Consider the following 288358-nt stretch of genomic DNA (forward strand, 5'->3'; position numbering starts at 1 on the left):
GCTTTTGACACTATATGTCATATCATCCTCCTTGACAGGTTGCGTGTTTTGTTAGGCACCTCTGGCATCTCTTTGCAGTATATTTATTTGGGGAAGAACAAATCGGAGGCAACATTAGTACAGCAGGGCGTCCCGCAGGGGTCAGTACTAGGACCTACTTTGTTCTGCATCTATATGTTGCCGCTTGGTGACATTATTAGAAAGTACGGTACGGGGTTTTTCCTTGTTATGCTGATGACATGCAGATCTATGTTAGCTCACTCCCTGATCCAAATCTCGCAATTACAGCTCTTACCGTATGTCTGGAAGAAATAAAGGTATGGATGCATGACAACTATCTTAAGCTTAACAAATCAAAAATGGAACTGTTACTTTTTGGTATGCTGACAGATTTGCACAAACATAACTGTCTAAGTCTGTTTTCTGATTCTGAATTATTGTCTCCAGCATCACAAGTGCGAAATCTAGGTGTTATCTTTGATCCGCATTTGTCATTTGATGCCCATATCAAAATGGTTTCAAAATCTGCATTTTTCCATCTTAAAAATATTGCCAGAATTCAAACTTCTTTATCCCTGTCAGATGCAGAAAGGCTTATTCATGCATTTAATACATTCATATGATAGCACTTTATTGCGTGTAATTCACCTTATTCCGCCCCGCCCACTTTTAATACTTTGCGCTTCCGCAATTTGTCATCCGACTTCCGCTAAACTGACACGGCACATCCGGGTGTAAATCGTAAAGTACACCACAACATTCCGATCGCTTTACATTGTGTTCGTAACACTGTTGGTTAAATTGTTCTATCCTCTTAATCCAATTGTTATGGCAGCCCCTAACTGACCATATAATACTTGACATATTTTACCGTTAGAACAATAGAATTACGTCTAGAAACTAGCGTCCTTTCAGACGGAAGTTGAGGTCCCTCTCAGCCCAAAGTAAGATGACAAAACGAACGTAATGGCGTCACCCTCGTGGAAAATAAGGTGAATACACATGTCATGCACCCTACAACACTAATCCTAACCAAACATATAATACATATTACATATTACACACCATTACTAAACCTACCCTAAACCCACCCATGCGTATCATATGCACACAGAAACTCCTTTTCGCGTATAAATTGCACAATAAACACAATGTGTGCTATAGAGACACATTTAGTGTGACCGGGTTGGAATGACATACCAATTTCACAAATTCACGTTTATGTTGTTTACATGCAGATGGTAAAGGCATCGTTTTCAAAACCTTGCACTTTGAAACTCGTTTTCAAAAGCTTGCATTGTCAGGTGAAAATTGAAAATTATGTCCTGAAGTGTCCATTCTTTATTGCACTTTAGTTTTGTTAATTGTTCATTTAAGTTGGCCTATTTATTATATATACAGTTATATATACACTTTTATTCTGGTTTACTGTGTTCACAGAAGCACTGCGGGTGCTTGATGTGTGAATCCTCATGTTCTGTTGTTTATGCTGCTATTTGCACATGTAAATCTACATTTTTTAGGTTTTTGAATTGGTCACAGACACCTATCTATTCTAAGTCCATTTAATTCTAATCTAACCTTCAAATCATGTCAGTTAACTGATGATGACTGGTTAACAACCATCAGCTTTCAGTCAGAAAACAAAATGTTAAATGAACATCCCTACTTCATATATTTCAACTGAACCAACTAAAAATGTTCAGTGCAGCAAGTCGACATAACATTTTGAGATTGACCTCCAAAATCTTTACAGTGTGTTTGTGATGGCAAGAAATGTACAAAGCAGCCAAACACGTATCGTTCTTTACCATCCAACTGGGGACGCGAAGTTCATTTTGATTAATAAAATCATTATTCACTGTATAAAGTATGCTTTACACTATACTAAATATAGGTCACTATAGTGACCTGAAATCGTTACCTTAAAGAGCTATTTCTGTTTGATTAATCCTATAAACCCTAAAGGGACTGCATAACCAAGCATAGAAAGTATCTATGAAGAGAGAAAATAAGCGTTAAATAAGAAAAATAATGTTATGAATGATAAAAGGCGTAATATATAATATACTATATAATATACTATATATATATAGTTACATAATGAAGACAGACTTCACTGCCAGTTCACTTCACTGTTCACACACACACACACACACACACACACACACACAGCTCCATTGCAGCCAAGTCCCCTCTTGTATAGATAGAGATCGTTCCGAGAGTCCCCTCTCGGCCAGTGTAGAGCGACATTGGTCTGTTAGTAATATAGATATGTATGTGTGTGTGCAATGACACATAACAATGGCAAGTAAATTGTTAGGGACTGCATAACCAAGCATAGAAAGTAAAAAAATTATATTATGAATGATAAGAGGATATTCTCGCCTCTGCTTTTGAACTGTTGCTGCCGGACGGTCTGTATTTTTTACCCCGTTGTAGATTTAAATGGTCTTTCCTCAAGCAATTCAATTCAATTAAGTCTGTCTTTATTTTGTAACTATAGTTACAAAATAAAGACAGACTTAACTGTTCACACACACACACACACACAGTTCCATTGCAGGCTATTGCGAGTCCCCTCTTGTATAGGTAGAAATCGTTCAGAGATGATATTCCATCTTGGCATGTTTAAAATATTATTATTTTTTGCATATTTGAAGTTATATTATGAAAAAAGACCTTAAAAGAAAATTGTGTATTTCATTTTTGTTTCTTCAAAATGACCAGATGCAGAAAGTCAACTCAAAAGTTTTGAATTAGATCAAGAAAGGTCCACTGTTGGATGGTAACGAACGACATATGTTTGGTTGCATTTAAATTTAGCAATATTTCAAACACTGAATATCTCTGTACATCAACATCCTAGAAACAAAGGAAACAGAAAAATAAGGACATGTCTATTGATTTTTTTTAAGAGTAGAAATTATGTTTTAATTAATAGGCAGCCAATACTATCAGTCACATTATTAATATCTTAATAATATAATAATAATTACATTATAATTATGACATTTAGTTGCAGATCCCCTCTTGGCATGTTTTTTTTTTTTTTTTTTATAAAAAAATGCATATTTGAAGTTATATTATGAAAAATATAATATAATATATATGGTAACCCTTTATAATAACTATCCTATTAATCATTAGTTAAGCATTAGTAAACAGTTAAATCATAATTCATAAAGCAGACATTAATAAGCTGTTTATAAATACAGCTTTAAATGCTGTATTATTGATTTAGAAGGATATCTATAATGTGTTTAATAATTGTATTTTCATACTTTATTAATTATCAATTTATCATTTCTAAATGAAGTATAGCATTATTTACAAAGCAGTTATTTAGGAGTTGTCAGTGATTAATAAGATCACTTAGAGTAAATTTAGTAGATTCAGGGAGTTATAAAGCATTTAGTAGTGGTCAGTTCACTATTTTGTGAGCAAAAGTGAGGACTAGTTATGCCTAAAGCATTTATAAAGGAGATTTAAAGACTAATTTATCTTCTAAACAGAAAAAGGAAACACACACAACACAACACAGTGATAGAGAACATAGAAATATGAACAGCTTTTAAATCTCCTACATAACTAGCATAACTAGTCCTCACTTTAGATGAGCTCACAAAAAATAGTGAACTGACCTCTACTAAATGTTTTATAACTACCTGAACTACAGTAGAAATACATGTTAATAAAGCATTTATTAACACACTAAGTAACTATTACTATATGTCTGAATAATAAGTGTATGATGTATGAATGTACATTGAAATAGTTGAATCATTTACTCACACTTTCTAAGGGATCTTATGAACCACTGACAACTCCTAAATAACTGCTTTGTAAATGATGCTATACTTCATTTAGAAATGATAAATTGATCATTAATAAAGTATGAAAATACAATTATTAAACACATTATAGATATGCTTTTAAACCAGGAATAAAGCATTTATAACTGCATTTATATACTGCTTATTAGTGTATATTAATGCTTTATAAATTAATTAACTGTTTACTAATGCTTAACTAATGATTAATAGCGTGGAGTTATTATAAAGTGTTACTGAAAGCTCCTGAACTAAGCAGTTAAACAGCAGCTCTACAGTCTCAGAGCCTCTCTAGGACAGCAGCCATTCAGACAATAGAGAAGTGTGAACGACGTGTGTTAATGGGCCACTGCAGTTCCTGCTCCAGCCTACAGGAGCGCTGCTGAGTATGGACTTAAACACACACACACATGTAAGTCCCCACTTGGTCAAAAATGTAAAAAATTAACCAGAGCGTGTTTTAGCTGATTTTAACATGTTTTAAAGCATGACCAACAGGGGACTTGAAAAATGTCCCCACTTGGCTCGACGGTCCCCTGTTAGTGAGTGTGTAACGACACCAAGGTCCCCTCTTAGATAGATAGACGAGTACACACACGCACACACACACACACACACACACACACACACACACACACACACACACACACACACACACTCACACTCACTCTCACACACACACACACACACACACTGAGAAGTTATTGAGTGGTGAGCTCTGGTCCCCCGACGGCTCCGGCTTCTCCTTATATCCGATGAAGGATCCGTCACTCTTCAGGACAAAGTAGCGCGGCCTCCACGTCTTTATGTACTCGCCTGTCTCACACACACACACACACACACACACACACGTGACATAAGAGGACGACGTCACCCACCGCAGGAAACACGCGTGTGTGTGCCGTACCTCGTTTATGCAGCCAGCCTTCCTTCACCACGCTGACCTCCGTCATGATGCGCGGGGCTTGAGAGTGATTGACACACGACGCCCTTCAGATCCTGAAGACTAAACAAAAGAGTGAATTAAGAGCAGCAGAACCTCCAACAGACCTGTGTGTGTGTGCGTGTGTGTGTGTGTGTGTGTGTGTGTGTCTATCTAACTTATTTATCCATCTATCTGTCATTAACTTCAAACTACTTTAAACTTCAAACCACTTTAAACTTGTTAAGTTTAAAGCTCCCAGCTCCCAAGCAACTCCATAGCAACCAAACTTGAGTACCTTAGCAACCGTTTTGCAAGACCTATATCTCTGTATCAGAACATCGTATAGAGATGAGGTTTGGCTCTTTTGACTCATGCTAGCAAACAGCACTTCCAACATGCTACACATGCTAGCAGTGAATAGCTACATGCTAATAGCGATTAGTTAAGTGTTAAATCATGCCAAGATCATGCTAAGAACTCTATAAAAACTCCATAGTAACCATCTGTGACAACTACCAACCACCTAGTAACACCATATCAACCGCCCTGAATACCATAGCAACCACCCAGAACACCCTAGCAACCGCCTAGCAACCACCCAAAACACCTTAGCAACCACCCAAAATACCCTAGCAACCGCCTAGCAACCACCCAAAATACCCTAGCAACCACCCAAAATATCCTAGCAACTACCCAGAATACCCTAGCAACCACCCAAAACAGCCTAGCAACCACCCAGAACACCCTAGCAACCGCCTAGAAACCACCCAGAATGCCCTAGCAACTCCCTAGCAACCACCCTAGTAAACACCTAAAATACCCTAGCAACCACCCAAAATATCCTAGCAACCGCCTAGCAACCACCCAAAAGACCCCTCTTTTAAAGACTGAAAGGCCTCCTCACAGTCAGCAGTCCACAAAAATGGCAGGTCAGGGCCTGGACTTTTCTTGATCCCTCTTTTCTTCTTTCTAGGGTCACCGGAGGTAAGGCGGTATAACGGAGCAGCCAAGGTAGAGTAGCCCTTAACATACCTCCTATAGTAACCCGCAAACCCAAAAACCGCAGCACTTCCATACGATTAGTAGGCCTCACCCAATCCTTGACCTTACTGATCTTCTCTGGGTCTGTCCTGATGCCCTCTGCAGACACCCAGTGACCTAAGTACTGCACTTCCTTCCTTACAAGCTGGCACTTGGAGGGTTTCAGTTTTAAACCATGCTCCCTAAGCCTATCAAAAGCCAGCTGGAGCCTCTCTAGATGTTCATTAAAGGATTTCGAGAAAATAATAATATCGTCAAGGTAAATAAGTAGATGGGTGAAATTTAAGTCCCCAAAACAGGAGGTCATCAGCCTTTGAAAGGTGGAGGGTGCGTTTTGCAGCCCAAAAGGCATTCTATTGGCCTCAAACAGACCCATGGGAGTGCTGAATGCTGTCTTGTACTTATCGTGTTCCGCGACCTCGACCTGCCAGTATCCCGATGTAAGGTCAAGGGTGGAGAAGTACTTTGCTTGCCCTAAAGCCTCTAGAGCTTCCTCTATCCTTGGCAGAGGGAATGCGTCCCGGGTGCTGCAGGCGTTGAGCTTCCGGTAGTCGATACACAATCGAAGTGATCCATCCTTCTTGGTCACAACCACCACAGGGGATGCATAATCCAATTTTCCTAAACATGAGACTCGCTTATTAGTAAGGGCTTCTAAATAACTTGTAAGATTTAACGCATATAATTTAACAAATGCTCTAAAGTATACATGTGCTGACTGTTTAACACATTCTAGATTTGGGGTTTTCCTCAATGTGTAACTTATGCAAGCGATTGTCTTCTAAACTTCACAGATTTAAGTGAATTTAAATAGTAGAGCAATAGTGATAAATGGTATATTTTGCTAAAATACTTGTGGTTGGACATATGTGAAGTAGAATTTTAAAACTACAAGTAAGTCTATTTTTATGGTGGCATTAACTGTAAAGTGACTATTGTATAGAGGTAATCAAATGTAGACTAATACGGTTAAAAAGCTAAGTGAATATGTGTCAGTGCTTTTAAAAAAAAAAATTAATTTAGTGATTCTTGCTTTGGCTCTCAACGAAGGCGGTCGCATTTTCTTACCCTCCTCTCCCTTATCTTCCCTGCTTTGCTCCTCTCGTCTCGTCTAGTCTACTGTCTTGTACTTTGAGAGACTCTCTCCGCACTGCTCTCCAAACTAAGAAATTATGGATTTGATCAACTGGTCTCTCAACGCAATTGACACCATCTTCTCGACGAGAAGCTTGGGTTCGGGGGAACCTGACTGCCCTGCCGGAACGTTTGCAGCTGGCTACACGATGGACGCATGGGAGAGGTGGCGGGTTGTGTGTCTGGCGGCTCTTTCCGTGGAGGACATTGAAGATATCTACCTATTCGGAACCATGATAACAGGTTTTCTGCTGTTTGGATTAGGCATTGCCCTGGTTTATCGAGGAATTAAGAAGACGGTGACAGCTGTCCAAAGCCCCACAAGGCTGCCCGTTATGATTGAAGCAGTGGGCAGAGCTGTCGGCACTCAGACTGTGACTATGAACCACAATATGGATAACATCATGGAGAAGCTCACAGCTTTGCAAAGGCAAATGGATCGTTTCGGAGACCCAAACGGACCAGGAGCTGTGTAAATTGGAATGCGGCTACTCGTCCCAAGACCAAACAACCACAATCTTATCTGCTTTCGGCCCCCCTCTACCAGCACTGGCCTTGGCCGAGGCCGCTGCTGGAACAACAACCCCCTCTGGAGAGAGCACTGCAAAGAGACGCTCTTGCGTTCCTTCCCCGACTCCACACTGACACCTGCTGATTGTTGACTCTGTCTGGGACCTGATCAAGGTTGTCTCCATGGCAACTGCTGTGTTTCGCTATGACATCCTGCGGACTGAGGCACCTAGATTGGGATGCCAGGCGTAGCGACTCTTCAGGCCCACACATACAGAAACTCTTACATAGATACAGATATGCAATCACCAACCCCCAGCCCCCATCCCACGCCTTCGACGCTTTTTACCACCAGTCTGACAGGCGGGTCTGTGACCAGCGCCGAAATGGCTGCAGGACCGGATGGCTGCTTGCCTGTGCTGGGTTACCTCCAACCCCCTCTCCCCTCCCCTGTTGCAAGTCTTGTGTGTTCATGTTGTGTACTGATTATGTGCAAATGTGCTGAGGTGTTTTACTGTTCCCAAACTGTACTCCCTACTGGAGCATAGTCTGGGGGTTGCCTTTTTTTTTCTCCTCAACTCTCCTCATGCTGCATGTTATGCTGTATTTCTTACTAACTTCAGGTCGGTCCTAAATTGCATTTCGTTGCCTTGTACCTGTACTTGTGTAATGACAATAAAGTTGAATCTAATTTTTAACTTGCATAGCATATTGTGATTTGCACCTATGGCAAAGCCTACATCAGGGATGGGCAGCTTAGGTCCCGGAGGGCCACCGTCAAAACTCGCCTGCCTGTAGCTTTCTCCTGAAGACACTGATCAGCTTGTTTAGGTGTGTTTGGTTAGGTTTAGGGTTGGAGCTAAACTCTGCAGGACAATGGCCCTCCAGATCCCCCACAGTAAGATCCCCATCCCTGGCCTACATTCATTAAATTGTTTTTCATAGACTTGACAGTATGAGCATTGTTTGTAGCACAACATTGGGCAGGATGTGTAAATAACATAAAAAAAGAAAGAAATAGAAGAAAAAAGAAAGTACTGAGATTAATACAGTAAAAAATACAGTAAAAGTATAGTTTCGCCCAGCACTAGTTGCTCTTTTTATGTCCCATTTGTGCACTCTAATATGAAAATACTTTTATTATCAGATTACCGCCCTGAGCCTCCTGGGAGGCAAATCCCCTGGAGATTCTGTTCGCAGAGCAATGCAGAGAATTGGAACAAATGCACTGTGGGGAAAGTACAGTTTTAAAGGTCGCAAAGAAAAAAAAAAATTCCAGGAAATGCATAAATCAGGGGTCTCCAACACGTCGCTCGCGAGCTACAGTACCAGTAGCTCGTGGCCTGATTGGAGGTAGCTCGCCAAGGGCCGTTCACATATCGCGTCTTTTGCGCGCTCATTATTTCAAATAGTTGAAGCGACGCGCTCATTTTTCCAGGCGCAGAGAGTTAACATGAAGGATGGGAGTGCACCCAAACACTACGGGTGTTTTTATTCTTCTCCGTAAATAAATATTTTTTTCGGCGGTGGAAATCCATTAGCTACTAAAACTTTGTCATTGTGGAGAGCGCAGTGCACGGTTGCATAGCAACGACAGACGCAACAGAAAAATCGGACCGAATTTTACTATTAATAATAAAAGATAAGCTAATGTGCATTGTAAATGTCAGTGATTTATCTTTTTTGACTCATTCTTTTTATAAAAACTTTTTTGTCAAAACTTTATTTGAACTTGTACATGTTAGTAGATAACATGTTGCAAAACACTCCTTTAAAATCTGGCCATCATTTTTTATGTTATTATTCTAATGTTTATGTAAACAAAAAGTGCATATAAGTTTATTTGTTATTTGCTGATTTTCGACATAAAACTTGGTGAATTGATTTCATTGTGTAGTATTAGTACTTTTTTAACAGGATTTTTTGTGATATAACCGTGATCATTTTGGTCACTATAATCATGAAATGAAATTTTCATGCCATTTCATCTCTAGTACTATATGTACTATAAAATCAACTATAATTATGTGTTTTTACAGTATAATATGCAAAGTACTAAATTTTTTTATCTATCTCTGATTCTGTTATTTTCTCTGACATTTAAGGGTGACATATAGGCCAACAAAAACTCTTTTAGGTCTAAAACAGTTTGGATAGTTGTTAATATGAGAGTTATGAGACATTATTTAAGATATTTAAGTGTTTTGTTACATGAGTAGCTCTCGACCACTTTCATTTTTAAAAAGTAGCTCTCAAATGAAAAAAGGTTGGAGACCCCTGGCATATATGTAGTGTGATTATTCGTAAGTTCATTAATCTTTTATTTCAACTGTTCTGGCAGGTCTTTCAAGACAAATAGTGCTTTTAAAGGGTTGTAACAACACTAAACTACATTTTCTGAGATGCAACACACATTTCTGTTAACATGTATTTGAAGACAATGTTAGCACTGCCAGGTAAATTTGACTGTTTGCACTATTCTTATCTTCTGGGTTTTGTCAACATCACAGGATGATACATTGTGAAACACTATACTACTGTGAGGATCTTTAAACTTATAAACTTTAAACTTGCACATTATACTAATTCAATGATTGTAATAAAGCTTATAAAATGTCTTGATTACTTCATTACATTTTATGAGGACAGAAGTTTCTCACATTTCAGTATTATTTGATTAATCATTCAGCCCTAGGATAGCATAATTTATAATCAGTGTAGCTTAAATTTACCTTGTATGTATGTGTGACTTTTTTTAGAGGCCTGTCGTCGCACACATGCTAAAGTTTTGGAGAAGATTTTTGAGGAGCTTATATCGGACACACTTAAATTTGCACCACATCGACGTGACCAGGTCAGTGATCAGTCTCATCACAGGTTGGAGTCTTTTTGTTTTCAATCATATATAGTTGATGAAATGCAATTGTGCAAAATTGTTGGGAGAATTATGTTAATATATGTAAAGGGAAACTAACATTTTAAAACAGTCTGTGGGTGCCATCTTTTGGACATTCATCATATTACATTGGTTTTCATTTCTTGTCCTCAAACAGAAGACTTATCTGTTTATTTTTAAGTTACACATTCTACATTGATTAAACAAAAAATCAAATGTGTTTTTAATGGTAGTATTATTTTATACAGATATAAATTATTTATAATTCAGATGAGAATAAAGTTAGAGTTGATTACAATTTTAAGGAAAACAAATATATTGATCAGAAATGTAGCAAATTAATTTTAAATAGATTCAGGTACAATTACCAAACATATCTCAAGGTCTTTGTCTTTTTTTTAATTTAATTAATAAACTAATTATATAAAACTGTTGTGCACTACAAATAAACTGGTTATATGCCATTACTTTATTAATAAAACCTATTTAAAAAATACAAGGCTTTTGTTTTGCTTTTCCCTCCATTGTACCGAACTCATACCGAACCGTGATGTCTGAACCGAGGTATGAGCCGAACCGTGACTTCTGTGTACCGTTCCACCCCTAGAGTGCAGTTTTAATAATTCAAACTGCATTAAAAATAGAAAAAATACAAAGTCTAAACAATAGAAAATTAGTAGCATCTGACTTGAGCTCTCTCATATCTTCATGTTTTCTCCCAATATTCCAAAGCAAATAATGTTTGTAAATGGTCTGAAAATCAAATGAGATCTTCTGTATGAGCGAGTACAGCATCCCAGTGCTTTTATACTAATCTCACCACACTTTAATACTACACTGTCTTCTTTTCTCCCTGCAGTATCTCCAGAAACCCTCTCAGATCCTCGCACCGGAAGTGGAAGCTGACATGGATGATATTGAAAATGTCATAATAAATTGTCATGTCTAGTTTCAGCTTTGTTTCATGTTAATTTCATATTGTCACTTTTCATATTGCCCAAGTCTGTTTCATTTGTATCGGTTTATTGTAATAAACTATACTTGGGTTCACTCCAACTCGCCTTTTTTGCAGTGGACTGCATTACACATATTCTAGACATGATTCAGGGTCTTTTTTAAAAATTCTTTATAGATCTTTTTGTCTTAATTTTAAAACCTAAAATTTTTTAGGTTCTTCTGTTTAAGATGCTTTCATAAAATGATTTTCATATATATTATATACCTTGTTATATGAAAAAACATTGAGAACGTTTTAATAAGTGAATGAAACGTTTGAATTAAGAGACTGTTTATATAACAAGAGAATTTGAATGTTCAAATAACCTTAACCAAGAACGTTAATACAATGTTTATTTAACGGGAGAATAACGTTCTTATAACCTAAGAATTGAACGTTCTAATAACGTTTTGTATAACGTTCTTATAACTAAGAAATAACGTTAATACAACGTCTGAATTGGACGCTTTGATCGTTCCTAGAACATTGAGAAATAACGTTTTTATACCTTAATGGGAATGTTATGGAAACGTTCTTATAACCAAGCAAGAACGTTAATACAACGTTTATATAACAGGAGAATTGAACGTTCTAATAACGTTTTGAATAATGTTCTTATAACTAAGAAATAACGTTAATACAACGTCAAAAAAACTGGACGCTTTTAACGTTCCTAGAACATTGAGAAATAACGTTTTTATAACTTAATGGGAATGTTATGGAAACGTTCTTATAACCAAGCAAGAACGTTAATACAACGTTTATATAACAGGAGAATTGAACGTTCTAATAACGTTTTGAATAACGTTCTCATAACTAAGAAATAACGTTAATACAACGTCTAAAAAACTGGACGCTTTGAACGTTTCTAGAACATTCAGAAATAACGTTTTTATAACTTAATGGAAACGTTCTTATAACCAAACAAGAACGTTAATACAACGTTTATATAACAAGAGAATTGAACGTTCTAATAACGTTTTGAATAACGTTCTTATAACTAAGAAATAACGTTAATACAACGTCTAAAAAACTGGACGCTTTTAACGTTCCTAGAACATTCAGAAATAACGTTTTTATAACTTAATGGGAACATTACGGAAACGTTCTTATAACCTAAAATTGTTAGCTGGGAGGAACGTTTAGGGTAGCCAAAATATCACAGATCTCTCACAAGTGTGTGCTCCTTCCTTACAAAGATAGATTTGTTGTCATGCCCTTCTTGCACCGCCAAAGTTATAGTGCACAGATGGATTAGTCCTAGGACAGCAACATTGTGACGGCCCAGATCCGGCCCACATCTGGCACGTATGGAATGATGATCTGTTAACAGGCTTATTAAGGCTGAGATGACTATTATTATTATTAAATAGATATAATTATTAATGGTCTATTTCTGTCAATAATATATATACACCTTAAAGCAAGAGACAAACTGAGGGCCTCACTGACCTGTAATACCTCTGAGTTACAAGCAGATGACGAGGAAGAAGTCATTAGGAAGAGAAAAATTAAGCCAAGGTTTCATATTCTGAGACTGGCACATACAGTATGCATCGTTTGAAAATACATTTATAAATATATTTCTATAGAGTAGTGTTGTCATAAGTACAGACTTTGATACCAAGTCGGTACTGAAATTTTAAAGATTCCGCTCAACAGCGCTCAAAATGCTTGAGGGAAAGGCTGTTATCGTCACATTTTAAAATGTTCATTTCCGACTCGGTACCAAAGTCGGAACTTTTGACAACACTACTATAGAGCTCACATATAAGGTTGTGCAATTTGCAATGGCATAATTAGCTCTAACTATCAAAGAAAGCAATGGATTCTTTGTAGAGTGAATAGTGAAATAAAGATTCCTAGTACAGGCTTAGTGGGCTAATTGAATATTTAGCCTGGTTGAGTATAAGCAGTTCTTACATTTTTAAATCGATTTGTTGATGTTTGTAACCATGCCCAAAAAAAATCATTATGGTCTGTTGTAATTTGTTTTGTTTGTTAGGCAAATATTTGGTGATACAGATTCTGACAGTGAGCCAGAGGGTGGTATAAAGAGGAGATACCCCAATCTCTCCACTCGTCTACTTCCACCTATTCCTCCACCATCACTGAAACCTGCCAGACTTCTGTTAGACCTCTGCTAGATATGAGGCAGACTGAATCTTCTTCTTTCACTGGTATATTCCTGTATTTCCATAAAATTATTTTGTGAACAATGTTTTTGTTAATATCTAGCTGTTTAGTTGTAACATTACCATGACAGTATTAAGTCAAGTATGGGACTGATGCAGTTAATGTAACTTCATGTGCTCAGTGAATCTAACAGGTTTTAGCTGGTCATAATCGAAGGATTTATTAGTATGATACTGAATTATTATATAATGTGTTATTCACTTTAAAAAAATCGAATTACTGTAATTTTCATGTTTCACAGCAGCACCACCTGTCCTCTTTAATACACTGGAATGCCTTCCAGTCCTCTACACCACTGCTCTGTTGGATATGTCCCAGATCTGATGCATCCTTAAGATGGATATTAGACAGGTAAAATATTTTTTTGGATTGCAAGCTTTGCTCATCAAAGTGATCACTTACGGGCAAAAACAATGAGTTCATCAGTGCCTCCAGTTGCTCCTGTACCTCTCATGGGCCATCAAGCTCTATGGGCCACATCTCTGGCACACCTCAAATGTCGAATGAGCATTCCTTCATGCCCTCGGTTAGACTGGGGAATACGGGCACTGGACCTATTCCTCGCTCTGGTAAAATACTTTAAATTTAAAACATTCTGTGACTATGTTGCACACACAGAAGAGGCTGTTTTTTCTGGTGGCACATATAGGTTTTATTTCTGTCACTATCTGTCCCACTTTTATTTCTGTCCCAAGCATTCTTATCGATTCCATAAAACAAAAAAACATCAAAATAACACATTGAATTTACTTATACACCAGTTATGATGTCACATCACTTTTCTTACCTGCAAGTTCAACAAAGACAACAGTATATTAGTTTCTGTATCACACAGTAGCCGTTTCTCAATGTCAAGGATACGTCCTTGGCAGGACTGGTCCTTCCAAGTCACTTCCTTCAGAGGCTAGGCGAGGCTCCTCTTAAGCATTCGGAGAACAGGCTAGCAAGTGCACGTCATTGCGTCATTACGTCAGTGAAAAGGTCCGCTTTCGGCGCTGAAAAATGGAAGTGCAAACGTTACTGGTTTGGTTGCTGTTCAGCATTTTTTCTGATATGGAAATGGAGATGGTGAGGCAGCATCGGCGTCAGGCTCGAAGGAGGAGAATTTTAATTTGTCGCCACCTCTGCCGTCAAAGACGTGGGATGGTAAGTAACGTTAACGCTCTTATCATTCATTATAAAAATAATTACATCCATTATGTTATGGGTCAAATTGACCCGCACTGTTTAAACACACTTGACAGTCAAATAATCAATATGATTAAAAAGGAGTTTATTGATTTAAAAACGATTATATTGCCTGAGTGAACAGAACTGCGTCCATAGCAACGCTCTGTTTTTCATGGCAACGGTGTGCCGTATACTTCGCGGTGGTCTGTTATCAAGAAATAACAGACCGGAATTCAACTAAGCCATGTAATAATATTTGATATTTAAAAATATATATAATTTAACAACTATTTGTTAAAGACTTGTCCTATCTCACAAACAAGATTATTTTTATTTTTTTTCCCAACTAGGCTTTTTTTACCCTATTGAGCAAAATGATCCCTTCAGTCTTTCTCTCCACATTTTAAACATAATGTACGTGTGCTTTCTGCATATGTATTTATTGCATTCAACACAAGTGGTACTGGTTTTACTGTCTTGTCGAGATGAGCAAAGCTGGTATCTTTTCCATTGGCACTTTTTATTTTGAAAAAATAAATTGACAAATTGTCAAATTGACCCACAACATAATAGGAGTGTTAAGCTTATTGACTGGTAACATTCTAGCTGTTTAAACACATGCAATGGTAAAATATGTGATCAACAAAAAAAGGCTAGGCTATATGAAGTAAAAATTACAAGGTGCATCACCAGTAAAAGGGAACAGCTTTAAATCTCCCCTCTGCAAATCAGTTGAGCCGATATGTTTAATAGTTGAACAAACATTAAATAAATGGCAAAACTGAAATTATACTTAAACCTTCCTCTCTTCTTCATGTTGTACAGGCTCGGCACTACTGTGCCATCAGTGCCACAGTGCCAGTACTGCAGCGGTACTATGGAGGGGAGGACACTCGGCCAGACTTCAGGCTGGGCAGAGAGGCCATGCAGCAGCTGATGGTGGCACTGAAGACTGACAGGCAGCACGGATGGGGCCCGACCCTGGAGACACTCGTGTTCCTGTTCTGGCTGGCAACCGGTTCAGCCTACAGAGTTGTCGCCAGGGTCTTTAGCATGCCTCTTCCCACAGTGCACAGAGTTGTCCACAAGATGGCGGATGAGGTGGTGGCTGTGCTCCCCCAATTTGTCCACTTCCCCCGCACACAGGAGGAGCTCCAAGTGGTTGGGGATGGTTTTGCTCGCTTGGCTAATCACAAAGCATTTGGCAAGGAAGCAGGGGCAGTAGACGGCTGCCACATTAGAATAAAATGTCCCGGCGGCCCTGATGGTCACGATTACTACAACAGAAAGCTTTTCCCTTCAGTGGTGCTCCAGGCAATCTGTGACCATCAGGGACCATCAGGGCCTTTATTGACATCTTTGTGGGTTACCCAGGAAGTGTGCATGATGCAGGCATCATCAAGAACAGCCCCATCTACACTAGGGGGACTTACCCTCCGCCTGGGTATTTTCTCCTAGCTGACGGTGGCTACCCATGTCTACAGGAACCCCTGGCCCTTATCACACCATATAAGAGGCCAGTGAGAGGCATGGCAGAGCAAAGGTTCAACTACCATCATTCCAGAGGTCGCACAATCATTGAGCGTGTGTTTGGAATGATGAAAACCCGCTTCGGGAGCATCTTTTTAGAAGCACTTGAAGTACACTGTTTGTCCCTAAGGTAATAAATCATTGCAATATTTCTGTAGTGGATTTCTTAATCAAATCATAGTATCCTACTCAAAATAACAGTTAATGATTAACAACTGCTAAAGTCACACTACCTTCTGTGTTCATGTTTTTTCATATCTCAACAGTTTTGTATCCTTTTGCTCTGTGTAATCTGTGGTGACGGCGTGTGTAATTTTGCACAACATTTGTCTTGGTGTTGGGGATGTGCTGGAAGAGGTTGTGGAGGAGGAGGACAACCAGCCACCTGTGGAGCTTGATGGTGGGGAGAGCCGGAGTGGAGCTGCTTGGCGGGCTGGGCTGACCAACGAAGTGTCTGCACTCCACGAGGCACCTCTTGACCATGACTATTTTTGTCAGGTGAATAATTAAGTGTGGACTATGACCTGCTGCGCTTACATCCAAGTACATACAACACCACCATTGGTAAACACCCATAGTCAAGAAGGTAAATGAAATATACTTAATGTACCAGTGATGTACTGTATTATGGTCTTAACTGACCATAAAAGTACATTAAGTATATTTTATTTACCTTCAGTGATACAATATTAAATATACTGCAACTGTTGTAGAATTAATTATCATCTTACATGACAGATTGGATTACCACTGGACCAACCTAAACTTTCTTCTTCTGTCTGCAGCCTTGAAGCAACAACAGTAGCATCGGCGGTGCTGTAGGCAGTGTGGCTGATGGCCGTGTTCTTCTCGTCTTGTTGTATATAGTTGTAAATGTTTAAGTTGTTGTATATAGTTGTAAATGTTTAAGTTGTTGTATATAGTTGTAGATATGAGAATGTTTTTTAAATGAATTTGCTGCTTCATGTGTATAGTTGTCAATATAGAAATGTTTAAATGAAAAAATAATTATGTAACAAAGATGAAATTAATGCTTTTTGTAGAGCTTGGAATACCGAATCACAAAACGTAAAATAAGGGTGAAGATATTGTTCAATACATTGTTTTGTTTTTCTATTGCAGTCTAAAGAACAAGGTTTTTTAAAAATGGATATACAGTTTATATTAAATAATTAAGGGGCAAAGACAAAACCAGTTCAATTTAATTGACTTTATTTTACCGCCAACCTCTCCAACAACAGAAAAAAGGGGCTTGACCTCTCTCTGGCCTCGGCTTCCCTTCTCTCATCTGCCTCCCTCTGGTATTTAATATCCTCCTTTAGAAGCTGTAGGATTGGATCCTCTCGCTCCCTTCTCCTCTTCTCTCCTCTGTGCCCTGCTCTCTCTTTGCTCCTGTCTCTCACTGTCTCCTCCTCCTCATCCTCGCCTCTCCCTTCATCTACCTCTCGTGCAGTGCTTGGCCCTGGTTTTTCCTCTTGGATCGAGGCAATAAGGCAAGGGGGCGAGACTGCTGCAGACTGCCCTAATGACAACCTCAGGCACGAAAGCACGGCTCACCTCTGGCGGTCAGCTGATTCATCAGAATAAAGCTGCAGAATGGGAACCGCTGTGTTGAGATGGCAGAAGGATGTGGGGTTCAGTGCCTGTAGTCTACATACATGATTGTAGTTTGAATAAAGCTTTGTTTCATGTGTTGACTTGTATATGCATTTGTTTATTGTGTGATGGTGACTTTCATTCATTCTATTAATATTTCTCATTGTTGTCAGTAAATAAAATATAATTATTTAATTAATGCTTTATTTATTGAAAATGTAGATATGTTCACTATACACATCTAGAGTGTATTCATGCATAGCTATGTCATATGACACATTACATTTTGTTTGTTTTATTGAATTATTTTCAGTAAAAAGTAATATAATTAAGTATTGGTCAGCATTTATCGTTGGTGGGATAGCAATGCAATTCATTCTGGGGTAATATTCATTTTTAATATTAATGATACTTAAATTTTTTAAATGCTCCAGATACTCCAATCCAGACCAAACGATACATCACTGCTCCAGACCAAACTGACCCAGCTCTCTGTCCCTAGCTCCGTCTGTCAATGGATCACCAGCTTTCTGACAGACAGACAACAGCTAGTCAGAATGGGCAAAATCACGTCCGACAGCCGCACCATCAGCACCGGTGCTCCACAGGGATGTGTTCTCTCACCACTGCTCTTCTCCCTGTACACAAATGACTGCACCTCTAAAGACACCTCTGTCAAGCTCCTGAAGTTTGCGGACGACACTACTGTTATCGGACTCATCCAGAACGGTGACGAGTCTGCGTACAGACAGGAGGTGGAGCAGCTGGCTCTTTGGTGCAGTTATAACAACCTGGAGCTGAACACGCTCAAAACAGTGGAGATGATCGTGGACTTCAGGAGAAACCCCCCTGCACTCCCTTCACTCACCATCATGGACAGCACTGTGACTGCAGTAGAGTCATTCAGGTTCCTGGGCACCACCATCTCTCAGGATCTGAAGTGGGACACTCACATAGACTCTATTGTGAAGAAAGCCCAACAGAGACTGTACTTCCTGCGTCAGCTGAGGAAATTCAACCTGCCACAGGAGCTGCTCGTACAGTTCTACTCAGCTGTCATCCAGTCCATCCTCTGCACTTCCATCACCGTCTGGTTCGGCTCTGCTACCAAAACCGACCTCCGTAGACTACAGCGGATAGTTCGGACTGCTGAGCGAATCACTGGCACTACCCTTCCCACACTCAAAGTACTGCACTCATCCAGAGTGAGTAAAAGGGCTCGCAAAATCACTCTGGACCCGTCACACCCAGCACACTTTCTGTTTGAACTGTTACCGTCTGGTCGACGCTACAGAGCACCGAGCACAAAAACAACCAGACACAGGAAAAGTTTCTTTCCCCAGGCCATCTACCTCATGAACACTTAAATGTTCCCCTACTGTGGAACAAACATGTGCAATACTTCCCTCAGACATTTCATTATAGCACCTTATAACTTTATATATATTTATAATTTATTTATTTTTTTTTTATTTTTTTTTTTTATACCTATGTTACTTGTCATTTGTCTTGTCACTTTATATTGTATGTGTACTGGAAGCTACTGTCACCAAGACAAATTCCTCGTATGCGCAAGCATACTTGGCAATAAAGCTCTTTCTGATTCTGATTCTGATACAGACTACTAAATTACACTACCACAAAAAGCGTCGAAACTTTCCAAAAGAGCTTCCATGTTGCGCCAAAATACTTAATTTGACGTTTCCATGACAACGGTCCGAGTTGAGCTTCCGGATCACGTCTTTACTGTAGTTTGTTCTCTTACGAGAGGTCTCTCGTACTGCGTAAGATATCTTACGCTAGGGGAAAATCCTTTTCCGCGAGATATTGAAGCCAAAAATTATCCTTAATTTTGTAATAATGCAAAACGCGTTGCAGCAGCAATGCAGACATAGGCGAGACAGCTCGCGCGCCTATTGGCTGCTCTGCGGCAACTGCAGCAGCCTATCGAGCGAGGCCTGGCGTGACGCCAGACCCAATCAGGGCACTTCGCGCCCGCTGCGTCACGTCCCGCCGAAATGGGCGTGGTCTAGGCCTATAAATATCGCTCGCAGGCAGCTATTATCCGATTTTTCATCCTTCAAGCGAAGCACACGCATCGCTGGAGCTGGATTAGAAGCCGCGCCGTCGAGAGAGAGCACCTTCAGCGGGACGAGTCACTGAAGTCGCTGGCCGCGCCGCCTTCCTGCCTTCCTGCTGCGCTTTCCGGCGCTTATATCCTTCTCTTTTATTTGCACTGTATTTCTGTGTGTGTGTGTCGCCGCCGCGACGCACATTTCTAAAAGAGCTAGCGTCTTTTTAAAGATGCCTTCCTGCGGCTCGTGCAGAGCCACACTCAGCGACGGGGACCGCCACGTGATCTGCGTTTCCTGCCTGGGTGAGGAACATGCAGCTCTCGCGCTCGCTGACGGCGGATGCCCTCACTGCGAGCTGATGGCAATGGCGACTCTGAGGACTCGCCTAGCCGTCTTCACCGAGACTGCTCCCCCGCCCGCCGCGGCGTCGCGCCGTAAAAAGCGCCGTGCCCAGCGGGCCCCGGAACCCTCCCTCAGCCGCCAAAGCTCGCCGGTTCGCCCGCTTGCTTCCCCGGCTTCTTCTGTTTCGCTTCCTGACGGACAGCGGCCGCCGTCTGCCGCCGCTTCCGTTGATATCGCGGATGAGGAAGCCCTGCTGGGAGAGGATGATTCCTGCTCTATCCTGGCGTCAGGCAGTGAGGATTGGGCGGGCTCTGAGGACCCCGCACCCCCTGCCCGCACTTCGTCAGGCAAGAGAGCTTCTATTGAGACGGAACTCATGCGAGTACTCGCACAGGCCGCGGCGAGCCTCGGCCTCGAGTGGTCTTCGCCTGAGCAGCCCGCTCACAACCGGCTGGATGGATTTTTCCTGCCTGGGGAGCGCGCTTCGCCTGTGTCCAGACCGGCGCCTTTTCTTCCTGAGTTACACGAAGAAGTCGCCAAGTCCTGGAGCGCCCCCTATTCTGCTAGAGTGCGTCCTGCTGTTTCTTTGGCATTCTCCGCCGTTGACGATGCCAAGAACAGAGGATACCTCTCGCTGCCGCCGGTTGAAGAGGCGATAGCGGCCCACTTATGCCCGCCCTCCGCTGGACGGCGCGCTAAGCCGGCCCTGCCCTCTAAAGCTTGCCGCACGACGTCGAGCTTGCTCCACCGCGCTTTCTCCGCCGCCGGGCAAGCTGCGTCAGCGTTGCACACCATGGCAACGCTCCAGATCTTCCAGGCCGATCTCCTCCGTAAGCTGGATGAGGAAGGACCTGACGCGATCTGTGTGCCGGACTTAAGGAGTGCCACGGACCTCGCTCTTCGTGCTACTAAGTCCGCAGCGCAAGCCATTGGACGGACTATGGCTTCTCTCACCGTGTCTGAGAGACATCTCTGGCTGACGCTCTCGGAAATGGCCGAGTCTGAACGCACCGCGTTCCTCGACGCCCCGCTTTCCGCCACAGGCCTCTTTGGATCCTCCGTCAAAGATTTCGCGGAGAGATTCGCAGAGGTACAGAAAGCGTCTCAGGCCATGAAGCACTTCCTCCCGAAGCGCTCCAGCTCTGCAGCAGGCCGTGCGAAACCGTCTGCTCAGAGCTCACAGCCACAGCCACCGTCCACTGCCTCCACTTCACAACGCCGCCAGGCCAGAAGCGCGAGACCGCGCTCCCGCTCATCCGGTCGCCGCCCCGCAGGACGCGGCTCGCGACCTAGGATCACGGTGAAGCCCGAGGCCCCGAAGTCGTCCTAGCACAGCTAGGAAAACGACGGTGTTCCAGTCCCGCTGCGGCCGGACTCACACCAAAGCTATTCGCTCGTCCAGTTCCAGAAAATGTGACTGTTCCAGTGTTTTCTGCAGCCAACAAGTCAGTTCTGTCACCCGCTTGCCTGCACACAAATGCCGTTTTCACGGCTACCCAGATAAATCCCCAAAAGAGTGTATTTTCTGGTGTCCCGGCCACGGCCGATGGTGTTTCGTGTGTAGTAAGAATGCCCACTGCCCAGTGCCCATCCCTACACATAAGCACAGCCTGTCACACAGGGCTCGCGCACATAAAACCGACTCAGATCGGTTGCGCTTCAAACATGGTGAACGTGCCCACTACCCAGTGCCCACTAACACCACGTTATGCATGTCTCACGGTTTCTGTAAAAACGAAACCAACGTGCACTCGCTTCACGCAAGCGAACGATGCTTTCAGTGTGATAAATGTGCCCGCTGTCCCGCGCCCACATCCACACATAGACATGACAGTTCCCACGGGAACCGCCCAGCCCTCCCCCTCGCGGTTAACCACCGTAGAGGAGTCGAGCGCGGGCAATCTGCCCGCTGTCATCAGCGCGCCCCATGCCTCAAATGTCACGAGCGACACGCTTGTGTTACAGCACACCGAAGCTTCTCCATCGCTGAGCGAGCGGAGCGCGCTTCGTATTCGACCCCTAGCTATCCATGCAGACGCATGGGCAAAGCTACCCGGGGTTTCGAAGTGGGTGCTGAACATTATAGAAAGAGGCTATTCGCTGCAGTTTCGCCGACGCCCTCGCCGCTATGTGGCGCGCGTCGAGACCACGGTAAAAACAGAAGTAGCACATCTACTTCGAGCCGAAGTGACGAAACTATTGAGCAAAGGGGCCATAGAACCTCTCTCTCAAGATCAGAGCGAGGGAGGGCTATACAGCAGATACTTCCTGGTACCGAAAAAAGACGGGGGTCTCAGACCCATACTAGATCTAAGGCAGCTGAACAAAGTGCTTGTGAAGCGACAGTTCAGGATGCTCACGACCAGGCAAATCCTTGTGCAGATTCGCCAAGGAGATTGGTTTGTGTCAATAGATCTGAAAGACGCGTATTTTCAAATACAGATAGCGTCACGTCACAGGCGATATTTGAGATTCGCCTTCGAGGGCCAGGCATATCAGTACACAGTCCTGCCGTTCGGTTTGTCCCTAGCACCCCGTACATTTACGAAGTGCATGGACGCGGCGCTCGCACCCCTCAGAATGAGAGGCATGCGAGTGCTGAACTATTTGGACGATTGGCTGATTCTAGCGCAATCTCGCGCAGTGCTCATAGAACACACGACCATTTTACTCGATCACCTCGAGGATTTGGGTCTGAGTGTCAATTGGGCGAAGAGCTCCCTGTCACCCAGTCAGAAAATATCTTTCCTGGGCACAGAACTGGACTCACTATCCATGATAGCGCGACTATCACAACAGCGCGCGGTAGACATTCGACGCACAGCGAACTCTTTTCGCTGCGGCGCGTCTGTCCCGCTCAAAAGATTTCAGAAGATGCTAGGTCTCATGGCCTCAGCATCGTCAGTGCTCCAGCTGGGTCTGCTACGCATGCGCCCGCTGCAGTTTTGGCTGAAAGCGCGAGTCCCACGCGAAGCGTGGGCACCCGGTTTGCTTCGCCTCAGGGTCAATCAGAAATGCGTTACAGCTCTGAAACCCTGGAAAGCGAACGACTGGTACCAATCAGGTGTAAGCCTGGGGACTTCCTCGAGGGTGAAAGTGGTGTCCACGGACGCGTCCACCTCGGGATGGGGAGCGCTGCTCGAGGGCAGACCGTTCTTCGGCCAGTGGTCAGAACGGGAGAAGCTCCTGCACATAAACTGCCTCGAAATGCTGGCAGTAGACAACGCGCTGACGCGTTTTTGTCCCCAAATAAAAGGTCACCACGTCTTGGTCCGTTCGGACAACATGTCTGTGGTGTCCTACATAAATCGCCAGGGCGGCATCAGATCCGAGAAACTGTACAGGCTGGCAGAACGCCTCCTAGTATGGGCTCAGTGCAACCTGCGCTCGCTCAGAGCAGCGCACGTGCCAGGGATCATGAATATAGGACCAGACAGACTGTCCAGGAACAATGTTCCGGCAGGCGAATGGTCCCTACACCCACAGACAGTCCAACTGCTGTGGAAGAAATTCGGCAGAGCGAAAGTGGACCTGTTTGCGTCTCAAGAAAACGCTCACTGTCAAGAATTTTTCTCCAAGAGCAGGAGCGCGCTGTCCCATGTGTGGCCCCGCCGCCCGCTCTATGCTTTTCCCCCCGTCTCTCTCCTGCCTCAGGTGATAGAACGGATCAGGGAAGAAGGATGCTCAGTACTGCTGGTAGCACCGTTCTGGAAAAACCAACCTTGGTTCCCAGCCGTGATGCAGTTAGCAAGTACTGCCCCGTGGCCAGTACCAGTGAGGAGAGATCTCCTCTCACAGGCCCGCGGCTCGATCTGGCATCCTCACCCGGAACTATGGTCCCTTCATGTCTGGGCCATCAACGGGTACATGTTGGACTCCCTAAAGGAGTATTAAACACGATCACGCAGGCTAGAGCTCCGTCTACAAGACGACTCTATTCTTCGAAATGGTCAGTGTTTTCGGGCTGGTGCACAGCCCGTGGTGTGTCACCCACAAACTGTGATGTGACGGAGGTGCTTTCCTTCCTACAAGAGCTGTTGGATGGGGGCAGGGCCCCCTCCACGCTCAAAGTTTATGTGGCGGCTATAGCAGCGTTCTCAGAAACAACGCTTGGTCAGTCAATAGGAAGGAACGATTTAGTCATCCGCTTCCTTAGAGGAGCTAAGAGACTGAATCCTCCCAGACCTCCCTCAGTCCCCGTATGGGACCTTTCTACGGTTCTGGAAGCCATGAAAGGTGCGCCATTTGAGCCTTTGCAGTCAATCGATTTAAAACACCTGTCTTTAAAAACAGTGTTTTTGCTGGCTCTCGCTTCAGTGAAGCGCATAGGGGATCTGCACGCGCTCTCTGTGAGCGCGGCGTGCATGGAGTTTGGGCCCAATGACTCAAAAGTTATACTCAAACCTAAGCACGGTTATGTTCCAAAATCCCTCAACACACCGTTTAGGGCGCAGATTATCTCTCTGTCAGCCCTACCGGTCCCTGATGAGGAAAGAGACGCGAGCCTCCTTTGCCCAGTCAGGGCATTACGAGCTTATGTGTCTCGCTCGTCTGTTTTCAGACAGACGGAACAGCTCTTTGTTTCGTTTAGCGGACGTTCTAAGGGACTAGCCGCGTCGAAACAGAGCCTATCCAGATGGATAGTTGATGCTATAGCGCTGGCATACGCCTCCAAGGGCATGCAGTGCCCTTTGGGTGTCAGAGCGCATTCCACGAGAGGCATGGCCTCTTCGTGGGCCTGGTCAAGTGGGATTGCCTTGCAAGATATTTGTATGGCGGCAGGCTGGGCCTCCCCGTCTACATTTATAAGGTTTTATAACCTAGAGGTTCCCGCCCTGCAGGCCAGGCTGCTGTCGGTCTAAACTACCAGTATTATCTGACCTGATGCGTTCAGCTCAGAATGCTGCGTTTGCTGAGCACAGCTCGATGTTCGACAGTTTAAAGCTGGGCAAACTGTGTAAGACCCACATTTTTTCCCATCAGTTCAGGCCGTACCCCGCCCTGTCTGTATGATGAAATTCGCGTCCCTTCGACGCTACTTTATGTGGAAAAGTGAGGCTGCACCCCTCCTTCTTCCCGGACTCTCTGTGAGTTCACTGAGTGATTGTGCACTATATGTACCCCGGGCTTTCGCCCTTGGGTCTTTGGTGTCAGATCTCAGCATGCACGGCGTTTTACATTGGGTCCCCTAGCGTAAGATATCTTACGCAGTACGAGAGACCTCTCGTAAGAGAACGTACTCGGTTACTAACGTAACCTCGGTTCTCTCTAGAAGAGGGAACGAGTACTGCGTATCTTGCCGTGCATGCACACGCTCTGGTTGCTTCGATGATGAAAAACCAGATAATAGCTGCCTGCGAGCGATATTTATAGGCCTAGACCACGCCCATTTCGGCGGGACGTGACGCAGCGGGCGCGAAGTGCCCTGATTGGGTCTGGCGTCACGCCAGGCCTCGCTCGATAGGCTGCTGCAGTTGCCGCAGAGCAGCCAATAGGCGCGCGAGCTGTCTCGCCTATGTCTGCATTGCTGCTGCAACGCGTTTTGCATTATTACAAAATTAAGGATAATTTTTGGCTTCAATATCTCGCGGAAAAGGATTTTCCCCTAGCGTAAGATATCTTACGCAGTACTCGTTCCCTCTTCTAGAGAGAACCGAGGTTACGTTAGTAACCGAGTACGTTTTCTCTTTTGCAGCACTTTCATAGTTTTTATTGGAGAAAAACTATAATCGGATTGGAGTAGAGCATATTGAGAGATTTTATTGTTAATATAGTTTTAATACAGACGTAAAATGGACTGTTAAACGGCCCATAATGGTTATTACGTTCTTTAGGAAACGATAGGCTCACATAAAAACAGCCCAAATCACAGACATGGGGATTCGCACGGGACTGGTATCAAATTACCGGAGGTCCCTAGGTAATACTAATCCCGTGCGAATAGGGCTAAAGAAGACGTTTAGTTGAAACCGTGGTCCTCTGTGATTCTTATTATGGAAGTCAATGCTACCGTCACTTTGAGAGTCACAAAAACATATACCGGCAAAACAATAAAACCTCAATGTATCGTCAGGAGCCATGGGTATTGATTTTGTTTTGCCGGTGTATGTTTCCCTTTAAATTAATATTTAAATCGTTGAAATACCTGTTTATCTCTTAACTGATCTACATTACTGAAGAACTATCAATCAGGAGCTTATTAGTCTGGGGAAGTTTGAGATGTTTATTGCAATTACTTTTTATTTTTTTTAACAGCTGTAAGGAGTAACCGTGGGTGGTGGTGGCGCAATGGATAAGACACATGCCTTTGGTGTGAGAGACCCGGGTTCGAATCCACTGTGAGACACCAATGTGTCCCTGAGCAAGACACTTAACCCCTAGTTGCTCCAGAGGCGTGCGACCTCTGACATATATAGCAATTGTAAGTCGCTTTGGATAAAAGCGTCAGCTAAATGAATAAATGTAAATGTAACCAGTCCTCTACCGGTGCAGCAGATACTGGCACAGATTCTCACGCCATCCGTTGGTTTAATCTCACCTCTGACCATGGCGGCGGCCGGAAAGAACGTGCAGGAGCCAAAGAGGCATAACTCTGAAGTGACGAAAGCCAAGCTTGTTGTTGAGACTTTTTTTATTTTGATGGTGCTGAGAACAACTGAGCTCACTTACCTCTGCATTTGCTATGCGGCTTATATCTGGTACAGGGATCTTTCCCTGGCATTGATTCCCTGATTGTTTCTGGCCCCTGGCTTGCTTGACTCTGGCTTGTTGGACTCTGGCTAGCTGATGCTGGAAGGAAGGTGCTGGCAACACTATGAGTGGAAGCTATGATCTGCACCTTCTTCTTGTGAACTTCCGTCTGGCAGTGAGCCTTCAGAGCATGGCTGCCTTTGTTAACATAATTTATATATTTGTGGCAGAGAATGCATCTGGCGAATCCCTGCCTGTTGATTTTGTTGAATACATCTCCTAGATGAAAGGACACCTCTTGCCCTTTTATTGAGACCTTGCCTTCCAGTTTTAGCCACGACCAGTTCCAGCTGCAGTTCAATCCAGCATCCAGCTGTTTAACCCTCAGGGGTCTAAGGTGTTTTTGGGGTCCTTGATGTTATGAAGCATCAGAGTCTGGGGGATCCATTCGCAGCGTGATTTATTAATAAGAGTAGTCAAACAGGCAAAGGTCAGAACCAGCAGATACAGCAGTGAAGACAAGGCTTAATCGTAGTACAAAACCAGGCAGAAGATCAGGGCAGGCAGCAAACAATCAAAGTCAGAGATCCAAGCAGAGGTAACGTAGGCAGGCAGCAGACAGGGAGAAATCCAGAAACGGGCAAGGTCAAAAATACAAACAGGCAGTCACAGGAATAAACACTCAGTAGAGTTCACAACAGTAAAACAAGACTTCGCAGTGAGGGTGAGAATGTGTGAGACATAAATAGTCCATAGAATGAGGATCAGGTGTGACTATAATCAGGAACAGTGCAGGTGAATAATGCAGTGCAGGTGTATGAAGTAATCAGTCCAGGTAGATGCAGGATGGGAAATGTAGTCTGTGAGTGAATATGATAGTCTTATGTGGAGTGCTCTCTGGTGGCTCTCAAGGGCACTCCAGCTGGTGACCGATACACTTGAGATGTTCTGACATGCCCTGACATTTGTGCTTTTTTCAGTTGCTTATAAACATATTAATGGTAAAGGTGTAATTACACTCTATTTAGCACAAACAGGGCTACCATAATATGTGAGCAACATGTATGTACATGTTTGTATTTTTGAGAGAATAATGTTTATGCATGGTTATTGAAAAAACTAAAAATTTAAGTTTCTGACATAAGGCCACAAAACACATACTAAATATGTGTCCACAAGACTTCTGAATAATGGATGTTTTCGCCTAGAGTTTTTGCTTCAAAATGATCTGAAAATCATCCTGCCTAATCATTCACATAAAACAATACATTGATTAAAATGATGTAAGACACTTTTTGTTTGGAAAGGCAATATGCGTGGGGGCGTGAATGATCATGAATAATGAAGTGGTTCACACCTGAGAAGACAATGACCTGCATAATGAGCCGCATAATGAGCCTTTCATTCAGGTGTGTCACTGAGAGGATACCACAAGAAAGAATGCTAGGACAAAATAAATATATATATATATATTGTATATGCATGCAAATTGCATAATATACAAGGTGAACATTTCTAGTAATTGTGCTGTTAATTCTCATGCTGTATTTTCAGAAAGTTTTGGAATATGTATCCTCTCCCCAAATCTGTCACTAATAAAATACAATAAAAGTAATTTAAAGAGAAGGCTTATATTGGCCTATTAAGATTTTATTTACATCTATCCTTGTAAATATATTTTTTGCTATTTTATTAAAAAGGTTACAATTACAACAACAAATACAATTTTAACAATATTTCAAGTGCAATCTTTCGTTGTAAAAAGTATAAATTGTATCATACGTATTTCAAAGTTAAGGATTCATTAGTTTGATATAGCCTACATTGGAACAAACACTAAAATAACATCTTAGTTGATGACTTTTTTTTTACAAAACATACTATATATGTAACATATGAGCAGAAATTGGCGAACAAAAGCTTATTTGATGTGGCAGTAGTCTATTTTACAGTAAAAACTTTATAATCTATCGAAAACTAGTCAACGAAATGTCTTTCATATTTCGTCTGTAACAAATCGTTTTTATGATAGGCAATATTAGGGAATATAAATGTTAATTTGCAGTTTAATACGTTGCTTATACAAAGACATTTTATTTCAACATATTTCAGTAGATTTTTACTCATCTCAGTATAGCAATATAATTTGGGAAAAGCTGTTCATTCATTCACACACACTGTAAACCCTAATGTTGTCATTAATAAAGAAATCAAGTTATCATAACTTGACATTACTTAAAGGGGTCATATAATGGTACATGCACTTTTACAAGCTGATTGTACTGAAATGTGTGTTGGCAGTGCCTGTACACAACCATCATAAAATGATAAAAATCCATCCAGTGGTTTAAAAAAAAAAAACTTCTTATATGTTTCCTCCCATCTCAAGTCAAGCTGTTCGATTTTGTGACGTCACAAAATCGACGCCCCTCCCACGATGGTTGATTGACAGGAGCGTTTCAACACAGACCTGCCCTTGCTCGTGAGCGAGCTGTCAATCATAGCCCGCGCCGACCGGCGTGTTCAGTGTTAATAGCTGGAGCACTGAGTAGAATGGCGTCTAAGCCAGTGGTTCCCAAACCTGTCCTGGAGTACCCCCAACACTGCACATTTTCTTTGTCTCCCTAATCAAACACACCTGATTCAACTCATCAGCTCATTAACCCATGTGATAATGAGCTGATGAGTTGAATCAGGTGTGTTTGATTAGGGAGACAAAGAAAATGTGCAGTGTTGGGGTGCCTTCAGGACAGGTTTGGGAACCACTGGTCTAAGCGATTGTGGTGTTCTGTTCTGTTCTTGGGTGTAATAAGAAACACAGCAGTCATGTTGATGTTCCTAAATCCGTACCGCTGAAGACGCAGTGGCTGAGTTTGTTTTCGAAGGGAATATTCCCCACGATCAACGTCAATGCTTTCATGTTTGCGCGAATCATTTCACCAGACTGCTTTACAAACGAGGTCAGTAAAAAGCTGGTTATTTGCTAAGAAGCTGCTCCTGAAAAAAGGATCAGTACCAACTATTCGTGTTCCTGCTGCACCTCCAGAATAACTGAAGTGAGTAACGTTTTATTAACCTTTATATTAATCTTTATATTAATCTTTGCAAATCGCTTTGGGGGAGTCGTAATGATATAGGCCACAGGAGTACGCTGGTAAGTTCATCTATAACGTGCCTGTAAATTTTGTTTTATTGTCTGTTAAATGTTTTTTTTTTCATGTGGATGGACAAGGTATAAATGCATTTAAGTTAAAATCAAGTTTCTGTGAGAACATAGGAGCAGTCACCCAACTTCCAAACCTAGCCAATGTTTTACGCCAATGTTTTACAGACTAGCGCTGTTAATTTACAATAGGCCCAAGTATGATATTGTGGCTCAAACTTCGAGTATAATCTATTTCCAGGCACACTGAAATGTCTCTGTGTGTAATTTGTGAAATGACTTTTTTTTTTTTTAATTGGGCTGCCGCATGAATACTTTAATCGTTTCAAGAATTTCTTTTGCCGGTCATGTTCATTGAAAACCGCAGACCTTTTCCCACCTGCAACACATTTACAGAGATATATTATTAATTAATAGTTATGTTGATGTAATGTGTCCCTGGTGCATAATATTAATTATTATTTTTACTGAAGTTTTTATAAAATGTATTCAAATGCATCTGTGGATTTTTTTTTTGCAGAGCTGTGTCTATTTTCCATGTCCCAATGAGTGATTTGTAGACTTTATTTATAATTTTCATTGTCAGGTAACAGATTGTCATTTTAAATAAGTAAAAAATTTAATAAAATAAAAAGTATAAAAGTGTTCATTTGAGAGTAATACCCCAGTGACAAGCTGTGTTACCACTGAAAGTAAACTTTTTGTGAATTTTTCAAGAGTGTTGTTAAAATATATATTTTTTAACTATTAAGAGTTATTAAAACTCTAGTATTAAAACAATTTTAATTTGCTCTTAATTTACTCACCCTCAGGCCATCCAAGATATACACTACTGGCCAAGTTTGGACACATTCATTTTTTTAATATTTTTTTAAAAGCAGTCTCTTCTGCTCATCAAGGCTGCATTTATTTGATCAAGAATACAGGAAAAAACAGTAATATTGTGAAATATTACAATTTAAATGAATGGTTTTCTATTTTAATATACTTTTAAAATAAATTATTTCTGTGATTTAAAGCTGAATTTTCAGCATCAGTGTCGATCCTTCAGAAATCATTCTAATATGCTGATTTATTATCAATGTTGGAAACAGTTGTGCTGTTTAATATTTTTTTTAAACCTGTGATACTTTTTTCAGAATTCATTGATGAAAAAAAATGGGAAAAAGAACAGCTTTTATTCAAAATAGAAATCTTTTCTAACAACACAAGTCTTAACTATTACTTTTTATCAATTAATACATCCTTGCTGAATAAAATGATTAATTTCTTCTTTTTTTTAAAGAGAAATTACTGACCCCAGACTTTTGAACGGTATTTTATATTGTTAAAAAAGATTTCTATATTAAATAAATACTGTTCTTTTTTTCTTTTCTTTTTCTGAAAAAATCCTGAAAAAAGTATCACAGGTTCTAAAAAAAATTAATAATATTAAGCAGCACAAGTGTTTCCATCATAGATAATAAATTCATATTAGAATGATTTTTGAAGGATCGTGATGCTAAATACTGGAGTAATTATGCTGAAATTAAATTATATTTTAAATTATATTAAAATAGAAAAACATTATTTTAAATTATACTAAAAATAGAGGTCTTGGAGCATGTGAAACCTTTGGATAGAGGTGGTGATAGGATCCGTAGACTCAACCAGCGCGAGTCATTTTGGATCCATCAGCTGGATGCACTTCGATATCCAGGTCTAAACGAGGACATAGAGTTTGTTTTTTATGATCTTTTTTTCTATGCCGTATGTTGGTTTTGCCTTGTACTTATTTCTTTGTTTATGTTCAATACATGATATTTATCTTATTTTCCTCTCCAGATAACCTACGTTGAGGGAGATTTCTTTGGAGATATTTTTCTTTATTTTTTCTTTGTTTCTTTGTTATTTTCACCTGATGTGTTGCTCATTATGTTGGTTTCCCCTATCCTGTCGACCTGATTACCTTATTGTGTTAATTGATTGTATTAGGCCTTATTAGGTTAATTACAAAAAAAAACATATAAAAGCAACACAAAATTAATATTCGTGGCTCCTGACAATACATTGGTGCCTTATGAAATGAAATGATATGATAGGTCTATGCAAGAAACTAAACATTATTTATATATTACCTTTAATCCACAGCCTCTGCAAACAGAACTGAACGCGTTTACTACAGTCTGGAGCGCAAAATGTCCCCTACATCTTGGATGGCCTGAGGGTGAGTAAATTAGCAGCACATTTTCATTTTTGGGTGAACAATCCCTTTAATAGAGAAATGTGGACGAAAAAAATGATTATCATTTGATGACTAAAAATTGCATTATAATTTTTAACCTTTACAGTTTGTCATTTAAATATCTAGCGTACTAACCTTTATTTTGTATTTTTATGTCATACTGTAGGTGACCTGACAGAAGAAAATATGGAATTGTAAATACTGCATTTTTAGTTCTGAGAAAAGAGGGGAAATTCTTAAACACTATTGTCTAAACCATGGAGGCCATACAAAGATTGTTCCTTTTCCATGCCCACACCAGGACTGTCTTTGCACATTTCAGTCCATCAGTAACTTGCAAGTGCATCTTTCTAAAATTCATGCTAAAGAACACAGTGAACATGTGAGTGAAGTAACACCACTTGTATTTAAATGTCAGCACTGTGAGTTTTCTGAACCCTGCACAGAAGCAGATTTCCTAAGACACTTGCGTAGTAGACATTTAAGAGCAAATGAGAACATCCAGTGTCCCTACAGAGGTTGCATGTTTCAGACTAGTTTTTATACAACATTCAATTTGCATAGATGTAGGACACACAGTGAAGATGACTGGAGGATGCTAAAGCCAGAAATAATTTCTGGTGATAGTGAGGAGAATGATGAACTTGAACCTGTTTCTTTGGATGAAATTGAAATTGAGGACAATGAAAATCTGTTAAATAACGAATCCTCAGATTTTGTGCATCAATCAGAGCACAATTTAGCTGGCATTTTTTTTGAAGATGCAAAGCATTCTTCATATCCCAGCAAGTTCGTTTCAGGATATCATACAAGAATTAACTGAAATTCATAAACTGTCTTTCTCATTAGTGTATAAGTCAGTTTCAACTGTCCTGAAGAAATATTATCCAGATGTTGATGATTCCATTGTTACAGAAGTGGTACACGCAGTTTCAGAGAGCAATGTATTTTCAAAGTTTTGTGACACATGTTGTGACGGATGTTTGTCAAGTCAAAATTAGGAACTCATTTGTTTTAAATGAATTTCCAGTGGTTATGCCCGTGGAGTACATGCTTCCTGGGGGAGAGAAACCATATGTGTATGTACCGATACAGCCTGTGTTACAAACAATGCTCAACAAGCCAGGCATTTTGGATAAAGCACTTTCAGTACAAGAATGCGTATCAGATAGGTACAGTTCTTACCGTGATGGCGAATATTTTAAAGAGAATAGTCTTCTCAACGACGATGACTTTAAAATTGCTCTAGGACTCTATATTGATGATTTTGAGGTGGCCAATCCTTTAGGTACATCAAGAGGCAAACACAAAATGTGTGCAGTGTACTGGGTGTTAGCAAACATAGATGTGAAGTAAAGGTCAACTCTTCACTCCATCAAACTTGCACTTCTCTGTAATACTAGCACAGTAAAGGAGTATGGCTACCATGCGGCCACTTCTGCAAGACCTCGTCCATCTGGAGCAAACTGGGTGTACGTTGATCAGTTAGGTGCTACTGTGAAAGGCACTGTCTTGTATGTTTCAGCTGACAATCTTGGTGCTCATTCTCTTGCAGGTTTTTTTGAGAATTTTACTGTGGAGAGGTTCTGCCGATTTTGCATGGCTTCGAGAAATGAGGCTCAGCACACTGAAGTTGGCACCAGAAACTTTGAACCTCGGACTAAGGATATGCACAACAGGCACATTAAGGAGGTAAAGCAAGATCCCTCTTTTAGTAAGGTATATGGGGTGAAATGAAGTTGTCCACTAACTGATGCTTTGCAGCATTGTCATGCAGTAACTGGCTACCCACCTGACATTTTGCATGACCTTTTAGAAGGTGTTGTGCCTGTTGAAATCGGTCTCTGCCTTTCAGTCATGATAGAGAAGAAATACTTGTCTCTTGCCGATATGCTCACTGAATATAAACCCAACAGATCACTCAGATCATTAGGATCATATCTGCTAGAAATACCAAGGGTTCACTCTAAGCATGGCGAGTCTGCTTTTATCTATTATGCCAGCCACAGCTGGAACCAGCTTCCAGAAGAGATCAGATGTGCTCCTGTAATACAAGCAATGTAGCCCGACTACGCCACCCAATTAAAGAGCTGGGACTCTATTAAAGTAACCTTATCTTTTACTTGCAAGTTCTTTTAGTTTGGTGGGAGCAACACAACAGAATTACCCAAACAACAGTTTCAATATAAAAAAATATATATTTATTACAATCTCTGATCACAAGGGTAAAAGGAAAAGGGCGCGCCGTGCACTCACGCACTCTCTCACTCAAATTTAAAAGCTGGATATCGGAAAAGAACACATTCACAAATCCACTGGAAGTCCGTAGTTAGGCACCCACAGTCCATAAGCGTTTCCTCTAACGCAAGTCCGTCTCGCACCAAGCGGCGGCGTCTACACAGCAGGCCACCTGTCAATCACTCGTGCGCATCAACACAACACTCACACAAACAGAATCTCCACAGTAGATAAACAGCATAAACACAACACCACACTAGGAAAGCTATCAATCGTGCAATACTCAATTAGATCACTGCAATTCGTGAATAGATAGTTATGAGAGTACAGTAGACAGACTGGAACTCCTCAATTTAGGTGAGACAGATCTTAACTTCGGACGAGGCAAGGCACACAACTTAACACAGGGCGTCACTCACCAATAAACTGGGAACAGACGAATCAAATTCCCAGTATTGTTAGACAGTGCTCCACAACTCCACCAGCCCAAGACAGACGAAGCCGAGCTCCGCGCAGCACAGCGGAGAACAACAGCGATCTGTAGCGCAGCAGAGGCGGCAGTAGTCCAGCGCAGCAGAAGCCGCGTTTCCATTACAGATTTGCGCAAATGTTTTGCGCTATTATCTAAATATCGATAAAAAACTATTGCGAAATGACGGCGTTTCCATTAACCGATGTTATGCGACTAAAACGTCTTTTTTTCTCTCGCGATAAGTCATTCCAAAAATCATGGCAACGGACGTTGGTTATAATATCACAGCCACCGCATTAGACATTATTATTATTATTAATGGAAGGAGACGTGGCGTGTTATCCAAGCATTAATGGCAGGGAAAGACCCCCGAACGACACATATGGAGTTTCTGGGTGTTTCGCCCTCATTTCTGCTCCGATTGTGGCATTTCTTTGAGATTTAGAATCCAGTATTCCTATAGGCTAATTATTGTTTCTTTTATGAATTTAATAAATAATTCTGTCTCGTGTTCTGTCCAAATGATCCATGTAGGCAACTTTTGTGTCTATTTGTTTTTCCTTTTTTAACCCCTAATTGAAAAACGAAAAATGAACGGTTGTTGTCTTCTTAAAACAAGTTGAACACCAACATTTTAATTTGAACTGGCTACACACAACTGCTGTGCTTTATTTATGACTTTTTGCCCCTTTATTAAACATTTAAAATATTCACAAATTAATATGGAAAACATGTCGATTTTACTGGTTTTCTAAGGCCAAATTAGAAACTGGAATTGATGTATTTCCCGCAGTGCTGAATGAGAAGAGCCATTAATATAATTAATAAACTATTGTTTTCTAAGTGTCGGCTAAAATCACATCTCCATCTCCGCTGTTATCAGATGCGCTTTTAGAGAGAAATGCAACTTTCATACGGATTAGCCTACATAATCAGAAGGTATTAGCTTTCGATTCGAATTTGTTCGTTTTAAAGTGGACATTTCAAGCTTTAGCCTACACAGGCTATATTTTGTTTCAGTTCTCGCGCCCCAGTTTACGGAGATCATGTGCGTCTGATTGTTTCTTTTATTTTACAAAAGCACAGCATTTTCTTGTTATTGTGAGTTTACACAAATAAAAGTGGTTGAGAATAATGTATTATTATTTTCTGTCTGACCAGAAATGATAGAGTATAAGTTGTTTCCACTGTTGATAGGAAAATGCAAGTGTTTGCGGCCGCGCCTCCGTGTCATGCAGTGCGCGCTCCACGCTCAGCTTTGTTCCTTTTTTGCATAAAAGCCTCTTCTAAATATAGCCTATTAAATGTTATAATAAAATAATATAAAATTATTATTATTTGCGTAGCTATACATGGACTTCAAACACACTGCGTCTTCTAAGTCAGGTGACTGTAAATGCGCAAAAACTGTTTCCATTGCAGTTTTGCGAAATATTCATTTTTCGAATTGCCTGAAAAACCACCTCATGAGAGCGTAAAAACTTTTTTGCGATAAATGGGAGTTTTTGCGAAATTGACGTGTTTCCATTAAGCGCAATTTCAATTTGCGCAATTTGAAGGGTAATGGAAACGCGGCTAGAGAACGGCAGCAATCCCAGCGCAGCGGAGAACGGCAGCAGTCCAGCGCAGATGAGAACGGCAGCAATCCCAGCGCAGCGGAGAACGGCAGCAATCCCAGCGCAGCGGAGAACGGCAGCAATCCCAGCGCAGCGGAGAACGGCAGCAATCCCAGTGCAGCGGAGAACGGCAGCAATCCCAGTGCAGCAGAGAACGGCAGCAATCCCAGTGCAGCAGAGAACGGCAGCAATCCCAGTGCAGCAGAGAACGGCAGCAATCCCAGTGCAGCAGAGAACGGCAGCAATCCCAGTGCAGCAGAGGTGGCAGCAGTCCAGCGCAGATGAGAACGGCAGCAATCCCAGTGCAGCAGCGAACGGCAACAAATCCCAGCGCAGCAGAGGAAAGACGAAGATACCAGCAGCCACCGGGTTATCAGCAGGACCGTCACTCAACAGAAATTCAGTTTGAACACGAGCAGACAATAATCCATGCAACAGTCGAAGCAGTGAAATAAAAACAATCGTGACTACCGTCCAGTACTAAAACGTGTGGAGAACAGAGCTGCACAACAGAGTTCACGGGATCACAGACACACTGTTTTCAGTTCCTTCGCCTTTTTGAACCGTCTGTGATTTGACATGGCAATTACCAACAGCTGTCCATCTGCTAATCAGCTGCGATCCGGACTCCCCGGAAAATACGGGGCGTTACCCCACATTCTAAATCATGGTCAGTCACAAAAATAAAACGTGCATCAATAAACAAATCACAAAAGAACACCAAAAAGGAAAAAAGGAAAACGCCGGTGCCAAATACACACAAAAACACACATAATAAAATAGACCATAGTCTCTCCATATGACACTCCTACAGTGGTCACATTCAAATCCAGACTCAAAACACTTCTGTTTAGCTATGCATTTACTGAATGAGCACTGTGCCGCCGTTCGTCTGACTGTTTGTACTGTACTGTATTTTATTTTATTTCTCTAAACTGTTTTAATTTTTATTTATTTTTATTATTTAAATTTTTTCTATGTAAAGCACTTTGAATTGCCATTGTGTATGAAATGTGCTATATAAATAAACTTGCCTTGCCTATGAAACACAGTCTTTTCAACCACACAGTATCATATTTTTGTGGTCAACCTTCTTAGGAAAAAAGGGGGCGGGGCTGTGTAAGTTCTTACAGCTTCACAAATGGTCTCTTCAACAATATTGTTATTTGGGTAACAAATATTCATATTGTCACAGATGTACTGGGATAAATGTTTATAGTTTGGATATAAAAATTGAAGTGATCAAAATAGAGTAAATCACATTTTGAAAATAACATGATCCTTCAGATAACGATTGTATCAATTACATCCTACACCACCAAGTGATGACAAGTGACTGTTAAAAATGTGTTTAGACTAAAATAAACAGTAACACTTTATTTAAATAGTCCACTTTAGACATTCTACCAACTATAATAGCAGCAACTAACATTTTATAGAAATAGAATCAGCCGTTCGAATTATTTCAGATAATTCTTTTATTAGAACTACATGTTTAGGCAGCAACGTGTTTAAAAAAAAAAAAGTCTATCGGTTTCATATTTTTTATTGTCTAAAAAAATGTCTATGGTAACATCCTCAAAACAAAAAGTTTTATAAAATGATAAACTTCACATTTTAACTGTTGTTAAGAAAAGGATGAATCAATATTATATATATCCTGAATACATTATTATCCAAATTATTTTTAGTGCACGTTGGATTCCCTTTCCCTTAAAACTAGATTCACCTTTAAATGTGTTTAAAAGTACTAGATTTTCAAAGCACTAAACTGAGGCAGCTCTGCATGAACATGCGGATTTATAAATGAACCACTCGTTTTAAAGCCGTCCTGTAACTGACATCTCTATGACATCCGCTTCAAACATTGGCAATGCTGACGTTGAAGAATAAGAGGAACTGAGGTATGTCAGAAAACTAAGCGACAGAAACTTTCATTGAGAAAAAAATTATATTCAGTTTTCCACCACACTTACCTACTACTATGTATTGCATGCTTTTTTGGTTGTTGTTTTTTGAGTCAGTGGACATAAAAAAAGGTTTATTATACTGGCAAACATTTATTGTTTTGTTCAACCTCTTTCTTGGCAGTTACTTTTATCACCTCATTCATCACCAACATTTAAATATTTCACCAAGAAATACAACGCCGAATAAAAGTCCTGTGAAGAGGACTTTTATTTTGGTCTGTGTGTATGACGTCATAAGGCTGCGCTGCATCTGTTGTGATTCGGCTGAAGAAGAAAGGTTTGTGTGCAAACTATTCACGCAATTTCATAGTTTTAACAAGAACGGTTAAATGAATGTTTGATTATTGAATGTAACAATTTAATGCTTTATCTAACTTTTACTAATCAGCTTCTAATGTTAGTTTTTAGTGTTTAACTCTCTCTCTCTCTCTCTCTCTCTCTCTCTCTCTCTCTCTCTCTCTCTCTCTCTCTCTCTCTCTCTCTCTCTCTCTCTCTCTCTCTCTCTCTCTCTCTCACACACACCAGTGAACTGAACTACTGAACTAGATTGAGACGCACTCAAGAGATTTAGTTTTGATTAATTTAATTAAGATTAATTAAGTTTAGATTTGTTAATTATTCTACACTTCTGGTGAAGCAACTGAGATCCACGTGACACTCTTATTATAAAGATGGAGGGAGTATTATAAAGAGGAGAGTGAAGACATGAAGATGGCTTTTATAAAAGAGGAGAGTGAAGACATGAAGATGGCGTTTATTAAAGAGGAGAGTGAAGACATAAAGATGGTGTTTATTAAAGAGGAGAGTGAAGACATGAAGATGGCGTTTATTAAAGAGGAGAGTGAAGACTTGAAGATTGAAGAAACATTCAGTGTGAAACAAGAAGAAACTGAGGAACAAACAGGTCAGTTTCATTCTCAAAGCTGATCTCAGTCATTTGATCCTTATTAAAATGTCCAGCTCTACAGAAATGAGTGATATATTTTCGAAGTGGGTCTAAATTAAAGTTAAAGTGGTTTTATTTGACATGGTGCGGGTTGCCTCATGTGGACAGACATGTTGAGATCACATGACTAGACAAATGTATTTTTCATAATTTTTTTTTAGATAAAATTATATTACTCATAAAAAATATATATACTTAAAAAAACTGATTTGGGTCAATGACGTATAAGGATTTTTGACAGGCCATTTAAAAAATAATAAAAAAATAATACCTGTTGCAATTGTTCAAACATTAAAGGTACAATATGTAACTTATTTGCTTTAAAAATAGCAAAAATCACTATATGTTATATATTTCTTTTAGCTGTGTACTTACATTATCCCGACTGTTTCCAACAACTTTCAAACCAGGAGAAATTTGTAATTTAATTCGAAAACACGGACTGTTTCTTTATTTCCGTTTTGTCGCCGTCAATGGCGTCATATCCGCGTTCTCACTGGTTTCCGCTCGTACTGCCATTAGCAACCAGAACCCTCTGATAGTAACCAAGGCGGCAGATGTGGACAACTGTGTAGTTCGCAATGTCTATTTGCACGCTGTTGTTGTTTCGTTCAAACATTATGGACCATGGCAAGCAGACTTTGGATAAAAAAGGAGAACTAAAACGAGAATCAATATCAGCGCGGTGTTTTTCGAGATGCCGAGAGCTCCCATAGACAGTATATAAACGAGAGCTCCACGTCCGAGACTTCGACCGCTCCTACATGTACTTTATTAAACAGGTGAGCACATTTACATAAAACTAATCAATGTTATATAGTTCAACAATGATAAAATGTCAGAATATGATCTGTATGTTATTCTAATGTTGATCTAGCTTACTGCTAGTCTCATACAGACAGACTAACACATACATTTTAACACATTTAAATGCAGTTTAGTGTGCTAGTGTAATGTTAGACCAAGTGAAACAGCGCTGCGTTACCTCACAAGTTTAATTTGTCTAATAAACTGACCTGTGAGTTGTAATTCTGCACTTGCGTGTAGTTCGGTAGAATGAAATGTCCATATTCCTTTTATATCCGCGGGACTCGCGTCGCGTGTGGAGCTGATAGCTGTCTCTTAGAGTCGACCTGCTTCATATCACAGTCATGATAAAACATCGATGTATTCAGTCATCCATAACCATTATTAGATCGGTCGGCTTGACGTTGACGACAAGATCCATAATTCTTAGCAAATGTTGCGTCATCAAACTACGCCTTTGTTATTGTAAAGAGGTTAGCAACCCCTAGCGGCGAAAAAAAATCACATACTGTACGTTTAATGGTGTTGTGTACACATACATTTATATACAAATTTTTATAGTGATTTTAGTTTTTCTTCATCTAGATGAATTGGCCATAGCCTTAAAAAATCTTAAAATTAATTAATTTCCTTAACATGTTTAACAGTTCTTTTTTCTAAGTTCTTTGTAATTAAAGTGTTTAGAAACAAAGTATTTGCATTTCTTTTGAGTTTTTGTAAATTATGATCAAATTATTTTCCCTATAATTTTAGAGTTTCCTTCTTAAATCTAGTTAACAGACTTATTTTCCTGTAAATCACATAAAACTGATAAACATGTTTTAAAAATATCATTCACTTAAGCATACTGTATCAGTGATTCATATTTCAGCCACAGAAATAAGATATTTATTTTAAATTCAGTACAGTGATTGCTTTTATTGGTCGCACCACATGATGAGTGGTCGCTACATAAACCGGCTGAAATTACAAAGAGGGCAGAAAATAAATTTGAATAAATTTAGAGTAATTTCAAAGACGTTTTTAAAACAGAAGTTAGACAGTCGCTTTAAATAACAAAAAAAATACAAATAACTAAAGGTTTTTTAAAAGTTAAAGTGAGCACATACATGGGAGGGGTACTACAAATATACAGTATTTATTTATGCATTTAAACCCGTTTTTACCTGAAAAAATGCAATCGGACAGACAATGTAGGCGTCACGTCTTTGACCCATTTATTTACAAGTGTCAAATTTGTGATTTTTATTTCTAATGTTGGTTAATGCTGGATTTTTCTGCAGGTTTGGATTCATACAAAATAATTTGTTTAAGCTACACTGTAAAAGATTGTGCTAGGGCTGGGCGATAAAACGCTAACAATAATTATCGCAATTATTTTTTCTCGATATGGCCGAAGCAGGCACGAAACCTAAACCTAAGAAGGCAAAGGTTTTATCGGAGGAGACAAAGAAAAGAAAAAGGGAGAGTGACAAAATAAAAGGGCGGACGAGGATCAATATTGGTCCAGCGTTCGCTCGCTGGCGCGAACTTAAGGAGGAGGAGGGCTGCCCGACCGATGCTGACTTGGCCATCATGCTGTTGGACTAGTAAGTATATTGCTTGTAGGGCTGGACGATTTTGGCTAAAATCATAATCGCAATTAATCAAACAAGTTACCTCGATTACGATTATTGAACGATTATTTATAAAAAAAAATTCCTATGTCACTGGCAAGGCTTATACTGTAAATACGTTCGTATTTTTTCTAATGAAAGATTTAGGGATGTCCCGATACCACTTTTTCACCGATGCCGCAGCTTTGGCTATTTGCCGATACCGATATCAATCCGATATCTTTATTTTATTCTTGAACTAATACTACTAATAATAAAATATATGGAAGCACTTTGCTCAATTAGCCACATAAAAACATCTCACTCAAATGGAGAACAAATACTTCTCCATATAGTCCACATCAACAGTTGATAATGAAGGACTGCCACCCTTTATTCAAAAGGCCTTGAGATATGTTTGGTAACCTGAATGAATTTAAAATTAATTAGCTATATTTCAGATCAATATATTTGTTTCCTTAAAATTTTAATTAACTTTAATAACTTCTCATCTGAATTATAAATCATTAATTTCTGTATAAAATAATAGTACCATTAAAAACACATTTGATTTTATTTTTTAATCAATGTAGAATGTGTAGGCCTAACTTAAAAATAAAAAGATGTTGTTTTATGGCAAGAAATGAAAACCAATGCAATATGATGAATGTACAAAAGATGAGATCATTTTTGCTTTTTGATAATTTTATTTAAAAAATGTACACGGTGTGTGTGTGATTTTGGTTGGGTGACAGTTGTAGGTTACAGTTTGACAAGAGTTTACAGTTTGACAAAAGCACAATGTTTTACACAAATATAAGTAGGCTAAACACTTTGCAGTTTTAATGATGTCCTGTATGTACAAATTGACGTTGATGTTATAATGACAAATGATGTTTTTATGTTTCCACTGTTAGATCGCGCCCATGCCTCTCTCTCTCTCTCTCTCTCTCTCTCTCTCTCTCTGACACACACACACATTCCAGCATTGCAATCTTGACATCGCAGCCTGTTCATTATGCTGCGTTCACACCAAACGCGAATAGAGCGTCAAATTCGCGTCTATCGCATCTAGTTCTACGCTTAAACATTTTGAATCCATTCGCGCGTCCAAAGCGAATAGGACGCGCGTAACGGTACGTTCACACGGGGCGTGAGCGTCAACGTCAACGCTTCCCATTGACTTTGAATGGGTGACGTCAAGCGTTGCCGAAAAGAATTGTGGATCCGTCGGCGGCGCTTCACTGGCGTTGCTCGCGGCAGAAGTTGAGAATTTTTCAACTTCTGCCGCGAGCAACGCCAGTGAAGCGCCGCAGACGGAAGCGTCAGCCAATAGGATCGCTCTATGCAAATACAGTAGCCAGGCGGCAGCCAATCACGTTCATCCTGTTCAAGAGCAGCAAACTGAGGATACATTTTAAATTTCATTGGCTGACGCTGCTATGACCATGGCGTCAGTGCCAAACTTCAGCCACGCCTTCCGTCAAGCGTTGACGCTGACGCCCCGTGTGAACGTACCGTAAGCGAGTTTGAAGCGAAATAGACGCGCGTTCACGGGCGGAGTCACGTGACTACACACGCGGTAATATGTTTTAAGGGGAAAGTACATTAACACACAGAGGGAAATAACCGAAATAACGGTCTTGGTAAAATTACGTCGGTTATAGGCTCTGAATTTCGGTTTCGATTACTTTTCGATTAATCATCCAGCCCTAATTGCTTGCATACTATCTCTAGTTTTTCGAATTTGCTGTCTGCCTAGCTATGTTACTGAAGCTGTCTGGTCCTCCATTTATCTTCATGAATCAAGTAATGCTAGTAGAGGAGCGAATTATCAATCTGTTAGCTAGTAAACGCTAACATGCTAGTTTATTTGGCATTGCAATCGATGACATGCAAATCGCAAATGTTTGAGCTAAAATGTTTAGCCTACTAAACATGTAGAAAGTATGAAAGGAGGAAGATTAGTAATATTATCATTTTTCATAGCTTTTGAGTTGGTGTATGTATACTTGATTGTGTTGTTTCAGATGATTGTTAGTCTTGTCTCTATTTTTATCTGAGGACGAATTCCCACCCTCATGTTGTTCTTGTGCAATACTTCTGTGTGGTTAGATTCTACAAACATGTAGGGTTGTTGTGTTCAGTGCATGATGACTACCTCACCAAAAGTCTAACTCAAAAGTGTTGCTTGTTCTGAATAATCAGCAAAGTAATTCCCCTGTTATGTGATTTTTGGCTTATCACATTCCTGCTTATCACTAGCACCTTGGCTAAACCGCTGAGTGTAACCACACAGACATGTGTCTTGTAGAATGTCAATTCATATACATTCAAAATGTTTTGCCATAGTCAAGCCACTAGCTCACTTCTGCTAGGACAAGCACCTAGGTTTGTAAATCATTATCTGATTTAGCATGTCCATCTTCAAGTCACAATATTATAATGTGTATGTGTTGTTCCAGTGAAATTGAATTCGACAAATACGTTCTCTGTTATTTCCCTATAGCTTTCAAAACCAGGCAGTAACATCTACTCCCCACAAAGTACCCTGCAAACCTCCACAGCCTGTGGTCTCGAGTATTACAGAGGAGTCAGACCATGACAGGTATTGCATGTTTTCCTGGGCCAGCATATTTTTGTGGATCCTTTTAATTTTTTTCTCATGTTCTATTATCTATTTTGATTCAGGGGTGGATTTCCCATTGAAGGAGTACAAATACTGGAAGAAGAGGTTGGCTCTATATTAGAGACCAGGTGAGGTTTTATAGCAGATTTGTTGTTTGCTTGAACTAATGTGGACTGAATGCACAATTTCTTTTTTCCACTGTCTACTTATCTATACTATTATTGTCTACCTCTATTTTACTCTGTCTGCAGCATGCAATCTCTGGATCTTGTAGAGGAAGAAGGGCAGCATGACTCTCCGGAAGAGGATGCAGCAAATGACCCCAGGAACAGCATGTAAGTCTGTCTAATGACTCGGTTTTCACTTTGTGTTATTGATATATCTTTCCCGCTTATGCTTATGTGTGTTTGTGTACAGTATTGAAATGGATGAGAGCTGGACATACCCAAGATTCTGTGAGGATGGGGACAGCTCTGATGAGGAACATATTCCTTTTCTTCAACTACGGTATGTTATATTCACTAGCTTCATTTCATGCACAATCAGTATATTTTAGGGTTGTACTTGTAGTAGTAGTTTGTTATCCAAAAATCTAATACCTATTCATATTTTGCCTTTTTATGCAGAGTTGGTGGTGCAGCTTCAAAGGTCTGGAATATTGAGCAGCTTCCAGAAATATCCATGGACGAGACCGTGCTTGATGTAGCTGTTCCCAACCCCACCGATGACCGATGTGCCAGACCATTTGAATGCTGACAGTGACGATGACCTGGGGCCCGTTCTTCGTACGTCGCTAACTCAGTTAGCTGGATTTGATTGTTGACGATTTGGCATGATCTTGGATTGTTTGGTTCTTCGAAGCTCATCCAGGACTTGCTGTCATAGCAACAGGTGCGCAATCTTAAACCTGCTCGGGAGCAGGTTAACAGGATTAGACTGCGGCTTTATAAGCGGAGCTGATGCGGGAAGTCCAGCGCAGCTCAATCTCGTGAGATTATCGTTTACGTGATTAATTTGTTGGAAACGCACATTTATTTTCGACTGGTCGGAGTCGGGCTTTAACTACAGCACAAACTGTTTGCATTGCCCTAAGATTATTTGCGAGTGGCTCTTTCCTTTACACTATTGGAGATGCGGAGAACTTGATGGAAAGTGCTGTCTGTCGTGTCATTTGGAGTTTACCTGGTGCTTTTAGGTTTAAAAAACAGTTTTAGGTTTTTGTGTGGCATTTCCAAGCCACTTAAGACCCAATGTTGTAAAGCAGGGTTTTTTTTTAGGCTATCATAATTTTTTATGAAGATCATGCAATCAGGACCATGTCGATTACAGTATATGTCACTCAGGCTTCACTAACGTGATTGGTACCATAGACTATAGGCTAGACCATAGACTGCCATCAAGGCCTCAGTGAAGGGGATTATGTGAACAGAAAGGGGGTTCACAATGTAAATGTGCAGCCCAGTTACTATTGTGATTCTTAATATTCCAGATTAGTAATATTATATCAAATTAAAAAAGGCAGTTGACTAAAATCTTCCATATCACAAATGTGAAAGCAAAATGGCCAGGATCTGTGCATGACTTAAGAATTTTCAGAGATTCACATTTATGCACATTATTTGAAAGTGGTAAGAAAAGTTCCACAATTAAATATCAAGCTCACTGTATTACATACACTTATGCTGATCCTAACAGAACTGCATTTCTTCATAGGTGATTATGACATGTTCCTGTCTGCAGACAGGTGTTTTATGACCCCATTCCCTGACCCAAACCAGTTACAATGCAGCTCCAGGACAAGGGCACACAATGAAATGAACTTTGGCTAACTAAGGGGAAGATTTCAGTGTCTGAAAAGTCTGAGGGGTTGCACACCTGACAGGGCCTGTGACATTGTTGCATGTGCCATATTACACAACATTGCCAAAAAAAAAAAACACTTTTCATTAAATGTTTAATAAGAGACAAATATGCTTAGTTCCTTGAGTTTTATTTCAATTGTTCTTTGTAAAGAAAAGCCAGTAGTCAAGTGATATTAGACACATGCCTCATGCAACAAATAAAAAGGAGACGTTGGCTATACACTGCCCACCTGTAGGCCTATGTCTCCTCTGTCTGTGCAGACTCTTCTGTAGGCCTTTCTGTAGATGTGGAATCCTGCAACTTATATTGCAGCCATAAAGCATACAAGTATAAATTAAGTAAAGTTATTTATACCATGGGCTGTTTAAATACTCGATTCTGATTGGCTGGAAGGTGTGCAGTAAAACCGTTTAATGCACAGGTAGTTCCAGTCAGTTTGATTTACGTTCAAAATTAATCCGCTACATTGGTAACCATAGTAACACAGTTACACTTGCAAGCAGAGTGAGAGACACATATGAAAACGTTTATTTAGGTAGGCTAAATGGATGATTTTTAATTTGTATGGTGAATATGGCAATTTTGAGAAATGGGCCCAGGCACAAGACGAAATAGAAGACTTGGAGAAGACGTTGAATGACAAAAAGCGGCACAAAGAATTAACAATAAATAAATGACATGATTAGTTCAAATAAAGATTGCCTTGTCACTGTCAGTGTTGCCTGTCATTCATAAATAATTTGAAATAAATCCATTAAAGAATCATTAAGTTAGCTATATGCTTAAGCAACGAGGGGACTGTAGACTTTTAAGAAGAGACGCACACAGGTAAGTCGCGCACGCATCTCTCTCTCTCTCTCTCTCTCTCTCTCTCTCTCTCTCTCTCTCTCTGTTCCTTCTCTTTCAGTTCTCTGTATCTCTCTTTTAATAATGTATTTAAATAAATGTGATAATTCATTCAAATAAAAGCAATCCGATGGCTCTACTTTATTTAAAGCGGACGGAGTGCTAGAACTAACGAGCCGTAACTTAAGAAAATAACCGTCATTTTTACACGTCTGTTAAAAAATTACACTGTAAACATCAGTTACAGCTTTAACTTGTTTTTAACTTGGCAAATAACCGGGATAATCCACGGCTAGCCATGCATTAAAGAATTTTAATGCACTTCGTAGAGGCAACCACCCTTCGCCTCTACGTCGTGCATTAAAATCCTTTAATGCATGGCTAGCCGTGGATTATCCCTTACTTATGCACTTGCAGGTAGGCTAGTTCCTCCATACAGCCGCGGCGCTACCATTGGGCCCGGGTGGGCCTGAGCCCACCCATTTTAGGTCCGGCCCACCCATTTTGGCCCAGGCCTATGAGTAGTGAGCGATTTTCATTCTAGCGGTTCATCCAATAAGCAGCCCGAGGAAAGCTTTGAGTGAAAGCTTCTCAGCCAATCAGCGGCTTCTACCCCACGTGTGGACTCTGCATTGTCACCAGCAAGTGATCCAATGAAATGAATGACGTTGGCGGACGTCATTCATTCAAGACAGACACAGACAGTTTTGCTAATATGAAACGTAAAACAAAACAAAGCAGCTTATTTTATTTTAAATTCAGCAAGAAATGCTCAGAGGAACAGCAGGAGGAAACTCCTGCAATTTTAAGTTGCGACTTGCCATCCTGCTCGGCCGCCCTCTCCCCATCGAGTCCTCCCGTAGTAGCCACACACTCACACCAGCAAGGCAAGTAGGCTGTTAAAAGTTAGGCTAACGTTAACGTTAGTGTCTAGCTGTCTATATGCACATTTTCTGGAGGGAAAATAATATTGGCAGTAGGCAGAGCAGAGGTAACTTATGATAGCGTTTTATGTGTTATAGGAGGAGACAGGGTTCAGCAGCCTAGCACAAATGCCGTTCCCCAAGAAGACCTGTCACAACCTCCGCTAGACCTGTCATCAATAGAAGAGGCTGCAAGCCAGCCCAAACTCCGTACATTCCCAGCCACACACATATCGGGGAAAGATAGGAGTTTTTCTGACAGGTGGTACTCAAAATTTCCGTGGCTGGAATACTCAAGAGATGCTGTTTTTTGTAAGCCTTGTCGTCATTTCCCTGAAGCAGCTTATGAGGATAGATTCATTAATATAGGCTTCAAAGACTGGAAACATTTTTCTGAGGGTTGTGGCAAACATGAAGCCAGCAGGGCACATGCTGCAGCGCTGGGGAAAATGGATGGTTTCAAGCAAAGTCACCAGCCAGGACGGGGAAATATTATTAACCAGCTGAACAACGATGCCAGCGACAAGTCCTTAATTGATAGACATAGACAGCACATCATGATGGTTATAGATCTCGTCCTGTTCTGTGCAAAACAAGAAATCCCATTGCGTGGACATCGGGAAAACCCAGATGCGTTAAACAAGGGTAACTTTTTGGAACTACTTGACCTGGTTTCTAAATATGACCCAGAAATAAAAAAGCGACTGGGTGAATTACCCAAGAATGGAAAACTACTCCACCACGCTATACAAAATGAGATACTGGAAATTGCAGCATCACTCCTTGTCAAAAAAATAAAGGCAGATTTGCATGATGAGCCGGGCACATATTATGCGATTTTAGCAGATGAGTGCAAAGACGTGTCAAAACGAGAGCTAGTGGCAGTATGCGTCAGATACCTGCACAACGGCACATTGAAAGAACGGGCTGTGGGATTTGTGGAAACGGACAACATGACGGCAGATGCTATATCAGCTAAGATTTTGGAAGTGCTGGAGCCATTGCAGCTGGACCCGGGGCTGTGCGAGGAGGGGTACATGTGATACTGAAGAAGACGTTTCCCCACGCTTTATATGTGCATTGTAACTCACATAGACTTAACCTTGTCCTGTGCACAGCAACTAAAGTGTCTCCTGGCATTTCAACGTTTTTCGATATTATAAACAGCTTGCATAACTTTATGACTGGGGCGCACAGACATGCCAAATTTCTGGAAATTCAAAAGCAGATGCGACCAGGGCAAAAAACACTGGAGCTGGAGAGATCCTGTGATGTGAGGTGGAGCTCATGGTCAAATGCAGTCAGTAAAGTGTTGACGCTCCTGGGACCTATTTTGGAGACCCTCGCCACATTCTCATAAAGTTCTGGCCAAACAAAAATTGAAGCTGACTCCCTACTGCACCAAATGCAAACGAAAAAGTTTTTGTTTCTGCTTGTCACATTCAACCAGTTATTTGAAGTCAGCGACTACGCCACTAAGGGCTTGCAATCTTCCACACTATCAGTTACAGATTGTATTGATCTGATTGAAGGGCTCAAGGACAGCTACACACAATTCAGGAATGAGAATGATGCATTTGATAAAGTAATGACACTGACAGATGAGCTGATGAATAAACATGAGATTGTGCGCTGGGATATCAGTGGATCACGCAAGAGGAAGTTGCCGGCGCACGTTGATTCTACTCTGGGTAAATCATCACCTGTACAGCAAAACTCGGACCTACAGAAATTATGGAATGACATACTGGACAAGCAGATGATGGAGCTGAACACTCGTTTCAAGCCCGACACATACGGCTTAATGAGAGCCGCTGCTGCCTGCTTGCCACGGTCAGACACCTTTGGTGACAAGGCTCTCATCCGGCCCACCTGCGCGCACTTTTCCATTCCCGTGGCGGAAGAGGAGCACACTGTGTTTGTGCAGCAGCTTAAAAGAAAGGCAAAGGCCAACAAGATCACAAACGAGAAAAAATAAACACTCGTAGAAGTGCTCGACGCATGCCCCCGTGATATTTTCCCCAACATGAACAGTCTCCTGCGCGCCCTCCTCACATTGCCCATGACGACATGTACTGTGGAGAGACTCTTTTCACCTGTCGATCGGATAAAAACAGGCACCAGGGCAACAATGTTGACAGACAGACTGAACTCTTTGTCCCTGCTTTCATTTGAAAGGGAATTGACTGATTCACTGGAATATCAAGACATTCTTGCTGTGTTCAGCACGAAACCCCGCCGTCTCCTGCTGTAACAAGCCCCAAGTCCCACAAGCAAGTTTGAAATGAATTGTGTGATTGTGCATGTGTGATTATTTATCAGTTATCTCGGATTGTTATGCTGTTGTTTATATGGTTATATGTTATTCATTTAATTATTCTGAAGAAATAAGCTACAGGAGAAATAATTTTGTATCGTTTTCCTGCTGTTTGTGTTTAGCAGCTGTGTCAGATTCAATGCTGCTGTTATTTCATGTCGATACAGTTCTTCTTGTCATTCTGAATGTATAAGAAACAGTTAAATAATTTTGGGCAGTTCCCTTCCCGCCGTGTTGGGTAAATAAATGGAGAAAGAAACAGAACCTCCAAAGATATAATTCCGTTTCAGTCTTTTTGTGTATTGAACGTTCAAAAGAGATAAATGACGTTAGGTTTACTGCCAACAATTAAGGTGTATGTCTTTGTCCGCTTCAGCACTGAGCTGAGGACAGCGATACAAGTTGCTGTCCTCAGTGCCGCAGAAAAGCGCTGGAACGGAGATGAAGGGAAACCCGTTTTTTTATGGGTTATTATGGCTTATTTTAACTGGCCCATCCAGTTTACTGGAGGCCCACCTACAATAAAAATCCTGGCGCCGCTACTGCCTCCATATGACAGTTATCTGAGAGGGTTTATTCACTGTCCAGTGCAATGGAAACAAATGGACATTACAAAGTCTTATACTTTCTTTCCTTTGGAAAGTTAGAAAATGTCCACTTACTGCACATATTTCAGCCACCACTTTCTTGGGAACAGATACAAGTGTTGGTGTATTGTGTAAAAGTGCACAAAAGAGGAAAACACAATGTCATTACAATGAACTACACTCAGGGAAAATGTGATCAATAACTCATGGCAAAATATTTTACATTACCATAAGTTTATCAGTTTTCACTTTCACAAGTCAAAGCAATTCTTCATTACTCAAGATTTAACAGTTGAAATGACTATACGGCCTTAATTTAATGCAGCAAAAATTATTTTACAGTGTAGGCTACTAAGATCTTTTCTCTTTTTTTTTCTCAGCCTTTTTCTTGGTTGCTTTTATAAACAGACAACCATTTATTTAACAGTGCCTTTTATAGACGGTTTCATCGGACGCACGCGCGTTGGCCCGAAGTTAACTTCCGGTCTGTGTTTGTTTATCTATTTTGTTTATCGGTAATAATTATGGCGCCGACTACAAACGCAGTTAAAATTAAGGTGATGAGTAGACTGAAGTTGGGCTCAAGTTGTTGTACTGTGGGATGCAACCTGACCTCTGGAACAAATACGTTACCTTGTCGAAAATAAAAATGTTTCAGTTTCCTAAAAACGAAGGGAGACGGCGAGCATGGATCACCGCTGTGCGAAGAGAGGCTTGGCAGCCAGGCAAGAATTCAAGGATCTGTAGCACTCACTTCGTTACAGGTAACAAACTTATGATAAGCAACAGATAATAGCTAACGTAGACCAGAGCCATAGAGAGAGAGAGTTGCGACACTCTTTGATGTCGCCGCTATGGCTGTCACGTGGTTCATGTAAGCCCCAATAGTTCCAAAACACACGCTGGCTGTCATGTTCTTCTATGGGACAGACAGCAGCGATTGCATTATTGAACGGTAAATATAAAATAAAACACACACCCAAGTACTTTTTCAGCTATTATTGCATTTTGTTAATGCCAATTTTGCATTTGGAGATAAGTTTTAGGCTATATTTTTGGAGGGAAAAGCTTAGTGTTCATGTTCGCATGGGTAGTAGCACTGGCTTTAGCGGCTCTAACTGAACTTTTCCATATCATTCATCTGATGATGGACGTCTCATGATATTTATTTTAGCACAACTGGGCTGTATTGATTCCCGTGATTTTGCTTATAAATTTTAATTCAGCCATTAGCATCACGCAAAGAGGTCTGCCGTGGCGGTCCGTTCAGAGTAAATCTTTTTTATTAAACAATGACAGACAACAAAAATGTGTGCTTGTGTGAGTGTGTGTGAACAAGAAAAACAAAAACCAGGGGCAGGTGATCCATGAAACAGACAGGACTGGTGATGGCCATAACAATCCTAGAGGTCCAGCATTGTTCTCACAAGCCGCTTCACTCAAGACAATAAAACAATGAAAGTTAGTATATCCCAAAAAATTTAATTAAATAAAAGTTGCTATAAAGGTGGTAGCGATTCATTACCGAGCTCTTACTGTCACAGCTGACGAAGTCGCACTAGCTAGCAGGCAGTGCTTGAAAATTGGTTGAAACAATCAACATAAAATATAAATAATTACGCTGTGCATATACAAATGAAGACCAGTATAAGCATCGCAAAGGGCCTCTGATACAATATAGACAGTTGACAATTCAAAAGAGGTCGATATTTCAGCAACTTAACTCTGGAACAACTCGACGCGCAGCAATGTTAGTGAATGGTGTCCAACACCCAAATGACAGTGTTTGGAACTATTCCGATCTTCAAGTCCGGAAGTAGGCGGTTAAAAGCGCCGCCATTTTTTACAACGGAGGTCTATGGGAGTGTTGCAACTCTTTCTCTCTATGGCTCTGACGTAGACTAACCATGTTCCATACACTTTTCACCTTTCACCGCACGTCAGTGACCACTCCTCCGTTGCTGAGAGCAGGACTAGCATGTTTGTGTTATCATTCTCTGGGGGAATACCCATTGATTGGTCCACACTTTGATTGATGTCTTTTAGACCAACAGTTTTTGAGAAAAGTGGGAAAAAGTACCTCCTCCGCCTGTGTACGGAAGATGATAGGAGTTAACGATGTTCCGTACAGGCATACAATGGTGTTCCGTACAGAGGGCATCATTTGATTTCAACCGCGAAATGGACGTTTAACTGATCAAGAAAACATCATTTAACATCATTTAAGTGAATAAGAAAGGTGAGTACCTTTTTATTTTATTAAAATGTTAGTTAATTACTGCTTTAATAAGCTAGAGGACCATGCAAGTTAGACATGATTGTGTCCTGATGTTAATCATGGCATGTGAGTTAAGCATTAACCACGTGAAACATTAGTGAATAACCATATCTTTCTTAAGACAAAGAAGGACAAACAATTTGCATTGATTTAAAAAAAACAACGTTTTATTATCGAAGTAAAAAACGTAAGAACATAAATTAGCAGTGTGTGTGTGTGTGTGTGTGTTTAACGTAAAGTTAAAACTATTTACATTCAACAAACTGATTAAAAAAATAACAGAACCAGACATTAAACCTTTTTTGTGTGCACTATTTACAGTGTGTGTATGTGTATGTGTGTGTGTGTGTGTGTGTGTGTGTGTGTGTGTGTCTGTCTGTGTGTTTAACTATTTACATCTAACCAACTGATTAAAAAAATAAACACAAAAAAAACCTATTTTGTGTGCACCATTTACAATGTGTGTGTGTGTGTCTGTGTGTTTAACTATTTACATCTAACAAACTGAATAACTGTGTGTATAACGTGTAATATTTATGTGGACAGACAACATTTATGGCAAAGCCAGTCAGTGTCTGGCACTTCCTCCACCCCAGCGCACTCCAGGTGGAACCATAAATGGCACAGGTCACACTGGACCCATTCATCTATGGTGTCATCTCCTGAGCCAGATGGGACCACTTTTCTGCATATGGCACAGTGTTCTCCTTCCTCTTCAGTCATAGGCGGTGCCTGCTTTTGTCTTTTGGCCTCCTGGGCTTGCCTTTTTTCCTCCTTCTTTGCCATCTCTTCCTTCCGCTTTCTTTTCTTCTCTTCTTTTTCTTTCTCCTCTGCTTCTTTTTCTACCAGCAGGTTGAAATATCCATCACTGGTAATTAGGGGTGTAACGATATTCGAATCGAACCGAAAAATCGCGATACACCACCCACGATACGAATCGCGATACTCTCATGGCGTACCGAACACGCCCGCCCCGCCCCCTGCTGCCCCGCCCCCTGCTGTCCCGGCTCATTGGACCTCATGTCTTACGTGTACACAACGAATACAGCGTTGTTGCCTAACCACATTTAATCGCAATAAGCTCAGTGTTTTGTTCCTTTCGATAATAAGCAAGGTGTAATCTTTCAAATTCTGTCTATTTGATCACGAAATTCACACATTAAATGTCGTTTTGGCGCTCTCTGATGTGGCGTGACAGATCACCGTAGGCTACTAGGCTCCTCATTTCAAGCGGCAGCGCGGAGCGCGAGTAAATGCGATTCTTTTCCTCAGTTACAGAATAAACATGAATGGACACCTGAAGGTATGTTGAAAGATACAGTATACTTACTGAAAGGCATCATAACTCGTGTAATCGCTCAGTCAGTGTTTCAACAGCGGAAATACGTCAATAAAACGCTTAGTTTTTCACATAGCTTTATTTACCTCAGGCAAGTCATTCAGTGTCCACAGCTTGTTGGTTTGCTAAGGAAATGAACTCTTTCACTAAATAAATGCACTATATTAGCCTATATATTATATTTTACTTAACCTGTTAATGACATCTTGATTATTTAATGTATGTTTAAAATATCTGTCATGAAAATGACAGCAACTGTGTAAATGATTATATTTCAATAATAAATTAGAGTAAAAACATATGTTAATGTAAAAACTGCCTTATGTGCAGTTTACATGTTTTCATACAATTTGTTACTTGAGTGTTGATTATTATTATTATATCTAAAAATAAATAGCAACTGAATTTAGGCTAAAAGTCTAGGCTCTGTTGTTAAGCTTTAATGTTATAGTAATGTGCAAGTAAGGGCTCCTATATAGTTTACAGCATTAGCAGATGTTTTTTTTTTATCCTTGCGAAACGTTTACTTGTAATTGAATTAATTTAAAGACAAGGACACAATTTGTTAATTAAAGCACTGTTAAAAAATATATATATATATTTTTTAGCTTTCTAAACCCCCCACCCCACCTAAATGAACCGAACCGAGACGTCAAAACCGTGGGACGTACCGAACCGTCAGATTTGTGTATCGTTACACCCCTACTGGTAATCACACGGGCTGGAAGCGGAATGCGACGCCTCACTTTCTCTTTTATCACCGAAGACTTTTATCACCGAAACAATACGGCCGAAATGTTGTGATGACGCAAACAGCAGATACCGCGACCTGCACGTGCTTGTCTGAAGCAACATATCTGCGGTGTGGACGTATTTCAATATATCTGAGAGTGACCCACGGACAGCGATTTTTAAAACACAGAAGTCCCAAGTCTTCCGGAAGTTCCGGGAGTCTCCCGCGTATTGATAGCGGCTCCCTGATGCCCGCAAATTAGTTTAAATCTCCCGGAATCGCGAGCGAGCATGAGCGCGCATACGTAGCGCGCGCGCGGCAGAGAGAGGAAGCGAGAGACCTTGCGTGTGTGTGCAGAGCAGCCGTCATTTATCAGAGGTGTGTGTGTGTTTACCTTAGCTGTTTATGGTTTTTGCAACTCACGTCCGTGAGCATATAGCTGCAGATATTATTATGGGCTATGGCAGTATTGACCTAAATGCACTTTGTTTTTATGAGAGAACATTTCATTTTTAAACCTTTCTGCAGGCCAGTAGGCTTTTACATTATTATTTAATGTACACATGAGTGGGGTCAAGTTAAACATTTAATTTTATACTTTGCAATGTGCTAAATAAATATTTGCATACAATTTTAATTGATTTATTCTTTGAAACTTTAATATTAATTTATGCAATGCCTTGATTATAGTAAAGTTAGTACACAGTCATAGCCATAAATGCAATGGTACTAATAATTGGCATAATTTATTTCGGTGTTTCGGTTTTCGGCCTTAGTTTCCTCTTTTTCGGTTTTTGGTTTCGGCCAAGAATTTTCATTTCGGTGCATCCCTACACAAAATGTCTAGTTAGTTGGCGAACTCATTAGTGAATTACTCCTCGTTTGTATTTCTTTCGAAATGGAGAATTATTGCATGGTACCAGGATGCTCAGTCAGAACATATGCGGTGCGAAACTAGGATGGTTCACAACACAAATGTCTGTGTCCTCGTCTGATTTAGAGATTTCGTCCAGGAGAAATTGGCATCGTTGAAATTCTTTGCAGCAGACGGACTCTATCTCTGTGTCCATAGGCGCACAGTGAGAGCACAGGCACCACCAGTCCGCCCCAGCTCGAGCCAGTCCGGGCTCCTGAGGAGGGAGGGGGGGGTTCCAATCATATTCAGCCTGTTAGAGAACTTACAGCACAGTCCTCCTCTGTTAGGGAAAATGTTGCACTCTGCTTTGTGGACGCTGTCAGTTCCCTGACCCCCATGTAGATTTGTCCCTCAACATTTTTCTTGTTGACCCAGCCTGGAAAACAAATAAAGAACACAGTGAGTGACTGACTTTATACACACTGAGGAAACACTGTAAAGTAAAAGTACTTACTGTAAATGCCCTCACTGCTTCTGGTCGCTGGAAGTATCTCAGGACCAGGATGGCTTCGCAGACTGATTCCAGTCACAGACCACCAGGCGCTGCAGTTGAAACGCAACAAAAAGTGAGTTGTTATTCACTAGTATGACCCCACGGTTTCCAGGATGGATCCATTCAGACAAGAGTGCAAATTTGGAAAGTTCTCTGATTGTGTAAATGTAGAAATTGTCATGTGTTGCCAAATCTCATACCACACCCCATCACCCTATGGGTAACGTTCAGACTGAAAGGTTTAATCGTACTCTTGGTGACATGAGAAGGTCCTTGCCTCTGAGGTCAGTCTAAAGCTAATTGGCCTCAGATGCTGAACACACCGACTTATACAATTGCACTAGGCATGAGACAACTGGCTACCCACCATTCTTTTTGATGTTTGTCCGTACCCCGAGATTGCCAGTGGATGTTTTGTTTGAGAGTGTAATTTGGATGGGAGACTGTTGCTGTGAGTTAATATGTCCATTCTCTGGGAAAGGATTTAAGGGAGGCAATGTTACTTGCAGAACAAAATGCACATCAGCAGCAGAAAAAACAGGCTGAATATTATAATCACAAGTGCAAGGGTCATTCATTGGAGTTGTGTGATAGAATCCTCTTGGCAAACAAATGGGAGAAGGAGAAAAGAAAATGATCAGATCGTTGGGAAAGCAGAGTATATGGTGGTCAGTAAGAACTGTTCTTTCTGTTCATTCGTCACCCTGTTAATGCCTGTGGGATTTTTTTTTACCATTGCCTGCTTTGGATGATTCCTTGAATTCAGAGTGTGAATTGAGTTCAAACTGTGATTCATCACACACTGACTACTAGAAGAGTGATACTGCAGAACCAAACGTCTCAATGGATTGATGATTTAGATGAAGTTGCAGGAGATACCTCTGAGTTCATCTCAGCATACAGAGATAGAGAGTGATTGGCATGGTTTTTCAAATGGTAGATTGTGTCATGGGTCCGTGTGTGTCACCAGTTCTTCTCTGTTTGTGCACAATCTTCTGTCTGTGTGTCCGCTGTGTGTGCGGAGCGTACAGGAACCACCATACAGAGAACCAACTAATTTGCACTGTGTCACATGAACTGTTTCTATTGTTCCCAAAGTTTTCTAATTAACTTTACTCACGTTTGTCACCGCAATTGAGTCCTCCATTTATCTGAGCTCCTTGACAGATTAGGGATTAGCTACCCTTGATTTATCTGAATCTTTAACAAGATTGCTTTAAAGCTGTATAACCTAAGGTGGTTTATATGAAATGACATCACTGATATGTCAAGATGTTGGTCTGTCCAATAATCTAGTGTAAAACAGTGGGGGTGGATGTGATGAGTGTATGTTGTTACACTAGGTCATTGGAAGAACTGTTAACTAATGGTATTAATTTAAGGGCATTTTATTTTGAAATAATTTGTTTTGGAAGAAAGTACGATCGAGTAATCTATGGTCATGTGACCATAAGCAAAATATGTTGTTATTTTCATTTCATATATATTATATATATATATATATATATATATATATATATATATATATTAGGGGTGACCCCGAATAGTCGAAGATTCGATGCTTCGATTGGAGGAGCCTGATTCGACTACCGATCTCATGGTCGAATCTTCGCAGAGGTGTTATGAAACGATGATCATGCCACTTTGGCTATGTGAGGGCGCTCAATGTCTGATTTCACAGAACTACCGGTTTTCTGTCAATACGTTAATATTCAGCCTATTATGATAAGGCTGTATATAAAAATGTGCAAAGAAAGAAGCTTTTAATAAATATTTTTTAACATGCGTGAATAAATCCAAACACCCCGTGACAGATTTAAGTTTCACTTTCAATCCGTGACCGACAGAGGAGCGTCTTCGCGGCAAGGATTTAAATCTTTAACAATGTCTGGGATAAGAAAATCTAAAGTGTGGATGTACACCATCAGAAAGGATATTCTCCAAGGTTGGATTTAGCATCAGGAAATCCATGATCGCACTTCTGCCGGCCAACGTTAACAAGTTGGTTTTCCACGGGACATTCTAAAATGCTTAACGTGAAAAAAAGCTTTTAAAACGCTTAAAAGGCACTTTAACGTGGCTTAATGTACACAGTAGCCTAGACACTTTAAGAAACCATACTATGTGGAGATAAGCAGATGAACCCAGAATATGAACGCAATGCGTTTTCATATTTTAATTTAACTATTTTAGGAGATTAAGTCGTTAAACGTTTCTCACGTTAAGTGTTTTATAATGTATTTTATCCGCGCGCACAATTTGAAAAGACTCCAACGGACACAGACAGAGTGAACGACTGGATTTGTTCTCTCGATCAGGTACAAGTGATTTCAAAACTTTTCAGCCGGTTCTAATTAGATTTTTGGATGCTGTGAACATTTTTAGCTAAAAAGACTGCCTCTCCAGTTTAGCATTTATTGTTGTTTCTGCAGTTAAAAAGACAAAGTTGAAAATTCTGGCTACTATCGTTATTTTAATAATTTATTTTTTATTTTATTTATTGATCTGTCAGGGTTATCTAATCTAACTATTTGTGGCTTGTGTTTTGAATATATGTTCCCCTGCACTTTAGGCATTTTGCACACATTTGCTCCTCATCTTGTGACTTGATTCTGATTTATTTCGTTTTGTAATTTTTTTTATTAGAAAGGTATATTCTGTTCTAATTTAATTGAGTAAATTAATTGTTTATTTTTTCGGCGCATGATGCATCAATGTTGTGCTGTACTTAGAGCCTGCTTGCACAGGTAATTTAGCCGATTTAATTTGATTTGCATGTGAAATGTAAATCCTGTCTGCAGTGTGGCCTTTCTGGAGTTATTTATGTTATTTCTTAGTTTTATTTATCCAAAATGTTTTTATACATTTTCTTCTATATCTTTGTGTGATTTTCTGTACATCGCGGCTTTGAATTGTTAAAGCCCCGCCCCCATACACATGATTCGACTATTAGTCGACTATAGGCAAGACTTGACGATGAAAATCCATAGTCGGTGACACCCCTAATATATATATATATTTGTATTTCCGTGTTATTGTCTTTGTTTTACCCTTTTTATAAATGTGTTAATCTGAAAATGTTAAGGAAGCGTAAGTTACGTCGTGTAAGTGTGAGGGTACAGCTGATGTAATTTCCGGGCGCCCTCTCTTGCGCGGGATGTCATGGTGATGAGAGGCATGTACCAGAGTTTCTCCTTGTTAGAAGTGTCTGATGGAGTCTGTTATATTTTGATACAGAAACTGAAAGAAGCCGACAGTAAATCACATCACAACTGCATCATCGTGTGGGATCTCTTTTATTTAGAAGAAAACACAACGCAGACGGAAACCCCCTACACTAGGAGTGAAGAACCTGCTTTACAGATTTGAAGACACGTGTTTTTCACACATCACTCAAACACAGAACCAGGAAACAGGAAACTCTTCTGTTCAGACAAACTGAAACTAAAGTGAATTTGAGCTGTTGTGTGTTTGTGTCTCTGTATTCCAGCAGTAAAATGGCAGAAGCCAGAATTTCTCAGGATGAGTTCCAGTGTTCAGTGTGTCTGGATCTCCTGAAGGATCCAGTGACCATTCCCTGTGGACACAGTTTCTGTGAGATCTGTATTACAGGCTGCTGGGATCAGGAGGATCAGATGAGAGTCTACTGGGATCAGGAGGATCAGATGAGAGTCTACAGCTGCCCTCAGTGCAGACAGACCTTCAGTCCAAGACCTGCTTTAGCTAAAAACACCATTCTGGCTGAAGTGGTGGAGAAACTGAAGAAGACTAAACCTCCTGCTGACTGTTACGCTGGAGCTGGAGATGTGCAGTGTGACGTCTGTGCTGGAAGAAAACGCAAAGCCGTCAAGTCCTGTCTGGGGTGTCTGGAGTCTTACTGTCTGAATCACCTTGAACAACATGAGAGTTTCTTTAAAAGAAAGAGACACAATCTGACTGATGCTACTGGACGACTGCAGGAGATGATCTGCCAAACACATGATAAACTCCTTGAGGTGTTCTGCCGCACTGATCAGAAGTGTATATGTCTGCTGTGTACGATGGATGACCATAAAAACCACGACACTGTATCAGCTGCAGCACAGAGGACAGAGAAACAGGTATGAACTATAAAGTAGACACTGATGAAATAATGCTGACTCTATTTATATTGGCACCCATATGATCAGGTAACATCATTTACACTGCAGACGTCAGCAGAAGTGAACAGAAGCTGTAAGTGGACTTTCACTGCTGAGTGTATTTGTGCTCCGCACTGAACTTAACAGAAAATATGGTGAAAATGCACCGTAAACATATTTATCACTTCTTTTAAACCAAAAATAAGTATACTTTCAGTCTAAGTATATTTGGCCTGTACTTGTTGATCGAGATATACTTAAAAGTATAATTAAGTATTCTAGGTATTCTTGGCTTGTACTTGTGTTTACTATTTTGATTGAGTAGCTTATTAAATACTTTTTTTTAAACATAATATTACACACTGTCTTATAAACTAACATGTTCAAGTTTATACAGTAACAAGCTTTCTGGTGGAATAGCTTACAGAGATAAATAAAATAAGCATGGAACTGAACCTGATCTTGTAATTCCCTTACGAAAAATACGTTTATTCAAGTGTTCTATTAGTATATTTCTTTTCAACTAAAAAGAAGAAAGCATACTTTCAGTCTACATTTTATATACTTCTCAAAAATATACTTTATGTACTTCTCAGAAATATACTTAATTACACTTAAGTGTACTTGACTTATACTGAGAGAAAAGTCCAAGAATATTTGGCCTATACTTGTACTCAATGTTTTGATCGAGATATACTTAAAAGTATAATTAAGTATTCAAAGTATACTTGGCTTGTAGTTGTGTTAACTGTTTTGATCGAGTAGCCTATTAAATATACTTTTTTTTTACAAAGTTTTTCATACTCAGTCTTATGAAACTTACATTGTTTGAAAATATTGATATAAAACAGATATATTTCTAATTCTGCGTATCTGAATTTTTGTGTAGGCTAGTCCACTGGTAGTGAACATAGGAATTTACTCTAATTCTACTTTTCCCCACCATTGACTGAATTTTCCAGCGTAACGCATGAAGAGAAAACGACAGTGAAGCTTTGGGGGTGTTGGACTCGATCTACTCCATCTGTGTTTTGATCACGTTTCTGAATCTGATCAAGGCGTAGTCTTTGACAAAAATGAGATTTTCTCATCTTTTTCGTTTAAAATGTTGCCTTTCTTTATGAAACTTACCAACATTCAAGTATTGATAAAAAAGGATGCATGAAGCTATTAAAATGTTTTTAAAATTAAAGTACAGTTAAAAGTATTTTTAAAGTATAAAAAATTACATTTGAACATAGTAGTATAGGCCTACTGCAACTGCAAAAATTATATATAAATAGTAAACTATAAGTATAAAGTTAAGTACACTAAAAGAAAACTTGCAAGTATACTTGCTGTATAAAACTATTAAACTAGTAGTTTATTGAGAGTATACTTCAAAGTTGCTACAAGTATTAAAATATTAAACGTAATTATGAACTAGTTGTGCACTTAAAGTTTACTACTGTTACACTTATAGTACACTTAAACATATACTTTTATATACTAAAAGTTAACTAAAAGTTAGTCCCAAGCGGTATTAAAATAGTACACTTACAAGTTTACTACTAGTACATATTGACATTAGTATACTTCATAATGTATACTTAAAAATGTACTTGAACATTACTTAAGTATACTTCATAAAATGAACTTGAAGTATACTTCTTTTTCGTAAGGGTTAATAAAATGGGCAGGAAAAACACTATCCACATGCTGTTCAGCACAAGACAAAATATAACATGAAAGCTCGCGGCCGTTGGAAACACGAATCGCGTGCTACACAGAACACAACACCACACGTAGACAGTATGGAGAACGGCCAGAGCAAACTCCAAACCGCATGCTCACACAACAAGACAGAGCGCATGAGAACGAGCGAATGCTCATCCTGTGAACTCACAACAGAATACAAGAGCATGAATGTCTGAATCACGGCACAACCGAAACCAAACTAGACATGAGTGCTGGAATCCGACCATCATGACTAGAACATTACACAGACAAGAGACCGTACGCTCACACAAAGACAAGACAATACAGGAGTGTCAGGACTCTGGCACAAAACCAAGAATAAACTAGACCAAAGTGACAGAACCCTGACAGATATAGTGACAGCAGTAAACTGACATCTCTGTTATTAATTTGTGGTGCAGAAGCAGCTGAAGGAGACGCAGAGGTCATTCCAGCAGAGGATCCAGCAGAGAGAGAAAGATCTTCAGCAGCTGAGAGAGGCTGTGGCGTCTCATAAGGTGAGTCTGGAGAAGAAGAGAAGTTTGAGAAGTCTCAGTCAGGACTCACTGAAGCTCACTGTGTGATTGTGATGTGTGTCCTAACAGCGCTCTGCACACACAGCAGTGGAGGACAGTGAGAGGATCTTCACTGAGCTCATCCGCTCCATTGAGAGAAGCCGCTCTGAGGCGACACAGCGGATCAGAGATCAGGAAAAGACTGCAGTGAGTCGAGCTGAAGGACGACTGGAGCGACTGGAGCAGGAGATCAATGATCTGAGGAGGAGAGACGCTGAGCTGGAGCAGCTTTCACACACACAGGATCACATCCATTTCCTGCAGGTAACAGAGATCTAGAAGAACAGGGCCATAGTGGACTTGAGCAAGAGACACACAGAGAAACATTTCATGAGAGCAGAATGAGCCGTTGACTGAAGTGTTGTGTTATATAATCTTAAGGTAGATTCTCATCTGATTATCTTGCTTTAAAATAGACAATACTTATGAATGCATTTCAGCTCTGGAAATCTCTTAGGAAACATGTTCTGAGCTCTTTCTTCTGGGAGATATATTTAGCTGCCAAACTCCACTAGTGCAAAGAACAGTTCAAAACTCCCAGAACATATAAACTTTTTGGTAACACTTTATTTTGATAGTCCACTTTAGACATTCTACTAACTATAAGTAACTTTGCAACTACATGTAAACTAAGAGTCATTAGAGTATTAGTAGACTGAATGCTTAATGTCTGCTAACACTTTATTGTGATGGTCCCCCAACAGATATTCTACTGACTATAAGTAACTTGGCAACTACAAGTCATCTTATTCTACTAACCCGAGTCTACTGACAGTCTACTACAGTCTACTAATACTCTCAGGGCTCTCAAATCTCACGCATTCACCGTGAGACACACGCATTTCAACCAGTTCACACGCTCACACGCCACACCTTGTATTTCTCACGCTGAGAAGTAAGGGATAACTTGTCCCGCTATACAATTAATGGACGAGGCGCAGGCAAACGGAGGGAAGTTCTCTGCCGAGTTCATAGCTGCTGTCTCGAGTTATACAGAGTTATATGCCACCTACCAGCCAATCAGAAATTTGAATTTGTTGTGTGGGTAAATTACGTGTTCCCGCTGAAAGCACGTTCGTTACTAGGCAACACCCGCACACACATGGAGTGGAAGTTGGAAGAGCAAGATCTGATGAATGTGGTTTGCGGTAGGTAACATTAACCCCTTTTAGCATTTTGATTTTACGATTCCTGGATGAAATCTTTTGCCTATGATCAAAGACAGTGAGAGCTGATGTTGAGGACTATAGCTCTAAAACTCTCCAACTGCTTTTAAAGGTGTCATCGGATGCAAATTCACTTTTATATGGTGTTTGCATATAAATGTGTCTTTGCAGTGTGTGGACACAACCGCCATACAATGAAAAAAAAATCCATTCACTCCTTTTTTTTTTATCCTCAAAAAGCCTAAACACTCTCAATAATCAGGCCGTTTGGATTTTCTGAGCAATATGATGTCATATTGGTCATGCTCCGCCCACGACCACTGACGGACGGTTCCGTATTAGCATATTTACGCCCTCAGCCATTTTTAGAGAAACAAGTGCGCAGCCATCTGTAGAATATTGTCTTTGAACTCCTGTTTTTGCGGTCGCTCTGTATATTTCTATGGCATCGCTGTCGAAGAGTAATTCGCTGGTGAAGTGGATTTACTTATTGTAGAGTTAATGAAAGTTCTCATGAGCATTGTAATGTTTTAAGCAGATGTCTTAACAAATGTCAGTAGACTGGGAAGATTTTAAAATGAGCCGTTCATTCATAAATACACAAGATCGCTGTGAAAATACAACGCTGAAAAGGGGTGGGGCTACATATGGTCTATATCAGGGATGGGCAACTTCGGTCCTGGAGGGCCACTGTCCTACAGAGTTTAGCTTCAACCCTAATCAAACACACCTGAACAAGCTAATCAAGGTCCTCAGGATTACTAGAAAATTACAGGCAGGTGATTTTTTTCAGGGTTGGAACTAAACTCTGTAGGACAGTGACCCCTTTAAAGGTGACCGGTTTGAGCAGATTTGGAAGGCTGTCTACGATTGCCAAACTGGCTTTATTTATTCCTTACTCACATGCAGATGCAGAGAGAGTGTTCCCCATGGTGGGTTTGAACATAACCAAAACTAGTAACAGTTTTGCTCTGGATGGAACGCTATCATCCATCATGACTGCGAAAATGGCTGGCTTTGAGCCACAGTGCTTTAAGTGGGAGCCCCCTACCCCTGTCATCAAGGCATCAAAATGTGCAACAAACACTTATAACACAAAACACCATTCATAAGCTCAGTGGCGGAGCCAGAGGGGGGTCCGGGGTGGCACTGGCCACCCCTGACATGCGATTGGCCACCCCAACATTTTATTTGCTACTGGCAGTTGCTGATGCTGATTTAAAAAATATATATATTACGTTCGCCGGCAGCGCGGCGCGCGCGCAGTTTTCAAACGGACGAGCAGAGGACGAGAGATGGTTGCAAGATACCGAACTTAACCGAAAAAGAAAACATCATATTTGAAGTAAGTTTTTAAGGTTTAGCATCAGGGTGGTTTTCTCCGAATAGCCTACATTAGGCCTAATACACGCATATACAGTACCTTGCCGTGTGCATGTTACAGTACACAAATGTTCTAGCTAATGTGAGGATAGGAGATCAAAACGCAGGCAAAGAAGAGCAGAAACAAGCGATATCATAATGCGATCACTATAGGACTGTGAAGCTTTATGGGTGTAGGGTGTTGATGGACTCGATCTACTGTGTTTTGATCCTCATTATGAATCTGATCTAGATGTAGTCTTTGATAAAAATGCGAAAAGACGCACAAAGCTAGAATAAAACATTCTTTTTTTGTTTTAAAGCACAGGGTCTGTTCTTTCTTTTGGTATGTTCAATTATTCATACAACAAAATATTCTGGGGTGCCATGAAATTGTGAAAATGACCAAAAACACCTTTTTTTTTTATACTGGCGAGAAAGAGTTAAGATAAAAATGTTGGTAATTGGATGATGATTAGAATATGAATATGATTGGAATCATATTTTAAATTTGTCATATTTTTGAACAGGGTCAATTAAACATGAAAAGAAAGGGAGAGATATCAGAGTTCTTTTTAAATAAGCACAAACATAGTCCAGTCATTTTATGAAAAAAGGTTGAACAAATTGCAACAGAAGCAAACTCAAATAATTTTGTATCCTCATTATGTCCTGAGTAAGGGGAAAAAAGTCCCGAAGAATCCCATTAGGGGAAAGTTTCGAAAACTGTTTCTGGGGATTCACTTTTTATTTTACCTGCCTTTTGTCTTCTGCATTCTCCTTACCATTGTCTCCTGTTCTTCCCTCAGACTCGTCCCCCAGAAACAGTCCCACGGACCCAGCCCCAAACCCCATCTCTTAATAATTAATAAAGGCTGGTTTCTAAAGTACTTCTTCCTGCCTCTATGTATTAATGCTCATGGGTAGCCTAAATGGGTTCCATTCAGACCTTAACATTTAGTCTTTTACTGTTATATGTCAACAAGATTCAACAAGACATGTTCACCTGGCTAGACCCAATGTTTAGATCTGTTGTGGTATTTATGCTAATTAGCACATACATAATTAGATTATGCATCGTTTGTCCATGTTAACAAACAATTTCAAAAAACTTGGAATACATTTTTTGTTTGTCTTGATGTAAGTAATCAACTCAGTCATTTTCATGGTGATATCTAAAGGTTAAAATGTTTACCCCATTCACGTGAGAGAAAGAATGAATAGGCGTATGAATAGGGTATATTTGGGTCTTTTTCGAAACTTTCCCCTAATGGGATTCTTCAGGACTTTTTTTCCCCTTACTCAGGACATATTGAGGATACAAAATCAGTTGAGTTTGCTTCTGTTGCAATCTGTTCAAGGTTGACCCCCATTTTGTCTTAAAATGACTGGACTAACTGGACTGGACTGGATCAGGTGCAAACAGACCCCAGCCCTTGCATCACCACTGGCTAGTCAGAGTCAGTGTGGTCAGACTTCAGAACCAGCAACAGGTCAGAGCATCTACCAGACACAGGCAGTCAATCACATACCCAATTCAGGAATTTAAGTTGAGATGATTTTGACAGATTAAAAGGATAGTTCACCCAAAAATTAACACAAAAAAAGAATTGTAAATTAAATATTTATAATTAGAAAGAATTATTATAAATTATTATAAAGAAAGAATTATGTTGTATTAAATCTAGGATAAGGATAAGATTTTATATTGATGGGCAATACATTTTTTTTAATTTTTCAAGGACATGTCTGCTTGATGCCTGCTATATCTAATAAAAAAAAATAAAAAAAGACACATGCGGTATCTTATCTCCTTGGTGCTTCAGCTTTGTTTTCTGCAAATATTTTGGATGTTCAACACTTATAGACACAAACAGAGTGACCCAATTCCTTCCACAAGCTTTTCCACTGTGTGTGTGTGTGTGTGTGTGTGTGTGTGTATTGTGTACCCCCGAAAGTAGCAGTGGCCACCCCCTGGCCACCCCATGTATAAAACTCTAGTTCCGCCACTGCATAAGCTAAATGTGTGCACTCACACAAACACACAGACAGACACACACAAATACTTTGAAGAACTGCTGTTCAGTTGGATCAGCGAATTTGGTGGGGCCGCTGCTGCAAATATTTGGATCTCACTCCAAACTTTTGATAAAACTTGAGAGCCCTGTGCTCTAATGAGAGTTAGTTGACATGTAGTTGCAAAGTTACTTATAGTTAGTAGAGTGTCTGAAGTGGACTATTGAAATAAAGTGGAACCAACTTTTTTTAAACCAGATTTTCCCTTCTGATTTCTTACATCATGGTAAAATTGATGGTACCAATTTTGAGTAATGTTCACCAAAGTTGCTTCAGGTGATCTTCAAATCTGATGGATATGCAGTTTCATAATGGTTTGACCGTTCCCTTGAGGATCACACTCATGAGAATCTCCATTTAGATCGCATGGTACACTACCCAGATGACTCCCTGTGCGCCTTATATTGCTCCAGGCTCAAAGAGCAGACAGAGACGTACTATTCTCTGAGTGTGTGGAGTTGGTACTCTCCAGCTGTGGTTCCCCCTTCACAGTGAAGAGGAAGTGGATCCCTAATACGGTGGTCACGGTACTAGCACTCATTGACCTACATATTCTGGAATGGACTCCTACCCATGCTCCCACCCTTTAGGTCTCTTCTTCTCCACCGGTCCCACCAGACCTAATGGACTTTCTGGTTCCGAATAATTCCTTCCTCTGCTGGTCCCACCCAGCCTCCTGGCTCCTTTGTGTCCGCTGATCCCATCCAGCCTCTAAGCTCCTGCGTTCCAACCATGGAGGTCATCCAAAGTCCTGTCCTCCTTGCAAGTTCTGTCCAACTCCTCGGCTCCTCCCTTTCTGCTGGCTTAATCCAGCTTTCATTTTCCAGGATTCACCTCTGACTTCCAGACCGCTGACTGCGCCAGAGTCCTCCACGGGTTCCGACGGGTGACCTACAAATTTTGCTCAAACGGGTGAAAAATATCCAACTTTGTCGGATACGGGTGCGGATCGGGTCGGACACGGGTTTAAAACAATCACGTGCAAACGTAAATATATATGCATATTTTTAGGAACACATCTACAAAAATATGCCTGTATTTCAAGTTGATAAAATAATTTAAAATCCACATCAGTTTATTTGTGCCCACGCCCTCCCAGGAGTCTCTATAGCTACTTTCACTTTTAAAAATTCATCATAACCACGCGCACGCACGATCTGCTTGCAGTCGTCGAGATGGATGCTGAGGAGTTGAAGAAAAGAATAGCTACTGGAGATTATAAAGTTGTCGACAATACGTCATCAAAAATCAAGTCCAGTGTGTGCGAGAAATTTGGAGTTATCTGAAGAAAACAATATTGTGAAAGGCTTTGCTACATGCATTTTTGTGTTGGATAGCCGCAAATGTGGAACTTCATCGCTGAGGAAGCACGCAATAAACATTTTTCTAAGTGTGCCTATAATGTGATAGTCTAAACTAATTTTATTTCGGTTGCGGGTCGGGTGGTCGGTTCTATTTTAAGCGGGTCGGGTACGGATTTTAATTAGTGCTGCTGTCGGAAAACGGGTCGGATGCGGTTTTAAGCACTGCAGATATGGGCGGGTGCAGATTTACAAAATCGGACCCGTGCAGGACTCTGTTTTTTTTTTTTTTTTTTTTTTTATGGTTGTTCTTGAGTCCCTTGTTCGTCTGTTAAACTGCCCAACGTTCTTCAGAAATATTTTGCAAATTCTTTGGTTTTACAGCATCTGTATATTACATATTTGAACCCTTTCCAACAGTGATAGTGTGAAAAGATGGATCTCTAAATCATACAGAGGACAATTGAGGGACTCAAACACAACTATCAAAAAAAAATTAATTTGAAGATCAAGGTAAATTGTACTTAATTTATTTACCAGGAAACATGCAAGTATCTTCTGTTGCTTCTGAAGGGCAGTACTAAATGAATTTTTTATTGATTTAACCCTCTGGGGTCTGAGGGGTTTTCTGGGCCTGCTCTGACATGCTCTGACATTTGTTTTGTTTTTTCAGTTATTTATAAAAATGTTAATGGCAAAGGTGTAAATTCACTCTATATAGCACAAACAGGGCTACCATAATATGTGATCAACATGCTTGTAAATATTTGTATTTTTAAGAGAATAATGTTTATGCGTGGTTATTTGAAAAAATACAAATGAAAGTTGCTGAAATAAGACCACAAAACACATACTAAATATGTGTCCACAAGACTTTTGACTAATGAATGTTGTCGCTTCGAGTTCTGGCTTCAAAATGATGTGAAACTCATCCTGCCTAATCGTTCTCATAAAACAATACATTGATTTAAACTTTGTGAAACAGTTTTTTTGTCAGAAGAGGTTTATGCGTGGGAGGGGTAATCGCCCATCAATATTAATGAGATTCAGACCAGGGGTGTGACAGACACTCCCCCAATGACTAATGGGCCATCAAGTGAGGCAGCCTGAAACAGGGAATGAGAGGAGATTCAAAGGTTTTGTTTTTCAATCTGTTTTATTGTAATTCCTCTTATGTGGAGGAACTAAATGTTCTAAATTTGCAGGTATCTCACAGTAAATGCTTTTGCCCCGTTGATGCGGGCTCTAAGCAAAATAAAGCAAAATAATGCAAAATGAGCAAAATAAACTAAAATAAAGGCAGATAGAATATAGTTACATATATAGTGTACATTACATGCCTGGCATTTCCAAGGTGTGTCCTGCCTTTTACCAAGCTGTCCTTTGCAAAGCACACAGATCTTGCGACCAACTGTGCAAATGTTCTTTGCATCTGAGCCCAGCTCAGCTCCTGGAACCGGCACATGGTCACTACTGGTTTGTTTTGGTGCTACTTTCTGTGACACACCACAGAGCTCCGCAATAAGCTGTTCCATGAACTGTTTATGGGTCATGTTACCACATAGCTCTTTGTGGATAAGGAAAGCATTGGTGGCAGCAATGTCCAAGAAGTGTAGAAAGATCTTTCTGTACCACTTCATTGTTTTGTGTTGTGCAGTGTAGTACTGTAAGAGCTGATCGGACAGGTCCACACCCCCCATGTGTCTCAGCTGTGGTCCAGGTTCCCGTGCAGGCAGGAATCCTAGAGTCTGTGGAACCATATCAATGTCAGTCTCTGTTTTCCATGACAGAGTAGACTGCTTGTTGCTTGTCTGAATGTTTGTCTTGGCCCTCTTTGCAACAGGTGTCTGATGATCACCATCACCTTTATAGCTGTAAAACAAACAAACAACTGTGAGCATGTTTATTACACAAAATATAACAACTGCATTTCAATCATTAAAAGTAACATTGGCCAGATGCAAAGCCATACAGACACATAATGTTTGTATGGACTATGTAAAACCAGAATATGTAAACAGAATTATACTAATATCTGAAAGAAAGGGAATAAGTGTACTTACTTTTCAGTTGTTCTCAAAACTGAACGACACCTGTCGCGTGCCCTCCCAGTGCGCGTTGCAGGTGAGGCTGAGAGAGATGCTACCGCACATTCCTATAAAAATAATATTAACCCATTTAATCCCAAATTTTTCCCAGACACAAAAATATCCAAATCATGTGTCATTAGTATCCCTTTGAAACAATCAATCATAATTTTTTGAAATTTTCATGGAAAAGTGTGTGAAAAAGTGTGTTATATGATCGGTCACAGTTGTGACCGGTGGGATACCGTGTTGTATCAACCATTGGACAGACTGAAAATAGGTCTATTTGACCTGTGCAGTGTGTGTGTGTGTGTGTGTGTGTGTGTGTGTGTGTGTGTGTGTGTGTGTGTGTGTGTGTGTGTGTGTGTGTGTGTGTGTGTGTGTGTGTGTGTGGTTTATTTTTGTGTGTGTGTGTGTGTGTGTGTGTGTGTGTGTGTGTGTGTTGTATCAACCATTGGACAGACTGAATATAGGTCTATTTGACCTGTGCAGTGTGTTTGTGTGTGTTTCTGTGTGTATGTGTTTCTCTCTCTGTGTGTGTGTGTTGTATCAAATCAACCATTGGGCAGACTGAATATAGGTCTATTTGACCTGTGCAGTGTTTTTGTGTGTGTGTTTCTCTGTGTGTGTGTGTGTGTGTGTGTGTGTGTGTGTGTGTGTGTGTGTGTGTGTGTGTGTGTGTGTGTGTGTGTGTGTGTGTGTGTGTGTGTGTGTGTGTTGTGTGTGTTGTATAGGCATTAGCATGCTGATAAGATAACACAAAGAAAAAATATGTAACATTATCAACCAACCTCCAAAAATAAATAAAGTCATACAGGCTCATATTGTAATAAGTAGGCTATATAAACAAAATTGAACGAACATGGGTAAATATGTACTTACTCTTTCTGATGTTCGACTGTGTTGCTGCGCGCCCTCCGAGTTGATGAAGGAGATGCAGCTACATTCCTTTTTTTTTTAAAGTTGAAAACTATTATAACCTAAATATTTCAAAGTATATTACCATTAGTCTATATGAATAACTGATGCAAATAATTGTAGACACGTGCTGTAGGCATATATTGCGTGTAATGGGCCATTACCGGAGATAGCACAACGCAAACATTAACACATTTGCAATTCATCAGCTGGGCATATTTACACATTTCAGCACATACACACATTTGCAATAGATATTTGCAAGCACTCTTCGTTGATGATAATGAGGCAGCATAAACACTAGTCAAAATATAATCTAAACATACATAATATTTTCTAAATTAATTTCAAAATTCTAACTTTCATACAGGCCTATGATCTAAACATATCGTTGTACATATATACAGCATGTATAGGCTATGCTGTATAAAGTCTTCTGAAGGCACGCGCCGAAACGCGTTTGTGCAAATAAGTTTATTTATGCATGAAGCCTCTCTCCTACTTTATACAGCATAGCCTAGACCATTTAAATATAAATTACTCTGAATGACAAGTATGGAAATGGTCCAACCAGTAAAATATGTAGCCTACGATTATATAAAATAGCTTGTCAACTAATGCAAGTAAATTTAAAAAGACTTACTCATCCGAAATATTATCCACCGCTGGATCAAGTCGCTCTTCAAAATACAAACGTTCGTCGTCAGAGTCACGCTCTTCTTCTGAGGAAAATGTGAACTCACTATCCAGGACTATAGCTGAAGGGCTTCCTCACCAGTGAATCGTGCCATCTTCCAACGGCGCAGGAAAGTGAATGAATGAAACTTGCTGGTTTTAAGGCATTTCAGGGGGCGTTTACCTTATTTTGCATAGATCACCTCAGCACATTATCTTATGAATAGCGCGCTCTGCGAGAGGGCGTGAACTCATTACAGATAATTAGATGAGACGGGAGAAACTGTACTTCTCTTTAGTTTCATACAGATTACATTGCATGAGAATATTTGTTTTGAATGTGAACTGTTTTATTTAAAAGTAGAAATTTAAAGCTTTCTTTAGACGCATGTTTCATGGTTGTGTGATAAGTATTAGCTGAGTTTCAGTTCATTTTCCAGACTTGTTTCAGAAAGATTTTTGCGGAGACAGAGTGAGCTGAAAGCGCACCCTGTTTATTTTATTTATTTAAAAATAAAAACAAGGTTTTGATGTTAATGTGAGTGTACACACAAAAAAGAAGACCCTCTATAGTTTATAATCATGTATTTATTTTATTTATATGACCATAAATTACGGATTTTTTTAAGTTTATGTTGCTGATATGTGAAAAAAATCCAGCAAAACGCGCGGGCGCGTTTGCCGACCTCAGAGGGTTAAACAAAATAGGAACATTTTGACATTTTCATCCTGTTCAAAAGTTTTCACCCCCCACATATAAGGATGCCGTTGCCACGACTTTTTACCACGTTCCCACAAGTTAATATGACTTTCCCACAAATTAATAACTCGTGGCCACGACAAAACTAAGTGAACCAAACATGTCCCCTCCTGGTCCCCGTAGTTTATAATTTATTGATGTATCATGAAGTTGTAAGACAAACATGCATTCTGCTGAAGCACTATTTTTAAGAAGCATAATTTATTTGATTTCAAGTGAATAAACATTTATGAATGACTTACAGTCAGGAGATTATTTCATGATTTACAATTTTTGAAAGATAATTTACATCACATTTGTAAATGATTAGTTCATCAATAACTAAAAACTTACAACTGAACATGATTGTAAAGTGTTAGCAGATAAGGTTATGATTATTTAAAATATTTCATATAAGACAGATTGGTGTATTACTGATATTTAGATTTTATTTCCACATGTCAATGGATAACTTTAATTGGTTTCTGGACCAAAATGTTTTTTTTTTTGTTTTTTTTATTATGTTTTTTTTATGTGGTTATAACCAACCCAACATGTTATTTTGCTGATGCTGTCATTCATTTTTTAAATATATAATTTCAATATACACTAAACATTTGGAATCATGATCGCAGTCTTTCTAATAACGTTTAAAAATGATATATTTATTATGCTAATATGTGTCTTATGCTTAAATGTTCTTAGCACATGGTGATCTTCTGCTAAAATGCAGTGTCATTATGTTACCGTGTTAACTATTTCATCAGTGTCTAGAAACAGCCCTCAATGTGACACCACTGATGCGCTTGATCTGTTACATTTATGAAGATGCTTTATCATCCAAATGATTTCCTAGAAAGTTCACATATAGTGTAAATGGCAAACGGCAGAATTTGTAGCCCTAATGTCATACAATGAATATGAGAAGGGCTGGATTGAGGAGAGTTACTAAAGATTAACAAGAGTCACACAAATCTGACAGTAGTGCAGGTTATTGATGAAGTGTGGATGAGCTTTGATTTCTGTTTTCTCTAGAGTTTCCAGTCTCTCTCAGCTCCTCCTGAATCTACAGACGTAAATGACAATCCCTTCAGTCCTCTCTCCTCTTTTGATGATGGAGTGAGAGAATCTGTCCGTCAGCTGAGAGACAAACTGGAGGATTTCTGCAAAGAGGACCTGAAGAAGATCTCTAACAGAGGTAAAGTCCAGGAGATTCTGCTCTCAGAAATGATTATCCTCCATCATCTCATATCATGTAGAAGATCATATTAGAAATGTCTTAGGAACAGATGCAGGGATCATTTTCTCTCGACATGATAATCACACTCTTCACATCTGTTGATTTCCACAGTCACTTCCACCAACATTGTTCCCAAGACCAGGAACGACTTCCTACAATGTAAGTCACTAAGAAAACAAGCAGAAAAACTCACGGAGTGTGTTCATGTTCTTCCTGTAGAAGGTGAAAGAAAACATGACAGAAAAGTTTTAGTTGATCATGTAAATGATGATTTGCACAGGATATCTGGTATACTGTACTGAGACACTGCTGATATATTGAACATGAAGAGTTCAGCTACACAAAAAAAAACAAAAAAACACTGAGTAATACTTTATTTTAAGGGTCCATAATTATGCAGTTATTAAGCATTAACACACCCATAGTTAATGGTTATTGCAATTTATGACAAAATTCAAAATGGTAGACACATGGCTCATCCAATCTCGGATAATTCGATATCCACGGATTCAGCATGATGCAATGAATCTATAGACACCAATATTATGATTTTCTGACAAACTGTTCAAACGTTATTGGCCAAAATAGCCATTTTCCAGATCTCATGACCTGTAGGTGGCGCTGTTCCCAAGTTTGGCGAGGACCCTCAGGTCATGGCTCCGATGAAGCGTACCAATTTTCGTTACGATTGATCAAAGTTTGGCCGAGCTATAGCTTCTGAACCAATTTTGGGTCGACCTCGTTAAGTTTACGAAATATAACTTTTGAACAAAGATGAATAGAACAAATCTGTTCACTCATTTCTGTGCGCCTCAATCCAAAGATCATGTGAGGAAATTTTTGACAAAATTGGACAAATCTTAAAGGAGGAGTAGCAAAAAAACGGAATACTGTACTTTTCTAAATGTAATGGGTGGAGTCTTAATGTAAGATGTTGAATGTGATCACCATAATGAGTGGAATCAGATGTACTAAATTTCATTTTTCTAGATCAAAGAGTTCAAAAGTTATAACCTTTAGAAGATTGAATTTTGAACTGGTGGTGGCGCTATAGAGTTGGTCCTAGAGACTCCAAAATCGGTCCAATTACTTTTCATGACCATCTCTACAATTGTGCCAAATTTCATCATTTTCCTACTTACGGTTCATTGGGCTGCCATTGACTCACATTTGGGAAAAATAATAATAAAGTAAATTAAAGCTGCAAGCAGCGATGAAAGGGCCCTCGCACTCGTGCCATCGTCACTCGGTGGCTTTAGAAAGACAGAGCATGGTTGGGCAATGTGCATTTAAGGAGGTATAGTAGTTGCTAGCATGTTTAGTATGTTTCTAGCATGCTTAGTACACAATAGTTATGTGGTTAGTACTGCATTACTGTTTTAACCATGTCGTTTCTGTTGCCAGTAGGTGGGGCTATGTCTACATCTGAATATCGCTATGTAGATGTGTTTAGTGCAGGACTTTTATCAAACATGTGAAGTTTGGGGCAGATTGGACATTGTATGCTTGAGTTACAATAACTTCCTTTAGCATTTCTTGCATGTTTTATGATGTTTCTAGCATATTACATATTAATTTTGGGGTAGATTGGACATTGCATGCCTGAGTTACAGCAAATTCATATTTAATTGCAGTAATAGCATGCTTTAACACTTAGCTAAGTATTTGATAGCATGTTTCTAGTATGTTGCTAACATGTTTAGCAGTTGGTGGCACTTTTTTATATGTTATTAGGAGTCCAGAACAATGTTAAACATCACTTCCTGTTGCCAGCAGGCGGCGCTATGACTATATCTGAATATGAGCATGGACTTGTGTTCAGGAGATAATTCTTATCAAACGTGTGAAGTTTGGGGTAGATTGGACATTGTATGCTTAAGTTACAACAACTTTCTTTAGCATTTCTAGCATGATTTAGAACTTAGCTATGTGTTGCTAGCATGTTTCTTGCATGTTACATATTAAGTTTGGGGCAGATTCGACATTGCATGCCTGTGTTACAGCAAATTCCTATTTAATTGCAGCAATAGCATGCTTTAGCACTTAGCTAAGTGTTTGCTAGCATGTTTTAGCAAGTTTCTAGTATGTTGTTAGCATGTTTAACACTTGCTGGCACTTTTTAATGTTTTTATATGTCCACAACAGTGTTTAACATGTCACTTCCTGTTGACAGCAGGTGGCGCTATGACTGTAACTGAATATGAGCATGGTCATGTGTTCAGGACAGAACGTTTATCAAAAGTGTGAAGTTTGGCGCAGATTGGACATTGCCTTCTTGAGTAACAACAACATCCTGTTTCATTGAATTAGCATGCTTTAGCACTTAGCTAAGTATTGCTAGCATGTTTTAACATGTTTCTAGCATGTTTAGAAGTCAATGGCATTTTTAACATGTTGCTAGAACGGCATCAACGTGTTAAACATGACACTTCCTGTTACCAGTAGGTGGCGCTATTACTATAACTGAATATTCTCATGTAGATGTGTTCAGGCCATGCCTCTTATCAAACGTGTGAAGTTTGGGGCAGACTGGACATTCCGTGCCTGTGTTACAGCAAATTCCTATTTAATTGCAGTATTAGCATGCTTTAGCACTAAGCTAAGTATTTGCTAGCATGTTTTAACATGTTTCTAGTATGTTGTTAGCATGTTTAGCACATGCTGGAACTTTTGTATATGTTATCAGGAGTTCACAACAGTGTTAAACATGTCACTTCCTGTTGCCAGCAGGTGGAGCTATGACTGTAACTGAATATGAGCATGGTCATGTGTCCAGGACAGAACGCTTATCAAAAGTGTTAAGTTTGGCGCAGATTGGACATTGCCTTCTTGAGTAACAACAACATCCTGTTTCATTGAATTAGCATGCTTTAGCACTTAGCTAAGTATTGCTAGCAAGTTTTAACATGTTTCTAGCATGTTTAGAAGTCAATGGCATTTTTAACATGTTGCTAGAATGGCATCAACGTGTTAAACATGACACTTCCTGTTACCAGTAGGTGGCGCTATTACTATAACTGAATATTCTCATGTAGATGTGTTCAGGACAGAACGATTATCAAAAGTGTGAAGTTTGGGGCAGATTGGACATTCCATGCCTGAGTTACAGCAAATTCCTATTTAATTGCAAAAATAGCATGCTTTAGCACTTAGCTAAGAGTTTGCTAGCATGTTTTAGCATGCTTCTAGTATGTTGTTAGCATGTTTAGCACTTGCTGGCACTTTTTTATATGTTATTAGGAGTCCATAACAGTGTTAAACATGTCACTTCCTGTTGCCAGCAGGTGGCGCTATGACTATAACTGAATATGAGCATGGTCATGTGTTCAGGACAGAACGCTTATCAAACGTGTGAAGTTTGGGGCAGATTGGACATTCCATGCCTGAGTTACAGCAACTTCCTGTTTCATAGCGAAACATCGAAATTTGTCAGGACGCCGAGGACCCGCCCTTCGACGAAAACTCAAGATCTTCGCAATTTAACGTCGCAAAGGCTTTAAGATTACACTCACCAAATTTGAAGATGATCAGATTAAAACTGTAGGAGGAGTTCGTTTAAGTACGAGGCCTGAAAATGGCAAAAACTGCACAAAAATCTGAGAGGAAGTTCAAAATGGCTGACTTCCTGTTGTGTTTAGGGCTATGCTCCAAGAGACTTTTTTGTAGGTATTAGGTGATTACATGTATGTACCGAATTTCGTGCACGTACGTGGAACGTTGCGGGAGGCGCACTCCGTTGAACTTTTATAGGTGGCGCTATCGAGCCATTTTGCCCCGTCCAATTCTGAAACCTATATCAGATGTAAATTTTCGCCAATTCTGACGCGTGTGCAAAGTTTTGTGAGTTTTCGAGCATGTTTAGGCCCTCAAAAATGCAATTAAATGCGGAGAAGAATAATAATAATAATAATAATAAACAGAGCAATTCCAAGAGGGTCCTCACACCATCGGTGCTCGGGCCCTAACTAGCAGATACAATAGGGGCTATCCCTTTCGGGGCTTGGCCCCTAATTATGTGTTTTTACAGTATAATATGCAAAGTACAATTTTCTATTAAAAAAAAATCTCTGATTCTGTTCTTTTCTCTGACATTTAAGGGTGACATATAGGCCAACAAAAAGCTCTTTTAGGTCTAAAACAGTTTAGATAGTCTTTAATATGAGAGTTATGAGACATTATTTAAGAGATTTAAGAGTAGCTCTCGGCCACTTTCATTTTTAAAAAGTAGCTCTCAAATGAAAAAAGGTTGGAGACCCCTGTGCTAGTGAGTGGCGGCTTCAGCAACGCGCTGGTCACTCTCTAAGCCAGTGGAAGCCTGACAACGGCCAGGTGACAAATACAGGGGAGGCCTTCCGAAGAAATAGCCTGCAACACCTGGCTGTTTCTCTGTGCCAAACACTGCTAGGGAGCTGTAGCTCAGCATATCGCTTCTAGTCTAGCCCTTGTGCATCAATTAAAAAAAGTTAGACATAGGTGCATAGTGGACAAAAATGTCCGTGCCAAACAACTGTCATAAAAATTAGGAGCACAGACTTAAGTATGGTCTCATTTTAAAGAAGACACCTGGCAGATTATTGCTAAAGTAGAAAAATTGTAAAAAGTAAAACCAAAAAATTAATAAATTTGATTTATGAACATTATTTTATATATAAAATTGATATTTTATGAAACATGTTGAACTCTAAAATGGCTAGAAAATCAAATACATCTAAACAAGTTGCGTTCCAAATGTGAGCTTGATATCTCAAAAAAATGTGCTTTCAGTAAGATTTTTTTTGGGTGCAGTACCACATTTTCCCTATTGGATGCCAGCAAAACTCCACTGGTCACACAGAGGTTTGATTCGTTATTTGCAGTAGAGGTTTTCTCTCTCAAATATTACAAACACACACACGCACACATTTTTATTTTTATTAAACACATACAAACCACACTCTGAAATCCAACACACCCACACAATTATCATTGCATTATTTATCCAATTGTCTCTATAATATGCCTAAGCAGAAAACAGGAATAAAGCGAGTATTTGCTTTGTAGGCCAAACCTGAGAAAATGGCACCATCTGGTAAAAAATATTAAAAACAATTACATTTTGAAGCCCAACAGAATGAAAGCCTCTTAACAAAGATTGCATTATTTTATAGTTAATGGCCCTGGGATTAAAAATTTCAGTTTTAATGGGTTTCAATATGGACATTTTTGTCCAAAAGGTGCTGAGTGGAACTATTTTGTGTACCTAGTGCAAAAAATATATTTTTTAAAGGAAATGGGGGTGAAATAGTACAATTCCAATAGAAATACACACCTGAGCAATTTTATGCAGTTAGCATTAAAACAGGCAAAGTTATCAAAAAATTTCCATAAGGATGCACAAACCTTGATTTCAGACCAAAAATAGAGCAATTGAATTACAAGTTCAAAAGAGACTGTGAGAAGACGTATGAGACGTATGATGTACGTGTGAGAAGTATCAAGAGGAGTCAGCTCAACCTAGGCAGTTAGAGGAGGCCACAGGGTCTGCAACTTGCATTATTAGCTTAATGCAGAAGGCGGGCCCTGGCTGGGTGACTCCCACAGTGAGAGGAGACTTACCAGGATCACTAGCTGCCAGTCTTGGGCTGGAGAGGCCTACTCTGAGCTACTGCAGGCTAGTAGGTGGAGATGCTACAGGAAAAAACGCCTCTGTCTAAGAGACGCAAATTGAGGGCCGATCACACACGCATTCATGACCTCCGGAGCTCAGTGGAGCAATGGCTTCAACATAGCGACTCTCTAAGCGAGAGGAGGCCAACTCACTCAATACAGGGGAACTGACCACCTGGAGCTCAGTGGAGCGGTGGCTTCAGCATAGTGACTCTCTTAAGTAAGAGGAAGCCAGCTTCACTCACCACAGGGAAATTATCAAGGTGGCCTTACCACAGGCCTCCACTTGAAAACATCATCTACCTGGAACTTAGTGGAGTGGTGGCTTCAACATACTTTCTCTCTAAATGAGAGGAAGCCAACATACTCACCACAAGGTGATAGTCAGGGTGGCCCTACCATAGGCCAACACTTAAAGGGGTCATATAATGCAATTTTTTTTACAAGCTAATATGATTCTTTAGGGTCTAAATTAAAAGTTTGTTATATACTTTAATTAAAAATTCTCATTAGTATTGTAAGAAAACACTAATTTTACCTGGTCAAAAACAACTCTGTTTTCAGCATGCCGTTTAAGTGCATGTGTCTTTAAATGATAATGAGCTTTGCTCACCCCCGATTTGCAAAGATTAATATAAAGGTTAATATAACGTGACACTCACTTCAGTTATTCTGGAGGTGCAGCAGGAACACGAATAGTTGGTACCGATCCTTTTTTCAGGAGCAGCTTCTTAGCAAAACCAGCTTTATACTGACCCTCGTTTATAAAGCAGTCTGGTGTGTGAAATGATTTTCGCAAACATGAAAGCATTGACGTTGATCGTGGGGAATATTCCCTTTGAAAACAAACTCAGCCACTGCGTCTTCAGCGGTTCGGATTTAGGAACATCAAAATGACTGCTGTGTTCCTTATTACACCCGAGAACAGAACACCACAATCGCTTAGACGCCATTCTGCTCATAGACAGTGCTCCAGCGTATCAACAACAATGACGCGCGGACTATGCTGGCAGCTCGCTCACGAGCAAGGGCGGGTCTGTGTTGAAACACTGCTGTCAATAAACAATCATGGGAGGGGTGTCCGACCGTGTGATGTCACTAGGTCGAACGGCTTGATTTGAGAGAGGGGAAAACATATAAGGAGATTTAAAAAAAAAAAAAAACACTGGATGGATTTTTATCATTTTATGATGGTTGTGTACAGGCACTGCCAACACACATTTCAGTACAATCAACTTGTAAAAGTGCATGTACCATTATATGACCCCTTTAAGGCAGCATTCGCCTGGAGCTCAGTGGAGCAGTGTCTTCAACATAATGACTCTCTAAATGAGAGTAGGCCAACACACTATCAACAGGGTGATTATCAAGGCGGAGGACTGCGCTTGACATTATGATCTATCTGACCTCGGGGGAGCGGAGGCTTCAGCATAGTGCCCTTTACTCTCTTAGCGAGAGGAAATCACTTCACTCAACCTGGTTTACCAAGAAGGCCTCTCTGAGCGCCATATGCTTGAAATAGTGATCTTGCCTAGTGATCTTGCCTCAGTAGAGCGGTGGCTTATTTTCCAGAATAACTCCCTAACGAGAGGAAGCCCACTCACTCAAAAAGAATGGAATCAAGGCAGTCCTCTCCTAAGAGGACCAGACGCTTGTCATATCAATTATCTAGAGCTCAGAAAAGCGACTGCTTTAGTAAACCGACTCTCTAATTGAGAGGAAGCCGAGCTACTCACTACAGGTGATGTGTTTCGTTCTAATGTTACCCACCATATAAGAATCTCATAAACTACTCTTAGTTAGAGGAGGCATATAGTAAGGGTGTCACGATAACCTTCCCTAAAAAGTGAGAGCTCCAGGGCCAAAGTCAAATTGCCCCTTTTTAAGAAAAGTTTTTTTATTTTTTATAATTATCCCCCTACACTCTAAACAAAAATGGTGCTAAATAGCACTAAAAGTGGTTCATTGGCTTGTAATCATAGGGGAACCACTTTAAGTGCCATATAGCACCTACCTTTGTCAAATGGTGCTATGTAGAACCATAAGAGGTGCCATATAGCACCTTAACCACCCCAAAGAACCGCTAAAGAACCGCTGAAGAACCAAACTGGGCTTAACAGGTTCTTTAAATGGTAGTGGTGCTATATAGCACCTTAACCACCGCAAAGAACCGCTGAAGAACCATTTTTTTTGTGTGTGTATTCCCCTATATTCCCCTTCTATAGGGAGCTGAGGTTGCTATAATCTTTCACAGTGGTGAAGTGACCTGCAAAGCTCATCCTGTGACTTGAGAAGCAGAGGCCTTAATGTAAAAGAGGCCTGCCATACTCTTACAGCCTGAAAGGGTACACTCACTACCAAGCCCGGCGCCGGGCCTTCAGACCAGTTCAAAATGATTGAACACAGTCATCATTGGCCCAGCCTCAGGCCTGATGTTCTGGGTGCCTGTGGAGGAAGAAGAGCACAGGGGGAGAGACAAGGAAGAGGATAGGGTCGATGTACAGACCCTCAGAGGGAAGAATCGTTCACTGAGAAGGAGGGGAAGGGGCCCGGGAGGCAACGGTTCTCAAACCGGGCTGGGTAAGGACCCCCTGGCTGCCTGGGCGCAGACTCTGATTGGCGCGGTATACATAACCTAAATGCAACAGCTCATCATACCCAGGGCAGGAAGGTCGCGAGAGCTCAGGTGACTCGTTTTCCTCGCCCTCGACCAACATCTCCTGCTCTTCCTGGCATGGTGACAGTAGAGCACTGTCCGCTGAGCCAGAGGATGTATTTGATGCTGCATCCTCACCCAGCAGAGCACTCTTGTCGGCAGCGGAAGCACGTGAGAGATTTACTCCTCTCTCAAACTGAATATTTAATTGGCCACCGCTCTGGTCACAACCTCCAGCAGCTCCTCAAAGGCAGGGGACTGAAGTGGCGAGTCCTCAGATTCCCCTGCCTCGATGCCAAAAACATCTAACTTCTCAGAGCCAGATAATTTGAGCATCGGGTCCTCATTTCGGGCGGAAGAAGCCGCGGGGCGGGCTTCCAACTCCTGAATGGGACCAGTGGAGCTGGCCGCTGAATCCTGAGAAAAGGCTGAAGCTGTCTCAACATCCTCAGCCAGCTTCATTTGCGATCCCCATGATTGTAAACACTGCGCTGCTGGTCCCGACCATGGGAGCAGGAGCCTGGCCTGCTTCATGAAACAAAGCTAGGCGGCAGCGGAGCGTTCTGATGGGCAGCAAATCACAGTTTGCACAGACAGCACCCTCAAGTACAGCTGTGCATGCTCCACTCCCAAGCACATAACACAGAGCATGTGTGTGTCACTTTCATCTGAATACTTTCTTTTGACTCGCCATACTTTTTCACTTTGATAAGATATAATGGGACAGACAACACCAAATAAGACACACAAGGCAACACAGAACGCTTGCTGAAGAACAGAAGCTGACACTTTTATGATCCGGCGTCCCTTTATAGTTCCACTACACCATCACATGTGACGTCATGACGCTACACCAATCGAGATTGGACTAGTTCCGTTCGGGCTTCAGACGCTATCACGCTGAAGGCGTTCCCCAAAGTGTTGTCTTTCGACGCAGCGCAAGTTCCCTCGAAAGGAATCTCATCACTTGAAATTATTCTGTACACTCAAAAATTGTTTGTTCAATGAACTTAATTCAATTAAGAACAACTTTTACACACAATTAGTTAAGGTCTGTACAACAAGAATAAAACAAGTTAATTTGAACAAATAATGTTTTATTGAACCAACCTAATAGATTTAAGTTCCTGCTGTAGATAAAAATTAGCAAATGCTAAAGACACTTATGTTTATTGTAATTGTGTGTAACATACGGGAAGAGAAAGTAAGAAGAGACTTGTCTCAGTGCTGGCATGAGTGCAGTTTTTGCTCATTGAGTGAAACGACACACGTGATGTTTGTGATGTCGGCCCCCTACAGCCTGAACACAAACACTGACATAACTGAAACTCTTTTACATGTCAAACATAACTGAACATTAAACACTAACAGGCATTTCCCTCAAAAACACATAAAATAGCACTTAATATCAACATTTACTCTCCTGATCAAGACCTATGCAAAGCATGCTGGGAACTAAAAATCCACTGCCAAGTTTAAGTTAATTCAACACTTGTTATTCAGAAAGTTCAAATGGATTAAGTAAACTTCAGTTTTACATATTCAAGTGGATTTTAAACAGTAAAATTAGGTGAAAACAAAATGTTCAGTAATTGTATGTTTTTAACTCATTTTAATTGTTTAACAAGCACCACAATATTTTTTCAGTGTATTTCGTACACATTTTTACCATTAAATTTCCATGACTTTTCCAAGACTTTTCCATGACTTAAAGGTAAATATTCATGACATAGTTTTCCATAAAACATCTGTGTATACATGTTAATTAACTCCTTGTGGGCGGGTAACGTTAGTAGCGGATGAAAAATCTAAATGTGCTTGAAGAGCTCTTTTCCAAAATGCGATAAACGCCATAAAAAAAAAAAAAAAAAAAAAAACGAGATTGTTAACAGATCATTAGAAGTCCTCAAAATTAGTCAAACTAATCTTATATTCTCTCTCTCTCTCAATTTTAATTGTTTATTAATAAACAAGTATTTTCTGTTTCGACTGCAAAGACGAAGTTGACTGACTCGCGATCTTCTTAATAGTGAACACGCCGGAGAGAAATGCACATTTCATACGGATTAGGCTACATCGTTTTATTTTGTTTTGAATTGTTCTGTTTAAAAGTAGATATTTCTGTAGATAATAGATATAGGCCTATTTCAGTTTTGTTTAGGTCTGTGAGGCGAGTAGGCTACCTTTTACGCTGAGTTTCGGTTCATGGATGATCCAGTTCACTCCGGCGCCTCTGTGTCGTGATTATCTATTTTCTGCTATTTACTTTTTATTTAGGCTATTAAGCAATTGGTTAATGAAACATTTTAAAATCAAGATACAATTAATACAAAACGAAATTCGTTTAGGAAGGCTTTGTGCTTTCTGTTTGAGGTCTCTGTGTAAGTTTTAAAGTCTTTTAGTGCCGCTCTCAGAGGACTCATTACCGTAATGGAGAACGGTCACGTAACATTGTTTTTTCCTCATAAATGTGAACACGGAAAATAAAAGACCAAATACATTTTTTAAAAGAAAAAAATCATATATATTTTAAATGTTTAACAAAGAGGCAAAAAGTCATAAACAAAAATCAGAAAATTTGTCGATATTTTTTTCTTTTTCGCACAGCATTTGGTGTAGCCTACAGTTCAAATTTAAATGTTGGCGTTCAACTTTGCGTTTTAAAAATAGCCTACTTACAACAACCCTTCATTTTTCGTTTTTCATTTGGGGGTTAAAGGAAAAACGAGTGGACACAAAAGAACACGGACCTTTTGGACAGAAAGAATACATGAAAGCCAGGGTTCCTTATTAAATTCATAAAAGAAACAATACAGGGATAGCCTACTCTCAAAGAAATGCCACAATCAAGGGAGAAACATGAAGAAACTTAGCATAGCCTATGTGCCGTTCGCATAAGGGTCTTTCCCTGACATTAATACTTGGATAAGACATTAATAATAATAATTTGTAGGGCGGTGGGTGAGATATAAACCTACTAACGTCCTCCGTTGCCATGATTTTTGGAATGACTGATCGCAAAAAAAAAAAGTTTTAGTCGGTTAATGGAAACGCCATCCTTTTGCAATAGTTATTTATCGATATTTAGAAGAAAAAAAAAGTTTTGCTCAAATCTGTAATGGAAAGGCACATACGAAGCTATATGAAAATGCAAAGCAGCTTATTTTAATTTGAAGCACTGAGCTGATGACAGCAACACAAGAGCCACACAGGTGTGGCTACTTAGTCGCTGTCCTCAGTGCCGTAGAAAAGCGCTGAATGAGTTCCCCTTCATGTCCGTTTCAGCGCTTTTCTGCGGCACCAGAGCCCGTCTACGGAGAGCCTGTCCACTCCCTATTAAGCCCTATTGTACCGAATTTTGGTTGTAGTACCACCAGAGTTCCACTGGGGGCGCTCGCCATGAGTGCAAAATGAATGGGAGTCAATGGGGCTAGACGGCTAAATTTGTCTCTTTCACCCGATTGCCATTGAGAAATCTCAGATGTGATTGTAGATTTTGCAAGTTCAACATGGGTTTTAGGTCGAAAGTTGAATGAACGAGTACTTATGTCGTTTTGATTTCTTACAGGTTGAGTTGTTGTTGCCCATAACACGCTAGCATTCTGCTAATGACGTCAGCATTCTGACGTCATTGACATTTTGAAAGACTTTTTTAAATCAAATAAGTGACTCTAAAAAATCTAACACCCAGCAATGTGTAATTTCTTTGCATCTCCTTTCGAATACAACATTCAAATTACTAGACAAAAAATTATATCCTGAGAAAAGTGGATTTTGAGGGGTATACCGCCATTGACCTCCATTCATTCTGCACTCGTCCTGTGAGCGCCCTCATATGGAATCAGAGTGGAACTGCAACCAGTTCAGAAGCCGGAAGTGTAGTGAGAGTGAAACTTCTCGCCATATTAGACATTCTCTGGCGGCACTGAGGACAGCGACTAAAACTAGATGGGCCAAAAGAAATGGGTCCCCTTTCATGTCCGTTTCAGCGCTTTTAGTAAATGGAAACGCGTCATTTCGCCTCTGACGCGCGTAAATTTCTAGACACGTCAGGCGCAAATTTGACGCGCTATTCGCGTCCGGTGTGAACGCACAGTAAAACGAAAAAAGTATTGCAATTTGTTTCCCCAATTTTATTAATTAAACAAATTCAAGTACACAGATATTTTGAAAAACAAATTTCCATGACTTTTCCAAAACTTTATGAGTTTATTCATTTTCCAAAACTTTTCCAGGCCTGGAAATTGCCATTTTAAAAATCCATGACTTTTCCAGGTTTTTCATGACCGTACGAACCCTGTTAGATTCATAATTCCTTATTCTGATATGTTTCATCTCCATCAGATTCCCATCAGCTGACTCTGGATCTGAACACAGCACATAAACTCCTCCATCTGTATGAGAATAACAAAGTGATTCAATTCACTGACACTCTCACAGTCCAGCCGTATCCTGATCATCCAGACAGATTTGATGCGTGTCCTCAGGTTTTGTGTAGAGAGAGTGTGCGTGGACGCTGTTACTGGGAGATTGAGTGGAGTGGGAGAAGTGTGTCTATATCAGTGTCATATAAGAGCATCAGCAGGAAGGGACGGTGTAATAAGTGTCGGTTTGGATATAATGATCAGTCCTGGAGTTTATTCTGCTCTTACTCCAATTACTCATTCAGACACAATAACATATGGACTGAACTCCCTGGAAAGCCCATCAGCAGTAGAATAGGAGTGTATGTGGATCACAGTGCAGGAACTCTGTCCTTCTACAGCGTCTCTGACACACTGAGCCTCATACACACAGTCCAGACCACATTCACTCAGCCGCTCTATCCTGGGTTTAGGGTTTATTCTAGATCTTCATTGAAACTTGTTGAAGAATCAGAATAGACTGTAGAGAGATCCTACCCATAATCCTTTGAGCTGCATGTTAAATCAGTGACTGTCACACGCTGCCCAGCCAACATTTGTATGTGGGGCACATGTGGGTTTGAAATGGGCTGAAAATTTTCATTGAAATTACCCATCATATTATGCTATATTCTGAAATTCCAGAGACAATATTTAAAGGAACCGTATGTAAGAAATGTATTTCAATTAATCATAAAATGGCCCTGATATGTCACTAGACATTAAGAAATCATGTTCATTTCAAATACTTATATCACTGACAACAGTAGTCCGGCCAGGATATTGTCATTTAAAAGTGAAGTTGCAGCCCTCAACTGATGTTGATGTTGTCATGTTGTGTTTTGGCCTGATGCTCCACCCTCCACCTATCTACCAATCACGAAGTCAGTAGTGTTTCGGCATCCAGGTTGCCAGCTCTGCTCTAGTTACCACAGCTGCAGCTACAAACGTGTCGGATAAAAAATGTCTAATGTTACGAAACCTAAAAGACCTCGTTATGAATCCGAAATACGTTGTGACAGAGTCCGAAAATAAAACAAGGATTTGTATAGGAGATGCCTTTGAAAGATGGAGACGGCTGAAAACGGAGAAGAATTTGATCCTGCAGCCTAACTGGCAACCTCGAGTCAGGGGGGAGGGCGGGATACACCGCTCTACAGTAATTTGAAAGTGATTGTAGTACCAGTTTTGGCCACAATCTTACATACGGTTCCTTTAATGAAGCAGATTTATGTCAGATTAAAGAGTATCTCTTTAAAGTTCTATACCTAATTGTTAAAATATATACTTTTAACCTGTATTTGACCCAGTCTTTACTGAAAACTTTGAACTTTTGAACAGGAAATAAATTGGGGACAGTTAGAAGAAGCAGCAACGATACATTTATAAGTACAGCTTACACTGCAGTCATTTGTGCATTCTGGACACTGTCCTCCTCCATCTCTTGTCCCAGACTATTTTGTCATTTTAATATTAGGTAGTTTCTCACAATCAGATTCTCAGTCAATGATAGAATGGGCCGACAAAATGATGCATAATTAAAGTTTTTTAATTATTTTTTATTGCTAATGATTTATGATTGCTTTTTTTTTTTTATGATTGCTTTTAAAGTAAAAATATAAAAATATTAATCTTTGTGTCTTTGGAAAATAGTAGAGGTGATCACAGGTGTGGATGATTCTTACATTTCTAGGATGGCTCGACTTAAAAGTCACAGTTTTAATAACAAGTTAGAATTAAGTTAAAATGAGAATCTGATTCTTTTAGTGTGTCAGACAGAGATCACGATTCTGAACAGATTAATTAACAACATAACATAATTTACTAGAGGTTCTGACAAATGTTAATTTCTGCAGTCGATTTAAAATGTTTAATCTGAATGAAAAAAAAAAGTTTGAATGTATGATTTTATGACTAAAATACGTGTTTCATTACTGGATGAATCAGTGTTTTAGAACGAATCTCTAGAATGAATGATTAAAGTTTCAAGTGTCAAGTTTCTTTTGATTTACTCTATTTTGATTGCTACTGTAGACAGTGTTTATATCTGAACTTTATCTGAAGTTTATATATAAACTTTTATCTCAGTACTTCTGTAATCATTTGAATTACGAGCTGATGTTGTTGTAATATTATCTAAGAATATAATAAATGACTGTTGTCTCAATCTAAAGTGATCTTCCCACTCATCATTCTGTGAAGTGGTGCAGGATAACGTTGTCCAACAAGTGCTTGTTTCGACTCTCATCTGCAGATGCCTTGTTCTGGGCATCTGGGCATCGTTGTTTTACTGCTTGATTAATATAAGAAGCACGGCAAAGCTTTGTCAATAGAATTAGACTTCTAGAATGTTCTTTCCAGTGCAAAAATATATATTTTTTATTTAATTAGACAACATTTTAAGGAAGTGTAGTGCAAATATATTTATATAATTATACTTCCATTATAGTTAACTTTCTTTCCAGTGCAAAACAATAATACATAAAAAAACAGCTAAAAAAGAAAATCTAAAATATTGCACTCAAATACTGCATTCAAGCAATACAACACCTGTATGCACATGGAAAATCTCACAGAAATAAATAAACCTCCAGACTAAGCACATTGTGCAGCTATTTTTTCCATGTGTACTTTTTTGATTTCTTTACAATGTTAGGCTAAACCTGTACTATCTCTTTTAATATAATCACTTTCTTATCAACTATATTTGAGTTTTAAAAATCCACATGATTACATAGCCTAGATCAGCCTCTGGAGACGTCTGACGGACAAGGAACCTTGACATCACTCCCTCCTGTGCCCGGACAATTGGCCTTGTATTCATTGTCCCTCACGCATTCCAGCCACGGGTAGTCATTTTCCCATTCAATACTATATGTTTGTGCTCTTTTCTTTTTCGCCGGCTGCTCGGAGGCGCTCGGAGGAGGTAGTCATTTTTACATTTCCCGCTGTTGTCACTTGTCGTCATCGTTGCTATGATACGTGACTCACAATGACTGAAACGACCAATTAAAAGGGCATTCTCTGGTGATGTTCCAAGATGTTAAAAACGCTACGCTGATCATAGACAAACGGGGGAAAATGATCTACCGCACCGTCGTTTTTTTTTGTTCTTATAATAGCCTACAAATGTCTTCGTTCATAGTCTGACATATATTAGAAGCTATGTGTCATGGATTTGCACTGAATTGATTCTCAAAAATACGGAACAAAGTGCGTTCCGTATCAGTTCAATACGGAACAAGACTTTTATGTCAAATACGGAACGATTCCGTATTATACGGAACGGTTGGCAACCCTACTTGTGACTTAGCTTCAACCCGATGACATAGCATTCATGTAAAAACTATGTTAAGATTCATCAATTAGAATGATTTCATTACGATCGAAACAAAAAATGTCCATGTAAATGTGGGTACTGACAGCGCCAACGCAGATATAAATGTTCATTGTGATCTCACTTGACAAAAGGTTTAAGACAAATCGTTTTCATTTAGGAAAATATTGAGATCAAAATCTTTCAACAATTGCAGCTCTAATTTCTGATAATATATGTGGCTCTGTATTTCTGATATGTAGAGAAACATTACACTTAATTCAGAATCCTAACTACACGTAGTATTAAAGTAGTTCACTTTAAAATGAAAATGAACCCATGGTTTGCTCACCCTCAAGCGTGTGTATGACTTTCTTCTTTCAGACGAATACAATCAGAGTTATATTAATAAACACATTGATGCTTCCAAGCTTCATAATGGCAGTGGATTGCAACCATTGCAACCATCAGATTGAAGCTCATAAAAGTGCATCCATCCATTATATAAGAACTCTACACGGCTCCGGGGGGTTAATAAAGGCCTTCTGAAGCAAAGCCATGAATTTGTGTACGAAAAAAATAGTGCAACTTATGCGAGTAATGCGATGTACTGCTGATATTTACGCTACGCCATGATGCACTACACTACTTCTGACGTCACAAGTTGCGTAAGTTGCGCTTTATACACAAGTAGACTGCGTATGGCCGTTTATGATGGATGGATGCACTTTTTTGAGCTTCAAACTGATGGTTGCCATTCACTGGCATTACGAAGCTCGGAAGCGTCAGGGTGTTTATTAATATAACTCCAATTTGTATTCGTCTGAAAGAATTAAGTCATATACACTTACGATGGCTGGAGGGTGAGTAAATCATGGGGTGATTTTAATTTTTAAAGTGAACTACTCTAAGTCAATTATGTAAAATCAAATTTTTGTACATTTTATTAAATTAAAGGTATAGCGGAGGATTTTCCCGAATTTTAGAAGAGAACCACCCTCTCCACTTTTTGAAAAAATGCATATGCGCAACACTCTACCTGCTCCCGAGAGGGAATGCCTATTAAACGCTAGCATCGCTAATCATAGCTTACATTAACCTTTACTAGCAGTGATTTTAAATGGATTTCTCCAAATAGCATGCCAAACTTTACCTGTCGAGTAGAAACTTCGCGACTGAGGCATCAGTGGGAAGCCCAACCTGTGCTTTTAGCGCACGCCAGCGTGTGAAATATTCTCCCAAAAACACTCTGGTCTTGTTTCTTTCTTCAGAGGCCTTTCTCTTCTTGTCATACAATTCGTAGACACTTTTTCTCTTGCGACCCTCAGACATTTTGAAAAAACCCGGTGAGAACGGCGAGCTTCAATGAATGGTTGAAACCGTAGCTCACCACACATATACACCTGAAAGTGAGCATGCGCAGAAAGGACAAAATGACTTTTGATGATGAGAATAATACTTTTAACTACATAATATATTAATCCCAATGTAAGATTTAGAAGCAATTGGTTAAAATTGACTTGCATTTTACTGAAGTTGATAATCGTGGTGGATTTGTCTCTCTGTTGGGTGCCTGTTCTTCCCAAAAAAATCTTCTTCCAGTGGTTGAGATATATAAATGACTGTTTTATCAGTCACTTTACTCATTCGGATGCTCCTTCCCTTTATTTATTTAAAAAATGTAGTTCATACTTATTACACTTCAAATCCATTAACATATTTATTGACACATCACCTAAGACTTAAATTTAATTTATAATCAACTTGGTAACACTTTATTTTGATAGTCCGTTTGTTGAGACTATACTAGTTATTAGTAGCCATTCAGTAGCTTGTCAACAGTGCATCAGTTGACATTCAACAACACTGTTTCAACAGACAAGTAACATACGTTCAACTGACTGCCTATAGACTATAAGGTACAATTCAAGTGTTAATCTACAGATTATACGAAAAAGTGCCTGTTGACTGTCAATGTTATTTTGCAACAGGTTATTAACCAATTGTCAACTAACTTTCAATTGTCAACTAACTTTCTGTAGATTGAGTACCAACAACTCAAGATCAATCTGTCAGTTAAATGTCAACAGTCATGTCAGCATATGAAGTATATGATACTGTATATCCTACTCAAGGGGTCTCATATGCATCAAATTAATGATTTTTTTAGCTGATTTAAAACAGTTTTTAAAAATGTTTTAACCATTTGTAGATAATCTGTTGATAGTCAACTAAAGATTACATGTAGTTGCTTATTTGTTGCTTATCAACAAAGAAATTGTTTATGATCAGTAGACTATTAATAGACATTCTCAACTAAGCGTTAGTAGATATATTTTAGGACTATCTAATTAAAGTGAAAAAGAGTTTATATCAGTAGAAAGTCTATAACCTATCAACAGATTAATATATTGTTTATGATCAGTTGACTATTAATAGACATTATCCACTAAGTGTTAGTAGATATCTTTTAGGACTATCTAATTAAAGTGAAAGACAGTTGATATCAGTAGAAACTCTATAACCTATCAACAGATTGCATACCTAACCTGACTGGAGTAGAACAAACACTATGGCCAGCACCAGAGCCATAGAGAGAAAGAGTTGTGACACTCCCATAGACCTCCGTTGTAAATAATGGCGGCGCTTTTAACCGCCTACTTCCGGGATATGAAGATCGGAATAGTTCCAAACACTGTCATTTGGGTGTTGGACACCATTCACTTACATTGCTGCGCGTCGAGTTGTTCCAGAGTTAAGTTGCTGAAATATCAACCTCTTTTGAATTGTCAACTGTCTATATTGTATCAGAGACCCTTTGCGATGCTTATACTGGTCTTCATTTGTACATGCACAGCGTAATTATTTATATTTTATGTTGGTTGTTTCAACCAATTTTCAAGCACTGCCTGCTAGCTAGTTAGCTAGCGCGACTTCGTCAGCTAAGAGTTCGGTAATGAATCGCTGCCACCTTTATAGCAACTTTTATTTAATTAAATTTTTTGGGATATACTAACTTTTCATTATGTTATTATTGTCTTGAGTGAAGCGGCTTGTGAGAACAATGCTGGTCCTTTAGGATTGTTATGGCCATCACCAGTCCTGTCTGTTTCATGGATCACCTGCCCCTGGTTTTTGTTTTTCTTGTTCACACACACAAGCACACATTTTTGTTGTCTGTCATTGTTTAATAAAAAATATTTTATTTGAAAACCTTCATTTGTATCAGCCATGCTTAAATTCGTTTTTAATCTGTCATAGTTTTGATAATGTGTATGGCTTAATCTTAAAATAATATTCTTAGTGGTCCGTGTACGTTTAGATAGTTTGTTTTCCAATTTGAAATGAAATAAGCAGAAACGAGAAAACAGCCCCTTTATTCGTTTTTTGGTTTTTTTAAAAAAAACGAAAAAACGAGATTTCGGCTTGAGTTTTCGTTTTTTAGTTCACAGGCAAAAAACGAATAAATGACTTCAAAATTCGTTTTCCACATGTGGGCGGCCTGACACGCCCCCTTCCGCCGATTGGTCAAGCAAATCTGAGCATGTGACGTCATCAGTTGTCGCTCCGGTCAGGTCTGCTCAACAAAATAATAGTCCTCTACTATGGCTACAGATTCTTAAACTGTACAGGGCAGGTCCTACTGGGCTTTCTTCTGTGCAACTTTACACGTTTCACAGAAATATTTACATCAGAAATATTAATTATTAGTCTGCCACCAGCCCGTTTTATGTAGCTGTGCGGAGTTAAATCTGCTGATAGCGCCGAGCGGGAGACGCTCACTGACCAATGTTCAGTCAGCAGTCAGAACTTTTCTGTTAGACGCTCCGTTTTGCCACGGGATGGTGATTGCAAATACTGTAATGCCACTCGGCTGAGGATGGGTACCAATGATGGTGAAATAAATTTTTACTGAAGCTGTAATCATAGCCGCGACCCGCGAGAATGAGACAGATGATTGACAGGACGATAGCGGAGGCAATTAAAGGCGCAAGATAACTTCTGTTAACAAAAACATAAATAAATAAAAAAGTTTAATATAAGTGACTTTGTCTTTGTTTTATTGTTTTTGTTGGTTTTAATCAAATCATTGTGAACCACAAACTGAGCCTTCGTTTTAAAGGGCAATTTCCAAATATATTTAATTTTTTTGTTATAATATGGGTATTTTATAATACAGCATAAATAAAAACAAACACACGTAATATGTATGCCTATAGGCAAAACACCACAGTTTTTTGGTTTTGTTTGTGTGAACTTTTATCCCCAACCATATTTCTTCATGGGCTCCACGCCAGGGGTCACACTCAGCACCCCTACTTCCCATGGTAGCCTACTAACTGTAATTATGCTGACCCAGTTTATATGTAAAATCTTTGGTATATGTAATATCTAAAAACACTTTACAGTGTGATGGAAATAAACTTTTCTTAAAGCGTGTTGTATATCACCACAGATTTATTGACACCCTTCTACCCTTCTATCTGTTGAATTGTTGTTTGAAATATAAATCAACAACGTAAGAGGCTTTAGGCTGTCTGATGAACTCTGTATGAACAAACTCCCAGCTTTGCAGTACAGGTGGCACAGAAGACCCTGCATTTAGATGTACATTACACACTGTCTAATGCAGCTCAAAGGAGGCACTGTGAATTTGCATAGCAATTTCATTCTAAGAGGCTATTAAATGTGAAGTGACAACATGAAACACTACTTTCAATATATAAAAAAACACCAGTAGTTGGTGGCAAGTCAGCCTGATAATGATTGAATACCAATTTACTCATTTAGGCTCACAATAAGCAGATTACATAATTATACCATGAAAAAAAAATATATATATATATATATATGTGTGTGTGTGTGTGTGTGTGTGTGTGTGTGTGTGTGTGTGTGTGTGTGTGTGTGTGTGTGTGTGTGTGTGTGTATGTATATGTATATGTATATGTATATGTGTAAAGGCAGGATCACCTACTGGTGAAACCCAAACGGAAAGTAGTTAATTAACACAAAGTAGTTATTAGTAAAAATGGGGGAAACTGGATCAAGTTCCTGTGGAATCAATAAATGTTCTTGATGGCATGCATTGTTTCTCGTTTTTATTGTTTGATTATACAGCCAGGACTGGACTTCCGTTTAGGTTCCACCAGTAGGTGATCCTGCCTTTACACATATATACATACACACACACACACATATATATGGGCTTAATTTGAGCCGGAACACGCCGGAACATGTTCCGTCACCTCCGACATTGGATCCGGAAACTTTTTTATTGGATCCGGCACCTCCTGTGTCACTAAAATTAATTGCCTAAATGAAAAAAAATAAAAATAATTTTCCTGTTTGTGTAGTGTTCAATGTTTGTGACACATGACTTGCGCGCTTGTTGTACGAGTTGAGATTGCTGTTAGCCTCGATCGTTTCACTCAGGGGAAAAATGTCAAAAAGACAGGAAAGTTTGCTTAACTTTTTCAAATACGCTGGACAGTCAGATCCCCAAAAAGCAAAAATCGTTCCCGCTGATCTAAAAGGAGACCACGGTGGACACAGTAGCCTAGTATCGACATAATATCTTGTTATTTCGACATAATAAGGGGACATTCTAATCTGCATTAAGCCACATTAAGCGATAATGTTTTTCTATGGGAGGAAAATGCTTAACGTGTAAATGCGTTCATATTATGGGCTCATCTGATTTTTTGTACATAGCATAGCCTATTTGTTAGGATTTTAGTATCATAATGATTAATAAATGCACGCACAATTATCCGTGAACTTGATTTGAACAAATGCCTTTCAACTTGTGTTTGCAAAATTCTGAATTAAATGAATGTGCAGAAATTTGTACAAATAGAGAGTATGTAGGCGTAGGCCTTGTAGCCATTAAAAAAGCGCATTTAGTTTCATATTTGTTAAAATATTATAATGTTATTTTTATTTTTTCTTCCATTTATGTTGATTTATGAAAAGTGAACAGCACGACCGAGTAAGATAGGATGCGCAATATGAGACATGGAGCGGGTCAGACATGATTTTGACCGTTGAAGTTGAAGTTGTTTTGTAGAAAGCCTTTCTTTAAAGTGAATTTCGTTTTGTATAAATTGTATCTTAATTTTAATCAATTTTTCATCAACCAATTGCCTGTATTTAATGAATAGGCCTATGAAACAAATATAATGGAGGCGCCCGCGCAATCCTAACTTAACGAAACTCAGCGTATGCCTCACACAGACATGACAAATACATCAAATACACAAAGCTTGAAATGTCTTTAAACGAAATAATTCAAAACGAAAAAAGAAAAAGGCTACTTTCTGATGATGTAATCCATTAGGCTTATTTATGTGCATTTCTCTCTATAAGCGCGTTCACACGGAGATGGCGATCGTCAACTTCATCTTTGCAGCCGAGTCGACACTTTTAGAGAAAACACTTGTTTATTAATAAAAATCAATACACCCGTCACCGGATGCACGCACACATATTATTTCGAAATAACGAGATATTGTGTTGAAATAACATTATTATTAATAATGGCCTACATCTTTTAGAATAGGCCTATTTGATTGAATGCTGAATGTTGCGCTTGTTCAATTTAATCAAATTAAAACTGTAATTGTGATCATTAACATAACTGAATATTAAATATTTAGTGGCCAAGTTTTGCGCAGCTCCCCGTCAATGATCTAGCACCCACTCAGCACATGCGTTAACAATTCTCTGGCGCTGTCCCTGCAGAGAAGCTACGTAGGCAGTGTATTTTTTCTTTTTTTTTTTTCTTTTTTTTTTGTTCTGTTACCTCCAACCCCCGTTTTGAGTGGCCGGATCCACACCCCCTCTGCGCTCCGGTACCTCCCACTTTACAAATTAAGCACTGTATATATATATATATATTATTTTTTTTTTATTTTTTTTTCATGGTATAATTGTGTTATTACAAAAAACCTCATCATTCTGCAGGACAATTGTCTATTTCAGTATACAACACAGATAGAAGGGTGTCAATAAATCTGTGGTGATATACACCACGCTTTAAGAAAAGTTTATTTCCATCACACTGTAAAGTGTTTTTAGATATTACATATACCAAAGATTTTACATATAAACTGGGTCAGCATAATTACAGTTAGTAGGCTACCATGGGAAGTAGGGGTGCTGAGTGTGACCCCTGGCGTGGAGCCCATGAAGAAATATGGTTGGGGATAAAAGTTCACACAAACAAAACCAAAAAACTGTGGTGTTTTGCCTATAGGCATACATATTACGTGTGTTTGTTTTTATTTATGCTGTATTATAAAATACCCATATTATAACAAAAAAATTAAATATATTTGGAAATTGCCCTTTAAAACGAAGGCTCAGTTTGTGGTTCACAATGATTTGATTAAAACCAACAAAAACAATAAAACAAAGACAAAGTCACTTATATTAAACTTTTTTTTTTATTTATGTTTTTGTTAACAGTAGTTATCTTGCGCCTTTAATTGCCTCCGCTATCGTCCTGTCAATCATCTGTCTCATTCTCGCGGGTCGCGGCTATGATTACAGCTTCAGTAAAAATGTATTTCACCATCATTGGTACCCATCCTCAGCCGAGTGGCATTACAGTATTTGCAATCACCATCCCGTGGCAAAACGGAGCGTCTAAAAGAAAAGTTCTGACTGCTGACTGAACATTGGTCAGTGAGCGTCTCCCGCTCGGCGCTGTCAGCAGATTTAACTCCGCACAGCTACATAAAACGGGCTGGTGGCAGACTAATAATTAATATTTCTGATGTAAATATTTCTGTGAAACGTGTAAAGTTGCACAGAAGAAAGCCCAGTAGGACCTGCCCTGTACAGTTTAAGAATCTGTAGCCATAGTAGAGGACTATTATTTTGTTGAGCAGACCTGACCGGAGCGACAACTGATGACGTCACATGCTCAGATTTGCTTGACCAATCGGCGGAAGGGGGCGTGTCAGGCCGCCCACATGTGGAAAACGAATTTTGAAGTCATTTATTCGTTTTTTGCCTGTGAACTAAAAAACGAAAACTCAAGCCGAAATCTCGTTTTTTCGTTTTTTTTTAAAAAAACCAAAAAACGAATAAAGGGGCCGTTTTCTCGTTTCTGCTTATTTCATTTCAAATTGGAAAACAAACTATCAAAACGTACACGGACCCTTAGTCTTAACATGATCATGTTTCACGTTGTTGTGGTCCACTTTCATCAGAAGAAGTGAGCTAGCTTCTAAGCGAATTCTGAACGGACCGCCACGGCAGAACTCTTTGCGTCAGTGCCGCTGCTAGCCATTTTGGTGCCCTAAGCATAATTCCTTTATGATGGCCCCCACCCCGACCCCAAAAAAAAAAAAAAAAAACGTTTGTTTTTGCCACTTTAACTTTTTCTTACCAAACATATAACTCAATACCAATAATATCACAATAGCAGCATCACAGTATAAAACTTAAGAACACTAAAAAGAGAAAGTCAAATCTTCACAGCTTTGCTGACTTTGTAAACATATGTAGAATAGCCAACACACATTTGAAAGTGCAAACTTTTCTTCAGTAAACAAAATAATCCAGACATGTTTTTCCCAAATTCAATGTCACTTTGAATAAATTACATTTATTAGACAAATATTCAAGAATCTTATACCGGAAAAAAATTATAAACATTTAAAACTGAAAGCATGGCAGCCAAGGAGTTCTCCCCCTTTATTCCTTATTTATCAACTATTTGATAAATCCAATATAATATAATATAAAAGCATAATAGAATGAGGTGCAATAATGTACACAATTCAACAGTAATGTTTGCTTTATATCATTCAAAATGACATTTTATATTTTATATATATATATATATATATATATATATATATATATATATATATATTTAACAGGAATTGTTAGCCTACCATAGCTAACGTTAACTGTTACTGAGAAAGTATTAACCACCGTCACGTCAAAATAAACCATAAACTACTGCTCAATAACTAAAGAAAGAAAGTAACAGCTAGCTGGTGTCAGTTATTTGTAAAATAGGTCATGTTTAACAGGAAAATCTCAATTTAGCTTGCACCGAAGTTGTAAGTTATAATAATAACATAGTTTGCTAACATTAACGTCAGCAAGTTCGAGGCGCATTACGATTAGCAGCAGCACATGCAGCACATTTCCCGTATTTAAGAATGATTAAACATGAACTTACCTGCAAGTGATGCATGCACGGGCATCATCTCGCAGTTTCTTTTTCTTTCTTTTCTCAGATCCTGACTCCTGCTGTCTTTTCGGGGCCATTTCCAAAAAAGTTGCCTACTGTCTGTCTGTCAAACTTCGTCAGGCGCCCGCGCGAACGCGTCCTTCGCATTCGCAAAGGCGCCCGCGCGAACAACCGGCACGGAACATCCAACGGGGGGCGGTTCTTTCTAGACTAGAGCAATTCAATTATCTTGTTCCCCCTTTTTTGTTACATATACATGGCTAGAATGTGCCTAATAATATTTCTATAGGCTACTGAAATAATATCGGCATTATATATATTTTTCTTCATTAGGCTATTTTTGGTGCCCCCTCAGCACTTGGTGCCCTACGCACAGCGCGTGATGCGCGTGGTGGGAGCGGCGGCGCTGCTTTGCGTGATCACGAAGGTAGGCTAATGGCTGAATCAAAATTTATAAGCAAAATCACGGGAATCAATAGCCTAATACAGCCCAGTTGTGCTAAAATAAATATCATGAGATGTCCATCATCAGATGAATGATATGGAAAAGTTAAGTTAGAGCCGCTAAAGCCAGTGCTACTACCCATGGGAACATGAACACTAAGCTTTTCCCTCCAAAAATATAGCCTAAAACTTATCTCCAAATGCAAAACTGACATTAACAAAATGCAATAATGCAATAACAGCTGAAAAAGTACTTGGGTGTGTGTTTTATTTTATATTTACCGTTCAATAATGCAATCGCTGCTGTCTGTCCCATAGAAGAACATGACAGCCAGCGTACGTTCTGGAACTATTGGGGCTTACATGAACCACGTGACAGCCATAGCGGCGACATTCTCTCTATGGCTCTGGCCAGCACATCAGAGAGAAAAATATCACTTTTATTAAATAAAAAATAAAATAAAAAATATAATACAACCCATTATTTACTAGGATATCACGATCACATCTGAACCATCTGATTATGAGAAAAAAATTATATTGAGCATTCCAAATGAGAAAACTCTCAATAGTCTACATCACTTCAAATGCCCGAGGCCAAGATCAAAAGCTATAAACAACAATAATTATTAATTAATACATTTAGCCTTTCATGACAGTAAGTTTTATAGAAAATCCCATTTATTAAATGCAGTTTAACGTTATAACAGTTACTCATTTAAGAAATAATCTCTGTTCCTGCTGCAAACTCGCTTCGGAGGATTAACGTTAACAGACAAGACTATAGTTTAAACTCTTAACAATACCTTCTTTAATGGTTTAACCATTTTGTAACATTTAGTTTATTTAACGTTACGGTGAGACACAAAAGGCGTTTTCTCCTATAGAACCATAATACACCAAAACACAATATAAATTAACAAAATACATAATTTTTATTAGCTAACGTAACGTTAGATGTAATCCAAATCTTTATAATCCATACGCAAGCAAGAAACAGATCCAAATTCAGCCCTTCATCCACATCCAGCGGTCTCCATTCTCAGCAGCGACCGTAAATGTCAAATCCCGCGCTCGTGATGAATTTAAATTCAAAAATTGCGCCCTCAAGAAGCGTTACGACATGTTTTATGGCAGTGATATCAAACGCTCATTGGTCCTCGCCTGCTTCGTCAATAGCTGTGTCCCAAAGTGAAGGCTGCGTCCTTCTAAGGACCCAGCCTACCCAGCCGTCGAAGGACGCTCCGAGTCTAGCCTTCGTAGGATCGTAATTGCCACCAGATGTTCCCCATTATGCTGTCGCCTAGCAACGCTGCGATAGGAGAGCTGCCATCCTACGCGGCATCAATTAAAAATAAAAATGGAGCAAGACTACATAATTTTCTTATTTTATGTTTTACTGGAGGAGATGGTGGGGATGTTTCATCCCAGGCGGCGCCGCCGGGTGATGTATCTCCGGCTTTGTCAAGACCGTGGCCAGGTAAAGTAAACTGGTTTGCTGCATCCCAATTCAGAAGTTGCGTCCTTAATTGCTGGAGTACACAAGTTGAGACTGTACTTGAGTCATGTTATGATAGGCTTGTCATGCTGTAAGAACGAGGAAGCAATAGCTGGTGCAATAAACTCTTTAATGGTAGAAATTATGAATCATACAGAGAAACAACACAGGCCGGTGACGCAGGGGCTGATGGTCAAACACGGGTGAGTCTTGACAGGTGCTGAAGTGTAGTGATGGTGATGGAGAAATCCGGCGTGAACGAAGAACAGAACAGCGAACAGGAATCCAGGCACAAACATCACACAAGCACAGAACGGGGAACAGGAACACAGGATCGGGACACCAGACAGCACAAGACTTCAACAACGATCTGACAATGGAGAGGAGAAAACGGAGAGTATTTAAGGAAGTGATGATGAGTCGCAGCTGGCACCGATGATGATTGCAGATAGGTAAACACTTGATCGGATTGAAAACCGAAACTGAAAGGACTGCGCATGTGCAAAGACGTTAACTAGCGTAATGACGTATGACGCACAGAACGAGCTGTTCTTCCTGTTTAATAAAGTGTCATATTAATAAGTTTCCCGTCATTCTAAAATTCTAATTTCACTCGCGCGTCTGTGAAGTGAAGCAGGAGAACGTCCCACCAGTCCTTGTTTTGGATTCTCATCCACAGACGACTGGTTTTGGCCCCAGGGAGGGGCATTTTTACTGCGTGATCAATAAGCAGCACGGCAAAACGGTTAATATGCTCTAAATTATGACCAGAGCCGAATTAATATTACGTCTGCTTTTTAAAACAAATAAAGAACCAATAGAGGAGAATATTTATGCGCGAAAAGCGGGAAACTCTGTATATTCGTGCAGTGTGCGCATGTCAAAACATCAGATCCGATTTGAAACTTGTGACATATAAACGCGCACATCAACCCGATTACTTTATTTATCATTCATGTAAACACCTTGTTCGGATTCATCAATCGGATTGATTTCATTCCGATTGTGTCCATGTAAACGTAGCTACTGTTGTTTAAAGCTGCAGTCGGCAAGTCTGGCAGATTGGGTCGATTAGCCAAAATTTTGAATGTTTACAACTCTCATGCCCCTCCCCACTACCAGCGAGCACCCTCCCATCGAGGTCGTGCTCGTCAGTGCGTCACTGTGCGTGTGTACCTGATTTTCTGTGAACGCGTCCGTCTCTTCAGCATCTATCAACACCATGGACTCGGAGGTAGGCTGCCCTGGCTAATCTAGCCATAGATAGCAATAACCGAGGAATTGGAAGCTTGTTAGTAGATTTTCTCTCCGCCATCACGCTTCATGCAATCTCCAGGCGAACTTCAGGCGTGGCGTGTGCATGTGATATTAACGTGCGCGAGTGAGGGGGGATCTGTGGCGTGTGCACGACCTGTGATTGACAGTCAGATCTCACACCCCCCTGCGCTGATTGGACCTGATGAAGCGGGAGCGCTGGATTTTTGCAAAACAAATAACACGCTCCAGGTGGAGTTAGAAGCTCGGGTTTTTTTCTAAAACCACCTTATTTATGTTGTTCTGTCGGATTATAGTGTCGATTACACTGAATATGATCAAAAAAATGTTGCCGACGGCAGCTTTAAGTACATGCGTATTTTCATGCTTGATTAGTGATATTAAAGCGTACTTTTTTGTATTACAAGTACATTACAAATTAATTAAGAGTGTCTTCCAAACAAACAAGAAATATACCATAAATATATTATTTTTGAGTAAAAATATACTTTCTTCCCCAAAGCTGAATGCACTTGTCAGGGTCATTAAAATAAATAACATGTAACTTCAATACCACACAGATACACATAATGTACTCAAACAGTGTTTATTAAATCCTCACATGGTTTTAGCATTGAAAAACAGAACAAAATGCACCATGTTTTTTAAAAAAAGAATGCTGAAAGAAAACAAAATTGAAACATTGTGGAACAGAAAGCAAACTTCCATTTTTCTTGCTAAATTGCTCATTGTTGCACTTGCGCCTGATGTCCGCTCGCACTTCCGACGGAGTTGTGTGTGGAAACTCCACAAGAACAGTGTCTGTTAACAAAGTAAAATAGGGAAGGTCAGAGGGCATGTTCATACAACTTTTACTTTCCACTACATCAGACAGTAAACATAATGTATTACACCCAAAATACTTAATAAAAGTACATCGTGAATAGCAGTGAGGAAATGTATCAGTATGTCATGTCAATATTGCTTCCAGTGTGTTAATCAAACAGAATATACAAGAGAAGAAACAATATAAATCAAATGATACGTCACATTCAAGTTGAAAAGTATATTTATATTATAGATCAGACTAAATTGTAATAGAGACATGTACATTTTCTATAAGGCTGCTTTGAAATGGCATGTATTGTGAAAAAATACTTAACAAAATAATTTGAATATTTTATTTTATGAATAGTCAAAAAAAAAGAGAGGTTAGAAATTCTATTGGAAACACAGTCCCCAAAGTCAAAGAAATAAAAGAAAATACATCTGCAAGAAGTACAAAAGGTCTCTGCACGGGGATCACATTTATAGATGGATGTCTTTGGATGCACCAAAATACTGGCTGACGTGATAACTACCAGTCTCTATTAGGCGGACATTTCAGCCACCTGAGCAAAAACATTCTTTATACCAGTTCTGTACAGTGCATACACAAAAACGTGTGTAACTTTTAACTTTAATGTGCTCTTTATATTTGATTTGACCCTTGAAATAACTAAATTATGTACATTTTAAGTTCCCTCAGAAAACATTTTTACAGTATAATACACTGCCGTTCAAAAGTTTGGGATCAGTAAAGTTTTTAAAGAAGTTTCTTAGGCTTATCAAGGCTGTATCTATAATACTGAATATTATTTCACAAAATAATACCGTAAAATATTTTTGCAATTTAAAATAAAAGTTTTCGATTTTAATATACAGTACTTTAAAATATAATTTATTCCTGTGAAGCAAAGCTGAATTTTCAGTGTCACATGATCCTTCAGAAATCATTCTAATATACTAATTTATAATGTTGGAAAAACATTATTTCAGGATTATTTGAGGAAAAAGTTAAAAAGAACAGTGTTTTTTCAAAATAGAGTGTTACAATATACACTACTATTCAAACTATGTTTGGGGTCAGTACATTTTTTCTTTCTTATTTATTACTTTTTTTTTATTCATACTTTTATTCAGCAAGGATGTGTTAAATGGATAAAAAAGTGATAGTAAAGTGTTAGAAAATATTTATGTTTTTAATTAATGCTGTTCTTTTTTACTTTTTATTAGCATAATCAATGAATCAAAGAAAAAAGTTCCAAAAAATATTCAATGGTACACAACAGTTTCAACACTGATAATAAATCAGCATATTGGAATGATTTCGGAAGATCATGTGACACTGAAGTAATGATGCTGAAAATACAGCTTTGCTTTAATTACAGGAATACACTATATTTTAAAATATATTAAATTAGAAAACCAATATTAGAAATTGCATTAGCCTAAGAGTTCACAATATTGCTTATTTTTTTTCTGTATTTTGATCAAATAAATACAGCCTTGTTGAGCATAAGTGACATATATCAAGTGACATAATGTAATATATCAAAAAAAATGAATCATTAAAGCATCCCTTTTATTCAGTAAATAACAATTAGCTTTGTGCTTTTTAACTTTTTTTTAAGTCTCTCTCAAATTCTTTACAAAACTTTTCATTGCTGTCCAAAATAAATATCCCAATTAATCTATATACAACTGAATCATAATATGAACTAAATCGCAAACTTGAATCAAAATCAAAACATGAAATTGATGACAATACTTACTTTAATATTGATCCATTTTACCATAAAGTTACAAGGTAGAGATTCTGCATTCTAAACATCTATGAATTAACTATGGGTCTCAGCCCTTAATTGTAACATACCATTTCAATTTCACTGGGCACAGTACTAGAGGCAGACATTCCTGATGAGGGGGTCCCACCGGGTGAGGGAATCAATGACCGGACACACTGCACACACTCCTTCATTCATTTAATCATTTCTGGAAGCTCTATGTGACAGTAAAGGGGAAAAGGGTAAGTTAGTGTTGTTTGACAATAAGAACCTTTGTTTTGTGCATCTGTGGCACTTGACAGATGGATGAAATGTAAAAGCTGGCCAGCATTACAGAAATATTGGTACTAATGTTCAGTGCAGGGCAGTCATGCGTATTGTGGGACTTTGCACTGTAATGTGCAACCTGAATACCTACCACGAAGGGATGTCATGATTTCTTCATCCATTTGAGACAGCATTTTTGGCCCAGTGTTAAGAGTCTTTTATCTGCAAACAGCCAATAAAATAAAAGCACATTTAAACTTTTTATTAAAGTCACATATCACGTTAACATGTTTGTTACAATAAAAAAAGTCAGGAAAGAAACAGAAAAAGAATTAATGATGCTCAAATTTAAATTCCACTGTAAAACAGCTGTAGGCCTTAATGCTAAGGACTTTTGCTACTGCCCTGCTTGGGCCAATGCTTTAAATTCTTACTTGGCCTGCCAAAAATCCACTGGTCCCACCCAAAATCAATGTAATGACATAAATAAAAAGTAATAGAAACGTGTGTCATTAATTACTCACCCTCATATCGTCCCAAACCCCTAAGACCTTCATTCATGTTTGGAACAGAAATTAAGATCTTTGATTATTTTATTTTTTTCTGTGAACATAAACAGCATATTCCGGAAAGTCAAACATGCAGCAAAACACACTAGTTACGCAGCATGTTTACATGAGGGTAAGGAATTAGCGACAGAAGTTTAAATTTTTGGTGAACTAAACCTTAAGAAGTGCAAGGTTTCTAAAATTAAATACAATGACATAAACGATAGGGTTGTGCAAGTAATTGAATTACTTTTGAATTTTCCTTCAAGCAATCATGAAAAACTGCACATTAAATTAAACAATTACAGTGCTGCATTCTGTTTCTTTGCTTTAAAATGGTCTTTTTTCGCTGCTCACTAAAAGTCATGATACAGTCAACAATCATTCAAGTAATGTACAAAAAATAAAAAGAGCACATTAAGCTGTGAACAGAATCCATGCATTCAGTCTTAAAGTGACAGACAATCACTTGCTGCAGTCTGCATTTTCTAGTTTCAATTAGGCTATTATTATTTTTACATTTACAAACGTATGTGTATGAGACATAGAATAATAATAATAAAAACATAGTTGTCGGCACCAATAGCCTCACGGTTACTGCGCCGACATACAGAGCCACTGCACTCATCCCGGATCATCGTTCTTTGCCGATCCCGCTCTCCTCTCTCTTCACCCAAAGCTTGCCTGTCTATTCTAAACTGTCCTGTCCAATTAAAGGCATAAAATGACCATAAGTAAATCTTTAAAAAAAGAAAAGAAAAGAAAAAAGACAACATACAGTATTTGGGGTGCAGAGGTGTTCTTAGGAAACGAATTGTCAAATTTTACTGGCATTTAAAATTTTCATATGACAGATATGTTTTCAGCAAATATGTGTCGCCCCTGTGTCATCGTGTATCGTGACTTTGTTGCCAATACATAGCCTCATTGTTTACTTAAGGCATAATTGATTGTGTGTACTAGTCACCAAGACAAGCATCTCAGCATAAATGTGTGTGTATTTGTCCATTCAAGAACAAGAAAATGCATGAAAGCGAACTCAATTTGGGAGTTGTGGGCTTCGCTGACACCTGGCTTTATGTACATGCCTCAGTGCGCAAATAAAACATCTCACACAGTGCAACTACGTAATTGAGTTCTCTTTTACATCTTCTTGCACTTGACTGTTTAAATTGGCAAGGCTTAAAAACACAAAAAAGCAGTAACTGTGTCAAATTAATTCATTAAGAAAAATTTTCACTTCAGTTATATTAAGACAGTAGTGCCATTATTCAGCACAATTATTTTCAAGTATTTCTCATCCAATAGTGTTAGAGCAGTCAAATCAACAATACTGCTAAATGACTACCTATCTGGACGGAGTGGGCTCGCTATGTTTGTGGCCTCATCAGAACTGATATGATGATCTGAAGTGAATGCCAGGGGTCTGGCAGCCTTCTTATGGTGCGTTCACACCAAACGCGAATATGCGTCTGGCGCGAGTGATTTCAATGTTAAGTCAATGGTAAGACGCGTTTACGCGCGTCTGGAGGTCTTGCGGCGCGAATGAGGCGTTTAGCGCGGCGCGGTAGACGCGAATTCGCCTCATTCGCGCGAATTGAGCGTTTGGTTACGCGCGAAATTTATTAGTGCTATTTGTGCATTCACGCGTTTGACGCGAATTCGCGTCTGCCGCCCGAGTTGAAAAATCTGAACTTCTGCGTCAATTCGCGCCGCGTTAACCAATCAGAAGCCTGCTTGCTGCTGTCACGTGGTGAAGTGACAGTTTACAATGTTATTTTATGTTTGGCCTCAATAAATTATTTTGTATTAAATGCACAACAAAGCAAATCTTTCACATAAAAACTCGATTTCAATATATGAGAGATACTCATTTTGTATTGAATGCTATTTATTCCATATCTATTCTAGATTATAATGAAACATTATTATTCTAATGTAAAGACAACAAACACAATTTAGTGTATAAAAACAAAATTCACAGGACAGGTTTCACCTTTGGAGGCTGACTCCATTTATTATCAAAACAAAAATAAATGACAGATTAGGTGGGTGCGGGCGAGGGTGAACCTCGCGCCGGGCTGTAGAGCGCGGGCTCGTCAGGCAGCGACCACTCGAGGCCGAGGCCTTACGGCCTACGCGGTCCTCGTCAGCGTCCTCACCGTTAGGTCCACCAAACCTAGCTCCTGGAGCAAATTGTGAAACTCCTGAAACCCTCCGGAGGGTCTGGTGGACCCGAGTACAGCGACGATGATCCCTACGCCGCTGTTCTGCTCTCCAGAGCAAATACAGAGCGGCGACTCTCTCGATAAATGACCGATCAATAACAGACATCTTGTAAAAAGATGGCCGCCAACGGGGTTCGAAACTTTCGCCTCTGACGCGCGTAAATTTCGCTTCAAACTTATTTCGCTCTTGACGCGCGAATGCACACAAAGTGGTCACGCGTATAACTAGACGCGGCAGGCGCGAATTTTGACGCAGATTCGCGTTTGGTGTGAACGCAGCATTAGTGTTTACTAGCTTTACCTGGACAAAAATGTTAATAAGGAAAAAAAAGAAAAAGAAAAACATTAATTAAAGGATGCTAGGTTTACAAGTGGTGGTTGGGGAGAGACTCTTGATATTTTGTGTGTAAAATATAATAGCAATAGTGTCACAGGTCGGGGTGGAGCGCCAGCGGGCCGCCCACCCCTCCGCCCGCGTGCCGCCCCTGAGGAGCTGACCGTGGACACAAAGGAGGCAGACACAGAATTAAAAATAAATATTCTTTATTAAATAATAAAAACAATATAAAGTCCCTTCCACATCCTCTTTTCTTCGGGAGCAGGTTCTTCCAGCATCAGCAGGCTCTTCCAGCATCAGCCGGCTCTTCACTAGCCTCAGGCTCTTCCAGCATTAACAGGCTCCTCCAGCATCAGCAGGCTCTTCCAGCATTAGCAGGCCCTTCCGGCATTAGCCGGCTCTAGCATCAGCAGGCTCTTCACTAGCCTCAGGCTCTTCCAGCATTAACAGGCTCCTCCAGCATCAGCAGGCTCTTCCAGCATTAGCAGGCCCTTCCGGCATTAGCCGGCTCTAGCATCAGCAGGCTCTTCCAGTATCAGCAGGCCCTTCCAGCATTAACGGGCTCTTCCAGCATCAGCAGGCTCTTCCAGCATTAGCAGGCCCTTCCGGCATTAGCCGGTTCTTCACTAGCCTCAGGCTCTTCCAACATTAACGGGCTCTTCCAGCATCAGCAGGCTCTTCCAGCATTAGCAGGCCCTTCCGGCATTAGCCGGCTCTTCACTAGCCTCAGGCTCTTCCAGCATTAACGGGCTCTTCCAGCATCAGCAGGCTCTTCCGGCATTAGCCGGTTCTTCACTAGCCTCCGGCAGAGAGTGGAAGATACATGTAACTCACAGCGTTAGCAGGGTCTTCACTGGACTCAGGCAGAGAGAGGAATGAATACATGTAACTCACAGCATTAGCAGGTTCTTCACTGGACTCAGACAGAGGGAGGAATAGACACGTGTAACTCACAGCATTAGCAGGCTCTTCACTGGACTCAGACAGAGGGAGGAATAGACACGTGTAACTCACAGCATTAGCAGGCTCTTCACTGGACTCAGACAGAGGGAGGAATAGACACGGGTAACTCACAGCATTAGCAGGCTCTTCACTGGACTCAGACAGAGGGAGGAATAGACACGTGTAACTCACAGCATTAGCAGGCTCTTCACTGGACTCAGACAGAGAGAGGAATAGACACGTGTAACTCACAGCATTAGCAGGCTCTTCAAGCATTAGCAGGCTCTTCCAGCATTAGCGGGCTCTTCCAGCATTAGCGGGCTCTTCCAGCATGGGCTCTTCCAGCATTAGCGGGCTCTTCCAGCATTAGCGGGCTCTTCCAGCATTAGCGGGCTCTTCCAGCATTAGCGGGCTCTTCCAGCATTAGCGGGCTCTTCCAGCATGGGCTCTTCCAGCATTAGCGGGCTCTTCCAGCATTAGCGGGCTCTTCCAGCATTAGCGGGCTCTTCCAGCATTAGCGGGCTCTTCCAGCATTAGCGGGCTCTTCCAGCATTAGCGGGCTCTTCCAGCATTAGCGGGCTCTTCCAGCATTCACAGAGCCGGGCGGTCTCAAATGGTAAGTTTGGGCGCTTGATATATCAGAACCGTGTGAATCGTCACTTCAGGCACTGCATTCCACTCGCACACCGTGCATTCGGGCCAGCACTCACCCACCGGTCTTTCACCCACCGGTCTTTCTCCCACCAGTTCGACTCTCGTCTCTCACACGGGCTCCACTTCTCTCAGAGACAGTCAAACGGATGTAGTAATCGTCACTTTCAGTGAAGGAAGAACAAAGGTTGGAGATAGATCATTAATTCACTCGGTGTAATAGTTCACTCGTGCCACACGCTTTCCAGACTCTCCACACCACTTCAGTGTCAGTGCATATAAACAACGGATCAAATACTCATCACTTTGCGTCTCTCCCACTGCTGACGATATCCCTTGGGTTTTCGTTGACAAACTTCACTCTCTCCTTTCCATTTCTCGGCTTCAATCTTCGCCCTGTTGCACAGCCCAGCCTCAGATATAAACCACCTGCCGACAAAACACAGTATCTCACGGGAAGAGAACCACACACAGGGGGGGAGAACCCCCAGGCGGGGAGGAGAACCACCCAGCAGTCTGCTTCCTCTCTCTTTTTAAAGCCCCATCTGAATCTGTGTTCCTCTCCCAACGCTCTCTGTTAATTACTCCACACCTGCGGTCAATTGGGCCATTAGCCTCGCTGCCATAGCAACAGATTTGCGGTGTAATGAGACGGGCATCCACAGGAGGTCTCCAAATAGCACTGTATTCACAAGGGTTTTTAATCTCTTTTCTAATTATTTTTGTCACCCCGTGACATACCCCCCCACCAATCCGCTCCAGTCCCTGGAGCGGGACGCCGAAGAAAAGGGAAAAAAAAGGAGAGGAAAACAAAAAAAAGAAACAAAGCAAAAATAAACAAAAAAAGGAAAAAAAACTGGTCGCCATACCTTCGGCCCACGGTTGCTCAACTCAGGGCGGCACCCTGCTGACTACGCCATTTTATGTCACAGGTCGGGGTGGAGCGCCAGCGGGCCGCCCACCCCTCCGCCCGCGTGCCGCCCCTGAGGAGCTGACCGTGGACACAAAGGAGGCAGACACAGAATTAAAAATAAATATTCTTTATTAAATAATAAAAACAATATAAAGTCCCTTCCACATCCTCTTTTCTTCGGGAGCAGGTTCTTCCAGCATCAGCAGGCTCTTCCAGCATCAGCCGGCTCTTCACTAGCCTCAGGCTCTTCCAGCATTAACAGGCTCCTCCAGCATCAGCAGGCTCTTCCAGCATTAGCAGGCCCTTCCGGCATTAGCCGGCTCTAGCATCAGCAGGCTCTTCCAGTATCAGCAGGCCCTTCCAGCATTAACGGGCTCTTCCAGCATCAGCAGGCTCTTCCAGCATTAGCAGGCCCTTCACTAGCCTCAGGCTCTTCCAACATTAACGGGCTCTTCCAGCATCAGCAGGCTCTTCCAGCATTAGCAGGCCCTTCCGGCATTAGCCGGCTCTTCACTAGCCTCAGGCTCTTCCAGCATTAACGGGCTCTTCCAGCATCAGCAGGCTCTTCCAGCATTAGCAGGCCCTTCCGGCATTAGCCGGTTCTTCACTAGCCTCCGGCAGAGAGTGGAAGATACATGTAACTCACAGCGTTAGCAGGGTCTTCACTGGACTCAGGCAGAGAGAGGAATGAATACATGTAACTCACAGCATTAGCAGGTTCTTCACTGGACTCAGACAGAGGGAGGAATAGACACGTGTAACTCACAGCATTAGCAGGCTCTTCACTGGACTCAGACAGAGGGAGGAATAGACACGTGTAACTCACAGCATTAGCAGGCTCTTCACTGGACTCAGACAGAGGGAGGAATAGACACGTGTAACTCACAGCATTAGCAGGCTCTTCACTGGACTTCAGACAGAGGGAGGAATAGACACGTGTAACTCACAGCATTAGCAGGCTCTTCACTGGACTCAGACAGAGAGAGGAATAGACACGTGTAACTCACAGCATTAGCAGGCTCTTCACTGGACTCAGACAGAGGGAGGAATAGACACGTGTAACTCACAGCATTAGCAGGCTCTTCACTGGACTTCAGACAGAGGGAGGAATAGACACGTGTAACTCACAGCATTAGCAGGCTCTTCACTGGACTCAGACAGAGAGAGGAATAGACACGTGTAACTCACAGCATTAGCAGGCTCTTCAAGCATTAGCAGGCTCTTCCAGCATTAGCGGGCTCTTCCAGCATTAGCGGGCTCTTCCAGCATTAGCGGGCTCTTCCAGCATTAGCGGGCTCTTCCAGCATTAGCGGGCTCTTCCAGCATTAGCGGGCTCTTCCAGCATTAGCGGGCTCTTCCAGCATTCACAGAGCCGGGCGGTCTCAAATGGTAAGTTTGGGCGCTTGATATATCAGAACCGTGTGAATCGTCACTTCAGGCACTGCATTCCACTCGCACACCGTGCATTCGGGCCAGCACTCACCCACCGGTCTTTCTCCCACCAGTTCGACTCTCGTCTCTCACACGGGCTCCACTTCTCTCAGAGACAGTCAAACGGATGTAGTAATCGTCACTTTCAGTGAAGGAAGAACAAAGGTTGGAGATAGATCATTAATTCACTCGGTGTAATAGTTCACTCGTGCCACACGCTTTCCAGACTCTCCACACCACTTCAGTGTCAGTGCATATAAACAACGGATCAAATACTCATCACTTTGCGTCTCTCCCACTGCTGACGATATCCCTTGGGTTTTCGTTGACAAACTTCACTCTCTCCTTTCCATTTCTCGGCTTCAATTAGTGATGTGACATTTGAACCAAGGCGTCGGAGCTTGTGTCGAGAAAAAATGGGCGTGCCAGATGAAGCCGCGATTCGAGGCTTGTGTTGTTAACGTGAAAATCACGTGACTGATGACAAACGAGGCCTCGGTTTGTGTGGATACGTCATCGGTTCGGTCTGAGTGTCGCTTCTGGATAAAAGGCGGTTCGAAACTCGCGCCACCTTGTGGGTGTTGTCAGTAGTAGCCTAGTAAAAGCAGTTGTAGTAGTGTTAAAGAGTCAGAGAGTTAGAGAACTATCATTGTTATGGCTGTATATTATTACATTATCAGGTTAGAATAGTTATAGTATATTGTTATTATTAATTATAGTAGGCTTAGCTATATTATAGTCTTGTTATATTAATTAGATAAGATTATTTGGATTGCTCTGGATTCTTTTATTTGGATTGTCCTTTTGGATTTGTTTGCTTTTTGTGACTCTTCCTTTTTCCTGGAAATTGGAGCCAGCAAGAAAGAGGGAATCCTCCCCTGTCTGGGCTCAACAGAAGCATCAGTATCCTCATTTATACCAGCTGGCACTGGCATTTTTTAAATAAGTGTGTTACCCCAACACACTTGAAATAATTCTGTTTCTCAATAAAAATCGATTGTAATCCTTCCTTCCAGACTATTCTGTTGCAGTTTACTTTATTACACTCCCTCCAACATAAGCACTGCACTCAACACAGTTTCACTGTTGTTGTTCATACTGTCACTATCCAAACAATTAATTAATATTTAATTAACTGTGTGTGTGACTCTGCACAAGTAAAGTGGTGGTAGCGCAATGGATAAGACACATGCCTTTGGTGTGAGAGACCTGGGTTCGAATCCACTGTGAGACACCAATGTGTCCCTGAGCAAGACACTTAACCCCTAGTTGCTCCAGAGGCGTGCGACCTCTGACATATATAGCAATTGTAAGTCGCTTTGTATAAAAGCGTCAGCTAAATGAATAAATGTAAATTCAGACAGAGAAAGATACATATTTTATATTATACACAGTAATGGACAAATGTCTGCTCATGTCTTTTTATTTTTGCAAATGAAAGGTTACATACATCAACAGCGAGTACAAAATAAATAAATGCATATTTTTATTTATACAAATATTTTTCTAAAATATAGGCCTATATATTTTTCTAAAAAATATATTGTGTATAAAATTGGAGTGTCCATGTATAAAAAGCGAGCTCCTTGACAAAAAAGCCAATAGACATATTATACTGTTTATTACTGTTTTTCCAATCAGATGAAACCTAATTCTTGATGATTACTGCCAGAGAATTTAATGACAGTGTAATTGAAGGTTAGAATGTCAAATCATTTAACATTTGATTCCATGTATAAAATGGTGTGATTTATAAATGTAACCTCTAAAATGATTCAGCATGTCACTTGTGTAAGCCAGTGACACTGGTTCAGAATGAATGAATTTGTCTGCTATTTCTTTGCACAGTAGCTAGGTGTCACTAGTGAGCAATGCTGAATGAAGCTTCGAGTAATGAACCTTTGGCTGAAGCAATGGGCTGCGAGGTATCAGTGGTTCAGGAAGCCTCATTTTGCCATCACTACCACCCAGCAGTCTGCTTCCTCTCTCTTTTTAAAGCCCCATCTGAATCTGTGTTCCTCTCCCAACGCTCTCTGTTAATTACTCCACACCTGCGGTCAATTGGGCCATTAGCCTCGCTGCCATAGCAACAGATTTGCGGTGTAATGAGACGGGCATCCACAGGAGGTCTCCAAATAGCACTGTATTCACAAGGGTTTTTAATCTCTTTTCTAAATATTTTTGTCACCGCGTGACAATAGCACTTTGTGTGTAAATTAGTACATATTAAACTGCCATGCTATATAAATGCTTTATTTATTCTGACTGAATTTTTTTTAGTGCGGTCCTGTTTATAAAACATTCAAACTATAAAAATGTAGCCAAAAACTGGGTAAGACAGTATGCATACATTATGAAGACATTGTGGAACTTCATCCTCAGAGCTGGTGTTTTGATCTTGTGTGTCTACGGCCCTGCTCTGAGAAAGGGAATTCTTCAGCTTTTGTAACATCTTGTCTCTGGCTGCCTCTTTGATCTTGGTTTTCTTTGGCTGAAAAAAATGTAGGGGGTAATAAATAAAAAAATGGTTAAAATCTTCACAATGTCACATTCATGCTGATATACTGAAATTTGATGCAGATTGTTTTTCTGATTAGAAAATATTTTGGCAGCAGTCACAATGAATCTTTGTCTGGCCAAAGATTTATTTGATCATTTACTGTAATATCTGAGATTACTGCTTTGCTGGAGATGGCAGAATGACACACTTTATTTATAAGCTTTAAGTGATTAGAACAGTGTGAATAAAAATGCTGCATGTCTTTTATGAAACTCGTAACTTCATATTCTTTGGCTTTTTATGAAATTGTCTTCCAATGAAAAAATGCTGTCTTTTTTATTTTTTTTTACTTGTATAAGTCTTACTTGTGGACTTTCTGCATGAGAGAGGTCTCTATAGCTTCGACTATGAATGAAACATAGTGTTTATTGCTCCATAATGCGTACAATACCCAAATTTGAGTACAAATAGAGAAAAACTAAGTAATCGTCAAGACAGGATTTTAAAAATGAGCATGATAATGCATCTGTGTTTTTTTGTTTTTGTTGTTAAAATGAGCACAGTTGTGAACTGTGAGGTACAGAGTGTAATTAGGGACTCATATTTAATATTACATGCATGGAATCAATTTTACATTTAGCATATCTTCTGGAAAATTAAGAAATTACTATCACTATGACATAAAACTGTCAATATTACATAAAGACTTATCCATATCCACTCACCAGCCTGGCTTTTTTAGCCTCCACCTCGTTGCTGGTGTCCAACATTTTCTTTTTGACACGAACACCCCTGCTTTCATCCTTGTTCCATATGTCCTTTCCCAAAAGTAGTAAGTTTTTCTTCATGACGAGGTCTTTGAACGAATCTGATATAACAAGCGCAAAAACACTTTAGCCTAACGTACACCTGTTATCAAAAAAAGCGACACAATAGCGCAATAAAGCACTTGAAAGTGTAACTTAAGAAATAATAATAATAAAAAAAACAGACCTCCAAACATCAGGGGCCTCATTTATAAAGCTTGCGTACGCACAAAACGGGGCTGAAAACATGCGTACGCCAGTTCCTGCGCAAAAGGTGGGATTTATAAAGAAAAACTTGACGGGAAAATTTGCGCACCTGCACGCAAACTCTGACCCATGCGTACGAACGTTTTGGAGATGGAGCACTTTGGCGACACCGATGGTGAGCTGGAGTTAAATGTATTTTTGGTCACTTTTATACAGAAAATCTAAAGAAAATTAAACATATACAGAAAGATTATACAAATACAATTTCAATCACCAAGCCTGTCACTTGAAGCAAATATCCATTCCTTCTTAAATGTCCGCGGCAGCGAGCGTGTTGAGCCGTTTAGTGAAACTGACGCAAATAACAGTTTAAATAAATAAAACACTTCTGATATAAACATTTATATTAAATATGCCATTCAAATTAATGGAGTTAAACACTTAAACATGAAATCATTACTGAAGTTACAAAATTTTTTTAAATTCAATCATTAGAAATATTTGTTGTGGATGCGATTGTTTTTGAACACTTTTCCTGTGGCGTGCTTTAATGTTTTAACCACAGAGATAATTGCTTATCATGATAATACCAGATTGTCTGAGAAAATAGTTTCGTGCAAATAATGCCCAAGGCCTATCTGTTTCCATTAAAAATATAAATCAATTAAAAATACAATTCGGCAAGTGGAAAAGATTGAGAAAAACTTTCTCTGAAATGTATTTTACACTATTTGATTTATGTAGGCTATTCAAAAACAAGGCAAGGATAGACAACTACTTGATTTGTATTAATGTAATGTTTCTTGTACCGTTTATATCATTTGCATATGATTATTCATCCACGTGATAACGTTTAAGTTATCACGTGGATGAATAATCATATGCAAATGATATGTAGATGAGGATCTGCATAGTAAAACCAGGCGTTGTAAGCTCCATATATGGTTATTTCGGGGTGGAGACGCATGTACGCACAATCTTCCGCTGACTGGGATTTATAAAGTGAATTCTGCGCAGGTTCTGGCGTACGCACGGTTTTATAAGTCTGAATATTTTTTTGCGTACAGCATTTTTGGCTTTCGGGCGCACGTACACTTTTAGTAAGGTTCCTACGCACAGTTTTATAAATGAGGCCCCAGGACTTTTGCAGGCACCGTCTTCTCTGGTTCTTTACGTGAAGGCCACTTTATTTCCAGCCAATTGTCATCTCCATCAAGGTCTGGTTTTGACGTAACTTGACTATGCTGGTCTATATCTACAAGGATCGATGTACTCTCCACTTTTAAGGATTTATCATATAAGTAATAAATTGCAAACTGGAACGGCATCGTGTCTTAGTAACGTCTCCTCCTGCTGCAAAACGTCGCGTAGCACGGGAGCATCAATCGAAGTGAGTACCATCTGCTGCTCTGATTGGCTAAAAGCAATTAAGACACTTGATTGATCAAATGTGGCGCCGATTTTCTCAAAATCAAAGTTTTTGAATCCAGTAGAGAATACGCTGACATCATCATGGCATCAAAACGACAGTATAAGACATTTTTGAATTCCGATGGGACTCAACCAGATACACCAAGATCCTCAAAATACAGAAAACTTCAGCAGAAAAAGGTAAACAAAAAACTTTTTTCTTTTGCAGTATTATCACTCTTAATATTGTCCTGAGACCCAGATTATTTATTTTTTTAACATTTATTTAGTTTTTTTTCCCCCATGTCATTAACGTTACATTGTTTATTGCATAAAAAACACTTTGAATATATATATATATATATATATATATATATATATTATTGATATGTTATTATGCTTACTGATCTGATTTTGTTTTATAATAATTTTTTTTTCTAAGAAAATTTTGTATAACAACAATTATTATCCATGTTGTGAAAGATATAATGGAATGAACTGATATACTATTATAATTGATGCAATATGTGGGCAAAATGGCTATAAATGGGCAGACCCATTCAATACAATGTATCTATAAACTGTATCTAATTTGCATATTAATGTATTCTTGGGGCAACAGTAATGAAAAAATGAAGTTTAATAATGGGAGTAATAATTTACAACGTTTTCATAATAATATGTAATATTTCATATGAATATTGATATATAATTACTTTCCCTATTCACTTATTGTGTCCTCCCAAACTGTCTGCTAAACATGATTTACTTCCTGCATAAACTGCTAAGACTAGTTTTACTAGTTAGTTATCACATTTTTTTCAAAGTAACTATTTTAAGTCAGTAACATAAAACCAGACATTTGTCTAATTTGATACTATAAGGTTAAACTGATTGCCCTTTGATTAACCGCTAACTGGTCATACTACCACTTAAGACACTGTCTTAACATAACGGCTTTGTTTACCCCTGATGTCCTTTACAGTGGCCCTGTTTTGTAACAGAAAGTCATATTTGTTATATTTCTGCAAAAGTGTTTCATTTAATCTTTAAATTAATTCAGTCATTTTTAAAGACTAAGGAGAAATTTTTGTCATGGTAAAAACTTCAAACATTTGTTATCTTTGAAAGTACCCAAATGTGCTCTTTACAGGACATCCACTTGTCCTGTAAAACTGTTACATGTGTGGTGTCAGAGAAATTCACTAAAATATAATGTCTACTACAGTGGACAAAAGTCTGTTCCTGGGTTCCAGGAGGATTTTTTTTTTTTTTTTACTTTTGTGTACAAAAATACACGTTTGCCTAAACAAAAGATGAATAGATTTAAAATGTTTACTCTAGCTCACTGTACTTCAGAAATGTTAAACAGGAGACATCACAAGTACTGAACTATTAGATAGCAGTTACTTTAAGTTATTTAATTTTGTTTGTACTGTATCCACAGAAACAGACGAAATTGTTATACAAGAGATTTCTTCATACATCTCCAATTTCCCAAACAACTAATTACAGAAGAAAAGTTTACAAAAAGGTATGTAATTGTGAAAACCAATGTTATGTATAATTTTTAAAAAAATTCGATAAACGAAATGCTCAACCAGACGTTTGTGTTTGGATGGGCCTCGCACAACTTCAGTGCCCCAGACTGTGTCAGTGGGATGTTTATTTATTGATATTTTGATTTAATTACATTCAGTCTGTATTGAAATACTGCTGTTTTGTTTTGCATTTGTTTTGTGAAGTTGCACTTACCTTTTGTGTACATTTGTTTCAGATTCCTATCTCAAATCCTACTGAAGAGAAGGCCGAACTTGAAAGTACAAAAGAAAGAGAACAAGAGGAGAGACCGATAGATTATGTAAATACAATTGAGGAAGGAGAGGAAGATGATGAAAATGGACAAGAGGACCGAGAGGAAGATAATGGAAATGGAAATGAGGAAGATGATGGAGATGGACAAGAGGACAGAGAGGAAGATGATGGAGATGGACAAGAGGACAGAGAGGAAGATGATGGAAGTGGAAATGAGGAAGATGAAGGAGATGGACAAGAGGTAAACACAGAAGGTGATGGAAGTGGAAATGAGGAAGAAGAGGGAAATGAGCAAGAGGACAGAGAAATAGATGGTGAAAGTGAAGAAGATGGAAGTGAACAAGAGGAGACAGAGGAAAAGGATGGAATTAGACAAGGACAGAGATCAGGAAAAGAGAGGAGCCAAGGAAATGATAATTCAAACCAAAGGAAGGTGCGTTGATATCTATACACATGGTGTTAAATTTATGTTGACTGTGTAAGCCACCTGTCTTAAATGTTCAACACTGTTAGTGATATTTCTGCTTGTGTTTTATATTTTCTTGTTGTAGTTAATTTGATCAGACTTGTCTTTTTTCACAGAAACAACATGAAAATGATCCTGTATACCCTGGTGCTCCTCTCACAAAGGGACAGAGTCTGCTCTTACTCATGTCGTATGTACTCCGCCACAATTTGACAGAAGTAGCTCTTCAGGATCTCCTTACTATGTTCAATGAACATTTCCCTGGCTTGGTGCCAGCAACTTCATATCTTTTCCATAAAGCATATGGACAATTTGGCCAGTATGTGCCACATTTTTATTGTATCAACTGTGAAAGCTACTTGGGAGCTACTGAGACAGCACCACAAAACTGTTCTTCTTGTAAAGCTAAATTTGACGCAGAGAAAAACCTAAGGGCTGAATCTTACTTTCTAGTACTTAGTGTATCAGCCCAAATAACAGACATTTTGGAAAAACCAGAGATTTGTTTGAATAAAAGGGAATCAATTCCAGGCATTGTTTCCGATATTCAATGTGGGGAAGAATATCAAAAGATCAAGCAGAGTGGACAAATGGGGCCTGATGACATATCAATCTTGTGGAATTGTGATGGAATTCCTGTTTTTAAAAGTAATAATGTTCAGATATGGCCAATCCAGTGTCAAATTATTGGCTGTCACCAAGTGATCGTGAAAGGAACATATGCGTACCATGCTTATGGGTTGGTAACAGCAAGCCAAATATGATCACATTTTTAACTGCTTTTGTGTCAAAGCTCAAGGAACTACAACAGATTGGAATCAAATGGAGGGACTCTGAAAACATAGAGCATACAAGCAAGGTTCATTCACTCCTCTGCTCTTCTGATTCAATTGCCCGGCCCCTTCTGAGAAACACGAAGCAGTTCAATGGAAAATATGGGTGTGACTTTTGTCTCCACACTGGTGGTGGCCCATATATTTGGCAAACACCTGAACCACCTTTAAGGAAAGAGACAGATCATTTCCGGCATGCTATGCTGGCAACACCTGCTCAACCAGTAATGGGTGTAAAAGGACCATCACCTTTGATGGAACTTGAAAGCTTTAACATGATCACAGGCTTCGTTCCAGAGTATCAGCACAGTGTCTGTGTGGTGGTGGTGGCGCAATGGATAAGACACATGCCTTTGGTGTGAGAGACCCGGGTTCGAATCCACTGTGAGACACCAATGTGTCCCTGAGCAAGACACTTAACCCCTAGTTGCTCCAGAGGCGTGCGACCTCTGACATATATAGCAATTGTAAGTCGCTTTGAATAAAAGCGTCAGCTAAATGAATAAATGTAAATGTAAATGTGTCTGCCTAGGTGTAACTAAACAGATAACATCTCTGTGGCTGGACAGTAAACACCATAAGCAAGATTGGTACTTGGGCTCAAAGACCAATGACATAGACCAGGGGCTTAAGGCCATTAACCCACCTTTGGAAATCACAAGGGCCCCAAGATCAGTGAAAGACCGAAAATTCTGGAAGGCATCTGAATGGAGGTCTTTTTTGTTGTTTTATGCTTTGCCTGTTTTGAGTGGTATTTTGAAAAAGAAATACTGGAATCATCTTTTTTTATTAGTTTTTTCAATGCACACTCTTCTTCATGATGCCATCAAAGTAAACCATGTGGATATGGCAGAACAAGCTCTTCGAAAGTTTGTGCGTAACTTTGAGAAACTTTATGGTGCTAAAAATGTTTCTTTCAATGTGCATTTATTAATGTGCGAAACTGGGGGCCGCTGTGGGCAACATCCACATTTCCATTCGAATCTTTTACTGGAACATTGCTGAAGTTTTTCAACGGAACAACGCATGTACTAGATCAAGTAGTTAAGAGATTCCTTAGGTGGAGGGCTCTCTCAGCAAAAGCAGGGACTACAATGGCAAATGCTAATGAAAACATACCATTTTTTTTTTGACAAACTCCAAAATAGATCTGCCTTAAGACAGAAGTCAAAGAAGTTTCAAGATAATGTCAGAGGTTTTGGTTGCCCGAAGAAAGGTACCACATCTGTGCAGACTGTGCTGCAGAGGATGGCTATTGAAGACTTTACTGGTGACACCGTTAATTCGGGTTTATTTTATGACCGTTTCACTTGTAGCGGAGTTCTTTATCATTCCTGCAAGAGCACAACTCTTAAAAAGAGAAACAATTCAGTTGTCCAGTTAAGTGACGGAACATTCTGTGAAATTATGACCCTGGGGGATTTTACGTGTGAGGACGGGGCATCTACTGCATCCACCAACAACAGATTCTGTGTTTTAGTTAAAGAGCTTGCCAAGAGTGGAGGAAAGTTGTGTAGCGATGCTCAGCTAAATATATCCTCAACATTTATATATGAAGTGTCTCACACCAATAATGTGTTTGCTGTCCCTCCGCAATCACTCAAAAGTAAATGTGTACTGATTAGGTCTAAGGACAAACTGTATGTCATTCCACTTCCAAACAACATTGAAAGAGACTAAAACTGACTCCTGGGGAACTACTTCTGCAGCTTTACTGATGTCAATGCCAATTGTTGTTTTTAAGCTTTATTTCTGCCTAAAATTAACAATGATACGTTACAAGTTTTTGATCACTGATTATGATATAATGTATTAAAGCAGTGTGAGTGAAATACATTTTTTGGCCATGCAATATACTATAGACAGTGTTTACTTGGCTGTACTTGTGACATCACAATCCAGTAGCTGAACTTCCTGTCCAGTAGAACACATTTTCTTGTGTTCATATGGTGTGCTGTTGGTATCAAATTGGATTGATGTTTATACGTTGGACCTCTCTGTGACTTTGTATAAATTTATTAAAAATACTTAAATCACAATTAGCCTTTTGTGCAGAGCATATACACTTTATTAAAAATGTTTTAAATGGCCTTTCAACGCATTTATCATTTGTTTTATTACTTTCTGAAAGTAGCAATTAAGTGAATTGCAAGCATGAAGAAATACACTTAAAAAATTCCATAATTTAACAAAGTATACTACAACTTCAGGTTATTTAATAATGTACTTTGAAAGTATACTTTCAATGCATTGTTACAATGATCATTTTCAGCACATAGTTAAAAAATATTCATAAAATATATTTAAGAAAAGTGCAAATAAATATACTTATAAAAAATAAACAGAACTTTCACTTCAAGTATATTTTTGTAAAATATATTTTTTAGAAAATATACTAAATTACAATTATTTTAAAGTGTGTTAAAAATTGTATTGTGAAAATAGTCAAAAGTATGCTGCTAATATACTTTTTGTATATTTAAAAATAGTACATTTTTTATTAGTATATTTGCAATGTACTATTAAAACAGGGAATATATTACAAATACAATAAAGTATACTTTTTTCACTAGGGTGTATTTCTTTTGTTGTTGCTTCAAACTTTAGTGTCTTTGTCTAGTCTATTGAGATCACCTTTAAATGTCTTGAATTCAGATTTGAGTTAAAAGTCTTGGATTTGTTCTATCATCCAGACATATTTGCAGTGAGTTTCATTGTGTCTCTATTGACCCAATTGTTAGTATTCTTGCCTGTTTTTTTCTGGGGTTCTCTTTATTTCAGTGACAGAAGTTCAGCTGTGTTATTAATGTAATGAAGAGAAAAGAAGATACTCTATAACATCTCAATGTCACTGATTTATCATGCAGCTCAAAGCAGTATTGGTAGGATCTCTCTACAGTCTATTCTCATTCATCAGCACAGTTTCACTGAAGATTTATAATAAACATAAAACCCAGGATAGAGTGTGTGTGTGAATGTGGTCTGGACTGTGTGTATGAGGCTCAGTGTGTCAGAGACGCTGTAGAAGGACAGAGTTCCTGCACTGTGATCCACACACACTCCTGTTCTCCTGCTGATGGGCTTTACAGGGAGTTTAGTCTCTATGTTATTGTGTATGAATGAGTAACTGGAGGAAGAGCAGAATAAACTCCAGGACTGATCATTATATCCAAACACACACTCATTACCCGATCCCTTCCTGCTAATGCTCTTATATGACACTGATATTAACACACATTTACTCCACTCTATCTCCCAGTAACAGCATCCACACACACTCTCTCTACACAACACCTGAGGACACACATCATCAAATCTGTCTGGATGATCAGGATACGGCTGCTTTGTTATAGTGTTAGTAATCACTCTGTTCTCCTCAGACAAACGGAGGTATTTATTCACTGTATTCAGATCCAGAGTGAGCTGATGGGAATCTGATGGAGATAAAAACAGAATCAGGAATTATGACTTATAAATTTAATGTACAATGTAAAATGATTTTTTAAATTAAAAACCACACAAATGCTTTAACATTCTGTAAAATCCACTTAAAATATACTTAATCCATTTGTGTTGGAAATATCTGAATAATTTGTGTTGCATTAACTGAAACTGGGCAGTGGATTTTTAGTTCCCAGCATGCTGTGTATGATCAGAAGAGTAAATACTGAAATTAATTGTAATTTCTGAGGGAAATGCCTGTTAATGTGTTATGTTCAGTTAAGTTTGACATGTAAAAGAGTTTCTGTTATGTTAGTTTTTGTTCAGAAGAGTTTGTGTTCAGGCTGTGAGAGGCAACATCACAAACATCATGTGTGTTGCTTCACTCAATGAGCAAAAACGTCTCGGGTTACAACTGTAACCCTTGTTCCCTGAGAAGGGAACGAGACGCTGCATCGAGAATCGACACATTGGGGAACGCCTTCAGCGTGACGCGTCTGAAGTCTGTATAGAACTAGTCCAATCTTGATTGGTGTTGCGTCATGACGTCACTCATGACGTTGCATGTGACGGTGATGTGGAAGCTATAAAAGGACGCCGGAACATAACAGCGTCAGCTTCTGATTGGTCGAACCTGAGACGTTCCCTTTCAAGGGAACTCACGCTGCGTCGAGAATCGACACATTGGGGAACGAAATGCCCACTTCGCCACACTGAGAGATATATGCCCTGTTGTGAAGCAATCTGGCACACTCAAGACGAGAGAACTTGTGAACCTGGTGTAGAGGGCAGATCCAGACTGTAATTTCTTATGAAGGTGTGTGGCATCATAGACCTCTTGGAGGGAAACTCCTGCTAACAGAGCTTTAGAGGAAGCCACTCCTTTGGTTGAGTGGGCACTTATTAGAAGAGGCGAAGGCAAGCTGCGTGCCTCGTAAGCTGAAGAAATAACTTCTACTATCTATCTGCTGATAGTTTGCTTAGAAGCAGGGGAACCCTTGTTAGGTGACCCAAAACACACAAGTAACTGATCCGACTTCCTCCAGCCCGAGGTTCTCTGAACTAGAGTTCTCAACGGGCCTGAAAATTACAACCCGACCTGACCCGGCCCGTGGCTTTTAAAGCCCGGACCCGATGTAACCCGACACATCAACATGAATTATCTGCCCGAACCCATAGACTGTAAAAAATATCCCGAACCCGGCCCGCGGCCTGACAGATTTTTTTTTTTTCTCACACACTTATTATCATGACCAGCAGACGGGAATTCAAATCAACCTTTAATGTTCATGGCTTTTAACAATACAAACAACTGAAACAATAAACTTTAAATATATAAATAGGCTGTAGTAGCGATGGTGAATTCACCTGTGGCAAGTTTACTTTTCACCAACTCCATCTTCTTCTCTTTCTCAGCGTCAGGTCTGCCCCCGCCCCTCTCCATGATGCACGTTGCACGCAGCAGCCAGACTTTCTTTACGGTGAACAGCAGCGATGATTAATAAATGTTTATTTAAAAAAAAAAACTGAGCGGAAAAGATTAAGCCCGAGGTCCGACCCGACCCGAGTCATTTGATTATATTTAAATTATAAAAAAAATGTCACTGAGCAGAAAAGATTAAACCCGAACCCGGCCCGAACCCGCGGGTCCCGTCGGGTTTGTCGGGCCGACCCGACCCGTTGAGAACTCTACTCTGAACATAGGCCTCAAGGGCTCGGACCGGGCATAATAGATATAGCTTCGCTTGCTCATCTGACATATGCGGTGTAGGATGAAATGCCTGAAGAATTACAGACCGTGCCACATTTGTAGGCACTGTAGGCACATAGCCGGGTCTAGAGTGGAGAATGGCTCTTACTCTGCCAGGAGCTAACTCAAGGCAAGAGGGAGCAACGGATAGCACCTGCAGATCGCCGACTCTTTTCAGGGAAGTAATAGTGAGCAGGAAAGCTACTTTTAACCCTCTGGGGTCTGAGGGGTTTTCTGGGCCCTGGAGGTGTTCTGACATGCCCTGACATTTGTTTGTTTTTTCAGTTATTTATAAACATTAATGGCAAAGGTGTAAATGCACTCTATATAGCACAAACAGGGCTACCATAATATCTGATCAACGTGCTTGTAAATGTTTGTATTTTTAAGAGAATAATGTTTATGCGTGGTTATTTGAAAAAATAAAAATGAAAGTTGCTGAAATAAGACCACAAAACACATACTAAATATGTGTCCACAAGACTTTTGACTAATGTATGTTGTCGCTTTGAGTTCTGGCTTCAAAATGATGTGAAAATCATCCTGCCTAATCGTTCTCATAAAACAATACATTGATTTAAACGTTGTAAAACAGTTTTATTGTCAGAAGAGGTTTATGCATGGGAGGGGTAATGACCCATCAATATTAATGAGATTCAGACCAGGGGTGTGACATAGACACTCCCCCAATGGCCCATCAAGTAAAGCAGCCTTAACAAAGAAGAGGAGATTCAAAGGTTTTGTTTTTCAATCTGTTTTATTGTAATTCCTCTATGTGGAGGAACTAAATGTTCTAAATTTGCAGGTATCTCACAGTAAATGCTTATGTTGATGCGGGCTCTAAGCAAAATAATGCAAAATGAGCAAAATAAACTAAAATAGCTTGTCAACTAATTTCTCTGTACTGTAGGCTAATTGGCCTACGTGTTGTAGCCTAGTCATTAAATAAAACAATTTAGTTGATATTTAGGTTTAAATAAAATCTTTAAAAAAATTTTTTGCCTCGGCCACGCCTGCACCATGGCATCCAGTCCCAAGGACCAGTCCCACCGTCTCAAGGTGGAGTCTCCATTCCCCGGGTCTCAGCCCCTGCCTCGACGGGATGTCTGCTCCCACATTTTCGTCCCCAGGGATAAACATAGCTCTGACTGAAAGAAGTTTGCCCTGGGACCACAGAAGAACCTGATGTGCCAATTTGCATAGTGGGCGCGATCTCAGGCCCCCCTGCCGATTTATGTAAGAGACCACCTATGTATTGTCTGTTCGAACTAGAACATGATGGCCTCTGAGGTCTGGAAGGAAATGTCTGAGTGCCAGAAATACAGCCAGCATCTCTAGGCAATTGATGCGCCAAGAGAGATGGTATTCCTTCCAGAGACCCCTGGTGTTCCAGAGACCCGCACTCCAGTCTGTGAGGGATGTATCCGTTGTCAAAAATTTTCTCTGACACGGCGCTCCTTACACAGGGCCTTGGGACAGGGACCATGGTTTCTTCCACATTATCAAAGAATGAAGGCATCTGCGCGTTACTTTGATCGTGCGAAATGGGTTCCCCCTCTGGGAAAACCCTCTGGTCCTGAGCCACCACTGCAGGGCCCTCTTATACAGCAGGCCAAAAGGTATCACATTAGACGCTGCTGCTAGAAGACCCAGAACCCTTTCGAAAATGTTTGACATTGATGGCCTGGCCTAGCTTGATACTCGTTACTGTAGTCAAGATGGTGTTTATACGAGCAGGAGACAGTTGTGCCCGCATTGTGACTGAGTCCCATACTACTCCTAGAAAAATAGTTCTCTGTAGAGGAATTAGTGAACTCTTCTTGACATTGAGTCTCAATCCCAAGCACCTTAAATGATCTCGATGTTGAACCGCTATCTTCTCTGACTGTGCTAGAATGAGCCAATCATCGATATAATTGAGGATGCGAATGCCTTGAAGTCTCAACGGAGCAAGAGCAGCATCCATGCATTTCGTGAAGGTGCGAGGTGACAGTGCTAGGCCAAATGGAAGAACTCTGTATTGATACGCATTTCCCCTAAAGCAAACCTTAGAAACTTCCTGTGTTGGGGAAGGATGGATATATGGAAGTAAGCGTCTTTTAGACCTATCGTGACAAACCAATCCTCGGACCTGATCTGACTCACGATTAACGGTATAGTTAGTATTTTGAACCTGAATCTCCTCAGAGACCATTTCAGTACCCTGAGATCTATAATAAGACGTAACCCCCCATCCTTCTTGAGAACTATGAAGTACCGGCTGTAGAACCCGGCTCCCCTCTCTTGAGCCGCAATATTTTTGGCCGGACACTACGATTCACATTCGCTGGAAACCGATGCATCCCGAAGCGCATTTAGCGGCGGGAGGCAAACATCGATTTCCTGAGGGCTCTGCGAAGGAGCGATATGTTGTTGCTCGATCGCGGGGGGAACAAAGCCTTCCTAGCCTGAATAACAGTCCTCAGATCTGCTTTTGGCTTGGAAGACTTCGGCTGAGAGTGTTGCTTCTGGCTCCAGGCCTTTTGCTTCTGGCTCCAGGCCTTTTGAAACCTCGCCGTCAATAACGTCATCGCCGAAGAGGCCAGAAGACGAAATCGGGGGATCGAGGAGGAAGGTCCTGTCCTTGTCCCGATGCCCGACAGGTTCAGCCACATATGTCTCTCCATAGCTACCAAAGCTGCCATGGAGCGGCCAATGGCGCGGACCGTCTCCTTGGTAGCCCGGAGAGACAAGTCGACCGCTCGCCGCATCTCTTTAATGTCGTCGAGGGCGACCTCCCCACTGTCGTCCACCTCCTTGAAGAGGTCGGCCTGGTACGCCTATAGTAGCCCCACAGCCCAAACATACCGCCATACGCTTTCCCAACCAAGGCCGATGTTGTATGACAGTGCTTGGAGGGAAGCGCCGGAGCCCTCAGGAATGATGCAGCGTCGGGCGAGAGATGTGATGCAAAAGTCTCTTCAACCCGCGGCATCATCCCATAGCCCTTCTCTTTTGAGCCCATGATGGTAGAATAATGATGTACATTAGGGCTTGATAAGCGCAAAGAGAAGGGCCTGTCCCACGATCTCGACACCTCGGTGTGGAGATTAGAGAAAAATGGGAGGTTCCGGCGCGAAGGTTGTGACCGAGCTTGCAGGAAGCGCTCATCGAGTTTTTCATCGAGCTTTTCTTGGTCGCTTCTTGCTTCTCTGATGGCCAGTCGATGTGTAATTTATTTACAGCCCTGGTCACAACCTCCAGCAGCTCCTCAAAGGCAGGATAATGGGGTGGCGAATCCTTGCATTCTCCTGCCTCGATGCTCATAACATCTAGTTTCTCGGAGCCAGATAGTTCGAGCATCGGGTCCGTTTCACAGGCGGAAGAAGCCGCAGAGCGGCTTCCGATCTGTGAGTGGGACTGATGGAGCTGGCGTCTGAATGTTGAGAAAGGGCCTAAGCCGTCTCAACATCCTCAACCAGCTTCATCATAATATATGTGTGTGTGTGTGTGTGTGTGTGGGGTGGGGGTAGACAAAACAACACCAAATAAGTCAGACAGTTTCACAGACAGCGTCCTTTTATAGCTTCCGCATCACCGTCACATGTGTGACGCAACACCAATCAAGATTGGACTAGTTCTATACAGACTTCAGATGTGTCACGCTGAAGGCGTTCCCCAATGTGTCGATTCTCGACGAAGCGTGAGTTCCCTCGAAAGGAAACTGCACTCATTACGTGTTCAGCGTAGTGTTTCTTTACAAAACGACATCGCCATCTACTGGCCTGGCAGCAGATACAGAGATTTAAGTGGTTTTCGCAGGTCTGTGTAAACGGGGATTGTTTTGACTAAATTAACATCTGTACAAAGAAAAATATAAAGGAAAAATCTTTTGGCTTTTAGTACATTGTTGCGTTAACGTACACTGAGACCAGTCTCTTCTTACTTGCTCATCCTGTATGTTACATATAATAATAAATAACGTAATTGTCTTTAGCATGCTGGCAAGCTTTTGATATTAATTATATAACACAGGAACATAAATCTATTAAGTTGGTTCAACAAAACATATCTTTTTTTTTTTAAATGAACTTGTTTTAGTCTTGTTGTACAGACATAACTTAAGGACAACTGTGGCGAGCAGGACGAGGCCGAGGGCAGAGAGAGAGCGGTGCGAGGCCGGTGGCGTGATTACTGATGAGTGACACCTGCGCGACGCACCGGGTCTCATATTTCTCACGGAGGAGTGGAAGCATAAAGGAGGAGTGAGACAGTGAAGAGGGAGAGAGGCCAGGGCCCGTATGTATAAAACTTCTAAGAAATGCTCTTAAGAATAGTCTTAAGCTTTGACTTAAGTGTCAGAAAATACTTAGTAAAGAGTAGGACTTTTCTAAGAGTAGGAGACTTTTATAAAGCAGCTAAAAGCAACTTTCAGTAAAGTCTAGGACTGATTCTAAAGTGCTGACTGAAGTGGGACTTAAGTGTTGTAAACTAAGGACTACAATGATGTCAACCCAAAATGGCCGCCCTCAACCACTGAATCAGCCAATAGTGAGCCTGCAAGGATGAGGTCACTGCAGCATGACACCAATCATTTAATCTAATTATAATAAAATAATTTAATTAAGACACTGAAGCTTTAATATTTAAATTTATAAAAAAAAAAATGCTTTGCAGTGCATTGTGCAAAATTATCACAAATTAGTATTTATGCTGTGGATAAAAAAGGAGACACCCTTTTCTATTGATGCGTGTCTCCTCATTTACAGTTGGAGCAATTATGCAAACATGAGTTCCATCAATGGATCCAACAACTCAGGAAAGCCCGAAATACTCAATAAAGTGGCTTTATTTTACTGCGAGATTTGAAGATCAATTGGAAAGTCAAAGAACTGCCATATAGTATTGGCCAAAAGTGAGGCCAAGGAAAATTGACAGACTCACCCTTTATTCAAATATTATTAAAAATGTGTTAAAGATTTTGTACGCGTATTGTGTAGTTGTGCTTGGAGTCAATTGTTTATTTGTGATAACACAATGAAACATGTCAAACTGTACAGACATCATTTTTAGCCAAGGCTGTCAAACAAATGAACAAGAGAGGACAATGAAAAATTAATAACTGACTATGTTGCAGACAATGTATGATTTTTTTCTTCTCCTGTGAGCTTTTTAGTTAAAAAAAAACAAAAAAACTGTAGCTGTAGTTTGCCCTTTTTTCAACAATATTATTGATCTGCCTGGATTGACACGAGAACTGAGCTGAACTGAACAATGACACCACTGTTTTCTCAGAGCGGCTGTATAATGAACTAAATAGATAACTAATGATCTTTTACAATGGAAATGAATCATCATTGAACTAACTTAAGCTGCACAATGACACTAATTTCTTCTAGAGCTGCTGTACAGCCCAAACTAACTTTGTTGCATTATTTTCCTGTTATCACTGTAAAGCTGCTTTGAAACAATCTGTACTGTAAAAAGTGACTTGACTTGAAATAATTTTGTCAGATAAATATATTTTTTTCGTTTTATTTATTTTCGTTAATATCGTTTTATTTTCCTTATATTTTGATGGTTTAAGCAAACTTGTAGGGTCATAAAAAAACAATAAAAAAACGCCGCACATCACTTTTAGCCACTAATGTGTTTGGTGTGGTCAGTGCCACAATAGTGCTATTAAGACCCTGCTTACTGTGGAATGACGAGCTCAAGTCATCACCGGTGTACTGCTGCTTTTTTCCAGTCGGCAACAATGTAATTATTACTTTCCTTTCATTTCGTTGCTATAAAATCAACTCCGTCATCATTTACTGTAACTCCAATACATCATATTTTCATTGAAAAGTGTGTGGCCTCCTCCTCTCTGCTGCCATCTTGTTACTCCTAACTAGGTTAAGAGACCTCTTCAGCTCTCTTAAATAATTTAGGAGCTGAGACCTAGTCTTGACACTTAGGAACCTTTATGAATCACACTTATTCTTAAGTCTAGGAATAAAAGTAAAATGACGTAATTCTTAGAATTTTGACAGACTTGAGACAAAAATTTTACTCTGAGTGGCTTTATACATACGGCCCCAGGTCTGGATTTTATTTGATGTTTATGTTTTATTTGATGTGACAGCAGTCGTCTGTGAGGGGCTGCTGTATTTTAATTTCTTTACAAAAATACAAAATGAAAGTAAAAGACAGCAGCCCCTCACGGACGACTGCTGTCACGTATAATAAAACAAAACAAAACATAAATCCAGGCCTGGCCTCTCTCGATCTCCACTGTCGTCACTCCTCCTTTTATGCTTCCGCTCCTCAGTGAGAGATACGAGACCGGTGCGTTGCGCAGGTGTCGCTCATCTGTAATCACGTCACCGGCCTCGCACCGCTCTGTCAAGGCCCTCGGCTTTGTCCTTCTCGCCACAACAACTTTTCCACACAATTGGATTAAGTTCATTGAACAAAAAAAAAAAAAACTATTTTTGAGTGTACAGAATAATATAAAAGGATGACTTAAATCTTGTCTGTTTATTTTTTGTAAAATGATGTACCTTGGCAAGGAAAATTACAAGTTCAACCAAATTTAATGATTCATGGTGACTTAAGTTAAAAAATACTTTGCGTGAATTATTACCTCAAAATTTTCTGGTTAAATCAATGTTATATTTTTTTCAGTGTAACTGAACTCTTCATGTCCAACATTTCAGCAGTGTACATTTAATCAGATATCCTGTGCAAATCATCATTTACATGATCAACTCTAAAACTTTTCTGTCATGTTTTCTTTCACCTTCTACAGGAAGAACATGAAAACACTCAGTGAGTTTTTCTGCTTGTTTTCTAAGTGACTTACATTGTAGGAAGTCGTCCCTGGTCCTAGGAACAATATTGGTGAAAGTGACTGTGGAAATCAACAGATGTGAAGAATGTGATTATCATGTCAAGAGAAAATTACCCCTACATCTGTTCCTAAGACATTTCTAATATGAACATTCTACATGATATGAGATGATGGAGGATCATTTCTGAGAGCAGAATCTCCTGGACTTTACCTCTGTCAGAGATCTTCTTGAACTCCTCTTCGCAGAAATCCTCCAGTTTGTCTCTCAGCTGAAGGACAGATTCTCTCACGCCATCAAAAGTGGAAAGAGAACTGAAGGGATTGTCATTTACGTCTGTAGATTCAGGAGGCGCTGAGAGAGACTGGAAACTCTATAGAAAACAGAAATCAAAGCTCATCACCTCCACCCTTCAGCCAATAACCTGCAATACTGTCAGATTTTCTCCTCAATCCAACACTTTCACAGCATCAGCTTCATTTTTCTCATATTCATTAAATTACATTAGAACTACATATTCCAATTACACTATCATCCAAATGATTTCGTAAACAATTCCCATATAAATCATCTGCTAATAACATAAATGTAACACATAAAGCACATCTGTGTGACACTTTCAGGGCTGTTTCTATCAGGAGGGGGTGCCAATGACCCGTTAACACAGTAACACAATGAGATGAGGATTTAATTGCAGCATATGACACTGGTACAAAACAGGAACAGGAACCAAACTATTTTTTTTTTTTACAGATTTTCTGGCTACTCCTCTGACCTCCAAGTCCATGACTCCTCCTCAGCCTGTCAACTCATCAGCTCCATGCTCCTTCGGCTCCTAGCCACTCGAAGGATTCATAAACAAACAATACACCAAAGTGGAGGGAAGGGGACCAGAACCCTCGGGACCACAGTGGCACTGGCGGTGGAGGAGCTGTTGGAGGAAGAGCCCACGGTGGATCCGATGGAGGGAGGTGCCAGGGTGGAGCTTCTGCGTTGGGTTCGGGCAGAACCAGGGGACCAATCGACCAAGGACCGAGGCGCTGCTGGGAGAGGTCCAGATCCGTACGGAGTCAAAGTGCGAAGACCCAGGGTAACACCACTGATCTGGAGGGTCAAGGCAGAGACACAGGCTCGCGGGACTATGGTGGAACCGAAGGCTTGAAAGACAGAGGCCGATCTGGTGGAAGCAATGATGAAGGAGGAACCGGAGGGAAGCAGGAGCCCTGTGGAGCCAAAGGGGTGGACGGCAGAGGCGTAGCCGGATATTCATTAGCCATTCAATGTATTTGTTAATATCAATATAGTGACACCTGCTTGCTGGTGCTATCGCTGTTCACAATAAATTTGTTTTGGATAACTGCCATTGTACTGATTGTTTATTTTTGTTTATTTCCTTTTTTATGTGAATAAACTAAACCATTGAATCATACCATCTCCATCATTGGAGCAGTACTGAATTCCCTGTAATGGCATCTAAAGGAAGTGACTAATTGCACTTTAGTCACTACAACCGTATTAGGGGTCCTCCTCCTCTTCAATCACTGTGAAGGGGGAACCACAGCTGGAGAGTACTGGAGTACTGCATACTCACAGAATATCCCTTGAGGGCCATCCACGGGCAGATATGCCTTTGCCTGATCTTTGAGCCCAGTGTGATATAAGGCGCACAGGGAGTCATCTGGGTAGTGCACCATGCAATCTAGATTGAGATACCCATGGGTATGATCCTCAAGGGAAAGGTCAAACAATTTTGAAACTGCACATCCATCAGGTTTGAAAATCACTTGAAGCAATTTGGTGAACATTACTCAAAATTGGTACCATCAATTTCACCATGATATAAGAAATCAGAATAAAAATTAAGTTTAAATGCGAGTTAAGTTTTGAACTGTTGGTGGTGCTAGTGGAGTTTGGGAGCTAAATATATCTTCCAGAAGAAAGAGCTTAGAACATATTTTCTTTCCAGAGTTGAACTGCATTTGTAAGTGTGTCTGACTGATGATTATATAATAACCAAGTACACAGATCAACACTTCAGTCAGCAGCTCATTCTGCTCTCATGAATAAAAAAAAAAATAAAATAAAATAAGATCTACACCTCAGACTCTACAAGCCTCAGTTAACATGTAAAATTTTAAAGTTCATGACTGAACAATTAGAAAAAGACTGGACAAGTACGACATGTTTGGATGGGTTGCCAGAAGAAAGCCTCTTCTCACTTAAGAATATGGCAGCATGGCATACAAAGTTGCATCTGAACAAACCACAAGACTTCTGGAACAATGTCCTTTGGACAGAAAGACCAAAGTGGAGATGTTTGTCATACTGCACAGCGCCACGTTTGGAAAAATCCAAACACAGCATATCAGCAAAAACACCTCATTTCAAATGTCAAGCATGGTGGTGGAGGGGTGGTGATTTCTGGCTTATTTTGCAGCCACAGGACCTGGATTCTTGCAGTGGACTGGATTAGTTTAAAATGGAGAGGTGGGGTAAAGTAATTATTACTAGAGCTTCTCAGTGATTTTAGTCCAGTCCGAATGTGCCATTTCAGTAATAATTACGTACAATGTCAGTTAAGATTACGGCGACTTTTACCTTGTGTAAGAAGGTCTGGAAAAATATCCTCAGGTAATACTAAGCCCATGAGATTTTTCAAGAATGGATACGCTTGAAAACAGCATTCAGTTGAGTTCTAGACGGTGGGACGTCAAATCTGTGGCAAAACCAAGTGTTTTCCACAGACCGTTCAGATTAAAAAGAAGGTCGAAAGCACTCTGGTAAAATTACATTACTCCATCTTCCCTTTGTAAAGCTAATCCCGTCCAAATAGGGCTATTGAGTCGACCATGAACTCCTCTGTATATCTAACTATTCTAGAGTCAACTGTGAGGTCATCTGTCTGACAGCTTAAACTTGGTCGAAATTGGGTGATGCAACAGGACAGTGATTCCAAGGCACCAACAATTCTACAACAGAATGGCTGAAAAAGAAAATAATCAAGGTGTTGCAGTGGCCCAGTCAAAGTCCAGATCTCAACCCAATTGAAATGCTGTGGCAGGGCCTTCAGAGAGCTGTGAATAAACAAATGCCCGCAAACCTCAATGAACTGAAGTAATGTTGTAAAGAAGATTGGACCAAAATTCCTCCACAAGCATGTGGGAGACTGATAAAGTCACACAGAAAACAATTAGTTATTAGAAACCAGGAGGAAACATTTGGTTAAAAAAAAGTTTAAGTTAGGGAATTTTTTAACTGTTCATGGCACTAGTGGAGTTTGGCAGCTAAATATCTCCCAGAAGAAAAAGCTCATAGAATATTGCTTCCTAAGAGATTTCCAGAGCTAAAATGCATTTATATGTGTCGTCTTTTTTTCCCTTTTTTTTAAAACAATACGATCAGATGTGAATCTACCTTAACATTATATAACACAACAAACTGAATTCCTGACAACACTTTAGTCAACAGCTCATTCTGCTCTCATGAAATGTTTCTCTGTGAGTCTCTTGCTCAAGTCCACTAGGATCCTGTTCTTCTAGATCTCTGTTACCTGCAGGAAATGGATGTGATCCTGTGTGTGTGAAAGCTGCTCCAGCTCAGCGTCTCTCCTCCTCAGATCATTGATCTCCTGCTCCAGTCGCTCCAGACGTTCTTCAGCTCGACTCACTGCAGTCTTTTCCTGATCTCTGATCCGCTGTGTCGCCTCAGAGTGGCTTCTCTCAATGGAGCGGATGAGCTCAGTGAAGATCCTCTCACTGTCCTCCACTGCTGTCTGTGCAGAGCGCTGTTAGGACACACATAACAATCACACAGTGAGCTTCAGTGAGTCCTGACTGAGACTTCTCAAACTTCTCTTCTTCTCCAGACTCACCTTATGAGACGCCACAGCCTCTCTCAGCTGCTGAAGATCTTTCTCTCTCTGCTGGATCCTCTGCTGGAATGACCTCTGCGTCTCCTTCAGCTGCTTCTGCACCACAAATCAATAACAGAGATGTCAGTTTATACTGCTGTCACTATATCTGTCAGGCTTCTGTCACTTTGTTCTAGATTATTCTTGGTTTTGTGCCAGAGTTCTGACACTCCTGTATTGTCTTGTCTTTGTGTGAGCGTACGGTCTCTTGTCTGTCTGTCAAACTCTCTTCTGTCTGCGTGTGGTGTTGTGTTCTGTTTAGCACGCAATTCGTGTTTCCATCGACCACAAGCTTTCATGTTATGTTTTGTCTTGTGCTGAGCAGCATGTGGATAGTGTTTTTCCTGCCCATTTTGTTAAGTGATCATTGATTCATTTGCCCCACCTGTTTTCCCTAATCACCTGCCTTGTCTGCTTCCTATTTATTCTATTTGTGTTTGCAGTCCTGTGCCAGATCGTCATCAAATGTTCCCCTTATGTCCTGCCCTGACAGATCCTATTTTCCTAGCCAAGTCATGCTTTGTCCAGTCATGCCCAGTTTTTGTCTGTCGCTGCATTTAACTTGTGTTATTCTTGACAGAGATATAAACAATCAGTTTCATTTTCTATTATTTTATGTTGCTTCATCTAAGCCTGTTTTACAAAAGTTTTGAGAAACATGTTTACGGTGCATTTTCACCATATTTTCTGTTAAGTTCAGTGCGGAGCACAAATACACTCAACAGTGAAAGTCCACTTACAGCTTCTGTTCAATTCTGCTGACGTCTGCAGTGTGAATGATGTTACCTGATCATATGGGTGCCAATATAAATAGAGTCAGCATTATTTCATCAGTGTCTACTTTATAGTTCATACCTGTTTCTCTGTCCTCTGCGCTGCAGCTGATACAGTGTCGTGGTTTTTATGTTCATCCATCGTACACAGCAGACATATACACTTCTGATCAGTGCGGCAGAACACCTCAAGGAGTTTATCATGTGTTTGGCAGATCATCTCTTGCAGTCGTCCAGTGGCATCAGTCAGATTGTGTTTCTTTTCATTAAAGAAACTCTCATGTTGTTCAAGGTGACTCTGACAGTAAGACTCCAGACACACCAGACAGGATTTGACGGCTTTGCGTTTTCTTCCAGCACAGACGTCACACTGCACATCTCCAGCTCCAGCGTAACAGTCAGCAGGAAGTTTAGTCTTCTTCAGTTTCTCCACCACTTCAGCCAGAATGGTGTTTTTAGCTAAAGCAGGTCTTGGACTGAAGGTCTGTCTGCACTGAGGGCAGCTGTAGACTCTCATCTGATCCTCCTGATCCCAGCAGCCTGTAATACAGATCTCACAGAAACTGTGTCCACAGGGAATGGTCACTGGATCCTTCAGGAGATCCAGACACACTGAACACAGGAACTCATCCTGAGAAATTCTGTCTTCTGCCATTTTCTGCATGAGACACAAACACACAACAGCTCAACTTCACTTCGGTTTCAGTCTCTGAACTGAAGAGTTTCCTGTTTCCTGTTTCTGTGTTTGAGTGATGTGTCTGCAAATCTGTAGAGCAGGTTCTTCACTCCTAGTGTAGTGGGTTTCCGTCTGAAACCCCAGACACTTCTAAGTAACAAGGAGAATCACTGGTCCGTGCCTCTCATCGCCATGACATCCCGCGAAAAAGAGAGGGCCCTGGAAATTGCATCAGCTTTAGCCTCACGCTTACACAGTGTAACATACATAATGGTGCTTCCTTTTTTTATAATTCAACTTTTTTTATTGTTCAACAGTCAAAACAAGTACATCATCTCATTTTTCAGTAATCTCCTTTGCAATTACACATTCAGCCACTAGTCACCATCAGTGGAATACAACCAAAACAAAAGCACATGGAAATTAAACAATTGTTAAGCAGTCCTATTCATTTACACCATTTTTACATGCTGCCAAAAATGATCCCATGTTTTTTTCATTTCTCCCTCATTATGCAGTCTCCCCAACATGCTCTCATATGACGCAGATTCAATCATTCCATCAACCCAGTCTTTCAGGTCTGGGTTTTTTGGGTATTTCCAATTTCATAAAATCATCCTTGCAGCTGTAATACAACCTCTCTTAATAAGGGTAAATGTATTTTTTGCTATGATGGGTATCACTGATTTATCTCCAAGAAGGCATAGTCGTGGTTCCACAGGTAAATTAGACCCCATCGACTCTTCAAATACTGTCAGAATTTTACACTAGAATGGGTGAACTAAAGAACATTCCCAAATCAAATGTAAGTACCCTCCACTTCATTACATTTCCAGCATAGATTATTTCCAGCTATCCCCATCCTGTAAAGCCTAGATGGTGTATAATAATATCTATGTACACTTTTGTACTGAATGAAATTCCCCCTAGCTTCCCGAATGATTTTAGCTCCAGAGCATTGTGAAAGAATGCTAATGGGATGAAATGGTGAGGCCAGTTTCTGTTCTATCTTGATCCAGTCCAACTCAGAATCCTCACATCAGGTAGTCCAAGGCCTCCTTTGTCTCTTGGGGATGTCTACTTGCTCATTTTAATCCTCTGTCTTTTTCCTTCCCATAAAAAGTCCTTGATAATTTTGTCATATCTTTTAAAGATAGGGTCTGGAATGTTCACAGGTATCATCATGGATATATAATTGAACTGCGGAGCAATAACCATTTTAACAATATTTACTTTACCCCACAGAGAGAGTTTCAGCTGTTCCCATTTGTCCACATTTTTTATCTTTGACAGCAGTGGTTCACAACACTATATCCTCCACATTCTGCGTTAATTTAACCCCAAGGTACTTCATTCCTTTTGGAATCCATTTAAAGCCTAATTGGGTCACTGTGTGGGAATGACATGTTCTAGATATTGGCATAGCTTCCGACTTCTCCCAGTTTATTTTCTATCCTGACACACTTGAATATAATTGAATAATGCTCATTAATGGAGGTAAAGATTTGAGAGGATCACAAGATGACAACAATCAGTGGCGGTTCTAGGGGGGGGCCCGGGGGGCCCAGTGCCCCCGTGTCAACAAGCTTGGCCCCCCCTCTGGCCCCCCTAAATTTGGAATCGTAAAATCACACCAAACAACTGCGCATTTATTCAGTTGCGGCGCCTTCATCTATAGGCTACACTGCAGCATGACGTATATTCACATCAAATGTTAACGCAGAGGAACGGGACATTGCAGTTCACAAAAGTTCATTATTTGCATGTGCTTTAAAGCCTTGCCGGTTAAACATGTCATTCGCTGCTGATGCTGTTCAAATATGCGCTTTACTGAGCGCGTACACTCGACGCGCACATGCACTAAAAGCCTGTTACTGGACTAAGTTATCTTTTGAGTCTTATATTGCGCTAATACTGTCAAATACAGACATTGTTTACATAAACAAAGTTGGTTATGTCTAAAGTGAAAGCAAACAAAGAAAATTAATTTAAATCTGCTTGTCATATGCGTGTATATTAGACGCGTCGCGTGCAGTTCTTAAAGAGACAGTAGCCCTAATAATAAACATGCTGCCGCTTGTCCTTAAAGAGATAGTTCACCCAAAACCAAACAGTTGCTGGTCCCCATTGACTTCCATACATTGTAGGAAAAAAATATACTATGGAAGTCACAGGGGTACATCAACTGTTTGGTTTTGGGTGAACTTTGTTTGGTCTTCTGTTCTTCAACAGAAGAAAGACACTTATTCGGGTTTAAAACAACTTAAGAGAGTAAATATGACTTTTTTGGGGGAGAACTATCCCTTTAATGTTAGTAAAACAACAAAACACACAGAGGAAATCATTCACTGCTCTTGAATGAGAACTTTAAGTCTGTTGTGTTTTATTTTCATATTTGTTCATTTAATTACTTTCTTCAATTCTACTGTTAAATACACCTATAGCTGAAAAAATAAAGCAGTTTATTTCATTTGTATATTAAGTTGTGTATGTGTAATATGTATCTCTGTTCTTAATTTTTAATAACAAAGAAAATAATGACAAAGATTTCTATCTTCGCCTTTGGCCTAAATGTCTGCCATTCTTTTTTATTTTATATTTTGTTACCTATAAGGCTTTGTTTTTAAAATAGGAACATTAGTTTGGCTGTAATGCTCAGTTACATGCAAAATAGTAAAATCAACATGAAAAATGAATCGTGATAAAATCGTGATTTTCCTGAAAAAAATAAAATAAATCGTGATATGATATTATTGCCATATCGCCCACCCCAGGTGTAAAAAAGTGCCTAGATGTGCTTAGATGCTAAAAATGTCACACTACAATTAAACATAATGAAACATTAATTTGAATTGAAATTGTTTTATTAGCTTAGCTAATATAATTTATTCGCTTTTTCTAGAGATTGCAGTCATACATGACATGGTGAAAAATGACTTGAAATAATACTGAAAATAGGTTAAGATGAATGTTAAAGGTGTGCCCCCTAAAAGCACAAGTGGCCCCTGCCTGGCCCCCCCAGTTACTGTGGTCTAGAACCGCCACTGAATATCATCCACATACAGCATTAACTTAATGTTTGAGTCTGCCCTGATCATAATGTCTAGACTCTAGAGGCTCTAAAACTGTTGTGAATAATAACGGGGACAATGGACAGTACCTCTTGATAATGTAAAAAATTAGGAAGTCATGCCATTTGTCATCACTGCCGCTCTAGGATTTTTATATAATAAACTAACCCAGGACCTAAAAGTATGACCGAATCCAAAATTCGACAGGGCTGCGGCAAAAAAGCCCCACTCCACCCTGTCGAAAGCCTTTTCGTGTCTAAGGATATAGCCGCGATCAGGGTGTTTTCTGAAGAATTTAGCCACATCAGATGAATTAGCCTTCTCATATTATCAGCTGATGACCTTCCTTTAATGAAGCCCACTTGGTCCATATAAATTATACTTGATATAACTTTTTCTAACAGTGAAGCAAAAAATTTTGCCAACACCTTACAGTCCACATTAATAAGACTTACTGGCCTAAAATTAGCCGGATCTGTTAAATCCCTATCTTTTTTAGGTATCAGTGTTATCAATACTTCCATGAAAGTACTAGGCAATACTTCAGCTTCAAATGCCTCTATATAGACTTCTGTTAGAATTTGGGCCACTATGTCAACATACGTTCTATAATATTAAGCTGTAAATCCGTCCACCCCTGGCGAATGCCAGATTTCATAGAGGTTATTGCAGCTTTAACCTCCTCTTGTGTAATGAGAAGGTCTAGAAACTCGGATTGCAGTACATCTAATTTAGGTAACTCCATTTTAGAAAAAAATAAATAATTTTTTCTCCATCCAGACTACCTGAAGATGTATATAGATGTATATAAAACTTCTGAAAAACCTTCTTTATATCTTTTGTCAATGATACAATAGTATCTCCTTTCTTAATTGCCGGAATAAATGTTAGCAGCATTTTGCTGTTTTAATTGTCTGGACAGGAGCTTGCCCACGTTTTCACCTCCTTCATAAAAAATCTTGTCCGTAGTCTAAATAGAGCATTATATATATATTATATATCTCATGTAATTGAAATTTGTATTTACAAATATCCTGATATAAATCATTAGAGTAATGTCTAGCCAACTCCTCCTCCAGTGTACAAATTGTTGCTTCCAAGTTCTTAACCAAGTCTCTTCCTTCCTTTTTCTTTCTAAGCTGCCTGTGCAATCAATTTCCCTCTAATGTATGCCTTTGAGGCCTCCCATAGAGATGCCAACCTATCAGTGCTTCCTACATTCAATTCAAAAAAGAAGGTCAGATCATCAGCCAATAATGTGCTAAACTCCTCATCTTGTAATAATGCAGTATTTAAACGCCATCTTCCCTTTCTACCAGCTTCTGTATTTAGAGCTATACCCAATTCCAGTCGCATGGTCTGATAATACTATTGCTCCAATTTTACAATCTACAACCTGATCAGTGATAGAGTTCAAAAGCAAGAAAAAAATCGATCCTAGAGTGAGATTTCTGGCAATGGGAAAAAAAGTATATTCTCTTTCTCTTGGATTTACCAAGCGCCGTATGTCAGTCAATCCAATATCATCTGTTAGCAAATGAAGGGCAGCCCTATCCCTTGGTATTAAAGGTCCCTGATATTTACTCTTATCCAGAACCCCATCCATAACCTGATTAAAGTCCCCAGCCAAAATGATTTGTCCCTCTTTGTCACCAAGAATCTTGTTTACTTTATTAATAAAACCCGGATCTGTCTTATTGGGGGCCTATACATTGCATAATACCACTTTAACTCCATTAATGAGGGTTTCTATACATATAATCCTCCCAACATTGTCTTTAGTTTCCGTTAACATTACAAAATTCAGCCTCTTATTTATTAGGATCATAACCCCATTTTGTTTGCTTGTAAAAGATGAATAAAATACATGTCCCACCAAGTCTCTTTTGAATTTGAGCACTTTATTATCTGTTACATGACTTTCCTGCACAAAAGCAACATCCACTTGTTTATGTTTGAGATATGACAGGACCTTTTTTCTTTTAATCGGACTTCCACCTCCATTAATATTCCATGTTATAAACCTGATGTGACTACCTATGTATAATACAAATGAATCGCACATTATCACACATTAATGTGTCGACTGACTGCCCCCTATTGGGGAATGGCATATTAAACCGTGATGCACATTTATTCAAATTTAACAAACTGCAGTTGAACATTTCAAACACCAAAACTACTTTCTGCAAAATTCTGTTGCTTAACAAAAAGTAACAAAATGTAAAAAACCCTACCCCAAACTTAACATCAGAAAAAATCAGAACAAGAAACAACAACAAAAAAACGGTCATACCAAACGTTGATGGCCGTCTTCGTTCAAACACCTCAAGATTGCGGTCCGTGGAGTGCCGAATCAGCTATCCAGCCTTGCCTCGGCTGTCAAAACTGTTCTGAGACAGCACAGTTATCCTGGTAATCTGCCCACCCGCCGCACCTGACGCATATGCTCCACTTTGTTGATCTTGCAAAGAATATTTGGTTCCGTCACTCTTTTGCCCTGCAATGTTTTTTGATGAACTGCTCTGCATCCGCACTCGATGTAAACACCTTATTCTTCCCTTACCATGTAAAATGCAGTGAGGCTGGATATGCCAGCGTATATTTCACGTTGACGCCTCTCAGCATCCTCCGAGAAGTGGTGAAATCCCTCCATTTTCTGGCCAACTCTCTTGACATGTCGGGGAAGAAGGCAATCCTACATGCCTCCCATTCGGTCATTCCTTTTTCTTTGGCCGCTTATAATACTTTCTCCCTGGCTGACGAATGCAGAAACTTAATCAAAACTATTCTTGGGCGATGCGCCCTCTCAATCTCGAACTCTCCATCGGATCAATACCCAATCCCTCCGATAAAATTTTACACAAGCACTTGATCAATCCACCTGCCTCCAGCTCTTCTTTCAGACCGATCATCCTTACGTTGTTGCAGCGGCTCCTGTTTTCTAAATCCTCGATTCCGTTCCACATAACTTCCAGGCATTTATCATGTCGCTCACCGTCACCGACGAGCTTCGAGGTGACGTCTTCCATATTGGAGATGCGGCCCTCCGCTTCGTCCAGCCTTTCTTGGATTGCATCAGCTATACATACGTAAACAGCCTCAAACCCCGTCACATGAATGACCCGACTGAAAGCATCACCTCTAGCGGCTTCCAGTGGCCACTTACAGAGTCTGTTATATTTTGATACTGTAAGGCCCGCTATATTTGGCCCAATCTCCGGTTCGCCAATACACGGGGAAGGTTATCACGCGTTCTGTCTTCACTCATGCAGAGTATTGGTTGGTTAAATTTGCAATACATTAATCATATGTATTTACTCGTTAATTCATCTGACTCCATAAATGAAAGGTTTTAATGATATCTGTGCCTCACTAAAAATGAGCGAATGTTTGACTATTCCTTTTAACAATTAAATAAACAATGTCAAACACAGTTGGAATAATCACATTGTAGCAATTTAATATTTCAGATATCAGAGATCAATTCCACAATCAATTCAAATATCTAGAACATGGTTATACATTGGTTACACCAAAGAATCTTACCCAGCTTGTACCTGAGATAGAGAGAGAGAAAGGGAGAGAGAAAGGGAGAGAGAGAGAGAGAGAGAGAGAGAGAGAGAGAGAAACCACCTATCCAATTCCACGTCCAGCCAAGAAGAAGAGACAGAGAGAGCCAGAACACCTTCCTTTATCCTCTGGCCAGGTGACAAGGGGGATGGGGTGAGACCACCCTCAAATGGCTTCTATCCCACAGAAGGGGGGTTGCCTTATCTGACATTATCTCTAAACCAGTTTCCTATGAACTTCTATAAAACTTATTTCCTTTGATTTTATCTATCTGGATATGAGATATCTGTACCACTCACTTTGAGACATTTCAAATGACACCAAAAACATAACAGTCAATGTTGAATATTCACATTAACCCTCTGGAGTCTGAGCGTTTTTTTGGGCCCTGGGGGTGTTCTGACATGCTCTGACATTTGTGCTTTTTTCAGTTGCTTATAAACATATTAATGGCAAAGGTGTAAATTCACTCTATATAGCACAAACAGGACTACAATAATATGTGAGCCACATGTATGTACATGTTTTCATTTTTGAGAGAATAATGTTTATGCGTGGTTATCGAAAAAACTAAAAATTAAAATTTTTGAAATAAGGCCACAAAACACATACTAAATATGTGGCAATAAGACTTTTGACTTATGGATGTCGTCGCCTATAGTTTTTTCTTCAAAATTATGTGAAAATAGTCTTGCTTTATCGTTCACATAAAACCATACATTGATTTAAATTGATGTAAAACAGGTTTTGCTTGGAAAGCCAATATGCGAGGGGGCGTGAACGAGGAGTGGTTTACACCTTAGAATACACCCACTCTGCATAATTAGCCATTCACTCAGGTGTGACACTGACTGAGCCACAATGCAAAGACAAAAGATATATTTAGAAGAAGACTTATATTGACCATTTAAGATTTTGACCATTCAAGATCTATCTTGTAAATATGTTTTGCTATTTTATTAAAACGGTTACAATTACAACAATAATTACAATTTCAACAATATTTCAAGTGTACTCTTTCTTTGTAAAAAAAAATGATTATAGGCCCTACATTTTATCTATGTATTCATTAGTTTGAATATAACCAACATTGGAACAGCTAACATCTTAGTTGATGACTTTATTTTTGACAAAAATAGTATTTTATATATAGAAATGGCTAAACAAAAGCTTATTTGATGTGGCAGTATATTCTACAGTAAAAACTGTACCCAAATCTGGTCAACAAAATGTTGTCTTTCATATTTCGTCTGACTGTAACGTTGTTTTCATGAAATATTAGGGCATATTGTTAATTTGCAGTTTAATACGTTGCTTATACAAATAGCCTACATTTTATTTCAACATTCAGTCGATGTTTACTTATCTCAGTATAGCAATACAGTTTGCTAAAACATCATCATTCATTCACACACGTGTCTTTGCCAGCTGTGGTAAACAGCGCGCATTCATGCCGTTTATTCATTCATAAACAGAAACCCACGTGAAGAAATTCACGTGAGAAGGAAAAAACTTACTTGTATTCCTCAGCTCGCTCCTCGATATACCCGCACTTCTGAGGGACATTTTCCATTAGTATTATTCCTCACAGCGCTGCAAGACGGTGTAAACAATGATCTAAATAAACTTGTGTGTTTTCTCGAGCTGATGGGGGCGTTCACAGGATTGCCTCAGTCATTTGCGTTTGAATAGCGCGCGCTCTCCGTGGGCGGGGCCGATTATAACGTAATGAGATGAGATGAGCTCGACTGGAATCGCTCTCTTTTAATACAGATTTCACAAGATGAGAATAATAGTTTTTTTATATAAATTACTTCATTTAAAAGAAGAGAATTCAATCTTCATGCCTGTGTGTCTGTATGTCTGTTTGACTGAGTATTCGCTGAGTTATTGTTCATTTTCGGACGCGTTTCAGAATGGACTACACTGGCAGAGAGAAGGCAGAACTCGCTTCGTGTTTATTTTTCTTTATTTGGCAAAAAGCACAACACTTTGTTTTTATTGTGAGTATACACAAAAATAATACACATTTAACAGAATCGATTGATGTATGAAACTCCTATGGAAAATCAAAGTCAACAGAGTATTTATGAGTTTCTTTTACACTGATAAAAAAAAAGCGAGCTGGTATCGCCGGCGATACCGTAGACCTCAGGGGGTTAAACCATGTTCTTGTGTGAGCTCCTAGTTTCTGAGAGGAAGAAAGGCGGTATTGGGGAGGTCAATCAGCCAGCAGGGCCCTTTTGTCCCATAAATCAGGCCTCAACCAGTATTTTCAGTCTTACAATACAGAAACTGAAAGAAGCCGACAGTAAATCACATCACAGCTGCATCATCGTGTGGGATCTCTTTTATTAAGAAGAAAACACAACGCAGACGGAAACCCCCTACACTAGGAGTGAAGAACCTGCTTTACAGATTTGCAGACACGTTTCACACGTCACTCAAACACAGAACCAGGAAACTCTTCTGTTCAGGGAAACTGAAACTGAAGTGAATTTGAGCTGGTGTGTGTTTTGTGTCTCTGTATTCAAGCAGTAAAATGGCAGAAGCCAGAATTTCTCAGGATGAGTTCTTGTGTTCAGTGTGTCTGGATCTCCTGAAGGATCCAGTGACCACTTCCTGTGGACACAGTTTCTGTGAGATCTGTATTACAGGCTACTGGGATCAGGAGGATCAGATGAGAGTCTACAGCTGCCCTCAGTGCAGACAGACCTTCAGTCCAAGACCTGCTTTAGCTAAAAACACCATTCTGGCTGAAGTGGTGGAGAAACTGAAGAAGACTAAACCTCCTGCTGACTGTTACGCTGGAGCTGGAGATGTGCAGTGTGACGTCTGTACTGGAAGAAAACACAAAGCCGTCAAGTCCTGTCTGGGGTGTCTGGAGTCTTACTGTCTGAATCACCTTGAACAACATGAGAGTTTCTTTAAAAGAAAGAGACACAATCTGACTGATGCTACTGGACGACTGCAGGAGATGATCTGCCAAACACATGATAAACTCCTTGAGGTTTTCTGCTACACTGATCAGAAGTGTATATGTCTGCTGTGTACGATGGATGAACATAAAAACCACGACACTGTATCAGCTGCAGCGCAGAGGACAGAGAAACAGGTATGAACTATAAAGTAGACACTGATGAAATAATGCTGACTCTATTTATATTGGCACCCATATGATCAGGTAACATCATTCACACTGCAGACGTCAGCAGAATTGAACAGAAGCTGCAAGTGGACGTTCACTGCTGAGTGTATTTGTGCTCCGCACTGAACTTAAAGGCATACTCCACTTTAAAATGAAAATTCTGTCATCATATACTCACCCTCATGTTGTTTCAAACCTGTATGAATTTCTTTCTTCTGCTGAACAGAAAGGAAGATATTTAGAAGAATGTCAGTAACCAGACAGTTTCTGGTCTCATTGACTTCCACAGTAGGAAAATAAATATCCTCAAGGGAACGTTCAAACAATTATGAAACTGCATATCCATCAGATTTGAAGATCACCTGAAGCAACTTTGGTGAACATTACTCAAAATTGGTACCATCAATTTTACCATGATGTAAGAAATCAGAAGGGAAAATCTGGTTTAAAAAAGTTTATACAGTGTGTTCTGGGAGTTTTTAACTGTTCTTTGCACTAGTGGAGTTTGGCAGCTAAATATATCTCCCAGAAGAAAGAGCTCAGAACATGTTTCCTAAGAGATTTCCAGAGCTGAAATGCATTCACAAGTGTAGTCTATTTTAAAGCAATATGAAAGAAAGAAATTCATACAGGTTTGAAACAACATGAGGGTGAGTATATGATGACAGAATTTTCATTTTAAAGTGGAGTATCCCTTTAAAGGGATACTTCACCGTTGGAAAGATGAATGTGTATTTAAATTGGGTCATTTATGTAGTAGAAATGTGAAATTATATTAGAAGTTGGTGCCTTGTAGACTGAGAAAAGCCAGAAAATGTATTTTTGGCTCATGTGGATGAAAGACAACTCCTAGAATGCACTTGCTTTGTTGCCCTACGAAACCACTCCCAAGCTTACAGAGGGCAGTGTCAGAAGAAATGATACAACTAGGCTACTAGTCGACTCGAAACTGAAAAGACGCTGTTTTATCGTGAAATCCCACCCCCTATGTGCGGGTTGAAAACATGCAGAACTAGCTCCTCCTACTGGCTGTAGTCTCTCGCCTCTGGACAAAAAATCCTCCAATGACGCAAAATGACGATTTTTGCATCATCTGAGGATTTTTTTCCAGACAAAAAATACAGAAATCTCTCATCTCAGGGGGATATGAGGGAAGAAAGCACGGTCGTTCGAAAATACTACCGGGTTTATACTGATACAGAGCTTAACGCTAATCGGTTAAGTATCCCTTTAACAGAAAATATGGTGAAAATGCACAGTAAACATAGGCCTATTTATCAACATAAACTTTTGTAAAACAGGCTTTGATGAAGCAACATAAAATAATAGAAAATATTCACAGATTGTTTGACAAAATATATCTCTGTCAAGAATAACTTATTGTAAGTTAAATGCAGCAAAAGACAAAAACACTTTCTTTTCAATAAATCTATCTTAGTCCATATGAACACAGTCGTTTATAGCTTCACTTCAGGCTTTGGCTTCTGTTCTGTGTTTTCAAAATAATTTTTTGATGGAAATGAGATGCCTGTCTTCAAGTAAATTAGAATGACTGATTCCCGATCAATATTTTACAACTGATGGCAGTTATTAAAAGAAATACGGTTACGCAGCAGAAACTTTACGTCTGTGTCAGTTTCACTTTTATGATACTTATGAAAGAGGCCTTATGCTTCATGTAAATTCAACAAGGGGGCACAACTGGACAAGACCAGCAACTAGACAAGGCATGACTTGTCTAGTTGACTTGTTGACTTGACATGACTTGTAACTCAGACAGAAGAGAGTACGGCCAGAGCAAACTCAAAACCGCATGCTCACACAACAAGACAGAGCGCATGAGAACCAGCGAATGCTCATCCTGTGAACTCACAACAGAATACAAAGACACGGAGCATAAATGTCCAAATCCCGGCAGTGACGGAATCCGACCATCATGACTAGAACATTACACAGACAAGAGACCGTACGCTCACACAAAGACAAGACAATACAGGAGTGTCAGGACTCTGGCACAAAACCAAGAATAAACTAGACCAAAGTGACAGAACCCTGACAGATATAGTGACAGCAGTATAAACTGACATCTCTTTTATTGATTTGTGGTGCAGAAGCAGCTGAAGGAGACGCAGAGGTCGTTCCAGCAGAGGATCCAGCAGAGACTGAAAGATCTTCAGCAGCTGAGAGAGACTGTGGCGTCTCATAAGGTGAGTCTGGAGAAGAAGAGAAGTTTGAGAAGTCTCAGTCAGGACTCACTGAAGCTCACGGTGTGATTGTGATGTGTGTGTAACAGCGCTCTGCACAGACAGCAGTGGAGGACAGTGAGAGGATCTTCACTGAGCTCATCCGCTCCATTGAGAGAAGCCACTCTGAGGCGACACAGCGGATCAGAGATCAGGAAAAGACTGCAGTGAGTCGAGATGAAGCACGACTGGAGCGACTGGAGCAGGAGATCAGTGATCTGAGGAGGAGAGACGCTGAGCTGGAGCAGCTTTCACACACACAGGATCACATCCATTTCCTGCAGGTAACAGAGATCTAGAAGAACAAGATCATAGTGGACTTGAGCAAGAGACTCAAAGAGAAATATTTCATAAGAGCAGGATGAGCTGTTGACTGAAGTGTTGTGTTATATAATCTTAAGGTAGATTCTCATCTGATTATCTTGCTTTAAAATGGACGATGCTTATGAATGCATTTCAGCTCTGGAAATCTCTTAGGAAACATGTTCTGAGCTCTTTCTTCTGGGAGATATATTTAGCTGCCAAACTCCACTAGTGCAAAGAACAGTTCAACACTCCCAGAACGCATAAACTTTTTTAAACCAGATTTTCCCTTCTGATTTCTTACATCATGGTAAAATTGATGGTACCAATTTTGAGTAATGTTCACCAAAGTTGCTTCAGGTGATCTTCAAATCTGATGGATATGCAGTTTCATAATTGTTTGAACGTTCCCTTGAGGATCACACTCATGAGAATCTCCATCTAGATCGCATGGTACACTAACCAGATGACTCCCTGTGCGCCTTATATCACGCCGGGCTCAAAGAGCAGACAGAGGCGTGCTATTCTCTGAGTGTGTGAGGTGGTACTCTCCAGCTGTGGTTCCCCCTTCACAGTGGGTGAAGAGGAGGAGGATCCCTAATACGGTGGTCCCAGTGCTAGCACTCATTGACCTACATATTCTGGAATGGACTCCTACCCATGCTCCCACCCTTGAGGTCTCTTCTTCTCCACCAGTCCCACCAGGCCTAATGGACTTTCTGGGTCAGAATAATTCCCTGGCCCTCCTTCCTCTGCTGGTCCCATCCAGCCTCCAAGCTCCTGCGTTCCAACCATGGAGGTCATCCAAAGCCCTGTCGTCCTCGCAAGTTCTGTCCAACTCCTCCCTTTCTGCTGGCTTCATCCAGCTTCCAGGACTCACCATGGACTTCTGGACCTCTGGCTGCGCCTCAGCCTTCCACCCCTTTTGCTCCACAGAGCTCCCATTTTTACTCCGGTTCCTCCTCCATCCTTGCTCCCACCGTGTCTGCCTCTGTCTTTTCTATAATTCTATCATTTCAATTTATGCAATACAGCTAAGATGATGACTGATGCATATTATTTAGATAATCTGTAACACTTTAAAGTAGTGTTCAATTATAAGTTATAAGTTATCTAAGTTATTAGTCACACTCAAAACTTGACTATACGTCTATAAATTATTAATAAAAGATAAATATGTTGTAAATTATCTTAAAAAATATTAAATCGTTAAACAGATCAATAGTAGATGATTAATGTTATAAATATGTTATTAGTTGATATATTAATCACTAACAAATCATTTAAATATTTATGTTAAAATGGTTTTAGTATCATTATCTCAATAAACAATGGGTAATCATGAACAAATGATGAACAAACCATTAGTACAGTATAAATATTACGGTGACCAGGTGAGGACATGTTCGGTTCATTTAGTTTTGCTGTAGCCACATCATATTAACTTGTGGGAATGTGTAAAGTGTAAAGTCGTGGCCTCGAGATCCAATGTTGAGGGAGCGACATTTTTTTCTCATGGCCACGAGTTAAATGCGTAAACAATCTGCATGACCACAGCAACCTGGAGTTATCAGAAATATGTTTAGATAGTTAGACTGATCAACAAAAAGAGCAATTAAAAGATCAACAAAAGACGCACAAATTTGACAGTAGTGCAGGTTATTGATGAAGTGTGGAGGTGATGAGCTTTGATTTCTGTTTTTTGTAGAGTTTCCAGTCTCTCTCAGCTCCTCCTGAGTCTACAGACGTAAATGACAATCCCTTCAGTTCTCTCTCCTCTTTTGATGATGGCGTGAGAGAATCTGTCCTTCAGCTGAGAGACAAACTGGAGGATTTCTGCAAAGAGGAGCTGAAGAAGATCTCTAACAGAGGTAAAGTCCAGGAGATTCTGCTCTCAGAAATTATTATCCTCCATCATCTCATATCATGTGGAAGATCATTTTAGAAATGTCTTAGAAACGGATACAGGGATCATTTTCTCTCAACATGATAATCACACTCTTCACATCTGTTTATTTCCACAGTCACTTCCACCAACATTGTTCCCAAGACCAGGAACGACTTCCTTCAATGTAAGTCACTAAGAAAACAAGCAGAATAACTCACTGAGTGTGTTCGTGTTCTTCCTGTAGAAGGTGAAAGAAAACATGACAGAAAAGTTTTAGAGTTGATCATGTAAATTATGATTTGCACAGGATATCTGGTATACTGTACTGAGACACTGCTGATATATTGAACAAGAGTTCAGCTACACTGAAAAAAATAATAACACTGAGTAATACTTTATTTTAAGGGTCCATAATTATGCAGTAGTTAAGCATTAACACACCCATAGTTAATGGTTAACTTTACATAAATTAAAGGCATATTTGCATACGTGCCATAATTTGCCATTATTTATGAGGTAATTAAGCTTTTAACAAACCAGCAATTAATAATGAACTGAACACATATTAAGGGCATATTAGCATTATTTACAACTTCTCAAACATTTGAAGGATAAATAAGCATAATAATAAATGGTTAACTGAATGTACAGTAAATGCCTGGTCTGTGTACGTTCATTTTTCGATTTAATGTTGAAAGTAGAAAAAAGAGAAAACAGCTCATTTATTCATTTCAAAAACGAGAATTCGGCTTCATTTTATATTTATATGTTATGGGGTAGAAAATGGATAAATGGCTTGAATATTCGATTTCCACGTGTGTGCGGGCATGAAACGCATCAACCCGGGTTATACCTCGCATCTGCACCCACATTATCCATCAGTCTACTTCTCTGGCACACCACTGGTTTTATTTAGTTTTCCAAGTATCAAAATCTGTGTGGCAAATCTACGTGACCTACTGGACAGCGTGCAGATGCAGTTACATTGTAGTGAAGTGCATCAGTATCGAGTGTAATTGTAAATATGCAGCAGTCATAACTTTTATTTTAGACAGCACACTGAGTTTTGGACAAGGGATGAAGCTGAAATCAAATTAATTGATGCTATTGCAAAATCTCACTGGACAGTGCTGTTCATTAATGAATCTGATTCTTTGAATGAATCGGTTGAGTGAATGATTCAATGTCCCATTGACAGCCAATTGGTTCATTCCTGAATGAATCAGCATTTTGAACGAATTGGTTAAATGAATGACTCACTGACTGACTATTAAGACATACTGCCACCTACTGGGGGTCTTACTCTCATAATCTAAGTATTGTTTCATTTTGTCATCAATTTCATATTTCAAAAGGCTATTCAAAATATTATATTTAAAACTTTAATCTCATAACACTATGTAATTGTAATTACTGTGTAAATCCCAGAAGTGGGACCAAGTCATTGTTTTGCAAGTCACAAGTCAGTTTCGAGTCTTTGCATTCAAGTCCCAAGTCAAGTCCCGAGTCAAGACAGGCAAGTCCAAGTCAAGTTACAAGTCCTTGAGTTTAAGCTTCAAGTCTTAAACAAGTCATTAGTGCTTTTTGCGCAAATTAGTGTCTCAGTCAATTACTACAGTAAATGAAATGTATACTAATTTATATCAGGAAGGCTTTTAAAATATGTTCGTGACTTTGCAGTTTAATTTCATGATTGCGAAAATTAATTTTCACTAAGGGCACCCATCTATCTCAGTTCAATTTAGGGATTGTTCTTACGTGTGACAAAATAAGGAAAAGGCAGTGAAAAAAAACTATTTTATTGGTAACCGAGTAACAAAGGCAAAATCATTTCATAGAAATAACTGCTACACATTTTGTATGTGTGTGATAACAATGATTACAAATCTGTTCTGTGGTTTTAGAAGGTAGAGCAAGTCTTTCCAAATTAATAAATAATCATTAACAAATTAATATGGAAAAATATTGATTTTACTGGTTTTCTAAGGCTAAATTAGAACCCGGAAATTATATTTTTCCTGCAGTGCTGAATGAAAAGAGCCATGTCTCTGGAACCATACAGAGAGGTGATTTATAGGTGATGTATATGCTAATGATAATAAATGTGTCTGAAAAAATAATGAGGCATTTAATTGTTTATTAATAAACTAGTGTTTTCTAAATCAGTGTCGGCTGCAGACAAATCTCCATCTCTGCTGTAAAGCGGATGCCCTTTAGAGAGAAATGCATCTTTCATACGGATTACATAATCAGACGGTATTTGCTTTCCATTCAAATTTGTTCGTTTAAAAGTGGACATTTCAAGCTTTATAAAGGTAGGCTATATTTTGTTTCAGTTCATTTTTGAGACGCGCTCTAGTTCACGGAAATCATGAAAGCGCGCCTGATTGTTTTCTTTTATTTTACAAAAGCACAACGTTTTCTTGTTATTGTGAGTTTACTCAAATAAAAGTAGTTGCGAATGTTGTATTATTCTTTTCTGTATGACCAGAAATGAGTATTTTAAGTTGTTTCCACTGTTGATAGGAAAGCGCCGGCGCCTCCGTGCCATGCAGTGCACGCTCCACACTCCGCACAAACCCTTGGATATGCGTCAGAATCTTGTGTTTATTTGTGATAATCTTAGCCCTGTATTATTATTATTGTCTAACCTGTATTATGACTGACATTTGACGAATTGATCCTTTTTTGGAGTCTTCTAAATATGTAGCCTAAATGTAATAATAATAATGATAATTATTATTATTATTATTATTTGCGTTTATAACTATAAATTAGTTCACTTAAGACAGTAATATGTTCATCATAAAATCATTTATGAATGCTTTATTTTATATAACCTTACCTTTTACAATTTTTTATAAGTGAAGTCTTTTTTTTTGCTTATTCTATTATACTGAGCTTTTACCTCCCCCCAAAAAATTTACTTAAAGATACAAGTAAATGTTGTTTTTTAGAAAATTTAAGAAATGATAAAAAAAAAAAGTTAAATTGCAAAAACTGAAAGAAAGGTTTACAAAACTGAGAGCACGGATTAGGAACTCGTGGGTACGGTTTATTAATCCGTGTGCACGATTTGTTAAACCGAGGGAACAGTTTAAGAATTCGTGAGTAGGCTGCGGTTTATAAACTGAGGGGACGGATTGCAAAACCGTCGCCACAGATTATTATTTTTTTCCTCAGGTGACTTCCCGGGCTCTGTATTAAATGTTGCGGGTCAACGCAAATAAAATAAAATTAGCATTTTTGTAAAATGGAAAAAAAGTTGTGTCAATTATTTGATTTTCCATTAATATAATAAAATTAATTTAATTTATTTTCACCAGTCTAAAAACGAATAAAGATGAAAGCATTTTTTTTATTTTTTTTATTACGAGTTAAAAATGGAAATAGGAATGGACGCAAAAGTAAACTTTATAGTTAAAACTAAAAACCCTTGTCCAATTTAAATTAATTAATCACTAATTATTCAGATAGTTCAAATGGATTAAGTAAACTTCGGTTACACATATTCAAGTGGATTTTACACAAAATTAGGTAAAGACAAAATGTTCAGTAATTGTGTGGTTTTTACTCATTTTAATTGTTTAACAAGCACCAAATTTTTTTATTTTTTTACAGTGTACATTAAAAGATCAGATTCATAATTCCTGATTCTGATGTTTTATCTCCATCAGATTCTCATCAGTTCACTCTGGATCCGAACACAGCACATCAAATCCTCCGTCTGTCTGAGAGGAACAGAGTGATTAAATGCACTAGAAGAGAGCAGCCGTATCCTGATCATCCAGACAGATTTGATCATTATGAGCAGGTGTTGTGTAGAGAGAGTGTGTGTGGACGCTGTTACTGGGAGATTGAGTGGAGTGGGAGATGTGTGTTAATATCAGTGTCATATAAGAGCATCAGCAGGAAGGGACGGGGTAAGTGTGTGTTTGGAGAGAATGATCACTCCTGGAGTTTGTGCTGCACTCCTAAAAGATTCTCACTCTGGCACAATAACATAGAGACTAAACTCCCTGTAGAGCCCATCAGCAGCAGAATAGGAGTGTATGTGGATCACAGTGCAGGAACTCTGTCCTTCTACAACATCTCTGACACACTGAGCCTCATACACACAGTCCAGACCACATTCACTGACACGCTGTATCCTGGGTTTAGGGTTTATCCTAGATCATCACTGAAACTATGTTGATGAATCAGAATAGACTGTAGAATAGACACATTATTCTACCCATAATGCTTTGAGCTGATTTCCTGATGATGCTGATGATCTAGTTATTCTGTCCCCTTATAGTGCTGGATTACAATAGTTGCTTCGTATATGTTCATGCTATGGTATGCAGTATGATATTACATTTAATACTAAAAAGAGTGTGATTATGATTGTTAAAACTAAAGAGGACCTTAAGCAAAACTTTCTCTATTTTTATTTAGGTGGCTACGTGTTAAATGTGGTAAATAAAATAATGTATAATTTCATGTGTTGATTGGGTGATTCGAGAAATACAATCATAATGGTCTTAAATGATCCTATATTAAGTGATCCAAGATATTCTTCCTGGTTCTGGAAGCACTGGAACTCAAGTTTGCATGTTCTTAAATAATGTTTGGTGTGTGCAAATCTATGTTTGCATGTTATTCTTTTCTTTCTGTTTCTTTTACTTTGTGATATCGACCTAAGGGTCTGGAATAAATAATTAATAATAATAATTAGACCCGAGGCAGTTGCAAGCAGAAACTTTACAGTAACTGAAAGAAGTAAGAAGGAAAATAAACAACTTTAACTAAGTTTTAACTAAAATGTTAACTATTTTAACTAAGACTGCATTCTATCACCTTCAAAGCATTGCTAAACTTCTCCCCTTCATCAGCCTTAGGGGTGCCAAAACACTGATATACATTCATATTTTAATGTCTCGACTTCAGTGTAGATCTGGCACTCACTCCTCCAATCTCTTCACTACATCACATCAATCTTGGAATTTAAATCTCTACTCAAAACTTATTTTCTGTTCTCTCTATGTTATTTGTTTTTAAGCGATACATGTAATTGTTCTCAAAGTGGCACTTGGTCATCTTGTTTATGTTAAGTTATGTTATCACATTACGTTTGTACTATGTAATGTGCTGCGAAATGATATATTTTGTGTTTGCCTTGGATTACTCATTGTCTTTGAATTGTTTTGTAATACTATCCATAAGAAAAAAACCTGCATGCTTCATATACAGCAACCATATATCTTCCTTACTTAAATCGGCCAGAATTACCTTCTGTGTTTCATGTAAGGCCAATACATGTCCTATACAAAATCAGACCGAATATGGCCCATTTCATACTAAATAGCACACATACAACTTGTAGGGGATTTTTGCATTATATATGAATACCGTAAAAACTCTTATATGGGCAAAAGTATGCAAATGTGTATGGTATTAGTAGAAAATAACTGATATTCATAGACAAATCATTTAAAGTTCTTATATTGAATCTAGTCAAATTAAAGTAATATAGAATTTATACACTTTTTTTTGTGTGTGTCATTTGTTTGTGTATTTCATACAAATTTCATGTTTTGATGACCAACATCTGATTCACTTATATGCAGTTGGCAAATTTTTTATTGTACAGTGCAGAAGCCGGTTCGAGGATTACTGTCAGAATATCACTGACCTTTATGAGGACTGTTCATTTTCCTACAGGATTTGAAAGAGCGGTTAAAGACCGTGTATTTACATTAATTGTGAACTGTCTGGGCCTGTAATTTGTGAACAAATCATAACATATTATTGCAAATGAACAAAGTTGAGTCAAATATGTTTCTAGAACAGTGATTAAAATGTTGAAAATTGGCTGGAATATATTTTTGTATATGTGACATGAACTCAGGTGGTGATGCACTCTAAACATTTTTAATATGATTTACAAAAAAAATTAGTAAAAACAGTTAAATCAATTACATACACTGTATGAACTGAGTAAATGTAAGTAAAAAAAAAAAAGTAGATCTGAGTAACTGCATTTGGTACATTAACAAATAAAATTGAGTAGAAATAATTGGGGGAAAACATTTAAAAACAATATTTATGAGTAATATTAACTGTTTTTATATACGAGAGTAATGATTAAGATATAGCATGTGTCATGACCCATCCACGACGTGCCCACCCGCGACCCTGCACCTTTGACCCTGGGGTCATCCTCTGGGGCCAATATGACCCTTTTATGACCAGTGGATATTTGGAATACCTCTGTTGATGTCCCATGGTATGCTCTAGGGTCTAATATGTCTGTTTGATCAGTTTGAAGATTTAGACTATTGTCTGATATCAGGTTGTGTCTGTGTGCCACCCGCAGGCATCGCCCCCCTCCCACCCTCCGCACTCCAGCACAGGGCGCTGGGGACTGTGGAAGTGAGAAACAGAGGTTTGCTAATAATGAAATTAAGGATAAATATAACAGAACATATCATGAGGATGAATCTCACACACACAATTATTGTAATTATGCATAATTTATAGTTATTACTATAGTAACTACATGTAACGTGTAACAAGGACACTGTAAAATTAAAGAGACCAGCATGTTTATGGGGCTTTCCATAGACATAATGATTGTGTACTGTAACTGTATATCCTGTCCCGGACACCTAAACACGCCCCTCACAGAAAACTCTCTGCGTTTTTTACATGTTAAAAATATATAAATAAATATAATTTATAAGCTGTTTTGCTCATGGGACAAATTTTGCTCAGGGAATACCTGAACCACACACACACACACACACACACACACACACACACACACACACACACACACACACACACACACACACACACACACACACACACACACACACACACACACACACACACGAGGGGCGTGTTTAGGTGTCTGGGACAGGATATACAGTTACAGTACACAATCATTATGTCTATGGAAAGCCCCATAAACATGCTGGTCTCTACCCCCCCACTGCTGTGACTCACACCATTTAGTCTCTAAAACAAACTTTTTAAATTGGCCATAACATTTTGGGGGGATTCGAAAAGGTCCTGTTTGTCACACTCCGACTCCGTCTGCGAATTTGCTTTGTTTTGCAACTGTATTGAAACAGTTTACAACCACAGGGCATCCAAAGAATGCATTCATTTCATTTAAAGTATATTTTATACTATATTTTACTCAACCGTTTGAAAACGTTGTGTTTCATATATCACCTTATGTTGATTTAATTAGGATAGAATATATATTCGCACTGGTTTTAATGCACAACAGCCTGATTATCTTTCTAACTTATGGAGAAAAACAAAACTTTATCAACTAGCCAAAAATGTAAACCATCAAAAATGTAAAGATTTAATGTTTTCTCTCTGTTTGTTGATCAATTTATGGCTATTACGTGATCTGTCATGTCATTTTAGGTTCATTTAATCCAGTAGTGAAAAGTATACTATGCATCTTTCCTATATAAAGTCTTTCCTATATTTCAAAGTAAACCATCTGAAAATAAATCAAACCGCATTGAGCCATTTACTCATCACTATTAACTTATTAAAAAATAAAAACTATTAAATAATAGAATAAGATCAACATTGTTTAAAAAATTCTTTAAAAACTTTTGTTGATACACTATCAAACACTGACACAATTAATTTTCACATTACCTGTAACAGTATAAAACGTTACTTGGTTTTGTATGTTGTTTTTCATAGTTTTCTTGAGAATGATGCATAGGGGCTAACATGTGTTCCCACTAGCAGCCGCTTGAGGGCGCTAGAGTTAATACCGGATATAAGCCCGATCACGGGCAAGTCAGTTTGTTTTGGTAGAGGGAAACCCCGCGGTTCTCAGACATGAGTATACTGTCTATATATGTTTGTCATGTGATGTATTGGAAATTACAAAGGCTAATGTGAATTATTTGCTTTCTTTCATAGAAAGGACTTTTTGGATATTTGGTGGAGTTTATTTGATACCTTTGTTGGTCCATGCTGCATGTGTTCTCCTTATTTCATCACTATTTACCTCTCGTTCTTCCTTAAACAACGTGGGTTTGATGCTACGGATCTAAAGAACTGCCTATCTACATTTCACACTCGTTTGGCTTACTGGATTATAACATTGTTATAACTCAAATAACAGTTTGGATCTTAATCATCTCATCCCCATCATCGTCCTATTCATCTAACTCTGATCTATCATGATAAGTTACATTTATTATTGATTCTCTTCTATGCTCAAAGACTGCTCGGTTGTTCATGTTGATTATCTGTTGTGTACTTGGAAATAAAATAAAATAGAGTATTTGTTTGTTGAAGTGGTTTTATTATCATTAACGTTACCAGTCGAATTCTGTTCAACCCCTCATATGTATCATCTTAAATTAAGGGAGGTGTGTTACAACCTGTAAGGCTTTGATCGTGAAGTGTGTGTGTGTGTGTGTGTGTGTGTGTGTGTGTGTGTGTGTGTGTGTGTGTGTGTGTGTGTGTGTGTGTGTGTGTGTATGTGTGTGTGTGTATGTGTGTGACTTCAGCTTCCCTCTCACTCTCTCCTCTTCTCATTTTCAACTCTTCTTGGCACATATATTTTCTTCTCATTTAATCTTTTCTCATTTCATCCTTTCTTGTTTCATTTCTTCTCATTTTGTCTCGTTTGTTTGCTTATCTTTTCTTTTCTCTCATTTGTCTTGCTTCTCTTCCTTCTCATTTAGTCTCTTCTCTTAATTGCTGTTACATTTTCGGTAGTCCTTTATTTTACAGTGTCCTTGTTACACGTTACATGTAGTTACTATAGTAATAACTATAAATTATGCATAGTCAAGTCATCTTCATTTATATAGCGCTTTTAACAATGTAGATTGTTTCAAAGCAGCTTTACAGAGATAAACGTATAATTTAAGGTAACAGAGATTGTTTTGGCTTTATAGCGGTTCTTTAATAAAGTTATTTTCCAGCTAAAGTTATTGTTCATTGATTCGCTTCCGTCGCAACGATCATTTGTTATTAAATTAGGGGCCGCTAAGACGACAGCATTCTCTCTACACAAACTTTAAACGCGAACCTGTGAGAAACGCTGATGGCGTTCACATGAGCATTTAGAATTGGTTCTATAGTTATGAGCGTTTGAGTATATGTGCGCAGGTTTGGAATTCCCTACAGACCAAGCCTAAACAAAGTACTGGTGTTTCCTTATAAATTTTGATACAGAATTTTATTTTGTCACTTTGGGGTAGGAACGCGAAACAAATTTTCCCGACAACGCTTTATCTGGAGTGGTAAAGGGATCCTCCATAGGGATTACAATCATTACTCTGTGTGTGTGTGTGTGAGATTCATCCTCATGAATATGTTCTGTTAAATTTATCCTTAATTTCATTATTAGCAAACCTCTGTTTCTCACTTCCACAGTCCCCAGCGCCCTGTGCTGGAGTGCGGAGGGTGGGAGGGGGGCGATGCCTGCGGGTGGCACACAGACACAACCTGATATCAGACAATAGTCTAAATCTTCAAACTGATCAAACAGACATATTAGACCCTAGAGCATACCATGGGACATCAACAGAGGTATTCCAAATATCCACTGGTTATAAAAGGGTCAGAGGATGACCCAGGGTCAAAGGTGCAGGGTCGTGGGTGGATAAATCATAGGGTCATAAATAAGTTTGACACATGCTATATCTTAATCACTACTTACGAGTAATTAAATTATCTTGTAGTTTATTTCCTCTAAACCTTTGTAAAAATATTCCATACAACCACCAGTATAACTACACTGTAAAAACTAAAGGAGCCTCAAATATCCTGTCGGATACTCAAGGAACTTCAAAATGTAATTTAAGTGCCTCAAAGCTCTTTCTCCTATAGTAGGGTTACTGGAGGAGCATTGACATTCTTTGAGGTTCTTGCTGGAACTTATGGGATCCTTTAAGCACTTTGTATTTAGTTCAGAGGTTCTGGAGTCACCTTTTCATTACCATGAGACCTCGAAGTGCTTTGGGGGAAAATAGAGGAACTTGAATGCGATAAAAGGGTTATTGGAAGATCTTTTAACATTTAAGTGGTTCCTGGAAGATCTCTTATGTTAAAGCCAGCATCTGGAGGAACCCAATGGTTCTGTGAGGCCAGAATGAGAATATTATTATCCTATTATTATTATTATAGGCTACTTAAGTTTGATTCAGTATAGCCTACATACCCAGGTGAAAAAAGACGTACTATTAAAAATGTACTTGAGTGTGTTTTTAGTAGGCCTACAATACAAATATACTTTAATGCATTTTTAATACATTTAACAGTAGCCTACGTCTTTTTCACCTGGGTAGCTTACATTTATTTAGTATCTATAGGCCTATTTTGTTGATTAATTTAAACCTTAAACAACAACATAAATTATAATAATATTAATAAGAAGAATTCATTCATTATTATTGAATAAATAATAGTAATAAAATAATAATTTTTACCTACTTCTTCATAAATTATTATTTGAAGAAGAAGAACTAGGAGGAGAAAAGTTTTATTCTGTCACGAAACTGCTGCTATTCCTCTGCTGTCGTCGCTTCAGTGATGCTCGCGCTGCTCGCGCTGCTCGCGCGCAACAAAGCTCAGCTGATCCACGTCATCGGGTAACGGCTCCGTCCTCTCATCAAAGCTTCCGCCGTTTGTTCAGCTCCCATTACAAGGTTTGTAAACTCGCCAAATAAATATAAATACAGAGTCTACTCACTATATATTCAAACACACATATATATATAAACTAAATTGATTATACATTACTACTTTTTTACAGTGTTTACCACTCGTTTATTGCACAGTATCTGGTATGAAGGTTTTAGCCGCGATGCTAACTACGTTGATCTAACGTAAGTTAATGAACAAATGGAAATTATTGACTTATTGTCTTAGATTGATTTAGTCATTCAATTCAACATATTCTGTAAAACTGTGTCTTCAAATTGCTGAGATAGCCTAACTAATGTAGCTGATTCCTGCTGTCGTCATTGGCGTTTGTTATGAATAACAAAAGCAGGTTAATATAGTTTGGTCTGTTTTTGTTTAGCCTAACTTTACTTACTACAGGTGCCCTCATTCTCTCAAATACCATTTTAAAGCCATTTACTGGTCAATAAATATTATGTTGTGAATAATCAGCTTTGTTCTTTTGTTTCCCCAGAACAACCAGTACATTTCTAAAATAATCTGAACATTTCAGAGGCAACATTGAATTACAGTAAGTTACCTATACACCACATGCAAGTACTTTATTACTATGAACTTTCTCTGTGTGAAATTGTATTGTTTGACTGTGTACTTTTTTAATAAGTTATTCTCTGAAAATCTTCCCTCATGCTCTCAAATCTATAGGCTATACCTTAATCATATATATTTGAATATAAGACATTTGAACCCTGAATTATAACTTAAAGTTTAGTCTTTTTCGACAAAAAAAGGAAAAAGCTATTATATGACTTCAGAAGACTTACAACACAACCCATAACACATGAGTTGTGAACTCATTGACTATTTTTAGGATCTTTTCTGGGACATTTTTGGAGCTTAACCATTTTTTACATAAATTGTTGCATTGAATTGAACTAGACAAGTGTACATAAGAATAGTTTGAATGAATTACAAAAAAAATGTATGCTTGTGTTTCATGCAGTGATATTGAATGGTGACGGGTTGCATTATGCCTGAGATCTGCTTTCGGGTTCCACAGACAGAAAGTCAAACAGGTTTGGAACGTCACAAGGCTGAGGAAATTATTTAATAACTTTAATAACCTTACTAACAGTAAATTTTGTACTTTGCAGGGATCTCGGTAAGCTGAAATACAAGTTTGATCAAGAATAAAAATCCTCCTGTAGACCTGAAAATCACTGAAGTGCCTGGACCATCCACCAGAAAAGAGGAAAAGCAAACAGAAAATGAAGCTGATGCACCTTTTCACTTTTCTAACTCGTTAAGTACCTCATGTGTCCCTTGTGAAGATTTTATAATTGATTGCATTTTATGTTGCAGCGAGTAAAGGTGCATCACATTTGTGAATTTCGTGAAATTACACAGGCAAAAAGACAAAATTGCTGATCGTGTGGATTCTTATTGAAATGACTGAATTCACCAGTGAACATTCACAGAACAACAGATCATTTTACTGCACCTTAACTCTGTTAAAATGGAAAATGTTTTCTGCTGGTTGTGACATAAGGAATACTGTTTCCGGGTCGAAGCCTCTACTTCTACTTTCTCTATCTTGTTTCTAGATATTGAGAATACTCAACAACCATTTATGGGAACTGTTGATTCAAGTCACACATTTAAGCTTTTCAAAAGGCATAGTGTACATTTCAGTCTCCAGTCTCACGGCATCCCAGACTTCAACATTTTATGATTCAAAATAGCTGAATAACTAACCATCTTAGATTTCGGAATAGAGATAAAGGTTAGGATCCTAATTTTCAGGAATATTACAGCACAATGAGTGCATATTAGCACTGTTTGTTGTTTGTTTTTGGCATCTGATAGAGCTTTTGGACTTGGAAACAGTGACGTCAGACTTAACAAGCGGACTGAAACACATGTTTTAAAATTAAGTGAAGATGGACATTTTTAATTAGTCAAAATTGTAATTTTTTACATTGATTTATTACATGGAACATGTGTTTTCCATGCATTTTGATGAGATGTCTTTTCTTGTGTAGCCTATTGTATACACATGGTTGATTATTCATGTTACTTATGTATTATACTATTTTTTGTGTGTGTGTGTGTATTCATTGATATTAATCTATTACTAGCTTTTTTTTTCAAGTGCATGGAAGTGTATGTATTAAAATGGATCTAAAATATGTAATAAACAATTCTTATTTTGTATTTGGTTCAGTTTATTATAATAGAAGTTAATGGTGGTAACCATAGTAACAACATGAAATTAATTTAATACAAATAAAATAAAATTGAAATTTGGTTCCTGGAGGCACCCACAGTGGTTCCACACAGTGCCTTATATAAGAGTTCCTCAGGAAACCTGTGTGGTTCCTCAGAGAACCGCACCTTTTTAAAGGGTGCCTAGAGGATCTACAGACGGTTCCGCCGGTGTGGCAAAGTGAAGAACCCCAAAAGGTTCCTCCAGGCACCTTTTATTTTTACAGTGTACATGACATTGGCCTTTATTGACGATGCGTAGCCTACAGCAATACAGCATATTTTATACTATTTTAACACGTATACAATATTGCCTACAAACAGAATGTCGGCAAACATTTTAGAAGTAAAAATTAAACATTTACAGGGCTTGACATTAACTTTTTGAGGCACTTGTCCTTCAGACAAGTAAATTTATGATTCACTTGTCCATGCACAAAAGTCACTTGTCTGGGTAAAGATTTATAATTTTATCATTTATTTTTTTGTGTTTTGCTAATGCAGAATTCGAACAAACCATTGAAAGCATCCAAACACTATCAATATTAATACAATTAAATTAAAAAACAGTAGAAAGGAACGTGTCCCAAGAATAGAGTTCCCCTTCAACAAGAAATAAGGATCTCCAGACTCCATAATACAAAGTCATACTTTGCACGCTGGTGTGCAGTGTATCACCAGAGGTAGTGGTGACTCTTGGTGTAAAGAATAAAACTATCTGACCTTTATGCAGGCTTCAGTATGGACTGTGTGTCTGTCCAGGTGGGTAAGTCATATCGGCAACATAACTGGAACACTGTCCATCCTCTGTATCTTCGGACCGACGCCTTGATTCCCAGGGGTTAAATCCTGGGCGTCGCTGCCTTTGGCTACAGGTCCACCACCAATCCACCACCAATCCAGCATCAAAGTCTTGCAACTTTGGGCCCTCTACTGACAGAAATAGCAGCCTATGAAGCTGGACTGAGCTGAGGCTGGTCCTCCAGTCGGACTTGATCCGTTTCATGGTTGAGAACACTCTCTCACACACAGCTGTGCTGACTGGCAGGACCAAGTAAATTTTCAGGAGTGTCACCAAACTCCGGTGAAATCTCTCATCTGAAAAGATAGGAAAATATAAGGTTACATACCTTACTTAACTGTGCAGTTAATTTAATGCTCAACACTTGAACAGGGGTTTCATTACTTGAAAGAGGAATTATTTACTGCGTCATCTCAGTTACAGTACGTACATTGTCAGGGCTTGGAAATACTGTGACTTGCTAAAGTAGGCAAATGACTAGTAAAACATAACCTTTCATAATAATTTCAGTAAATCAAACTGCAATTTTATATACAGCTAACAAAGTAACGTTAGCTTGCATTGCTAACGACATTGGCTACCTTAAATTCGGTAGGTATCCTCAGTATTTGCAAGCTAGCTAGACTTACTGTAAACTATATCTAAAATAATTTTGTAGACATAACAATGGATTTTGCCACTTTCTACCCGGCAGAGGCTGATTTACCAAGGGATACTTTAAAACGTGTAGCTACTTTACATCTGAACATTAGCTAATATTTAACTATGTACATTTCACCAATACAAATGCTGTTAATGCTTGTTTACAGTACGTCACTTACTTGTCAGCCAGGTTGGGTTGCCCCTGACAGACGCCACAGAACATTACTCTGTCTTCATAAATAACCCGGTCGAATTCATCTTTCCATTTGGTTACAAATTTTCGTTCCTGTTTTAATTCGTATGGTGCTGTTGGTGTAAGGTGAGTTGTTTTTGGAGCTTTTCCTGGCGCTTCGCCGGGCTGAGCCTGAAGAAACATCACTCTTCACTCCAGTCTCTACCACTGTTCTTTGAGGGAGGTAAAAATGTTTAAACTTGGACCGACTCCTGATTGGCCAATCAAAGCATTCTGAGTTGGACGCTGGTTCGACGGATTGTGGGGGAAAAAAATGTGTTCGTTTCAAACCGGTAAAATTAAATCTGTAAAATAGATGTAATGTGTGGCACATAACGTGAAGTAACATGGCATTTTATTTTGTTTGAAATTGAACTTGTCTAGTGGGACAACTAATTTTCTCTTCCACTTGTCCTACAAAAAAAATCCACTTGTCCCGGACAAGCGGACAAGCCTTAATGTCGAGCCCTCATTTAGGCCTAAACATTCAAGTAATTCAAGTGTAATCAACCGGTCTGTTATCCAGTATCCACTGTATCAGCGCTGGTTCCCGTGCCGGAGACTGACTCGCCTCTGCGGGGGAACCTCTAACTTTACACCGCCGTCCTGCGTCACTCACAGCCGAAAGATACTGCGACTCCATAACCTGCCAATAAACAAACAGTGCACAGTTCTGAGGACATTTTATCATCCAAATTAGTTATATTCATTATCTTTAGGAATATAGTCATGTGTTTTTTATGCAAGGCGTTACAATCATGTGAAAACACAGGCGGGACACTCGTTTAACTCGTGAGTAACATTGTGTCTCTGTATGTTCTTTTGCATTAAATAAAATGATTTAAAGCACATTAATGATTATACAGATAAAATAAAACATACACACACCTGAATTTCACAGAGGAAATGCACCAATTCTGCGCCGCTGAGAAGAGGAGAGGACTCGGAGAACTGTTCTGGAAACTGAGAGACTGGAGAGAGTTCATACAGCGCGCGCTCACTCAACCGTTGAGCTGTCGTCACGTCAGAGGGTGGGGGGAGGGGTGAGTTGTTTTAATTGAGTAAACTTAATCAATTTCTTATGTGTGTTAAATATTAATAATATTGATTTTAATTAAGTAATATTTGTGGTTCTTGAAACAGATCAGTTTAATTATCCATTCTCAAATATTGTGATGGAAATTTCACAAATATATTAGCTCAGTGTATTTTAAATAGCCTAAATAATTGGTTTGTCAAATACTAAATTATTTTAGTGAAAAACTTCAAACTTAAATATAACTGTAAATTTCAGACAAAATTAATTGTTGTAGTTTTTGGACTCAAACTATCAAGTAAATGATATTCAGAGAAATATGCTACTGTATCTTGTAGAATACACTCTAATAAATAATTTTGTAATTAAAATGTGTGCTTGTGTGTGTAGTTTAAATGTTTCATCTAAGGCTGATTATACAGTATATACAGTAACCATGATTGACTACAGGCATAGGGCTCGACTTAGGACAAGATAAGAACAAGCATGAGTGAAGAACAGCCTTATACTGATTGGTAAACTGCACTGTGTTTTATACACGTCCATGCTGGACATTCATATTAAATTAGCATTATTTTCCTATGTTTTTACATCATGAGAATCTATATGGCTTTAGTTGTATGTAGGACATATATGACATAATATGATTAAAAATACATTAATATTATGCAATTTATATATGTGGTTTTTGCAGCATATATGTCCCTTACAATATTCTGTTGGAACATATAAGAATCACAGGAGTTTTTAACAAACCTTTTCCATATGGGTATTTAAAGCATTTAGCTTTGGAAAGGCACTATATAAATGAACTGTTGTCACTGTGAAAGAGCGCTGCAGATGTGATTAAATCTGCGACACTTCTGGTATACCATATGCAAGAGATCCTGTTGAATATTCAATCTCCGACTCTCAAACAGCTCCTGCTACCTCTACCTTCACACTCCAGATCAAGAAAATGTGGTAGTTAGGATTTGAAAAACTCCACCGGCTGCTGGTCAAGTCCTCAGGTAAGTTAGTGATAATGATCTTGTCCCATCTACTCTGATTTTTCAAGTCATCAAGCTTCCCTGTCATCTCATCAACTTTCATTATGTACATAGTTCGACCTTATCTTCTGTGTCAGACACATGGGTTTCCAACTCCCTCAGCTGCGAACTTGTCCTGAACATTTGAAGCAGTAGCATCAAGATTCTCTGCAAATTTACTGAATTTGTCTTCCATCGCCGCCATGACACAAGCTTAGGCAGCTTACAGACTTATTGCCTCACTGCCCTACATTGCAGACAGCATTTGTGCAAGAAGTTATCTCACGAAACTGATTTCAGACAGACTTCTGAGGCTATTTAATGATCTACAAGAAAATAGAGAGAGCTTTGGTGATAAGTGAATATTTAATCACTACAATATTAATTTGAACTAATTAGCAATACATATTTACTCACAAACGGACCACCAATCACAACTTTTAGATGCCTCCTTTAATCTTTGGTTTTTTTTTCAGCTCAACTGTCACGGATTGCACAGGATTGTGGGATATTATAGGCAGTGAAGGATACATCTGTGCTGCCTTCAAAAATCAATAAGATGAAGGAATATTTCTGTAGACAGGATTTATTCTGTCCTTGCAATTGTGTTCTGATCAAAGTGTGATCACAGGTGGCGAGTCTCTTCTACTACTTTACAGACTTCTAGTTATGTTTTATTACGCAGTGCAATAACATTTTTCGATGTATCTAAATTAAACTTATGCAGACTGTACGGAACACAGGATGTGACACAAGCGTTGGATTCGGATGTGCCTTGTTCCCTTCCTACCTCTGTATGGTGCCTGAGTGTGGATGCAGCTTTTTCAGCTAAATCGATACAACATAGAGAGATAGTGCAAAATATCAAGGTTAGAAGTACAACCCCATTTCCAGAAAAGTTGGTAGATTTTGTAACATTCAGTGAATTTTGTTCATTATCTTGAACCTTTATTTAACTGACAAATGTACAAAGAAAATATTTCCAATGTTTTCACTGACCAACCTAATTTTATTTTGGAATACACATTACAAGTGTATATAGTGAATATTTGCCCAATCTTGTCTGATACAAGACAGCTGCTCAACATTCTGTGGTTGTCACTGTCCGATTCTCCTTTCATGATGGATCATACATTTTCAATGAGAGACAGATCTGGACTGCAGGCAGGCACTCCGTAATGTCAGTGGTACCGTCACACAAATGCAAGTCACCCATGCCGTGTGCACTGTTGCACCCCAATACCAGGACAGATGTTTGCTTTAGCACCTGTCACTGATGAAAGTCTGGTTTGGTCCCTTTCATCTGTGGGGCTGAGAACTCGATGTCCATTTTTTTCCAAAAACAAGCTGAAACATGGACTCATCTGACCACAACACACATTTCCACTGGGTTTTAGACCATCTGAAATAAGTTTAGGCCCAGAGAACTCGCCAGCATCTCCGCATAGAACTGATGTATAGCTTTCTCCTTGAGTAACAGAGATTCCAGTTGCATTTCTCAATGCAGCGTCAGACTGTGTTTAGTGAAAACAAAAGTACTCTTGAGCACAAGTGGCTGTATTTAACAGAGTGGCATGATGGTTTCTCATGCAATGCCGTCTGATGGCTCTAAGGTCACGCACATTCAACAGAGGTCTCCTGCCTTGCCCAACACAGACTGAGATTTCTCTGGATTCGCTGAATCATTTCACAATATCATGTATGGTAGATGGTGAAAGACATCAATTCTTTGCAATCTTGCATTGAGAAATGTGATTTTTGAATTGTTTGACAATTCTCTCATGATATTTGGCACAAAGTGGTGAGCCATGACCCATCTTTGCTTGCAAAGACTGAGAAGCTCTTTAACACCCAAATACGATACCCTCAACTATTACCAGTTCACCTGCTCATTGTCGACTGTTTCAAAAGAGTTGAATATTCTAACTTGAATAATCTTTTCACTTTTTATTTTGCCTCTGTCCCAACTTTTTTGTAGTGTGTTACAGCCATCAATATCAAAATTTGGGTTAAACTTTATTTTAAGGTGTCATTGTTGCAGTGTAATTATATATTTAAGTACTGAGTAATAATAAGCAACTACATGTACTTACTATAGGGTTAAGGATTGTTTGAGTTCAGTTCAGTGGGGTAGGAGGGATTGGCAGGGAGTTAAGCAGCTCGACAGCCTGGAAGGAAAAGCTGTTTGAGTGTCTGGAAGTGGCATTACTGATACAGCTGCAGAGGAAACTCTCTATGTTTTCCTGGTGGATGGCGGTGAGGATGGGAGGACGGAGGCTGGTTTCTTCTATCTCTGTAGAAAGTGGAGACACTGGCTCTAAAAGAGTGTCCAGGTGAGGTCCTCTACTATTTGCACATCTGGGAACTTAACGCTGTAGACTCTCGCCACAACAGATGTAAACAGTTAAGGGAGTGTGGGCAGTTTGGGATCTTCTGAAGTCAACAACCATCTCTTAGTGTGATCAACATTTAGAGATAAGGTGTTGTCGCTGCAGCAGTACACTAGTTAATTGTCCTTGGTTCTGTATGCAGTCTCATCCCTGTTCCTGATGACAGCAACCACAGTTGTATTATCCATAAATGTGATGGTATGGTTTGAGCTGTGCTGGGCAGCGCAGTCGTGGGTGAGAAGGGTGAACAACAGAGGTCTGAGCACAGAGCCCTGGGGGACACCAGTGTTCAGCTTGATGGATCTGGAGGTGTTCTTTACAATACTGACAGACTCGGGCCTGTTAGTCAGAAAGTCCAGAATCCATATGCAGAGGGAAGGGATCATTCCCAGTAGGCTAATTTTCCCAACCAGCCTCATTGGGATAAAGGTATTGAATGCTGAACTACAGTCTATGAACTTTTTCTGGAACTGGAACTTTTTTTTTCTTCTGTGTATGTGTGTGAGGATGAGGTGGAGTGCAGAGGAGATGGCATCATCATCATTCCTTCTGTTTATTTTATATTTATAATATTTCTGAATCTAAACAAGTCACTGTCAAATATTACAACAGAAAAAAGGGAAATCAATTCCAACATTTATGGTGGTGGTGAGCGGGAGAGCAAAAATGTTACATCTCTTTGCTTGATGAGATCACATGACCACCGTTTGCAGACAAAGATTTGTTCTTATATATAGTTGAATCCAGGGAAATAGCATTTCTTACAACACTGCACTCAAGTTTTAGAAATTAAGGCAATGAAGTAACTGGACACACTTTTCAGTCCTGCAGTTCAAGTGTAGTAATTAGGATAAAGTATTACTGCAGTTAGTAAAGGTGTTGTCCTGATTCTCAATAACTTGTGTTCTTTGAGTGACTGTTTGAGAATGACATCTAGTGGATGATTTATGATGACGTTACAGCAGGGTTCCTCTTTCTATTCCTGGAGAGACACAACAGAGTTTAGTTCCAGCTCTTACTGAACACACCTGAATCAACTAAGTTTTTGCATTTAAAAAAAAAACATCCAGGTGTGTGAGAGTGTGGTTGAAAATGAACTCAGCAGGAGTGAGGAACCTGCTTTACAGATTTGCAGACAAGTTTTTCACACATAACTCAAACACAGAACCAGGAAACAGGAAACTCTTCTGTTCAGGGAAACTGAAACTAAAGTGAAGTTGAGCTGTTGTGTGTTTGTGTCTCTGTATTCAAGCAGTAAAATGGCAGAAGCCAGAATTTATCAGGATGAGTTCCAGTGTTCAGTGTGTCTGGATCTCCTGAAGAATCCAGTGACCATTCCCTGTGGACACAGTTACTGTAAGATCTGTATTACAGGCTGCTGGGATCAGGAGGATCAGATGAGAGTCTACAGCTGCCCTCAGTGCAGACAGACCTTCAGTCCAAGACCTGCTTTAGCTAAAAACACCATTCTGGCTGAAGTGGTGGAGAAACTGAAGACTAAACTTCCTGCTGACTGTTACGCTGGAGCTGGAGATGTGCAGTGTGACGTCTGTGCTGGAAGAAAACGCAAAGCCGTCAAGTCATGTCTGGGGTGTCTGGAGTCTTACTGTCAAACTCATTTTGACTGTCATGAGGAATTTCACTCCCGTAAGCCACATAAAGTGACTGATGCCACTGGACGATTGCAGGAGATGATCTGCCAAACACATGATAAACTCCTTGAGGTGTTCTGCCACACTGATCAAAAGTGTATATGTCTGCTGTGTACGATGGATGAACATAAAAACCACGACACTGTATCAGCTGCAGCACAGAGGACAGAGAAACAGGTATGAACTATAAAGTAGACACTGATGAAATAATGCTGACTCTATTTATATTGGCACCCATATGATCAGGTAACATCATTCACACTGCAGACGTCAGCAGAAGTGAACAGAAGCTGCAAGCGGCTCCACAGTGAACTTAAAGGGATGGTTCGGAGTAAATTCAACCTAGGGTCCTTTGTACCATGACCTCAGGTAAACACCCCCCCAGAAGATTTTTTTTTCCCTTGGTCGAACATTATTAAAGTTAGAGCTTATTTAGAGATATCAGCCCAATGGCTTTTCCCAAATCACGGAAGTGACCTCGATGTCCGGGTTAGCGGTAGCATGAGCCCATCAGGCAAGTGTTATTTAAATAAACTCCTGATGTACTTACAAACTTTCCAATGCCTCATTTTATGAGTACAGAACCTATTTGTACTACCGTATAAGTTTGGTACCATTCTGGGCATTATTAGTGGAGTAATTTACGAGATACAAATGTGGATCCATTAGCGCCTGCACTAAGCCATCCAGCTGATATCTCTAAATAAGCTCTAACTTTAATAATGTTCGACCAAGGGAAAAAAAGCTTCTTTGGCTCGTGGTCATGGTGCAAAGGACTCTAGGTTGAATTTACTCCGAACCATCCCTTTAACAGAAAATTACTTAGAAAATTCACTGAACAGTGAAATGAAATTCACCATAAACATATTTATCAACTCAAACTTTTGTAAAACAGGCTTTGATGAAGCAACAGAGCCGGCCCGAGGCATATGCGAACTAAGCGGCTGCTACATATTAATTAACTTAAACAAGTGACATGAATGAATTAATGACTAATTCAAGACAAGAAAATTCTGATTTCATGCTCAATATACCTGCCTACAACTGCTGCTGTGTCTGCCAGTGTTTGAGTCATGCGCATAACCTCGCGTGCATAGACAATTTGTGCGCAAAGTCACGGTAATGTTAAGCCATGTCACAAAAATTTGACTTGATCAATGATTGATGATTGACAATTAAATCAATGATTTATCCTTTAAATTTAATAATATTCAGAACAGAACAAGAATTTAAAAAATAACTATAAACAAGCCAAAACGAAATAATTTAAAGCGAAAGTGAAAGTATAGGCCTAAGCGGCGTTGGGCTCACGTATCTCTTTCATTAGAATCAAAATGTTTCAACATTCGCAATGTATTTGGATGGTAAACTATTCTTTATTATAGCCTTTGTACTTCACTCGTGTTCCAATATCGACGGGAAAAAAATCATCCTCTTCACACACGCAAAAAAGTGCTTGGAAACATCACAGTGGAGCGGTGCTTACGCTGAATGGTACAAATTGTATTACTGACTATTTAAACAGAGCAGCGTAATTTTTATATGTTAGGTTGACTATTTTATTATTATATTTTATTACGGCTATAATGAACAGGCTGTGATGTCAAGATTACAATGCTGGAATATGTTGTATGTGTGTGTGTGTGTGTGTGTGTGTGTGTGTGTGTGTGCACACGCGTGTGTGTGTGTGTAAGGCGCGGGCGCGATCGAACAGTGGAAACATAAAAACATACTCTGTCATGTTCATACAAGACATCATTCAAACTGCAAAGTGTTGCAAAACGTTGGAGGATATTTTGCTAATAATTTATTTAATGTGTTTTGTGACAGTTTGTTTTCAGAAGTTTCAAAGGGTTAGTAAAAGTAGGTACTTATTTAAGTAGGCCTATCTATTTTTTATTAAATATTTATTTTGTATTAATACATAACCTCATTGTATTAATTTATAATGTAACATTATAGCGTGACATTTGTGTCAATAATCGTCAAACAGGTGACTCCGCGTGGTGGGAGGGGGCCCCCAAATCAAATTCTGCTTAGGGCCCCCAAAAGGCTCGGGCCGGCACTGTGAAGCAACATAAAATAATGGAAAATATTCACCTATTGTTTACAGACTATACTTCTGTCAGGAATAACGCAGTTAAATGCAGTGACAGACAAAAACACTTTCTGCTCAGTAAATCTGATTTGTATTGTGTAATGATAAGTATTGTGAAAAGTGCTATACTAATAAATGTGAATTGAATAAATCTGACTCGGTCCATTTGAACTCAGTCGTTTAGAGCTTCTCTTCAAGCTTTGGCTTTTGTTCAGTGTAGACTAATCAGTTTTTGATGGAAATATGATGCCAGTCTTCATGTTACTTAAAACGAATGATTCCCAATCAACATTTTATAATTGATGGCTGTTATTAACAGAAGTACTCAATGTAGAGATCAGTTATAAATTTTTTGTCCTATAGAGCCACATCTCTGTTACGCAGCAGAAACACTGTCAGTTTGAAGCTTTACATCTGTGTCAGTTTCACTTTTATGATACTTTGAGGCCTTATGCTTCATGTAAATTCATGTAAAATGTTGGAAACTGACCTATCATCCCTTCAGGAGTTTTAACCTACAGCCATTGGTTATTAATACTACTTTTACTAGATTCAACTCTTCACATGATGATATAGTGACAGCAGTATAAACTGACATCTCTGTTATTGATTTGTGGTGCAGAAGCAGCTGAAGGAGACGCAGAGATCGTTCCAGCAGAGGATCCAGCAGAGAGAGAAAGATCTTCAGCAGCTGAGAGAGGCTGTGGCGTCTCATAAGGTGAGTCTGGAGAAGAAGAGAAGTTTGAGATGTCTCAGTCAGTACTCACTGAAGCTCACTGTGTGATTGTGATGTGTGTCCTAACAGCGCTCTGCACACACAGCAGTGGAGGACAGTGCGAGGATCTTCACTGAGCTCATCCGCTCCATTGAGAGAAGCCGCTCTGAGGCGACACAGCGGATCAGAGATCAGGAAAAGACTGCAGTGAGTCGAGCTGAAGGACGACTGGAGCGACTGGAGCAGGAGATCAATGATCTGAGGAGGAGAGACGCTGAGCTGGAGCAGCTTTCACACACACAGGATCACATCCATTTCCTGCAGGTAACAGAGATCTAGAAGAACAGGATCCTAGTGGACTTGAGCAAGAGACTCACAGAGAAACATTTCATGAGAGCAGAATGAGCTGTTGACTAAAGTGTTGTCAGGAATTCAGTTTGTTGTGTTATATAATTATAAGGTAGATTCTCATCTGATCATCTTGCTTTAAAATAGACTACACTTGTGAATGCATTTCAGCTCTGGAAATCTCTTAGGAAACAATTTTCTGAGCTTTTTCTTCTGGGAGATACAGTGGGGAGAACAAGTGTTTGATACACTGCCGATTTTGCAGGTTTTCCCACTTACAAAGCATGCAGAAGTCTGTAATTTTTATCATAGGTACTCTTCAACTGTGAGTGACGGAATCTAAAAGAAAAATCCAGAAAATCACATTGTATGATTTTTAAGTAATTAATTTGCATTTTATTGCATGACATAAGTATTTGATACATCAGAAAAGCAGAACTTAATACTTGGTATAGAAACCTTTGTTTGCAATTACAGAGATCATACGTTTCCTGTAGATTTTCTATTGGGTTCAGGTCTGGAGACTGGCTAGGCCACTCCAGGACCTTGAGATGCTTCTTACGGAGCCAATCATTAGTTGCCTTGGCTGTGTGTTTCGGGTCATTGTCATGCTGGAAGACCCAGCCACGACCCATCTTCAGTGCTCTTACTGAGGGAAGGAGGTTGTTGGCCAAGATCTCATGATACATGGCCCCATCCATCCTCCCCTCAATACGGTGCAGTCGTCCTGTCCCCTTTGCAGAAAAGCATCCCCAAAGAATGATGTTTCCACCTCCATGCTTCACGGTTGGGACGGTGTTCTTGAGGTTGTACTCATCCTTCTTCTTCCTCCAAACACGGCGAGTGGAGTTTAGACCCAAAAGCTCTATTTCTGTCTCATCAGACCACATGACCTTCTCCCATTCCTCCTCTGGATCATCCAGATGGTCATTGGCAAACTTCAGACGGGCCTGGACATGCGCTGGCTTGAGCAGGGGGGACCTTGCGTGCGCTGCAGGATTTTAATCCATGACGGCGTAGTGTGTTACTAATGGTTTTCTTAAAAACTGTGGTCCCAGCTCTCTTCAGGTCATTGACCAGGTCCTGCCGTGTAGTTCTGGGCTGATCCCTCATCTTCCTCATGATCATTGATGCCCCACGAGGTGAGATCTTGCATGGTGCCCCAGACCGAGGGAGATTGACCGTCATCTTGAACTTCTTCCATTTTCTAGTAATTGCGCCAACAGTTGTTGCCTTCTCACAAAGCTGCTTGCCTATTGTCCTGTAGCCCATTCCAGCCTTGTGCAGGTCTACAATTTTATCCCTGATGTCCTTACACAGCTCTCTGGTCTTGGCCATTGTGGAGAGGTTGGAGTCTGTTTGATTGAGTGTGTGGACAGGTGTCTTTTATACAGGTAACGAGTTCAAACAGGTGTAGTTAATACAGGTAATGAGTGGAGAACAGGAGGGCTTCTTAAAGAAAAACTAACAGGTCTATGAGAGCCGGAATTCTTACTGGTTGGTAGGTGATCAAATACTTATGTCATGCAATAAAATGCAAATTAATTATTTAAAAATCATACAATGTGATTTTCTGGATTTTTGTTTTAGATCCTGTCTCTCACAGTTGAAGTGTACCTATGATAAAAATTACAGACCTCTACATGCTTTGTAAGTAGGAAAACCTGCAAAATCGGCAGTGTATCAAATACTTGTTCTCCCCACTGTATATTTAGCTGCCAAACTCCACTAGTGCCACTAACAGTTCAAAAATTCCCTAACATTTAAACTTTTTTCCTAAACAAATGTTTCCTCCTGGTTCCTTACATCATGATGAAACCAATGATTTTGATTGTACCAATTTTGAGTAATGTTCACCAAAGTTGCTTCAGCTGAACTTAAATCCTGATAAAATGGATTTGCATTTTTATAATTGTTGGACTGTTTTTTTGAAGATCGCACTGATGAGTATCTTACTCTAGATTGCATAGTGCACTACCCAGATGACTCCCTGTGCACCTTACAGTAATGTGAAAAAGAAAGCACACTCTCTTTGAAATCTATGGTTTTACATATCAGGACATGACAAAAATCTTCTGGTCCTTAGCAGGTCTTAAAATTAGGTGAATACAACACATTACATTTTACACTGTGTTGTTATTTATGTATCAAAAATAAAGCCAAAATGGAGAAGCCATGTGTGGAAAAACTATGTACACACATTATTCAATAGATTGTAGAAGCATCTTTAGCGGCAATAACTAATTGTTTTCTGTATGACTTTATCAGTCTCTCACATGCTTGTGGAGGAATTTGTGTCCACTCTTCTTTACAACATTACTTCAGTTCATTGAGGTTTGCGGGCATTTGTTTATGCACAGCTCTCTGAAGGCCCCGCCACAGCATTTCAATTGGGTTGAGGTCTGGACTTTGACTGGGCCAGTGCAACACCTTGATTATTTTCTTTTTCAGCCATTCTGTTGTAGATTTGTTGGTGCCTTGGAATCACTGTCCTGTTGCATGACCAAATTTAGACCAAGTTTTAGCCATCAGACGGATGAAGGTGGACAGAGTAGTTCATGGTCGACTCAGTGACTGCATGGTGGCCAGATCCTGTAGGTGCAAAACAAGCCCGAAATCACCATCCCTCCACCACCGTGCTTGACTTTTGGTATGAGGTGTTTGTGCTGATATGCAGTGTTTGGTTTTTATGGCCAAACATCTCCACTTTGGTCTCATCTGTCCAAAGGACAGTCTTGACAGTCCAGAAGTCTTGTGGTTTGTTCAGATGCAACTTTGCAAACCAAAGCCATGCTGCCATGTTCTGTTTAGAGAGAAAAGGCTTTCTAGAGACAGGACATTTTTTTTATATAACTCCGATTGTATTCGTCTGAAAGAAGAATGTCATATACACCTAGGATAGCTTCAGGATGAGTAAATCATGGGGTCTTTTTCATTTTTGGGTGAACTATCCCTTTAACTGAGACCTCTAGAGTCTGAGGTGTAGTTCTTTTTTTAATTTTTTATTCTCTGAGTATTGCATGGTCTGACCTTGGGGTGAATCTGCTGGGACTCCCTCTCCTGGGAAGTTGGCAACTGTTTTGAAAGTTTTCCACTTTTCCACTCCTCACTTTAGAATGATGGACTTCAAATTGTTTTAAAATGATTAATTGGTGATGATTCATTTTGTTGTAAAAAAAGAAAGAAAATTATTAATTTAGTTAATTTATATATATAGCCACTTTGGAGAAAACCGTGATGTCATCGTCCAGCTCAGTTCAGTTCTCATATAATGGTGTCAATGCAGGCAGATTAATAATATTGTTGAATATTAAATGAAATGTCCCCAACTAAGCAAGCCAAAAGCCAATGGCGAAAAAGGCGAAGAAAGGTGAAAAAGGCGACCAAAACTCCATCAGGTGACAGAATGGAGAAAAAAACCTTGGGAGAAACCAGGCTCAATCAGGGACCAATGAACGAATGAAAAGTGTATGATTATGATTCAGGCAGCATTACAGGTCAGAAGTCAGATTGGATTGGAACATTCAGAATATTATCCAGTTCCATCTGGTTGAAGATCGGAGTCATCACGTGCGTATGGAGACAAGTTTGTTGAGGATAAGTGCCGATGGCTGTCGTGTTGAAGAAAGGGTGTACTTAGTTTGTCACAAATGGCTTCTCCATTTTGGCTTTATTTTTATTAAATAAATAATAACATGGTGCAATATGTCATGTGTTGTTGTTCATCTGAGGTTGTATTTATCTCATTTTAAGACCTGTTAAAGACCAGATGATTTCCTGATACTTAAAACTCCCTTATATGCCACCAGATGCTCTCCCCTGTGGCTCTGCCTTGGTCAGGCGTTACCCTGGTTTCACCATGGATTTCCAGACCTCCGGCTGCGCCTCAGCCCTCCACCCCTTTGGCTCCATAGGGGTCCTGCTTCCCTCTGGTTCCTCCTTTGTCTTTGCTCCCACCAGATTTGTCTTGGTCTTCCAAGCCCCCGGTTCCACCTCAGTCCCGCGAGCCTGTGGCTCCGCCTTGGCCCTCCAGATCAGTAGTGTTGATCTGGGTCTTCATACTTTAGCTCCATCTAGGTTTACACCTCTCCCAGCTCCGCTTCGGTCGGTCCCCTGTTTCCGCCTGAGCCCAATGCAGAGACTCCACTCTGGTACCTCCCTTAGTCAGCTCTGCCGTTGGCTCAATGGCTCCTCAATAGTTAGCTCCTCCACCGCCGGTGCCACTGTGGACTCTTCCTCCACCAGCTCCTCCATGGACTTTTTTGCCTGAGAGTCCTCCCACCGTTTTGGTGTCTTTTTTGTTTACGCCGCTTTCATGGACTCGGAGGTCAGAGGTGGAGCCGGGGAATCTGTAAACAAAAAGTAATTTGGTTTCTGTCCCTGTGTTTAGTTCCTGTGTCATATGCTGCAATTAGATCCTCATCTCCTCTACTTATTTGACCACACTGTGAAACACTGCCCTTCAATTCTATAATTTCAATTTACATGATCAAATATAGCTAAGATGGTGATTGATGCATTTGATTAGGATAATGGGTAACATTTTATAGTAATGTTCAATTATAAGTCATTTATAAGTTATTAGGTAATGATGAATCATTCACAAAACATGACTACATTCAAAAATGATAAATAAGTTATATACTAACATTTATAAAACTATATACTAACATGTTTATAAATGTTATAAATGTTTATAAACTTACACTTTGAAACCTATTTCAAAGTTTGCATTCTCAGGCCACCAAAACACTGTTGTCATGTAAATTAATGGCCAGAACACATTCAAAGTTTTCTGTTTTCAGTTGAAAACGTGAACACACACTGGGAACCGAGATTGGGGGTTAGGTTAAAGGCTCAAAGCCACCTCAGTTGTGGGTTATGAGGGTGGAAGGAGGGTGCCATTCATTCACTTCCCCCACCTTTATTTCCTGCCAGTACTGAGACTCAAACCTGCGACCTTCGGGTTACAAGTCATACTCTCTAACCATTAGGACACAACTGCCCTCCCACCAATATCAACACCATTGATGCACTTAACCTGTTACATTTATGTTATTGGTAGATGTTTGATCATCCAAATGATTTCCTAGAGATTTCACATGTAGTGTAATTGGCAGTACTAGAACTAATAGCTCTGACACGATATAATGAATATGAGAAATATTAAGCTGATGCTGTGAAAGTGCTGGATTGAGGAGAATTTCTAAAGATCAACAAGAGCCACACAAATATGACTGTAGTGAAGGTTATTGATGAAGTGTGGAGGTGATGAGTTTTGATTTCTGTTTTCTGTAGAGTTTCCAGTCTCTCTCAGCTCCTCCTGAATCTACAGACGTAAATGACAATCCCTTCAGTTCTCTCTCCTCTTTTGATGGCGTGAGAGAATCTGTCCGTCAGCTGAGAGACAAACTGGAGGATTTCTGCAAAGAGGAGCTGAAGAAGATCTCTAACAGAAGTAAAGTCCAGGGGCCTCATGTATAAAACATTGTGTACATTTCATCCTAAAGGGGCAGATTATGAGTACACAAAATGTTTTCAAATTTATAAAACCATACATACACCCGAATCTGAGCAGAATTCCCTTTATAAAACCCAGTCAGTGAAAGATTGTGCATACATGCATCTCCACCCCGTTTTCTAGTCCCATTTTGTGTATATGCAACGTTTATACCTCAGGAGATTCATCTGCTCTCAGAAATGATCCTCCATCATCTCATATCCTGTAGAAGATCATATTAGAAATGTCTTAGGAACAGATGAAGAGATATTTTTCTCTTGACATGACATTCACACTCTTTATGACTGTTGATTTCCACAGTCACTTTCACCAACATTGTTCCCAAGACCAGGAACGACTTCCTACAATGTAAGTCACTAAGAAAACAAGCAGAAAAACTCACTGAGTGTGTGTTCATGTTCTTCCTGTAGAAGGTGAAAGAAAACATGACAGAAAAGTTTTAGAGTTGATCATGTAAATGATGATTTGCACATGATATCTGGTATACTGTACTGAGACACTGCTGATATATTGAACATGAAGAGTTCAGCTACATTAAAAGATCAGATTCATAATTCCTGATTCTGATATGTTTTTCTCTCCATCAGATTCTCAACAGCTCACTCTGGATCTGAACACAGTGAATAAACGCCTCCATCTGTCTGAGGGAAACAGAGTGATTACTAACACTCTCACAGAGCAGCCATATCCTGATCATCCAGACAGATTTGATGTGTATAATGCTCAGGTGTTGTGTAGAGAGAGTGTGTATGGACGCTGTTACTGGGAGATTGAGTGGAGGAGGAGTGTTTTTGGTGCTGTGTATTTATCAGTGTCATATAAGAGCATCAGCAGGAAGGGATCGGGTAATGAGTGTGTGTTTGGATATAATGATCAGTCCTGGAGTTTGTTCTGCACTCCATCCAGATACTCATTCATACACAATAGCATAGAGACTGAACTCCCTGTAAAGTCCATCAGCAGTAGAATAGGAGTGTATGTGGATCACAGTGCAGGAACTCTGTCCTTCTACAGTGTCGACAGAGAAACAATGAGCCTCATACACACAGTCCAGACCACATTCACTCACATGCTCTATCCGGGGTTTAGGCTTTATTATGGATTAGTGAAACTGTGTTGATGAATCAGAAGAGACTCCATACCATACCGAGGTATCAAGATCGTGTAAAAAGCGGTTTTATCTAGAATTTTGAGTTTCTTTGCTGTTCTTGAATGTTCTGATCCAATCTGATTTCTGACCTGTAATGCTGCCTGAATCATAATCATACACTGTTCACTCGTTGGCCAGAGGAGAACTGGCTCCCTGACTGAGTCTGGTTTCTCTCAAGTTTTTTTTTTTTCTCCATTCTGTCACCTGATGGAGTTTTGGTTCCTTGCCATTGTCGCCTTTTGCTTGCTTAGTTGAGGACACTTAATGTTCAACAATATTATTTTGTCTGCCTTAATTGACACCATTATATGAGAACTGAACTGAGCTGGATGATGACATCATGGTTTTTTTCACGGCGATATAAATAAACTAAATTAATAACTTTTTTATAACAAAAATTAATCATCACTGAACTTACTTAACCTGGACTGACGCTATTTTCTTATAGATCTGCTGTACAGCCAAAACAAATTTTTTGTGCATTATTTTCCTGTTATCACTGTAAAGCTGCTTTGAAACATCTGTATTGTAAAAAGCGATAAATAAAGGCGACTTGATTTGACAGCTATGGTTGATGACTCAAGTGGAAGATACTTTAGCATCTTTCTCCTCCCCAATGTTGCGTCATTACTTAAGGCCCAGACACTGCCCACCAAACCCTGCCGAACTACACCTAATGTGGTGGGCAGAGCATATAACCAAGCAGGTCACATAAAAAAAAAAAAAAGGATGCAGGCATAACAGGCTGACATATTCAGGGACATTAATGTGTTTAAATGGTTAATTCAGCCCCAGCCGTCAACCCCGTGCTCCTAGTTTAAGCAGCAGCGAATTAGTGGTTACCTCTCGAGCCCCCCTGAGAGAGCCTGGGGGTCAGAACAACACTCTCGCCCAAGGCCTTTCAAAGAGGAAACAGAATTATTATTCTCTTGAAGGCAGCTTCGGGTAAGAGGTCCTGCGCCTATGCGCAGACCTCTGAGGGTGCCCCCTCAGGAGCAACAAGATCTCTTCTCCACGGAGCCCTCAGAAAATCGATGCTAATTCCAGCTGCCTTGTGTGCTTCAGGATACATCAATTTCCAGCGAACGCTAATCTCAGTGTCTGCCCGAAGTTGTTGCGGCCCTGTCAGGTTCGCTCCATCAGATGAGGCCTGTACAAAATTGTCTTCGGTTTTCAGGGCACCAAACTCAATACATGTAAAATATCCAAGGTTAGTCTCGAGAGGCTGCTTCGGAAAGAAGTACTGATGCTATGCGCAGGCCTGCGAAAATATCTGAATTCTCCACGGAGCCCTTGGGAAATCAATGTTTGAATCCCACCGCTAAGTGCGCTTCGGGACACATCGATTTCCAGCTGAGGTTGTGGAGACCAGCCTCAACTCTAGAGCTCCCCCACAAGGAATATTTTAACCATAGTGAAAGTTCACTCTTGTTGTTAGTTGGACCCAGTTAACTGCCCAGTGGCTTCAGTGCTGGAGTTCCTTCAAGACCATCTTTCTGCCGGTCTTTCCCCATCCACACTTAAGGTCACGCACCACTACCTGGTAATGTGATTCCTTCATGGCATTATGAGGATGAGGCCTGCAGCTCAGGTTAGAGTCTCTGCATGGGGATCCAGCCGCGATTTTAGAAGAGTTGTCCCTGGCATTCTTTGGACCTTGGCTTATGGTCCTACAGGCCTACATCCCCCACCTGTGTTGGCAGACCAAGAGAAGCTACATATACTTTGTACGACTGCTTGGTGAGAAAGTCTGACTAGTTGTTGGTGTGTTTCAGGCCCCCAAGAGGACTGCCGGGCTACCAAACTAACAATCAGTACAATGGATTTCTGAGGAAATGTCTGGTCTTGAGGCGCACTGTCTGCCCCTGCCTCTGGTTTTATAGACTGGACCTGCTGGCTATGCTGGGTTTTTAAATGCTCTAATCCTGAGCTGTGGCTGAACAGTTTCACACCAGGACAGGCATTTGTCAGTATGGGCTAGTGGGTATTTCATTCCCCAAAGTGTCATCATATGACACAGCGTGAGTTCCCTCGAAAGGGAAAAATTAAATAAAACACAAATCAAATGCAGTAATAAACAGTGGGGAAACACACAATATACAAACAAAACAAAACAAAAGGAAAAGAAAATATCTTGGGTTACGACTGTAACCCTTGTTCCCTGAGAAGAGAAACAAGATGCTACGTCGTATGACGACACTTTAGGGAAGGCCTTCAGCGTGACTGTTTCTGAAGCACGTGTGTAACTATTCCAATCCTGATACTGTGTGTTCCCCCACTGTTTATTATTGCATGATGAGGATGCTACATGCTTAGGTTTTGACCAAAGTTGAGCTATTATTGCATGTAATTTATTTTTAATTAAATGTGTGATTCACAAGATTTTTGTTTTATTTGATTGTAAAGCCATCAATAAATCTTGGTGATACCAAAAAATAAACCTGAGTTGTGCTTGTGTGTCTATTTAAGGATGGGTCCTGTAACATTATCATGACTTTGTATCCTGAGGCCTGTTCCATAAAACAAGTTTACCCAATAAGTCAGGCTCATTTCAGTCAGTCTGACTCATTGCCATTTGATTTGGTTCCATAAAGCAAATAAATAAGAACATTTTATAAATAGGATACAATGAAAAATAATACAATATTGACCTACAAACATGTTCAATTATATAAATCTGCTCTGCTTTTATGCTGCTGCCCTCCTGGTTGGTAAGCAGGTGCAGCTGGGGGCGCAATCGGCCTCCAGCCAGAGTGAAAGAGGGGGAGGAGCCAGAGGAAAACAAAAAGAAACCATACCACTGTGCAACATGCAATCGCCACAAAAATAAATACGTCTTTGAACATTACACCCCCACCCATAGGTTACAAACAGTACCCCTAGAAATGTTTGTAAACTCATAAGGTTTCACAATGAGGTGTCAGAGGTAGGTTAACAACATTATAACCAACAAGCGCTACTCTGAGCTAATTAAAAATCTGTTTGTAGGGAGGGTCATAAGCATCAACATATGTTTTAAACCAATGAGTAAAATAAAAACAGCAATGTAAGCACCTTTTGTGAACTTTATATAAACACCAAAATAGACTCAAATCAAAGAAACAACTTTCAAACAGTATTGCAAAAACGTATTTTAATGAATTGCTAACGAATATTCGTTGGAACGATGGTTTCGGGAAAGACAGACTCGTTGAACTGCTGATAACAACGGAACTTGCCACCATAGTTGGCAAACGATGCTTTAGGGAAACACACCCCAGGTTTAGACACATCTGGCAAAGACTGATTTTACTCAAAAGTGGACCACAAAATAACAGTTTTTTGTTTTGTTTTGTTTTGTTTTTTGCATGTATTAGCAGTTTATACCAGTTCACACTTAGGCCTACTATTCAATTCTGTATTTATTATATTATTTTTCAGAAATGACTTAGTTATTTAATTGTATAAATATAACTGAATTATTGTCCTAGCCAAACCCTAAACACCCGTTGGTAACCCTCTTGAAATATTTAACCTAATTAGTTTCAATATATGAGCAAATATATTCTGTTTCTAAATGAAGTTTTCTTGGAAAGAAAGACTATTTTCTGTGTATGTGTGTTAGCGTGGCGCTTATGGCAAGCCATTTTAACATTTAAAAGCTAATTTTGACTATCTGGAATTAACATTGTAGATATCAACAATGTCTTTCTGACTAGTCGTAATTACATTTTGGATAGGTGGAATTGTCATTCAAGATATCTGTAACGTATTTGTGACTAGTCGAAACGACAGATAGAGATATCTGCAATGACGTCATTGAAAACGACATTCAACTAGTCACACATCTTAAATGACAATTGCAGATATCTGTAATTCAGTTTCGCCTAGGCAAATTAAAGTTAAAGATATCTCAAACGTCATTAAGACTAGTGTAAATTATTGTGCATGACGTTGCTCTATTTTAGATATCCATAAATACGTAATTTCCCCTCCCCGCCATAATCAAAGAAGAAGTGGGTTCATTTCCTTATTTCTGTGAATAGAAGAAGAAAGCAGTCATGGCGTTGGCTGTAATCGAAAAAAACACCAGAAAATGGCATGAAATTCAACGAGCCCTCACACAGGGGATTTGTGGAGAGAGAGAACGTCGTTCTATTGAACAGTGTGAAAGAAATCTCGGAAGAATTGAGCATTTGCTATCACCAGACACAAACAATGAACTCAAAAGCAGTTTGGCTCAACTAAAAACTCGAATAGACGCAAATTTCCATGCTGGGGAAGACAGACGTTTCTCTGTCAGGCGCATTAGTTCAGGTGAGTCTGTTTATCACTGCATTATCATTGCATTAACGTTAAAGGGGAAATCCGGCCGTTTAAAACATCTAGCGGGGTCTCCAACACGTCGCTCGCGAGCTACCAGTAGCTCGTGGCCTGATCTGAGGTAGCTCGCCAAGGGGCCGTTCACATATCGCGTCTTTTGCGCGCTCAAGTTCATTCAAATTTTTCCAGGCGCAACTTTTCAGAATGCCACAAACCATTATGACAAGAACCAACCAATCATTACAGGTGTTTTTCTCTTATCTGTTAATAAATCTTGTAGCAAAGCTACAGCAAGCATTTTTCGGTGGTGGAAATCTTTGTCGTTGTGGAGAGCAGCGCATGGTTGCATAGTAACGACAGACGCCACAGGCAAATCGGACCGAATCTTACTATTAATAATAAAAAATAAGCTAATCATGTGCATTGTAAATGTCATTAATTTATCTTTTTTGACTCATTCTTTTTATAAAAAATGATTTAAAGGCTGAAATATGTGAGGTTTATCTTTTTATAAAACCTTTTTTGCCACAACTTGATTTGAACTTGATGCATTAGTAGATAACGTTGCAAGACACTCTTTTAAAATCTGGCTATCATTTTTAATGTTATTATTTTAATGTTTATGTAAACAAAAAGTGCATATTGATGCTAATTTTATTTGTTATTTGCTGGTTTTCGACATAAAACTTGGTGAATTGATTTCATTGTGTAGTATTTATACTTTTTGAACAGGATTCTGTGATAACCGTGATCATTTTTGTACCATGAAATGAAATGTTCATGCCATTTCATTGTTATGATCAACTAAAAAATAATCTCTGATTCTGTTCTTTTCTCTGACATTTAAGGGTGACATATTTAGGCCTACAAAAACCCTTTTAGGTCTAAAACAGTTTTGATAGTTAATAATATGAGAGTTATAAGGCATTATTTAAGATATTTAAGTATTGTATTACATGAGTAGCTCTCGGCCACTTTCCTTTTTAATAAGTAGCTCTCAGATGAAAAAAGGTTGGAGACCCCTAGCCTATTGCTTTTCGTGGCTGCATAGCTAGACAGTAGAAAGGTTCACCGCGGGAGCTGTAAGAAGCAACACAGGCATTCTTTTTTTTTTTCACATGGTATGAAACAAAAATAGTGACACTCGTGGTCTTTGGGGTCTATTGGACATTTAACATTTAATTTTGTAATAGATTAATAGTTTTTTTTTTTACAAATATAATTTTACTCTGTTTATTAATGTTTTTACTCAACATTTGTGCAGTTTTTGGAGGATTTATGATATATTTTAAATAAATATAAATATTTATTTATCATTGGACTCAAAATAGACAAAATTCATCATCAAAATCAGAACCAACGCACATAGAACCAGAATACATAGACAGAAATGAAAGAAATAAAGTGGCACACTTCCAACAATGCAAAAAACATCCACAATCCAAAATGATCATGCTCACACACACACACACACACACACACACACACACACACACACACACACACACACACACACACACACACACACACACACACACACACACATAGAGGAATACAATATACAGGAATAGGCCTACAGACTATAAAAAAAAGTTCTTATCATTTGTAAAATAAAATAATCTAAAATGCAGAACCACCACAAAAATAAATTGGTAACAGTAAGACGCATTGAAAATGTACACACACACACACACACACACACACACACGGCAAAGTGATTTATTAAAATTTTTAAACTGTAATTTCCAAAAAATGGGCAAAAATCTTACATTAAACCCTGTTCTTTTTGTAGGGAGAAGAGGCCGACCAGCCATTGATGTTACCAGAGAACACATTGAATTTCTGCTGAAGCAAGGCCATACAATTTCAAAAACTGCTGAAATACTGGGATGCTCCTCATCATTTCTGTACAAGAAATCAAAGTTGTTGGGTATACCTGTTAGAAGTATGCTGTCTGCAATAGATGATGGTGAACTAGAACAACATGTGAGGCAACTTCAGAGCCAATATCCTAATTCTGGAAATGAGGTAATTGGAGGTCTTTATCTTTAGGCTGTATTTAATTCACATTTGTGTGCCATTGTTTTGTGAATATCATGTCAATTTAGATCTTTTCACAAATCTGTTGCAGATGATAAGAGCCCTGTTGCGCGCACAGGGTGTGCTTGTTACACGGTCCAGGGTCCGTGAGATGTTGACACGGGTCAATCCTACTGCTGCTGCAAGGAGATGGAGCCAGACAGTTGCAAGACGTGTTTATCATGTACCTTACCCCAATAGTTTGTGGCACATTGATGGGAACATGCGTCTCATAAGGTTATTATTACCAGACTTGTCATACTTTTTAATATTTTGAAAAGAACTTCAGCAAATTAAAAAAAATGGAGTTTACAGCTATATTGTTTGCAGACTACTGTCAATAGTATCATCATTTTCAAGTAATATTTGTTTTTCAACCTTTCTAGATGGGGCTTTGTGATTCATGGTGCAATTGATGGATACTCCCGTCTGATTACTTACCTCAACTGCAGCACAGACAATCGTGCCACAACAGTACTTTCTCAGTTTTTGAAAGCAACATGCCTCTATGCCTTACCATCAAGAGTCAGATCTGACCATGGTGGTGAAAATGTCCTTGTGGCTTTATTCATGCATCTAGTTCAAGGACTTGAACACAGAGGTTTCATAACCGGACAATCAGTTCACAATCAGAGAATTGAACGCCTTTGGCGTGATGTATTTTTGCATGTTTTGCAGCAGTTTTACCTTATGTTCTACTCCTTAGAGGATTCAGAGGTTCTAAACCCAGATGATGATGTCCACAGACTTTCACTGCATATTGTTTATCTTCCTGAGATTCAAAAAAGACTGGAGCAGTTTAGACAGGCCTGGAACCTCCATCCGTTGCGAACAGAAAATAATCGCACACCAACTCAACTCTGGACAGAGGGCATGCTCAAAAACATTGCAACAGACAGCACAGCTGTCAACAATGTGTTTGGGGAAAATCCCTACAGCGACCAAAACATTGATGCCATCCTAGCGCAGTATGGAATTCAAACACTGCCTACACTTGATGAGGAAGAGTTCCCAGCTGTTAATGTAGAGCCACCTCAACTCATCCTCACTCAGCAACAACAGACATCTGTACACAATGCAATCCAACACCTTTCTGATCTAAAGATAAAATATCAGGCTTGCTGTACTGCAATCATCAGTATTTTGCAAACTCAGGTATAGTCCAATTCCAAGCCCAGAGACAAAAGTTTATTGGCTGCATATATTATCCAGGACTGTAAGACATTTTTAGTTTAAACAGCTTTAAGTTATATTTTCTGTTCAAATAAGGCGGTATGGTCGGTGCAGCTGCAGCTGATGGAGCTAATGCCAGATGTGCTAGATTTGTGGGTGCCAGTCCAAACATTGGCAGTAACAGCACTGTTGGTGCTGTGTTATGTTTTATTGTCTTTTTTTTTGTAGTATTGTTGGCTGACAATATTTGTATCGTTCCTTTCTACTCCCATTGTGTTATAATTTGTAGAAAAAAGCAGAAAAGCATCTAATTAGTATGAATGAGATTTAAATGTTGAACTCTTAATGTATGAAATATGTGAAACATCTTAAGGTTTAAATGGAATATGAATCAATAGACAAGACTTGAAAATGCATGAAAAAGAAATTCAATGAATCCTTGGAAAAGTGGAGAAGGATCTAACTATTTTGAATGGGATTGAAAAGATGAATAAAAAAAGATGAATAAACTGGTAATGTATGAAAAAAGATTGAATGTTTAATGGCTTGAATGAGAATTTTAGATCAACAGGTTTAACTGCCAAAAATTCCTTAAAGGGATAGTTCACCCAAAAATGAAAATTCTGTCATCGTTTACTCCCTCTCAAGTTGTTCCAAACCTGTATGAGTTTCTTTGTTCTGTTGAACACAAAGGAAGATATTTGGAAGAATGTTTGTAATCAACAGATCTCGGTCCCCATTGACTTCCATAGTAGGAAAAAAATATACTATGGTAGTCAATGGGGACCGAGATCTGTTTGGTTACAAACATTCTTCCAAATATCTTCCTTTGTGTTCAGCAGAACAAAGAAACTCATACAGGTTTGGAACAACTTGAGAGTGAGTAAACGATGACAGAATTTTCATTTTTGGGTGAACTATCCCTTTAACATCAATCCATTAGTCACATTACTGGGGAATCCGTCCAACCAAAGGATAGAACGTTTGTGGAGGGATTCATTCTACAGCATATTCTACAGTCTTGAAGATTCTGAACTGCTTGATCCCAGCAACGACCTTCACAAAAAGTTTCAACATGGCATTGAGTTTTTGCCCACAGCTGAAAATGAAGAAATCCCAGCTGTAACTGTTGAACAGCCTCAAATTAACCTTACTCCTCAGCAAATGGAAACGGTTTCCCATGCTATTGACCATATTACAGATTTGAAGATTAAGTTTCAGGTTTGTTGTGCAGAAATTGCTAATGTTTTGGTAAACTAGTGTTGCAGATTAGAGTGTGTTATAAAGAATGTCATTCTTTTGTAATATTTTAATATGTAAAAGTTAACTACAAGAATGCTCTGTTGAAGAATTAATAGATGCTTAGATGCTAACATTGAAAATTTTTTTTATTTTCGATGAAAAGCTGGTGTACAAGTGAGAGAACCTGAACAAACAGTTAATGAGCAATGTAACACTGTTTTTCCACAATAAACACGAACATGCATAATGCAGAACAATGCATTTTATTTTGCAATGGATGCACATCTCAAACATATTGGACTTCAAGGTGCTTCTTAAATGGAAATTTAAATGTATAAAAGCTGTACTCAGTTGTAACTGTACCTAAAATTACTTAGTGTAAAAAGGTAGGCTAATATTAAAGCTTAAAGCATGAGACTTCTGTAAGTCAAATCATTGACAACATTTTTATTTTATTGCTGAACTATTCCTTAAAAGAGGAAAAATTTACATAATTTTTTTAACCATATCAGGCAACACCAAAATATGGGCTCTGCATGATTCCCTCTGTCATGTAGGTCTTGAACATTTCATATTCTGTGTGTATCGGCAGTCGTAGTATAATGAGGCAAGTATTGGCCTCTGGAAAGATTTTCCTGTCTTGATGGAGGAACTCTATTTCTGGGCGGTGGGGGAAACCCAGAGGTGGCACTGTGGAGGCTCCAGTGGCAAACTCCATTATCATTTCAAGAGTGACTCCATCAGTCTCTCCCTCTGTAAAATATATGTACAGAAAAAAAAAAAAAAAAAGAAAAAAAAAAGAAAAAAAAAATCACAAACCTCAAAAGACTAACCTAAAATGTGTGGTACATGCAGCTCTTTGACAGCGATATTTTGATCTAAACAGAGCCAGCCTCTCTAATTATGACTACATCTAGCTGCAGGGTTTCTATATATTGTCTGATAAAAAAAAAATAAAAATAAAAAATACAACCCTAAGTATTTGTTCTGCATAATGGTTAGATTTACCAAAAATCAGTTAATTTTTCACTTCAAACACTTGTTTTCTTTAAATCTAAGTCACTGTTTTTATTAATCACTGTTTATAGAGGACCAATAGCATAAAACAAATACAAATGACACATTACAAGAGAATTAAAAGCTACATAAAGTAGCGTTAGCATTCTAGCTATTAATTTAACTGCTCCTTTAAATGTGTCCTGCTCATAATGAAAGTCTGAATATAAATATTTACTGTAATTGTAATGATTCAGGACAAGGCACAAATACAATTTGGAAAATGGATTTAAGTATTCACTCATTATACTGTAGAAATTTTAAACATGTTGATTTTTTTTTTTTTTTTACATGGCATACCTTTAACATTACATAAAAACATGTCATACCTTTGTTGCGGAAAATTCAGTGTTTCTTATAATCATTCGTTTCCAAACTGTTTAATCATATGTTTCTGTGAGGTTTTCTAGCAGCTGAGGGGGGACAGGGAAGCGAGAGGGCCAATTTAGGCCGTAGATGAAGGCCTTTGGGTGTCTCAGGGACATAGAACAGTGTGACCTGTACCAGGGGGGTAGAAACCAGTCCGAACTAGCTGAAGATAGGGGGTATCTTTCTGGAAATTTACAAGAAACCTGGAAGGAGGAGCTTTTGCCAAGAAACTGTATAAAATGTCTATGTTTTATTATGTCTAATAGGTATTCTATTTCAAAGCTGGGTGGCTGCGGCTTTTGTGAAAAGAATCCTCATTGAAATAAACCTTTTCTCTTTATTACAGTTTTGTCTCTTGAAAGTTTTCTTACACCTCTGATGCTGTTTGATATTAACTTCTGAAAATTGCCATTACACCTTCAACATCGATCAACCAGTCCCTCCAGTAGCATATGGTCTGGTTTTCCTTTGCCCTTCTGTTGCTGCCTTGTGGGGAAAAGTTCACATAAAAAAGACTGCAGAGGTCCTTTGCTTGAAGGGGCCTCTGCTCATTGACAAACATGTCATTAAAAAGTGCAGGATATTTCTGCATCTCTTCCAGCAAACCGAGAGTTTGCAACCCTTCTGAAAACCTGCATAACAAACATAGCAGTCAATGGAAGTTTCAAGCTGATGATAGTTATGTTGTCAAAAAGTAAAGGCTTAATTTACTTCACCCAAAAAAAAAAAAAAAAAAAAAAACCGATTCCGTCATTAATTACTCAGGTCAACCCGTAAGACCTTCGTATACTGTATGTTTTCAACACAAAGGGTGTTCTATCATTACAACTCTCAGGAGATGTTAGCATGGTAGTATCTTTATTTGTGTTCTGGAAGTTAACTAAAGTCCTGGGGTGTGGAAACCCATGAGGGTGAATAATTAACAGAATTTCAATATTTGGGCAGACTAACCCTTTAAATCACTTACTGGTCCAAGGCAGCCCGCAGTCTGCCATTCACAAAGAACTCTGCAGCTGACTGGACAAGAGAGTTCCTTTCTGTCAAGTGTGATATATATCTCAAGGCACCGATGATACTTAAGCTGTCTGCTGCTTCTGCAATGGCACAATTTGCCTCCTGAACAGTTGTTGCTTCCTGTATCTAAAACAGTTGCGAAAAAAGAATGAAACTGTTAAGCAAAGAGAAACATTCAACCTGATGGTGGAAAAGCAGCTCTAGATGCCCTGTGTTCTGTATGACACTGATGCCTGCTCAAGCAGAGCTGAGCAACATGTACCCATTAACTGTTTTTATATGTACTTTGAAAGCTGTAGCTCACAATTATGGTTACATTTACATTTCTGTATTTACATTACATTTCTGACACACACTTGTGGGTGTTTGGTCAATCACAATGCACTGGGTCAGCTGACCAATCAGAGCAGATGGAAGGAGGGGCTTTGTAGAAAACATCACATTTGATAGAGGCTGGGCATAGAGGAGCTAAAATAATGCACTGCATATAAAAATAATGTGGTTTTTTTAACGTTGAAGCATGTCAACACATTTTACAAATACACAAAATAATGATCTTTAATAATAGCATCATATAACACCTTTAAACAATTATTTAAATTCTCAAACATCTCCATACCTTAATTAGTTGCTCCCTCAATGTATGATCTCCAACCTCATCCACTGAGGCAGAGGATGTTGACATGCCACAGATCTGCTGAAAAAGCCTTTCAGAGAAGAAATGTGGGCCAACTCCTCCATGGACGACACACATAGCAATCATCTTCCCCACTGATGCATACAACCCATTCTCCAAAGCTAAAGTAAAACAGAAGAAATATTGATGTCAGAAATTCCTACAGAACCATTCTAAATACTTTTTTAATATTCAAGTTAATATTTTACCCCTCAGTCACTCCTTATTAGAATTCAGGAGATCTGATCATAATTGGACAATTTTAAATGCAGGAGAAAACAGGACTGTCATCCTTACATTCTACAGTCTTACATTTCTAATGTAACTGAGGAAAACAGACACATTTTTTAAACAGATTCATCTTTTTGACTCTTTGTAGGTCTCATCTTTGTCCAAATTCTTTTTTCTTAGAATTGCATAATATGAACTAACAACTGCAAGTTATATACTCAAAATTGTGTACTATAAAGTCATGACTGTGAGATATAAACTTTATAAGTCAACTCTATAAGCTTTATAGTCACAATTGCAAGTTTATATCCCATAATTCTGAGAAAAAAAAAAATTGCACAATTGGGAGCAAAAAGTCAGAATTGTTAGATAAAAAGTCAGTTATCTTTTTTATTTTGTGGCAGCTTCCACAAAAACATCTTTGCATATGAAACAGTTATATATACACACATGTGTAACTATTGAATACTTTTACAAATTTTTATTATAACAGCTGTATAGAATAACAAAGTGTGAGGTGTAGATTATAGGATTATATTTAGATCTACCCTCATCACCTGAAAGGTTGCAGGAAAGAGCACTGAGCATTAATCAAGTGAATGCAGTGATCTCATCTTTGCAACATGATTTCTGCGTTCTCACAAAATCATTTTATCATAACTAATAGTGCAAACAAGGTGTAAATAGCATGAGACTACAGTGTAGCACTGTCATTATAACGGACATTTTACGAGTCTGGATTCAATAAAACCCTTGAATAAAACCCTTTACTGGACTACCAAGTTAGATATTTCTGAAACAAGCAGAATGTTTTAATAGTACAATGTGAAACTTAGGAAATTTGATTTGTCAGTTTATGAACCCTCAAAAAATACAAACACAAAAGATCAAAAAGACTATTCGACTGTTAAGGTGGAATCCAAAAGCATCATCTGACCAGTAGTGGTGGGAGAGAAAAAAAAAGCATTTTTTTCATGGATACCGAATAGCTGAATAGCATTAAAACATAACCTGACACAAAAGCTTTCTGTTTTAACAGGAGTACTGACCTTGTGTGTCTAGAGCCAAACTCCGGTCTTTCTCATGGCCCTGAAAGACATTTGATTGATGGATGGCCCGCATCAACAACCGCAAGTATTCTCTAGTAGGGCCGCCTTCATCTATTGCCCCTTCCCCATTTTCCTCAGCATCAACAAACACTACATCTAATTTTGCTTGTGGGTTGAATCGTCGCCGCTTGACAGCTTGCAGGCTGCACTGTAGTATGTTTTCTCTGAACACATTTATTTGGTTTGCTGTCGGGCAGATGTTTCCATCGATTTTGCTTTGCAGTTTTTTTAGAATGGTCTGTAGGTCAACCCTGCAAGAGACAAAGATTGGATTGTTTTTAGTCAAATGCTGAACATTATGGTATATTTTAGAATATTGCTAGTTGGATAAAGCCCTGCTCACACATGCAGGGACTTCCAGTCACAATGCAACCTCATCCCATTAATTTTTATATGGAAGAGTTGGTGGCTTTGTGTGCGAGTGTTTGTTAATTTGCGAATGCATAAAAAGTATTTAACTAAGTAAATAAGCATATATAGGAACATACTCATCTAGGGCCACAGACCTCCCTTGATCTATTAGGGATAGATCTACAATGTCTGATTGCTGGGGAGATGGAAAACTAAGTGGTGTCTCTTCATCAATATCAATGACAATTGGCTCTGTAGGTTGGTCTTCAAAATTAAAATGAATGAATGGAGTCTGGGCTGTGAACAAAGCCGCAGAGGCCAGAGCGACTGGAGACTGGGCAGAGGCCAGAGAGACCGGAGACTGGGCAGAGGCCAGAGCCACTGGAGACTGGACTGGGGATAGAGCCACTGGAGACTGGACTGGGGATAGAGCCACTGGAGACTGAACAAAGGGCGAATCCACTGGAGGCTGGGCAACATTTACAGGGTCACAGTGTTTTTCCTGAAATGAAACACACAGACATTAATGTAGACTGTAATCACTGACTGAACACAACTGTACTGACTATACATTTGGGCATGATGAGTTATAATCGTCATGTACTGAATTTTATTTGGTAAATGTGTTTCCATCTTAGTTTATGTGCATGTTTTCATGCAAAATGCACAGAAATAGGTGGATGGACACATAGCGAGGTTTCAAACATGCGAGACCAATGGAGAGGGGGTTTGAGTCACTAATAATAAATGTCAACTGATAAAAGTGTTTATTTAATGTTATCCATGTTATATTTCATCTTAACTAACAATGTGAACTTTTAAAAAGATCCATTATGTCATCAAGTTTTAAATGCATTATTATGCATGAATTCTAGAATTCTAGAAGAGTCTTTACAGGCTTTCCTGTAGCTCAAACAGTAGAGCGTTGGCACTAGCAATGCCAAGGTCATGGGTTCGATTCCAAGGGAAAGCAAGAACTGACAAAATGTAAAATGTGTATCTTGAATGTAGAGCGTCGCTTTACATTACGCGTAAGTCGCTTTAGATAAAAGCATCTGCCAAATGCATAAAAGTAAATGTCTTTACATGCAAGGCCCATAAATGTTTTCTCTCAGGCTAGTAGCAAATTAAATTGTGGAGGATATTAACTGTGAAAAGATGATTGACAGGCCAGTTTATGGTGTCCGTTAAAGACACAGTTTTATGACTGGATAGTATGTCCCAAAAGCTTGCCTAGTCTTCTCTCACACACTCAAAAGTATGTACTTTTTCTTCACAAAAAGAGCACATACTTTTAGGGCATGGTATAAGTAGGTAAACTGGGATGCGGGGATTCTTAACAAGCCTTAAGATAAAATTTAACAGGGACAATCAGGCCAAAAAAATTATAACTTATCAATAAAAGGTAATGCATATGGCCAAATCAAAATCATTATGAAAAAAAAATTTGTTCAAGTGATACTGTCGTAGTAACTTACCAGATAATCAAAAGGTGATGTCCAAAGGACATACAATGTAGAGAACGGTTTGATTCCATGATCTGAAATTGACCCAGTAGAAGTGCTCTCTATAGCATTTGAAGAAGTAGCTTCCTGGATTCTGAACACCTCACTGGCCATTTCATCTGTTCCAATAAAATCAAACAAGACCTAAAAACAAAGAGGCCATGATGGCAAATATTAATTAATAAAGAAATCCAGAAATGAGGAAAAATAAATGAGAAAAAAATAACTAAATAAAACATCCATGTAAAAAAAACCTTAATCCTTCTTCACAATGAACGTCTTACTTGAATTGGATCAGACATGATGAACTTCCTCTTATTCACATCTCCATTTGGATATTTGGCTTTCAGATATTTTCCATCACGAGGTTCAACACGGGCTGCCATTCGCTGGCGTCTTTCCTCAATGGCCTAAAAAAAAAAAAAAAAAGATAATATATATAAATAATAATATATATATATATATATATATATATATATATATATATATATATATATATATATATATATATATAAAATTAAACAAAATATTAAGTGGCAGCACTAACCTTTTTGCGCTTTTCTTCCAGAACCTCATAGCAGTGCCTCCTTCTGTCCTGCAATACCATATATGTAATACACATTTTTGTTTTAAACAAAATTTAACCTTGGCAAGCAAACTGCGAATAGTCAAATTACCTTTTCTATATCTGCCAACAAAGAAGCATTATATTCTTCATCTTGCTGGGAACGTACAGCTCGCCACTCCTGAAGGACATAAAGTACAACTATGAGTCACAAATCAGTCATATTTACAACCATTGACAACATCAAAAATAACTTCACTCACACAGAGATTTACAGATTCTGTAGTCTCAGCACTGAAGGAGATTTCATCAAGTGCTGTAGTGCTGGATGGTTGTTGTGAGTTCTGGGGAATGGCAGCGGATGGTGTCATTACCTAAGAGAAGACAACAAATATTTAATGACAAAGAATTTGTTATAGTCACTGCACAGTAAAGAAGTTACTTGAACTGTCACCTAACATTAAATGTGCACTGTGCATAAACATATCATTTATATTAAGGTTAAATGAAAGGCCAATTCAACTGAATTGAAACTGAAAATATCCATAGGTAGAAAAATTACAAAAACTGTTATCCTAGGGAATGTAACTGCTCAGACATCACACAGAATAAATAGATACATCTTAATACTGTACATTTAAAAAAAAAAAAAAGGGGGTTATATTTGTATTTGCCACTCATCACTACAAAGTGTATAGTGGACATAACAAAATCATTAGATGTGCAATCATTTTAATATGGACCTGATCTGAAACCACTTGTGAGGTCTCCTCTACTGCTGGAGCTGCGAGTGGTGGGAATGAATTCTGGGACATGGCAGAGGGTGGTGATGTTACCTGAGCAGAGGGTAACTTCAGTTATAGGCATAGACATTACAGAGAACACATTTATATGATTGTAGTATGATATAAATCCCTGTGTATAATTCCATACCTGCAAGACAGTGGCTCGTGGCACGATGTAAAGCCTGCTTTTGCCAACAACTGCTTTCAGTTCCTTCACAGAACTAACTTGCAATTTCTGGATTTTGCGTCCTTTGCCTGTCCTTGCCAATTCAAAGCCTACCAAATTTAAACTGATACGAGGGTAGCTTTGGCAAACAAAGTTGTTCAATTCAGATAAACTCCAGTTTAACACAATCTTTGAGTTTGTGCATCCAGCCTCCGTTGACTCATGCACAGGTTTTCCTAAAAATGGAAAAGTAAACATCAGTATAATCGGTTCCTAGTGGCAAAGTAACATTCATTAGTTGCTGCAAGATCTTTCAGGACTCCTAGCATTCAGGACTCATTTTCAGACATAATCGTGTTGCCAAACCCCAAAAGTAGACCTGTATGACTACCACAGTTAACCTAAGATCATTTGTGTTTCTACAAAGTTTACAGCTTTGAAACTAAACGAACCCTACACTCCTAAGAAAATTGCATATGACAGAAGAAAGAGCCTGGTCTCACTCACAAGGCCATCACACATTTGACCATTATGTGAAAGAACATTAACATACAATATATGGTGTAGCTTGCCTTAGCGTCTGAATGCACCACCCAGATCCTCACCACCATTGACTAACTTCAGATAGCTAATGCAAAAGGATTCATTGGGAGGTATTCCTGGACACTTTCAAAGTGATGCCTTGACATGAGAAAGTGTTGCATAGGTGTAACTATTAAAATGGCTACATGGAAACTGTTTATGGAAATGCATCAAAGAGTAAACTGCTCTACAATATTTCTTAAAAACAAATGTTAAATGTATTAACATAGTCAAATGTTTCCCAATATAGAGACAGTACAACAAATCGGACCATACAGGCTCAAGCTAACAAAATTCAAAGCAGCTCATTCCATAGCTTTCTTTTCAAGAAGGTTAGATAAGGCGTACAAGTAAATAACACTCAATTCTTATCTGCTTCAATCTCACATTTACCTAATCCATGTTTAGCCAGTTCCTCAAGTTCTATTGTGGGGGGCAGAAAACCATTATCTGGCCCTGGGAGGAGGAAAAGTTTTGCTTGCCAAATAGGGTTTTCCCTGCGGCCACCAGATCCTCCTGTAAAACACAAATACGGTACATAAGTGTCAGCAGGATTAAAAATTTCTCTGAATTCCCCTAAATTAGATTCTGCCAAAAAGATCTTTAGCTTATGGTTACAAAGAGACCTTACAATATATGGCAGAACGCTGTTATCTAAAGCTGAAGGAATTTCACGCTTTGTTTATCCTTCTATATCCCTTTATGTTGATTCGGTCACCTGTAAATTTATTGACACTCTTAATTTTAAATTTATATGGAAAAATAAAGGGGAACACGCCAGCAGGAAATATTTAACTCAACCGTACTCAAAGGAAGGTTTGAATGTTTTAGACTTTTTACCTTGAACCAGGTTTTTAAAAAACTGGTTGGAAAAAAATGTTTAAAGGGGAATTCAGTCTGGTTTTGGATTCCTAATTTGATTTTTAAATGTGGAAATTTAAAATTGTTGCTTTCTTGTGATTTTAAATGTACGAGACTACCTATGAAACTTTCCATGTTCTTATGTCATGGAAGCTGATCTTTAAACACAATTTTTCTCCTCATATCATATGGAACAAGTTACAACCAATATTATCAGCCTGTAAATCATTTTTCTTCCCTTATTGGTTTAATAAGGGCATTGTTTTTTTGTTTCAGACTTAGTAAACAATAGTAGAGACTTTTATTCTTATGAAGATATTTTTGAACTATATGGTTTAAATGCATCAAAACAGAACTACATTAAGCTTACAAAGACTATCCCTTCTAATTTGTTGTTTTTGGTGAAATCTTATAAATCATATGGTAATTTGAATATGAATGTCCCTCAACTATTTATACATGGGGTAAATATCCTGGATGTTAAACGTACAAAAAAAATTAAGAAACTTTATAAGTGATAGTAAGAGTTCAATTATTAAGGCTTATGGGAAATGGTTTTCACTTTTCCCCAAATATCACATTTCATTAGGTATGGACAGTGCCCAAAAAAAAAGTGTTTCACAATAAAATAAGTCCATTTAAAATGTATTCATCATTATTACCCTTGTAATAAATATTTAAGTAAATTTTACCATAATATTTCCCCACTATGCTCTTTTTGCCAAGAGGAGGAAGGATCCATTTTACACTTATTCTACTGATCTGTTCTTATACTAAACAATTGTGGCTTCAAATTTCAGCTTCCATCTTGCATTTCATCAGTTGTGTAATATTTCTGTCAGTAAGGTTCTTTTTCACTCGGATGTCTCTGAAAATAAAAAGCTAGATGATATATTAAACTTTTTTGTATGATGGTATCATATTCACAAAGCAAGATAGGCCTACCATAAATTCAAATACCTAACTGCAAAGTATTTTCTTATGATTTACAATTATTATTGTCATCACTTCAAAAAAAAAATCCCCTCCAATAAAAAAGCTTTACGTTTTATAAATGTAATTTTTAGTTTTTCCTTTTCTCTGTATCCCCACGTTCATGGTTCTGTATTTCATTTGTACTAATTTATAATTACGAAAAAAAAAAAAAAAAAAAACGTGAGCTAGGTCTTGTGCTAACAAACCCGTCTTTGTACACGAACAATGTTCTCAATGCTTGAGTTCATGTTTAGGGACCCTTATAATACTAAAAGCAAAGTGTCATGTTGTGTCGAGCCTTCTTGAGATTTAAGAAATAGCCTAGCTATTTTGATGTGTATTTGCAGTAGTTCTAGCTGCTAGTGCCCCTAGCGAACCCATTCAAAAAGCCATTAGACCTTAAAAGTGCAGTTTTTGTTGTCAATATAAATTTTAAACGAAGTACATTTGACTCGAGTACATTCACAAAAAGACCCTAGAATGCATTTTGGCAACTGTTTTGCTTTAAGTTATTGAACAACTACCCCGAACTTCTGATAGCACATTAGCAATTCTGATGTTAAAAAAGAAAAATTACCCCGACCTCGATGAACTCGCCGGCGAAATAATCGTCTTGTTGTGGAAAGTAAGGTTGAATCATCATTTCTCGCTGCCAGCTCCTGTCTTGCACGGGCTGCAGCATTAAAAAGACGATTAAAAATTCCTTCGCCCTCTGGCTGCTCCAACATGGTGCTAATCAGTGCTAATTAAGTTAACAGTTAACAGGTGCGATTTGAATGATTAGAAAAACAACGCTCCCGCCTTAGTGTGATGCGGGCCTAATTGGCACACAGATATCTGCAACGTCATTTGGCCTAGTCAAAACTCTAATTCAAGATATCTGTAATTACATTTTGACTAGGCAGAATGAAAGTTACAGATATCTCAAATTTCAGATATCTCTAATCAAAATTTATTTCAAGATATCTATAACTTGATAATAGATATCTACAATTAAATTATGACTATCCCTAACTCCAGTTTGAGATATCTACAACGCCATTTTGACTAGTCATAACTCCAGTTACAGATATCTACAACGTAATTTCGCCTAGTCAAAACTTAATTTAAGATATCTGAAAAGGAACATGTAGATATCTTGAATTGAGGTGAATTAAAGATATCTTGAACTGTGGTTATGACTAGTCAGAATCAAATTGAAGATATCTCAAACTAGAATTACAAATATCTACAATTCAATTGCAGATATCCGTAATTCACATAGTGGATATCTGCAACTGAATTGTAGATATCTGTAATTATAAACCCCATACAAATGAATGGCAAAAGTGACGTAATTTGTCCTAGGAAGAATGTCTTTGTGGATATCTGAAATTACAATTATGGATAGGAAGAATGTAGTTGCGGATATCTGAAATGTTCTTTTTGACTAGGCAAAACTGAATTACAGATATCTGCAACACATATCCAGTCTAGCTTTTAAATGTTAAATTGGCTTGCCATAGGCGCTTCACGTCTGATGTGTGACACACTTTAAGTGCTGTAAACGGTAAAACAATTGCTCTACAAACTAGTGTGTTTATTAGTACGTTAATAAATCAAAATAATTTGAAAACAAATACCAGTTTATAACATCCAGCAGCACACTGAACTGTTTGGAATCATTCTTGAGCCAATAATAATGAACGTAGCTTTTCAAGAAACGAATGAAAATATAAATTGAAACTATAATAAATTATCTCTGAAACTGAAAAAGAATAAATCGCAGGCAAATTTTTTGACTTCGTTTTTAATACACTGCATGTTTTGCTAACTATTTCTCATATTTCAATGGCTGATCTGAACTTACAAATGCGCTTCCAGAGTTTTCGTTTCCGCTCCCTGAGTTTTCGTTCGCCGTTCTGACACATTTCTCTCGTGGGGGCGGGGCTAGTAGCAGTGTGTTCTCATTGGTTACTGAGTTTTTGATTGACAGCCTCGTGACCTGGAAGTGAAGACGTCAGTGGTGTGTTTATGTGTGGATGTGAGCGTCTGTAACATGGTCTGTAATTGCACCTTTCTATTTCATTTTAGTGATATTAAGTTATGTTTGTTTTTTAATTTGATCTGTATTTACCTGCTGCTACTACTTAGTTGGCAGAAGCTTTTAGGAGCACAAGAGATCTATTCAGTCTATTCAGGTGTAATTGCACATTAAAGTACTGTATATAATACTTAAAATATTGTAGTGTCCAATGTTTTCGGAGAATATTTGTTTATTCCTGATGATTCTTCTGCATGTTGGGCTCTGATTAGGTTGAGCTGTCACAATTTAAAGAGAATATTAGCAAACGTGTGTGATATATTCCAGAAAGTCAAACTTCAACCAGGTAATCAAGGTTGGCAACCATGGCCATCACACTACTCATTGTTAGCATGATATACGTTTACACCATCAAAATGAATGATCACTTAAATAAGAGGAATTTAAACAATATGAAAATTACAATCGTGGCCTGCTGTCAGATACAGACCTCAAAGGGCATTTCATTACATATGTCACACAAAGAATGTTCTTGTTGCCATTTTTTTTATTGATAATTGTATTTAGTTATTTCATTTAATTAACACTATCTTCTAACATTTAAAATTGTAAATATATTTTAACAATCATCAACCGTTTCAATCGTGACTTCTACAACCAGTTAAATGAATGTAATTGAAAATATGAATTCAAATAAATGTTCATTCTTTATTGTCACTAAAGCATATACACAAGTATCAGAGTGAAGGTCTTGGATGCAATTATGTTGTGACAGGAAAGACCAGAATCCACAAAACATCAACTGCATACTATACATGTAATGCACAATTACAAATACAGAATACATTTTAAAAATTCATATACATTTTAAATATTGCAATGATTCTTTGAACAGTTCCTGATGCAGTACAAGTAACAAAGCAGTGACTGGATACAAGCAGTACAAGGATAGTCCACCCAAAACATGAGGATTCTCTCATCATTTACTCTCCTTCATGCCATCCCAGATGTATATGACTTTCTTCTTCACATAAACATAGACAAAGAGTTTTAAGGAAATAATCCCTCTCTGTGAGTCCATAATACAAGTGGATTGTAACCCATGTACGTAATGCTGGGTACACACCAAAAGATAATCGGGCTGATTTTGGGCCGATTTCTCCCCTTCCGACAATCCTAGCTATGTCCCGATTATCTTGATGGTTTAACAGATTATTTTATCAGATTTTCCCTTGGTGTGAGGTGTGTTAAGAGTGTCCGAACCTGCTCGGAAGAACGTCGGAGCCGCTCCGATCGCGAATCGTAAATATTAAACATGTTTAATATTTACGATCAGAAATCCTGATGTGTGGGGGGAACTCCGAGGACAAACACGCGCACGCTCTGGAGATTATCACGTGAAACGAAACAATATCCAATCAGAAAGCGAGATGATGGAAGACACGGTCATTCTCTCTCACACACACACACTTGCAGGAAGCTTAATGTTAAGATTTAGTATTCATAAGTGTACATTTCGAGGAAACATGCCTTTGTTTTTCATTTTAAGAGCAGAAATTTTACAATACCTAAACACAATATTGGGTTTGAAAAATAAGAAAGCTGCAAAGTGCGTTTCAATCTGTAAACATTTTCAATTTTTTTTTAACTTTTAAGTTTGTCACTGTTTATGTATATGTCTTTTTATGTTTGTTTATCGGCTTTACTCTTTGTACCCCCCTGACTGTAATTGTATAATTCTTAAAATCAATAAAAAAAAAATAAAAAAAAATAAAAAAAGCTGAGTGTTAAGGGTTCAGTGAGGTTCTATAGACTAGAGGGATTAAATAACTTTTTCTAAAGAGACAATAAATCCAATAAAGAATAAATAAAGACAATAAAGAATGAATATATTTCTGTATAAAAGGTTATATATAATGGTAGGTACAATGGTTTTTTCACGTGAATTTTCTGTGAAAATCATTCCAAACACTATCGCAATTTCTTCCTGCATATCGTCCGTCATGCTTATTCTGAAGTCTCACAATATTTTGCGAGATTTCCTGTGTTCATAGTCGAGACTCTGGTTGAAAATCTGTTTGTGTGTGGTGTGCTGTCTTTGTCACATCATGGCAGACCACACACTATAGGAGCAAAACGCTTAAATCTAGGATTTTTTGTCCTCATGTTTGTGTTCTGTCACATTTTGAAAATCTTATAAGATGTAAAAAATCTTTTGGTGTGTACCCAGCATAAGACAGTTGGTCGGAAGTGATTTTTAATAGTTAAAGGGGTCATATAATGGTACATGCACTTTTACAAGTTGATTGCACTGAAATGTCTGTTGGCAGTGCCTGTACACAACCATCCTATCATGATAAAAATCCATCCAGTGGTTTTGTTTTAATCTCCTTATATGTTTGACCATCTCTGAAATCAAGCCGTTCGATATTGTGACGTCATAAGATCGTACGCCCCTCCCGCTATTGTGATTGACAGCCGTGTTTCAACACAAGACCCGCCCTGAGCAAGCTGTGACAGCCGTCGTCATAGTAGTCCGCCATTGTTGATATGCTGGAGTAGAATGGCGTCTAAGCGATTGTGGTGTTCTGTTCTTAGATGTAATAAGGAACACAGCAGTCATTTGGATGTTCCTAAATCCGAGCCGTTGAAGAAGCAGTGGCTGAGTTTTGTTTTTGAAGCAATATGCCCAAAGGATTGACGCGGGGATTCCCTCACGGGGATTCCCCACGATCGTCTGTGCTTTCATGTTTGCGCGAATCATTTCACACCAGACAGCTTCACAAACGAGAAAAAACGTATCGGTACCAACGTGTTCCTGCTGAACCTCCAGAAGATGTGAGTGTAATGTTTTATTAACCTTTATATTAGTATTTATGGGTGAATGACGGATAAGGATTAAGATGTGAAAAAAAATAAAACTGCCAAAAAAATTCAAATTTTAGGACTTTCTATACTTATTAGAGTGTTGTGTATGTAATGCAATGACATGTACACATTTCAAGAATGTAATTAACCACTTTTTTTGGTGAATCAGATCTTTTTCCCCATGAAAATGTCATTCCTGGGTAACGTAATGAATTTTTAAATTAATTACATTTCTACCATTGTTGGCATATACAAATGTACTGATATCCATAATTGGAGCTCAACAAACAACTAGTGCTCGTAAAACTACATTTTAATCACAATAAATATAATCAATTTGGGATTTCATATAGACATGGGCTCAGTTTTGGCTGCTGATAACTCAAAATTCAGAACCAAATTTAAAAAAAAGCTGGAAAATGTTTAAAAATGTTTTCCAATAAAGTAAATAAGACTTGTTTTATCATTAACTCAACAAAAAACAGAATTGTGTAATCTAACACACAAATATGGGTTAAATGAATTGCCTGTGTCATTGTTAGCCGGAATGACATACTGTTAGACGGAAGGACATTCTGCAATATTTTTCAGGATTACCATAAAAACCATCCTCAGTATCATTTTTTCCTTTCCAACACTCAAACTTGAAACAAAGTAAGAGACACTGACAAGTTTTTAATGATTTAAAAAAGTTAAATTCATTGATAATGACCCATGTGACTCATTGAATCATATGAAATCAAGATGAATGACAGCTAAAATATGGCAAAAAACATACAATTATGTAAATAATGTTAATGTTAATAATATAACAATGATAACTTTGCCTAAAAGTTTACAAATGTTAATTAAAAACTAGATTGTTGTGCATATGTCATTCTGGATAACGGATGACATGTCCTGGCTAACAGGTTTTTTGTTATACAACAATGATATGTTGTTATCCAGGAATGACAAAAACCAATATTTTTTCTTTATAATCAGGCACTAACTTAACCACCTATGGAAAACTACAACTTAGCTATCATCGCTTAAGGTAACCTTTTAGATCAAATAGATCGTTTTTTAATATAAAATCATTATAAATGTTTTATTAGTGTTATCCAAAAGGTCACATGATATTGCTACAAAGTGCACCAGTGACCGAAATATCAAAATATCGACATTTTAAGAGACGCTTCCTGACCTTTGCACATGTTCTAGTGCTCCTTCAGGGTCTTCTTTTTGATACAATATTATGTCACATGACATACCAAAATGCATTATGGTCCAAAATGGTCATTGATGTCTGTTATCTAGGACTGACATTAGAGAAATCACAATTTGGGGACAAAAGTCGTTCTGTCATAACAATGTAAATAAGCTTAGTTTTATCACTATATTTGTAGGAATCATTGAAAACATCAATACAATTATGCCCAAGTAGATTTTAAATACTTTTATTTATATTTTTAAAAATTTTGTTGTATTTTTGTATTCAGATTTTAAGCCGGGACAGTTACCCGGAATGACATTTTGAGACTTTTGAGCTCAATAGTTCCTTAAAGATTAATTATTTATAATGAATTCTCACATGAGTAATTAAAGAGGGGGAAGTTGAGTCACTTAATGAAGTGCATTTAAAAATGTATACATTTTTATATTATGAATATGCTTGGGACACCAGAATTGACACGCCACGTCATTGACCCTTATATTAATCTTTGCGAAATTTGCAAACCTTGCTGCAGGCTTCATGATGAATGCTCTAAGGTTTACACTCAGGGTACATTACAGCATGTTTTCTATGTACGACGTTCTCAATATAATTCATAATCCCACGTTTATAACGAATAACACGTGGTTATTGTGTTAGATACGGTCAGAGAATGTCTAATACGGTGTACCCACAGAACAGAGGGGCGGGGTGAGCAAAGCTCATTATCATTTAAAGACACATGCACTGAAACGGCGTGCTGAAAACAGAGCTGTTTTTGACCAGGTAAAATTAGTGTTTTCTTACAATACTAATGAGAATTTTTTATTAAAGTATATTACAAACTTTTAATTTAGACCCTAAAGAATCATATTAGCTTGTACAAAAATGGCATTATATGACCCCTTTAAAACAGTCATATTATTAGTATTTTTCTTATCTAGCCTGTTGTTTGACTTCAGAAGGCATTGATTCATCCACTGAGGTCGCATGGATTACCATCACGCTCACTGTGTGTGGTTTAGAGTGTCTTTAGGACTCGCAGAGATGGATTACTTTCCTTACAATCTTAATTCGTGTTTATCTGTAGAAAGAAAGTAAAATGCATCTGGGACAGCATGAGGGTGAGTAAAATAAGTGAGAATTAAATTTTTGGGTGAACTATGCCCTTAACATTCATATGCTGTTGGTATGCTAATCCACGATCAGCATAGACTAATACGAATAAAGTGAAACCTCTTGTGTACTTGTGAACTATGTTTGTTTTAATCTAGACTAGGAAGTGTAAATATTTGCTAGTTTATATTAAAATAAATCAGGTGTCTGAAGATCAAGATCCCAGTCATTCAAAGGTGATGTGTCTGAACAGAGTAAGATTATTGTCTGATGGGTACAGTGGATCTCTGGTACTGTCACTCCATCCTCTCTGTCAGCATCAGAATTTTGTTTATGGAAAAGTTGCTCCACTCCCTGGAAAATGAGAGAGGAAATGTATTATAATCTAACAATACAAACTGCTTTGAACTCCCACATACAGTAGCAAGGGTACTAAAATATTTATTATATAAGGGATTTTACAGTACTAAATATTTACCTCGGAGTCAAGCAGCATTTATCATCTGTAATACTGTTGTGTAACCAGAAGATTGCTGTATTGCCCTATATATATAAACATATGGATGTGTATTCCCTAATTGCTGGATGTTTTCAGTCATAATTACTTGCATGTATTAAGTTTTTAATTTGGACATATATTTATTATTAAAGACTATTAAAGATTAAACATTTTTCTCTGAAATGTTCATTTGAAGTGCACTTTTTTTCATTATTATTAGTCAAATATGGACACAGAAAAAGCATTTTGTCAATACTAGATACATATAATAGCTTTATCACACAAAAGTAATCAGAATAAATATTGCAACCAGGGCGATACTTCAAAATAATTGAGTGTTTACATATTATGAACAGAGACGTGTTCTGTGGTTAAGTCGTGTCTCTCCTCTTTCACAAACTTTGCATCGCAAATTAATCAGCAATTGAGAAATTCAGGTTTAAATAGCTTTATCGGCATGGTAAAAAAAGGCTTTACATTGCCAAAGTTGAATCGGGCAGTGATTGACAGCGCTCTGGTCCAATGGCATCGGCCCAATGTTGTTTGGGGTGGCTGGGGGGAAATATGATCTAATCGAAGCAAATATGATCTAATCGAAGACTGTAACCGAATGTAGATAAACAAGTCATGTAATGATTGGACTAACAGTTAAATCAAGACAACACAGCTGTATAATGTTATGGGCTCTCACTGAGCTCTAAAATGCCCCTCCACCTGAAAAAAGCCAGTACTGTATTATAATAGTATTAGTATAGTATTAATGAAAAAATAAATAAATCAGACTTACCACGAATAGGCTAACGTTATCCAGTATCCTTCTGATATAGCGACGATGACTAATGATAAATAACGTTATCATTCGTCTGTAGCCTACTATTCCTTCTATAAGAAATCATCTCAACAATATAGTGTAGCAGCAAATAAATACAGATATAAACTTAATATCACTAAAATGAAATAGAAAGGTGCGATTACAGACGCTCACATCCACACATAAACACACCACTGACGTCTTCACTTCCAGGTCACGAAGCTGTCAATCAAAAACTCAGTAACCAATGAGAACACACTGCTACTAGCCCCGCCCCCACGAGAGAAATGTGTCAGAACGGCGAACGAAAACGTCTCCGGTTACTTTCGTAACCTCGGTTCCCTGAAAGGCAAGGAACGAGACATTACGGATGTCGTATATGGGAACTCCTCTCATCCTTCACTTCCGCTGAAATCTTATAGGCTAACGCCAGCAGAGCTGGCCAATTGACGCAAATATGCAAATACTGAAACACCGTTGCAGTTATAATGCAAGTGCAGCGTCAATTCCCTTCAGAATCGAACAACGCTAAATAAATAGCGAACACGGCGGCGAGCGTAATGTCTCGTTCCTTGCCTTTCAGGGAACCGAGGTTACGAAAGTAACCGGAGACGTTCCCTATCAAGGCTACGGAACTCGACATTACGGATGTCGTATATGGGAACTGTATAGAATCCCGCCGTGGCAGCAACTACTGAACAGACCCAATACAAACCTCGCCCCCAGAGTGCGAGTGCCTGATAGGCCGAGATTGACAAATAGCGAACCTCTAACCTCTGATAGGTCCAAAGGGACCAATCACAAGCTTACCAACACTATCTGGAATTTGCATATCCCGAGCAGTATAACTGGGGGAAGGTTGCACTGTAGACCAACAAGGCAACAACAACAGAGAAAGCCAACGCATAGCGGTGACAATAGTACAACACACAAATAGCACACAGAACAACTCATGAGCAAAGCGCAGAGCAGCTCTCTTAATGCTGTGTAAGCGATCAACTCACCGAAAGCACTCGAGACGCTACAGAGGGTAAATCCACTTGTAAAATCTGGCAAACGTGTTCTGAGAAGACCAGCCAGCCGCAAGACATAAATCCTGAATAGACATACCCTTAGTCCAAGCCCACGAGGAGGCAATCGCCCTAGTCGAATGGGCCTTGATGTTCAGGGGACATTCCTGTCCCAGGCAATCATAAGCCAAAACAATAGCGTCCACGATCCAGTGAGCAAGCCTCTGTTTTGAGACCCCCCGTCCCTTGTTGCATCCACCAAAGCACACAAACAGCTGGTCCGATTGTCGAAACGCTGCCGAGCGAGAAATGTATTCTCGGAGCGCTCTGACTGGGCAAATAGCACTCTGAGCATCCGAACCCTGAGAGGTTGATGGCTCAGCGGACAGGGCAGGCAGAGAAACGATCTGCGCTCTGAACGGGGTATTGAGCGACTTAGGAACGTAACCCGGCCTCGGTCTGAGAGTAACATTACAGTTTCCCGGTGTATACAAAGCGAATACAATCTTCACCTACAGAGAAAGCCTGTAAATCCCCAACCCGCTTCGCCGAGGCGAGAGCGAGAAGCAGAGCCGTTTTAATCGATAGTTCCTTAATGGCAATCGAGGCTAGGGGCTCGAAAGGCGGTCGTGACAAAGCCTCCAAGACCAAAGCTAAATGCAGGGCACAATCTCCTAGCTCCCTTGAGGAACCGTGTCACCGACGCATGTCTACCGATAGACTGTCCGTCAACAGGGGGGTGAAACGCGGCAATAGCGGCCACATAAACCTTCAGAGTGGATGGCAGGCTCCCTTCATCCATCCTATACTGAAGGAAGCGTAGAATGTCCGACACAGAACAGTCCGCTGGGTCTATGCCGACATCCTGACACCATTTAGAGAAAACACCCCACTTCAGAGCATACAGGCGCCTGGTGGACGGAGCTCGCGCCTCCGCGATGGTATTCAAAACCCGCGAGTGCAGCGCGTCCCGCCCGCTCAGCGACCCTGTAGCGGCCACACATGGAGGCTCCACAGCGCGGGGCTGGGATGCCAGATCGTTCCGCTCGCCTGAGACAGAAGGTCCTTCCTGAGCGGAATCTCCCATGGCTGCTCTGCTAGTAACTCTACCAGATCCGCGAACCAGGGCTGATTCGGCCAGTTCGGGGCTACCAGAGTCACCGCCGCCTTCTCCTCCCTGATTTTGCACAACACCATGGGCAAAATTTTCACCGGAGGAAAGGCATAGAGACAGACTCTCGGCCATCGCGCAGTCAGCGCGTCCACCTCCCGGGGGGAACGGGACAGCGAGAAGAACATCTGACAGTGCGCGTTCTCGCTCGTTGCAAAGAGGTCGACCTCCGCCCTGCCGAAACGATTCCATATCAGCCGAACCGTCCCGGGGTGAAGCCTCCACTCCCCCTGGGGAATCCCGCTTCTCGAGAGCATATCTGCCCCGCGATTTAGAACACCGGGGATGTGCGCCGCTCTCACCGAGAGGAAAAACCGGTCCGCCCATAGCAGAAGGGATTCCGCCTGCCTGAATAGGGCTTTGGAATGTACACCGCCTTGGCGATTTATGTACGAGACCACGGAAGTGTTGTCTGTCCGAATCAACACATGCCGCTGCTCCAGCTGAGACCGGAAGGTTTTTAGAGCTAGAGAGACCGCTTCTAGTTCCAAGCGATTTATGTGCCACTCCATCTGCTTCTCTGACCACCGACCCGAGGCGGGCTTGCCCAAGCAGACCGCTCCCCATCCGGTGGATGAAGCGTCCGTCAGGACCTCCACTCGCCGCGTCACTAAGCCCATAGGGACACCTGAGCTGAAGAGATCTGGGTTCCTCTACGGGGCCAGGGCGCGGGCGCATCCGCTGGTGACCATAACGCGCCTGTGGCCAGAAAACCACGCACTTGGGGGAACGCGCGCTTTCAGCCAGAGTTGAAGCGGTCTCATATGCAGCAGCCCCAGATGACACACCGAAGAAGCCGCTGCCATCCGTCCCAGTAGCCTCTGAAACTCTTTCAGTGGGACGAGCCTGCCAGGTCTGAAGAGACCGAGAGAAGAACTCAGAGCCTCCGCTCGCTCGGGGGAGAGGCGCGCTCTCATTCTCACCGAATCCAAGCACACTCCCAGGAATGTTATCGTCTGGCTCGGTGTGAGCACACTTTTTTGGACGTTCACCCTCAACCCGAGCATCTCCAAGTGTCGAAGGAGGGTATTCACGTGGCTGACCAGCGTTTCTCTCGACTGAACTAGCCAGTCGTCCAGATAGTTCAAGACGCGCATTCCGCTCGATCTGAGGGGGGAGAGTGCCGCGTCTACACATTTTGAAAACGTTCGGGGGGCTAGGGCCAGTCCAAACGGAAGCACCGTATATTGGTACGCCGAATCCTCGAACGCAAACCTCAGGAATCGTCTGTGACGCTTCACTATCTGAATGTGAAAGTAAGCGTCCTTTAAATCCACTGAAGCGAACCAGTCCCCGGGGCGAATTTGCGCCAGGATTTGCTTCAGTGTTGTCATCCTGAAGGCGCGCTTGTGAAGCGCTCTGTTGACAGGTCTCAGATCCAGAATGGGGCGGAGACCCCCTCCCTTCTTCGGCACAATGAAGTAGCGGCTGTAGAACCCGCTGTCCCGCTCGCTCGGGGGAATTGGTTCTATAGCCTTCTTCTCGAGCAAGCTGCACACTTCCTGCCTCAGCACATGAGCGTTTTGGGGCAAAGTTAATGACTGAATTACGCCGCGAAAGCGGGGTGGTCTGCGTTTGAACTGAAGTGTGTACCTGCGCCGAATTATATTCAACACCCACGGCGAAATGCCCGGAATAGCTTCCCACGCTGCCTGGAAACGACTGAGCGTGGGCTGATCTAAACCTGCGGTCATCGCCGCTGCGGTCATGGCCGCTATGTGAGTGCTGGGGGTAGTTATTGACCGTGACTCTGCGCTGCTCGAGGGCAGGGCGGGTAACACAGTGTGTGGTGCAAGAGGAGAAAAAAGCTCTGTTTGTGAAGTAGTGATTTGCTTTATTTGAACAACATTCACAACATTTGCATACACAGAACAACTGCACGCGTCGCTCGCAGAACTCTGAGTGACGAAGTGCACTAGAGCGCGCCGCTTGACGCGGGGCCGGCCTGACGCTCTTTCCTCCTCTTGCCCGAGCGGTCAGGACGACTGCTTGGGCCTGGCAGGGGACGCGGTGGGCTTTCTGCGCGGGCTCCTCTGCGTCCTCCTGTTACCTGCCCCTTGCCACTGACCGCTGCGGCCCTTACGGGCATCCTGTCCCGGGCGGGGTGCTGTCTGTCTTCTGGCCGCAGCCTGGGGTTGGCGGCCTGAGGCTGAGGACGAACGAGAGCGCGGCTGCGGCGGCGCCCTTCGCGGAATGACGTGGCTCATAGCCTTGGCCTTTTTCTGCGTCTCGGAGTAACGCTCGGTTACTTTCTCCATGGCGTCTCCGAACAGGCCTGCAGGGGAAATGGGCGCATTCAGGAGCGTCTTCCTGTCGGCTTCCTGCACGTCCGACAGGGTGAGCCACAGATGCCTGTGGAGGACCACGAGGAAGCCCATAGAACGGCCGATCGCCTGGGCCGAGCGCTTCGTGGCCAGGAGTGCGAGGTCCGTGGCCGAACGGAGATCTCGGATGGCGTCAGCGTCAAGAGAGGCGGCGCCATCCAGAGACTTCAGCTGCTTTGCCTGGAGCACTTGGAGAAGGGCCATAGCATGCAGCGCGGATACCGCCTCCCCCGCGGCACCGAAGGCTTTGTTGGCCTGGTGGGCCGTAAATCTGCAGGCTCGGGACGGCAGGCTGCGGTCCGAGCCCAGGGCGGGAGCCGACGGGCAGAGATGAGCGGCGACGGTCTCCTCAACGGGGGGGATGCTGAGGTAGCCGTGGTCCCCCGCCTCGTCCACGGGGGCAAACATAGCCTGGGTGGAAGTGAGGGTGCGCGCCGATTGCGGGGCCGCCCACGACTTCACCACGTGCTCATGCACGTCGGGAAAAAACGGTGTTCCCCTTTTCGAAGCGGCCTGACGGCGGCTCGTTTGTAGGAACCACGTATCCAATTTGCTCTTTGATGGTTCATCAGGAGCTTTCCAGTCGAGGTCCAGCTCCTCGACGGCCTTAGAGAGGACGCGGAAGAGCTCGTCCTGCAGGTCCGCAGGGGTGTCCTGCTCCGCGGCCGCCAGCGGTGCGGCCTGCTCTGCACCCCAGTCGTTCTCGGAAGCCGACAGCGACATGGAGTCGTCCCCCTCACTCACCCCGAAGGAAACGAAGTCAGCGACGTCGCGAGGGGGATGAAAGGTGGGGTCGGGGAAGCTCACCGGGGAGCGAACCTCGACTCTGCGGTTGGGGGGGGCTACCAGCGGCTCAGAGGCGGCGGTAGGCCCAATCCCCGCTGCTGCGCGAGCTTCCTCCCTCCTGGCTCTGAGGGCTTGAAGGGATAAATCCGCGCAGTGGTCGCAGGACCCTCCGTCCCCGAGGGCTGACTCAGCATGGGCCAGCCCCAAGCACGCGATGCAGAACAGGTGCGTGTCGGTGGGGGCGATGGGGCCCGAGCATAAGTTGCAAGTAGTTGCCATCGGATGCAGGAGACAGTGCGAGTATCTCCGACGCAACTTCAACGACGGCGAATAATCCAAGTTTGTAGTATCAGCTTTCTAGCACACGATTTAAGCGTGAAGAGAGAGATTCTGAAGGGAATTGACGCTGCACTTGCATTATAACTGCAACGGTGTTTCAGTATTTGCATATTTGCGTCAATTGGCCAGCTCTGCTGGCGTTAGCCTATAAGATTTCAGCGGAAGTGAAGGATGAGAGGAGTTCCCATATACGACATCCGTAATGTCGAGTTCCGTAGCCTTGATAGTGAACTCAGGGAGCGGAAACGAAAACTTCAGAAGCGGAAATGAAAACTCTGGAAGCGCATTTGTAAGTTCAGATCAGCCATTGAAATATGAGAAATAGTTAGCAAAACATGCAGTGTATTAAAAACAAAGTAAAAAAAATTGCCTGCGATTTATTCTTTTTCAGTTTCAGAGATAATTTATTTAGTTTCAATTTATATTTTCATTAGTTTCTTGAAAAGCTACGTTCATTATTATTGGCTCAAGAATAATTCCATATAACTGGAGACAGCTGACACACTGAATGTCTGAAAATGGTCACACCCGCTCTTACGTTCAAAAGCACTCTCCATATCCCAACGATATTTTTTATTGTATATATGGGAGATATTCCAGATGAGGTTGGAAAATGACAAATAATTATTTATGATTTTACAAGTAAAAAGGCAATAACTCGGAAATGGCACAAGGAAGAACCAGTTACGAGAGAAGACAAACTAGCAACAGAAGTTAGAGAAATGGAAAGACTTGCATATACACTTCAGCCGCAAATGCAAATCTTTTGAGTAAATGGTTAACAACTTCCTCTGTGGTTTAGATTGTATTTGTAAGTGTATATACATGTGTACAGATATAATGTACTGGTGATTGCCTCTTTGGATGCTGATACGTCATTAAACCCCTGACACCGAGAAGCCCAGAGCTGACTGTAAAGTGAAAATTTTTGCAGGATTATTGTATTTTATACTTTAATGAGGAAGTTTTATTAGCCTTTACATTTTTGTTTATTATAAAAAAGAAAAGTCACCAATTAAAAGAAATGTAATTAATACGACTGCCTACCGAAGCTTTGATTTATACTGTTTTAAGACTCTGAACAAGAACTGACCACAGAGAAGTCTTCTGGTCAAAATTATCCATTTTTAATGCTTATAATTTGGGCCAGAGTCAACTTACTTAACAAAATAATTAACTAATAATAAGGTTAAAGGTGTTAAGATAAAAGTACACACCGCACAACATGCATTGAGCACATCGGAAAATCAAGCATTGTTCTGTTGTGGATTTCCTTTTCTGTGAATCAAAGAAAGGTTTTTCCTTTATTTGGTTCTGTATTATTAAAGAGAGTAAAAAAATATCTGTCTTTTAGAAAAATATGTATTTTTTTAATTCTCTTTCTAAAATGAAAACTGAATTACCAGAAGAAGCTCAAAATAATTATTCATCAAATCAGTTCTTTATTAAATTAAACCAGTTTTCCAGATAAATCAACCACCTTCATGTTTGATAAATGTTAATAAATGACAAAAAAACAAGAACATATATATATGGCAATGAGATTAATAAGGCCTCAGGTAAACGATTGTCACAATCAGATCATTGGTAGTGTCATCATCATCAACTCTATATTACACAGCACATAAAGCCCTTCTATGAGCAGAACATCATCACATCCACTGCTCTGATATCCTCCTCGTGATCAGTCCACAGTTACTCCTGCATTACTGTAGGAAACAGCTGAAGAACTGCGAGGTTATATCTCAGAATAGTGCAAAAGTAAACGAGTGCAAATATTTCACTTCAATTACAGATGATATTTGGTCCCCAAAGCACACACTTCCCAAACGCCACACAGAATCCCCATCAAACGCACCGAATGCCGGCCGACTAAAGCAGAAACAGAAGAAAACAGGCCAAAGCCATGGACTGATAATAAGCTCCTTCCCTCAGTGTGGTGGTGTCTGCGGCGGCGGCGGCTCCACCGACGCTCATGTGCCGTAGCGATCCTGCAGGGACACACAGAGGTTAGTCACGCGCATCCACACGGATGAACGGGTTCAGCAGGAGCAGAAGCTGACCTGTATAGAGGACACAACTCCACTGGCCATGCCCGACAGCTTTCCCGCCACAGACCGAACGCCACTCTTCAGCTGCATCATGTCCGGCACAGCGGGCATCATGTTACTCAAGCGGGATGAGCCGCCGGACACTGGGATACAACCACAAACAACATCACATCCATTCAAGCGGAGCTCACTGTGCAAAATAGCAGCCAATCACATCGCTTCAAGCGGAGCTCACTGTGCAAAACAGCAGCCAATCATAATGTCAATCCAGTTCCTTTAATGGCAGCGGCTATCTTCAAGAGAAAATAGCAGTACTGTGTAAGTACTTACTAACTAAGAGTAAGTAGTTGTTAGATCCTCTTTATACTTGGTGCAAAAAGTGGCAGATACTATTGTATATTATAAAACAGTATGCGATGACAGCATATTCAGTGTACATGAATATATTTATTAAAATCATGCTTTATTGGGACATTACTGTCCCTAAATCCCTCCACGATAAACACTAAATCCCCACTATTACACACCCATCAGGCACTTCATCTTCACTTTTCTAATATTTTCTTCACTTTTATTTGAAATAAACTCCTCTCTGAGCTGATGTGTGATGGAGAAAGATAAACTCCTCTCTGAGCTGATGTGTGATGGAGAAAGATAAACTCCTCTCTGAGCTGATGTGTGATGGAGAAAGAGTTTGTAAAGTCGCGCTTAGGGGCTGGGTATCATTCAAAAATCATTCAAATTGGTATTCGATACCAATACCGATACCTTGATTTCGATACTGGTTCCTGAACGATACTTTTTTCGATACCAATTTTATGAAATCCGTTTTAACAAGATTACATAACACATTACCTCAGAAAAACTTTGGTTTTATTTTTTCCGTTTGACTTATGCTCCTTAGCCAGTGCACAAAGGAACACATTTTTTTTATAAAGAGCTCATGCTCACCAAAGCTGAATTTGTTTGATCAAAATTACAGTAAAACTTGTAACATTGTGGAATAGTATTACAATTTTAAATCTTATTTGAATATATTTCAAAATGTAATTTATTCCTGTGATGTCAAAGCTGAATTTTCAAAATCATTACTTCTGTGTCACAGGATCCTTCAGAAATATGAAAACAGTTTGCTTTCACCTGCACTCGCGTCTCATATGAGTATGTGCGCTGAGAGTTCTGCGCGTCTCGTGTGTGTAGAGTTTGCGTGTATGTGCGTAAGCGACTTTAGGTGTGTCGTTGTGCATTTCATATTTGTTTGAGCACTGACGTTGATGAGTTAACCCCTTAGGTATCGAAATCTGGTACCGAAAAATAAGTCATTTTTCGATACTCGATAGTATCGAGGCAATTCGGTCGCTACCTAAAAAGTATCGAACTCGGTACCCAGCCCTAGTCACGCTAGACGCTAGCATAAACCTCTCTGCTCTCCACGCCACTGCTACTGTTATCAGACAGGTTTCTTCTGTCGTTTCTCCGGCTCAATCAGACGCTGGTGGGCGGAGTCAGCGTAAATAAGGAGAGATATTTGCAAATTACTGTAAAGAGACACTCCATTATTTCATTTGTTTGCCCTAAATATGAGTCACGATTTTTAATGATCTTAAACGTGCTGCGACATATTCCAACGCAACTCACACAACGTAATTAACGTCAAGCGTTAATTATGACAGAAAAAAATTAGATGGCAAAAATAAAGAAAATATTGAAGATATAAACTAAATTTTAAGGAAAAAAAAGTTACTTTCAGCCGAATATGAATAAAAGCTCAGTTGATATTAGCTTTGGATATATTAAATATTATTGTGGTAACATGTTAGGTTTTATTATGTAACACATACACATTTTTTTCCTCTAATTAAAATGATATGATATACATCATTCAATTAAAACAACAGGAAAAAAAAGATTGTATTTTCACACAGAGGAAACCTAAGTGTGTTTATTCAGCAACCACAATCACAATCGAGATTCCAGATCCATGTTTAGATTTATTACAGTTCATCACTGAAGGTTTTACGGCAGATTTAGTCGCACAAGCGGCTCATGACAGAGCACAGACTGACTGAACGAAAACTCAGAGCCGTTTAAATCTCTTCTAGCGACTCTGCTCTGGTTAGCTCAGACTGGTGACGCGATGCGCAATGACAGATCGCTCTCCACTTCCTGTTAAGTGATGTATCGATGTTCCCTTATTCCCTATGCCGTGCCCTTCGAACTGAACATGTTCGATCCCTTCAGATTGGGATCTCACTTAAGATGGCGAAATACCCTGTGAAGTCCACTTACGGTCCGATGAACGCACCTTTATACTTGAGCAGAATGGGCACATGGATTTAACAAAATAAAGATGTGCGCCGATAAATCATTTATAGTAAACACTGCAATATTCCATAAGAAAACAAGAATAGTGAATTGTGATGTCATGCTGACTGTAAAGTAGGGCTGATCTACGAGTGGAGACACGCACCTGCTGATTTCTTCTGCTCATCAAACAGATCCGCGGAGCTGATGGCTGAACTGCCCGAGTAGTTCTCCAGTCGCGCCCGCACTTCGTACTGAAACACGAGAAACACAAGCGTTTAACGCCACAGAGCTCACCACACATCACCTGAAGCGCTCGAGCGCAGGCGTCACCTCAGAGTAGTCCTGCTTGCCGAAGAACATGTCGGATGAAATGGCCTTGGCGTTGGCGAACTTCCTCTGGGCGTCGTCAGAGACACACTGCGGCTCCGTCGTCCTCCTCACCACGGCCCTGTGGGAGAACACAACAACACTGCGTTCAGCGCACGGCATGCTGGGACTGAGGCCGAGCACAGGAGCGACACAGGACTGTTTAAGAGCACAGGAACTGACCTCTCTGTGTCCTGGTCCATGTCAGCCTGCTGAAAGAAGAACGGATCTGAGGACTCCTCGTCCGGGAGCCTACAGGAAGAGGAAGGACACACTCATGAACAAGAGCACAGACACACACACACACCGCTCTCAGAGATCAGCAGCGAGGCGTCACCTGGAGGAGAAGCGCTTGTCCTCGTCATCATCATGAGCTCTTCTGCTGGAGGAGCTCAGAGCCGGAGCCTCTTGCTGGATGATCCGCAGGTCCTTCGTCACCGAGTGAGACAAGCCGCTGGAACACAGGGAGACACCGCTGCTTAGCCCCGCCCACACTGACATCTCATCGGGCAAACACAGCCCCGCCCACACTGACATCTCATCGGGCAAACACAGCAAGTCGTGAGACACTGACACACACTGGTATCTCAGCAGTGACGCACACTGACACACACACACACACACACACACCTGCGAGCACCGAAGCCCATGCCGAGTCGCTCCGCTTGCTCCTTCCTCTTGCCGTCCATGCGACTCATCTGCTGCTCGTCCCTCCTCGCACTCCTCTGCAGCTCCAGACTGTCAAACGAGTGGCTCAGGGACGATCCTCTGAGAGAGCACACACACACACAGACACAGAAGGCTGAGCACTCGCTCCCCATCACCACTGTCAAATACACTTCTTACACTTCTTCAAAAATTCTGATTTTTTTCAGTTTAGATTTCTGGATTCTGTTGTTTTTGCTTTCATTTTTCTGGAGAGTGATTTGAAATGATTTAAATACATTTTTAGTAATCAAAAGCATGTCTAGCAACTTGAAAAATTGAACTTAATTTATTAATTTATTTGTTTTTTCACAAATTCCTTTTTTTTTTCTCGCTTAGATTTTACTTTTTCATTTAAAATTTTCTGGACTCTAAATTAAATATTAGCAACCAAAAAGCATGTCTAATTAAAATCATGAAACGTTTTCTTGCGTGGCTGAGATGCTCACCTCAGGTGTTGAGGCTCGGTGTCGCTGCTCTTCATCTCCTCCTGGAGTCTGTCCACGGCCTGAGCTCGCTTCTGCTGCGCGCTGAAGCTCTGACTGCTGACCTTCTGTGCGCCCAGACCGGCCTTCCTGCCGCCCACCTGACACACACACACACACACACACACACCAGACGAGGATGAGCGACCTCTGAAACTGGGCATTACTAGCTCTCTTTATGATCAATCACTTGTGTTTCTAAATATTTGTCATGGTGAAAATGACTGTTTTTGATGTCGTTCAACACCCTGAACTGAGCTTATGCCCTTCGGTATGACATCACTTCCTGCTCTATGTCACACGGCTCACTGCTGAGAGGAATAATACCAGTAAAATGGACCGTGTCTGTCTGTGAGAAACTCACGGTTTTCCTGCCGGAGGTGGCGGCGGGTTTCTTCTTGATCAGAGAGGGCAGCTCTGTAAGAGAGGGTTATGAGTTATGAATATGATGATGATTTCAGCAGTACGAGTCTGTCTGAGGGGTGAGAGTGTCACCTGATGAAGATGATGAGGGAGATGTGCTGAGCTGCTCCACACTGGGACCCTCCTCACCAGCACCAGCACCGGCACCGGCACCTGCACCCATCAAACACCAACAGCGTCCAGACAAACCAAACAACAGAACATACACTGTATCTGAAACACCAGAACACACTATCATCATCGTACCGTTATTATTCCTGTCCTGGACGGAGTCCTGCTGCTGGCTGGTGTTCAGCTGGTGTCCCTCCTTCAGCATGGGCAGCTAAACACACACACACACACACACATATATCCATGAGAGCAGCATCACACATTCATTCAGAAACATCCTGCTCACTGCGGAAGAGTTCTGGGTGGCTGATAGGGTGTTGCTAGTGTGTTCTGGAAGGGTTGATAGGGTGTTGCTGGGAAGTTGCTAGTTCACACAAATGGCTATTATGAAGTTTTTATAGTTTTTATAGTTTTCTTAGCATGTTTTATCACATAGCCAGACCATGCTAACATGATTTTGCATGATGCTAGCACATTTAGACTTGTTTTTATCATGTAGTTAGTATTTTAGCATCTTTTAGCACTTAGCTAATTGCTTTTAGCATGTAGCTATTCACTGCTAGCATATGTTAAATGTTGGAAGTCCTGTTTGCTAGCATTAGTCAAAAGATCCAACCTCCATGTCTCTACGATGTTCTGTTGCAGAGATATAGGTCTTGCTAAACGGTTGCTAGGGTACTCTGTTTGGTTGCTAGGAAGTGGCTTGTCAGCTGCCAGTGATAATGATACTCCGGAGGCTGCAGGTCAGTATGAATGATACAAACCAACCACAATCCCTCTATGACATTCAGATGTGAAGATATCGCTCTTTAATTTTGGGTTGCCAGGGAGCTCGACAATGGTTGCTAGGGCGTGGCTAGGAAGTGTGATGGGATGCCGAGTCAAACGAGCCCACCCTCATGTTTATATGACACTTCTATCCAAAGATAACCCTTTGATCTCTTTGAATAGAAGTCTATGGGATCAGCTGCTAGGGTGCTCGACAACGGTTGCTAGACTGATTGATCATCATCATCAGCTGACCTGAATGTGCTGCGTGAAGAAGTCCTCGTGTCTGTCGACGGGAGACGAGGGCGAGAGCGGAGCCAGACTGTCCAGCCACAACTAGAGAGACACAGAGAGAGACATGAGCTTCATCACACTGATCAGCATAATGGCGATCAGCTGATCAGTGATGTCATCACCTCAGTGCCGTGCTGGCGCGTGGCTTGCGTGGCCAGACTCTTGATGCGCTCGCGGTACAGCAGCGCCGCCTTGCTGCTGTATTTGACGTTGGCGGCGCTGGCGCTGCAGCCGTGTTGACTGAAGAACGCACTCTGTGGAGAACACACACACACACACACTCACGGTCAGATCAGAGTCACATGACTTCCTCGTCATCGTCATCTTCATCACTCACCGCGCTGGCGTTGCCGCCGACCTGCATGCAGCGCAGCTGGAACCAGGACCAGTTGGAGTCCAGCTCCGTCGACCTGCAGAGACACAGAGCAATCAGTGCCGTCATGTGACATGATCATGTGACCTACACCTGCTCCCACAGCGCCCTCTAGTGCTCGAGCAACCACTTCACTCAGGGTCTTTATCAGGGTGGAGGAAAACAGAGAATAAAAGAGAAAAAATATGTCTTGTTGCATCAGAATCTGAAGGCTTTGAAAAGACGTTCTTCATTTTTACAGAAAACCGCCATCAAAGACGCTCTTTAAAGCTAAACACAGACGTTTCTGGTTTATTAAGTGTGTATTTAAAGTTTCTCTCAATCTCGGTTTATTTATAAAGCACAATTAAAAACAGCCACAGTTGATCAAAGGGACATCTCAAGTTAGAGGCTACAGTGAAGAGATAAGTTTTTAATTTTAAAATATGTAATGTTGGTGCTGTTCTAATATGAATCGGTAAACTGATCCAAAGTTTAGGTGCGGCTCTGGAAAAAGTTTTCTAGATTTTAACTTTGACTTTGGAACAGTTAACACACTCTGGCTGGCAGACCTAAGAGTTCTCAGTGGATGGTGTTCACACAAGTCTGATAGGTAAGAGGGGACGAGGCCATTTAAACATGTAAAAACATCAGAAGCACTTTAAAGTCAACTCTAGAGTGGACTGGGAGCCAATGTAAAGATGATAATAGTAAAGTAATTTACATATTTAAAGTAAATACAACTTTTTCTGTTGTATTTGTCCCGTGATGTGACCTTACAGTGGTGTGTGTGTGTACCTGATGAAGGACAGGTGAACCCCCAGAGAGCGGGGTGTGTGTGTGTGTGTGTGTGTGTGTGTGTGTGTGTGTGTGTGTGAGTACCTGATGAAGGACAGGTGAACCCCCAGAGAGCGGGGTGTGTGTGTGTGTGTGTGTGAGTACCCGATGAAGGACAGGTGAACCCCCAGAGAGCGGGGTGTGTGTGTGTGTGTGTGTGTGTGTGTGTGTGTGTGTGTGTGTGAGTACCTGATGAAGGACAGGTGAACCCCCAGAGAGCGGGGTGTGTGTGTGTGAGTACCTGATGAAGGACAGGTGAACCCCCAGAGAGCGGTGTGTGTGTGTGTGTGTGTGTGTGTGTGTGTGTGTGTGTGAGAGTGTGTGAGAGAGAGAGAGAGAGCGGTGTGTGTGTGTGAGAGAGTAAGTGAGTGAGAGTACCTGATGAAGGACAGGTGGACCCCCAGAGAGCAGTGTGTGTGTGTGTGTGTGTGTGTGTGTGTGTGTGTGTGTGTGTGTGTGTGAGTACCTGATGAAGGACAGGTGAACCCCCAGAGAGCGGGGTGTGTGTGTGTGTGTGTGTGTGTGTGTGTGTGTGTGTGAGTACCTGATGAAGGACAGGTGAACCCCCAGAGAGCGGGGTGTGTGTGTGTGTGTGTGTGTGTGTGTGTGTGTGTACCTGATGAAGGACAGGTGAACCCCCAGAGAGCAGTGTGTGTGTGTGTGTGTGTGTGTGTGTGTGTGTGAGTACCTGATGAAGGACAGGTGAACCCCCAGAGAGCGGTGTGTGTGTGTGTGTGTGTGTGTGTGTGTGTGTGTGTGTGTGAGTGTGTGAGAGAGAGAGAGAGCGGTGTGTGTGTGTGAGAGAGTGAGTGAGTGAGAGTACCTGATGAAGGACAGGTGGACCCCCAGAGAGCGGTGTGTGTGTGTGTGTGTGTGAGTACCTGATGAAGGACAGGTGGACCCCCAGAGAGCGGTGTGTGTGTGTGTGTGTGAGTACCTGATGAAGGACAGGTGGACCCCCAGAGAGCGGTGTGTGTGTGTGTGTGTGAGTACCTGATGAAGGACAGGTGGACCCCCAGAGAGCGGTGTGTGTGTGTGTGTGTGAGTACCTGATGAAGGACAGGTGGACCCCCAGAGAGCGGTGTGTGTGTGTGTGTGTGAGTACCTGATGAAGGACAGGTGGACCCCCAGAGAGCGGTGTGTGTGTGTGTGTGTGAGTACCTGATGAAGGACAGGTGGACCCCCAGAGAGCGGTGTGTGTGTGTGTGTGTGAGTACCTGATGAAGGACAGGTGGACCCCCAGAGAGCGGTGTGTGTGTGTGTGTGTGTGAGTACCTGATGAAGGACAGGTGGACCCCCAGAGAGCGGTGTGTGTGTGTGTGTGTGAGTACCTGATGAAGGACAGGTGGACCCCCAGAGAGCGGTGTGTGTGTGTGTGTGTGAGTACCTGATGAAGGACAGGTGGACCCCCAGAGAGCGGTGTGTCCCGGAGCAGTCGATGCAGAGAAACACACCGTATGTGATGCTTGCCCAGCTGGGGTTCTTCAGCGAGCAGTCGAAGCACATCTGCACACACACACACACACACACACACACACACACACACAATCACCATACTGCTCATAACAGCCAATACGACTGATGTGACACTTCAAATGATGCTATAATGCTTTAAATTCATTCTGATTTAGAGACAGAAACATTAGTACACACAGTCAACTAACATTTTAATGTTTTTCCACTTTTTGTTTTGTTGAGTACTATTTGTTTTGTTGAGTTAGTTTTCATGAAAACACGTTTAAACGTCCGCAAGAGCACCAGAACGCCACGTCTGCGTCTGTACAGTTGTGTTCTCGAGTAAAGCTGGTTTAATGAACACCATGACGCGTGTAAAACACGCACTTCATCTGCCATATGTTCCAGATAAACATGAGACGTGTCACAGAAGTGTTCAGTGTTCAGCTCGCCGCAGTCGCAGCAGGAGCAGAGAGTCCTCAGGGGACACACACACACTCTCACACACTCACACTCACCTTGTTGGTGGGGACGGAGCGCAGTCGCTTGAGGACCGTGGTGATGTCGTGTTTACTGGGGTCCGTCATGTTTACAGCTCTGCGTCAAACACCGAGTGAAGAAACACTCTGCGAACATCCGCGCTTCACTTCCGCATGCGACGCACCGCGCGCTGATTGGCCGAAAACACACGTGTGCTCAACTCATGCAAAACAGACGAAATTAAAATAAAGAAAAAATAATAAAATGACTATAATGACTGCCTAGCAAAACAGAAAAAAACAATTAAAAAAAGAAATAATTCAATTTAAAATAATAAAAAATATAAACATAATTTAGTTTACTATTACTTGACTATAATAACAGTTAAGTAGAAATAAAAATAAATAAATAATATAATTTAAAATAATATATAATAATGTATCATAAAAACAGTAATGTACTTCATTATGAATAATTAATTAATAGCTAAATTATAATTACTGTTTGGTTAAAATGAAAATACATACATAAAATGTTTTAACCCTTTCATGCATGAATTATGATAACCTCTGTCAGGATTATGAGTTTGTATTGCTCTCAGGGCGTGAACAACAAGATTTGAATTTTTATTTTATTTTATTTTTTACACATTTTTCAAAGAGATCTTCGGATGTCCAGAGCTTCGGCAAGCGTTTATGGTTTAAACTGAAGATATACTGTATTAAACATAATACAATAATCAAACAGATATAGTGTGTGCATTTAACAAACCAATCAATAAAATTATATCAAATCATGCGAAAACTATAAAATATATACAAAAAATATAAATGCTAAATATTTCTTCGTACTTCATACGAGTTGCACCTGGCGTATCTTTGATATCAGAACATGAGGACGTGATTCCATCAGAAATGTTCAAGGTACAACTGTGGAAACCACTCAGACGCTCCTCCAGTGCACCAGAGTATGTCCGTTTACCCTTATTAGCTGATCATTATGATTATGTTCAAGACGAACACATTTCTAGCACAGCCCTCCTCTGAGAACATAGAGATCAGGGCCCGTATTCACTCTAAGAATCCTCTCAGAAAACTCTTCATTTAGCTTACAAACGTCTACGCAGGAGTCTTAGCTTAAGAGAGATTCAGAGCAACTCTGAGTAAGGAAAAGACAAACACGTTCACCTTAGTGAGGAGGCGGGGCTGACCCCGTTGCTATGTATGACACAATCTTTTGAAGACTGTGATTGGTTGGTTGTCCAAGAAGGACTAAAAGAGTGATTTTAAGTATAGGGTACCTGCTAAACAGTTGTCCCAAGCCCAAACCGTGCTCAAATGAGTAAACTGGGCTCTGTTGTACCTGTTACCTGTTGTAGTTCAGCTGTGACCCCTGGGCAGGACGGAGGTAAGGTGTGAGGAGCCATGGTCTACATAAGGATAACCACTGTCCCCTAACAAGTGGCAGTTGTGTGTGTGATCACTCTGCTTCCAGAAGCTTGTGACAGACCCAGATCATCACTGCTGCATTGTTGCATTTTCCCAGTTGCCAAATATCGTAATGTATGATTACTGTAATTTCTGGCGCTATGGCATTTCTGTGCTGTGTCGGAGATGTTAGCGTGTCTCTAATAAGATCAGTCACAAACACGATCCCTGCACGATCTAATCTATAGCGTTTTATTAACTCACTGTCATCCATTGTCTGCAACACATTTCTTCTCCCTCTTCGTCTTTCTGCCATTTTCTCCTCTGCTAAAGAAACTCTTAAGCCTCTTAAAAGTCCTCGTCCGTGCTCCTAACAATTTTGACCTTAAGACCTCTTTTAAGGGTTAAGATGCTTTCTGAATTACTTTTTTCTTTACTAGGATTTTTTCTTTAATTTTAAGAGTAAACGGCCACATTTCTAAGAATGTGGTCACTAGGAGCCACTCTTTGCATTAAGATTCTTTATGAATACGGGCCCTGGTGTTTTCAATCTCATGTGAAATGAGCAGTGTTGGGTAACGCATTACAAGTAACATGCATAACACATTCAGATTACTTTTCTGATGTTACGAGTAAAGAAACGCATTACAGTAATGTGCATTACGATATCAGATTACTTTTTGATCTAACAAGTAATGCATTCATTTACAAGTCACACACATTATGTAATCACATAATTTTTTTGATGTCAATGAAAATTACATTCTAATACAAATACATGCATTTACAGTCAAAAAAGGTCACTGCAGATTAAGTGTTTTCAAAAACAATATTCACAGTATAAGTATGAACTGTAGCTGAAATACAGCCACTGATGCATGAGGTCCACTATAGTGGACAGATGATTCATCTCAGTTTTCTCCCTATCTAAAATCAAAACTGGGAAAATATAACTGTGATAGGACTCATTAGATATTGCTTGATTACTATATATATATATCTCCTCCGTTTTAATTGTAAATATATATATATAAAAAAAAAAACTCAACAAAATGGAAATTCAGCTCATTTATTGCCAGCTTGACAAAATACAAAAGTAAATAAACTCCAACTGTGTAACTGAGTTCTGCCATGTGACGTCCAACAGCTCACCTGACGCGCACAGCAATGCTAACAACTCAATCAGTCCGATTCGCTTCTGCACATATGAAGAACATGGCAGCACAATCACACACACACACACACACACACACACACACACACACACACTCAGTGAACAGCATCCGTATACGAGCGCTGTGATAACGACACCTGAGAGGCGGAAGGAAGGCTTTGGCGTCGACTCTTATTTACACACAACGCTAAACATTCAGCTCGTGTCAACATTCACAATACATTCTCAGAGTGATCACAGCATCTGTGCACTGAAGCGCAGGAGAACTCTCACACACACTCACTCACACACACACTCTCTCACCTCACTCACTCACTCACTCACTCACTCACTAGTACAAGCGTGTTCAGGAGTGTGTGTCTACAGCATGTGGTCCAGTGCACACGTCCAGGTCCAGCTGAAGACCGGACTCATAACCATGAGAGTAAAAGCACACAGCGCAGTCTCAGTGGCCTGGGGGTCAGAGGTCAGGGGTCAGAGGGGTCAGTGTGATTATGTTCCTAAAAGCAAACAGCATCGGTAAAACTCTTTAAAAATCACGGTTTCCTCAGCGAGTCACAGTCTGTGAGCTATCGTCTACGCTCGGCATCTGATGTGTGTGTTTGTGGTGTGTGAGGCACTGTGATGATGTTTCCCCCTCATGCCGCAGTGTGTGAGTGTGTGAGGCGGCTAGTCTGCAGTCACACACACACACACACACTCCGGTCTCACTGCAGGTCCTCCGCGTAATTGGCAGGATAGAGTCCAACGGTGCCGTCGCTCAGACGTCCTCTACACCAGCCCTGCTCGTCCTCCTCACCGATCTTAGTGAACTCCTCTCCTGCACACACACACACACACACACACATTGACTACTGTTCTGCCAAAACACTCATCGCTGGCTTCACCACTACCTCTAGAATCAGGAATAGAGGAGAACACTGTCATTGGTACACTTCTCCTCTTCAAACCAAACTCTGTCTCCAGTTTAACCCCGTCTGGCTAGCGCTCTTCCCCTGATGTTCACGCGTTAGGTCAGTCAACGGTTATTTGTGGCTGTTTGAACACATTCGACCCCATGAGCGTTTACGCCACGGTGTGTGTTTTGGACTTCCTCTGGAAGTGGACGACTCAAACCATTTTTCCCGCCTATACGACCAACATTTGATATAGTTGCCCAGCATTAAATGGCAAACGTGATGAAAGCGGAACGAAACTGCGCTGCTCATTTGTGCTTCACGGACCGGTTATCAGTTCGACCAGTAATAGACAGCGCAGCGACACTGTTACTACACAGCGCTGGAGAGCCAGTGAGGAAATACATTGAGTTCGCCACAGAGTTAATAACATGGCTGTGAGATCCAGAGGAAGCATTCAGCACTCACTGGAACTGTGGTACTGTGACAGAAATGGTCAAACTCTAACATGCACTGCACATCTTTATCCAGCACTTCAAAACTATAATATCATATTTAACTGTTATTTTTAATGTGATGACTGAAACATTTTTTGTTCATCCATCAAAGATTGTCCCCATTTATAAAACTAAAAGTTTCAAGATTTAGAAAAACTCACACTTATTAAAAAATAAAACAATATTAAATTACCATTGTAACCAGTAGGTGGCAGCAGAGGACGCTTATTAGCTATTTTCACTCGTTTTGCTTTTGCATTAATATTAAGACATTATGAATGATAATAATTAAAGTTATTCAGCTCAGTGCTCTTGTTTTAAATGATTTCGTCCCGTTATTATGCGTGTTGTTGTCGTCTGCTGACGTTGTAGGCTACAAGCAGAATGTGGCGGTTGGTCGGTGTGGTATTAGTCCCGCCCCTCCTCCACTGTGATTGGACGGTTGGGTAAAAAGTGACAGTGATGAGCGCTGCGTTTTACCCAAAGTTGAACATTCTTCAACCCTCGGCGACCTGTAAAAAACGGCGCTCATGGCGTTTTAAAAACGCGGCGCTTCCATTGAAAACAATTAAAAAAATACGCCAGCCACGTGAAAAAGCGCTTTGGTGGACACACGGCCTAAGTCTATTTATTACACGGCTCTGTGGAATACTTTATTCTGATTGGTCAATCGTGCCATCTAATGGTATATTATTCCCAGATAAGAACCGCTGAACACAGAAACACAAGCTCATCCGGGTCACTGAAGTCGGCAGCGCTACACACTCGCTGATCCTGATCCCCCTGTCGGGTTTATTCTGAGATAACACCCGGCTGGATGTACATTACCCCGATTATTACCAAGGTACAGTCAGTGATGCAGTTATTTTGGGGGTAAATGTGAATAACATTTAAGGTGAGTCCCTAAATCGTGCCTAATAAAGTTAGGGGCTATAGCGCTGCTAGCAGACGCAGTTCATTAAGCCCCGCCCCGTTTCCAGCTGAGCTTAGCGTGGTGACACTCTCTCTCACACACACACACACACACACACACACACACACACACACACACACACACACACACACACACACACACACACACCTGCTTTGAAGCTGAGCTCGTCCTGCTCCTGGCCCTCGTACTCGTACAGCGCGCGTACACACACCGACACTGCTGGAGAAGGAGGCTCGTCCTCGAACGGGTTCCCGTTAGCGTTAGCGGAGGCGAAGGGATTCCCTGCTTCCTCATCCGAGCCGTCGGCCACCGGCGTCTTCTCCACCACACTAGCGCTGAGGGGAAACACACACACACGTGTCAGACACACCCGACACAGAGCGGGAAGAGTGAGAGGAAAGGACACACATGACGTGAGAGTGTGTGAGAGAGTGAGTGTGAGAGTGTGAGTGTATGTGTGAGAGAGTGAGTGTGTGTGTGCTGGTGTTTTCAGTGAATTTCAGGCATGCAGACAGACACACACACACACACACACAGCTGCTACGAGCACAAGCAGAGGCCGGAGGAGGAGAAACACAGACACAGAGAGAGAGGAGATGAGATCATCTGTGTGTGTCACCAACGTTTGCTGGACCATCATCACTTCCTGTGGTGTGACAGTGTTCATCGTGCTGCTCTCGGGCTCCACCGGCTCTTCCTCTTCCTCGTCATCCTCATCCTCGAACGGGTTCAGGCACACGGGCTCTGAGCTACTGGCTACGGTCACGCTAACAACACAGAGACAGCGTTACACACACACACACACACACACACACACACAGACTGTGTGCTCAGCTAGTGCTAACAGACGCTCACAGCCTCAGGCAGGATCTGTAACACAGCACACTGACAGAACCGGTTTCACATTTACATATTTACACACATACACACACTCACACACACACACACACACACACACACACACACACACACACACACACACACACACACACACACACTCTCAGTGATGGCTGGCTCACGACTGCACGGGTTCACACTCTGACATCTGATAATTAATAATTAGTATCTTGTGTTTATAACGTTCTCATAACTAGATGTACCGCATCGCGGTACAAAATATGACCGCCGCTCAGGCCTGCACTGGCTTTCCACAAAAATAAATGACGTGGAGTAATTTGGCTGTATTGCGTGTTTATGTATATACCTAAAAAAAGTAATAGTATGTGCATATCTGTCTGTGTGTGTGTGTGTGTGTGTGTGTGTGTGTGTGTATGTGTGTGTATTTGTGTATGTGTGTGTCTGTGTGTGTGTGTGTGTGTGTGTGTGTGTGTGTGTATGTATGTGTGCGTACATGTGTGCGCGTGTGTGTTTGTGTGTGTGTGTGTCTGTGCATGTGGATTTGTATGTGTGTGTATGGGTGTGTGTCTGTGCGTGTGGATGTCAGTGTGTGTGCATGCTTGCGTTTGTTTGTATTCCTGCATGTGTGTGTGTGACAGTATCATCCTAAACCAGCAACCCTTCGCTCAACAGCACCATCTACAGGCCGATGAGTGTACAGTCACTAAATGTGCACATAAATGAATTTATTTTATACCCCCCCATGGATGAAATTCTACAAAACTTAGCAGAGGATACCCCCAGAGGTTGTCAAGTTAATCATACACATGAAATATGGTGCAGTTCTGAACATCTCCACTGAAGATATTCATCCTTCTTCAAATTTCAAAATTCAAATTTCTTCATCCTCGGTGCCACGGTTCAGGTAGTTATTTAGGAAAAACTGCATTTTTTTGGGTTTGGGGGGGCCCAGCGCGGGGGGGGGGGGGGAGTGGCCCCCGGGGACCAAACGAAATTTTTCCGTAGAAGTCTAGTGGGGCTACATGCCCACCAAATTTCATGTTCCCCGGTGTTTCGGTGTCCCTGGTATCGTTGACGAAAAATTTACGGGGGCCCCAGCGCGGGGGGGGAAGTGGCCCCCGGGGACCAAATGAAATTTTTCCGTAAAAGTCTAGTAGACGAACATACCACAAAAATTTCTTCATCCTCGGTGCCACGGTTCAGGTAGTTATTTAGGAAAAACTGCATTTTTTTGGGTTTGGGGGGGCCCAGCGCGGGGGGGGAGTGGCCCCCGAGGACCAAACGAAATTTTTCCTTAGAAGTCTAGTGGGGCTACATGCCCACCAAATTTCATGTTCCCCGGTGTTTCGGTGTCCCTGGTATCGTTGACGAAAAATTTACGGGGGCCCCAGCGCGGGGGGGGAATTGGCCCCCGCGGACCAAACGAAATTTTTCCGTAAAAGTCTAGTAGACCAACATACCATAAAAATGTCTTCATCCTCGGTGCCACGGTTCAGGTAGTTATTTAGGAAAAACAGCATTTTTTTGGGTTTGGGGGGGCCCAGCGCGGGGGGGGAGTGGCCCCCGGGGACCAAACGAAATTTTTCCTTAGAAGTCTAGTGGGGCTACATGCCCACCAAATTTCATGTTCCCCGGTGTTTCGGTGTCCCTGGTATGGTTGACGAAAAATTTACGGGGGCCCCAGCGCGGGGGGGGGGGGGGGGAAGTGGCCCCCGGGGACCAAATGAAATTTTTCCGTAAAAGTCTAGTAGACCAACATACCACAAAAATTTCTTCATCCTCGGTGCCACGGTTCAGGTAGTTATTTAGGAAAAACTGCATTTTTTGGGGTTTGGGGGGGCCCAGCGCGGGGGGGGAGTGGCCCCCGGGGACCAAACGAAATTTTTCCTTAGAAGTCTAGTGGGGCTACATGCCCACCAAATTTCATGTTCCCCGGTGTTTCGGTGTCCCTGGTATCGTTGACGAAAAATTTACGGGGGCCCCAGCGCGGGGGGGGAATTGGCCCCCGCGGACCAAACGAAATTTTTCCGTAAAAGTCTAGTAGACCAACATACCATAAAAATGTCTTCATCCTCGGTGCCACGGTTCAGGTAGTTATTTAGGAAAAACAGCATTTTTTTGGGTTTGGGGGGGCCCAGCGCGGGGGGGGAGTGGCCCCCGGGGACCAAACGAAATTTTTCCTTAGAAGTCTAGTGGGGCTACATGCCCACCAAATTTCATGTTCCCCGGTGTTTCGGTGTCCCTGGTATGGTTGACGAAAAATTTACGGGGGCCCCAGCGCGGGGGGGGGGGGGGGGGAAGTGGCCCCCGGGGACCAAATGAAATTTTTCCGTAAAAGTCTAGTAGACCAACATACCACAAAAATTTCTTCATCCTCGGTGCCACGGTTCAGGTAGTTATTTAGGAAAAACTGCATTTTTTGGGGTTTGGGGGGGCCCAGCGCGGGGGTGGAGTGGCCCCCGGGGACCAAACGAAATTTTTCCTTAGAAGTCTAGTGGGGCTACATGCCCACCAAATTTCATGTTCCCCGGTGTTTCGGTGTCCCTGGTATCGTTGACGAAAAATTCAGTAAGGTGACGAAAAAAAAACAAAAAAAAAACTTTGACAATCCCTATATGACCGGCTAGCTACGCTAGCGGCGGTCATAATTATGACAGTATCTCATATGACACATTTTTAATGTGTGTAATTTTGAATGTTTAAGTGATAATTGTGATTATGAGATTAAGGCAGAGATGGGCTTCACTTCTACTGGGAAAGGAAATGGACAAAGAGACAGAAATCTCTCAGGTCATCATCATCATCATCATCATCAAATAAACCACAGAAACATCTCTGGTCATTATAATCACAGTTATGATAGTTTAATTATGACCGCCGCTAGCGTAGCTAGCCGGTCATATAGGGATTGTCAAAGTTTTTTTTTTTTTTTTTTTTTGTCACCTTACTGAATTTTTCGTCAACGATACCAGGGACACCGAAGCACCGGGGAACATGAAATTTGGTGGGCATGTAGCCCCACTAGACTTATACGGAAAAATTTCGTTTGGTCCTCGGGGGCCACTCCCCCCCCCGCGCTGGGCCCCCCCAAACCCCAAAAAAATGCAGTTTTTCCTAAATAACTACCTGAACCGTGGCACAGAGGATGAAGACATTTTTATGGTATGTTGGTCTACTAGACTTTTACGGAAAAATTTCGTTTGGTCCCCGGGGGCCACTTCCCCCCCCTGCGCTGGGGCCCCCGTAAATTTTTCGTCAACCATACCAGGGACACCGAAACACCGGGGAACATGAAATTTGGTGGGCATGTAGCCCCACTAGACTTATACGGAAAAATGTCGTTTGGTCCCCGGGGCCACTCCCCCCCCCCCCCGCGCTGGGCCCCCCCAAACCCAAAAAAATGCAGTTTTTCCTAAATAACTACCTGAACCGTGGCACCGAGGATGAAGAAATTTTTATGGCACATCAACCTAGCCCATAATCACTCATTTGTGATTTGCGCCCCTCCCATAAAAAATGAAAATGCAATATTATTCTGCTTTAATCGCCCCTATCTTCAGTGGAGATGTTCAGAACTGCACCATATTTCATGTGTATGATTAACTTGACAACCTCTGGGGGTATCCTCTGCTAAGTTTTGTAGAATTTCATCCATGGGGGGGTATAAAATAAATTCATTTATGTGCACATTTAGTGACTGTACACTCATCGGCCTGTAGATGGTGCTGTTGAGCGAAGGGTTGCTGGTTTAGGATGATACTGTCACACACACACATGCAGGAATACAAACAAACGCAAGCATGCACACACACTGACATTCACACGCACAGACACACACCCATACACACACATACAAATCCACATGCACAGACACACACACACACACAAACACACACGCGCACACATGTACGCACACATACATACACGCACAGACACACACACACACACACACACACACAGACACACACATACACAAATACACACACACACACACACACACACACACACACACACACACACACACACACACACACACACACACACACACACACACACACACACACACACACACACACACACACACACACACACACACACACAGACACGCACATACTATTACTTTTTTTAGGTATATACATAAACACGCAATACAGCCAAATTACTCCACGTCATTTATTTTTGTGGAAAGCCAGTGCAGGCCTGAGCGGCGGTCATATTTTGTACCGCGATGCGGTACATCTAGTTATAACGTATATTAGAGACTAGAGATCTGACTGTGTGATCTGTTTTCTGCTCACGACACACACACACACACCAACACTGCTGCTGGTTTGAGGCTGTGCTCACACACACACACACACACACACACACACACACACACACACACTGCTGGTCTGAAGCTATGCTCACACACACACACACCAACACTGCTGCTGGTTTGAGGCTGTGCTCACACACACACACACACACACACACACACACACACACACACACACACACACTGCTGGTCTGAAGCTATGCTCACACACACACACCTACACTGCTGCTGGTTTGAGGCTGTGCTCACACACACACACACACACACACACACACACCTACTGCTGGTTTGAAGCTATGCTCACAAACAGACACACACACATTCTTGTACATCTATCTTTATGAGGACATTCATTGACACAATGCAATCTCTAGCCGCTTACCCTAACCTTACCCATCACAACTAAGTGCCTAACCCGACCCCTGACCCTAAACCGACCCTTGACCTCATTATAACCTTATCCCTAAAACCAAGTCTTGACCCTCAAACCCTTTAAAGGCTCTCAGAAAGTGTGGACCGGCCAACATGTCCTCACTTTACTCTCTTTGTCTTCACTCCAATGGTCTAAAACTCAAACTGGTCCTCACAAAGATAGTTGTACAAGTACACACACACACACACACACACACACACACACACACACACACACACACCTGCTGCTGGTTTTGGAGGCTGTGGTCTCTGTGGTGTGACTGATTCCTGTGAGAGTGACTCCATCAGTGGGTTTCCTCTTAGTTTCCCGTCGGCTGAGTGTCCGGTTCAAGTCAATGGAAAACTCCTACAACACACACACACACACACACACACACACACACACACACACGTCCGTGTCACAGAAGCCGTCCGTACAACACTTCTGAAGTCATGTGACGTTACGCGCTGGAAAGATCTCCCTCTAACAAACGTGGTAATGATGACTGAATATCTAATGATTAAATATCTGATAAATTATTAAATCCCATGTTTTAGACTTTTCCCTCCACATTATGACCTAGGTTCTCAATCTCATAATGATGATTATAATATCTCATGATAAATAATCTTTCCTTTTAATTATGACTCAGTTTCTAATGATTTGGTATTTTTATCTCACATTTGTTTTCTTATAATGATATTTCGACTTCTTTCATAGTGACTCAGTCTCTCATGATTATGACTTTGAACCACATGATTTTGACTTAATATCTCACAACTTTGACGTTTCATCTCATAATTACGACTAAATATCTTATATCTAAATGTCTGCTAAATGATTAAATCTCATATTTAAGACTTCAGTATTCAAGTTTTGAGTGTTCTTGGTGAAGTTTCAGACGACTCAGCCCTGTTGGCCCTTCTCCAGGACACCCAACCTGATCATATCAGTGCCCTTACACAATCTGTCAGGCGGTGCGACGACAGCTTCCTTGATTTAAATGTGTCTAAAGCTAAAGAATGAATCAGACTTTAGGAAGCGCAGTGACGAACCAAAACCGCGTGTAATACACAATGAAAGTGTTCAAATAGTCCAAACATAAGAACTTAGGCCCAGTGTTTGACTCGCACCTGAAGTTCAGTGAGAACACTGACAGCATTATTAAGAGGGCAAGCCAAAGAATAACCCTACTGAGGAAGCTCAACTCTCCCGGGGTCTGGAAGAGAAGTATACACACATTTGATCAGGCCTTCATTGAGAGCCGATTAACATTCTCTTTCTTGTGTTGGTTTAATGGAGTATCTGTGAAAGGCAAGAAGAGCCTGGGCGACATTGATGAGGTATGCTCAAACATCACATAATATACATTGTGTGCTAATGCACTTTCTACCGTTAGTCTTAATGGATGGGTTGGCTGTTAAACTGAATCGCCCCCTTGGGGACTAATAAAGTGATCTGAATCTGAATCTGAATAGATTTATTCGTATGAGTTGATCTTGTCTCATAATTATGACTTAGTTTCTTATGATTTAAAGTTTTAATCTCATAATGACTCAGTATCTCATGATTTTGACGTAATATCTCATGATTTTGAAGTTTTATCTCATAATTATGACTTAAAGGGATGGTTTGGAGTAAATTCAACCTAGGGTCCTTTGGCACCGTGACCTCGAGCCAAACACCCCCCAGAAGGATACAAATGAACTAATTCAACAAGTGTTTGTTTTTAAAATAAGTTTGTTTTTAGTTAATTACGCGATGCTATAAAAACAGTGGTGTGACATCATGATTGACAGGTTCTCTGACTGAAGTACTGAAGTTCACTGAAGCACCAACAGACTTTTTTTCGGGATCTTCGGAGGACTGAGGAGATTGGAGCTTTAAATTTAATATCTAAATTTCTATACTTAATCATTTCACACCGAGAGTGAGGGGGCGGGGCCTTGATTTCGCGGCTCACGACTGCGCCGGTCTGGTCCCGAGATCGCCACTGCGCAGACTCAAGCCCCAAGATGTCAGCGCCATATGGGGACACTGGCGGCTTCAGTTCTCACCAATGGAAGAGAGAGAAGGGGCGTCGTCCATATTTTTTTACAGTCTATGGCCTACACTAAAGCCATCCGGCTGATATCTCTACATAAGCTATAACTTTAATAATGTTCGACCAAGAGACAAAGGCTTCTGGGACGGTGTTTGGCTCGAGGTCATGGTGCAAAGGACCCTAGGTTGATTTTACTCCAAACCATCCCTTTAAGTATCTTAAGATTAAGTATCTTAACATTTCAACTTCATAATGATATTTTGACTTCTTTCATAGTGACTCCGTATCTCATAATCATGACTTGTAATCTCCTGACCAGCACTGATTACTCTCTCCCTCCAGCGGCACTGTCATAACGACTAATGTGCTTGTGTTTTCAGAGACTCTCAGTGTGAATATCATGCAGTATTTCTGCCAGTTCCTCAGGTACGGTATCGCATGACTTTAGGAGAGTACGGCGTCACATGATCTGTCACATGACCTGCTGTTATGACACAGTTATAGTGTGATTGTTGGCGTCCGATGGCCCTGTTCTCTTTCACTTTCATGAATGTCTCGCGTTGTGGCGTGTTTGGAGATGCCTCTGTGTGTGTGTGTGTGTGTGTGTGTGTGTGTGTGTGTGTGAGAGTGTGTGTACCTCGAACTGAGGCCAGCTCATGGGCATGCCGGGCCCGTGTTTGGAGATGCCTCTGTGTGTGTGTGTGTGTGTGTGTGTGTGTGTGTGTGTGTGTACCTCAAACTGAGGCCAGCTCATGGGCATGCCGGGCCCGTGTTTGGAGATGCCTCTGTGTGTGTGTGTGTGTGTGTGTGTGTGTGTGTGTGTGTGTACCTCAAACTGAGGCCAGCTCATGGGCATGCCGGGCCCGTGGTTGGAGCGGAACCAGCGGAGGTCCTCCTGCGTGTCGGCGGCCTGGATGGTGTCCTCCAGTGTGTGATACACAGTCGTGTACCTGAAGGACAGACACGTTAAACACATCAGACACTCACAACTTCAATTCAATTCACGCTTTTCACAACACACATTGTTTCAAAGCAGCTTTACAGGAAATACATGAGTCATGCAAGTTATGCATCTCAGAAATGTACATCTACAAAATCACAGTTAGCGAAAAAGGTATACATTTGAACGATGTACTAATGTAATGCAGAAACCATCAGCTGACTGAGGGACTGAACAGTAGTTTGTTAAGGCATGTGGGGTGCGCCGTGAGGTTCTCACTTGTGATTGGCCGAGAGGTCGAGGTGCTGCTTGACGCCCAGCAGGAGCTCCTTGAAGAAGCCCAGCCTGTTGTCCTCGAACTGCTGCCACTGCTCGAACACCTGCTCCATGTTCTCCATGTACTGAGGCGTCACCTTCTCCAGCTCCACCAGAGACTTCTCGTAGCGCTCCTGAGCCTGAGGCGCACACACACACACACACACACATTATTAAAACCAAGTGACCAGTCAGTAATAAAATAAGAACGAATAAACAAATTACAAGCAGAGATGAATACTAAATAACAAAGTTACATAGTCTAACACTAGTATTCAGGTACAGAAATTAATAATTAAGCCTAAATGTAAAATAACACCATTTGTTCACTGTAAAAATTTAATTGTTTGAATGTGTCAATTGGCAAGACAAAACTCGTCCAAATGATAAACTTTCCCTCTATGATGGTTAAACTTAGCATCCGTTGCACCCCTACAAGAGATCCACGACTCAAACGTCCTCTGCAGTGGGCAGATCTGCAGAACCTCAGGAACACACACATGTACAGGCCTCCTCCTCCAGCCAATCAGAGGCCTCCTGAGACTGACCTTCTGCACCTCCTGCTGGCTCTTCTCCACCTTCTCCTGCAGCTTCTTCTGCACCTCAGGGTTGTTGTTCTCCAGTTTACTGGCGCTCTCTCGGCTGGCGGCCGCTTTCTCATCCTTGCAGGCGACGTGGTACGCCTTCTTCATCGCATCCACCTGCGCATCACCAGCATCATCATCATCATCAGTGTTGGGGAACTCATCACAGGTGACTTGAGCAATCACAGTACTTCTGCAAGCTACTACTAAAGTAACGCATTACTTTTTCAATTTACAACAAAATATCTAAGTTACTTTTTCACATTTATTGACTGACAGCTCTCCTGTCCTCATGTTGAGAGAAATAAAGTGAGGAGGTGTGTGTGTGTGTGTGTGTGTGTGTGTGTGTGTGTGTGTGTGTGTGTGTGTGTGTAAACATGGTTACTTTAGTTCTAGACTAAATGTGAACATGTATTTACTCATCTCACTTGCAAAATTCTGTGTTTTTACTCAAAATGAATAAAAACTGTAAAATGCAAACTCAGAATTTTACACACAACTTTATAATTAACTAGATTAAATTACACAAACATACTTTATGTATTTGATCTCACTTTATTAACAAATGTCTTTGCTGCTGACCTTCAATGATCTAATTCAACCATACTAATAAGCAAATATTACTTTAGATTAGATTTAGAAATAAGAGTGTTGAACTTCCTTCTCCTGTCTCCTATTGTTCTTCAATCCAGAATAACAGCAGCTGGAAGGATTGTTTGTACATCTATTGTACCCCTACTGTACACTCCACCCCTACTGCACACTCCACCCCTACTGTACACTCCACCCCCTACTGTACACTCCACCCCTACTGCACACTCCACCCCTACTGTACACTCCACCCCTACTGCACACTCCACCCCTACTGCACACTCCACCCCCTACTGCACACTCCACCCCCTACTGCACACTCCACCCCTACTGTACACTCCACCCCCTACTGTACACTCCACCCCCTACTGCACACTCCACCCCTACTGCACACTCCACCCCTACTGTACACTCCACCCCTACTGCACACTCCACCCCTACTGCACACTCCACCCCTACTGCACACTCCACCCCTACTGCACACTCCACCCCTACTGCACACTCCACCCCTACTGTACAGGCGTAACTATGAATTTCCTTCAGTCTGAGGATTATTCATTACACTTTTGGTGTGAAAGGGCCTTAACATTTGCCCAGAAATATAACTTTTCTGTTGTTATTAAAAACCAGCCAGCAGAAACCGCACGTATGGACGGCTCGCACATGTTTTTGGGACGCACCCTTCTTGCATACTTCACAGAGCAGATAAGATGCAAATGTAGTCCTCAGGAGCACAACCATGAGCAACTGAGATCACATGACTGCACTGGCAGCTGTACCGGCCTGACTCACACTCTTATTTGTTTTCATATGTGTTTTATATTTATCTAGAAGACTTAAGGTATCAGAAGTAGATTTGTTTTCCATGGAATTTTATTATTTAACGATTATATTCAGAATAAAAACGATTATTTTACTATTTTTAAGGAATCAGAAGAAGATTTTAAAGGAGTTTAAGATTGTTTTTTATGAAATCAGAAGTAGAATAATTTTTAAGTAATCTTTAAGGAACAGGAAGTGGACTGATTTCAGCCCAGCAGGTTTGGTGATGAATGGGTTTTAGAAAATAAAAGGAAATCACTACACAGATCTTCCTAAAATGATTCTGCCCTGATCAAATGTAGCACAATCTAACAGATCGAGTGTAAGCTTAGTGGGTGTGCTGTGGTAGATATACTAGACAGCCTCGTGTGCAAACAGTAGACCACACCCATGTTGAAAAGAGGCTTTGTTATGACCTGAACGCCTGTGTGTGCTGCAGTCGGTGCGCTTGTACCTCCTTGAGCTTCTTGGCCCAGGGTTTCTGAGCCTTGCGAAAGCCGTCGTCTGCTTCTTTGGTCTCCTTGAAGCCGCCGATCATCTGTTTGTGGTAAGCGTCCTTCTGCCAGTTCTTGACCTTCTCGTAGTCCTCGGCCATCAGAGCCGCCTTCACCTCCATGTGCAGGTCGCTCACCTTCTCGGCCTCGGTCATGAGCGCGCACCAGGCCCGCTCCAGCGTCCCGTACTGGGGCCCTGCAGGAGACAGCACAGTCTTATCCTGACTCTGGGTCACAAACACAACTCAACAACAACAGCAGATGCCGGTTTCTCAGGAGTGCCCCAGAGTTCGCTACTGGGCCCGCTGATATTCTCGTGTTCTGCACCACACAAAACCACAGTAGACCGGCGGAGGGCGTCACGCTTACCTCGACACTTCAGGATTTTGATTGTTCAGCCCAATTTGGGGTGTGTTTCCCGTACGACGTCGTAACTCGCTGCTTCACTATCACAGTACGATGCATCGTAGAAGAAATCAACTAGCTAGTCACGACTGTTTCCCGAAACCATATTGTCGCAAATTAGTCGTTCAAACACGTTGGTTAATGATGTCGCGCACGTGGTGGAGTAATAACTACTTTCAATTAATCTGTTTGAGATCGAATTAATGCAAGATGTTTTGCTACGAACATGGCATCTGACGACGACTTTCCTCAGTTATTTTGCTTTATTTCCAGATTTAATCATAGGCTCGTTCTTACAAACTGCTTTCAATCTCTTGAAACTAAAAGACGTAAATGGCCTTTGTATGTATTCTAAACAAAAGACACGGGTTGTACTGAATGTCATCTTGCTTATTTTGCTCAAGATAAGGATTCATTAAGTCCACATTTCATGCAAACAAGAAACTCCTCTTCTAACCACAGGTCGAGAGCTGTCGCTCAAACACACAACTCTGCGATGCTGTTTGCGAATGTTCATTAGAACAATGGTTTCGGGAAACACTGACTCGTTGAACTGCTGATAACGACGGAATTTCCCACCATAGTTGGCTAACCATGCTTTCGAGAAACACACCCCTGAAGGACTCGTCTATAACTAACTACTGCTAATCTACTGAAGCACACACTCTGAGTGCATGTTTTGTGTTTCATCTTGTTTCTAATACATTGACTCTGTGGAAGCTTGTAAATATTAAGGGTTTCACTTTCACTACTGATTAAACTCTGATGGCTAGCTATTAACACATCATCAAGTGGTCAATTTAAATGCAGATTTGAAAGACATGTACAATACATAACTATAAACGACTCTAATCGCAGGAAACATCTGAAGTACGAGCAGAAAAGTGCAACGAAAGCCAGTCGACAAGGAAACACTGCTCATTTCCTCAGTATCACATTTAAATATGGCCTTTAGCTAAACAAAGATATGAAGCGTGTGCGCTATCAAAACCAGCAGCTTTCACAACACTGTGCGAAGGGTTGACCAGAGCCGCGACCTGGATACAGGAATCTTACCAATCCAAGATAACACACATTATCAGACAGCAAGATAACGGCACATGATAAATCCAAGATCCGAGGCCCTCTGGGTGAACTTTACTTTCCTGAACACCTGCAGCAAAGTCTTCATCATCATCATCATCATTATTATTATCGACCAGGAACAACAGGGGCCGGTTTCACAAAGATAGACTTTGACTATGGCTTAGATATAGTAGATAGTCAGACTTCAGATAGACATCTAAATCAGACCGTTGCACAAAGCACTTAAGACTCTGACTATCTTAAGTAGGACTACACTGCAATGCATTCTGGGTAAAATAAGACTTTTCAAAACAAGAAACATGGCGGATCGAGTAAGTGCATTCAACCGCTCAGTGCCGTTTACCCCAGCGGAAGATATGTGTTTGTTGCAGGAGAATGACAGTTACAAGGACATTTTACTTGGGAAATTTAGCGGAGAATGCAGTAACAAGAAGAAATTTTTAAATTATGAGCCATTTTCCATTTTCTTTTGGCTGTTTGTAATGTAACTGTTACCTTGGCAACCAGCAGTAACAATCAGAGTCTTAGACCTAAGTTAGCCTGGGGGGAAGGTGTCAAATTTTTTTGGTCTAAATTAAGTCAGTCTTTATTTTTGTGAAACAGTCTAACTTGCATTAGCCTAGTCTATGAGCACATTATAGACTTGTCTAACACTATAGACCAGTCTAAAATAGCTTTGTGAAACCGGCCCCTGGTCTCGTTTACAAAGCCGTTCTGATACAAATCTTCTGATTCATCAAAATCTAAATTTTAGCATTTACCATAATAATATATAACAAAATGAATTAGATAAATGTGAAATTAAACTTCATTGATGAACAAAAATGACTGAAATCAGCCGAAAGTCTATTTAACTTTTCATTATCCAGAGCACCAGCAGTATCTGTCTGCACGTGAAACATTTTAATTGGATAATTTTCATTCGGCCAGTTTATCTCTTTTGCATTTATGAAAACGACTAACCTGAGAGTCTAACCATCACACGTCATTCCTGCACATATTACTCACTCACACACAGTTTTAATTAACGGGCGGGGCTTATGTTAATCGTGAATGAGAGAGCACTCATGACTGAATTCATTATCATACATTAAACAATCAAACCTGAGGTTTAGGAAAGATTTGTGTGAGAAATAAAATGCAAATATGATCAAGGATGGAAGAAGGCTGCCAATAAAACAACATCGGTCAACTTCTGGATAGACTTATGTTTATGCATATCTAAAAACCCTAGATTACTAACCAAAAAAATTCATGGTTATTGATACATCAATGCTCTCTTTATCGGAGATTGTATCTGAAACACACAGTGAACATTCAACAACATATGAACTAATCTAATCATATTTTTTTTAGATAGAACGAGTGATGTATGATCGACAGTGTTTGAAATGTATCGCTCAGACTCAATAATATTACTAATAATTCATTACATTTATATAGCGCTTTTCTGGGTACTCAGAGTGCTTTACATAGAAGAATCTCCTCAACCACCACCAGTGTGCAGCTCCACCTGGATGATGCGGCGGCAGCCATAGTGCGCCAGAACACACACACACACACACACCAGCTTACTGGTGGAGAGGAGACAGAGTGAATCAGTATATGGGGATGATTAGGAGGCCATGGAGGCCATGATGGCCAGGATGCCGGGGTTACACCCCTACTCTTTTCCCGAAGGACATCCTGGGTCATTTTTTTTTTTTAATGACCACAGAGAGTCAGGACCTCGGTTTAACGTCTCATCCGAAGGACGGTGCTCTTTGACAGTATAGTGTCCCCGTCACTACACTGGGGCATTAGGACCCACACAGACCACAGGGTGAGCGCCCCCTGCTGGCCTCACTAACACCTCTTCCAGCAGCAACCTGGTTTTCCCAGGAGTCTCCCATCCAGGCACTGACCAGGCTCAGCCCTGCTTAGCTTCAGTGGGAGAGCAGTCTTGGGCTACAGGGAGATATGGCTGCTGGCAACCATCATATTTAAAAGAAGGTTTGTTTGTTTAAACATTTAATAAATGAATGAGGTGGCAAAATGAGCCTTTTATGTAAAGCCAGTGGCGACTCGTGAACAGGGGCGTCATTAAGATGTGAGGAAGATTCCTCCAAGATCCTGAAATTATCATGATTATTACTCTACTACTGTGTGGATGATGGGAATAGCGCACACACACACACACACACACACACACACACACACACACACACACACACACACACACACACACACACACACAGAGAAGCGTTACATCAATTCCCGGTCTTGAGAAGCACTGCTTCCTCTTCCTCATTATAGGCTCCCTCATATGATTCACCATCCCGTCAGCAGCCCTTCATAGTGTGTGTTCAGGGGAAGTGACATCACACTCACAGCCTAACTAGTGACCATGGCCACACAGATGAGCCCCCTAAAGCTCCTTCAGATGAGGCAGTGTTCTGGGAGAGAAGTGAATGAGCGCACCTTACACCTGTACACACACACACACACACACACACACCTCTCTCCACCAGCTGTCTCCAGCGTTTGGCCCACTCGCTCAGCTGCTGAGAGTAGCTCTTCTCGATGCGTGCTCGCTCATGAAGGCAGTTCATCATGTCGTTGCACAGCCGGTTCCCATCGTCCACGCGCTTCACCACACGCTTGTAGTTCCCCACCTGACACACACACACACACACAGAGGCGTTACACACACACGCTAGCAGCTAACGGGACACACAGCGTGCGCCGGGTAGAAAGACACGTACCTCCCAGAAGCTGTCGCTGGAGACGTCCACCAGAGAGTCGTGGAAGTCCGACATGCTGGAACGACAGGGTTAAAAACATTACTCTCATCACTGATCTCATACAGAGCTGCACATATACACACAATACAGGGACAGAACACACACGAGATCAAACCAACAATCCTTTTTCCCCATATTACCTTTACTGGATTCCATTTTTACAATTTAGTTTTAATGATTAAGCTAAATTAAATAATACATTAAATTATATTAAAAAAAAATTAAAAAACATGTCAAAATAATAAAACATAAAAAGTAACTACTTTAATTTATAAAAGTTGAACAAATATTGCATTTTAGCGCCGTTTTAATATTTCTGGATTCCATTTTAATGGATTAATTAAGTTTTAATATTCAAAAAGTATGCCAAGTCAAAATAATTCATAAAACTTAAAAAAAGTTTAAACTACATTTTAAAAAATTCTTATATTTATTATTTATTAAAAACATTAAAATATTAGTGCACAATAAAATGTGTTGACTCAATTTAAGAATTTATTATCAAATGAAAATGTATTATCAAAAATTAAGATCTTTGATCTTTGATAATTGATCTTTTAAAATGTAATCAACTGAAAATTTAGCAATTCCTTACATTTTTATCAAGCAAAGTGCGGCACAGCGGAGGCTTACAGCTTAAACTATAACATGGATGAACAATGTAGATTATCTCTTGAATATCTCACACTAAACAAAGTCATCATGAAAGGAAAGTTGCACTAGTCTTTTCTTCTCTATTGTGCCGTATATCCGAGTGAAACAAGAACAAATGTGGGCGGAGCTTGATTGTGTCCGTGGGAACTGATTGGATGGTTGTGGTTTGCTATTGGTGGATCTCGTGTGAGTGACAGGTTATAACCCCGCCCTCGTCATCAGAGTAGAGAAGAGATGTTGCTGTTATTCTGATTCAAGATTATTAACACAATAATAATAATAATAATAATAATGCAGTCCTGCTTTTAATGGTGTTACTTATTATACGGTGCGAATCCCAGAGCTCTGCATACAGAACTGGAAATATGAACCGAAAACACAACTGTTTGTGTGTGTGTGTGTGTGTGTGTGTGTGTGTGTGTGTCGTATTGAGTTTCAGTTGTTTCATCTGAAACTGAAGTTCAGATCGCTGTGAGCGACACACACTCTTTCCAAGGAAGTGATGGAAATTCCTGCCATTCCTCCAGCGGTGTTCCTGATCCGCTTTATCACACACACGCACACACACGCACACACACGCGCGCGCGCGCACACACACACACACACACACACACACACACACACACACACACACACACACACACACAGAGTAAACTCATACTTTCCACGATTAATGACTCAAACAATATTACATAATGAGATTATTTCACAGTGGGAAAGAGGAAGATGGAAACTTCTAGTCGCTGAGCTCTTAAAGGGACACACACACACACACACACACACACACACACACACACACACACACACACACACACACGTCTTCTGCTGTCGAGAATTACACAACAGTGATTGTTCTTCAGCTGATTTAAACACATCTGTGTGTTCGTGTCTCCGCATGTTTCTTACGTGAGGTCAGAGGAATGTCACATTCCCAAGATGCTTATCAGCACTTGATACACATTTATTATTTAAAAGATATTTATGGATTCAACACAATACGTTAGAGAAGAAACACACGAACTCGCTGATTTTACTCTGAAATCGATCTGTGGATTAGTGACGCGCCGAAACTCCGGCAACCGAACCGTTACTAGGTGTTAACCAGATCGTCCACCGATTAGTAGATTGACTCTATATTACTGTCATGAGTGAATACTGTAGAGAAATCCACACTAGTATTAACACAGGTTTGCAGTGCTTATAAACAGGTCCAGCAGGGGGCGCTGTAGGAGCGGCAGGAACAGCGGTTTCCACGGTAACGGCTCATAAACGCTGCTTTATTAGGAAAGATAGAGAAAGATTAAATGAAAACTTTTCTAAAGGCCGTCAGTTCTCTTCAAAGATGCATTAATGTAAAACACCCGCGCCGCGGCTCGACTGAGACATGCAGTGCTGATGTTTATTCACCGATGTCAAAGCCTTCTGGAAAATCTATTAGTGCCGGGCAGTGTTGATATTGTGAACCGATGTATGGGAAACACTAATATAATCTGACAGCTATCAGTGATAGTTAAACCTGTCCATCTTCACCATCTCAGTGACACACACAGCTGTGCATCTGCACATCTGCAACAGTGGAACGACCCTCTCGAACAGTGATTTCACGCTGAAATCAATCTTTCTTTCTGTGAAATTCAGTCTCAATTTGAAGAACAGGTTTTGTTTTTCATGAGACTTTGTGCCTTTTCCCCCTACTCTCCCCCATATATTAGCGATGGGAAATGCTAATAAGTAAATCAGTGCTCCTCCGCCGCCATCTACTGGTTGTAGTGGTAATTAAGTGTTGGTTTTCTGCTACGAAGTGTTGGTTTTCCTTCATCGTTAAACTTTTAGTTTTACAAATCATCACATTAAACTGAACATTAACAATTTGGATCATATTTGGCTAGAGTTTTGAAGTGCTGGAATAAGTCCTTGAATTTCAGTCCCACACTCTGCATGAACCCTATGATGAGTACTGTACAAACGTTAGCCTGTTTCCGCCACTAGCTCATGGTCACGATCAGCGCTGCTACACTACATCCACGGCGAAGGATGCTGATTTGAGGAGAGAAAAGCCTCGTTTAACTTGTTCATTCATGGCACAGTGTTTCTCCTGGTTTCCACATCACTGCTGTTTATTTAGTCGATTTCTTTAAGGATGCACAGATATGAACACTTTGGCTGATACCGATAATTCTTTATACTTGAAAGCCGATAACCGATATATTGGCCGATATGATTTTGAGAGCCTGATTACAAACACACAAGTCTCACCATTAAAGGCCATGATCCAATCACACGTTTAATGATGTTCTCGTGATAGTTTCATGAAGCCTAAACGACAGACTTAAGACTATTGACAGAACTATTTTTTTACCTAATTTCCTAATCGGGTCGATAACGTTAACATTAAAGATGAACATATATCGTCTGATATTGATATATCGTGCATCCCTAGGCTATATGTTTTACTCAACCTGTTCTTCAATATTTAATGTAGCCTATGTCACGAAAACAAGTTATTACAGCCACAGTTTAGGCCTATGTTTCAATGAATTGGAGAAGAAACATAATTTTGTTATTAAAAAATGTATACAAAAACTGCCGTATGTGCAGTTTAGATGTTTATGAAAGAGTCTATTGACAGTTTTCACTAAAAAATGTATTATTTTGGTGCATCACTATCTTGATCTATGTGAGTATCAATATCTATATCTCTGTCTAATCGTCTGTGTGTCAGTGTAATGATGTGTGTGTGTGTGTGTGTGTGTGTGTGTGTGTGTGTGTGTGTGTGTGTGTGTGTGTGTGTGTGTGTGTGTGTGTGTGTGTGTGTGAGAGAGAGAGAGAGAGAGAAACTGCTGGTCAATCACAGCTGTGGCTTCATTGTGTTCAGTGAGTCATGTGAGCTTCACACTCCAACAACAACAACAACAACAACAACAACAACAACAACAACAACAACAACACACTGATGCAGTTCCACACACACACACACACACACACACCTGTGTGACTGCTGAACACAGGAGAGGAAGTTACTGGACCCCACTGACCTTCACGGTATGAAACGAAACTTCTCGAAGACTCGTGATCATGTGATCGAGTGCTTTAGTGCCTGATCACGGTTTCAGTGAAGTGTGTTTCTCCCACAGGGATTTACTCAAGCGTTATACGAGCATGAACCAGACCAACACACACACACTGTCGACTGCATGAATGGAGTCACTTCCAGAACCGACTGCTGCGCTCTATGTGCTGGAGTATGATTCACGACTCAACCAATGCACATTAACACACACACACCAGAGTCATACACACACAGCTCATATTAGTCCTCAGATTCTCAATACTGAACCGAACACGAGGTTTCACACACCAGAGTCATACATACACTCAGCAGTGACGACTGCATTCATTCTGATGGGTGCGCTGACGAGTGATTGACAGCTGAGTGGACTGATGCAGCTCACACACACACACCAGAGTCATACACACACACCAGAGTCATACACACACACACCAGAGTCATACACACACACACCAGAGTCATACACACACACAACAGAGTCATACACACACACACCAGAGTCATACACACACACAACAGAGTCATACACACACACAACAGAGTCATACACACACACAACAGAGTCATACACACACACAACAGAGTCATACACACACACACCAGAGTCATACACACACACACCAGAGTAATACACACGCACACCAGAGTCATACACACACACAACAGAGTCATACACACACACAACAGAGTCATACACACACACAACAGAGTCATACACACACACACCAGAGTCATACACACACACAACAGAGTCATACACACACACAACAGAGTCATACACACACACAACAGAGTCATACACACACACACCAGAGTCATACACACACACACCAGAGTAATACACACGCACACCAGAGTCATACACACACACACCAGAGTCATACACACACTCAGCAGTGACGACTGCATCCATTCTGATTGGTGTGCTGACGAGTGATTGACAGCTGAGTGGACTGATGCAGCTCACACACGCACACACACACACACGCAGCATCTGATGTTTTTCAGCGTCACACATCATGAACACACACACTGAAGCAGCTGGACATGCATGATTAATAACCAACGGCCCTCTTATACTAAAATAACACTAATCATAAACGCACTGACTTCACTCAGCTAAAATTCATAGTGATTTTTTTATTTATTTTTTACGGCCCTATTATTCCCTTTTACGCAGTCTTGATTTAGTTGTTGGGGTGTACTAGAATATGTTTTCACGCTTGATTGTTTAAAAACCGCATTATCCTCCACATATTGTCCATTATTGCAGCTCCTCCCCCCCAGTCTGGCCGACAGAAGCCCCTCCTTCAGGAATACTGTGCTGTGATTGGTTAGCAGTGTGCTGTGATTGGCAGTGAAATGTCCCGCCCCCTTCATAACGACGAGCTCTACTCTAGTGTAGATATTAACGATGGATCCATTTCAAACCGAATCGAGCCGATTCAGACCCTGACAATGTTTCCGAACGAGAGGATTGTGCTGGACGGATTCGGAGAGTTGTGTGTTTGTAGTTTTCTCATACATTTAGATACGATGTTTTCCACCATTTAATCGAGATATTTGTCGGAAAACTAAGGTAAAACAAACAGTAATCGACCACAAAACCATGGTTATTATTCCTAAGGAGCGGATTTTTCCAGATAAACGTCGAGGTTATAATGTTCAGCAAGTGTTTAAACTTAATCTTAACCTCTCTATGGGCATTTTCAGACCTAATGATCTGGGGGGGGGTTTGTTACGAAACAGGGGCTCAATTTGTTAAAACGTTCCATTTTCTTCTTGGTTCACATGCGAGTAAAGCTGTCCTCTTATTGGTCAGCGCCTCCTCAAGATGAGTGACAGGTTTGCTCTATGAGTTTATTGTTTAAATGAGGGACATTATGACTTCATAAGATCTGGAAAAAAGCTTGCTGTAGTCCAACACAAGCCGTTCAATGTAGTTCTTGATAAGTGGATTCTGTTAGATATAATATCTCCCTTTGAAATGGAGTGTTAGGGTTAGGGTTAGGGCTAGGGCTAGGGCTAGGCTATCCTCAAACAGCAACATTACACACTAAATACAGTTGAAAAGTGCAAAAGCATAATAGGACACATTTAAGCTGTTTGTACAAACTCAAAACAGCTTGACTGAACAATGTTTTTCATGAGTCATGAGTGAGTGACATGACAGAGCAGGAAATGATGTCACGGCGAGGTCAGGTCATGTCAGTCATTTTTTATATATAGTTTTTATTATTTTTATGAATTAGATTCAGTTATTTGTAACTTCAAGTTAAACCAAATGAAAACGAACAGCTGTTGCCTTTGTGACGCGAATCTTAAACCGATGTAGACACAGAAGAAAAGCATCTGGAAGAGTTACAACACATTCATCTATTCTCTCATGTTTGCTTCGGATGTCTTTACAGATTTATATTAAAATGATATTACGACTAGCTCTAATCTGATACATGTCACAATAAAGCATAAAGATATTAAGATATTATAAACAATGACAATAATTAAAAAAAAATATATACGGGCTGTGAAGTTTGATTCTAAATATGAAACCTGTATGAACTTACACTAAATGTGGTCATTAATTGATTGGAAGTCATAAACATTTTCGGTTGCACCTTATTTTAAGGTGTCATTGTTACCACACATCTATATATTTAACTACCGAGTAATATTAATTAACATGCACTTACTTTAGAGTTAGGTTGCATGTAATTATGCATAATTTACTGCTATTACTATAGTAAACGTACATGTTTATCATATTTATGAAGTTCGTTTACACCAGCGATCTCACTGTAACAGGGATGATCTCACTGTAATCAAACACACTGATGACTCGGCTTTAATTAAACTGTTCAACCTATGTTGAGTACATTAGAAGTCTTGAACAACGGTTTGAACACTGAGAAGACAGAGGAATTATGCTGAATTACGCATGAACAAGTTATTATAGCAGGTGTAAAGGTGGAGCAAGCTGCACATTTTAAAACTGTAGGTTTACTGATGACAAACTCTCATTCCAGGCAAATGTGGAGCATCCACACAAGAATATAAGATTATATTACAAGACAGTGTTCAGGTCTAAGGTTTAGCATTGACAGGAGGATCCTAACTACTGTTCTCAGATCAGTGATCGAAACTATTTTAACTTATAATAGCGTTTCGTGGGATGGCAATTTCACAGTGAGACAGAGAGACAGGTGAGACAGAGAGACAGGTGAGACAGGTGAGACAGAGAGACAGGTGAGACAGGTGAGACAGAGAGACAGGTGAGACAGAGAGACAGGTGAGACAGAGAGGCAGGTGAGACAGAGAGACAGGTGAGACAGAGAGACAGGTGAGACAGAGAGACAGGTGAGACAGAGAGGCAGGTGTGTGAACGTGTGTATGCATAAGCATGTGTGTATTTATGCAGATATTGTATTGATGTGTTTTAATCATGTTTCTGATAGAGTTAAACGTGTGCCCTGTGTGTGTGTGTGTTATTATGTGGTGTGTATAATGTAGTTGTACAGTGTTGTCTGATGTGTGTTTTATGCCAGTGTTAAAGATGAATTTCTGTCCAGTAAATCTGAATAGACAAAGTCAGGCAAACAAACAAACAACGTGTAACAAGAACACTAGAATAAAGTGTTACCGCATGTTTTCCCATTTATAACTCCCGCTAATAAAAGGGTTCATGTACTTTACATCAGTGACAATAATAAAGCCATGCCATAAGTGGTGTGTGTGTCCAGTTCTCCATCAAACACACATTTGTAAATATATATAAGACAGTGACGTTACTGATGAAGATCGTGACGTCACATGGCAGCGTTATGAGGTCACAGCGACAGATGATCGACCAGAATAACCGAGTTAAAGACCCAGAGAGAGTGAATATGAGCCGCGGAAAAGCCCCACACTGCCCCGCCCTGCGAACACACAGCTGTCGGTGTCGAGTACGCGTGTAAACACACACACACACACACACCCGGCGCTGTGGACGGAGGAATGAGCGTCTGAACACCCGCAGTGCGTGTGTGTGTGTGTGTGTGTGTGTGTGTGTGAGACAGAGTTTGATCCGACGATCGACAGACTCTGATCAGCAACGGACGCGTCAGAAAGTTTGCTCAGACTGCGCGGAGTGTGTGTGTGTGTAAAGTGTCTGAATCACAGCGCACGCGATGTTTCTATCGTTACCTGAGTGTGTGTGACAGTCCCGATCCAACGCTCGCGTGTCTGTGGATGATGTGACGCTCGCTGACTTTCTCCGCTTCTCATCGATACATCCAACGACTGCTGTGACTGTGAGCGCGCGGAGCGGGGGCGCGCCTCTCTGACGTCACATCCCCTCAGGGCGCGCGCACGCACGCACGAGCTCGTGCTATTTTTACCATAGCAGAAATACTACATTCATCACGCGTTTTCCAAGTTGACGTTCTTCTGTTTTATGGGCTGTTGAATAGACTAAAAAATGACTCATTGATATGAGTAAATAGCCCAAGTTTTTGACTGAAACATTTGGAGGTTTGGTTGAACCCTAATATACTTTGGACAGTATTGCTCATTCCTGCTCTTTTGTTATTTCAAGAGCGTTTGCATTAGGCATTATCTTTATTTGTGTTTTAGTGTTCAATGTCGGTTTTGTTTACTTCTTTAAATGTTAGGGGTTTGAAAAATATTACAAAGCGCAAGGCACTTTTTTATTTTGTAAAGAACTTAAGGCAAATTTAATTTTTTTACAGGAAACACATTCGGGTACAGCAGATGAAAAATTTTGGAAACAGCAGTGGGGGGATAATGTTTTATATTCTCATGGTACTAATTATTCGGCAGGTGTTATGATACTTTGTAACAGGTTTACAGGAAAAGTAATTAGTCACGTAGGAGATAAGGATGGCCACTGGCTGATTGCAGCTATTGAAATATGTGACCAAAAAATTATTGTGCTTTCAATATACGGATATAATAACAAAGTGAACAACAGAAGTATGTTAGAGAAACTGGGTAGGCTAGTGACAGAGTGGAAAGCTGTTCATGTGACAGATAATGTTGTTATAGGAGGTGATTTTAACATTGCTCCAAATTCTTGGTTGGATAGGCTACCTCCTAGAGGCCAACAACCTGAAAACAACGAAATACTACACAATTTTTGTATTGAAACGAATACTTTTGATTATTGGCGATTGAATAACCCTACAAATTTAGAATATACATGGATTAGTGCTTCAAACGGGAACCAACGGTCAAGGCTAGATTACTGGTTAATCTCACATTCAATAAGTAACAATGTTCAGAAATCTGAGATTATTACATCTCCGCTCACCGACCATTGTTTAATAAGCTTATCCTTGATAGTAACAAAACAATCACGCTCTTCAGGCAATATTTGGAAACTAAATAATAGACTATTATCAAATGATGGTTTTTGCAAACAAATAAAATCACTTTGTTTAAAAGTAAAAGGAATGGATATGTCAAATAAAGGGAAGTGGGAATGGTTTAAATTTGAAACAAAGAGGTTGGCAATTGAAACGGGGAAAAGCATGTCAAAAACAAGTAAATCAAAACAGAAAGAAATACTGAAAAGGATTAACATACTTTGTGGTAAAACTAATGCTTCAGAGGAAGAACTAACTGAGTTGAACTCCCTCCAAAAACAGCTTGATGAAATTTATCTAGAAAAAGCAAGTGGAGCCTTTGTACGATCCAGGGCTAGATGGATCGAAGAAGGGGAGAAAAGCACAACATATTTCTATGGCTTAGAAAAATCTAGGCAGTCTAAAAAAAGAATCTGCAAATTAATAAGAAATGACACAGTCATAGAAGACCCTAGCCAAATACAGGAGGAAGTTCAACTCTTTTACTCTGGACTGTATAGCTCAAATTTCCACGAGGAGGACTGTGAATCCTTTTTTACTCTGATTAAGAATAATATTAAAAGGATTGGGGAGAATGACAAAAAAAGGTTAGAAGGAAAAATAAATCTGCAGGAAATAGAAAATGCCCTGAAAAAAATGAAAAATGGAAAGTCACCTGGAATTGATGGGTTGACCTCGGAATTTTTAAAGTTTTTTTGGGAAGATATTAAAGAATTGTTATTAAATGCATTTATCGAGTGTATACAAGAAGGATGTCTTACTCCAACAATGAGAACTGGTATAATAACCCTACTTCCCAAACCAAAAAAAGATATAACAAACTTAGACAATTGGAGGCCTATTACGTGCTCTGCAACGATTATAAGTTATTAGCGTTAATATATGCAGAGAGATTGAAAACAGTAATTGATAAAATAGTAGATGAAACTCAATCTGCATTTATAAAAGGCAGAAGTATACATAATAATGTGAGATTAATATTGGACATGATGGACTATCGGTCTATTCTGGAATCGGAAAGCCTGATTTTATTTATAGATTATTTTAAAGCTTTCGATTCTTTAGAACACGATTTTTTATTTTCTACATTAGAAAATTTTGGATTTGACAAAAAATTTTGTTCAGTGATCAAAATGTTCTATACTGATCTTTACAGTTATGTCTCCTTAAACTCAGGACTAACACCTAGAATAAATATAACTTGCGGAATAAGACAAGGATGTCCAATTAGTCCCAAGTTGTTCATCTTATGTACACAGCTACTAGCATATCTGATATTAAATCATCAACATTTTCAGGGTATACATTTTTTTGATTACGAATTTCGCCTCGGTCAGTTTGCAGACGACACTGTCTTCTTCCTTAGGGATAAATCTATGGTTAGTAATGCATTGCAAATAATTTCAATTTTTTCCAAAGCTTCAGGGCTTCGTTTAAATATGAAAAAGTGTGAATTACTTGCGTTATATGACTGTATACAGAAATAATGTCAATTCCTGTTAAAAAAGAAGTTAAATATCTTGGAGTTAAGATGGTTAAAGATGAAAAACAAAGAGAGGAAATTAATATGAAAGAAAAAATTGATCAAATACAAGTAATCCTTAAACCACTGGCTTAGTAGAGATCTTTCCATGTTTGGGCGTAACCTATTGTCCAAGGCTGAGGGTATATCCAAACTGATCTATCCATGCCAATCTCTTTACATTGCTCCAAAAAATGGGAAAAAAATTAATTCCATTATATATAAATTTATCTGGAGAAATAAGACCTACTATGTTAAAAAATCTCAGTTGGTTAAAGAATATAATAGGGGGGGTATCAAAACAGTGGATTTTGAGGCAATGTTAGGAACATTTAAAATAAAGTGGTTGAAGGAGTTTTTATTGAAGCCGGATTCAATATGGTTTCACATTCCAAAAAGTATTTTCAAGTGGTTCGGTGGGTTAAACTTTTTTTTGAAATGTGACTTTGAAATTTCTAAAATACCTTTTAAATTATCTGAGTTTCATAAACAAGTTTTGTATCATTGGAAGATGGTATTTACCCATAACTTTACCCCTCATTGTGCCACCTTATGGAATAATAGAGTAATTGTTTCAAACAAAAAGTCTTTGTTCAACCAACTTTGGTTTGATCAAGGCATTATCTTTGTACATGACATTTTAGATATAAACGGTGAAATCTTACAGTTACAAGATTTTAAAAACAAATGTAATAATATTCAATGTTCTCTTAAAGAATATAGGAAAATCTGTAAATCTATCCCAGTGAATTTGATACAGCTGATAAAAAATACAATTATTTTTTCTAAGGTCCAAATTAAACTTCCAAACTTAACGATAGGAGAATTAAACATTACGGACAAAAAATGTGACAACAAATATTTAAATAAAGCTTTCAAAGGATATTTACATCATGATTATGACAGGAAGATCAAACTTAAAATATTAGATAATCCAACAATTGTAGGAAAACATTGGAAATTTATAAAATGGCCAATTGCACCCAAAGTAAAAGAAATGCAATTTAAAATTCTTAACAACTACTATCCCATCTGTGGAGATACTGAGGGGTAGATTTGGTTTTGAAGTTGACCCTTGTGACTTTTGTCATGAAAATCCAGAACGAACAGAACATTTATTCTTCCTTTGCTCAATTAGTAGGAATTTTTGGCAAGATGTCCATAGCTGGTTGAATAATAAAATTAGGGAACTTGAACAATTTTCAATCGAAGATATTCTTATTTATAATTCTAAACTGACGGGAGACACTTCACTTTTGATTAACCTTATCATCATTATGGGTAAATACCACATTCACAAAAATAAATGGAAAAAACAATTGCCAAATGTAAACTGTTTTAAAAATGAACTTCGTATGTTATTTTCCTCCTTAAACCTTGTTAAAGATTCTAAAAAACTGTAGAAGCTATTTGTTATGCTGCAGAAATGTTTTTGATCCTGTAACACATTATTTATTTGAGAACAAAGCCTTTTTTATTTATTTATTATTATTATTTTTGTATTTTGTTGATGCCTTGCCTGTTTTCTTTTGCTGTTGTCTCCACGAGAGTTTGTAAAAAAAAAAAAAAAAAAATACTACATTCATCAGTGACGTAAACAAAAAGCGTATATTTTATTGTGATTTAATTTTATTATTCGTAATCTCCTGAAAATGATTAGATTTGCAGGATTGTTTCTCTTTCAACAAAAAAAGAAAGAAGAAAAAAAACATAAAATATGATCAATTTTACATTTATTAGTCTTGTATATCACAGTAAATATTTATACAGGAGACTCCAGTGAATATGTCTGTGGTTTAGTGTAAACACGAGTCAAACCCAATAACGGGGCATGTTCACTGCCTTGTACAGCTTAATATTGCCTTTTAAACCCAGAATTAAACCGAGAAACACAAAATATTTAGTCAAAACGGAAAACAATTATTAAGATATAACACCAAATATTAAGATATTGTAACTAATAATCTTATACAGTGTAAATGTGTTAACTTGCGCCGCTCCTAACATTTGTGCAAAACACAGTTGAACCTTCATCGCGTTTTTGATTGTGTTGATACTGAATTTGAGTTTGGAGGACATAATTCACTGAATGTGTCAAACCAACATATGATATGAGCATTTATGACTCAAAACCTGATACAGAGCCTGTGACAACTAGCCCCGGTGTCCCTGTACTACTCACTATACACTGTATGACAGTCAGCATCATTACTCCAGTCTTCAGTGTCACATGATCCTTCAGAAATCACTCTAATATTTGATGCTCAAGAAACATTTATGATTATTACCAATGTTGAAAACAGTTCATATTTCTGTGGAAACCATCATACATTTAATTTTTTAGCTCAAAATAACAGCATTAATTTGAAACAGAAAACTTTTGTAACATTTATTTATTGTAGCTTTTTTTGAACATGAACAACATCAGTCGATTATTTTGTAACAGTGACGTTTTGGTTTTTACCCCTTAATCATACTTAATCATACATATAAAATACGTCAATAGAATTAAATAATTAAATAAAAAAATATATTAAACTGAACAGTATAAAATAAAACGTAAAACATGTAAAACGTCACAGATAAAAGGAATAAATGACGTAAATACACAGATCAACAGGTCAGAGCCAATCTGGAGTCCAGAAGCATCGGTTAAAACTGTTCTAGATCATCAGCTGGGATTAGTATACATGCTGACCATCCAGGTTAAATTAGCATTAGCATTAGCATGTGTAGTGTAGTTGACCAATAGCAGCAGACAGACGCTGTACATCCGCCGGTGGATCAGGACCAGTTTAACACTCGCATGGAGACGATGTCTTATCCAGAGATATTTCCTAAAGTCAGTGTTGGATAGTGAGTTTGTGTCAGATGATTAAATGAGAGCACGTGTTCTAGTGTGACTGGTTTTTCCCGAACAGTGTTGGAGAAGCCGTCCCGTCAGGAAAGCGGCCCGTGTTACAGCAGGGTCAGAGACAGAGCTCATCTAAGGGACGTGTGAAGGGACCGGACGGCTCGTGTGCAATAGTGGACTGTTGAAGCGCCATCTTGTGTTGAAAGTGAAAGTGACACGTGACGGCCAAGTATGGTAACCCATACTTGGAATTTGACCTCTGCATTTAACCCATCCAAGTTAATGCACACACATTAGGAGCAGAGTAGTGAGTAGTTAACACACACACACAACCGTGTGGATGCAAACGTGGATACACACACCCAGAGCAGCGGGCAGCCTTTGTGTGGCGCCCGGGGAGTGATAAGGGGTTAGGTGCCTTGCTCAAGGGCACCTCAGTCATTTCCCACCGGCTCTGGAATCGAACCAGCAACCTTTGGATTACCAGTTCCCCTAACCAGATCTGAGGGACGGACTCAACACTTGTTCTGAAATCAGGATATAATCAGTCCTTGAGGATGAGGATGATGATGATGAAGTGAACGCCATACATCTATTAGACCTCATTCATCCATCTTTATGACATCATTAATGTCTGTATGGTCACTTTAACGTGTCGTTGCTGACAGAAGTCTTCATTTCCTTCAGAAGATCAAGAGTCGTCCTGCTGAACATCAGTGTGTCTGTGATCTCAGGCTCCTCTGCAGAGTCACCACTCACTCACTCATACTCATACACTCTCATACACACACTCACTCAATACTCACTCATACACACTCACACTCACACACAGAAGATCAAGAGTCGTCCTGCTGAACGTCAGTGTGTCTGAGATCTCAGGCTCCTCTGCAGAGTCACCACTCACTCACTCATACTCATACACTCTCATACACACACTCACTCAATACTCACTCATACACACACTCACACACAGAAGATCAAGCGTCGTCCTGCTGAACATCAGTGTGTCTGTGATCTCAGGCTCCTCTGCAGAGTCACCACTCACTCTCTGAACACAGGTGTCAGTCCTGGGCGAAGGTCATGTGATCACACTGAACAACCACATGTGTGTGTGTCTCATACTCATACTCACATACTCACACACATACTCTCACACTCTTGCACACACACTCAAGACTCATACACACACTCAACCTCACTCATACTCATACTCATACACTCACACACACACACTCACACTTCACGTGTTTAATAGTGCTAAGATCCATCTGCAACGGGTACAGGAGTGAGCTTAGATATATAACACACACACACTCACACTCATTCTCATAATCACTCGTACACACACACACACACACACACAGAGTTTCCTGCAGTGTCTCCAGCGAAGGCCTCATGTGGACAGTCTCACTTCCAGGTGGCGGGGAACGGTGGCCTCACGCTGCCAGACCTGCTGCCCTTTGACCCCAACGACTGACCCGACCGGCTCCTGAGGTCAGCGCTCTCGCTCAGGGCCTGCTCCTCGTCATATCTGAGAGAGAGAGAGAGAGAGAGAGAGAGAGAGACACTGATACACGAGCCGCTCCTCACGGGACCACACCACATGCGGAGGCTCCTGGACTCACAGCACTTGATAGAGAGAAGGAGAGAGAGAGAGAGAGAGAGAGAGAGAGACTCACAGCACTTGATAGAGAGACGGAGAGAGAGAGAGAGACTCACAGCACTTGATAATGTCCCAGAGCCTCTTTGGGAAGACAGCGGTTCCAGCGGCAGTCCGGGATCTCACCGTTGGGCGTCACGATGTTCAGCGTGTCGTTGATCAGGTTGTACTTCAGGATGCGGTCGTTGGCTGTGCTGGAGGTGAGCGATGGGGACGCATTCACCTGAGAGAGAGAGACACACACACATTAACAGTAAGTTACAGTCACTGAAATAAAGTTTAAAGTCCCTGTAAAGTCAAAAGTAAGTATGTGTTTTGAGTTTGTCACACACAGAAAAATGTGTTATTAGCCCCCCAGACAAATCTGAAAGATAAAAAAGCCGCCAAGTAAATAAAATAAGCTATCAAAATCTTGAAAAAATGAGCAGTGGTCTCTGCTCTCAAACGCTGGGGGCGTGTCCGCTGAAACCACGCCCACTCGCGGGAAAGTTGACTCGCGGGCACGCACTGCGATCATGGCACCAGTTGTCGGCGTGGCGGGAGGATGAAGGCTGATAGTCGGAGATAGTCGGTTCGGCCACATTTACCAGGAGCGGGGCCAGCGTCAGCGGCTCCAGTGCGTCATCGACAGTAGGGGCGGGGCCAGGAGCTCGGCGGCTCCAGTGCGTCATCGACAGTAGGGGCGGGGCCAGGAGCTCGGCGGCTCCAGTGCGTCATCGACAGTAGGGGCGGGGCCAGGAGCTCGGCGGCTCCAGTGCGTCATCGACAGTAGGGGCGGGGCCAGGAGCTCGGCGGCTCCAGTGCGTCATCGACAGTAGGGGCGGGGCCAGCGTCAGCGGCTCCAGTGCGTCATCGACAGTAGGGGCGGGGCCAGCGTCAGCGGCTCCAGTGCGTCATCGACAGTAGGGGCGGGGCCAGCGTCAGCGGCTCCAGTGCGTCATCGACAGTAGGGGCGGGGCCAGGAGCTCAACGGCTCCAGTGCGTCATTGAGCCCCCGTTTTAGCCCCGCCAAAAAAATCCTGAGCATAGCAATGGTGAAAATCGGTTTAACGGTCTAACTCCACAATTCAGTACTTCACAGTTCACAGTCTTTGTAATGTGTTTTAGTAATACATTTCTAACATTTATTATGTGTTCAGATATTTTTTTTTTAGAACTGCCTTTACCGGGACTTTAATATAAATATTAGGTGAAGAACATAAACTTAAATTACTGAAACCAAAACTAGAAATGTTACCTTGGCAACAAACTGATATAAAACACGTTTAAGTTAAACTAATAAATTGATTAAAACTGAAATAAAAATAAAGATAAATACAAAACACAAAACTGATAAAAACAACAAAAGCACATAAACAAAGCAAGAGAAAGCATGAATAAACATTATAATAGTGTAATAAATAAAACTACATTAACACTGAGATTTGCACAAACATCTGTTCCCTTTTTAAGGGAGCCGTCACGGCCGTCTACCTGCTCCTCTCATCGGAGTGTCGCTACCCGTGCTCAAACACTTCCCCCCAGACCTGAGAGGCCATCATGTGCTAGTCCGAACAGACAACACTCGAACAGACAACACATCGCTGGTCTCTTACATCAACCAACTGAGGAGTCTGCGGTCGTGCCACCTATAAACACTGGCTCACCAGATCCTCCTGTGGGCCCAGGGGAAACGGCTTTCTCCAAGGGGAAGTTTATATCCCTGGGAACAGAACCAGGGAGCAGACGTGCTGTCAAGAGGGGCAGAGGCCCGGGGAACAGAGACTCCACCCCGAGGTGGAGGGTTTGCCAGGAAGGGGCCCGTCTGTTGCTAGTAGCCCCTTACTGGCTCGCCCGAGTATGGATCTCGGACCTTGTGTCTCTCCGTGAGGACCCTCCCCTTGAGATTCCAGTCAGGAGGGACCTGTTGTCCCAAGTGTCCCAAGGTCTATCCTCCTCCACCTTGAAGGTTTATGTGGCGGCTATAGTTGCTTTCCACACTCCTTTGGGTGGTTTATCTTTGGGAAGAGATCTTTTGGTTATGCGTTTCCTTTGTGGCACTTTGAGACTGGGACCTGCACAGCACACTAGAGCACCCAACATGGGATTTGGCTATTGTGTTGGAAGGCTTTATGGCGGCTCCCTTTGAGCCTATTGAAGAAGTTCTAGAAAAGTTACTCACTCTAAAGACTATCTTCCTTCTTGCCATCTCATCTCTTAAAAGAATCGGAGACTTACAGGCCCTATCAGTAGCTCTGTCCTACCTGGAGTTCGCATGGTTAAAGCTTTTCTTCACCCTAGTCAGGGTTATGTTCCTAAGGTCCTCACCAATATGGCGGGGCCTATTGCGCTGCAGGCTTTTGTCCTCCACCTTTTCGAACCCCAGAGCAGGAGGCCTGTTAGGGCCCTAAGCGCTTACGTCCACAGAGCTGCACTGTGGCTTAAGTCTGATCAATTATTCGTCTGTCCGGGTCACCCAGGAAGGGGTGCCCAGTATTGAAGCAGTTGATGAGTAAGTGGGTAGTCGAGGCCATCTCACTTGCATATGAGTCGGACGGTCAGCCTTCACCTATGGCTGTGCGGGCCCACTCCACTAGGAGTATGGCCGCTTCTGAAGCTTTGCTCTCGGGAGCTTCCCTTAATGACGTCTGTGATGGGAAAGGCTGGTCCTCTCCGCTCGCCTTTGTCAGGTTCTATAGCCTGGACATGAGCTCCACTCCAGGTTCCAGAGTGCTTTAAGCTAGTGTGCTATTACGATTCAGCGTCTCGACGCAGCGTCTCGTTCCCTCTTCAGGGAACCAGTGGTACATAGGGAACCAGTGGTACATAAGGAACCTGAGACGTTTTCAGTCATTAAAATAACACTGAAAATAAATATAAATATTACACAAAATACCTGAAGTCAAATGAAAATTAGAAGTGTTGCCTTGCCAACTAATTGAAATAAAATAACTTTAAGTTAAACTACTTAAGACTTTGAAATAAAAATTAAAGCAACATAGAAATATTAACAAAACCACACACTTAAACTTGAAAATTAGAAATGTTAGAAATGAAATAACTGAAATAAAATAAGTTTCAGTTTAAGTACTAAAATGACAAAAATTGAAGTAAAATAATATTAAAGTTAAATAGAAGTATTAAAAAAATCAAAATGACAAAAAACTAAAACAACTGTAATGAAGTGTTTAAATGCTAAAATTCAAATATAAGTAAAGCTAAATAGAAATATAAAAAAGCGATGTTGAAAGCGATGATGATATCATACCTCGATCAGCCACGGCTTGAGCCGGTCGTCGATGATGATGTCATAACCGTAACACTCGAAGCAGTGCTTGTCGTTGTTCATGACGGGCTGCAGCCAGAACAGAAACACATTATTATTATTATTATCATTGTGAATGACTCATCTTAGTCCTCCAGCTCAACACTTATGCATCAGAACGATCCAGTACGTGCGGTCCTACATCATCATGCCTGACAGATGCGGTGATCTGTGGATGTTTCTGCAGAGGCTTTAGCATATTCTAGCTTGACTTACAGCCACGGCTTTGAGAGACTGGACGATGATCCAGTGGATCTGGTCAAACAGGTGGTTGGTGACGTCCCGTCCTCTAGTGCTCTCCAGATAGAGGCGCAGGTTTCCGACCGTCCACTTCCCGCCGTGAACGTGATTGTAGTCGTCCTGCGGTCAAACACACACATACACACACTAGTATTTATGAGCTGCACAGCTGCCTGAAAAAATCTGTAAGAAGATGTCTGAATCAGCCATGAGGTGTTTATACAACCAATCCACTGAGTTTACCACAGGCGGACTCCAATCAAGTTGTAGAAACATCTCAAGGATGATCAGTGGACACAGGATAACCCTGAGCTCAATTCTGAGTGTCATGGCAAAGGCTATGAATCTCATGAACATGTGATTTTTTTATTTTTTATTTGTAATAAATTTGCAAAGATTTCACGTTGTCTTTATGGGGTATTGTTTGTAGAATTTTGAGGAAAATAAATTAATTTAATCCATTTTGGAACAAGGCTGTAACATAACAAAATGTGGACAAAGTGAAGCGCTGGGAATACTTTCCGGATGCACTGTAAATATTACTATTGTAATCTTACTGTTTTTCTGTGAAACAACATTATTATAATTATTATAAAACAGAGCAGTACCCACCATAGCAGGAGCGTAGTAACTGGTAATACCAGTTTATTCTGACCTTTGTCTAATTTACAGGTTTTATTTTTTCTTATTTCTTATGTTTAACTGGCTAAGAAATAAAATACACTGCTGAGAAATAACCCCAAAAAAAATTTTTCTTATATTTTGTCATAATGACAAGTTTATGGTTGTTTTATGTACTACTAACATTTGAGTAATTAATTCATGGTGGATTTTATGTACAAAATGTACTTTTTATCACAGAATAAGGCAGTAGATTTTATAGTTTATACTGTAATAAAGGCTATGTCAATTAGCCATATGAATCCATTATTCATATACTTTATTTTTATAAAAACCCCAAGAGGTAACATAAAAAATATATTGTTGCAATCATGTCTTCACGTTTCATCAGTCAAAATGTTTCTGCTTTTTAACTCAGACTTTGTCCATATAATAAGGGATTTCCTGGAACGTCATAAGTTATGAATTCTCTGAGTCTGTTTTGGAGTTTCTGCGAGAGAGCGTTCAACTGGCCTCAACTCGCCAGATGTTGAGGCCAGTTAAGCGGGGAACAAGGCTAAGCGGGGAACGGAGGATGCCGTGGCATGTCTCCTCCACCCCCTTCTGCAACATCTTGAGCTACCTGACACTTTTGCATCTATCATCTTCATCGACTTCAGCTCAGCCTTCAATACAATACAACGGCACCAGATGATCAGGAAGCTCCAAACCCTCAACCTGTCCCCACTCTTCATTCACTGGATTCACAACTTTCTCAGTAATAGACCACAAGCTGTCAGAATCGGATCAGTCACCTCATCCACCATAATCACTAACACCGGCGCTCCCCAGGGGTGTGTACTCAGCCCCTTCCTGTACACACTCTATACCAATGATTGTACCAGCCCTTTCCCTGTCACCACATATTTCAAATACTCAGATGACACTGCCATTTTAGCATTTCTCAAGGACAGTAACTCCATAACTGCTTACCACCAGTCTGTCACCCACTTTACTAAGTGGTGCTCCGACAATTTCCTGGAGCTGAATGTAGACAAGACCAAGGAGCTACTCATCCACACTCAAGTCCACACCCCGGATCTGGCACCTACTATCATTTACAACAAAATAGTTGAACGTGTCAATCACTTCAAATACCTCGGACTCACACTGGACAATAAACTTACCTTTAAGCAACATGTTATCAATATTCATAAACGTTCCCAGCAGAAACTTCACATTCTCCGCAAGCTCCGTGCCCTCTGTGTCACCCCTAAACATCTCTTACTGTTATACACCAGCATTATCCAACCCATCCTTCTTTACTGCTCCCCCTGTTACTATAACATGCTATCCATCACCAATAGAAATAAACTCACCAAGGTCACCCACATTGCATCCAAAATCATCGGCCTGCCTATAATAGACCTCGGCCACCAAAACAATAAAGCCATCACACGCATGGCCCGGACTGTCAGCAGAGACCCAGATCATCCCCTCCACAGCCACTTCTGCCTGCTGCCCTCAGGCCGTAGGTACAGGACTTTGCGGTGGAAGCGGGCACGCTTCAGTAAAAGCTTTGTCCCTTCTGCCATCATTGCTCTTAACAGTTTTAAGCGCTAATCCTGCTCCTTACCATCTGCAGATGTGTTGTGTGTGTATTTGTCCATGTTGTCTGTATCTGACAGTGTTTGTGAAAAAGAATTTCCCCCAGGGGACAATAAAGGTCTATCTATCTATCTATCTATCTATCTATGTCCCAACAGTCTCTCTCGCTCTCTTTTTTATTTTTATTTTTTTTAATCACATTTGATAAAGATATTAAAGTAGTGTTTCATTTTTTCTTGTTGTTCAAATTCAAAATTGTTTTCAAATATTATTTGTCACTTAATCTTAAAGATTTTTAATAGTGTATGTTTGTTCCCACCAATCGCTGCACAAGTTAAGGATACGTATGATGACGTAAGCACGTTAGTGCGAGCCCTCCCGGAACCCATAGAGAATGCATTGCAGTGCCTGCAGTTTGAAAAAAAAACATCTTTGAATGTAAGTCTATGGGAACACTCTAGGCGATTCTCAGCCAGAGTGAAATCGCCCAAAAAGAGGCGGTACTCCACAGAATGTGACATGACGCTGATTGGACTATATCCAGAGGCAGAACATACAGTGACGGCTAGCGTAACTCTGTGGTTGTATGAGATTGTGAATGTGATTGAAAAAGTCCCTTTCACACTTTGGTGGTGCATCGCCCAATCGCCCAAATGAAGAAACCGCCCCTGGGTGGAAGTAAGCTAGGTGATGCAAGTAGCTAAACATTTAGAATTTAACAACTATTTTATAACAGAAATGTTAAACAAACGACAGTGATATCCAGTGATGCAAACTACTCAACTTTGTCATTATTTTGAATAGAAAATATGCTATAATTTAGGCAACACGATTTAATTAATTCATAACTGAATGTGAGGAGACAAGAAAAAAAATTGTCCTGCAGAACCTGGTGTCTGAAGCATGTGTGAAATTAAGACAATCTTACTGGCCGACAGCAGTCCAATGAAATCAATCGTTTCACTAGATAAGACCCTTATTTCTCAGCTGGGATCGTGTCGAGCCTTTGAAGTTGCATTGAGACGGACATTTGAACTTTCAAACCGTTGGTTGCCATTGAAGTCCATTATATGAAGAAAAATCCTGGAATGTTTTCTTCAAAAACCTTAATTTATTTTCGACTGAAGAAAGAAACACATGGACATCTTGGATGACATGGGGGACATTTTTTTTAAAGTTAACTAATCCTTTAATACCCACCAAGCCGTGCTGATCAATGCCTGCCTGTGCGCTGTGAAGGTCGCCAAGCACAATCTTGCCACAATCAAAGCACTGAAGGGACCCAGCATAACCTGAATGCATCAGCAACCAAGTAGGGCGCATGCTCTGACACCTCCCTAGAAAGCTGAGTGTTATAGAAGCTTGAAAATAAAGCCCAGAAGCCTCCATGCTCAACTGTTTCTGGTACGTGGACTTCATTGGTCCAGTCCAAGCCACAGCTACAGGAGAACCCAGAGCCCCTAAGAGCAGACATAGACAGATCAGACCTGAGCACAAGCCTAAGGGAGCAGGGTATCAAAGGGAGCAGACAGGGAAAATTCCAAAAATATCCAGACTAACGAGCTGGACAGGCAACAGATAATGGGTCACTAACCTTGACTCAACCACTCCACCCAGTCAAAGCCCCGCTCGTCTATCGAGTAGTCCAGGGATGGGGATCAATCCTGCTTCAATAAACAATATCACAACTTGGGGAAGGAAGACAAGTGAGAGATTGGAAAAATATCCATACTCAATCTCAGCTGTCAAGCTCTACTCATACTCAGCCCCTGCCATGGAGCTCAGCCCTACTTCAACTCTCAGTCGATGAACTGGGGAGGGCATCACATTTATTGGTCATGCTTCCTAAGGAGCATAACTCATACCCTATATGATAGACTGGGGAGTGCAACAGATGAGAGAGTGGGCCACTTCCACCTGAGCTTTCATCTGTCAAGCTCTAAACAATGAAAGATTGAGGTGGGCGACAAGTGAAGAGTGTAAATAAACCACATTCGACCTCACCTGTCTGGCTCTATATTTACAAGGATATCTGTCAGGCAGATGCCGTTATCGCTACACGTTCACTGAGGAAGTGTGTTATATCACCTCCACTTCTGGAGGGAGCCACAGATGATAAGTGGGATGCCTGCAGCAACAAAGTCCATTACATCCTATCAACTTACCCATTCCTCATGAACGTCTAGGAAGCATGCCAACATATAGTAAATATACTATGTTTACATGAACATCTCCCAGCTGAATACACTGGAGGAGGAACTGATGGAACCCGACTTCATGCTCTCACTTAACATTAGTCTATTCTCTAGTAGAGTACCATGGTGTGCAGAGCCACACTGGCCTGACCCGCCGGCGCATGTGCCATGAGCCACAATGTGATAAAGCAGAGGAGATAGATTACATTTTTTTCAGCATCTGCTTCTACCTCACGATCGAAGCCACCAAACTGCTTCAGCAGATGCGGGGCTTGACAGCGAGGAAAGAGCAAAGTGAGAGCAGAGCTACCTTACCACCCATCACACAGTGTGTACATTCAGCTCCATCAGAGCCAAACAAGCTCGCTCTACTCCCTCCTTGCTAGCCGTGGGACCCGAATCGTGAGGAGCAGATGCTTGACTCTCATCCCTCAAGAGAGAGTCAAGCAAGGGCAGAGCTTCCCACAGTAAATGCATCAAAATGAATGCAATTTGCTCTCTCGAGAGCTGAACTCACTCAATGCAAACGCTTGATTCTCTTCAAGAGAATCGAGCAAGAACACTTCCAGTCCATCCAACTCCCTCGAGAGCCGAAAATGCTTTAACAGACTCTTATCTTACATGCACACACACACAAAGCGGCTTCCTGAAGACAACAAAGCTGAAGGCATGTAATGCAGGCACTGGTGCTCCATATGACATAATTGGACTGCTGTCGGCTAATACAATTTGCCTTGATTTCACACATGCTTCAGACACCGGGCTCTGTAAGACGCGTCCCCATTGTGTCAGCCACTTATTCAGAGGGAACCAGCAGCTGATTTAAACATGGAGAAAAGATTGTGCAGCGTTCAGACTGTTGTAAGTACACAGACACTAACTGCGGGTGTGAGAGACTTACGCCGTGCTTCTGGATGGCCACGTTGGTGAGGTGCACGAACATGTTGTCCAGCTCACTGGTGCTGGGCGTGTATTTGACCGTGCAGAAGCGGCAGAAGCCCAGTTTGTACCTGAAACACAAAGCGTTCAGTGCGGATCGAGTGGTGCAGTGGCGTGCGGCGGTCACATACTCACATGTAGCACTTCAACGGCCTGTAGCTGGTCACCAGCACGTACAGACGCAGGTCGAACTTCTTCCCGCCGATCAGAAGAGGGTTGTCGATGTACAGAGAGATGACGTAGGCCTCCTTCCCGCTGTTCGCTGCCACAAACCTGTCAAACGCCAGCATATCAGACAGAAGCAAGCAGCTGATGGCACTTTTACTGTGGTATATTTACTATTAGGGATGCACTGATATGAACATTTGGCCAATACCTTTATATTTGAAAGCCAATAACCGTTATCAAGGCTCCACATAAGGACTGCCCGATGTGCTGCATCTTCACGGAAGTTGATCATTTGTGTGTTTTTAAGCTTCGCCTATTCAAATATTCAAGCGCATGAAGACACTTAAAGCAGCGCTATGCAGTTTTGCCAATTTCATCGCTGTTTTCTCGTGGGTTTCTCTATAGAGCTAAAGTACCCGCGTCCCTCAGTTTGGTACTCGCACCCAGAGCACCACGTCTCACAGCGTGCGAATACTCTTTCACGTCTCCCTTAGCTTATACGGATATGTTATGTTTTGTTTATGTGTGCGGCAGTCGTAAATGAGCGCCGCCAGAGCGCAATAAAATAGGAGCGCAGTAATTCTGACTAAAATATACATATTGCTAAAATATTTTTTGTTGAACAATAAATGTGCCACATGTAGAATTTTAAATCTACAAATAAGTGTATTTTTATGATAGCAGTAACTGTAAAGTGACTATTGTAACGGGGTAGACCTAATCAAATTTTGGTTTTGTTTGTATTTATTTAAATTTTTAGTTTAGTTTTTAGATTATGTTACAGTGTTACAATATAATGCAATTTTAACCTATTTCTGCACATAATATACTATTTGTGATAAGTTAGGCTAGTAGTTTTTGGTGTCATAACCTTATTCATTAAGGTTACATGGATCAAAAACAACTAAAACAATAACTAAGCCTATTTTATTTTGTTTAATTTATTTATTACTTTTCAGTGTTGGGGCCAGTGAACATTTTGGCAGGGCAAGTAAAAATCCTTAGCGTTGAGCCCTGGATATATTGGCCGATAAATCTAAATCCAAATTTTAATATAATTTTGAGCGCCTGATTGCAAAAACAAAAGTCTCATCATTAAAAGTGTCAATCAATGTCAGAGTCATCAATGTGTGCACAAACAGAGCATATCTTAAGTGTCTCAGCTGAAGGAAGTAATCCATTGTTTATCGGCTTTAAAATATCGGCCAAATTTTCGAATCAGGTTGATAACTATGACATTTCAAACTAACATATATTGCCCGATGCCGATATATCGTGCATCCCTATTAACTAGACATGAGGTGAGAAACAAATATGAGAGGGGAGGAAAAATTATGTCAATGATTTTTGTGTTCCACCGAGAAACTTTGCGGCCGCTCGCAAAGAACACAACAGTTTTGCGAGAGAACGTAAAACAAAATCATTTTCTCCCAATTGCCATATTTTTTCCATCACCAAGTTCATTACGGTATGCAATGTATGTAACGGGATCCATACATTTTAGTATCATTATATAATTATAATATTTCTTTGGTTAATTTTCCTTTTTTCTTATTGTATGAAAAAAAATCTGTAATAATAAAATGCAAAATCAAAATAACCAAAGAACTAAAATACTAGTCCAAAAAATATTATTGTTTCTTTAGATATTTATCTATTTTTATTTTTGCCACTATTGCCTCAGTACATGCCGATCTTACGTGGATGTGCGGCTGTCGCGGGACCACTTCTTGATCTGAGAGAGCTTGTTGATGAGGAAGATGCCTTTTCCCTGCGCCTTCCCGCACGGCTTCATGATCCACGTGCTGGACGGGCTCTTCCGGAACTCCTCCACGAACAGGTTGTAGTCGGCCGGCAGCATGAACGTCACCGGCACGAAGTCTACGGTCAGAGTCAGAGAGTGAGCGACGGCACATACGAGAGAGACGGAGGCGAGAGGAAGAAAGCAGCTCGTATTACCCAGGTAAAGGTATTTCCCGCTCTCGTCCTTCTCGGCCAAGGGACTGGCCTCCTTCTCCAGGTCTTTGCGGTAGCGCTTGATGTTCTTGATCATCAGGTCCTTCCTGGTCAGCTCGTAGTGGTTGGGGAAGTGGTTGACCATCTGGTCGTCAGTCAGCCGGTAGCCGGTGTCCACGCTGAACACACTGCGGATGGTCTGGATGCTCATCCTGCCAAAGAGATCACATCACTGCAAACATGAGACGTGTGTGTGTGTGTGTGTGTGTCACTGTAAGTGTAAATGAACCCTGTTCACCAGTGCTGTAATGACTACAGCAACCTGTGCGGCACAAGGGCTTGTGGGTAATGTCAGCCTAAACCAATGCAATGTTTGTAACACTTCAGTGTGGGGAACACATATTCACTAATAACAACAAGAAGTGCCTCAATAAACTCATAATTCAATAGTTAGTAAGGTAGCACTGCACTGAAGTGATATCCACATTCCTGTGATTTATTTGGTCAGACTGATATTCCACACAAAACTGGATTTGAATGGTGGAACTGGACTAGATACTAGTGTGTACTCGGGTGATTCTCACGAAAACCATTAAAACACTACGGCACTAATGATATTAAATATAAAATGTTATTTAGTAATATAAAAAAGCATCACAATAAAGACAATACTGTTCTCTACCTTGCATAATGTGTAATTTCAACATGGGAATTAATTACTTTTCTATTTTACAGCATTTTCTGCTGAAATTCTCATTTTCCTAATCAAACACACCTGAAGCAACCAATTAAGGTCTTCAGGATCACTTGAAAATAAAGGCACGCAAGGTTTTAAAGCCTTTGTGTCGAGCCGGTATCCTCCCGTGTACTCGCTTCCCATAGCCAGTAACACCGGAGAACCTGCTTAGTGTCGGCTTGCTGCGTCATTCCCCCCCTATGGATGGATACATGCGCTTATTCACTCCAGTAGAGTTCCCCGGAATGGCAAACCCTGCTGAATTCCTCCACACCCTCCGGCAGTCGGACGTGGCGGAGCGTCTGACGCCAGGCCTAACACTCGTATGCATTGGTGGAACCTGTGCTATGCTGGGTCCCATATGTTGTGATCCCTATGGCGATCCCAAGTGTATTCTTCCACGGTACGACTCCCTGCGGTGAGCCTGTGTCTTTCGGGAGGTGCGGGGGGATTAGGAGGCTTATGCTGGGTGCTGGAAGGTGGCAGGAATAGGTGGCGTTTTACTTGGGATCCCACTAAAAGTCGAACGTGATGGACTGAAAGGGAAATAGTCTCGGTTACTTATGTAACCCTTGTTCCCTGAAGGAGAGAACGGAGACTTAACGTCCCGTAGGCACCATTGCTGGACCACCACTGAGTGCCGGGTCCTGCTCGGCTCCTCAGCGAAAAACAACTGGTGTTGCATCCGCTTCCTATTTATTCCTGCACTGCTGGGCGGAGTGAGAGATCCACATCTTGGACGCCAATGTGCATTGGCTCGCTCCGTTTACACAGGAAGATGATTGGGGCTCTCTGACGCGATCCCAATGTCAGTCGTCGACTTTACGTCTCCGTTCTCTACATTCTGTACATACGTACAGAGACGATTTCTATACAGACAGCAAAACAAATAATCACTCAAAATGAAATTTTATTTTTTTGTAATTTAAAAAAAAAAAAATCTAAATTGAGGGGAAAGTTGTGCCACACAGAAGAGAAGCTTCTGGACAGGACTACAGAGATTGTAAACCTAAAGAAAAGACTGAGAAGACTTGAGAAGAGGGAGATTAAGCAGGTTCTTGTGAACATGGAAGGCAGAGAGGTCCAAAAAAAAAAAAGGGAATTGACCAATCAAATTTTACATTCCATCCATAAGATATGAGGGAGAAGGTCAGGTACTACTTTGATGACATAAAAGCCATTATTCCAGAGCTACAACCACATCCTCAGATCCACTCTTTTTTTGAAGCACTACAAAATAAAACTGATTTGAACTTGAATCCATGATTGTGAAAATATTATAAAAAAAAACTCTACATTAAATTAAATTTTGTGTTTTTAACAAAAGCATAGTATACTTATTATCATTACCGTAATAATCCACCTCATATCCGTCACCTATGTATCATTACCACAACAGATGTTCATTAAATGTTCATTAAATTAATAGAAAAATTGTAGTTTGGTTTTAAATGCATGTACAGAATCTACACATTATATTCTTTCAGGTTTGTCACATCATTTTGAAAATGTATTTTCATTGAAATATATCAAAATTGTAGATTAATGAGAAATAAAAAAAACTTTAAAATAAATATTGTATCAATGTTAAGTAACTGTGCATGACTGTTAGTAACCCATTTTTAAAAATGAGAATGTTAAAAATGAGAAAATTAAATGAGAACAAAAGTAATATTAAAGGAATTTGGAGTATACTAAATATAAATTGCTAAGAGACAAATCATACAATCAACTCATATCCTGATTATTTTATAGATAATGACACTGGAAAACTATAATATGAAAAACATTGTCAATAACTTTAATGATTTCTTTATAAATGTTGGTCCTGAATTAGCGGCCAAAATCCCAGCAAGCAGTAATAACATAATGGTGGATTCAGCGTATAGAAAGGACCACTCAAACCATCTTCCTCTCTGATGTGAGTGAGACAGAAATCAAAACTATTGTGAATAGTTTTTGGGATCTACTTCCTGCTCAGCTACTGTTCGGACGCTCTTGCTTACTGCTCCGCGTTTTGCTCTATCGCTTTTACATTTTATCTCCTATTTTTTCTATATTTTATTTCCTTTATTTTATTTCCTTTTATCACCTAATTTTAACTTCAGCAAATCAGCACAGTGCTCATACGACAAAGTTTGGATTACTACAAAAACTGAGAATTCTTTTACCCGACCAGCTTACATACCGGGAAAGGAAAACACAACTGCCTACAAGGATAAGAGAAAATGCCTCTTCTGGAATCTACTTGCTGCACTAACTGCCACAGACTTTTACAAAGGATTGCAGTTCTAGAAACAAAGTTATTTACGGGACCACCAAACCAGACGGAGCACACAACAGAGCTTCGTCATGGACACCCTCAGCATATAGCCGGTGAGTCCCATGAAACTAGTGCTCCTCGACAGGTAGAGAAACAAGCCGATCGACTTACTAATCGATGGCACAAACAGGGAGCGAGACCCAAAGGCACTCGAGACATCAGATTGTCACGAGCCTCACATATTGCCGCAGTAGCATCCTCTACCCCAGATACAGCTCTGACAAGGATTACAAACACTGGTCTGCTACCACTGCCTATACATCTTGAGAACAGATTTGAAGTACTAATGAATGTAAATGAGGAATCCACAAATGTGATGAATGTGATCGAACACAGACTGAATAGGCCAGTAGCTAACACTGATGCTAACTGGCGCTCAAGGTCGAGCAGACAGCGGCACTCAGCTCAGAGCACAGCCGAGCCCAGGACTCTGATAGTGGGGGACTCCATAATCAGAAACATTAGCAGCAGGGATACAACTACATGCTGCCTTCCACAAGCAACAACTTCTGATATAAACAGGGAACTTCAGAACATTCTGATGAAACATAAGACTGCTAATCGACTCATCATACATGTGGGGAAAAATGATATTCATAAAGAGCAGTCAGAACTCCTTAAGAAGGATTTCAATAAACTTTTTGAAACACTTAAAAGACTGAAAGTTCAAACATTCATCAGTGGACCACTACCAGCAAGAGGAACAAACAGGTTTTCACGGTTGCTTGGGCTAAATACATGGCTGCAAAAAACCTGCAATATAAAAGCAGTGAACTTCATTGACAATTTCAATCTTTTCTGGAGTCAACGACAACTGTTTCATCGGGATGGCCATCACCCAAACAAACTTGGTTCAAGAGTGTTAAAGGACAATATCTACTTCTCCCTAAATCATCCTTCTGCGGTTTGTGCCAATCCACTCAATCTGAACGGCACACACACACCTGGACACAGTATGAATGACCACGGGACTTCACTTCAGCAGCAAAATGGACATGATAACACCACTCCGCCACAACAACCTCTGCTCACGGACACAATCTCAGCTGAGCCCTGCACACAGAGCTCACCACAGACAGCCATATCAGAACTGCTTGAAGATTCAGCACCCAAGGACGACTTCCTGGAAAACAGCCAGGGAAGCCAGGACAGCATATTACAGCCTCCTATAACACCAGAGAAACAGCCCCTTTCACCAGACACTTTCTCCCTCTCCCCTGCAACGCCACTACTGTGCTTCTCACAGAAAATGGAAGAGCTGGTGCATGCTGGAACCAGACTATCCCACTCTTTTGCTGCAAGCCCCCAGATACCAACTAAAAAAAAGACAGGCACCACTACCACCAAAGCCTGCGGGCCCAGCTCGCCCTCCCCCTCCTCCTGTGAGAGCTCTTCGGCCTCTGCCACAACGCCAGGGCTCACACCCTCCTCCATCTGCTCGAGGTGAACCAAAAACAACTGATACCAGCTCTCAGTGATATGTGTCGGGTCCCCGTTTTGATAACAGTAACTTTCTCAAATGTTTACAAAACAAGCGGGAACCCAGTGTGCCTGTATCTTTCTCTATTGCTGTTCTATTACATGATAGAAAGTCTAAGGCCTTCAATAGCCGTACAGCAAACCCAACTAATCTGGTGCCTATTACACGTCAAACTAATATTGCTGTGGGGAAAAGTAAGTCTGTTAAGTTAGCACTCTTTAACATCCGCTCACTTAAAAATAAATCACTTCTAGTCAATGACTTAATAACCACAAACAACCTGGATTTTATGCTTCTAAATGAAACCTGGCTAGAAGACAGCTGCAGTGCAACAATCCTCAATGAAGCAGCCCCTCCTAACTTTACTTTTATGAGTGTCTGCAGAGCTGTTAAGAGAGGTGGGGGTCTAGCTGCTCTTTTTAAAGATATCTATCAATGTAAGCAAATATCATTTGGGAATTACTTGTCTTTCGAATATCTGGGTATTGTGTTAAAAGGTGCTCCACGCATTTTACTTTTCATTATTTACAGGCCTCCAAAATACTCTCCAGCCTTTGCTGAGGACTTTACAGAACTGTTATCAACAATTACCTCAGAGTTTGACTGTTTTGCCATTGCTGGAGATTTTAACATTCACATAGATAATGCAGAAAACAATATGGCAAAAGAAATCAAAACTGTTTTAAAAACTTTTGATCTGACTCAGCATGTACATGGACCCACACACAATCGTGGACACACTTTAGATTTACTTATCAGTAAGGGTCTAAACATTTCATCGATTGTTATTAAGGATGTAGCACTGTCTGATCATTTCTGTATTTTCTTTGATATATTGATCTCTCCTGCCACTGAAGCTAGATCTGTGTCTGTCAAGAAGAGATGCTTAAATGAGAACACTAGTGTCCTATTTATGAAGGCTATATCTTTAACACCAAGCATATCTGCAGACTCTGTTGATTTTCTCCTTGATTCTTTTAACTCAAAAGTTAAAGGTGTAATTGATGATATTGCTCCTGTGAAAGTCAGGAAGAAGAGTGGCAGACAAAAAGCACCTTGGAGAAACTCAACAGCAGTGCAAAATATGAAAAGACAATGCAGAAAAGCAGAGCGCATGTGGCGGAAGACAAAACTTGTAGTCCATTATAACATCTACAAAGACAGCCTGCATGCTTTCAATATGGAACTAGGCAAAGCTAGACAGACTTTCTTCTCAAATATTATAAACAGTAATTTAAACAACACACGCACTCTTTTTGCTACTGTAGAGAGACTGACAAACCCCCCAAGCCAGATTCCCAGTGAAATGCTCTCAGACAGCAAGTGCCGTGAGTTTGCTTCTTTCTTCTCTGAGAAAATCAATAATATCAGAAAGGTGATCAGCACATCCTTGACTTGCGCTGGGGTCAGACAGATCAAACCACCTGAGAAAGTAGTTACTATGTCTGATTTCAAAGAAATTGATGGCAAAATTTTGGAAGAAACCGTACAGCACCTTAAAACATCAACCTGCGCTCTTGACACACTTCCCACATCGTTTTTCAAAAGTGTGTTAAACAGTTTAGAAGTAGATCTTCTAGAAGTGGTAAATGCTTCACTTCTCTCTGGGAGTTTTCCAAACTCCCTAAAAACTGCAGTTGTCAAGCCCCTCCTGAAAAAGAGCAATCTGGATAAGACCATATTAAGCAACTATAGACCGATCTCAAATCTTCCTTTCATAGGTAAGATCATTGAAAAAGTTGTCTTCAATCAGCTGAACAAATTCTTATGCTCGAATGGATACTTTGACAATTTTCAATCTGGTTTCCGACCGCACCACAGCACAGAGACAGCGCTCATAAAGATAATAAACGATATTCGCTTAAATACTGACTCAGGCAAATTATCAGTGCTGGTACTACTCGACCTCAGTGCTGCATTTGACACTGTCGATCACAACATACTTCTGGACAGGCTGGAAAACTGGGTGGGGCTTTCTGGGATAGTCCTAAAATGGTTCAGGTCATACTTAGATGGGAGAGGTTATTATGTGAGTATAGGAGACCATAAGTCTGAGTGGACATCCATGACATGCGGAGTCCCTCAAGGCTCAATTCTTGCGCCACTCCTGTTCAACCTGTATATGCTCCCAATGAGCCAAATAATGAGAAAGAACCAAATCTCTTACCACAGCTATGCAGACGACACACAGATCTACTTAGCCCTATCGCCCAACGATTATAGCCCCATTGACTCCCTGTGCCAATGCATTGATGAAGTCAACAGTTGGATGTGTCAAAACTTTCTTCAGTTAAACAAAGACAAAACTGAAGTCATTGCGTTTGGAAACAAAGATGAAGTTCTCAAGGTGAACGCATACCTTCACTCTAGGGGTCAAACAACCAAAAATCAAGTCAGGAATCTTGGTGTGACACTAGAGTCAGAGCTTAGTTTCAGTAGTCATGTCAAAGCAATAACTAAATCAGCATACTATCATCTGAAAAATTTTGCAAGAATTAGATGCTTTGTTTCCAGACAAGACTTAGAGAAACTTGTGCATGCTTTCATCACCAGCAGGGTGGATTATTGTAATGGACTCCTCACTGGCCTTCCCAAAAAGACCATAAGACAGTTGCAGCTCATACAGAACGCTGCCGCTAGGATTCTGAGCAGAACCAGAAAATATGAACATATCACACCAGTCCTCAGGTCTTTACACTGGCTCCCAGTTAAACTTAGGATTGATTTTAAAGTATTATTACTGGTATATAAATCATTCAATGGCCTAGGACCTCAATACATTGCAGATATGCTCACTGAATATAAACCCAACAGATCACTCAGATCATTAGGATCATATCAGCTTGAAATACCAAGGGTTCACTCTAAGCATGGCGAGTCTGCTTTTAGCTATTATGCCAGCCGCAGCTGGAACCAGCTTCCAGAGGAGATCAGATGTGCTCCTACTGTAGTTACATTCAAATCCAGACTCAAAACACATCTGTTTAACTATGCATTTACTGAATGAGCACTGTGCCAATGTTCGTCCGACTGTTTGTACTGTATTTTATTTTTTATTTTTCTAAACTGTTTTAATTATTCTTATTTCTTTTTATTATTTTAATTTCTTCTATGTAAAGCACTTTGAATTGCCATTGTGTATGAAATGTGCTATATAAATAAACTTGCCTTGCCTTGCCTTGAATAAATGTAAAAATAAATCATCTATGGACTATTTGGACGTAAATATGAGATTAATAAAAAGATTAATTGATAATATTGTGAAACCCTTAACACACATATGTAATGCTTCATTCCAAACGGGAACTTTTCCAGATAAAATGAAAATAGCCAAAGTGTTACCGCTATTTAAAAACGGAAGTAAGCATATATTTACAAATTATAGGCCTGTCTCTCTGCTGCCTCAGTTCTCAAAAATATTGGAGAAAACGTTCTACAGCAGACTGGATACATTTATTGCGAAGCATGAGTTAATTAACGAAGGGCAATACGGATTTAGACCCAAAAGATCGACCACTATGGCTATTATTGATGCTGTGGAAGAAATCACCAGTGCTGTAGACAGTAAAAAACATGCTGTTGGAATCTTTATAGACCTAAGGAAAGCATTCGATACCATCAATCACTCTATCCTTGTACAAAAATTACAAAAATATGGTATTCGGGGAGTTGCTGGGAACTGGATTAAAAGCTATTTAGAGGAGAGACAACAATTTGTTAAAATGGGGGACACTGAATCAAAATGTATGAGCATTGTTTGTGGGCTGCCTCAAGGGTCTATACTGGCACCCTTGCTATTCAATTTATATATCAATGATATATTTAAAGTATCAGATTTATTAAAAACTGTGTTATTTGCTGACGATACCAACATATTTTATTCTAACGATAACTATAATAGACTTATAAAGGATGTAAATCAGGAATTAGCTCAATTTAAAACATGGCTGGATTTAAACAAATTATCACTCAATCTAAATCTAAAATGTTTGGCAATTATAAGGAAAATCCTGAACTACTGATAAGTATAAATGGTATTAAAATAGAAAAAGTAACAGAAATCAAATTCTTGGGAATCACGATAGACAACAAACTGAGCTGGAAATCACACATTGGACACACAAAGGAGGATAGCAAAAAATATTGCAATTATAAACAAAGCTAAGTACGTTTTAAATTACAAGGCGCTGTATATATTGTATTCCTGTCTTATTTTGTCATACTTAACCTATGGAATTGAGGTCTGGGGTAATAATTATAAAAGTTCCCTACATCCCCTTGTAATACTCCAAAAACTAGCGATCAGAGCTATTCATATAAGGTAGGATACCTCGAACATACAAATATACTGTTTTTACAAAGTAACATGCTTAAATTCATGGACTTAATTGATTTTTATACTGCACAATTAGTGTATAAAGCAAATCGGGTCCTACAACCAGCAAATATTCAAAAATTATTTATAAAAAGAGATAGCTGTTACAATTTGGTGGTGGTGGGGCAATGGATAAGACACATGCCTTTGGTGTGAGAGACCCGGGTTCGAATCCACTGTGAGACACCAATGTGTCCCTGAGCAAGACACTTAACCCCTAGTTGCTCCATGACCTCTGACATATATAGCAATTGTAAGTCGCTTCGGATATAAGCGTCAGCTAAATGAATAAATGTAAATGTAAATGTAAATTTGAGAGGTTATGGCCAACTTAAAGTACCGGCTTTCAGAACTACGAGGAAAAGTGTGTGTGTGTCTGTGTGTGTGTGGTGTCAGGCTCTGGAATAACCTGAGAGCCCAACTCAAGCAGTGCCCATTCATTTATCAATTCAAATCAAAGTATAAACAAGTCATACTGTCTAAGTACAGGACGGAAGAATGTCCTTAAGTGTGGAAAGGGAATTAGTTGCGGAGCAATCTATTTAATGTTGTTTTTTTGTGTGACTGGCAAACTAAAAAGATAATATAAGATAATAAAGATAATATAATTAAACTATTTATAATAATAAATAATTGTGGCCATTAAATGCATTGAATTAATAACAATAAGGAACAAAAGATCAAATTAAAAGATTGGTGACTAGCCTAGTTGTTACTGGCAATGATGGGTTTTTGTACTTACTGAAGAGTCTTCTCTCCTTGTCTTGGAATCAGGAGAATGGTTGTGAGTTAATATTGTTGATTGTATAGTTACTGGAATAGGACAACATAAATGTGTGTCAATTGTCTTCTTGATTATGCTTAAATGTATAAAAGGGGGTAGGCGTCAATAAGCTTAAGCTTCTGCCTACTCCTTATGAGCATCATATCCACATTTTTTATTTATTTACTTACTTATTCATTTGCGCATATGTATCTTTCTTTAGTTTTGCGTACTGTGCTGAACCTTGTTACTATGTAGAACTTTGTGGAACTCAGATGCTCAAATAAATAAAGATGATGATGATGATGATGAGTGTTGATGTTTTCAGACTGTTGCGGTAATGAGATGTTTTAGGACTAGTTTTGGAAATTATGTTCAAAAAGGTCTTAAAATGCAAGTAAATGTTTTTAAAGTAACGTTCACAAATTCTCCAGACTTTGTTTCTAATGTCTGAAAAAAAAACATTTGTGAATTTTTACAACCAAGCTTTTCATGAGAATCACCCACTCAGAGCATAAAGTGCAGTTATCATACTAGTATTTCATTCAGGACACAGTCGTACGACCGCAATCCACCGTGAGCGGTTCAAACAGTTCATCTGAACAACATGTAGTGTGTGTGTAACTGGGATTCAGCCCTAGTACTGGTCTGATCAAGTGCTTCAGTGTGTAGTTCAGCAGCGTTCATGTTTGCAGTGTCAGTGTGAACGGATGAAATGAAACGAGGTCTTGCCAGTAGAAGTTCCAGTCGTCACTGTCCGTCACCTGGATCCATCCTCTCTTCTCAAAGTTATTGATCAGCACCGATTTCTCGATGTCCGTCACCCACTTCACCTTCCCAGCCATCGCACACACACACACACACACTCCTGAGAAACACAAGACACACTCCTGAGAAACACACGTCACTTCCGTCTCAGAGACACCGAACCCCGACAGCTCAAAACACTCATGAGAGATGAGCAGCTCAATGCTTTGCTTTACAATAAGATCCCATTAGATAACATCACTTTTAGTAACTAAAAAATACAACTGTTAGGTTCATGTCAGCTCAGGTCCAATAATGGATAAATAATGTTAACAGATGCAAATGTTGATTTAAAATATTAGTAAAAGTTAAACATTACATGCACTAAGATTAATAAACGCTGTAGAAGAACTGTTCATGTTTAGTTCATGTTAACTAATGTTATTCGCTAATGAAACCTTATTGTAAAGTGTTACCAATATTACAAATACTTCAATAAGTTATTAATGTATTATTTGTAATTGTAAAATTATTAAGTTATTACAATTATTTCTACACTTTGTTTGGCACTAAAACACATGTCTTTGATAATCTAGTCGATGATCATGATTGTTTAGAGGAAGATTTCTGTGTCAAAGTGCTAAAACAGAGTCTTATTGAACACGGATGATAAACTACAGGCGCTGCTCGTGCGTTTCATTATAAACTGACAGACTACGGATCATATAATCAATAAAACACGGCGGATTGAACTCACAGTCACAGCTGTCAGTCCGTGCAGAGATCAGTTCATGCTGAATGTTGCTGGTGAAATGAGCTTTTCTTCATGAGAGGAGCATCACAACAGCAGCAGCGGCCCATAGCAACGGCTCTCCACTTCCGCCTGGACTGCGTCTTCTTCCTTCTTCTTCTTCCTGTTTTTCGGCGATTCGCATCGATTTCGCGCTTTACTGCCACCTCCTGTGAACTTCATCCAGAGACACTAACAACTCCCCACTCCCCATCCTTACCCACAGCGCTGCGTGTTCAGCTCCTCTGGCTTAAAAAACAACACCCTTTCAAATCCTATTAATTAAACCTGAATTCTCCAAATATTTCAATTTCAATTTCAATGTATCAGGGCTCTCAAGTCTCACGCATTGGGCGTGAGACACACGCAATTCAACCAGTTCACACGCTCACACGCCACACCGTGTATTTCTCACGCTGAAAAGGCAATGCCAACCAAGTTGTCCTGCGAGCTTTATATATAACGTTGTATACGAGGCGCAGGCACACAAAGTGAAGTTTCCTGCAGCCAGCACGTATCTCGGCCAGATTGCGTTCATTACAAGGCAACACAGATGCGCGAACACACGGAAGTTGACGGAACATTCTCGGCCACCGTACGTTCGTTACTAGGTAACCAACAACATCGCGTGAACACACGTCGTGATGGAGAAGGTAAGTTGGAAGAAAGCTCGTCTAACATTTTTAGGCTAGAACATTTAATATATAGCCCATCGTTTACATTATTATTGATGCAGTCAAAAACTTTACAACTACTCTGCAACCAGGCCAGAAGCTTTGGCTGAGTTTGGCTAGCTTACGTTTTCTTAAACTAAGGGAATGTTAGTGGGTATGGGAAGGAATGAAGATTTTATTTTAAATACATTTAAATTTGTTTATTTTATTTTAAATTATATATATTATACCGTATTAATAGTCTTTCTAGTTACATTAAGGCTACATGTATTAAAGCAGAGTGCTCTGGGTAATATTTTATATCCTGTCAAAACATACATTAATCATTGCCATTGCATTTGTATTTTTCAAACACAAAACACATTTCATAAGCTGGAGTGTGTACTCTTGTGTACACACACACACACACACACACACACACACACACACACACACACACACACACACACACACACACACACACACACACCTTAATAATACTCTAATATGTCATTTGTTCACAATGTCCCATGCACCACACAATAAATAATTATACCATTTTGACTAGACACATTCAAAATGCAAAAAGATTTGTTTTTCCAAACTGTTTGGAGCAATTTGTTATATTTTTGTAATTTTTGTATAACTTATTTGTAATTTTGAAATATAACATTAAAGAGTATATTTGATGTGATGAATTGCTCTGTCATTTATCAGATTTACCAATTGTTATAATTTCAATTTGGGCTGGTTAATTATGAACAATGGGTAAAATTGGGGGGCGGGGACATATGGGGGCGGGGCTCCATTAGGGCTCCTCCCCTAACCGCATGTGATCTCACTCCAAGCTTTTGGTAAAACTTGAGAGCCCTGATGTATTAATGGATAGCCCCTTGAGATGCAACATCTCATTTTCAAGAGGGTCCAAGTACACATAGACATAAAACAACAACAACAGAAAAAAGAAAAAGAAAAGAAACACACAAACAAGCAAAAAACTAATGCTCAAAACCATTGAGCTACTAGGCAGCTTCCCAGCTAACACAGTACGTTGTGATGACGTCGTCAGTTAGTCGTCATTTGGTCGGCGTGACATTACTTTATGACAAGGTTGTGAGGACGTCGTGGTAAAGTTCCATTTTTTTAGAATCTTGGCTAACGTTCCAGAAACGTTGTGGGCACGTCCTCAAAAGACGTCGCTAGTTTATCCCATGGAGAACGTTGTGAGGACGTCGTGGTAAAGTTCCATTTTTTTAGAATCTTGGCTAACGTTCCAGAAACGTTGTGGGCACGTCCTCAAAAGACGTCGCTAGTTTATCCCATCGAGAACGTTGTAGAGACGGTCCACTGGTCACCAGATAACTTAATAAAATCTTTGATGAATTAAGTAAATGTTCCATATAATATCCAAATGGCATATTATCACTAGGATAATATTTGTAATGCATTTATTTATATAATTGAAATTATCTGGAAAGTTATCTGGTGACCAGTGGACCACGTCTTTACAACGTTCTCCATGGGATAAACTAGCGTCTTTTGAGGACGTGCCCACAACGTTTCTGGAACGTTAGGCAAGATTCTAAAAAAAATGGAACTTTACCACGACGTCCTCACAACCTTGTCATAAATATAAACGTTTGTATATAATTATTATAATTATTATTATTATTATTATTTGTATTATTATTAAGGAGGTTGGGTGTTCGTAAAAACAACAATTAAAAAAATCTTCAAACTGAACTTCAAACTTGAAGAACTTAAAAATGAGTTTTAAATTCATGAGATTTGTATTTAAGTAATGTGTTAATTCTACATGTTTATTTATGTAAATGCTGCGTGACTGACGTGTTTTATGAGCGTGCGGGCTGAACATTTGAGTAGCTTTCAAACTCTGGAGCGGCGCAGAGTTGCCATGGAAACGGCGCCGCAACAAAACGGATATCAGCAAAGCTCCCTCTCTTGCTGTTGTTTTCACTGCTTTCGGGTGAGTTTAGTCTCTAAAATCACACACATAATATACACAACTGTTCCTGACACTTTTCTTACGTGTTATTACATCTGTTGAATATTTAGGCTACTTTGTAGAAATGGTTTAGTGTCTTCGAAAAAGTCCGTTAGCATCTCAACCGTTTTCAGAAGAGAGGCTAACCTAAGCTCTTATTTACAAAAGTTTGGGCTTATAATCACATCTTTGTGTAGATAAGAGGTTATCATGTGCAGTTGAATGTTTGATTGGAAGTTGACTAATTTATTTAACAAACTGATATAACATAAATGTAGCAGCTGTGCTGTTAATCGATGACGTCACTTACACTGAGCTAAAATTGTCTGAAACTAGTTTTGATGCGTTTTGATCTTTCACGGTAAAGAAATATTGATACATGTTATGTTATTTTAGCAGCGACAAAATAACCCCTCTACAACAGAGGGGAAGCTCTACGATTCCAACATTTCTTAAGGAAGTTGCTGACAGAGAAGTGGGAAACACAGGGAGAACTGAGGAAGCTTAAGTTATTAAATAACTTCATATCCATTTTCCCCCACCATATTTTTACCTATATAACTGACTCAT

General features: G+C 40.2%; 10 protein-coding genes and 5 long non-coding RNA genes across 23 annotated transcripts in view; 6 read left to right on the plus strand and 9 right to left on the minus strand.

Moving 5' to 3' along the window:
* The window catches only part of LOC309497084, a 126085-nt gene extending 54746 nt beyond the window's left edge, over positions 1–71339 (minus strand). Inside the window, exons 1-2 of the long non-coding RNA XR_014205366.1 lie at positions 71271–71339; positions 70539–71079 (exon numbers count right to left, since the gene is read on the minus strand). This is a non-coding gene — a long non-coding RNA (uncharacterized lncRNA). The remainder of the gene's footprint in view (positions 1–70538; positions 71080–71270) is intronic.
* On the plus strand, positions 38834–47173 carry LOC309497036 (uncharacterized protein). 2 transcript variants are annotated; one of them, XM_082167296.1, is made up of 8 exons: positions 38834–38895; positions 39144–39522; positions 41774–41960; positions 44476–44574; positions 44658–44723; positions 44847–44930; positions 45013–45102; positions 45222–47173. In XM_082167296.1, exons 2-8 carry the CDS (start codon positions 39324–39326, stop codon positions 45349–45351), a joined length of 855 nt encoding a protein of 284 aa, XP_082023422.1. In that variant the 5' UTR covers positions 38834–38895; positions 39144–39323; the 3' UTR covers positions 45352–47173. The 2 variants fall into 2 exon arrangements, with proteins under 2 accessions (XP_082023422.1, XP_082023423.1); XM_082167297.1 differs by lacking the exon at positions 44658–44723.
* LOC309496996 (tripartite motif-containing protein 16-like) lies at positions 60052–88887 on the plus strand. The gene is made up of 6 exons (XM_082167230.1): positions 60052–60990; positions 63150–63245; positions 63333–63566; positions 74662–74824; positions 74978–75025; positions 87513–88887. The coding sequence occupies exons 1-6, from the start codon at positions 60388–60390 to the stop codon at positions 88049–88051; spliced, it is 1683 nt and encodes a 560-aa protein (XP_082023356.1). The 5' UTR covers positions 60052–60387; the 3' UTR covers positions 88052–88887.
* LOC309497064 lies at positions 88215–90301 on the minus strand. Its single transcript, XR_014205341.1, has 2 exons — positions 88974–90301; positions 88215–88901 (listed from the first exon to the last, which is right to left on the minus strand). It is a non-coding gene; the product is annotated as an uncharacterized lncRNA (long non-coding RNA).
* A 13438-nt stretch (positions 90302–103739) lies between these two features.
* On the minus strand, positions 103740–108150 carry LOC309497096. Its single transcript, XR_014205378.1, has 4 exons — positions 106692–108150; positions 106319–106389; positions 105990–106117; positions 103740–104116 (listed from the first exon to the last, which is right to left on the minus strand). It is a non-coding gene; the product is annotated as an uncharacterized lncRNA (long non-coding RNA).
* A 2169-nt stretch (positions 108151–110319) lies between these two features.
* On the minus strand, positions 110320–113577 carry LOC309497082. The gene is made up of 3 exons (XR_014205363.1): positions 112879–113577; positions 112734–112817; positions 110320–112451 (listed from the first exon to the last, which is right to left on the minus strand). It is a non-coding gene; the product is annotated as an uncharacterized lncRNA (long non-coding RNA).
* Positions 113578–118785: 5208 nt separating this feature from the next.
* Positions 118786–121676, plus strand: LOC309497284 (uncharacterized protein; the record flags this gene model as incomplete). Its single annotated transcript, XM_082167511.1, has 4 exons — positions 118786–118791; positions 119540–119674; positions 119918–120388; positions 120538–121676. 4 exons carry the CDS (start codon positions 118786–118788, stop codon positions 121183–121185), a joined length of 1260 nt encoding a protein of 419 aa, XP_082023637.1. The 3' UTR covers positions 121186–121676.
* Positions 121677–123690: 2014 nt separating this feature from the next.
* Positions 123691–138718, minus strand: LOC309496997 (E3 ubiquitin/ISG15 ligase TRIM25-like). Of its 2 annotated transcripts, none has more exons than XM_082167231.1 (6): positions 138023–138711; positions 137129–137224; positions 136808–137041; positions 133471–133630; positions 133272–133319; positions 123691–124688 (listed from the first exon to the last, which is right to left on the minus strand). In XM_082167231.1, the coding sequence occupies exons 1-6, from the start codon at positions 138602–138604 to the stop codon at positions 124168–124170; spliced, it is 1641 nt and encodes a 546-aa protein (XP_082023357.1). In that variant the 5' UTR covers positions 138605–138711; the 3' UTR covers positions 123691–124167. The 2 variants fall into 2 exon arrangements, with proteins under 2 accessions (XP_082023357.1, XP_082023358.1); XM_082167232.1 differs by lacking the exon at positions 123691–124688 and adding an exon at positions 132647–133098 and having other exon boundaries at positions 133134–133319; positions 138023–138718.
* Positions 138719–147552: 8834 nt separating this feature from the next.
* Positions 147553–185823, plus strand: LOC309497286 (uncharacterized protein). The gene is made up of 14 exons (XM_082167512.1): positions 147553–148375; positions 150520–150615; positions 150702–150935; positions 152663–152825; positions 152979–153026; positions 156520–157032; positions 159201–159256; positions 171727–171842; positions 173065–173728; positions 176272–176367; positions 176455–176688; positions 182011–182170; positions 182534–182581; positions 182821–185823. The coding sequence occupies exons 1-14, from the start codon at positions 147803–147805 to the stop codon at positions 183351–183353; spliced, it is 3534 nt and encodes a 1177-aa protein (XP_082023638.1). The 5' UTR covers positions 147553–147802; the 3' UTR covers positions 183354–185823.
* LOC309497086 lies at positions 163546–165716 on the plus strand. The gene is made up of 2 exons (XR_014205368.1): positions 163546–164075; positions 164508–165716. It is a non-coding gene; the product is annotated as an uncharacterized lncRNA (long non-coding RNA).
* Positions 185824–187408: 1585 nt separating the features above from the next.
* LOC309497008 (uncharacterized protein) lies at positions 187409–191957 on the plus strand. Its single transcript, XM_082167246.1, has 4 exons — positions 187409–187679; positions 189478–189713; positions 189817–190001; positions 190151–191957. Exons 1-4 carry the CDS (start codon positions 187424–187426, stop codon positions 190923–190925), a joined length of 1452 nt encoding a protein of 483 aa, XP_082023372.1. The 5' UTR covers positions 187409–187423; the 3' UTR covers positions 190926–191957.
* A 582-nt stretch (positions 191958–192539) lies between these two features.
* On the minus strand, positions 192540–203157 carry LOC309496984 (uncharacterized protein). Its single transcript, XM_082167194.1, has 15 exons — positions 203002–203157; positions 200982–201104; positions 199989–200242; positions 199799–199906; positions 199319–199429; positions 199168–199236; positions 199038–199085; positions 198775–198900; positions 198464–198634; positions 197123–197487; positions 196575–196885; positions 195238–195416; positions 194572–194744; positions 194022–194236; positions 192540–192932 (listed from the first exon to the last, which is right to left on the minus strand). Exons 1-15 carry the CDS (start codon positions 203150–203152, stop codon positions 192688–192690), a joined length of 2649 nt encoding a protein of 882 aa, XP_082023320.1. The 5' UTR covers positions 203153–203157; the 3' UTR covers positions 192540–192687.
* Positions 203158–217988: 14831 nt separating this feature from the next.
* arfgap3 (ADP-ribosylation factor GTPase activating protein 3) lies at positions 217989–227397 on the minus strand. The gene is made up of 16 exons (XM_082167237.1): positions 227239–227397; positions 226653–226771; positions 224414–224486; positions 224199–224330; positions 224038–224118; positions 223132–223225; positions 222976–223056; positions 222845–222897; positions 222445–222581; positions 221921–222058; positions 221628–221744; positions 221474–221542; positions 221255–221372; positions 221088–221175; positions 218630–218760; positions 217989–218557 (listed from the first exon to the last, which is right to left on the minus strand). The coding sequence occupies exons 1-16, from the start codon at positions 227305–227307 to the stop codon at positions 218540–218542; spliced, it is 1518 nt and encodes a 505-aa protein (XP_082023363.1). The 5' UTR covers positions 227308–227397; the 3' UTR covers positions 217989–218539.
* Positions 227398–229682: 2285 nt separating this feature from the next.
* On the minus strand, positions 229683–255847 carry pacsin2 (protein kinase C and casein kinase substrate in neurons 2). 2 transcript variants are annotated; one of them, XM_082167240.1, is made up of 11 exons: positions 255690–255847; positions 247742–247796; positions 247495–247651; positions 243467–243702; positions 241564–241716; positions 240980–241155; positions 240590–240710; positions 237958–238082; positions 232752–232895; positions 232276–232463; positions 229683–230621 (listed from the first exon to the last, which is right to left on the minus strand). In XM_082167240.1, the coding sequence occupies exons 2-11, from the start codon at positions 247793–247795 to the stop codon at positions 230509–230511; spliced, it is 1467 nt and encodes a 488-aa protein (XP_082023366.1). In that variant the 5' UTR covers position 247796; positions 255690–255847; the 3' UTR covers positions 229683–230508. The 2 variants fall into 2 exon arrangements, with proteins under 2 accessions (XP_082023366.1, XP_082023367.1); XM_082167241.1 differs by lacking the exon at positions 232752–232895.
* Positions 255848–259986: 4139 nt separating this feature from the next.
* ttll1 (tubulin tyrosine ligase-like family, member 1) overlaps positions 259987–288358 on the minus strand; it is a 301517-nt gene continuing 273145 nt past the window's right edge. The window contains exons 1-10 of one of the 6 annotated variants that reach the window (XM_082167265.1): positions 285098–285238; positions 284326–284461; positions 273920–274128; positions 273661–273841; positions 271928–272065; positions 271755–271863; positions 266427–266570; positions 266154–266240; positions 262966–263129; positions 259987–262777 (exon numbers count right to left, since the gene is read on the minus strand). In XM_082167265.1, coding sequence (XP_082023391.1) covers positions 262654–262777; positions 262966–263129; positions 266154–266240; positions 266427–266570; positions 271755–271863; positions 271928–272065; positions 273661–273841; positions 273920–274128; positions 284326–284438 — 1269 coding nt within the window. In that variant the 5' untranslated portion in view covers positions 284439–284461; positions 285098–285238 and the 3' untranslated portion in view covers positions 259987–262653. The other 5 variants (XM_082167264.1, XM_082167268.1, XM_082167267.1 and 2 more) reach the window with 5 other exon arrangements.

Source organism: Leuciscus leuciscus (assembly GCF_965113295.1).
Source record: "Leuciscus leuciscus genome assembly, chromosome: 4".
NCBI classification, from domain to species: Eukaryota; Metazoa; Chordata; class Actinopteri; order Cypriniformes; family Leuciscidae; genus Leuciscus; species Leuciscus leuciscus.

Bases quoted from the DNA above. Each gene is read 5' to 3' on its own strand.
- arfgap3 (XM_082167237.1), bottom strand. From the start codon at position 227,307: ATGACGGACCCCAGTAAACACGACATCACCACGGTCCTCAAGCGACTG. The intron at 222,059-222,444 runs GTGAGCATCTCA...GTGCTCTCTCAG, and splicing joins ACCGAGCCTCAACACCTGAG to AGGATCGTCCCTGAGCCACT. The intron at 221,543-221,627 runs GTGACGCCTCGC...CTCTTCCTGTAG, and splicing joins GACAAGCGCTTCTCCTCCAG to GCTCCCGGACGAGGAGTCCT.
- LOC309496996 (XM_082167230.1), top strand. From the start codon at position 60,388: ATGGCAGAAGCCAGAATTTCTCAGGATGAGTTCCAGTGTTCAGTGTGT. The intron at 63,246-63,332 runs GTGAGTCTGGAG...GTGTCCTAACAG, and splicing joins AGGCTGTGGCGTCTCATAAG to CGCTCTGCACACACAGCAGT. The intron at 74,825-74,977 runs GTAAAGTCCAGG...TGATTTCCACAG, and splicing joins GAAGAAGATCTCTAACAGAG to TCACTTCCACCAACATTGTT.
- LOC309497008 (XM_082167246.1), top strand. From the start codon at position 187,424: ATGGCGTTGGCTGTAATCGAAAAAAACACCAGAAAATGGCATGAAATT. The intron at 189,714-189,816 runs GTAATTGGAGGT...AATCTGTTGCAG, and splicing joins ATCCTAATTCTGGAAATGAG to ATGATAAGAGCCCTGTTGCG. The intron at 190,002-190,150 runs GTTATTATTACC...CAACCTTTCTAG, and splicing joins GGGAACATGCGTCTCATAAG to ATGGGGCTTTGTGATTCATG.
- LOC309497036 (XM_082167296.1), top strand. From the start codon at position 39,324: ATGAAGATGGCTTTTATAAAAGAGGAGAGTGAAGACATGAAGATGGCG. The intron at 39,523-41,773 runs GTCAGTTTCATT...TGGCCGAAGCAG, and splicing joins AGAAACTGAGGAACAAACAG to GCACGAAACCTAAACCTAAG. The intron at 45,103-45,221 runs GTATGTTATATT...CTTTTTATGCAG, and splicing joins ATTCCTTTTCTTCAACTACG to AGTTGGTGGTGCAGCTTCAA.
- LOC309496997 (XM_082167231.1), bottom strand. From the start codon at position 138,604: ATGCAGAAAATGGCAGAAGACAGAATTTCTCAGGATGAGTTCCTGTGT. The intron at 137,225-138,022 runs GTATGAACTATA...TTTGTGGTGCAG, and splicing joins CGCAGAGGACAGAGAAACAG to AAGCAGCTGAAGGAGACGCA. The intron at 133,320-133,470 runs GTAAAGTCCAGG...TGATTTCCACAG, and splicing joins CAAGAAGATCTCTGACAGAG to TCACTTTCACCAATATTGTT.
- LOC309497286 (XM_082167512.1), top strand. From the start codon at position 147,803: ATGGCAGAAGCCAGAATTTCTCAGGATGAGTTCTTGTGTTCAGTGTGT. The intron at 159,257-171,726 runs GTGAGAAACAGA...TTACTGATACAG, and splicing joins GGGCGCTGGGGACTGTGGAA to CTGCAGAGGAAACTCTCTAT. The intron at 176,689-182,010 runs GTAACAGAGATC...TGTTTTCTGTAG, and splicing joins ATCACATCCATTTCCTGCAG to AGTTTCCAGTCTCTCTCAGC.
- pacsin2 (XM_082167240.1), bottom strand. From the start codon at position 247,795: ATGTCGGACTTCCACGACTCTCTGGTGGACGTCTCCAGCGACAGCTTC. The intron at 241,156-241,563 runs GTCAGTCTCAGG...TGTGCGCCTCAG, and splicing joins GCCAGCAGGAGGTGCAGAAG to GCTCAGGAGCGCTACGAGAA. The intron at 238,083-240,589 runs GTACACACACAC...TGTGTGTTGTAG, and splicing joins TGAGCTGGCCTCAGTTTGAG to GAGTTTTCCATTGACTTGAA.
- LOC309496984 (XM_082167194.1), bottom strand. From the start codon at position 203,152: ATGTTGGAGCAGCCAGAGGGCGAAGGAATTTTTAATCGTCTTTTTAAT. The intron at 199,086-199,167 runs GTAATTTGACTA...ATGGTATTGCAG, and splicing joins TGTTGGCAGATATAGAAAAG to GACAGAAGGAGGCACTGCTA. The intron at 198,635-198,774 runs GTAAGACGTTCA...CTTTGTTTTTAG, and splicing joins TCATGTCTGATCCAATTCAA to GTCTTGTTTGATTTTATTGG.